General features: G+C 42.3%; 2 protein-coding genes, 3 long non-coding RNA genes, 1 other non-coding gene and 1 pseudogene across 7 annotated transcripts; 2 read left to right on the forward strand and 5 right to left on the reverse strand.

Moving 5' to 3' along the window:
- Positions 1-5027: 5027 nt before the first annotated feature.
- Positions 5028-15105, reverse strand: LOC109029385 (uncharacterized). The gene is made up of 3 exons (XR_002008445.4): positions 14884-15105; positions 10237-10547; positions 5028-6525 (listed from the first exon to the last, which is right to left on the reverse strand). It is a non-coding gene; the product is annotated as an uncharacterized lncRNA (long non-coding RNA).
- Positions 15106-114243: 99138 nt separating this feature from the next.
- Positions 114244-125328, reverse strand: LOC134756996 (uncharacterized). Its single transcript, XR_010130567.1, has 3 exons — positions 123711-125328; positions 116588-116654; positions 114244-114849 (listed from the first exon to the last, which is right to left on the reverse strand). It is a non-coding gene; the product is annotated as an uncharacterized lncRNA (long non-coding RNA).
- Positions 123790-123861, reverse strand: TRNAE-UUC (transfer RNA glutamic acid (anticodon UUC)). Its single transcript has one exon. It is a non-coding gene; the product is annotated as a tRNA-Glu (tRNA).
- A 21638-nt stretch (positions 125329-146966) lies between the features above and the next one.
- On the reverse strand, positions 146967-193515 carry NUFIP1 (nuclear FMR1 interacting protein 1). The gene is made up of 10 exons (XM_031001364.3): positions 193005-193515; positions 187411-187493; positions 186059-186157; positions 185227-185289; positions 184527-184603; positions 171177-171269; positions 164714-164907; positions 155367-155483; positions 149402-149634; positions 146967-147277 (listed from the first exon to the last, which is right to left on the reverse strand). The coding sequence occupies exons 1-10, from the start codon at positions 193414-193416 to the stop codon at positions 147161-147163; spliced, it is 1488 nt and encodes a 495-aa protein (XP_030857224.2). The 5' UTR covers positions 193417-193515; the 3' UTR covers positions 146967-147160.
- On the forward strand, positions 193509-242544 carry GPALPP1 (GPALPP motifs containing 1). Its single transcript, XM_004054461.5, has 9 exons — positions 193509-193722; positions 208290-208422; positions 210180-210284; positions 212776-212860; positions 218929-219060; positions 219412-219576; positions 224193-224291; positions 240022-240240; positions 241477-242544. The coding sequence occupies exons 1-8, from the start codon at positions 193635-193637 to the stop codon at positions 240238-240240; spliced, it is 1026 nt and encodes a 341-aa protein (XP_004054509.3). The 5' UTR covers positions 193509-193634; the 3' UTR covers positions 241477-242544.
- Positions 230179-238607, reverse strand: LOC134756997 (endogenous retrovirus group K member 19 Env polyprotein-like; annotated as a pseudogene).
- A 17213-nt stretch (positions 242545-259757) lies between the features above and the next one.
- On the forward strand, positions 259758-267789 carry LOC109029468 (uncharacterized). 2 transcript variants are annotated; one of them, XR_002008560.4, is made up of 3 exons: positions 259758-259913; positions 266549-266904; positions 267542-267789. It is a non-coding gene; the product is annotated as an uncharacterized lncRNA (long non-coding RNA). The 2 variants fall into 2 exon arrangements; XR_002008559.4 differs by lacking the exon at positions 259758-259913 and adding an exon at positions 260361-260467 and having other exon boundaries at positions 267542-267788.
- Positions 267790-288358: the final 20569 nt, after the last annotated feature.

Consider the following 288358-nt stretch of genomic DNA (forward strand, 5'->3'; position numbering starts at 1 on the left):
GTTTGCAGCATTATAAATAAGAAATTCATTTTAGAAGCTGTAAGACCTGAGTCCTGTGTACTTGTCCACCTGTGTGGGAGACATGGCCATGTGGCACCTGTTGATGACTGTCAGTCTTCTCCAATAAACCATAAGCTCCATAGGGCAAGGCCAAGACCTTGTGTGTTTTGTTGAAAATCAATCCTCTGGGCTATAGTAAGCCTTCACCGTTGAATGAATGATAATGTGTCTAGAAAGAAATATGTAATTAAAATATTCAGGTGATTTTTATTTTCTTTGTGATAGTCTCTGAATTTTTCTTTTTACAATAAGTATTTGTCATTTTTTTTGTTTGTTTTGGTGGCATTTTTTCAAAGCATTAAAAGATTCATTTCAAAAAGAAGAGACAGAAATATATACAATACTTTTAGGCCCAAAGGAGAAAACACTTCTTGTCAAACAGCCCAAATTCTAAGAAAACTGTCTGCATAAAGATCTTCTATCAACATTATCACCAAAGAGAGAGAGAAGAGAAGAGAAGAGAGAGTGGGAGCACTTAGCCAGAAGGTCAGGACAGCAACTCTACCTTTTTCCCAAGTGGCTCATCCCTTATTGTAGGGCAGACTTCAGTCTGAAATGTTGCACCCTACCCACCAGGAGATGCCCCTACATTAGACTGTTAGGCCTTCCTAACAGCCAGATAGACAGCTTCACAAAGCAGTCCAATGGAGAGTTGTAGTAGTCAGAGTTCTTCAAAGAAACAGAGCCAATAGAAGATAATATATATAGATAGCGATATATAGAGATGTAGAAAGAGATATATAGAGATATATAAAGAGATTTATTATAAGGAATTGACTCACATGATTATGAAGGCTGGCAAATCCCAAGATCTGCAGGGTGAGTCAGCAATCTGGAGACCCAGGAGAGACAATGGTTTGGTTCCAGCAGAATCTGAAGGCCTGGGAACCGGGAAAGCTGATGGTGTAGTTTGAGTCGAAAGGCAGAAAAAAAGCTGTCCCAGGCCAAAGGCAGCCAGGCAGAAGGAATTCCCTCTTATCTGTGGAAAGGTCAGCCTTTTTGTTCTAACCAGGCCTGCAACTGATTGGATAAGGCCCATCCACATTTGGGAAAGTGTTATGGACTCAATGTTTGTGTCCTCCCAAAATTCATATTTTGAAATCCTTACCCCCAGGATGATGGTATCAGGAGGGAGGGAGGCCTTTAGGAGGTGATTAAGTCATGAGGGTGGCACTCTCATGAGTGGGATTAGTGCCCTTATAAAAGAGACCCCAGAGCGCTCTCTCTCTTTCCACCATGTGGGGATGCAAGAAGTTGGCAGTCTATAACCCAGAAGAGGTACTGCAACCCCAGAACCTGACCATACCAGCACCCTGATGTCAGACTTCCAGCCTCCAGAACTGTGAGAAATAAGTTTCTGCTGGTTTTGTTTTTGTTTGAGATGGAGTTTTGCTCTTGTTGCCCAGGCTGGAGTGCACTGGCACAATCTCAGTTCACTGTAATCTCTGCCTCCTGGGTTCAAGCAATTCTCCTGCCTCAGCCTCCCAAGTAGCTGGGGTTACAGGTGCCTGCCACCACGCCTGGCTAATTTTTTGCATTTTTAGTAGAGATGGGGTTTCACCATGTTGGCCAGGCTGGTCTTGAACTCCTGACCTCAGGTGATCCACCCACCTCGGCCTCCCAAAGTGCTGGGATTACAGGAGTGAGCCACCATGCCTAACTAGTTTCTGCTGTTTATAAGCCACCCAGTCTATGGTGCTTTGCTATAACAGCTTGGCCATACTAAGACAGAGGACAATCTACTTTAAACATTAGTCATATCAAGAAACACCCTCACAGAAACACCCAGAATAATATTAGACCAAATATTTGGGCATTCTGTGGCCCAGTCATTGACGCATAAAATTAACCTTTACAGGAGTCATTTCAAGGGCTGGCACCTCCATTTCTACCCATGCTTCATGGTAAAGATTATTCAAAGGGCTTGAGAGACTATCTTTTTTCTTTTCCTGTATAGTTCAGGGTTTGCAAGCAACAGAAACCAAATCAGGTTGATTTATGCAAAAAGGTATCTGTCGGAAGGATATCAGGTTGCTGGCAACATGGATAGAAGGGCTGGCGAAACATGATTTTAAAGTAGCAGGTATCCAGGGAAGCTAGCCAGTAGAAACTAGCTTGCCAGAGCTCTACCACCACCAACTTACACACGGCCCCACCACTGGACACTAAAGCCACACAGCTGCCATTGCTAAATCCATGCCACGGCTGTGAATCAAACCTGATCATTTGTCTGCCTCTGTGTCCCTCAAGGGTCAAAGTACCTGGTGGGAGTGTCTGATTGGCCCAGACAGGTCTTGTGCCTTTATCCTGATGCCAGAGGGATGGGAGAGGAAACATCGTCTTTCCATTCTAGCTTATTTAGTGGAAGGTAGAGGCCTGTTTCCCACTTATAAGAATGGAGGATTCTCCACAACCAGGAAGTGGATTCAGATGCTGGGAAGCCAAAAAGTAGCAATTATGCACTGCAGTCCTGTTAGAACTGATTTGCTGTTCATGTGGTCAGTGCTTAGAATAAAATGAACTCAAGGCAAACACGCCAATTAGTAAGCTTGGCACAGGGGATTATAATCAGAAGCAGGAAGCAACATCTGAGAAAGGGCAGTTGGCTTAGCTTTTGGATATCTTAGTGTTTGAGACCCAGGCAGAAACTTTGGAAAGAGTCCCTTCATCAATTAGCCTCCTGAAAAGTACTTAGTGTACATTGGTTATGCACCTGGTGTGGTACATACAAAAGAACAACCCTTGTGAAATAAACAGGCCTTTCAGCCTCTCCACTTCTCCTTGGCATACTATGTCCACTTAGCAGGACAGAAAAAGGAGGAAGCTGTCAGAAGCTGGCCCCTTGCTCTGTCTGGAGTTTGTTTCCATTAATTCCTGTACTTTCTGGGCTTTCTCTTGCTCTGTGCTCACAGGTCCCAGTTCCTGGATCAAAACTTGGAAGTGAAATGAAGCTGAGTAAGGGTTGAGTGAGTAGCCACACTCAGTGGTCTCACTCTATGAGAAAGATTCTTCACCTGTTTGAAAACAAGGTGCCTTTAAAAATCTAATAAAAGCTACATCCCTCCTGCACCCTCCCCGCCAAAAAAATTCATGTCTTCTCAAAAGACATTTCAACAAATTTAGTTAAATAATCTAATTGACTTTTACTTGCGATTCATGAATCAGGCAGCATCTCGTCTAAAAATAAAGAGGTGCTATGCCAAGCATGGCAGATTAACTAGCTTTTATAAAGCAGCTGAGCAGGAACAAGGAAACAGCATAATACAAGAAATGAATTGGTTAACATCAGGTTACTTTCCTTGGAAGTATTAAAGCGGAAAAGACTTCCTTATCATCTGGCCAAAACTGGCGTGTTTGGAGATTTGGCTATTCTCTCTCCCACCTGATTTCTCAGAAGGTCACTTAAAACAATTTACTTTCAGCTTGGTGAAGTGGAAATTTAGCATCAGTGACTCCATTTTGGTTTGGTCTTTTGGGGTGTAATGCAGGAGCTAAGTCCAAATCAATGGTCTACTATAAATTTTGTTTAACACTTCACAAAACACCAACAAATTTGCAAAACACTTGAGAAACTTTACAACTTTCCTGAAACTCAAAAGAATCTAAGAAACAAAGATTAATAATTGTGATCTAAAATTAAGAAAAGAACAGTTTCCATAAATGTTTCTTCCTTCCTTTACCTTTAAAGCATAAAACCTGGAGGAAAGGCCATCTTTCTGCAGGAGACGTCTAGACTCAACCACCTTCTACAGACAAGAGTCCTCAGAAACAAGTTCACTAACAACCCTTTTTTTTCTTTTTGTTTTTAAGTTCACTAACAACTCAACGAAATTTCCTCCTCCTCCTTTATCAATACTCCAAGACAGTCATCCGCTTTGCTGCGCTGCAATTTTAAACTGTTCAGCTGTTACAAACTTAAAATTCTCTGAATACTGTATTGCATTTCAATAGAGTAGAATGGCTAGTCTATTAGAATAGAATGGCTTTTAATCAAGTAATTTCCTTTCAAGGGCCACATTTCTCATCATCTGGGCTAGAAAGAGTCCCTTAATCAATTAGCCTCCTGAAAAGTACTTAGTGTACATTGGTTATGCACCTGGTGTGGTACATACAGAAGAACAACCCTTGTGAAATAAATTTCAAAAATCTCAGAAGCATTTTTTTTTTTTTTTTTTTTTTTGAGATGGAGTCTCGCTCTGTCGCCCAGGCGGGAGTGCAGTGGTACAATCTCGGCTCACTGCAACCTCCATCTCCCGGGTTCAAGCGATTTCTCCAGCCTCAGCCTCCCAGTAGCCGGGATTATAGGCGCCTGCCACCGCACCCAACTAATTTTTGCATTTTTTAAGTAGAGACGGGGTTTCTACCATGTTGGCCAGGCTGGTCTCAAACTCCTGACCTCAGATGATCCGCCTGCCTCGGCCTCCCAGAGTGCTGGGATTACAGGCCTGAGCCACCGCGCCTGGCCGCATTTTGGATTCTATCATTGCCCTCCCTCTCCAATTCAGCCGCTTAGCAAGTTCTATCAATTCTTCCTTTAGAATGTTTCTAAAATCTGACACCTAATTTCCATGTTTTCCTGTTCAGATCTTTATAGTCTCCTATTGTCACTGGTAAACTGAGTTTTTTTTCCCTAATTTGTATTGGTAGCAAAGAAAGAACATCAATTGTAAAAAGCAGTCGGATTTTATTCACTAGCCAGAGAAGGGAGAACGCGAACTCTCACTCTAAACGCACCTTCTCCCCGAACAGTAGAGGGCATGGGGTTTCTTTTTTCTTTCTTTCTTTCTTTCTTTTTTTTTTTTTTTTTTTGAGGCGGAGTCTCGGTCTGTCCCCCAGGCTGGAGTGCAGTGGCGCGATCTCGGCTCACTGCAAACTCCGCCTCCCGGGTTCACGCCATTCTCCTGCCTCAGCCTCCCGCATAGCTGGGACTACAGGCGCCCGCCACTACGCCGGCTAATTTTTTTTTGGATTTTTAGTAAAGACAGGGTTTCACCGTGTTAGCTAGGATGGTCTTGATCTCCTGACCTAGTGATCCGCCTGCCTCAGCCTCCCAAAGTGCTGGGATTACAGGCGTGAGCCACCGCGCCCGTCCAGGCATGGGGTTTCTAAGGACTGGGGGAGGCAGGGTGTGTTTGTGGGGGGGTGCATGTAGGGAGGAATGTTAGCCCGTACAGGGTGGGACTCTAGGTGTGCAGAGGCAAACTTACGTCTTCATGCAACCCATGTTCACAAAATGGCAGGGAATTTTAGCATTATAATGATGTGTTAATGATCTGAAGGCAACTAGGGGTCGCCAGTTCCAGTTCGTGCCCACTTGTGGGGTCTTAATTCCCTCTAGTATCTGGTCAAGGGTAAAAAAGCTCTGGTGCCATCCCAGGCCATCTGGTTTCTTCAGCAGTTGTGCCTGTAGATAAAGGGACTGAAGAAAACCAGTCAGAAAAAAGGACTCTCCCAGTTATTTCAACATGGGTGCCCTGGTAACAACACCCGGACACCTGGACTACTACAACAAACTTTTTTTTTTTTTTTTTGAGACAGAGTCTCACATTGTCCCCTGGTCTGGAGTGCAATCACACCATCTTGGCTTATTGCAACCTCTGCCTCCTGGGTTCAAGGGATTCTCCTGCCTCAGCCTCCCGAGTAGCTGAGATTACAGGTGTGCGCCACCATGCCCAGCTAATTTTTCGTATTTTTATTAGAGACAGGGTTTCACTATGTTGGCCGGGATGATCTCAAGCTCCTGAACTCAGGTGATCCGCCCACCTCAGTCTCCCAAAGTGCTGGGATTACAGGAGTGAGCCGTAATCCCGTGCCCGGCCTCCAACAAACTTTTAATTACACTCTACTCTCTCCATTTTCATCTTCCTCCAACCTGTTATATTTTACTCAGCAGAAGATTAATCTTCCCCAAAATATCAATTTCATCAAATTGATGCCTTTTTCAAAAACTTCTGTTTTCATTGCCTACAGAATAAAGTTATAACTCTGTAGTCAAACCCTGTGATGGGTTTATGCTGAGTTAAATTGGCTAATCTTGGAACTACATTTCCTCAATTCCCTTCCCCAAAGAGTTTCAGGTTAGTGTTGCCCACAAGAGAAAAGCCAAGTATCCACAGGATACTTGGATAGCAGGCAGGAGGGAGCAGCCATTTCCAGGCTCTGAGTGTCAGAATGGTCCCAGCTGCAGCAGCTAACACAGCATGGTGGTCTACAGGCTAGCAGCCTGCAGCTCCTCAGGCTCCTGCCGGGTCCTGTCTTTCAGCTTCTCCAAGTCCAGCGCCAGGTTTTTGTGCAGCTCAAAGCGAATGGCATCAGTTCTTCTATATGTCACCGTGTCATCAAGGCTGGAGGTGGTGAGAGACAGAGTCAAGTGGTTCTTAAGGGTTTCAGTCCTTGAAGCTCCTTGTTTGCCCTGCTTTTTCCTATTTCCTATCCAGCCTTTCTTCCCGACAGCCGACATCTGACCTATGGAGACAGCAGACCCAACATCAGATTCAAGAAGCAACAGCCCTGCATAGATTCCTCCACCAGCACCCACGACTGCGTCAGGGCTAACCCGTGGAATAAACCACTCTTAATGGTTCCGCTTCTCTGATCAAACCCTAATTATGCCCAGCCACCTCATTTCCCTCTTAATCTCTTCATAGGCATCTCTCTGGTACTCCAAGCAGTTTAATTACCCAGGCATGTTATGTGAGCTCCACCTGGACGCCATTGCTATGGCCTTGTCTTCCACTGACACCTCTCCAGTCACCCAAATCTCACGCACAACCTACAAACTCCAACTCAAGTCCTCTCTGCAGCTTCCCTTGACCACTTCAGCCCCTGGTGACCTCCTCCCAGTGATTGGAATGGGGATTCTCAATTTTTCTCATGAGGATACACATGGGAAGTGAGCCCCAGGGTTCTGGCTGCTCCCAACACCAAGTCCCTCCAAGGATCAAAAGGATTAATATCTCAGCATCGATAATCATTTGCATCCAGTTGGAGAGTCTGGTGCAAATCTCTTTTCTGTAATATCAAGTTGGATTTAATTATCTTGCAATGGAAAGAGGCAGTGTTACACAGTGACCCAACATAGAGCAAATGAGTTCTGAATTTAAATCTCTACATCAATGACAAGGGGAGCTCCAGATACAAATCACTCGGTCTTTCTAAGCCTCAGTTTCCACAGCTATAAAAGAGAAATAATCATGTCTACTTCACTGCAGTGGTTGTAGAGATTTAATTAGATACTATGGAGCAAGTATACAATGCCTTGCTTATAAAATTGCTAATCATATCTGCTATAATTATTATTGTACATATTTACTGACTAGCCATTAATAAGCTATTTGCAAGAAAATAATTATGTAACATTGTTAAATATTGACCCTGGGTTGGGCATTAGACCAAGCACTTTTCATAACTTCTTTAGTTCTCCAATAACCCTATAAGGTGGGTACCGTTAAAATACTTAATTTGTACATGAGGACACCTCCACATAATTTTCTTGGCCACAGAAACATAGTGTTTCTCCTACCACCTACTGGGAAGCACACATGTTGCTTCCTTTGCCTAATATAACCTTTCACAACCTGCCCTACCCCTTATATTCATAATTGTATCCTCCTGACCAGAATGCAATGCTGGGTTCTGGCCAGGAGGGCCCGAGACCAGGGAAGTTGTTTAAAATGAGTCACATAAATGTGCAGGAAGAAACATGTGGTTTTTCCTTCCCTAGTAGGAGAAAGGCTGTTGACTCCACTTATAGATTGAAGTGGGTTTCCCCAAAAGACGCTGAAGTCCTAATCTCCAGTACCTGTGACATGACCTTGTTTAGAAATAGGATCTCTGCAGATGAGCAGGTTAAGATGAGGTCATTAGAGTGGACCTTAATCCACTATGACTGATGTTCTCATAAAAAATGAAATTTAGACAACAGAAACCTGCATGCACAGTGGGAGACCATGAAAAGACACAGAGAGAACGCCATCTACAAACCAAGGAACAGTTGAGCCCACGGAAGTGGGGAGAGGTATGGGGTCCATTCCCCCCAACAGGCCTCACAAGAAACCAACCCTGCTGAAACCTTAATTTCCAACTTCTGGTTTCCAGAACCGTGAGACAATAAATTTCCCTTTTTAAGCCACTCGGTGTGTGACACTTTGTTACAGAAGCCCCAGGAAACTAACACAAGTGCTAGTCATCTTTCCAAACCAGAGGCCTCTCCATATTGCTCTTGCTTTCCCAGGATGCTGAGCCCCTGACTTTTGGGAAGGAAAATGAACTGATCATTTTTGAGGACACCAGACTCTATATTAGACATTCCTCATCCCATTTGGTCCTCAGACAGTCCTAGGACATACTCATTACTCTCCCCCTTTTAGAGATAAGCCAAATGGAGACAAAGAGATGTTCAATAATTGCCCAGCATAAATGATGGAAGTGAGAGTCAAACCCATGTCTAGCTCCAAAGCCAATGCTCTTTCCAGTATTTCATCCTGTTTCCCCTTCCATTAAGTAGCAGATGATTCAACCTTTCAAATGTTCTTGTCCTCTAACCTTTCTCACCCTCTCTACACTTCCCAAAGGGGACACTTACCATTGCAGGAAGAAATTGAGAGGCAGAGTATTCCTTAATAAGGCTCAACTCCTAGCCTGTGGTCCCCAGACTTACAGTTTCCCATCTTACAGAGATATTCAAGGATCTCTCAGCTAATTAGACAGATTGCAAAGAATGTCATAAAAGAAAAAAAAGGAAAAAAACGGACTTACAGGATGTCTTTAAAGTTGCAATTTTATTACTCCCAAGTGTACATGAAATATAAAGTAGGCCAACAAAGTGCTGCCTGGGAGAGAATCCTTGAGGGATCTGCTTTAATGAATAAATAAGTGTGTTTTTGAAATTAGCTTTCCATTGTTTATAGTAAATCCCCATGAGAGTTTGCAAGTAGTTGCTTTCTTATTCATGAAAAGAATTTCCCTCTATTGTCTTTCTTACCCTGTTGAGGGGATGGTGATTATTGCGAACTTCAGTTCAGGGAAGGCCACTGATGCAGACCAGCCAGAGCCAAGGTCAAAAGACAGAAGTAGATGCTGTCAGGCCCAGCCCTGGGAGGGCCCCCACACAGGGAGGGTCAAATGAACCGGGTATCCTTAGGTCACTAGAGGTTCAGTCATTGATCCTACCTATTCCAGGAGAACTTCAGAGAAGTTCTACTACAAGACCTCCTCACCTACTTTGTTGGTAAAAACCAAAATGTTCCTTGACTTAATATATCAATGGGCTTGGACCCAGGTCCCTGTGTGTATCTCTTGACCCTGAACAAATTCTATCTTGTTTGCCACATATGCTGGATGTTTGCAAATCCATCTTTGTCCATTTTGTGCAGCTATAACAGAGTACCCGAGACTAAGTAATTAAAAAAAAACACACAACACATTTGGCCAGGTGGGTGGCTCACGCCTGTAATCCCAGCACTTTGGGAGGCTGAGGCAGGTAGATCACCTGAGGTCAAGAGTTCGTGACAACATGGCCAACATGGCAAAATCCCGTCTCTAATAAAAATTTCAAAAATTACCTGGTCGTGGTGGCGTGCGCCTGTAGTCCCAGCTATTCGGGAGGCTGAGGCAGGAGAATCACTTGAACCTGGGAGGCGGAGGTTGCAGTGAGCCAAGATCATGCCATCGCCCTCCAGCCTGGGTGACAGAGTGAGGCTCTGCCTCAAAAAAATAAATAATAAATAAAAATTTTAAAAAAAAAACAGAGATTTGCTTCTTACAGTTCTGGAGGTTGGGAGGTCCAAGGTTGAGGTGCCTGCGTCTGGCAAGGGCCTTTTTGCTGCCTTATCTCATCGTGAAATGTGGAAAGGAAAGAGAGCAGGAGTGACAGAAAGAGCAAGAGAGGGCCGAGCTTGCTTTTATAACAAAACCACTCTTGAAACAACAAGCCCACTCTGAAGATGACAGCATTAATCCATTCACAAGGACTGAGCTCTCATGACCTAATCATCTTAAATGTCCTACCTCTCAACATTGTTGCACTGAGGATTAAGTTTTCAATACACAAATTGTGGAAGACACATTCAAACCATAGCCTCCCCTTCCTCCTGATCCATTCCATTCTCCATTTTTCTCCACCCTGCTCCATGCCTCAGTTCTTAATCTCTAAGAGCTGCATCTTTGGACTCTTACCTTCTGGCTTCCCTTTGGGTTCATCAATGTTCAGCGTATTTATTACCCCCAGATTCTTCAAGGATGGGCCAAGATCAGATTCCAACGTCAGATTCCAAGTTCTTCAGCTTTTGGACTTATATCAGTGATTTGCCAGGGGCTCTCAGGCCTTCAGCCACAGACTTAAGGCTGCCCTGTTGGCTTCCCTACTTTTGAGGTTTTGGGGCTTGAACTGGCTTTCTTGCTCCTCACAGACACACCCAGGAACATGCCCCAAACCAGTGAGCCAAGGTTGCACCACTGCACTCCAGCCTGGGCGACAGAGCAAGACTCTGTCTCAGAAGAAAAAAAAAATGTTAATCTCGTTTGGCAACACCCTCACAGACACACCCAGGAACACTACTTTGCATCCTTCAATCCAATCAAATTGACACTCAATATTAACCATCACAAGTAGGTACTCAATAAGTATTTTGGGGGAAAAATGGATTGATGGATGGGCTATTAATTTTCCTTTGGCTCTGAGGTGATTCTGCTCCGCCTTCTCTCTCTTCCTAGCTCCTTCTTTTCCTCCATTCCTTTCTCAAACTTTTGACCCTTCAGGCTTTGGTTATTGATATTGCTCTGAAATTGTCCCCTGCAACTGAGAACTGATAGGATAGTCACCCATCACCTCTTAGACAAAAGTAGGAATTTGACACCTGGAACATCCCAAAACCTGATGCCCCAAACCAGTGTTTGGATTCTTCCTAAAATGTCAGTGGAAAATGTGACACCAGTGGTTGTTGAGATGGGAGACATCAGTGCGTGGAAGTCAGCAGACTGATACAGGAGCAGTACACCCCACCCAGCATAAATGGACACAACAGAGAATAAAATGGGCTTGGGAAGGGGAATTCTGGATTCACACTCACCACGCCAGAGAGCTTCTCATTCGGCATTTTAACATGCTGACCCACTGGGATGGAAGATTGTCTTATTTTCTGGACCCATAGTGAAATGATAAAGGAGAGAGGCCAGCTACTCAGGGGCCCTTCTCTACCTAAGGCCACACATGCTGATTCAGGGCATCTGGACAGTGAAAGGTGATTGGACGTTAGCACACATGAAGTCTAAGGTCAGGGATTGGAAATGATCAGCAATATAACCAAGTAGGAACATGTGTTAGCTGGAACTTCTGACCCTCGTAAGGGAGAGATAAGAGACCAATAGCTTAATTACTGATAGAAAAGTTGATCTCGATTTCTTTTTTTTTCTTCATTTTATTATTATTTTTTAGACAAGGTCTTGCTCTGTTGCCCAGGCTGAAGTGCAGTGGTGCCATCACAGCTCTCTGCAGACTCAAACTCCTGGGCTTGGGTGATCCTCCCATTTGAGCCTTCCCAAGTAGCTGTGACTATGGGTATGCCACCATGCCTGGCTAATTTTTATTTATTAATCTATTTTGTAGAGACAGGGTCTCACTCTGTAGCCCACGCTGGGGTGCAGTGGCACAATCATAGCTCACTACAGCCTCAAACTCCTGGGCTCAAGCAATCCCCCTACCTCAAACTTCTGAGTAGCTGGGACTATAGGCATGTGCCACCATGCCCAGGGATCTTCATTTCTTTTTATCTTGATTTTTTTCAACGTTCTTTTTTTATAGGGGCATTTTCTGTGGCTTTTAGAAGAAAATATATTTGAATCTCAATCCCCTCATATCTTTTTGTTTCTGTTTGTGTTTGACATAAGTATTTGCTGAAAGTCAGGGGCATTCTAGGCCTCCCTGGAGATGGAGGGTCAGAGGACAGGTCCACATTTGGCCTGTCTGCCATCTGTAGCAGCTATACATTAGGAAAAGCAGTCAGCTGAGAGTGAATCGGGCCTGGGTAGCAATTCTGGCTCTGCTACTGTTCACTAGCTGTGTGACCTTCACCTCTTTGCGTCTCAATTTCCACATGACTACAGGGGAATAATCCCTACAGCATAGCTTTGTTGGGAGGATTAAATCAGGCAACACATGCCCAGTACCTAGAATAGTCCCCGGGCCTTAGTAGGCCCTCAGTAAGCAGTGGCCATAAGGATCGCTGGCTGCAAGGCCTCCCTGCATTGGTTGACCACAAAGAACGTGGTGATGGTGCATGATGAAATGAATCGTTTTTGTTTTCCCTGTCCTGACAAAAGATGTCCCCTGGCTCTTGCTGGGTATGAAACAGCCAAAGCAGAATGAGTACTAAGAGCCCCCTTTGTCCCGAGTGAGGCCTCATTTGTCGGACACAAATGCTGCTCTGGCAGTCCTGGATGCCTGGGCCACTGTTACAAATCTGTTTGGGTTGGAGTAGCACCAGTTCACCACTGCCATGTGTGCAAGCTCCCAGGCTGCCTGAGTGCAGCTGTGAATTCATTCAGAGTGGCCCTGCACTCGGGGCTCTTGTAACCTCGGGCTTTAAATTTGGAGAATCAGCAATTAATTTTCATGACCTTGCTCCTCTCCGAATGGAGATTTCCCAGGGGCCCTGGCCTGCCAGTGGGTAGGATGACTTCTGGAGAGACTTCCTAGGTTCCAGGAGCCAGCGTTATTGGTGTTGGAAGGGCAAGGACCTGGCAGTCTTCTTGGTAGATGCTCTTCAGAGCCTGATCATCCCACATGTCGGCTGGGGGGAAGCCACTGCCACGGCTTTGTATGTTGTTAAGAAGAAAATGGTGGGCAGGGGGAGGATAACCAAATTTAATGGAGGAATTTACTGTGAAGAATTATTTATTTATTATGCTCATTCTGCTCAGACAGACTGCAGGCTTGAAGAAAAGGACAACTGGGAAGCTAATTTCTGGGGCAGAGCCTCAAGCCTGTTAGCATACACCCAGGCACTTGTGTATGAACCAGGGTCACTCTGTGTGGGTGTGCCTCACAGTCACACCCATTCTGCTCGGGCAGTCTGGATTTCCACTCTTCTACTTGGGGAGGGGAGAATGATCAACAAGAACAGAACGATGGGCCTATAGAACTTTACTGCAAGTGAAGTGAGCTGTCTTTTTAAATATTCATTTTTATTTGTGGTAAAATACATATAAAACTTACCATCTTAACTATTTTCATGAGCACAGTTTGGTAGCATTTAGTACACACCCATTGTTGTGCAACCAATCTCCAGAACTCTTCATTTTGCAAAACTGAAACTCTGCATGCATTAAACAGTATCTCCCTAGCTCCCTCTGTCCCCAGATCCTGGCGACCACCATTCTTCTTTCTGTCTCTATGAGTCTGACTACTCCAAGTACCTCAGATAGGTAGAATCACATGGTATTTATCCTTCGGTGACCGGGTTATTTCACTTAGTGCAATGTCCTCAAGGTTCATCCATGTTGTAGCATGTGTCAGAATTTCCTTCCTTTTTTAAGGCTGAATAATATGACAAGCTGTCTTTTTAAGTTGCAGGTCAATTATGGATCCTTTGAATATGAGAGGGAGCAGGATTGGCCCTTCAGGGTTTGAGGTTTTCAGGAAGCCCACAGAGATTGACTCCTTTTATGGGTTTCCATAACCCATATTTCAATGACCCCCTTCACACGCTGCCAGTCAATCAGTGGACTTTTTTCACTGACTGTTTTGACAGTCCTGGGCCATGCCTGCCCTTTGTACCAAGTTCTGGGGAAGTCCAGGCCTTGCATCCAGGGGAGAGAGAGGCCCAATCTCAACACAGCTCTGACGTTTATTAGTGGTGACATCCTGAGTAAGTCACTTCACCATTGTGAATACGGTGCCTCTGAAGTAAAATGAAGGTGACATTATGAACTCTATCTAGGTTGGGTGGAGATTAAATGAAAGAATATATATTAGAGCACCAGGCATGGTACCTGGTAAGTTCTCAACAAATGGATGTCAAATCTTAGTACAAAGCAAATTAAAGGTGAGATTTTTCTTTTGACTAAGCATAGCACCCAGACAGACTAGTGGCGCTCCAACATTTTTTGAGTCAGGGGCTCCTCTGAGGGTCACTTACATGCCTACACAATGTGACACTAAATTTCTAGGAATTCTTGAATCTCATGATGTCCATCCATGACTTCAGGCACAAGATCAAGGACCTGGGATCGAGATAGCAGAGGATAAAACATTCCCAGAAAATGTAGATCAGGCCAGGTATAGTATCTCATCACTCTAATCCCAGCACTTTGGGAGGAAAAAGCAGGATTGCTTGAGCTCAGGAGTTTGAGACCAGCCTGGGCAATACAGTGAGACCCTATCTCTACAAAAAGTAAAAAAAAAAAAAAAAAAAAATTCACCAGATGTGGTGACACGCGCCTGTAGGTCCCATCTACTCAGGAGGCTGAGGTGGGAGGATCACTTGAGCCCGGAGGTTGAGGCCACAGTCAGCCAAGATCACACCACTGCCCTCCAGCCTGGGTGAAAAGAAAAAGAAGAAGAAAATGCAGATCATGTTTTATATAGAGTGAAAAAAGTAAGGAACAGAGTCCTGCAAGTGCTAAAGGGACACTAATAGGGAACGCTAACGCAGTCAGCTGGATCCAGTGAGGAATACTTCCTCATGGATATTCAGAAATTTCTCAAGGACTCAGTGTTTACTTTTCATTCTACTGTGAGTGGTTCACCAGTCTTAAGATTTCTCCCTCATTTCCACCCTGGGAAAGCACATGCTCTCGTGCGAGCTACACAATGTAAGCACTTACTTGTGTTTGTCTTGTGCTTTGGCTGATTCGACTGCCGGTGGACCTTCATGCATTCTTCCTCTTGTCGTGTGCTCCGGAGACCCTGTCTGCTGCTGAGTCTCTCCCAGGGCCCCACAGATGCAGCCGTTCCAATGAGATTGTGAGGTAAAGTTGCTTGGGGAATTGTTTTGAACTTTCAGATATTCCACTGTCCCACAAGGTGGAGTCTGTTCTCAACTGTTTGTTGTTGTTTTGTTCTGTTTTGTTTTGATACAAGTTCTAGCTCTGTCACCCAGGCTAGAGTGCAGTGGCGTGACCTCGGCTCACTGCAACCTCCGCCTCCCGGGCTCAAGCCATCCTCCCACCTCAGCCTCCTGAGTAGCTGGGACTACAGACGCACACCAGCACACCCAGCTAGTTTTTGTAGTTTTAGTAGAGATGGGGGTCTCACCATGGTGGCCAGGCTGGTCTCGAACTCCTGACCTCAGGTGATCCACCTGCCTTGGCCTCCCAAAGTGCTGGCATTATAGGTGTGAGCCACCACACCCAACCTGTTCTCCACTGATTTAAAGACACTCCATATATGTCTGTAGGGAAGCTTAGCACAGCGTGGACAAACATAGCCCCGTATTTCAAGGGAAATTTTGTTTTAAGGGCTCAGATGTCTTAGCCCTATAATTCAACTGCCATCTTCCCCATCATAGTTATCTCTTTCAAATGCAGGACCACAGTAAATGATGCGGGGAAGCGTCCAGGCCTCCTTCCTCCCTGCCACACCCTGGCACATTCTCCAGCTAGTCTGGGGCATGGGCATCACAAAAGCAGTTCTGCAAGTGCTAGTTGTCACCTCAAGCTGTCTTTCCCTGGCAGCATGCCAACCGCTGTTACAGACACCATTTCCACACCCTCCCCTCTGTGGCCTGGTGTGAGCATTTTACTAAATTTCAGTATTCCTTGTCGCTACTGCTGCAAGTGTAGCATGAAAGACTTATATGGTAACAAAAAGCCTCTTGTCTAAGCAGGTAGGGGAAAAAACATATAGGAAGCCTGATCTTCTAATTGCCCAGGAACTGGCAGGTGACCTTGCTCACCAATTATAGAGCCTTTGATTTAAGTCAAATAGCAAATCTATTAAATCTGATACCTTTGAATGATTTGAGTAGCCATGCTGTTATAAACTACTTTAAAATGGCAGTAATCTGAAGAATCCAGAGGATGATAAGAAACATGTCTACTCACACGGCCAGAACAAATAACAGAAATGGCCCAAAATATGCTAAGCCTTCCAAACCCAGAACCAAACCCAGATAGCATTGACTGAAAGGATTTCTACTCTTTTTTCCTCCAGTAATCTTAATTCCAGCAAAGCCAAGTCTTCTCAGTGACAAGAAAAATAAGTCAGGGTGTATTTTCTTGTTGGCTTTTGCTTTTAAAATAGCACTTTTCTCCTAGTTACAAAATCCATTTATGCTTCATGGGGAAAGCTTGGAAAACAAAAACACAACAGATTCAAGGTCACTTTAAGATCTTGCCAGGACTACTTCAGGCATTCTAATGTATGTCTCTTTTATACTTAAATAGATTTTTTTTTACAAAAATTACATGTTTATACATAAAGTCTTTTGGTCACTGATCTATTTATTTTACTTAGCAACATATTATAAATATTTTCCATACCAATTGATATTTTCTTTAATATGTTGTCTAGCAGCTACATACAGTTCTGTCATTTGGATGTATTGTAATCCTTTATTTATTAAGTCATAAGTAAGGCTTTGATGGACATCTTTGAATGAAAATCTTTAACTTCATCTCTGATTACTCTTAGGATAACCTCCTAGAAGTTTACCTTCTGTTATTAATACATGCACATGTTTTTAATCAGCAGTCTTCAAGTTCATCCTTTGATTCTACTGACTTAGGAGTCATTTCACCACCAAACAATAACATGAATATAGATGCCAAAACAAAAGGAATGAAAATGCCTCCAGTAGACCCAGAAACATGTTAAAGATTGAAGCTGTTCGTTAAGGAAAGCTTTAAGGCCAGACCAGAGATGAGCTATTTCCTGAAACATCAAATAGAGAAAATGAGCTGATGTCAACAGAGAGATTCAAGAGAAGTTACTATAACACAATTTCAAATTAAATTTCCAACACTTCCAAAAACAAGTGTCACTGAGGAAAGTTAGAAAAGACACGGGCACACTGTGCAAAAACAATGTATTGCTTGCAGTGATAATAAATAAACTTCCAATATTTGTAGATTAGCATGTCAAAGATAAAATGGTTGGTAATATGAGTCACATCTATTTTATTTTCTATCTGTGTTATGGCTGCATACATTTAAAGAGTGAGATAACTTTACAAGGTTTATTATGAAAAATAACCGTGGTCCCACCCAGTTGCTCTCATTTTCTCCTTGTCAGAGGCAACCATTTTTCACATCTTTTTAGCCATTATCTTGGCATTTACCTCCATAATCCTAAATAGTTTATTTATATGCTTGTTTTTACCCAATACTTTTCTGGCTTTTTGTTAAATCAATTGAGAGTACTTCTTAATTTTTCTTTTTTTTTTCTGAGACAGAGTCTCCCTCTGTTGTCTAGGCTGGAAGGCAGTGGAGCCATCTTGGCTTACTGCAGCTTCAACCTACCAGGCTCAAGTGATCCTCCCACCTTAGCCTCCCAAATAGCTGGGACTACAGGCATGCATCACCATGCCTGGCTAATTTCTTTTATTTGTTTGTTTATTTTATTTGTAGAGACAGGGTCTCACCAGCTTGCCCAGGCTAGTCTTGAACTCCTGGGCTAAAGCAATCCTCCCACCTCAGCCTGTCAAAATGCTGGCATTACAGCACCCTGCCACTTCTTAATATTTCTTAGATGAAATCATTACACTTTGACTTTCCACTGTGGAAGATGAGAATTTAACTCTATTTCCACTAGCATCAACACACACACACATCCTCTCAATATAGTTATCTATCAATCTATCTGCATGTGCATGTGTGTATGTATGTTGTATAATCTTGGTTAGATCAATAACCAGTGATTACATTGCTATAATAATACTCTCTGATTACTTTTCTGTACAATTCTGTTTTCCCTGGAATTAATGATGATTGTTTTCTTTGGTGGTTTAGCTTTGTAACGGCAAATATGTATTTGCCATTGAGTCAACTTCAACCTTTCCACCTAGTCAAGAATTATTTAAAGACATTCAACTGTCTAAATCAAGACATTCTGATGCATTAACTGTTCTGCGATTTTTGCCTGGAAGTCATCTCTCCTAGAAATGCTGATGGCTCCAATTTAATCTGGTACACAGATCAGACTGTGCCTGGTACACAGCTGCCTCACCCTCATCCTGAGGGGGCCTTTCGTGTTAGACCTCCTGTTTTCTAAAACTCATGTCTTCCTTTTTCTTGATCAATTATCCCAAGAGATTTTCAAGAAAAAGTGCTTGGGAATTAAACATTTTGAGATCCAGAAAATGTTTTTGTGCTACCGTCTCACTTGATTAATATTTGACTGAAAATAGAATACTAATCTAAAATAACTTCAATAGCCTCATAATTTTAGGTGGCATCGATCCATTACTGTGTAGATTTCAGAACTGCTGCGAAACACAAAGCCCTTCAGATTTCCAGTCCTTGGTAAGTAGCTTGGTTTTCCTCTCTGGAAGCCCATAGGATCTTCTTTTGGTTTTAAGTGGTCTGAAAGCTCCTGATTCGGTACCTTCATGTGGTGTTATTTTCCCTGGTTGTTCTGGATGTTTCATTCTGTGAAATCTTCTGACTGAGTGTTTATTTTCATTCCCTCTGTTTTTGCAGTCTTATCTTTTCTCTTTTCCCTCATTTCTGTTTTTATTTTTGTTCCACTTTGAGATAACTTTATCTTCCAAAACCTCTTGTTGGTTTTCCATTTCAGCTGCAGTGCTTTTAATCTCTAAAAGCCCTCTTTTATTCCCTTGATTTTTTTTAATAGCATAACAGCATCTTGTTCGTGTTTCATGGATGCTTTCTCTGAGAATTTAATTATATTTTTAAGTAGTTTTTCTTACATGGTTTCTGTTTCTCCAATTTGTCTTTTGCTATTTGTTTTTGTTTCCATCTTTATTTTTAAAGGCTCACCTCAAATGCCTAGTGACCCCTGATTGTCTGCTCATGTTTAAGAGCAAAGCCTTAAAATTCTGATTGGAAGCGGTCAACACACGGATGGGGCTTATTGAATGTGAGCTTAAGTGTAAAGTGACCAGGTTGGGCCATTCCCTTAGGGAACTTCTGACATTAGTATCTTTAGGTCTTTCCTCTTGAATTGGGCAAATTCCCCAGAGAAGAACCATCTGGTCTCTTGCCTGGAGGTTAGAGGCCTGGTTGTCAATATTATGGGAAGAGGACTGGGGGTCAATGCCCCTGTATCCTTATTGTTAACTGTGCCTAGTGTTCCCCAGGACAGAGACCCCCTCCTCTTATTACTCAGTCCAGAAAATAACACTTATCTCCTGCTGGGAGTGGTGAGGAGCAGCCCCTGGTCTACATAGAGCAGGCAAAGCTATCTAGAGATCTAACTGCCTCTTGACTAGACTTTTCATCAAGAGTCTTGTTTCTAGTCTCACCTTTAAACCCATTTCCATAGATACCTGTGTCATGGATTCCTGAGCCTTTGGGTACCTTTGTAAAATTGCTGGGCTTTTTTTTTTCTGACTATTGGCTAGGATTCTGTCCCCTCAGGTCAGCCAAATTGATCAACACTCATCCATCTGCTTACTAGTTTCCAAAATTTGTTGCTGTTATCTTTTTATTCCTGTTGGAATTATATCATCTAAAAAACAATGTCATTTAATTGGGGTTTCAAAGGAAGAAACTCCTGCATGAAATCCTGGAAACAGGGAATACTTTTAAGGAAGAGAAAACAAACAGTAAAACTATTACCACAGAAGTTCGAAGGGTGATATGCTGAGGGGAGGGTAAGAGTACAAGGAAAATATCCCAAGCTTAGCGCTTTCTCCTAAAGTGTGCAAGCGGAATGCAACTGAACCCAGAGAAAGAGTGAGCTCCTCACAACAGTAGAAAACCAGATTGGGAGGAAGCTTTATAACAATTGGTGATTTTGTCTGCCCCAACCAATGTACACCTACATTTGAATGTAGGTGAATTTCTGAACCAATGCCTTGATAGGTGTATATTTGATAGGCGTACCTTTGAATGTAGGTGAATTTCTGTACCAATGACCCTTGTGATGTTATCACTCTCATTCTTCAAATGAAGCAAAAGGCCCAAGAAGGCAAAGTAACATATCCATGATTACAGCGATCATCAGCGACAGGGTCAAGATATAAACTCTTGTCTTTCTGATACTAAACTTATGCCCCTTGGCCATATTGATCATGTGGCACTCACAGGCCATATTGCTAATATTACACTTGAGAGTGACCAGCCGTCTATCCGTACTGTCCCCACATTCTCCCCTGCCTCACTCCCACTAACACTTGGAGCCGTGTGCTCCATGGTTCTTCTTGCAGCAAAGTTTGCCTTCTCTCCTCTGTTGGTATGCTCATTTGTTTCCTTTAACTTCTTAGTCTCCAATTAGTCAAGATCCATATTGCTGACAGATGATCAGGGTGTGGTTCTTAGTAATGTTTATGGATAATGTAACTTCATCCAAATAATGTCTTGGGGGTTACTCAGAGAAATTTAGCAGATTAGCTAAGGGAAAGAAAGAAGCTTGATGTTACCTTTGCCAAATATAATGGATTAATAGCTAAGGACAAGTGATGATTTCTTTTGTGTATTACTTATAACATAGAAAATGAGTTTTTGTTTCTGAGGAATTAGTTTCTGGTCCATGCTTGGATGAGCCAGAAGTTTAGCTTTGTTGGCACTCTGGTTTTATCCATTTTTCTTCAGTTCTTCCTTGAGGTTTTGTATGTTGCTACTCCTTCTCCTTGCTGTGCTAACAATTCTTTCCAGAATTAACACTTTCGGATATGAGTATTGTGGAGGATGTGGAAAGCGTGGTCTGGTATAAGATCACTGAACCAATGCTGAGTGTCACCGATGAATCTTTGCACCGTCCCTAGGTGCCACTGGGCACCACACCAGGCCTAGGGTGACAAAAAAGGAGAAGATATATGTGGGGGAAAAGATAAAGAGACATAAAAGAAGAGAGGGCAAGAAAAAAGGGAGGGAGGAAGGGGAAATAGAAGAAGGGGTGCTCCTGGGTGAGGGCAGCTAATCTGGCAATAAGATCCCCAGTCTCTGGCTCCCCACCTGTGTCCCCCGTGGGGCCTGGGTATTGCACCACAGGTCCAAAGGGCAAGAGTTCTTCACCTTTCATTTTGGCCATAGTCTGGCTTGCTCAGTTATTGTCTCATTTTTTTTACCCATCCTATTTGCCTCTTCACTTCAAATCTCAGTAATTGCAGCAGCTTCTGAGCATGACTCAGCCCTCAGATGTGATCGGTACAGCCCACAGAAAGTTTCACAATGCATTGGAATGCCTGCAGACAGACCTGCACGTCTCGAGGCATTGGAATGCCTGTAGACAGACCCACATGTCTCGAGGCCTCAGAATCCCCACTTCTTGTTACATCCTCCACTTCCCGGCTTGAGCTGCCTACTTGGCCTTTTAACGCATTTGCGTAGGTGACACCTGGCTTCCACTCTGTGAGCCCTAATCCGCATGTGCCCTCCTAAGTATTATTTTATGCATCTGTGTTCTTCATCCACCACCACATCTTGAAGTTACTGAAGGTAGGCACTGTCAGTAAAGGCATCCCACTGCCACTCCGCTTCACCACAGCCGTAACAGAAACCACAGGTATCACTATATCTGCCATTTACTGAGCTCCTCACATGTGGCAAGGCCTGTTCCAAACACTTTACATGTGATAATTCATTCAATCCGAAAATACAAACAGGTTTAGATGAGGAAACTGAGGCACGGAGTAGTTAGCTTGGCGAAATTTAACACAGGGAAAGCCCAGGACTCCAAACCCTTTCAACTTTAGAGGCTGCATGCTCAATCACCACACCCAAAGCCAAATTCACCATTGACAGTGGACAGCCACTGAGTTAATTACATTGGAGAAGTCATGGGGAAGTCTGGGAGTTGAGGCATCTGGATTCCAATTCCTACTCTCTCATTTCCTTAATTTCTTTCCTCTCTATGTGAGGGGGCATATTAAGCAAACAAATTATGATGTGTCCCAGCTTTTCTGTCTTTAAAATGGGAAGAACAGACCACCTGTATCCATCTACTGCCCAGAGAAGCCTCGTCTGTTGATGATGCATCTCTTCACCAAGAGCCCATCAGGGCTGCAACTCTTCTGAAGGAAGGTTGGGGGAAACCATGAACAAAATAAAGAACAGCTTTCAGAGCAGAGCAATAGCTTACTTTGTGAAAGCTTGGGACACAAGTTTTTTTTTTTTTTTCTATAATGTCTTTGAGCATTGCAGGAATGCAACACACCAGGTGTTAGCTATTTTCTTAGAGTCCAGAAGTTTGCAATACAAAAGCATTTGGAATTGCTTTTGAATGCCAGGTATTTAAAGTTGCCAACCTAATGACTTATTAATAAAGCTCTCCACCACTTGTAAGTGAATGTTATTAACAAATCCTACTTAATCAGTTCATATAATCTGATTAACTGGAATAAAACAGGCATCTAGCTCCCCAGTAATTTGCTGAACTTGCACTACACTAAGGGATGTCTACGCTGCAAACCAACTTTTTTAATTTGTGTGTGAGAGGTACAAGCCATGCCCAACACCTTCCCAGGGTGCCATTGGCTTTTTGACTCATCCATACTCATCAGCAACCTCTCCAGGGGCCCTGTCTGATCTATCCAACTCCTGCTGGCAGGAAAGCTCCAGTTCCTCTGCCTGCCACGTTCTGAAGTCACAAAACTGTGCAGCCTCCTCTGGGCACCCTGAGATCATGAAGTGGGGAGGGGGTAGTGGAGCTGAAAATAGCCTCTGTTTGAGTCACAGGGACAGGTAAGCAGGGGCAGCCACCCAGGGTCACCATCCAGTGCCACACCCTGAGGGTCACTATCTGGGATCTATCACTTGAGGCCACCACCCGTAGCCACCATCCAATGCCACCTCCTGGGGCCACTACCCAGGACTCTCCCCTGGGGCCATCGCCTGAAGCCTTGTGAGTCAGAGCAGGTCAGGGTGCCTGTTCCTGCCTCTCCGGAGCTTGAGGTCTGTGGATCACCGTTTCCCATTCCTTTCTAGCAGTTTCCTGGGTTATTTAAGCAAACAGCTGCTTCCTCATTGTGTCAATCGCAAATCTGGGCAATCACTGGAAGGAAAAATGGAAAGAATCAAGCAAAAAGGCCTCATTAACATCATTTAAAACTCCTCAAATTAAATGCCTGGATCTGCTCTCCCAGTTGTATTTACCATAATCCCATGTTTTTTCCTCCATGTCACAAGCAGCCCTGAACACGGCTTTCCGATTTCCGCACCGCTTTGCCTCCGCTCCTCCAAACTCAGAATGGCTTCTTCCCCATGCTCAGGGCTGAGTGAAGTGAGTGGAGAGGGGGCTATCTGCGCCACTCCTTCCCAGCCCCCTCTCCTTTGCATCCTCTTCAAAATTTAGGCCAAATATTACCTTTCGGGCTCATTCTTTGACAAATTAGTCTATAGGAATTTTTGTCCCTAAACTCTGATACTATTTCAGCCCATGAGTTACTTATTTAACATGCAGTGAGCCCAGGTTGTTTATAATCCATCTTCAGGATTGAGGAAACAGATAAAGAAAGCATGGGTCCTGTCTCAGGGAACTTCCAACCTAGGGAAACCTACTGATTCAGATCGAGGTATTACAGCATGGTAGGTGCTCAACTAATTATGTGACAAAATTGTGGAAGTGCTTCCCACCAGGGGGAGAAAAATCACTTGTAATGGTCAGAATTCAGCATGAGATGCATCAGGAGGGACAGTAGGTACCCCCGGCAGTGTGGCTTCACGCAGGATTCAGCCTTAAGTAAACGCAGCGTTTACTTAAGTACCCTTCAGCGTATGCTTTGCGATATTTTTATTTGGATTTCTAAAAATCTCATAATAAATGACCCTTCCTTTCCTCCTCTTCCTCCTGATTTAAAAGCTCTTGGTCCTACACAAATCTCCAGTTGCTCGTGTGCGTTGCTGAGCTCTAATCTAGGATCTAAACAGCCCCTGGGAGGTAACAGTAACGTTCCTAAACATTGCCATCCTGTGGCCACATGAAGAGAGAACAGGAAATGGTCATGGATGCTGCCATTTAAAGAGGGAAGTCAAGCGCAAGCTGCAGTCCCCAGACCCTCCTTCTCACTCCATATCCTGTCCCCAAACAATTGCTAGCAACCATAAAGATGAATTCCTGACCTGGAGAGGCTGCTACTCAAAAACAGACCCACAAGCAAAAGCATTAATGAATGCAGGCCCACCTATCAGTTCAAATGCTCTGCATCTTGGGAAGTCATATCTCTCAGGAGGGCAGGTTTGGGTAGGCTAGCAAACAGCCACCTCCTCCGAAAGTGCTGGTCTTCAGAAAGGTTGTAGACAGCCTGTTCTTAGAGGTTGCACCTCTTTTCCAGGTCAGAGTTGCTGCCTTCTGTTTGAATAAGGCTGTTGGGAACGGCACCACAGATTTTCAAATGTCTCCAGGAAGCTCTTCGCAGCTGGTAGCCCTGCTGTTAGGCCATGTTGACAGCATGGGCCAGGCTTTTTGGACTCTGGCCAGTGATGCTGGCTAGGGAGGAAGGGGGATAGGCCTGAGTCTGTTTGCCTCTTGATCCGTGTGGGTCATTGTCACTAAGGGATACCTAAAATTGAGCCTGAGCAGCCAAGCATGAAGAGAAGAATGGACCCCATGTTTGACCTGCTCTTGGACACTCGATAGGTAAGATACTCACCTGGATCATTATGTTCCCTGTCTGCACTATCCTGGGCTGGCTTAGGTAGCCTAGTCAATCTAGACAGTCTTACGTCTGTGATGAGGTCAGGTTTCTTTGCTATGAGTCATTTCCCCCATTCACATAAATGGAAAAAATTCATCAAACACATGCTTACTTGGTCAACTCTGCAGCTTATCACACAAGGTGATGAGCACATGACTTTGTCAGCCTGCAAATTTACTGGAGTAACTGCTGATGGACAAAGAAAATAGTTGATGCCAACCCCTCCACTAGTGACAATAATGACAGAGATACCTTACATTTGATTGAGCTTTTAAGCTATGTATGTACTGTGAAACACAGGTATGAATTTTTTGGTTGGGAAATTGATACTCAATTTCAATTAACTGGAATGGAAAGAATGGAGAGCAGTTTTGTACTTTTAAAACATTAGGTTTGTTTTTCTAGCCTCTAGTAAACATAATTAGTAAGGATAAAATGAAAACTGATTACCTTCTTTTATCTAACAGAGAATGATAGTTAAGAGTCATGGTCATGATTGGAATTCCAACATTTATTTGATTAAATGGTCTATGTATTGAGCACCCATAGAGTATACTGCACAGACTCAAACTGCGGGAACTTACGACCTAAACAAATCTCTCCAATGCAAGACAGTTGTGTGATGAGGCTTTGCATACATTCCAACAGCTCATTACTATAAAGCACTGCGTCTGCAAAAGAAAATAATTCCAGACATGGTAATCAAGAGGGCATTGTAGGAAGAGGATGATTTTGAAGTGATCCTCCAAAAACCCAAAGTATTTTGACAAGCAAAGCCAAGAATGGAGGAGGGGCATTTCACGTGGATGGAGTGGCTTGAGCATACCTTTCCTGAAGCAGAAAAGTATATTTAAAAATAAAAATAATAATAATAATAATGTGGTTTGGGTTAGCTAGAATAAAGGAATCTGGGAGATAAAGTTGAATAAATAGTTAGGTGTAATGTTATAAAAACCCCTGAAAGCCAGTATATCAGTTGGGGTTCAGTCAGAGCCTATAGAGCTCAAGACCAATTGAAATAATTTCATAAGAGGAATTAGTTACAAAAGGTGTTGGGAAAGCTGAAAAGTTAATGAGGGGATGGTGAAGCCACCTTGGGCTTATCACCAACGGGGAGCTGTTACCACCCATAGGGCCAGAGCCTTAAAAGCTGGGGCTTCCCTGGGGGAGCTGGATCTTCTGTGGATGCTGCCCAGTAAGATCTGGGTCCATGGAAGGAGTCTGTCTGGCAAGAGTTGGAACCATAAAGGAGAGCACAGCCACTAAGAGACACTGCCTGACTTGGGGCAGAGGGTGTATCCTGGCTTCTTCCACTACCCTCCAATCTCTCACCAGCGCACTGGCCAAACGCAGCTGTGAGCTGGTTGGCAAGAGAGCCTTGGATTGGAAATTAATTTGCGGGGAAAAGGCAGGACGGATCTGGGAGCAATCAGGCAAGCAACAGCATAGTCATATTGTAGGATTGGACTATTCATTGTAGGATTAGACGATTCATTAAGTAGTGAATAGTGCAATCCCGCAATCTGACTGTGCTTGGGGTTTTTGGAGGAGAATGTTAACAATCATGGCATTGCACTTTGGGAAGGAGGAGGTCCTGGAGGAGAATGTAACAATCATAGCATTGGAGGATGACAATAAGATCCATTAAATTGCTGTGAACATTTGTATAATCATGGTGGGCTGAATAACAGCTTCCAAAAGATATCCACATCCTGATCCCCAAAGCTTGTGATTTTACCTTATATGGCCAAAAGACTTTGCAGATGCTACTAAATGAAGAATCTTTTTTCTTGTTTGTTTTTTGGGTTTTTTTTTGGGTTTTTCTTGAGACAGAGTCTTGCTGTCACCCAGGCTAAAGTGCAGTGGCACAGTCTCAGCTCATTGCAACCTCCGTCTCCTAGGTTTAAGCGATTCTCCTGCCTCAGCCTCCTGAGTAGCTGGGATTACAGGTACCACCACCACACCTGGCTAATTTTTGTATTTTTAGTAGAGATGGGGTTTCGCCATGTTGGCCAGGCTGGTCTCGAACTCCTGACCTCAGGTGATCCACCTGCCTTGGCCTCCCAAAGTGCTGGGATTAGAGATGTGAGGCACTGTGCCCAGCCTAAATGAAGGATCTTGAGATGGGAAATTATACTGGATTATCCAGGTTGACCCAATGTAAACACAGGGGTCCTTATAAGAAAGATGAAGGAGGCAGAGTCAGAAGGTGATGTGACAATAGATGCAGAGGTTGGAGTGATGTGCTTAGAAGATGGAGTATGTGGCCTCCCAGAAGTTGGAAAAGGCAAGGAAATGGATTCTTCTCTAGAACTTCAGAAGGAACCAACCTTTCCAATAACTTTAGCCAACTGAAACTGACTTAGGATTTCTGGTCTCCAGAACTGTAAGAGAATAACTTTGTGCTGTTTTAAGCCACTAAATTTGTGTTAATTTGTTACAGCACCAGTAGGAACTGAATATAGTATGGGCCAAGTTCATAAATTACAGAGACTTCACATTCCCAGGTCTCATTTCCACGGCCCACTGGCCAGAACTATTCTTTTTCTCCAGTTTAAATCCTCTGAAAGTGTAGATTACTCCACAGGCTCCCAGGCACACAGTGATACAAGTCCCTGCCCTCAAGGCGCCTGTTTATTCCACCCTAGGTGGAGGTCCACTCCATCAGTAGGTCCACTCCATGAGGACCTACGCTGTGTGTGCACGAAGCTCATGCAGGTCCGTGTGGTCGACTGCCTCTGAAGTGAGTTCTGCTATTCATGCCCTGCTGGAATTCCCTCCCCTTGAGGGGGGCGCTGGACCTGATGACTTTCTTCTACTGGCTACACTGGAGTAGATAGGATGTCACTTCCAAGAGTCGGTTATGAGAGACTGTGACTCCTTGCTTATACATTCTCCTTCCATCCTTCCCTCCCTTTCCCCTCCTCCTCGCCTTCTCCCGCCCCCTCCTCCTCCTCCTCTTTCTTCTCCTCCCCCTCCTTCTTTCCCTCTCTTTTTCTCTGCACCTCTCACTGTCTCTCTCTCTCAGGAGCCAGCTACCAGCAGATGCATCCAGGAGACCTCCCAGCCTGTGAAGACTCATTCTTCTTCTGAGGCCTCATGCCTTGAATATGAGACCAAATAGGGCCAGCATTTATTTGTCTTGGGCCGCTCTGTTTGTGCAGGCTGTCTAACCGCAGTAACCCCGAGCGTCTCTTAAGGAGCGTGGGGAGAGGCGGCTGGGAGCAAGCTCCGCCGTGAGAATGCTTTCGTTTGAGTGAAGGCCCCCACAGGCCCCTGCCGTGGATTGCTTATTTAAGTTCAAGAAACAAATATTGAAGAATGAAAATCAAAACCCGCAGAAATTTAGACAGCGAAATTCTGGGTGGTAAGGAAGATTGTGTGATGATTTCACAAGGAGGATTTCGGAGAGGATTCGGTCCTTATACTAAATATGTTTGAGGGTGGAACGCTCCCTTTTCTCGCTGCAGTGCAGTTACCTGAAGTCCTTGGATTCTAGACCCCTGTTCTTCCCTGCTTTTGTTCTTACCTTGCCTCCATTTATTAAGCACTTACTGGATGCTACGCTTTGCACCAAAAGCCTTCTGTGAACTCCGAATATTTGAGATGGGTCTCAGTTAATTTAGAAAGTTTATTTTGCCAAGTTTGAGGACCCACGCCTGTGGCACAGCCTCAGGAAGTCCTGCCCACACGGAGACTTCACATTCCCGGGTCTCATTTCCAGGGCCCACTGGCCAGAACTATTCTTGTTCTGGGTAGGTTAGTTTTCTACGTTTTAGGGAAACACGAGACATCAATCCATATATGTAAGAAGTACATTGGTTCAGTCTGGAAAGGCGGGACAACTTGAAGCAAGGCAAGAAGACTTAAAGCAAAGCGAAGGGGTCCTCCAGGTCACACATAGGTGAGAGACTAATGGTTGCATTCTTTTGAGTTTCTGATTAGCTTTTCCAACAGAGGCAATCAGATATGCATCTATGTCAGCGAGCAGAGGGGTGACTTTGAATAGAATGGGAGCAGTTCCCAGCTTGAAGGGGCCCAAGATCTTTTCCTTTCACACTTCTATGCTGTGCTCATTTAACTCTCACAATTCAGTGAGGCAGGCACCATTACTATACCTATGTTACAAATGGGGAAACATACCTAAAGAGGTCACATCATTCGCCAAGGTCGCAGAGCAGTAAATAGCGACTCTGGAGTCTAGCGGCACGTCAACTTTTACTTTAAAGCCAAGCCATTAACCACTGGGCTTCACGACCTCCCTCAAAGAAAACTGCTTCTGGCCTTTCCCTTTAAATAAAAACTTTGTTCTTTACATTCTAAATTGCTTTCACTTGTCAACAGCATTATGTGTAAACCCATCTCCTCACAGTTTTATTTATTTATTTATTTATTTATTTATATTTTTTTGATACCAAGTCTCACTTCGTCGCCCAGGCTGGAGTGCTGTGGTGTGATCTCAGCTCACTGCAACCTCCGCCTTCCCAGTTCAAGCAATTCTTGTGCCTCAGTCTCCTGAGTAGCTGGGATTACAGGTGCCACCACCATGCCCAGCTCATTTTTGTATTTTTAGTAGAGATGGGGTTTCGCCATATTGGCCAGGCTGGTCTTGAATTCCTGAACTCAAGTGATCTGCCCGCCTCTGCCTCCAAAGTGTTTGTATTACAGGCATGAGCCATCGCGCCCAGCCCCACAGTTTTATTTTGAAAGAGTTGGCTGTAGTGTGGGTTTCTCAGCCTCAGCACTGTGAACATTTGAGGTTGGATGATTCTTTGTTGTGGGGTCTGTCCTGTGCATTGTAGGATGTTGAACAGCATCCCTGGACCCAGCCCACTAGATGCCTGTAACACGCCCCTTACCCCTGCAACAACTGTGACATTCAAAAATGTCTGCAGATATTGTAAATGTCCCCTAGAGGAAGAGGGAGCAGCATCATCCCCACTTGAGAACTGCTGGGCTGGGCTAGCGTTACACTCAGTGCCTATTTCCAAAGGGGCAGTGGATTTCAAGAGCTCCCCCTCACCATTCCCATCAGCTCATTCTAGAAAGTATTTTCAACCTACACTTACATTAGAGTATCCTGGCAATATGGTCATTTTCTTTCTTTCTTCCTTCCTTCCCTCCTTCCTTCCTTCCTTCCTTTCTTTCTTTTCTTTTTTGACAGGGTTTTACCCCAGGCTGGAGTGCAGTGGTTCTATCTCAGCTCACTGCAACCTCTACCTCCTGGGTTCAAGCAATCCTACCACCTCAGCCTCCCGAGTAGCTGGAACCACAGGTGTACCCCACCACACCTGGCTAACTTTTGTAGTTATTGTAGGAGGGACTTTTATCATGTTGCCCAGACTGGTCTCAAATTCCTGGACTCAGGTGATCCGTCTGCCTCAGCCTCCCGAAGTGCTGGGATTATAGGCATGAGTCACCACGCCCAGCCTCATTTTCAACTAATCCTCAAGAAAGGAGCCCAAGGATTACTAGAGGCATAAAAAGCTCTGTAATTTCCGTAGGCACAACAGTGCTGAGAGGGACAGTGGAGTAGCGACAGAGGACTTGGTCAGGAGCAGAGACCACCAGCCATTATCTCTATGGCACCAGCATCCCCAGGATCCTCTGAGATCCATCATACAGCTTCACTATTCGATTGTTTGGGAGTATCTAGATTCTCGACTCTAAAACATGTGTTGTTTGTGGTTGTCATTGTCACAAGCCCTAGGATTCTTAGCATCATGGAGCAGACGTTGAGACTTACAAATGAGGAAAGAGAGAAGAAGTACTGCAAAATTTGCCCAGGCTCACCCTCTTCACCCTAATCTAGAGGAGGTGCTTGCTATTGCCTTACATATGGAATTGAATACAACTTTTGGAGGTTGTGTTAGCTATTTTACATCCTTAAGGGAACTTTTAGAAAATACCATATCAAGGCTTTGTTGGAGTTTTGGTTCCTTCAGACCCTGAGACAGTATTTGGGTGCTAGTAGTGTATTTGGGAAGTGACCCCGGGAAGCATGGTAAGAAGTCGGGGAAGGGAAGGAAGCCACTGACGTGCGCTTTAACAAACGGTGACCTATGTGGGCAACCATGGCTCAGTTCTACTGGGCCCTCCAACGGGCTGTGCCAAACATGAACACATCTTAGAATTGTGCCTCTAGGCCTTAGGGAGGTAGAATATTTATCTACCAACTCCCATTCCTCACTGGTTGAGGGTTGCTCCTGAGACATTAACTCCAGGCCTGTCTAGGCTGTCGCTTCTGCAACCAAGGATGCTCTAGTGGACAGAGAAGGCCCTTGGTCAGAGAGAAGCAGTAGCTGAAGCTAAGCAGGCAGGTGAGTTGCATTAGTTTTCTATGGCTGCATAAAAAGTTACCCAAAAATTTAGTGGCTTCAAGCAACACACACTGTGATATCAGTTTCTAGGGGTCAGGAACACAGGCACAGCTTTGCTGGGTGATTCTGCTCAGGTTCTCTCAGGGGCTGCCAGCAAGGTTTTGTCTAGGACTGCAAGCATCTCAAGGTTCAGCTGGGGGAGGATCTGTTTCCAGGCTTACTCAGGGGGTTGTGGGCAGAATTCAGCTCCTCACAGGCTGATGGGCTAAGGAGCTCAGTTCTCTGCTGGCTGTTGGTCAAAAGCCACCTTCAGTTCCTTGCCACATGGGCCTTCCATGGGACAGCTCACAACATGGCAGCTGGCTTCCTCACAGTAAGCAAGCAGGAGGGCAAGAGAGGACAAGCATGACTGAAGACAGTCTTCTGTGTGTAACCCAACCTCAAAAGTGACATCCGTCACTTTCATTACTTTCTATTCATTAGAAATGAGTGCTAAGTTCATCCCACAGTCAAGGGGAGGGGGTTACACTAGAGCCGGAATAGCACGAGACCCCCAGGAGCCATTGTAGAGGGTGCCTATTGCAGAGGTGTAGGTGAACTGCCCACCAAAGTTCCAGGTAAACTCTTGGCTTAGCCAAGGACTGTGACCAAGGCACTGGCACATCTCCCCAGGTGAAGTAACTTCATGCTGCTGCACTGTCCCTAGTTACTGGGAAACATTGCAGTTGTCTTGAAACAGAGAGGCCCTGGAACACAATATTTTTAAAGGTAAACATTATTAAAAATGGGAACATTAACCTGGTGCAGATTAAAGAGAATCCTTCTGTCTCTCTGCAGATCTGAAACTCAGTTGAACTGAGTGACAGGGGCTTCGCTAAGTTCCAGGGACACAGCATTAAATCCAGAGCAATCCCCACTCTCAGAGGACTACATCTGCTAGAACTGAAAGGGACCGAAGCATGGATGGCAGAACAGGGCAGTAACTGCTGTGCCGGGTGTCAGTGCAGGCAGCAGGTGGATACCGGCCCACTGGGCTTCAGGGATTCAATCCCAGCAGGGTAGGGAGGTGACTGCCTCTCCTTCCTCTAGAATGAGCCTTGTGGGATCACCAACGTTCCTACCATGTGCCTTCATGTGCTTAATCTGTCAAGCACTTTCCCGGTGGTGAGCCATGCTTTAGAAGGGACACTATGCCTGGCCCTGAAGAAAAACAGGAATAAAAGAGAAAGAAGTAAGAAGAAACAGAATGGCAGAAACTAACTAACACAGCCCAAACACATCGGAAGACAAGCAGCTCTCCCTCTCCCACAAATTAGTGTCCAGTATATGACCCCCACCCTTCCACACCAGCCCTCTTCCCTGCTAACCAGGCCACCTGCCCTACCCCTCCACTATGGGCAGGTACTCCCAGGTGCTGATCTAATCTACACCTGCCTACCAGCAGTATTGGAACCACAAATGCTTCCAGAGCAGACAGCTCCTCACTGTGACAGCACTTTATCCCCTTTATTTAAGACAAACTTTAGGCCAGGCGAGGTGGCTCAAGCCTGTAATCCCAGCACTTTGGGAGGGTGAGGTGGGCAGATCATGAGGTCAGGAGTTGAGACCAGCCTGACCAACATGGTGAAACTTCATCTCTACTAAAAATACAAAAATTAGCTGGGCGTGGTAGTGCACACCTGTAATCCCAGCTATTCAGGAGGCCGAGGCAGGAGAATCGAGTGAACCTGGGAGGCGGAAGTTGCAGTAAGCTGAGATCACGCCACTGCACTCCAGCCTGGGTGACAAAGAGAGACTCCATCTCAACAACAACAACAACAAAAAATTATCTTGAGGTTAAATCCATTATCCTGGACATGAGAATGAAGTTCAATACCTTATGAATGAACCTGTTGCCTAGTTCCTGCCTCCTATCTATTTACAGTACATGGAGGGAGGTCCCAAAGGTAAAAGGAGAAGGAAAATTGAGTCATAGGAATTAAAGACAGGACCAAGGGTGCTTCCTTGGTCAAGGCCACAGCTGATTTTCTTAGTGCCTCTCTCCTTCCCTTCATCAATTTTCATCTCCTCTCATCTTTTTTTTTCTGTTATTTTTTTCTTTTATCCTTTTCTTCCCCTCATGTTTCCTTTTCTTTTTTATTTTATTTATTTATTGAGACAGAGTCTTGCTCTGTTGCCCAGGGTGGAGTGCAATGGTGGGATCTCAGCTCACTGCAATCTCCACCTCCTGGGTTCAAGCAATTCTCCTGCCTCAGCCTCCGAGTAGCTGGGATTACAGGTGTGCACCACTGTGCCCAGCTAGTTTTTTTATTTTTAGTAGAGACGAGGTTTCACCATGTCGGCCAGGCTGGTCTTGAACTCCTGACTTCAAGTGATTTGCCCACCTCAGCCTCCCAAAGTGCTGGGATTAAAGGTGTGTACTGCCACACCCAGCTCTTTTTATTTTTTTGAACTTTTCTTGAATCACTATCTTCAGAGGGTGATTTAAATAGTTAATTAACCAATTAATAACAAATAGTTATTCATATGAATAATGAGGTAAGTCATTAAATGATTTAAATAATCATTTTAATACTTTCAGTGCAGGTGGGTGAGGACATGGGTGCTTGTTTCAGAAACCCCTGTGGTAAGTGCCACCCATTGCAGCCTTTCACAGGTGTCTTCTAAATGGCACCTCACATAAGCATGCAAGGGAAGAATGAGGGCCCTGCTTTATAGAAGAAGAAATGAGGTGTGGCGAAGCCTCTCTTAAGTGATTGAGCTGAAAAACTGAACTCATATCTGTGCAGCTCCAAAGTCTATGCTTTTTCAACTACACCAAACACCCTAAGTGCCCAAAACAAACCAAAGAACACTACTATATTTTGCATCTACATGTGAGTTGTAAATCCATTGATCCTACCACTTTTTACTGTCCTTACCCCTACATGTCCATTTTTCCCTCCTCACCTTTACTAAATCTTACATCATTAAAATCTGCAGTGTAGAGTGCTTCCTCATGTACATTCTTGCCTAGTCCATTTTGTGCTGCTATAGCATAATACCCGAGAGTAGGTAATTTATAATGAACGGAAATTTGTTTGACTCATGCTTCTGGAGGCTGGGAAGTCCAAGAACAAAAAGCTGCATCTGGTGAGGGTATTCTTACTGTGTTATCCCATGGTGGAAGGTGGAAGGACTGGAAATGACACAAGTGAGGAGAAGGAAAGGGACTGAATTCATTCTTTTTTTTCTTTTTTTTAGACAGAGTCTCACTCTGTTGCCCAGGCTGGAGTGCAATGGCATGATCTCAGCTCACTGCAACCTCCACCTCCCGGGTTCAAGTGATTGATCCACCTGCCTCAGCCTCCCACAGTGCTGGGATTACAGCTGTGAGCCACTGCGCCTGGCCTGAATTCATTATTTTATCAGGAGCCCACTCCTATGAGAGTGACATTACTCCATCCATGAGGGCCAAGCCCTCATGACCCAATCACCTCTCAAAGCTCCTGCCTCTCAATGCTGTTGCATTGGGGATCAAATTTCCAACATATGAACTTTGCGGAACACATTCAAACCTTAGTATCTCTAAACTCTCTTTTCTCTCTCTTAACTAGTCAGTCTTACTTGCCAAGCATCCACCTCTGGTAAAACCCCACTCTCCACCCATCTTAAACCCGTGCCCAGGCCACTGACCGTGGCTGGAGAAAAGTACATGCTGTATGACATATTCTCCAGTGGTCCTCAACCTTCTCCAGACATCCTTTGAAGTGCCCCTGGGCCTTCCCTCCTACTGTGTGCTTTCCTCCAACCTCACACCCTACTCCCAGCTCCTTCCTCTCAAGTGGTACCAATGCTTCCTGTTTCCCCTAAAGCCCTCCAAAGAGAGCACCCGAGCTCCCCTGCCTTTCTGCCTTTACAGAACAGTCCCACTCCTGTGTAAGGACTACAGTCATGTCCTCCCTCACCCACTCACCTAGCCCTGGCCTTTCTCCCTCTCTCCTGCATCATCAATTCCTCTCTCTACTGATTCATTCAAACACACGGTTCCCTCTCAACCCCATCTTCATGCCGCTACCACCCCATTTCATTCCTTCTTTATAAAGAAGGTTAAACTTCTTAAGAGACTCATCTGTATTCTCCACCCCTAATTCCTTCCTTCTCATTCCCTCATCAATCCCCTGTAATAGGGCATTCTCCCTCACCCCTCACCAAAACTGATCTTGTCACCACTGACTTCACATTACCAAACCCGGTGGCCAATGCTCAGCCCTGCTCCTTCCTGGCCTGTTGGCATTGGACTAAGCTGATCCTTCCCTCCGCTTGGAAACACTTTATTCTCTTGGCTTCTGGAACTTCCCCTTCCCAGGTATTCCTGGGCCTCAAAGGTGGCTCTTTTTCAGTCTTCTCTTCTGGTTCCTCCATATCTCCCCAACTTGTGAATGTTGTAGTACCCCAGAGATTATCCTTTGTCTTTCCTTTTTAATCAACTATCCTCTGTTGGTGAGCTCAGTCAATCTACAGCTTTAAACACATCTAAACACTGCAAACTCTCACATTTCCCTCTGTAGGCCAGATGTCTTCTCTGAACTCCAAAGTCAGAGATGTATCTGCTTATTCAACACCTTCACATACGTATCTAATAGACATCTCAAAAGTGATACATCCGAAGTTGAACTGCATCCATGAAAGTCCCCATTTCCCCTCCAAGCCTGCCTTACATCCCCGCCTTACCTCCAACCCAGTTACCAGACATTTTTGTGGTCCAATTCTTTAGTCCCAAAACCTTGCTGTCACTAAAGTCAGTGGGGTTTCCTCAAACCCCACATCCAAGCCATCCACAATTCATGTCTCCTTTTCCTTTAAAGTATATCCAGAATCTGATTACTCCTGAGCACTGCTACCATCCTGCTATGCACCATTATCCTCTCTCTCCTGGATTATTGCAAGCACCTCTGACTGGTGGGCTCTGCTTCTGCCTGTGCACCCAGCAGTCTATTCCCTATACAGCAGCTATAGCAAACCTGTTAAAACTCAAGTCAGGTAGATGATACTCCTTTGCTGAAAATCCTCCGATGACCAGACTGAAAGCCAAAGTCCTTAAAATGATGTGGGATGCCCGCGTGATCCGGCCCCTGTCCCCTGTTGGTCCTCAGTTCCTCCTACTCTTCCCCTTACTCTCTCTGCCACAGTGATCCTTTCTGTTCCTTGAGCATACCAGGCATGTTTCCACCCCAGGGCCTTTGCACTGGCTGTCTCTCTGCATAGGAGCACCTCCCAGCTATGAATATGGCTCACTCCTTCAAGTCTTTGGTTGAGTATTACTTTCTCAGTGAGGTCTTTCCTGAGAAACTTATTTGGAATTATAGCACCTTATATTTCCAAATTCTGTTTTCCTGGTTTTATTTTTCTCTATAGCATTTATCATCATCAGTATGTTATATTTATCATTTTGTTGACTGTCTCCCCTATTAGAAGATAAGTCCCTTGAATGGAGGGAATTTGACTGGTTTGTTTGGTACTGTATCCTCAGAGCCTAGAGCTGTGCCTGGCACATAATAAGTGCTCAGTAAGTATTTGTTGGATGAATGAATACTCAGCCCAATTCTCTGAGATGCCCACATCCTTTCTCAGTAAGAAGTCAGCTGTTTCAGAAGCCCCCGGTGTCTTTCAGGTTAGAGTGGCAAAAAGTCTAATGGTTAGTATTCTCTGCCCCTTGGGCCTTGTATTTATAATAGTGCCAGGCCTGAACTCTAGTGAACCTTAAACTCCAGACTAGGCTTGATCCACTTTCTCCCACCTTCCAGGCATGTGCATAAACTCAAGGTTCAGAAGTAAAATCAAAGAGACAGCCCTAATCCAAACCACCTTCCTGTCCAGGGTCCTTCCAGTTGTTATTCTTCTCTGTCTTCCTTGAACTTGTCATCTGGCTTTCCTAGGAAGGAGAGTATGGCCATCCATCAGTGCCCTGGGCCGGCCCATTCCTTGGACCAAATCCTACCAGCAAGCAGAAGAATGGCAGCTGCTACCCAGCTCACCCCACAGGCAGGGCCTGTGTCATGGAGCTCAAGAACCAGGAGTTCTCAGTAACACAATGGAAATGATGGTACCCAGCTCACCGGCTCTGATTCTCTCTTAATTTCCAATACAACCAGAATCTGGGGATGGGAAAGGAGGAAACAGAAGAGGAAGGGCTAAGGATGAAGCTAAGGAAATAGGATTTCCCCTTTCCCTAGGTATGCCATCAACTGTGTCTTCAGGAGATTTAAAGGGCAGGGAACATCACACACCGGGGCTTGTCGTGGGGTGGTGGGATGGGGGAGGGATAGCATTAGGAGAAATACCTAATGTAAATGATGAGTTAATGGGTGCAGCAAACCAACATGGCACATGTATACATATGTAACAAACCTGCACGTTGTGCACATGTACCCTAGAACTTAAAGTATAATAAAATAAAAAATAAAAAAAGGAGATTTAAAGAATTAATACATTTTATCCATTGATGAGTGGATTTTAAAAGTGTGGCATATTCATATCATGGAATATTATTAAGCAATAAAAAATGTAGCCACATGCTACAACGTGGATGAAGGCTGAAAACATTAGGCTAAGTGAAAGAAGCCAACCACAAAAGACCATCCATTGTATGATTCCATTTCTCTCAAATGCCCAAAACTGGCAAATCTATATATAGAGAAAGTAGATTCGTAGCTTCCCAGGGCTGGGTGGGTTGGGGAAGTGATGATTGCTGCTAATGGGTACAGGATGTCTTTTTGGGGTTTTGAAAATGTTCTACAATAAATTGGGGTGACGGTTGCACAACTCTGTAAATATGCTAAAAACCAGTGGATCATACACATTAAATACATGAATTGTATGCTATGTAAGTTATATCTCAATAAAAGTGTTTTTGGTTTTTTTTTTTTCTTCAAAAAAGTAAATTCCCTGTCTGGGAAAGTTGTGTTAAGGGGCAGATTTAATGTAAAGCTAATGAAGCTTACACTTCAGGACCCTCCTTTGTGTGGGATATATCAAAATAAATTATCAAGTCATAGCTAATTTTGTATTCATCATTTTTTATCTTTTTTTTTTTTTTTGAGACAGGGTCTCACTCTGTTGCCCAGGCTGAAGTGCAATGGTGCGGTCTTGGCTCACTGCAACCTCCACCTCCTGGATTTAAGCAATTCTCCTGCCTCAGCCTCCTGAGTAGCTGGAACTACAGGTGCATGCCACCTCACGCAGCTAATTTTTGTATTTTTGGTACAGACGGGGTTTCACCATGTTGGCCAGGCTGGTCTTGAACTCCTGACCTCGTGATCCGCCCGCCTTGGCCTCCCAAAGTGCTGGGATTACAGGCATGAGCCACCACGCCTGGCCTATCCCTTTTTTTTTTTTTTTTAATTCGCTTATTTATTTAAAAAAAAAAAAAGTATTCCTAAGCTGCATAAGCTTTAGGATCCACAAAACCTGGATGCACCCACGTGAACACGATTTTTATGATCAGAAAAAAGTAACCATGATTTAAGCTTTTTTATAAAATCATTAATGCAACTCCTTTTGTGCAGTACTAGGGCCCCAAGGAAAATAGAGCCTTTGAACCTCTTGAGATCTCTTCTCACAGTCACCTATAATGGAATCATCATGTGACTTCATGGGGAATTTGATCACAGGCTCAGGCTGGAATAATTCTTAGGTCCCTCCAGGCTGGAGAGAGGGAAAAACAAGGACACGCAGCCCTCCCTGTCCATGTGGGAGGCGACTTGAGAACACTGGTGTTCCAGGAGCTTTTCCAAGAGTAAACGGCTCAGGAGCACCACGAGGAGAAAGGTTGTTTTAAAAAATAATAATTTGCTTATTTATTTTTTATATCCATGGCTTAACTTTAGCCCTGTGGAGTCGCCCTTTCCTTTACTATTTAAGAAAAATTGTAGTGCACAGGCTGTAGGAAAGCTAGAGCCTCCTCCTCTCCCAGGTCTGTGGATCCCTTTGCCTCAGGTTTCAAGGAGCAAGACTTTTAAACCCACTTCAGACAGAGTTATAAGCACAGAGACAAACAAGAGGCATCATTAGAAAAATGAGCCATTGTAAACCTGTCCTTTCCTCCAGGCCCTCGGGGGCTGATGCGGGGTCTGGGCGCAGGATGCACTTGAGCTGAGTCGGAAGGACAACTTGGAGACCCCACTCAAACCAGGATGAAGGGAGGCTTTTCCAGGCTTGGGGTACAGGGTATTTTCAGACCTCCAGAAAGAATTCGAGAAGGAGGCAGAGTAGCAGAACTCTTGTGGTTTTACCAAGAGAGGGCGTCCCTTAAGGAGAGGCAACTGCTCTGAGAATTGGGGGTCTACTCCTCACCCCCCGCTGCCCCCCTTCAGTTGCGTAGACCCCTTAGTCAGGAATCAAGCAAATTAGAAAGAGACTCAAGATTTCAAAATTGCTAAAATTCAGGCTCATAGAAAATAAACAAGATGCCGTGTTTTTACATTAATATGAGATTTTTGTCGGTGGCTAATCAAGAGATATCCTTATTGAGTTAATGGGATCAAATATTCTGGTTCTGGGGTCGTCCCTGTAATCCTGTAACCATGCTGGCTGGGCTCTGCACTACCACAGTTTCTGAAGCAAGCTGCTCATCAATATTCAGGACCCACCTCTTGAGGCAAAACCTCTAAAGCCTTTGGGATTTCCCAGAAACTGTGTACGATTGCAAATATCTAAATGCCAAAACAGTCCTTAGGTCTAAATTAGCCAAGTTACACAAAATGGACAAGAATTCAACTTAACAGATAAACTGTGGAGCCTAGGATTACACTGGCGGGGATGTGTGAAGTGGGAGATGGGTTCTAGGCCCCTCCACACTCTCCAGGTGCTTTCTCCTCACCCCAGCATTAATTTCCCCACACCCTAGGGATAACCCAGTCATGGCTGGTGAGGCATTTTGCTCTAAATACCATTTAAGCAGTCCCTATCAGGGGAAAAAAGGGCTAACATCATCCAGCACTTCCCAGCTCTGTACAAGTGGACTATTTATCCACTATCAGATTTTAGCCTCACACAGCCCTGGAGAGGTACAGCGAATTGTCATTTTTCTAAAGAAGAAAGAAGCTCAGAGAAGTTGAGTAACTCTCTCAAGGTTACCCAGTTATTACATGGTAGAGCAGGGATTCCAACAAGTCTGTCTGATATCAAAAAACTTTTTTTTCTTCTCACTATACCATCCTTTTTCAATTCTAAACAGCAGAGAGACTTTTGGCAATTAACAGAGGCTATAAAGGATGTTTCTGAAATTTTTACTTGGGGCCTTCATTTAACTTTATAAATAGTCTAGGAAGCCATTGATGGAAATTTTGACTCCCAAATTTTTATCCAGTCTAGTTTTCCCTCTTGAACTTCAAACCACAGATCTGATTTGACATCTCCACTTGAATGTCTGATAATGCTCCCAAATTTAACACACCCAAGCCAGTCTCCTGATCGTCCCTAATGCTGCCACTCCTGCTGTCTTCCCATCTCAACTGATGATGACTCCAGTTTCCAACTGCTCAGAACAAATATTTTGCTGTCATCCCTGACTCCTCTCTCACTCACTCCCCACATCCCACTCAGCAACAAATATTGGTTTGTACAAAAGTAATTGCGGTTTTGGACCATGAATTTTAGGTTGTTATAACTAGGCTCAAACGCATTTTTATTAATCAAAATAGGAACTATTAAAATCAACACATTTTTGCCAATGAGAAATAAGTTTGTTTATTCTTGTAGCATAAAAACCCATGCTTCAGGATTCAACAAACTCTTGGAAAGCATTTTCTGCATCCTGCTGGTTGTGGAAACATTTTCCCTGCAAAACGTTGTTGAGATGTTTGAAGAAGTAATAGTCGATTGGCAAGAGGTCAGGTGAATATGGCAGATGAGGCAAAACTTCACATCCCTTTGTTCAACTTTTGAAGCGTTGGTTGTGCGACATGCGGTTGGATGTTGTGGTGGAGAAGAATTGGGCTCTTTCTGTTGACCAATGCTGGCTGCAGTTTTCTGTGTATCTCATGGATTTGCTGAGGATACTTCTCAGATGTAATGGTTTCCCAGGGATTCAGAAAGCCGTAGTGGATCAGACCAGCAGCAGACCACCAAACAGTGACCATGACCTTTTTTTGGTGCAAGTTTGGCTTTGGGAAGTGCCTTGGAGCTTCTTCTCAGTCCAACCACTGAGCTGTTCATTGCCAGTTTTCAGTCGTTGTATAAAATCCACTTTTCATCACACCTCACAATCGGATCCAGAAATGGTTCATTGTTGTTGTGTAGAATAAGAGAAGATGACACTTCAAATGATGAATTTTTAAAATTTTTTCTCAGCTCATGAAGCGCCCACTTATCAAGCTCATTAACCTTTCCAATTTGTTTCAAATGACGAATGACCATAGAACAGTCAACCTTGAGTTCTTCAGCAACTTCTCGTGTGGTTGTAAGAGGATCAGCTTTGATGATTGCTCTCAACTGGTCATCGTCAACTTCTGATGGCCAGCCACAAGGCTCCCCATCCTCAGGGCTCTCGTCTCCTTTGCAAAACTTCCTTGAACCACCACTGAACTGTACGTTCATTAGCAGTTACCGGGCCAATACGTTGTTGATGTTGTGAGTTGTCTCCACTGCTTTATGACCCACTTTGAACTCAAATAAGAAAATCAATTGAATTTGCTTTTTGTCTAACATCATTTCCATAGTCTGAAATAAATATAAAATAACAAGTAATAAATCATTAGCAAACAAAAAGCGAGAAATGTGCATTGAAATGATGTATAATGTAACCACATTTATTTAAGAATGCATTCCAGTGTCAAACAGCAAATTTCAACAATGCAAAAACAGCAATTACTTTTGCACCAATATCAGCTGTACTTCCAAAATATGTACAGAATCCAATCACCTCTCACCATCCACCTGCCAGCATCCTGCTTTCACCTGAATTACTGTTTGGGGTCCTGACTGGTCTCCATCACCCTTGTTCTCCTATGGTCTTAACACAGCAGCCAGAGTGATTTTTTCAAGTGTAAGTTTTCTTTCCCACTTCACTCAGAGGAAGAGCCTGGCCTTCCCTGCCCCCAAGGCCCTGGGCTCTGGCACCTCAGCCCCACCTCCTGCCTCTCTCCCTCCCATCACTGCCCCAGCCACACCGGACCAGTCTCCTTGCTGCTCCTGTGTTAGGCCTTACCTGGACTGCTCTGCTCCCAAGTCACCCAGGCCAGCCCCCTCACTTTTTCAGTTTTTCACTCAAAAGGCACTTAAAAGGAGGCCTTTCTTGGATGCCTGTTTTAGTTCCTCCAAGCTGCTGTAACAAAATACCATAAACTGGGTGGTTTCTAAACAACAGACATTTGTTTCTCACAATCCTGGAGGCTGGGAAGTCCAAGATCAAGGCACCAGCAGACTTGGTGTCTGGGAAGAAATTGCTTTCTGGTTCTTAGATGGTGCTTTCTAGCTGTGTCCCTGCATGGTGGAAAGGGCTAGCTGGCTCTCTGGAGCCTCTTTTATGAGATGCTAATCCCATTCATGAGGAATCTACCCTCTTAATCTAGTCACCTCCCAAAGGCTCCACATCTTAATACCATCACATTGGGGATTAGGTTTTCAACATATGAATTTGGGGGGACACCAGCATTCAGTCCACAGCACCACCATTTCTAACATCACAGCCTGTGCTTCCTTTTCCTCTTCACTGCTTTGTTTTCTGCCCACTCATTACTTTCTGACTCACTGTGTGTAAACTTGTTTATTTTGGTTATCTGTCTCCTCCACTAGAATATAAGCTCCAAGATGTCAGGAATTTCATCTGTTCAACAAAATATCACTAGAGCTTGGGAAAGTATCTGGCACACACTAGGCTCTCAATTAATATTTATTGAGTGAATGAACAAATGAATCTTCCCCTTATCATACTTTTCAGTGCACACTATGTAAAAAGAAACATGAACTTTATGATGCCTACAGAATATAATTCAGCTAATGTTAGCTATGGCTCCAAATTCAGTTTCAGCATAACACATTTTTTGTTGTTGTTGTCTGAGACAGGGTCTGGCTCTGATGCCCAGGCTGGAGTGCAATGACATGATCTCAGCTCATTACAACTTCTGCTTCCCAGCCTCAAACCAGCCTCCCAAGTAGCTGGGATTACAGGTGTACACCACGCCCAGCTAATTTTTGTATTTTTTTGTAGAGATCAGGTTTCACCATGTTGCTTAGGCTGGTCTCGTACTCCTGGGCTCAAGCAATCCACCTGCTGCGTCAGCCTCCCAAAGTGCTGGGATTACAGGCGTGAACCACCGCACCCAGGCTACATTTTTTTAAAGTAATATTTTACAAAATCCCTGCAAAAATATTAGTATGCAAGACAGCAGATTCTTCTTTGCAGTACTCAATATGTATAGGTATTTAATAATTTTCTCATTGACAAATGAAGAAATGAATGCATAAATAGACAGGTGAGCCCACCATTCAAACCCAAACTCTGTTTTAATAAGAATGTGAGTGTCTCTCATAGGAAAGATGCACCAGAGAGCCATTCGAGTTTCATAATAGGAAAAAAGAATCAATATTCTCCTAAAATTTGGAACACTGCAGTATTTCCAGGAAAGGATTTGTGTAGGGAAAAAGCACCAATGTCATGTTATAATTAACTGCACAAAATCTAATTGTCAGGAGAAAAATGTGTTAGAGAATGGATGAGAAAAGGTCCAGGAGGAAAAACCTGGCTAGCAGTCAAGTGCTGCTTTAACAAAAAGGCAGATGGGGGAAGATGAAGGAAAATATGCATTATAACAACCAAGCTTTTAAAAAGTCTTATCACAGAGGAGTGAAAAGAGTCCACAAGGAGGATGCCTGAATGAGTGCTGCCCTTACGTGACATATTTACAGAACCGTTAAAAATGACAACAAAATATAATCAGCCTGGGAAGCTAGGGAGAAGACATCCTTACAGGGGGTAAGCGATGCAGCTAAAAAACTTTTTTGTTGTTGTTTATTATGGTAAGTGTCAAATATACACAAACACATAGAGAATAGTATAATGAACTCCATCTATCTACCGCCTCATCACAACAATCATGGCCTATCTTATTTCCGTTTAGTGCTACCCATTCCCCTTCCTCCACCAAATGATTTATTATGAAGCCAATCCCAGATATCACATCATTTCAATATGAATCTCTTAAAAGATAAGGTGGATACCTTTTAAAAATCACAACACAGGGCCAGGCATGGTGGTTCCCACCTGTAATCCCAGCACTTTGGGAAGCCAAGGCGAGTGGATCACTTGAGCCCAGGAGTTCAAGACCAGCCTGAGCAACATGGTAAAACCCTGTCTCTACAAAAAATACAAAAATTAGCTGGGCATGCTGGCACATGCCTGTAGTCTCAGCTACTCGGGAGACTGAGGTGGGAGGATCATCTCAGCCTGGTGAGGTCAAGGCTGCAGGGAGCCATGATGGCACCACTGCACTCCACCCTGGGCGACAGACTGAGGCCCTATTTCAAAAACAAAAACAAAATGAACAAAATCTGAACACCATACTATAAGCACACTTAAGAGAAAGCTAACAATAGACCTAGAGATACTGAAAATCAGCAATAAAGAATGAGCTATATTCTAGTCTAGCTAACTAGAGGTACAGGGCACCTGACTACAAACTTCAAATAGGGAGACAAATTCAGCATCCTTAGAATTTGCACTGGCCCACCTGACTGCTAATTGACACCTCCAATTTCTCTTTCACTTGCTCATTTATGGTTTCAAGGTCGTCTGGCCACAGAGCAAAGTAATATCAAGTAGACTTCTGAAAAGGGCTTGACCCCAGCTATGTCATGTATTACTGTGTGAAACTGCGCAGAGCATTAAACTCTTGAAATCTCCTCTGTACAGAGAGGAAAATAATATAATAGTATTTAGCTTGCAGGGTTTTTATAAGGACTAGATGAGCTAGTGCTTGCATTCACTCAGCGAAGCAAGTGCAAACTCTATTAACTTCTGCTATTATCATTGGAAAAGGTGGCGGTGGGTGACGGTATCACAATCAGGATTAAGAGTGATGATTTTCTTAGGTCAGGCATAGTGGCTTACATCTGTAATCTCAGCACTTTGGGAGGTTGAGGTGGGCAGATCATTTGAGGTCAGGAGTTCAGGACCAGCCTGGCCAGCACAGCAAAACCCCATCTCTACTAAAAATACAAAAAAAAAAAAAAAAAATAGCTGGGCATGGTGGCGCATGCCTGTAATCACATTAGCCCCTCTACAGCTACTCGGGAGGCTGAGGCAGGAGAATCACTTGAACCTGGGAGGCAGAGGTTGCAGTGAGCTAAGATCACACCACTGCACTCCAGCCTAGGCAACAGAGCGAGACTCTATCTCAAAAAAAAAAAAAGATGATTTTCTGAGATATCTAAGATATTCAGTTTTGAGCCAGTCACTAATACTTCTAGGCAAATTTTGATTGTGGATTTTTGAGTGCCCAAGTATCTTACACTCCACTGAAATAGCCACTAGAAATTATTTATTTTGGCTTCAGTAAGGCATGTTATTCAAAAGCATGTGACGTTTTTATTGTAATGCCAATTTCCATATCTTGGCCAAGAGCATCCTAAAAATGGGCTAAGTCCTAGTAAAAGCGTTGTATAGCAAGGAAGATGATCACTGTGAAAGAAAATACTGTATTCCAAAAGACCATTTTGGGGATTAAACACATTTTAGTCTTCACCACTAACAAGACAAAGGAATGAAATAAACACGTGAAAAACTTAAGAATGACCACCAGTTGAAGGAACTAAGAACAACAGGAAACGGTGGGGGAAAAATCTTAAGACTTTATAGAATAGGAAGAAAGTTAACCTTAAAAACAACAAACTAAGTCTAAAAGGGTAAAAGAAGCTAAAATAAATAGTCTCTGGGATGAAAAATCCCAGGGAGAGAGGGTGATGAACGAGACGTAAAAGCTGAGGATGTGTAAGGGGAGAGGGAAGCCAAGCAAGATCTGAAGCTGTCCATGCAGAAGCAGCATCACATTAGCCCCTCTACACAAGGGGCAATCATTCTGGGCTCCACCTGCGGCTTCTGAGAAACAGAGAAAAACTCAAAAAGAACCAAAGATGTAGGGGGGGAAAGTTGTTTAATTTATTTTCACTCTTTCTTAGTGCATCAAGGATTTGAGGAGATTAGATGGTAGGATTGCAGTGTCCACTGTCGTTCTTGCCTCTGGGACTTTGCACATGCTGTTGTTCCTGCTGCTTGGGATGCCTCATTAGACCCCACGTGACTTTACTGGTTCTTGGTCATTCTTTAGGAGTCAGTGGCGACATCAGCCCTGGAAAGGCTTACCTGACTTCTCAACCAGATAGGGGGCACTCCTATGGCATCTTAACTCCGATCACATTATGCCCTACTATTTACTTGCCTGTCTCCATCTGTGTACTGTCAGTCCCGGAGAATAGAAAACACATCTTGTTCACTACTGTGTCCTCTGCATCTAGCATAGTGCCTCATCAATGGTGGGCATTCATTAAATACTGTTGAAAAAAAATCAATGCATACATTTACTCAATGCTTACTGTGTGCCAGCATGTAAGTAAACACTTACCGTGTGCCAGGTTAAATGCGATTTCCATTTAATCCTTTCAACCCTATGAAGTAACTGTTGTTATTTCCTACCCCCCTTTTTTTGAGACAGAGTCTCACTCTGTTGCCCGGGCTGGAGTGCAGTGGTGCAATCTCAGCTCACTGCAACCTCTGCCTCCTGGGTTCAGGTGATTCTCTTGCCTCAGCCTCCCGAGTAGCTGGGATTACAGGCACGTGCCACCACACTGAACTAATTTTTTGTATTTAGTAGAGACAGGGTTCCACCATGTTGGCCAGGTTGGTCTCGAACTCCTGACCTCAGGTGATCCGCCCAAAGACCTCAGTCTCCCAAAGTGCTGGGATTACAAGTGTGAGCCACTGTGCCCAGCCTATTTTCCCCATTTTAAGGTAGGAAACTGAGGTGCAGGAACTCTAAATTATGCAGTTGAGATTCAACAAAAAGTCTGACTCCAAACCTACCCCCTTCATTGATCATACTCATGGAATGAAAGGAAGAACTGATGGAAGATTCAAGAAGAAAATACACACACACAGCGCTCAGAAATTTCACTAAGCAGTGACCAACAGCAAGGTGAAAATGTTTTAAATATTAGTACCTGAAAGAAAGGACAAATATTATTTTGCATAAATGAAAGGAATAGAAAAATAGCCCCTTTTTTCCAGGTGAGAAAAATAAAAAATTCAGGGTGCCATTTCTCACGGGGTCAGCTGTGGATCAACATTTACACCAATAACCCCTCACTGCCTTGCTTGAAAAACCTTTGTCTCCAACATCCTAAAGTATCATCACTGGAGGTTATTATTATCTAAAGGGGTATTCTTTGAGCACAAAAACGAGAGGTTATGTTCTCTACCTTCTAGAATAATAAAGACTTTTCCTCTTTTGATAGTTAAGAATCAAGAGAAGAACCTCAAATATTCTTAGGTAAGAACTAAAATACATTATGAACATTCATTCTGGATATGTTAATCTTGTTTCTAATCTAGAAACCAAAACATCTTTAAGGAAGATAGAATTATAGAAGGAAGTATAGCTTCTCAGGAAATGTGACTCACCCATTACTGCATTTTTGTAAATACTGACCCATTAGGGACTTATTTTTACTCCTACAGAGTTAGGCCATTTATACAAACATTAATTATAAGTCAGTTTTTGTGTATTGTTATGTTTCCTTTTAAAAAGTTGATGGAGCCTAGTGCAGCGGCACATGCCTGTAGTCCCAGCTACTTGGGAGGCTGAGGTGGAAGGATCACCTGAGCCCAGGAGTTTGAGGCCAGCCTGGGCAACATAGCAAGACCTTGTCTCTATTAAAAAAAAAGTTGAGGGAATCAAAATGGCATTAAATATGGAACAGGTTTCACTGTTACTGTCAATTTGGGTTCACCTCTTTTGTTTGTGTGCGTGTGTGTGTGCATGCATACATGTGTGCTGAGTGACTGTCATCATACCACGGCATAAGTGACAACAGAACTGGGCAAGCTAGAAGAGACCAGGAGTGGAAGTCCTGCCAGACTCAGGAGATCAATAAAATGAATGGGCCAAGGCAAGGAGTCAACAATTATAGACAGACCATCTTAGACCTAGGCAAGAGGGCTCCTGGGCCCACACCAGAGAGAGAAGGGGCTCCTGTAGCCCCTTCTGGCCATGCCCTTCCCCATCATGTGAGAAATCTGTTGAACCAAAGGCATGGTCCACCTGGAGCCAACTCCTAGATTATGTTCCAGGTACCCAGGACCCTGGAATTGCCTGCCCAAGCACCCCAAGCCCTTACCAGGTCTGTGGAGGCCTCTCTCCAGAGATCATCCTCCCAAGGATGCGCATCACTGCCAGTGTGACTGGACCTCTAGGCACAAGTGGTGGCGAGCGGTCAGCTCGGATGTGTGAAATGGGGTGTGCATACTCATGAGTGTTCAGCTTTTCACAGCACAAGACAAATTCAGAGCAGGAAGGAGCCAGCGGGGAGTGGGAAGAGAAGGGGTGTGGAGATGGGTCCCCCCCACTGCCATGTCCCGGCTCAGAACACTGAGGAGCTCAATACTTCTCAATTCAAACCTGGCCCTCCTTGTCATTATGAAGGGAGAAAGAGAAAAGCAAAGTGGCACCATTACCCAGACCAGTGTCACCAGGAGCTGGCTCCAGCTCTCAGATGGGTCCTGGTGTTCTCCAGTTGAACCCAAACAATTTCACAAAACACCAGCATCAGACAAGGCCACTCTGTGACCAGGATGGAGCAAGAGGAAAACAAGACCAGTCTGTAATCATATCTGAGCACAGACCAAAACAAGAACATTATCCAAACCACAACAATGACCACATCCCTTTATCCTTGCTAGTATGAGTGATCACTACTCCTTTACCAATCAGGGCATGAACCCTGCTTTGTTAAGATACTTACTCGCTGAACTACCCCCACTTTCTGATGGCATCCATTTAATTCAGAGCAAAGTCATACCTCCTTGAACCCTCCTCGCAAGTCCTCCATCATCAGCCCAAATGCTCCAACAATTCCCTTCTACATGTGATTGAGATGCTCCTTGGGTCCCCATGGGGTATGATGTCTCAGTGTAATGAGTCAACCCACCCAACTTTGTTCACTCCAAATATGTTCCTGGTGGTCTTTGCCTGGAGGGCATTGACAGAAGGTATATTTGCCAAGGAAGTGACAGCTCATAAACTTGCTTTCAAACATTTATGCACTTAAACAGGTGTCATATGGGCCTCTACTTGGATTCTCACCCAGCTCCTACAAATATGCCAGCAAACCTGCCTCTAAGGCAGGGCTTCAAGACGGCATGCCCTACTGTGACTGTGGACTTCTGGAGAGCAGAGCCGTGTCCCAAGGAGATGGACTTGGGAAACCCAGCGACGGAGTGGTTTCTAGGGAGGCAATGAGAACTGGAACAGGTTCCAAGGTGGACAAGTTGAAAATAGTGCTCCAGGGTCCCAGAAAATGTTTAGAATGTCAAGTAAAATACGGTATGAGGACAGATCCTAGACATATGCCCATTTGGAGATGCCAGGGGGAACAGCAGACACTCCATGTGAGAGTGGGCTCCACAGAGTGCTGTAGTTACTGATGCCAACGTGGGCAGGGTGTCCTCAGAGAGGGGAAGCTTACAAGAGAGGAGCCCTTCAGCATCCGCACGGAGGAGACCACAACAGGAATTCTAGGTTATAGCCATGACTTCCCAAAGATGTCCACGTGTCTGTATGAAGTGTTTTGTTTTGTTCTGGCATCTCTCTGTGTGCCATCTGATTTTTCTGAAACTTTTAAGGTAGCACACCTTTTCATTTGTCCTTAAGCAGGAGCTGAGGATGAGAGTACCCTTAAAGTGAGAACTTCAAATCATTTCTTTTTTTTTTTTTTGAGACCAAGTCTGGCTCTGTCACCCAGGCTGGAGTGCAATGGCACAATCTCGGCTCACTGCAACCTCCGCCTCCTGGGTTCAAGTGATTCTCCTGCCTCAGTCTCTCAAGTAGCTGGGATTATAGGCGCACGCCACCACACCTGGCTAATTTTTGTATTTTCAGTAGAGACGAGGTTTCACCATGTTGTCCAGGCTGGTCTCAAACTCCTAATCGCAGGTGATCCACCCTCCTCAAACTCCTGACCGCAGGTATCTGCCTGCCCCAGCCTCCCAAAGTGCTGGGATTATAGGCATGAGCCACCACGCCCAGCCTCAAATCATTTCTTTAAGTGTTAATATGAGGTTATTTCCTGGGTTTAGATATTACGACTCATCGGAATAGGTTTTAATTGGACAGCAATTGAAAATACTTCCCCTCATGCTGAAGTTTATTCCTAATATGTTTTTAGTAAGATGTTAATACTTTAGTTATTACACAGGTAAGTAAAAAAATGAAAAGAAAAATAGCATTAGATGCACACCTATCATAAGTCTAGAACTGAGCTGGTTCACTTGGGTAAATTATCTCGTTTAAGTAAGGAAACTAAAACGGATGGCTTGCAGAATTGAGCAGTTGAGCAATTGAAGCCTTCTAGATGTGCCTCTTTGGGTCCTTCCCTTAGTAGACCCTTAATAAAGGACTTGAAAGCCATCTATCGAGGTCCAGCTAGTCAGCCACTGCATCAACACTCTCACCCAAAGTCCCTTGAGCAAATCAACTTGAATGATTCCCATGGCAGGAAGCTCACAGCTTACCTCATCTGAAACCTTTTTTTTTTTTGAGACAGAGTCTCCTTCTGTCACCCAGGCCGGAGGGCAGTGGTGCAATCTCGACTCACCACAACCTCCACCTCCCAGGTTCAAGTGATTCTCCTGCTTCAGCTTCCCAAGTAGGTGAGATTACAGGCACTTACAGGCACCTGCCACCACGCCTGGATAATTTTTGTATTTTTAGTAGAGACAGGGCTTCACCATGTTGGCCAGACTGGTCTCGAACTCCTGACCTCAAGTGATCTGCCCGCCTTGGTCTCCCAAATTACTAGGATTACAGGCATGAGCCACTGCACCCAGCCTTTTTTTTTCTTATTTATCCTATTTATCTTATTTATCTTATTTATTTAATTTTTTAATTTAATTTATTTTATTTTATTTACATTTTTATTTTATTTTATTTTAATTTTTTTTTTTTTTTTTTTTTTTTTTTTGAGAAACGGAGTCTTGCTCTGTTGCCCAGGCTGGAGTACAGTGGTGCAATCTCAGCTCACTGCAACCTTGGCCTCCCAGGTTCAAGCGATTCTACTGCCTCAGCTTCCCGAGTAGCCGGGACTACAGGCATGCACCACCATGCCCAGCTAATTTTTGTATTTTTTAGTAGAGATGGGGTTTCACCATATTGGCCAGGCTGGTCTCAAACTCCTGACCTCAGGTGATCCACCCACCTTGCCCTCCCAAAGTGCTGGATTACAGGCGTGAGCCACCATGCCCGGCCTTTTGCTTAAAAGTAAAAATTCCAAGCTGGGCATGGTGGTTCATGCCTGTAATCCCAGCACTTTGGGAGGCCAAGGCAAGAGGATCCCTTGAGCCCAGGAGTTTGAGATCAGCCTGAGCAACATAGCGAAACCCTGTCTCCATTAAATTTTTTAAATAGATAAATAAAAATAAAAATTATATTCCTATACAAAAGTTGAAAGGGTAGCAGCACAGTGGATACACTTCACCTAGGTTAGCCACTCTTTCTATTAACATTTGCCTTCTCTCCTTCTCTCAACACACACACACACACACACACTTTTTTTAGGTAGACCATTCAAACTAAGTTGTATTCATTCTGACACTCCACTCTTAAATACTTCAGCATGCATCTCCTATGAATAAAGAACTTCTCCAATATAATTACAGCACTATCTATTACCACACACACCCAAGAAATTAATATTAATTGAATAATACCATCTAATATGCAGCCTTTATTTAAACTTCTGCAATTGTCCTGGACAGAATTTATTTTCTTGTTTCTTTCTTCCCCAGGATATAAGATCTTTTCAAGATTTATGCATCATATTTGATTGGTTTGTCTCCATCTTATTTTTCAAGCAATTATTTAGAGGAATTTTAGATTCAAGCCAAATTGAGAGGAAGATAGACTTGCCATATATCCCCTGCACACACACATGTGTAGCAGTCTCCCTTACTATCAACCTTCCCACCAGAGTGATACATTTGCTATAACTGATGAACCTACATTGGCACATAACTATCACCCAAAGTCCACAGTTTATATTAGGATTCTCTCTTGGTGTTATACATTCTATATGATGGATAAAGGTATAATGACATGTACCACTATTGTATCACAGAGAGTATTTTCACTGCCCTAAAAATCCTCTGTATTCTGTTTATTTATTCCTCCCCCACAACTCCTGGCAACAATGATTTTTTTACTGTCTCCATACTTTTGCCTTTTCCAGAATGTCATTGTTGGAATCACATAGTATGTAGCCTTTACAGATTAGTTCTTTTCACTTGGTAATGCGCATTTAAGTTTCTCCTACATCTTTTCATGGCTCGACAGCTCATTTCTTTTTAGCATGGAATAATATTCCATTGTCTGGATGTACCACAATTGATTCACTTACCTATTAGAGGACATCTTGTTGCTTCCAAGTTTTGGCATTTATGAATAAAGCTGCTATAAACATCTGTCTACAAGTTTTTGTGTGAACATAACTTCTCAATTTCTTTGGGTAAATACCAAACAGTGTGATAGCTGGATCTTATAGTGAGAGTATGTTTAGGCTGGTGAAAAAAAACAAAACAAAAAACCCCATCAAACTGTCTTCCAAAGTGGCTGTACCATTTTGCATTACCATCAGCAAAGAATGAGAGTTCCTGTTGCTCTACATCCTCACCAGCATTTGGTGTTGTCAGTGTTCTGGATTTTGGCCCTTCTAATAGGCGTATAGTGATTTCTGCGTCCTATTTTCAGCATCACTGATTCCCAATAAATTTCTCCCAACATTGAGCCAACATAACCTCCCTGTAAATTTCACTTCTTGGCATTCTCCAGTGGTTCTCAATATATTCCTAACACACATCTGCAAGTACGAGTGACAAGATTAAACAAACAGAGGTTAATATCTAGCTCATTCCAGACTTATAAATGGTTCTAAAAATGTCTTAGAGCAAAGGTCTCAAACTAAATGCCCGCAGGTTCCTTCCAGATAACAGATACATATTGCTTGTCCCACCCAGTGGGTGTGCACACATGTGTACATATGTATATACTCAGTGTGAATTTGTTGCCAGAATTTAAAAATTAGGATTTTTTTTTTAAAGATCTGGATTTCTGGTTCTTCCTTAAAAATGAAATCAGAAGAACTGGCAACACTGGCTGCATATTCCCAAAAAACAACAGTTGGTTGAAATTGAGCAGCAACTGTTGCCTTCAGATGGGCCTGGACCCCCATTTTCATAGTCCACCAGCTGGATAACGTCTCCTAGTGTCGGCTGCCATTTTTCCTTGTGATGTTACTGTCACTTTTCTTATTCCTGGATTCTCTCTCACCTTCATGTTTCCCATCTGGTCTCAGTAGGCATTTGTGTAACCCATGCCAAGTGCTTCTTTACATTCAAGCACCTACATATCACTGTTCATTCTTTTTTGTTTTGTTTTGTTTTGTTTTTGAAATGGGGTCTTGCTCTGTCACCAAGGCTGGAGTTCAGTGGCTTGATAATGGCTTACTCTAGGCTTGAACTCCTGGGCTCAAGTGATCCTCCTGCTTCAGCTTGAGCAGCTGGGAATACAGGCAGATGCCACCATGCCTGGCTAGTTTGTTGTTGTTGTTGTTGTTGTTGTTGTTGTTGTAGAGTAGGGTTCTCGTTTTGTTGCCCAGGCTGGTCTCAAACTCCTGGCTTCAAGCCATCCTCCCGCCTCTGTGTCCCAAATTGTTGGTACTTCAGGCATGAGCCACAGTGCCCGGCATCCACCTTAATCTTGAACTAATCTTACAAAATATATAGGAATATTATTATCCTCATTTTTCAGATGAGGAGACTAAGATTAGTATGTAGTTTCCCTGTAGTAAAACAACAATTTGATAAGCTATAGGATTCTAGGAATGACAAAATGTGTAAAACCTGTGATGTGGAGGAGAGGATTCTTTAAGAGACAGTCATCAGAAGTGTAGGGAATCTAACGCTGCTACAGACAAGAGACACCTATTTTAAGCAATGTTACATCATTTTCATTAAGGTTGTTGTAGATGGACTTGAATAGAGCCATCAGTTGGTTGCCATGGAAACCATGAATTAGTGAAGGCAGTCTAGTAGCCTGGGTCATGCGGATTTAAGAGAAAGAAACTTTTGAAAATACCTAACTAAAGAATTTCTGGAATGAGAAGAAGGATAAATTATTCAAGGTGCTTATGAATTCCATCTGGGAAGCACATGCTGATCAGAAATCATGACCAAGGCTGAGGCCACGCGAATGAACCCTCGTGCTTTCCTGTTTTGCTTGAGAGCTCAGACGCCTGCTTGGAACTGAACGGAACATCTCGCAGTTCTGGCTGTGGGTCTTCGTGGGCTAAGTTATTGCAAAGAGATAAAGGACCTTTGTACTCAGCTTAGCTAAACATGATCTTGTTACAGGCTCCTCTCCCTGACTTCTTCCCTTTGCTATATGGAACATCTGCTTATGTAAAAATATAAATCAACAAAGATTCACAAAGACCTTCTTGTCTATTGAAGCGGAACGGAGATCACAGGCTTCACTCCCAAACTCAACTTGGCTTACATGTTCTTGCTCAGATAATTAACTCTCCAATTAAACTCAGATCTGGAAAACAAGGCCACAAAGTCCTCTGAAATGTTGGAGCCAGGAACAAATGGACATGGCTTAACAGTCAGAGAACACCGTGTTCCGGGACAGTCAAATATAGAAGCTTTCAGGGCCAGAAAATTCACCGAATCTCCAGAGTGATTTATTTTACAATTCAGACAAGTTTTAGGATAAAGATTTTAAAACTCATTTATTTTTAGGTAAACCTCCCTCCTTGCTAAAGAAATACTCCCTAGCTGATGACCATAAGAGGAAGTCAAACTCCACAGTACCAGTAATGGTGAGTAAAACAGAGAGTGCATTTCTCCAGCACAGTCCCCAAGATGGGTTCCGTATCAATTGCAAGTAAGCAATTGATATTCTTTATTAAAAATAGTCATTAATCTTCATAGTAATGACCAGCACAGAGAGGATCTTTGTTAGAAGTGAGAGCTCACTTGAGAAATCAATGCAGAATAAGACTGAGCCCCAGGGATGTGGAGGAAATACTGGTACCTGTGCACAATGTCACCAGATGTGGGCTCTTCAGGAATCACATTTCATTGGCTATGCAATTTTAAGAAAGCAACAGATGAAGAAGCGAGATTAAACCCTGGAAATAGTGGTGAACAGGATAACACAGCTTCTACACCCATGGAGTCATGAGCCCCTGGGAACAAGCATTTAGCACGTTTTTACAAGCATGTTCAGTGATTTAAGAGTTTAGAATCTATGGGTGGATCAAGTAAGAGCCGGTGCACTGGTTGAACCTCACTCTCCACAGTGTCCTGGACACGGGGTCACAAGGCCTGACTGTGCATGCCTTTCCCAACTCAGCAGTCAGTGACCTCATGTTGGTAGCCCAAATTCAGCTCTGGAAAGAATATTCACACCACAAAACTTAGTAAATCTCCTCCTCTGGAGAGCTTCTTGTTGAACAATACCAGCACACTATCGCTGAGAGAATAAAAGATGTAACACAGGCGTGGTAGTGCACGCCTACATTCCCAGCTACTTGGGAGGCTGAGGTGGGAGGATCTCTTGAGCCCAGGAGTGCAAGGCTGCAGTGAGCTATGATTGTCCCACTGCCCTCCAGCCTGGGTGACACAGTGAGACACCGCCTCTAAAAAACAAATTTTTAGAAATATGATTATTAAATCGTAAAAGATGAACAAATATAAGGTGACAACAAAAAGCAGTAATGAGTAAAAACAATGGTGCTATCTTTTTTTACTCTGAGTGTTTATAAATGTAAACATGTAAAGAAAATAGGACAACAATATTATGGCATTTCCATAAATCTTCAGTTTTGGTTACCTCTGATTTGGGCTACACCTATGTGCAGTGGCAGAATTTTAATTTCATTTCTGAAGATTCCCCTTATTTGCCCACCAGGGTAGTAGAAAACAAAGGATGTAGACATCCACAAACCTGAGTTCTAATCCAGTTCTTGGTGAGGACCTGGGTGAGTGTTATGTAAAGATCAGCATCTATCCGCTCTGCTTCAGGGTACTCATCCGACAAATGGTAATAACGAAACATATGCTACCATCATGTCTACCATCATGAGGATGTTTCAAGAAGCCAAGAGTCATAAATATTTCGATCTGGAAACTGAGCGGTCAGCTGGCCCCACCCATCACTTTATGGATGAGGACAATGAGGTCCTAAGAGATTGAGTGACTACCCAAGGAACAGCTACGCAGCAAGTAGTAGAGCCACAACCTGAACCCAAGGCTTTCACCTGTAGTCTTTCCAGCAAGCCGTGTTATTTACGCATAGAATGAAAGACTGCTATATAAATGAATCAAAGAAGGCTTCTGTGTATTAGTCCCTCAGTTGTGTTTTCCTCCACTGCAACCTGAGACCAATTAGCTCAAAAGCCTGCAGGCACCAAACTCAAACTTTTATACATCCAGTTATTTTTAAAAATGGCCCAAACAAGTAGACTATTAGCCATTTAGAGCCCACCTGTTTTGCATACTCCTTGAAACCTCACCCAGCATCTGTTGGCCATTGATAACATACAGCATTGCAATGATGAGACCCCAAGCTACTACCGCACTTTGGAGCTCTCTGATCCAGGGACTCGCCTCTGTGCTGCTGAGCAACATCACCAAGAAACAGAAGCCCCCTCACTGATCCCTCCTCTCCTTCTGGATGTTGGCCCCCTGGAGCCTCTGGCTATCTCATGTTGTGAGGGGCTTCTCTTCTCATGCAACCCTCACATCACCCAATAAAGCTTGTGTGTGACTGCCTCTTGTGGTCCCCTCTTTCCTTGATCAGCCCCCAAGTCCCTCAGACCTACAGAAGATGCAAATGTGCAGAAGTGATAAACATGGACTAGGCAGGGCACGGTGGCTCACACCCGTAATTCCAGCACTTTAGGAGGCCAAGATGGGCAGATTGCTTGAGCTCATGAGTTCAAGACCAGGAAGGGGAACATGGTGAAACCTTGTGTCTACAAAAAACTTGAAAAATTAGCCAGGCATGGTGATGTGTGCCTGTAGTCCCACCTACTTGGGAGGTTGAGGCGGGAGGATGGCTTGAGTCCGGGAGGTCGAGGTTGCAGTGAGCCAAAATCATGCCACTGCACTCCAGCCTGGGTGATAGAGCAAGGCCTTGTGTCAAAAAAAATTAATTAATTAATTAAATTAAAAAACATGGACTATATTCAAGGTCCCAGCATGAGCAGATGTGGGGAGCAAATGCCACAGAGATGTTTGGTGCCACCACTAAGACTAAGAACCAGGGCAAAACGAACCCCAAATGCTAGTTTCCTGACTCCCTGCAGATCTTCTTACTACTGTGCGGCAAGAGAAACTGATAGGTCTTAGTCTTGGCCATATGTAGATAAGGCCTGGTAACTTGGCCTGATCAAATTTTACACCTCTCTTATGCCATTCCCAGCTGTCAAAGAAGAGATTAAGAAGACATCCATATCATGAATTGGCCCCTGTGGCCACAAAGCATAGATGCATTCCCTTGATGTGCATCTGGAGCACCAAAATGAAACTGAGACTCCAGGACAATGCAGAATTCACACAGCATGTGGCTGTCATTCAAAGGCAAAACTGCTTTAGAAAACTAGGGAAGGAATTCCAGCTTTCAACGGAATGCTTTACTCTTTTGGAAAGCTCCAAAATGAAAATTCTGCCCCTCAAAATGTAAATGCATGCACTTTTACAAATAGTATAATCATGCAAAACTATTCAGCTGCTTCAGATGTTTTTGGCAAGCTGGAGTAAAAGTTGACAGGTAACTAGTTAGAATTATTCTTACTTCCTTTTGCCATGGGAGTGGGGAGAGGCCATTTTATGAATTTTTAAATGACAGGTTTGATGAAATCATAGAATAAACTATTTCAAGTATGTTTTCCTGGTTTTGGCTACTAAATAATTGCACCAAAATTTAAAAAAGCTAAGCTGTAAATTCAACTTAATTTCACTTGGCTTGGAATCACCACATTTTGAGATAATTTAACACATTCATCCCTTGTACTAAGAATGATAACTAATAATGATAGTTGCCACCGGTTGATCAAATCTAAGGTTTTAAATATATTTGCACATATCATATTCATGACAAGTCCAACAAGATAGACAGTATCATTATTTTATTCCCATTGTAGAGATGTGGAAACTGAGGATGCTTAAGTAACTTGCTTAAGATCAGGCAGTTTCTCAGTCAATTCATTTTGGCTCTAGAACCACCTGCCCAATACAGTAGCCACTAGCCACATATAGCTATGAAGCTCTTGAAATGTGCCTAGTCTGAATTTTGTAAGTGTATATTTTGATTACTTGTATAAAGAAAAGAATGTAAAATATCTCACTAATAATTTTTAAAATATTGATTCCATGTTAACATACAAAAATAAAAATGGGCTGTTAAAATTAATAAATAAAATATGTATGCTATTACAATTAATTTCACCTACTTGTTTTGACTTTTTAAATGTGGCTATTAGGAAAGTTAACACTCCTGTGCTTGGGCCTCACATTATACCCCTATTGGACCACACCGTTCTACAGCCCCAACTCTACCATATTTTACCCTCCAAAGGAAAGAGTTTATACTATTTACATTTACAAGAAAGTGTGATCTTCTTTCATTGCAAGATTTATGTATTGTTTGTATGTGGAGAAATTGAGGCATAAAATAGTTAAGATCTAAAGTTAAATATTAATCCTAAAACAAACTTCAAAGCCTGCTGAGAACAAAAGATTGCATCCTCTACTCAGCTTGACTTGTTTGACCTGCTTTCCAACCTGGACTGAAGCCATGGAGTTCAAGAAGTTTAGCAACTGTCTGAGGTTTAATGCCTAATCGAAAGCCAAACATAGCCGTTGCTTGTGTTTTTGCTCTTGTTTTATGCCCACTCATGCTATGCTCAGAGAGAAAAACACAGCAAAGTTGGGAGGATACCAGCTCGTGTGGCTTTTTCCAGGGGTCATGTGTTGGGTTATGTAGGATTCTCTAATTATTTAATGATAATCATTGGGTTTCCATTATCAAGGAAAATATATAAAACACATGCTGATGGGCAGATTCATTGAATGGCATAAGGACTCCTCAAGAAAGCTCAAGCTATTTATGAACCCTACTCATGACTCGGATACTGCACTAGTTCAGAGTGGAGGCTAGATTTTCACTTATTCCTCTGAAAGTCCCTAAGCAGAAAATATTTCCTGAAATATGAGCAGCTCCTCAGGTGCCATCTAATAGAACAGGACTTGGCAATTAAAACCAAAGACGTTCTTGTATTTTCTGCTGAGCTCCTGGTCCACCCCAGCCCCATCCAACTCTGAACATTTGACGTCTGTGCTTATTTACTTAGTTCCCTGGAGTACCGGCGGCTTTTCTCTGTCACTGTGTTCACCTGTGAGAGGTCTATTTAAAGAGCCTTCATAATGTTCTGAACATTTACATTTGAGCCAAGCCCTCAGCTCGACCTTTCAACATTCTCCCTCTCTTATTTTTTCTCAGCACCTCTCTCCCACTGCAGTCCTCTCCTTCTTTCTCCCTTGCAAACCTGTGAAGGGAGAGGCTGTGACACTGAAAACCTTCCTGGGGAGGTGGTAGGACTGGCCCTCCGCCCTGCAGCCCCTCCTTAATGAGGATTAAGTGTTCCTCCCTCACGTCCCAACACTGGGCAGCTGTCCCCAAGCCATTTAGGACCAGCCAATGACATGCCAGAGAGCTACATTGGAGAGAACAGAAGCCGCGTGCCTTTTTATTCATAGGACAGTGTGTGCTCATATAACCTTTCTCTGTATATAGATAGACCCAGCTATTACCTTTCACAGTTCCTCCTTGTTTAACCTTATCTTTCTTGACTCATTGTATATTTGATGTTCCTAATGGACAGTATTCCATGTGGCACGGTGGAAGGCTACTGAAAGCCTGGAGGCACAGATTCTAACTGCTGTTCTGCTGCTAACTTGCTGTGTGACCTTGGACATGTCATCAAACTCTCTGGGCCTGTTTCCTCAATGAAATAGAAAGTTGGATTGAATGATACCTAGAAGTCCTTGCTGTTTTACAATTCTATGATCCATGAACTTCTCAGATCCTCTCTAGTAATTAGTACTCACTTCTCATAATGTGTTTTTCCTGTGGCTGACTCCATGGATTTCCTTCTCTTTGGAGATTAGTGGCTGCCCAGTGATAAGCACACTGACCAGGTCTCCTCACAAGGTGATTAACATGACTGCATCCCAGGCTCCAGGACAAGGCCCAGGCGATATGCAGCTGCACAGGAGTTAAATAGAAACATTTTTAAAAACACTTCAAGGGGAGGAAATTGATTTACTGAAGAGTAGTTTGTAGGAAACAGAATGTGGATAAGGCCCACATTAATTCATTGAAGAATCTCATGAAGTTTTTTTTTGTTTTTTTTTTGAGACGGAGTTTCGCTCCTGTTGTCCAGGCTGGAGTACAATGGTGCTATCTCAGCTCACTGCAACCTCCGCCTCCCAGGTTCAAGCGATTCTCCTGCCTAAGCCTCCCAAGTAGCTGGGATTACAGGCACCTACCACCACACCTGGCTAACTTTTGTATTTTTAGTAGAGACGAGGTTTCACCACGTTGGCCAGGCTGGTCTCGAACTCCTGACCTCAGGTGATCTGCCCGCCATGGCCTTCCAAAGTGCTGGGATTACAGGCATGAGCCACCATGCCCGGCCAGAATCTCATGAAGTTTTTATGGTTTGCTTTGTTTCTTTGTTTTCTACAGTCTTGGCTGAAAAGAGGAAGCCCACCTTCTACCCCACGGGGTACTTCCAGAAGTACTGTGCGATCATCACAGCATGTCTCCCTGCTTCTGGTTCTCCCCACTCCATCCCATTTTGCACACTGAGGCCAGATAAACATCACTAAAGCTGCTCCTATCACTGTGCCCCCTGCCTAAGAGCCTCCCAGCCCCTCTGGGCCACCTGGACTAAGCACAGCCCGCTTGGCCTGGCTGGTCAAGGCTCCCATGTTAAGCCCTCCATCGTCCTGACCAGCCCTTCTCACAGCTGCTCCCTGAACACAATGCCCAGGGCTCTCCTGCACACCCAACCCACGTGGCATTACCCTACACAATGTCATTGTGCAGTCTCCTCTCTCAGGAGGGCCCTCTACCCTTTCCAGCTGCTCAGTCCAATCGGTTCTGTAACATTCATGTCAAAACATTAACTTCACGATACACTTTCTCTTTCCTTCAAAACCCCTCTAAACCAGTGCTGTTCAATAAAAAATAGATGCAAGTCACAAATGGAACTTAAAATTCTCCAGTTGTCCTATTAAAAAAAGGAGGAAAGTGATGAAATCAGTTTCTGTAATATTATTCTATTTCACCCAAAATAGTTAAAATTCTTTGATCTTGACATGTAACAAACATAAAAACTAACAATGCTTTATTTTACATTCTTTTTTTTGTACCTAATTTTCAAAATTCATTTGTGTTTTCAACTTATAGCACATCTCACTGAGAATGCTAAATTGTTTTTTGGTTTGGGGGATTTTTTCAAGACAGAGTCTCCCTCTGTCACCCACACTGGAGTGCAGTGGTGTGATCATAGCTCGCTGTAACCTTGAACTCCTGGGCTCAAGCAATCCTCCTCCTTCAACCTCCCGACTACCTGAGACTACAGGTGCATGCCACCACACCTGGCTAATTTTTTATTTTTTGTAGAATCGGGGTCTCCCTATGTTGGCCAGGCGGGTCTCAAACTCCTGGACTCAAGAGAAGTTCCTGCCTGAGCTTCCAAGTCTTGGGATTGCAGGTGTGAGCCACTGCACCCGGCAGGATGCTAAGTTTTTATAGGAAGTACTTGATGTGTATGTCAATCTCATAAAATTTACAATTAAAAAAGTAGTTTCGAGTGCCCAAGTTTGTTCCAAATATACTAAAAAGTCTGCCAATCACTGAGTCAAGTATTCATTTCTAAATTTAAACCTAAATGAATTAAAACAAGATAATATTAAAATTCCAGCTCCTCAGTTCTCTAGCCATATTTCCAGTGTTCTGTAGCCGCATATGGCCAGGGGGACAGTATTGGACAGCATAGCCACGAGCCTGTATGCCTCTGAGAGGTGTCTATCACATTTGATCTTGTTCAAGATTTCGTTTTTGTGTAACCTCAGCTAGATCACATAACTCCCAGAGGGCAGAACTGTCTCATCCTGTCTCACCCCTCTATCCCCACTGTCCAGCCAGCCCCAAGCCTGACACACACCAGGCTCTGAGTCAATACTTTATGAATAATAGGAAGAATTAGCAGATGAGTAAATGATCTCATTCTTCCTATCAGGTTATTAATTATTTGAGCACATATTTTATTCTTCTCAGCAGTTTCTATTGTGCTAACACAGGGCCATGCCCATAATAGACAGTCAACAAGCATTTCTTCCTTGCTTAGATGAATTTAGGATGCAATGGCCATGTAGGTTTCACTCTTCACATTATTTTGTACGCAAGCACACAAGAAGCACCTGTGTCTCATACATTAAAAAGAGATTTTAAGGCTTCACTTTTTAAAATTCATTTTAGTGTTAAAATCAATGGATTTAACCACCAGATGTGTTAGGATCATACTGTAAAGTTAGCATAGAAATACCTTCCTTCTTGAGCAGTGATCTCAGCGGGAAGTTCTGACAGATTCTCTCTTTCCCTCCTTCCTTCCCTCCTACATTCATTATTCACCAAATCAAACACTTGACTTCTGAAGACATACAGGCACTATAAAAACTTTAAACAAGGTGGAAAAAAAAAGAGACTAAGAAGGAAAAGAAACTAAGACTAAGAAGGAAAAGAGGACAATGGTACCACCAAGTGCAAAGCCCCCTACTACCAAACCCTCCCAGGGCAGCCGGTCCACGCAAGAGGGTGGGGCCAGATGGGCACAGCAGGGGTTACACCAATTTCCAGGGCATCGGATGCCTCATCTGAAGGTCAGTTTCTTGAGAGAGAAATCTTGTGTCTATGGCGGAAGTATTCCTATAAGAGAATACGCTTCAATCTCATCAAATGTTTTCATAAAGACGTGGAATCAGTCCCATTGCTTCATGGAAAAATTCATAGTCAAGCCAGGTGAGGGCAAAGAAGCTGAGAGTGGTACAAATGCAGAGTCCTTGACCTTCAGCGCTGAACATGAGCGTGGAGGCTCTAGGGACGTCTATTCTGAAAATTCCTAAGGACAAGTTGGTTAGGAGCTTAAAGAATTTATGATCCCTCCCATACCACAACCTTCCACTGACTGACTGCACCCCAAGAGAAGGATATCAGCCTTCATTCTTCCGCTCTCTTTTTTCTCTCTCACTCCAACAAAATGAAACTAATGATTATTGTCGTTGTTGTTGTTCAACCCTTCAAGGCCCCAATATGCTGCTGATGAATGGATTTGCCTTGAACTGAGCTACTCCTTGCCATTTATCCTAATTAAGTCCTTGTGACAGAGTGGGGATGCCAATTAAAATCTTCCTACCACACCTTCCATTTGTCTCTGCACTAGTCCAGTGGCTTCTCACCATGGCTCTATTTATCCAACGGTACCTGACATCTGAGTAAGAGACAGCAGAGTCTGCTGCAGGGCAGTCGCGCAGCGCAGCACAGATAATCGCTTGACCGGGATTCCTAGTGATTTCAATGTGGTTGGGGGCAGGGGCTGCCTTCTTTGTTTCTTGCCTTTTTGTTATTTCTAAATATACTGAAGGCTGTTTTCAAAAAACTTGTTTTGAACAAAATTGAAATTATAAGACTATCCAAGGCAGCACTTATAAATGGAACCTCACTTTTAAGCCTAAAATGTTCCACCCGAGTTGGAATTTCCTGCCAAGTTTCCTCCCTTGAATATTTTTCCTTATAGTTGCATGATTTCCAATTGATTTTATATTTAGTAGTGGTTCCCAGAAGCCCTAAGACAATAGCCATTTCAAAAAAAGTTACATAACTAAATGAATCCTCACCTTAAGGGAATTATGGTAGTGAAACAAATGTGATTCAGAAGCTAATCTTTATCATCAGATGAAGGATAAACTAAAACTATCCTTAAGGCAAGATTCAGTGACTGGATTACTGAGGACCCTTTAGAGTAGAAGTGACAGAAAACCAACTCAAACTACTCAAGCAAAGTAGTCTCTATTACCTTATATATCTAGTATATTTATGAATGAATCTGGACTTCAGGCAGGGCTGGATCTAGGTGCTGAAACAAAGTTGTCAGGATTCTCAACATTCATGTACTCAATTTCTCAGCTTGCTTTCCTCTGAAATTGTTAAATTTTTATTCACTCCTATTTCAGCAGGCTTTCTTTAACATCTAGGGGGAAATGGCTAATGGTTATTCCAGACCATATGCTCCTGGCTTGGAAGTCCCATTGGGAAGAGAAGATCTCTTTCCTAGTATGTAAATCAACCAATCCTTAGAAGGATCCTCATTGACACTGATTTTGTCACATGCCTTCCTCTGCAGTCGTCACTTTTTCATGGGAATAGGGATCCAGAATGGGTCATATATGCACAGGTGATTGGAGGGAATGGATCGTGAATGCAAACGTGATGGCAGGGCAGGGAGTTTTTTATCAGAAGGACAGTGGGGGATAAATCCTACAGTGGCTACGCCAAGGAATGGCTGGGAGGAGTGGCAACTACTTCCCTAAATTTTCATTTTAAATGTATCTATTAAACATCTACTCAGCTATGTAATGAACAAACCAAACACATTAAAATGCCTGCTCCCTCACAGTTTATAATCCATTACAATAATCTTTATCAAAATTTAAAAGCCATAACAACTAAATGCAAAGTATGACCTTTAATGGGATCCTATATTTAAAAAAAAAAAACTATAAAGGACATTCTAGAGATGGTTGGGGAAATTTGAAGGTAGACTGTGTATTCAGTTACATTGTTATAAAATTTTTGGAGTCTATTTACATTGTTTTATAGTTGTAGGAGAATATCGTTTCTCTTAAGAGATGCATGCCAAAAGATCTAAGGCTAAAGAATGATGATGATGCCTGCAACTAATTCTCAAGTGGTTCAGCAAAATCAAAGCGTGTGTGTGTGTGTGTGTGTGTGTGTGTGTGTGTTTTCGTCTGCAAGCCATCCTTAAACCATGAAAACCATGCAATCCAATTAACAGCAGTAGGTTTAGAAAAGCAGTAGGTTTACATAACCTGGTCTAATGCAAGTCCCTTAACCCCCTTCCAAATTGATAAAAACCTTAGCTCAACCTACAGGAAATTCTAGAACCCCTACTGTCCATTACTATGGGCATATACCCATAGGAAATCAAATTACCTAATCTAATCAAATCCTAATAATTACCAAGAAGTTCTTTTACATGCTATTTTACATCATCCTTGTCTCAATATTAGGTAAGGAACAGGGCACCATTCAGGAGACCCCTCCACTCCAGAGACTCTACATGTTTTGAAAACTTTACCAACCTGTGAAACAAAGCACATTCTTTCCTCCAGCTGCAGCTCTCTGTTCTTAATAAATCCAGAAAGGGTGTGACACCTCTGGATGAGTTTCCTATTGCTGCTCTAACAACTTGCCAACCCAGGTGTATTCTCCTGCAGTTCTGGAGGTCAGAAGTCTAAAATGAAGGTGTTGGCCAGGCTGCATTCCTCCTGGAGGCTCTAAGGGAGAATCTATTCCCTTGTCTCCCCAACTAGACTATGCACATAAACAAAACTACCAGGCACCTTTTGCAACCCCTAAAGAAAGCGCATGTCTAGGCAACAAGCATCAATAATGACTGTCAAAACCAGTGGATCACAAGTTGACTGGGGATTCTGAAAGGTCTGGGTAAGCGGCCAGGATAACACCACCAGGACCCTGTGATTAATCTTAATGTCTCAAGGGGAGAGAAATTCCACCATGTGAAGTGGTGCAATAGGAAGTACACATCACGGCCTGTGAAGAATTTTGCCCTAAAAAATATGATAACCTGAATGTGATCAAGCTTCTAGATCTATTTATCAGACTATAAGAAATACAGAGGATAGGCCGGGCACGGTGGCTCACGCCTGTAATTCCAGCACTTTGGGAGCTGAGGCAGGCAGATCATGAGGTCAGGGGATGGAGACCATCCTGGCTAACATATGGTGAAACCCCGTCTCTACTAAAAAAAAATACAAAAAAATTAGCCGGGCGTGATGGCGGGCACCTGTAGTCCCAGCTACTCGGGAGGCTGAGGCAGGAGAATGGCATGAACCCGGGAGGCGGAGCTTGCAGTGAGCCGAGATCACACCACTGCACTCCAGCCTGGGCAACAGAGCGAGACTCCGTCTCAATAAATAAATAAATAAGTAAATAAATAAATAAAATAAAATAAAATAAAATAAAAAAGAAATACAGAGGATATGGAAGGTTGTTAAATAAAATCTCAAGGATACAACCAACCAAATCCAGTATGTGGGAAATTCTATAGAACAAAGTACTCATTTTCATCAGTAAGTATCATGAAAAGAAAATAGGAGAAAAAGGTAATTTAGACGAAAAGAGACGTATAGGCATATAATCCAAGGCTATGTGTGGACCTTCTTTGGATTCTGATTTAACTAAACCAACTGTAAAAAGGCATTTTTGAGACAATTGGAGAAAGTTGAACACAGACTGTTTATGATAATATTAAGGGATTTTTGTTCATTTTAGTGCTATTTTTGTTATTTTAAAAGTCCTTGTCTGTTAGAAAATCATACTAAACTATTTATTTATTATTATTTTTATTTTATTTTATTTTATTTTTTTTGAGACAGAGTCTTGCTCTGTCACCCAGGCTGGAGTGCAGTGGCACTATCTGACTCACTGCAAGCTCTGCCTCCTGGGTTCACGCCATTCTCCTGCCTCAGCCTCCCGAGTAGCTGGGACTACAGGCGCCCACCACCATGCCTGGCTAATTTTTTGTACTTTTAGTAGAGACGGGGTTTCACCGTGTTAGCCAGAATGGTCTCTATCCCCTGACCTCGCGATCCACCCACCTCGGCCTCCCAAAATGCTGGGATTACAGGCGTGAGCCACCGCGCCTGGCCCATACTAAACTATTTATAAGTGAAAACATAATGTATAAGATTTGCTGCCCTCTCTCACCACTCCTATTCAACATAGTGTTGGAAGTTCTGGCCAGGGCAATCAGGCGGGAGAAGGAAATAAAGGGTATTCAATTAGGAAAAGAGGAAGTCAAATTGTCCCTGTGTGCAGATGACATGATTGTATTTCTAGAAAACCCCATCGTCTCAGCCCAAAATCTCCTTAAGCTGATAAGCAACTTCAGCAAAGTCTCAGGATACAAAACCAGTGTGCAAAAATCACAAGCATTCTTATACACCAACAACAGACAAACAGAGAGCCAAATCATGAGTGAACTCCCATTCACAATTGCTTCAAAGAGAATAAAATACCTGGGAATCCAACTTACAAGGGATATGAAGGACCTCTTCAAGGAGAACTACAAACCACTGCTCAATAAAATAAAAGAGGATACAAACAAACGGAAGAACATTCCATGCTCATGGATAGGAAGAATCAATACCGTGAAAATGGCCATACTGCCCAAGGTAATTTATAGATTCAATGCTATCCCCATCAAGCTACCAATGACTTTCTTCACAGAATTGGAAAAAACTACTTTAAAGTTCATATGGAACCAAAAAAGAGCCCACATTGCCAAGACAATCCTAAGCAAAAAGAACAAAGCTGGGGGCATCATGCTACCTGACTTCAAACTATACTACAAGGCTACAGTAACCAAAACAGCATGGTACTGGTACCAAAACAGAGATATAGACCAATGGAACAGAACAGAGCCCTCAGAAATAATGCCACATATCTACAACTATCTGATCTTTGACAAACCTGACAAATACAAGCAATGGGGAAAGGATTCCCTATTTAATAAATGGTGCTGGGAAAACTGACTAGCCATATGTAGAAAGCTGAAACTGGACCCCTTCCTTACATCTTATACAAAAATTAATTCAAGATGGATTAAAGACTTAAATGTTAGACCTAAAACCATAAAAACCTTAGAAGAAAACCTAGGCAATACCATTCAGGACATAGGCATGGGCAAAGACTTCACGTCTAAAACACCAAAAGCAATGGCAACGAAAGCCAAAATTGACAAATGGGATCTAATTAAACTAAAGAGCTTCTGCACAGTGAAAGAAACTTCCATCAGAGTGAACAGGCAACCTACAGAATGGGAGAAAATTTTTGCAATCTACTCATCTGACAAAGGGCTAATATCCAGAATCTATAAAGAACTCAAACAAATTTGCAAGAAAAAAACAAACAACCCCATCAAAAAGTTGGTGAAGGATATGAATAGACACTTCTCAAAAGAAGACATTTATGCAGCCAAAAGACACATGAAAAAATGCTCATCATCACTGATCATCAGAGAAATGCAAATCAAAACCACAATGAGATACCATCTCACACCAGTTAGAATGGCGATCATTAAAAAGTCAGGAAACAACAGGTGCTGGAGAGGATGTGGAGAAATAGGAACACTTTTACACTGTTGGTGGGACTGTAAACTAGTTCAACCATTGTGGAAGACAGTGTGGCGATTCCTCAGGGATCTAGAACTAGAAATACCATTTGACCCAGCCATCCCATTACTGAATATATACCCAAAGGAGTATAAATCATGCTGCTATAAAGACACATGCACACGTATGTTTATTGCAGCACTATTCACAATAGCAAAGACTTGGAACCAACTCAAATGTACAACAATGATAGACTGGATTAAGAAAATGTGGCACATATATACCATGGAATACTATGCAGCCATAAAAAATGATGATTTCATGTCCTTTGTAGGGACATGGATGAAGCTGGAAACCATCATTCTCAGCAAACTATCACAAGGACAAAAAAACAAACACCACATGTTCTCACTCATAGATAGGAATTGAACAATGAGAACACTTGAACACAGGAAGGGGAACATCACACCCTGGGGCCTGTTGTGGGGTGGGGGGAGGGGGGAGGGATAACATTAGGAGATATACCTAATGTAAATGACGAGTTAATGGGTGCAGCACACCAACATGGCACATGTATACATATGTAACAAACCTGCACATTGTGCACATGTACCCTAAAATTTAAAGTATAAGAAAAAAAAAAGATTTGCTTTAAAATATCTTAACAATAAAATGTGAAAATTGATGAAACAAGAATGGCAGAAGGTTGATGATTATCAAACATGGGTGATAGATATATAGCTGCTCAGCACACTATTTTTTTTTACTCTTGCTTGCATTTAAAATGTTCCATAACAAAAAAAAATTATATATATATATAATGTGCTGGGGCAGAGATTATTTCCCACTCCACATCATTCTCCCTTCCTTCTTCACTAAAAGAAGCACTCAATATTACTCTCTATACTCCCAGAAATTACATTTCCCGGTCTCCCTTGCATCTGCATGTTCAAAAAAGTTCTGAACAATGAGACGCAGATGTATGCAGATGGAAAGTGTGGGACTTCTGAGAAACTCCTTCAAGGAATCTGACTTAAAGATATGCTTTTAGCCCTCCCCCCTCCACTTTCTCTTTTCTTGGTTCTGAAATGTGCAAATGATGGCTGGCACCCTAGCAGCCATATTGGACCATACGGTGATGTTGAGGATAAAAGACACACTAAGATGATGCAACACAAAAAATAAAAGGTTCCTGGGTTCCTGATGACTGTGGGGCTGTAGTGCCAACCCTAGAGTGCCTACTTCTTGTCATCATCTCTATAAGACAGTATTCTTTTGTGTGTTTAAGCTACTCTAGTGGAGTCTTTGTCACCAACAACCTAAAACACAATATCTACATGATACAAGGGCTATACTGGAAAATAAGAGATTACTATGAGAAAAATAAGTAAAAGGGACAACATTGTGATTAGGACAGAGGATGAAGAGGGCAGGGAAAATTTCTTTGAGGAGCTGACATTTACCTGAGATCTAAAAGATGAATAAATGTTTGCCATTGGTGTATGTCCATCAAATACTAAAAAAAAGAGGGGCTGAGTATGGTGGCACATGTCTGTAATATCACGCTTTTGGAGGCCAAGGAGGGAGAATCGCTCGAGCCCCAGAGTTTGAGACCAGCTTGGGCAACATGGTGAGACCCCATCTCTACAGAAATTTAATTAAAAAAAAAAATTTTAATTAGCCAAGCATGGTGATGCACACCTGTAATCCCAGCTACACTGGAGGCTGAAGTGGGAGAACTGTTTGAGCCCAGGAGGTCAAGGCTGCAGTGAACCATAGAAAGTGAGACCCTGTCTCAAAAAATAAAAATAAATAAAAAGGAGGAATATTATGAAAATAAATGTCCAAGTAACATCCTGAAATTTGCAAAAATATTACACTCTTCCCAAGTTTCAAAACCTATTTGCTGAATGAATTAGGGCAGTGAATGATTAGAGTAATATGGGCTGTCGGTGACAGAAGCCAATTGGCAGTTGTCAGTCTTAATAACCTGACTCTATATATGCACTGTCCCCCTTTTTCAAAGTGTGGATTTCAGGAACTCTGTCCATTTTTGCCCAGAATAACTCTAATTTAATGGGAACCGGAACTTTTCCACTGGGCTCTGAACTCTTCCCAAGCCACCCAATCTCTCCTGCCACGAACACTGTCTCCTTGAGATGGTCCAGGTTGCATCTCACCTGCCCCAAGACAAAGTATCCCAAGGTTAAATCTGGGACTCTGGAGAAACCAGAGAGGAAACAAGAGTGAGGCCCAACCACAGGGAGCCCAAGACTGAGCCCAGAGGAAGTGCGAGGGCAGGGGACTCGGGCTGAATGAAGGTCATCTGAATTTGGGAGTGTGTACCTAGTCTGCAAGATGGGAGAGCTGATCCCAGCCATCCTCTGACTCAAATGTGAACTTGCACCAATCGCTTCACCGCCCTACCCCTGAGTCTCAATGTCTTTTCATTTGTATAATGATGGTGAAAATCATGGTGGCACCCCTTTAGCCCTTAGGGATTCAGCTGTAAGTTTTCAGTTATCCCAATAACTTCGGGAAAGGCATGTTGGTACAGTTCATCCCTACAGGCAGAAGGCTGTCAAAGAGTTGATTCTGGACACAGCATCCAGAGGGTGGTGCAGAGCCATTTTTATCCCAACCCAGCACCTCTTGTTTCACCATGAATGGGAATCCTGGCTATCTTGTCTCTCTGGCCTTCCTCCCTTTCCGCCCCGCCTCCCAAAGCTCGCCTGTCTTTTCCAGTTCCTCTTTCCCCGGGACCAGGGAGCAACACAAAGTATTGCCTCCGGGGGGCAGGGCAATTGGGGAGGGTCTGTCCTGAGTCTTTTTTGAGCTTCAGAGGAGGAGACATCAGATTCTACAAAGTGGACTATCTACAATAAAAATAGTCTTGCGAACATTGTTGGTTTTTTAAAGACATAAATTTGTTATATTACAGTAATAAATCACAGTCTCTGCTGTGCTTACCATATATTCCCTACCAAAGGAAAGGGGCAAGGGAGTGAGAAAGACAGAAGATAAAGAGGAAATAAAATTCCATTAAACTGTAGATATAAATTATCATCAAACACTGTGAGCTATGGAACATTTTGTGACAATTTGAATGCAAACATCTGCCAGTTTCCTTCTGAGTTCACTTTTAAGGATCTTTGTGTACATTGGGCCCGCCCAGATCATCCAGGACAATCTCCCTATCTTAAAGTTAGCTGTTTAACATCCTTAATTCCAACCTTAGTTTCAGACTCAAATATAGAGAATGAGAAGACAGAGTCGGCAAGAGTAGGTCTATGCATCGACTAGTTCTCAGAATACTTAATAGCTAACTCCCTATTCTTTTTAATATTGTACTTTCTTGGCCAGGCACGGTGGCTCACGCCTGTAATCCCAGCACTTTGGGAGGTCGAGGCGGGCAGATTGCCTGAGCTCAGGAGTTCACAACCAGCCTGGGCAACGTGGTGAAACCCCGTCTCTACTAAAATACAAAAAATTAGCCGGGCGTAGTGGCGGGTGCCTGTAGTCCCAGCTACTTGGGAGGCTGAGGCAGGAGAATTGCTTGAACCTGGGAGGCAGAGATTGCAGTGAGCTGAGATCACGCCATTGCACTCCAGCCTGGGTGACAGAGCGAGACCCTGTCTACAAACAAACAAACAAACAAAAAAGTCCAAAATGGGCCTCACTGGACTAAAATCAAGGTGTCAGCAGATCTTCATTCCTTCTGGAGGCTCCGGGGAGAATCCATTTCCTTTTCTTTTCCAGCTTCTAGAGGCCGCCTGCATTCCTTGGCTGGTGGCCCCATCCTCCATCTTCAAAGCCAGCAGCAGTGAGTTGGGTCCTTGTCATGCTGGCGTCTCTCTGGTTCTCTCTTCCGCCTCCTTCTTCCTGATTAGCAACTTTTAAGGAAACTTGCAATTACATGGAGCCCACTCACATAATCCAGGACAGTCTCCCTACATTAAAGTCAGCTGATCAGCTACCTCCATCCTCCTTTGCTACATAATATAACATATTCACAGCTTCCAGGATTCAGATGTGAACATCTGTGGCAGGCCATAACCCTCCACGCCACAACTTGCAAATCCCCTCTTCAGGGCTGGAGGAGAAAAGGCCTGGATCACAACAAACCACGTCGAGGTGTCAGGGTCAAGAGTGCTGTGTCTGCTCCTGCCCCCACCAACCCCTCCACACCTATGCGCTGGTCCCGGTACTCAGTCAGCCGCACTACCAACCCACAGCCTCCACTTCATGGCTTTTCCAAGTAGGCCTCTAGCCCCTGAATCCTCAGGCGTCCTAACGATCTGATGTTTCTAAAGGCTTCTTCCATCCCAAACCCCAGATTTAGCTTAGAGCAGGGGAGGAAATAAGGGTCAGCCAACTTCCTATGACCTCCGTGTCCCTCTGCCTCACTTATACATCAGCAACCTCAGCAGAAGTCTCCAGGCCATTCTCTTCCTCACGCCCCTCCTCCCTCGGGGCTGACTCCACAGCCTCAGCCTGAACCAGCACAGGCAAGGGAGGAAATGTCTGGACAGTGTGCTGAAGGAGCTCTAATGATTCAATTTCTCCAGGCATAGTTCTTGATATGCTAGATTAATTTAGAAATTTCTTCCTCTCACCGCCCTCCCTTCCTCATTCCCGTAAGCCAGAAGTCTGGCTAAGGACTAAATCTAAAATATTTTTTTAACAATTAAAACTGACCAATTGCTTTATTGATCTATTGGCTATCTGCCTTTCACTCGAAGCTCCCAAAACCCATTGCTTCTTTGAGTGCCAAGCCCCCAGGGTAACAAGGTTTATAGGCTATGGAAACACATCTGAAAATATTTCTAAAGTACACTCTGATTTCTCTAATATAGAAATATGTATCAACTGAGAAGTAAAAAAATGGAGGGTTACACTAGAGTCCAGGACGATCTGAAACCAGTCTGAAAAGTGGTTAAAGCAGCTTCTAGCAAAGCCCCGAACCGGAAGGGAAATTTCTCTACCTGTGGTACGTTACTCCCTTCTCACAATAAGCCACAGACATTGGGCAGGTCAGGAGGGAGTGTTTTTAGTCACAGACTGTGAGAACATTTCATGAGAATGTATTAGAAGCTATTAGGCTTCTTGTTGCTACTCTTGTTGACACTTACAAATCATGTAAAACCCCCCAACATAACCCATTGCCAAATCATTTAGTTTCTGAATGCATTTGGCTGAATGTGCTGTGTACTTGAATTTAAAAGCAAGGGAGCTTTTCCTTTGAGATACTGTGAGGCAGCAGGGTTTGGTCTATGATTAAAAATCCAATTCAAAGCCCCATCATTCAGGGGCCAAATGATCTTGTTACATAAAAGGGCTTTTAACAGAATTGTGCACATCTTAATTATGGGAGGACTGGGATAGGGTTTGGTACCAACCTCCACTTAAAGGGCACGATAAAGAAGGAGCCCTGGAGCAGTGAGGGCCAGAACCCATAGACGTGGCGGGGTCGGTGGGGAAGAACAGAAGGACACATATCCTCTTCCTTGAGAGGAGCCTTTTGTGGCAGGCCACAGCCCAAGCCATAGGAGGCAGGAGAAACTGGGCACACTGTTCAATTTTATTTTTAAGGAAAAAGGAAAGGAGATTTCAAAGATTCAACAGCACTAATGGGTCAGTTTCTTCAAGCTGGGTTGATAAGATGTGCCTGGGGTCTTGCCAGGGAGAGGTCCCTGGGCAGTGCCCACAATTCATCCTCCCACGAGTTTGTTCTGTCTGTTGTATTTTGTTTGTTTGTTTGTTTGTTTGTTTTTAAGACAGAGTCTTGCTCTGTTGCCCAGGCTGGAGGGCAGTGGCGCAATCTCAGCTCACTGCAACCTTGACCTCCCAGGCTCAGGTCATCCTCTCACCTCAGCCTTCCAAGTAGCTGGGACTGCAGGTGTCGCCACTACACCCGGCTGATTTTTTGTATTTTTGTGGAGACAGAGTTGCGCTGTGTTGCACATGCTGGTCTTGAGCTCCTGGGCTCAAGCGATTTGCCCACCTTGGCCTTCCAAAGTGCTAGGATTACAGGCACGAGCCACTGCCACAGCCTTTCTGTTGTCTTTCTAGTACAGTGTGGAATGTGTCACACGGGACTGTTTAAAAGTCTGCCAAACTGGCCAGGCTCGGTGGTTCACGCCTATAATCCCAGCACTTCAGGAGGCTGAGGTGGGCTCATCACCTGAGGTCAGGAGTTCGAGACCAGCCTGGCCAACATGACGAAACCCCATTTCTACTAAAAATACAAAAATTAGCCAGGCGTGATGACGGGTGCCTGTAATCCCAGCTACTTAGGAGGCTGAGGCAGGAGAATCGCTTGAACCCGGGAGGCACAGGTTGCAATGAGCCGAGATTGCGCTGCTGCTCTCCAGCCTGGGCAACAGAGCAAGACTCTCTCTCTCTCAAAAAAGTCTGCCAAACAATGTTGGTAGTAGTGATGCTCAGTAACATACTGATAAGTGAAAAAAAAAAGCAGTTAACAATACAGTATATATTATATCATTCTAATTTTGTTAAAAGCATTATGCAGATATGCTTTACATATGTGAGTATGATGCTAGAAGAAAATGCACAAAAATCTTAGAGTGTAATACTCATGCGTGATTTTAAAATGTTTCCTTTTTTTTGTATTTCTCAATTTTCTACAATCGATATGTGTTGCTTTTATTATCCTAAAAACAAAGATTAATTAAAGCAAAACGTCAGGTCAGCCTCTTGCTAGGGAGAACAAAGTTTAAATTCCCTCTTCTCCTCCTCCTTTGGCAGATGATTCCGTCTTCTAATGAATTGAAACCAACCTCTGCAGAAGAGAAGTGAGGGGATAAGAATTTCTGGGTGAACTTCTCTACACACTGGTAACCAAAGGGTTAGTGGGGCTGCAGAGGTTGGCAGGTCCCGTGGGTAGGGATGGGGCGGGTCCCATGTTGCTGAGAAACCTGCTCTTCTCTTTGGGGGCTGCAAGGCACTCATCCAGGGCCCTCTGCTGGATACAGAGGTTGTCCTCACAACCTCTGGGTCTGGGTGACCAGGGAGATTTGAAAACAGGGCAGGTGGCCAAGATCCTGGGCAGGACTAGTTGAGTCTTTGAGGTGTCAGGTGGGAAGCAGAGAGAGTGAAGTCACAGGCTGTGTTTTCTCAGCACAGCCAGTTCCATTTGGCAGGCAGGTGTGGAGGACAGAATGTCCACAGTTCCTGAGAGCACAGCAAGCCAGCTGGGCGCGGGCGGCTTCCACAGCCATCTCCCAAGGACAACATCCTGCCCAAAGGCAGGCTTTCAGAGAGGTCCCCGCCCCTGACTCCAGGTATTACAGTGTAACAGAAGGAGCTCGGCCTAAGTCAAATGAGTTACCTTCTAGCTGTGTGACCGTGAGCAATGGCTGAACTTCCTGAACCTGTACTCTTATCTGTAAAAATGGGAATAATATAGTAACAATCCCACTGAGTTGTTGGGAGTTTTAATGAGAATGTGTATATTAAACACACTCTGTAATTGTGCCATAGTAAACAAAGCCTTGTTATTCTCATAAGGAGACAGGAGCCTAACCTTCTGCGCCCCTATTCTCCATCAAGGCAGGACCTGATTAGGCAAAGGTCACAGTCGTGAGCCATCTGAACAAAGAAGCCCCTGTCCACTTTTGCCATCTCCTCTGCCACCCTCTCCTACACATGCCAGCTTCCAGCAGAGCATGCACTCATGGTCTGTTCCCATGAGAATGATGGGCACTAAACATTGTGGAAGGGGTTAAATTAGAAGTTTTCTGCTGGGTAAAGTGGCTCACGTCTGTAATCCCAACACTTTGGGAGGCCAAGGCAGGAGGATCACTTGAGGCCAGTAGTTTGAGACCAGCCTGGGCAACATAGAGAGACCCCATCTCTACAAAAATTAAAAATACAAAAATTAGTCGTGTGTCTGTAGTCTCAGCTGAGAGTCTGAGATGGGAAGATCACCTGAGCCCAGGCGTTTGAGACCAGTCTGGGCAACATAGGGAGACCCCCATCTCTACAAAAAATTTAAAAATTGGCTGGGCATAGTGGCACACACCTGTAGTCCCAGCTGTTTGGTAGTCTGAGATGGGAAGATCACCTGAGCCCAGGCGTTTGAGACCAGTCTGGGCAACATAGGGAGACCCCCATCTCTACAAAAAATTTAAAAATTGGCTGGGCATAGTGGCACACACCTGTAGTCCCAGCTGTTTGGTAGGCTGAGGTAGGAGGATCACTTGAGCCCGGGGAGCTGAGGCTGCAGTGAGCTATGATCAAACCACTGCACTCCAGCCTGGGCAACAGAGCAAGACCCCAACTTGAAAAAAAATTAGAAGTTTCCACTGAAACACTGAGACAACAGACAGTAAACACTACATTAAGTTGTGAAGCAAACCAGCCTGGAGCCCTAGCAAAGGTGGGGATTGCCAAGAACAGTCCAGAAACTCAGATCCTCCTACTGTGGAGGGTATGAGGGGACTCTAGGAAGAGGGATTTGGGAGGACAACTTTTGAAGAATCCCTTGTTTGCTGAGTCCCACTCTCCCTAAAGAGAAAGGACAGAGGTTGGGTCCCCGTCTACCTCGATGCAAGAAAGCAGAGCTTTAAGGAGACCACCTGGAGATTGATGTGAATCCCTTCCAGTTTGGGGACAGGAACAGGGAAGGCTGGTGTCTGTCTCCAGGTGAGAAGTCTGAAGGGCACAGGGAAGCCTGGATAGGTGCTCCCAAGCAAGGGAGAGCTGCTGCATTGGGAAGGCACTGCTCTCCCAGGATCTACTGGGGCAAAATGTGTCTAGAAGTTCCCCAGGGCCCCACTCTGGGTAGGGCAGGAGGAGGCTGTGTGGGGCTTCAAACTGCTGTCCACCCGAGAGCTAGAGGCAGACTGCTGGGACACGAGGGGCTGGGAAGGTCAGACTAGAGCTGCTTCTGAATTCCTGGGGATAAATGGAGGGGGTGGGAGGAAGGCTCCCAAGAACCCACAAAAGCTCCCAGGAGAAAACAAGTCAGCTCTGAGCCCCTGGCAGCATGGAGAGGACGAAGCCAGTTATGACCATGTCTGAGGCGGAAGAGCTTCCCGTCGCCCTCATCTCCCTCCCTACACCCCAACCCAGGGCAGCTCAATCGCTACTAGACCGTGAGGAAGCGAGCATGGAAGGAGGTGAGCGAGGAAGAGAAAGGAGGCGACCCCATGCAGATTGTTGACCATGGCCAGACCGCTGGACAGAGCAGAGGACTGCAGTGGTGACCAGTACATGAGCATGGAGATCTGATTTCTGAAAGTGAAAATGACTATACAACATTGTATTTCCTTAGTGAATGCTTACCATTTGATGTTTCCTCGGCATCCATTTTAAATCTAGGTTTAACTTTCTTGTACCAGAAGCAGGGCTTAATCACCCTTGACACAGTTTCCAGCTCTCTGCCTCCTCCCAGGTCTTCAGTGTGGTCAATCCAGATATCCCCTTTCTCCCCTCCGCTCCCAGGGGCCACCTCCCTCTGGGACAGCTGTACACAGCCTGCTTGGCTCTCCCACTGACCCCCACATCCTGCACGGACTGGGAAGATTTGCTGCAGTGACTCCACAGAGCTCGTGGTCACTTGTTGTACACCAGGCAATTAGAACTCCCCGTGGAAAACCTGCTTGGGTGATACCCTGAACCGCAATAAAAGCTTCAGCCAGCCGGGCGCGGTGGCTCACGCCTGTAATCCCAGCACTTTAGGAGGCCGAGGCAGGCGGATCACGAGGTCAGGAGATCCAGACCATCCTGGCTAACACGGTGAAACCCCGTCTCTACTAAAAATACAAAAAATTAGCCGGGCATGGTGGCGGGCGCCTGTAGTCCCAGCTACTCGGGAAACTGAGGCAGGAGAATGGCGTGAACCCGAGAGGCGGAGCTTGCAGTGAGCCGAGATCGCTCCACTGCATTCCAGCCTGGGCCAGAGTATGAGACTCCATCTCAAAACAAACAAACAAACAAACAAACAAACAAAAAAGCTTCAGCCTACAGGCCTCTCCCTCTCCTGCTCCCCACCCATTAGGCAAGGGCAGCCCCCCTCTTCCCCTTGGCCCTGAAAGACATGCTGCCCTCTTCATTCTGACCGGTAAGCCATCCACAGCTTCTGTTATTTCGTGTGCTTCATTGAGTGGCCTCCTCTGTGTCTCACCTGACCCCCAGACCCATACCTCATTTCTCTCGTGGTCAGCACTCTCTAGAGAGTGGCTGTCTCGGGAGGAATGAACTGCACACAGGTCAGCCAAGAGCCACAGGGAGTTGCCAGTATAAACAAGTTTCCTGTGAGTGGGACACCTGGTGACAGGCCAGACACCAAGGCATGAGGCTGTCCACGAGGATAAAGAAGCATTCTGTGAAAGGCACGTGGGAAACACTCACAGCCACCTCCCCTGGAACCCCAGCAGGAGAGGGCTAGAGTGTATAGCCACCTTCCCGAGCAAGACCGCAGGACCAGATTAGAGGAAAATACAGCACCCTCAGAGTCACCAGGGAAGCCCTGAGACCTTCCATCCGACACACAGGGCAGTGGGAGAAAGAAAACCAGGCTGCTTTCCTGACTACACCGCAGGAATTTCCTTATTCAATGAATCAAGGTGCAAATTACACATTTACTGAGCCTGCTGAGCACTGTGGCAAGCCCTATTCCTAGCCCTTTACTATTATTAAATCATTGAACCCTTACAACCACCATATAATGTAGTATCCTTGTGTTCACGATGAGAAAACAGAGGCACAGAGAAATTAAGTAACTTGCCCAAAGTTCACATGGATGGAAAGCAGTGGAGGCTGAGTTTCAAGCCAGATCCATCCTTCAAACCTTCACTCAAGGGCTCCCCCAGCGCCATCTTTGAACTCTCCAGGATCCCAGAGCAACTCTTAGGGTGTGTTTCATGCTGAACTGCAATTGGTGCTGAGGCCCCAGTTAGGCAGTGATCTTCCTCGGCACAAGGGCTAGATCTCACTCATTTTTGTGGGACAGGACTGAACCTCGGGGCATCAAACTGTTTAGTCATGCCTGTCTCCTCTCCCCCGAAGACAGCTCTGGCCCCACACACCCTTGCTCTGCCCTGGCCCAACTGGCTCTTTGGGTTTAGTGATGGCGAGCTGGGAGCTGGGGCAAAAGACACAGAAGAGGCCTGAAAGCTAGGGAGGAGTTTTTCAGAGAGTTTGGGAGAGGAATGGGATGACTGTCAGGGGTGAAGAGAGTGGAGAAGAGAGAAAAGGCATAATTTAAGGTACAGGCCAGAATCCACTTAGGGGTGGTCAAGAATCACATGCAAGATTTGCTAGAGATTACATTTTTGGTGGCTGGACTGTGGCTTTTATTGTTCATTTCATTTTGTTTCTGTCGAACTATGCTCTGAGGCTGACTGTGTCCTGGCTTCCCAATCCTGCCGGATCTCTATTCCCAGAACCTAGTGTCTGATGCACAGTGGGTGCCTGGTAAATGTTTGCTGAACTGAATTGAAAGTACCTTGCTAAGAATTCTGTAACTCACAGCCCAGCCGCCTACTTCAGAGGGTGAATGGGGACTGAGGAAAAGCTGGGAAAATAATCCCGGAAATGCACACTGAGAGGCAGCCTTGGGGTAACTTGACCTCAGCTATTTAATAAAGACCTAAGAGTTAATTGGTGTGTGGCTTAGGGTCGGGCAGGCTGACAGGAGCCTGGGCTGGTGCTCACACTGTCAGAGCTTGGGCACAGTGGGTAAGTGTAAGGCCTCCCTGACTCCTACACCTAGGCTTCAAATTGTTCCTCCGGGTGGTGTGAGTCAGAGGTGAGGGTGGGCGATTTGACCTCCCACAATCCCAGCCTTGCCACATCTGTGTGGTTAGAGCGTGGCCTTCCAGCCCTTTTTGATTAACTTATATTTACCTTCTTCTACCTTTAGGTAACCTTTGACAATTCCCACTCTTTGAAATGGTCCATCCAAGGGATTTCAAGAGGTCAGCATCTTGTGTCAGGTATTTTATAAAGGAGGCTTCTTTCCTACATGTGGAGCCCAGCTGGGGAGAAGTATGTTAAGAAGCCAGCCTTGAAATACCCATATGACACATCATCAATTCAAGACCAGTCCTCACTTTTCTGCCACTTCGTTAGGGGATTTTTTCAGACACTGTGGGACAGGAGGCCTTGAGAGGGGTCAGTGCTCTTTCTATCAGGAGTTCAGTGAAAAGTCTTATCTTTGCCAGCCTCAAAAATAAGGTCAAGAAGAAACAGTCTCTCGGTTTACAGTTGGACAGTTGTAGCCTCAAGAACAAATGAGGTATTAATATTAGCTAGGAATCTCTGACAAGGACCAGAACTTGCATCCTCAGAGATCTTCAGTGTTGTGGGTCTTCAGCACAACCTTGAAGATAATTACTAAAAAGGCTCAGTCCACAAAAATATCACCAACTTCAAAACAAATTCACATCACATCATTATTGCTCAGGAACAAATGCTTCAGATAAAAGTAGAAAAGCCAGATAACTCAAACTACAGAGGAAGAAATGAGACCTCAAACTTTTGCTGCCACTTGGGAACAACATTTTTTTTTTTAGATAGGGTCTCACTCTGTCACCCAGGCTAGAGTGCAGTAGAGCAGTCTCGGCTCACTGCAGCCTTGACCTCCCAGGCCTAGGTAACACTCCCACCTCAGCTTCCCGGGTAGCTGGGACTACAGGCATGCGCCACCACAGCCAGCTAATTTTTGTATTTTTAGTAGAGATGGGATTTCACCATGTTGGCCAGACGGGTCTTAAACCCCTTACTTTAAGTGATCTGCCCGCCTCAGCCTCCCAAAGTGCTGAGATTATAGGCATGAGCCACCGCACCCAGCAGGAACATTTTCTCCTCTCCTGCACGTTTTCAAGAATTCCAGGACAGGGACCTCACTCCTTATTACTAAGCTAGCAAGGGGCTCTTTGCAAACACAAATAACAGAGAAATATTGTTGTGAACAGGCACTTGGCTGACTTTTGTCAGAGTGGTTTTAATTATTTAATACAGAAGATAAGAAACAGGACTTTGTTTTTCAACTTGGTATAATTTCAGTAGGAAGTTTATGTCTATTTTTCTGCTTAATGTGTTTCTTCTTAGTGTAATATGGAATTTTGGGGCAGAGATTAAGAGGTACCTGCTGAGGAAGATATTTATAAATTACGACAGCCTTCCCAAGTCTGGTGGAGGGGGTCTGGAGGTTACCTGAAGGGGAATCATTACCCCCTCCCCTGCGTCATATCAGGATCTCCTTTTAGTCTTATGAGCCACACAGTGTATAAATTATATAGAGCCAGAACACATCTGCTGCCCAGAGGGAAGGAGACAATGGAACTGTTTGCGGCCAGATACAGGTTCCCAAAAAATAAATATCCTTTGGTTTGCCCAGCAGATCTCTAGGGACAAATGGGTCACTTTCATATTTCAAAATGGCATGCATACGGCAAGATGACAGCATACTTCAAAACAAGGAGCTGCGGAACGCCAGGGACATCTGGGCGAGGTCCTGGGCTTGCTCCTTGGTGGAGCAGTGTGCAAGGCAGATTGCTGGAGACACAGCAGGCATGCTCAGGTATTGCGAGTGAGCACCGAGGAACCGAGGCAGCTCATGCGGCGCACCTTGGCTGAGTGCGACATGGAACAAGATATGGGCGGTCATCTTTCAGATACCCTCTGTAGCGGGGACCATCCCAGGGGAGGAACAAACCATGCAGGGCTCGTCTCCAACAGCGACACCGTGTGGCAGCTACGCCAGCTGCAGGCGTGGGCCGCTCAGGCTCGTATCTGGCTCAGCCGGAAGAGGCAGGACTGAGTCCCTTTGGCTCAATAAGGCCCTGGGATCATAAGCCCTGTGCCCCAAGCTTGGGCAGCCGCTCGTGCCAGTTACATTCATTTTCATCTCTCTCACAATTGCTCTGTGTGTAAGCTCTATGTGTAGCTGTATTGATTTATGGGTTGCTTGTGTATCTGAATTTCTGGCCTCTTGGTAAAAGTCAGGACTACCCTTAATAGGCCCTGTTTTTGGGCCGGGTGCGGTGGCTCACGCCTATAATCCCAGCACTTTGGGAGGCTGAAGCGGGCGGATCATGAGGTCAGGAGATCGAGACCATCCTGGCTAACACGGTAAAACCCCGCCTCTACAAAAAATTAGCCGGGCGTGGTGACGGGAGTAGTCCCAGAGAATGGCGTGAACCCAGGAGGCGGAGCTTGCAGTGAGCCGAGATCGCATCACTGCACTCCGGCCTGGGCAACAGAGTGAGACTCCGTCTCAAAAAAATAAATAAATAATAAATAATAAATAAATAAAATAAGCCCTGTTTTTTGAGAGGACCTTATAGAAGTCCCTCAGAGTAGCAACAGTATACGCACTGCTGGAAAAGTACAGTTCCTTCCTGATATGGTTTGGCTGTGTCCCCACCCAAATTTCATGTTGAATTCCCATGTGTTGCGGGAGGGACCCGGTGGGAGGTAACTGAATCATGGGGGAGGGTCTTTCCCATGCTGTTCTCGTGATCGTGAATAAGTCTTACAAGATCTGATGGTTTTGAAAAACGGGAGTCTCCCTGCACAAGCTCTGTCTTTGCCTGCCACCATCCACGTAAGGTGTGTCTTGCTCCTTCTTGCCTTCCACCATGATTGTGAGGCTTCCCCAGCCACGTGGAACTGTGGATTCTCCGTTAAACCTCTTTCCTTTGTAAATTGCCCAGTCTCGGGCATGTCTTCATCAGCAGCATGAAAACGGACTAATACACCCCACTGACTGGGTAAAAAAAGGACTCAGTGTTTCCAGGGCTCAACTGGCTGCTGGAATGCTATCAGACCCCTCCTCTTCGGTCCATAAGCACCCACCCCACTCGAGGTGGTAAGAAACTGTAACCCCTAACTCTGCTCTTTGCGCAGGGATCTCCCCTTTCTTTCCCCTGGGTCTCAGGAGGTCAGCAGTGCTAATGCAGCTTTCTCCTGTCTTCCTCAAACGCTGTGAGTGTGAACTTCCTGCACAGAGAACAGCTGCAGTGGGGTCCACCCTGGGACAGTGCTGCTCAATCAGGTATCAGTCAAGTGAGCATAAAGACTAATGTCACATACCTCTCTTCCCTACAGCAGAAGAAAGTGCCTGAAAAAGAGACCGAGTGGGCTGGACTAACCTTTAGTATTTAAGTACCGTTTTCTCACATGTCTTAGTCACATAGGGAAGCCACTAAAAGGTGAATTGTAAGTGGGGAGAAGAAAATGGATCTGTGGAAATTAAATGGAAACTTATTTGAAATATGATGGAGGTGACACTCTGCAATTTGCCTCCCAGCCCAGGTCACAGACTTTCCATCCATCTCAGTGTGTCTCATTCTTCACTCAAAGCACCTGTTGATGCCAGGTGGGCTGGCTGTCTCAGAAGACCATGAATGAATATAGGATTCTTCGGGCCTCCCTATTTTGTTAGGGAATATAATCCCAGGCAGCAGGGCCAGGGGAGAAAGGGAAGGAAGCAGAGAAGGAAAGAGAACCAACTCAGGGGGGCCAGTTACTGAGCTGCCTGCCACCAGGTGCCAATGATGGCTACATCTGTGGGCACTCATTCAAAATATATTTAACACTCATTAAACCCCAGGTGCTTCTCACAGAGAAATCATGTAAATGGCATCTAAAGTCTGTCCATGGGAGTGCAGGGAAGAGAAGAATTTACCATCATCTCTTGCCTTCATTGGGCAAAGATTCACCCCAGAGGGCATTAACTCCCCAACACTTCCAGCTTGCACATGTATGGGCACCAGGCAGGTCTCTGCCCTGAGCCGGGAGGTGACCAGTGTGCACATAGGCAAGGCACTGTTGTACCTGTGTGATGTCAACTGGAGCCCATGTGCCACAGCAGCTGAGACAAGAGGCAGGTGAGGGCAAGAGGATCTGAAGCACCATCCTGGGAAGCATTAGAAGAACAGGACTATAGCAACTGTTTGCAACTCTGCAGTGGGACATCTAGACCTGTGTCTTGGTGGCAGCCAGTATAATGTGAAAAAGCCAGACTCTCCCAGAGACCCAAGTGACACCACGCACATACTAAGTCTGAGCAGTAAATGGGACTTCACAGGCCTTTGTGGTCTTCTGAAAACGTTCTATGCTCTGGTTCATAATCCACATCCTCCACCACTTTGGAACCCAGCAGAATCATAATCCAACCCTCTCTCCTCCAGGAAGGCAGTTAGAAAAGAGGTGTCACAAGTCTGCAGGCAGCCCATTTTCAAGTACCAGCTCTGCCACCTACTGGCTTCGTGACCTTCTGCAAGATTCCTAAACTTCTTGAGCCTCAGTATCTTCCTCTGCAAAATGGGAAGTTGTGCTATCAAATGACATCATTGAATGTAATGTTTAGCCAGCCCATTGTCCAGCTCCAGCTCCCCATAAATCCTCCACAAATAGAAGTTGTTGTGATTATTATGCCGCCAAACTCTGTGTACCTCCGGGAGTATCAGGTTTCTCAGGGGAAAATTAGGATGGTGTGATACACTGAAAGGATTCTAAACCTTTAAATATATCATCGACTTCTCCCCCCTTGTGGGCAAATAGGAAACTTGGCAACAGGAAAATGGGCTGAAACAGAAATAAAATTGGGTAGTAAAATTAGCATCACATTTTTCCATCTTTGTTCAGGCCCCATCAGGAGTGGGTCAGTTCTGGAAGAAGGGAAATGAATTCATCCTAAAAGAGAATCTGGTATTCTTTGCCCCACTGTCAGACTCGGTGTTTCATCCTCAAGGTGATGCTTGTGAATGACTTCATACTTCTTTTATGAAAATAGTCCCAAGTGCTTAACTTTTCATAAGCAGACATACCCTATTCCTTGACACAGAGAGGTTCCACGCTACTTTGCTTTTTGAGTACTTAACAATCAAGGCCGGACACAGTGGCTCACGCCCACAGTAATCCCAGCACTTTGGGGGGCTGAGGCAGGTGGATCACTTGAGCCCAGGAGTTCAAGACCAGCCTGGCCAACATAGTGAAACCCTGTCTCTACTAAAAATACAAAAATTAGCCAGGCATGGTGGCTTGCACCTGTAATCTCAGCTACTCAGGAGGCTAAGGCAGGAAAATCTCTTGAACCTGGGAGGCAGAGGTTGCAGTGAGCCGAGATCGTGCCACTGCACTTGAGCCTGAGTGACAGAGTGAGACTCTGTCTAAAAAAAAAAAAAGGAAGACAAAGAAAGAAAGAAAGAAAGAAAGAAAGAAAGAAAGAAAGAAAGAAAGACAGAAAAGAATCGTAGCTTTTTTTTCTTGCTTTCAGTTAGTTAAGGACTTTATTGGGCCCCCCCAGGTGTCTACACAGCTCTGAATTTGTGCCAGGCCTCACACTGGGCTTGGGGATAGGGAGCTGAGCCTCTAGGGGAAAATTGCTTAGAAGGGAACACACGTCCCGAGATAGGTGCGCATAAAGAGGCAGGCATTTGTTTAACAGACACTCACTGAGCACTTCCTAAGCCCAAGTGCTGTGCTGAAAGTCAAAGACTGAGTGTCAGCCGGGCACAGTGGCTCATGCCTCTAATCCCAGCCCTTTGGGAGGCTGAGGTGGGAGGATCGCTTGAGCTCAGGAGTTCAAGACCAGCCTGGGCAATATGGTGAAACCCCATCTCATTTTAAAAACAAAATAAAGACAACACAAAGCCTTAGTGCCTGCCCTCTGCAAACTTAGTGTCTAGAGGAAGATACTGACAAATAGATGATTACAATACAACGGCGCTGAGAATGGGAACGGGAGAGCACACCAACATGCCCTTTCTAGAGATGTAGCTCCAAGAGTCCACACCAAGCTTCAATGCAGCTAAGCCAGCCTACACTCAGTTCCCAGCACACCTCAGTCTTCCAGTCTCTGGTTATTGGTTCAGACCACTCCTTCCACTTAAATGGAATGTTTATATTTTATGTTTATCAAATAAGCATCAATTTTTTAAAGGATTAATGAGCATTCATCTACAAGATCCTTTTCTACCCAAGTCAAAGCCACCAATTCGTATCACCAAAATTTCCCAGGGCCCAGGGCCGTGAGGTTTAGAGAGAGGGAGAATTTCCTCTCACCCCATAAAAGGCCTGTTTAGCAAGCTCCTCTTTCCAGTCTCAGAACTTCCCAGAGATGACAATGTGCAAGTCCATACGCTTCGGTGGAAGTGCTCCACCCCATGCCCAGGAGCTGTATCAGGGGAGGCTATACTCATGCAGTGTGGGAGGTGAGGGAATGAGGATGTAGCTCTATCTCCCAAATTACCCAAAGAATGGACAGCTCCTTGCCTTTTCATTTTCAAATGTTTTATTGATACATAACATTCATATAGAAAATTGCACAAATCATAAGGTATAGCTAGATGAATTCTCTCGAAGGAATACCTCCCTCCATAAAACTACCCAGGTCAGCAACTATGTTTACACTTTTGATATGTCTTTTTTTTTTTTTTTTTTTTTTTTTTTTTGAGACGGAGTCTGGCTCTGTCGCCCAGGCTGGAGTGCAGTGGCGCAATCTCAGCTCACTGCAAGCTCCGCCTCCCAGGTTCACGCCATTCTCCTGCCTCAGCCTCCCGAGTAGCTGGGACTACAGGCGCCCGCCACCACGCCCGGCTAATTTTTTGTATTTTTAGTAGAGACAGGGTTTCACCATGTTAGCCGATATGTCTTAAACTCTAGGTTATTCCATCTTAAAGAGTTGAGATTTGCTGAACCCAGACCAAGTCTGTGTGGTCCCTTCTCCAGCACGAGGCCAAGGTGATGCCAGCCTGCTCTTCCTGTGTGCTTGGGGTCTCTGCTCCTCATTCCAGCAAACAGCGAAGTTGGACCTAATATACACAGCTCCACAAGAACCACAGCAGTGTTTGCAGACAAGCCACAGTGTGAGTCCACAGGCAGAAAGAAGCCATTTCCCAAAGGAAACATTGGCTGCAAAGATATACCTCTGCCTACCATGAAGACAGTCTTTGAATCCTTAAACAGGGCAGCAATGACTGCTTCCAGCCATAGCCTCTCAATTAAACAGCCCATTCAGGTAGACTTCTCTTTAAAAGGGACAGTTTCCATTAAAAGCATATTCAAGATTTTACCCCTTGCATGACTAGAAACCCTTGAGGGTGCTGAAATGATCTTTTCCCTATCTTTTATCTAATCCCAGAAAGGTTTCAAAGAACTACAATTAAATTTCACTTTCCCCCAGAGGCCTCTGAAAGGAGGATGCTTCTCCCTAGCACACGACATAGGACAGGGAGCTTTGCCAGGAGATGGAGGCAGCAGAAGAGACATTTCACTGCGATCCTGGGACCACCTGCCATACCCACAAATATTCTCTTTCCTTCACGATCAGCTAAAGTGCAATTCCTGCTCAGCCTTTCATGCCCACTCCAGGGACCTCATCTGGTATTTGCCAAACACTTTCTCATATACTAAATCTTTTCACTTGCCCTGGTACTTTATGGTTATCTAAGGCTCAGACAAACTCATTAACTCCACAGACTTCCCAAACATCCCCTTGGTGCCAGACACTGAGTTAGGAGCTGAATACATCAGGGACAGCTTACTGATCACCAAATTTTATCTCCCCTTTTAATAAAGTTGTCCCTGGGAGCGGGCTTCCAGACCAGGAACTACATCTTCCATCCTCCTTGCATTAGATGGGGCCACGTGGCCATTTCTCAACAAAGGTAAGTGAGTAAAAGTGATGTGTGTCATTCCTGAGAATAAGTGTTAACAAGTGTGGCTGCCCTACCCCCTCTTCCCTTATCCACTGGCTGGATACAGAGGACTCCAAAGCGGCAAGGCATGGAAAAGCCACAGAGTAGGAGCCAGAGTCCCCAGATCACCAAGGAAGGGAAAATCACCCACCAACCCAGAATATCTGCATGGGCCTATTATGTGATTGAGAAATGGATTTCCGCTGTGCTAAGCTACTGAAACGTGGGATTATTTGTTACAGCACTAGTATTACACTGACTTTACAATGAACAAGATATGCTCCCTATCACAGAGATGCTGATGTACAGAACATTTAGACTTGCATTTTAGAAATCTCTTTCTAGGTCGGGCACGGTGGCTCACGCCTGTAATCCCAGCACTTTGGGAGGCTGAGGCAGGCAGATCACCACGTCAGGAGTTTGAGACCAGTCTGGCCAATATGGTGAAACCCCATCTCTACTAAAAATACAAAAAAATTAGCCAGGCATGGTGGCGCGCACCTGTAGTCCCAGCTACTTGGGAGGCTGAGGAAGGAGAATTGCTTGAACCTGGGAGGCAGAGGTTGCAGGGAGCTGAGATCGTGCCACTGCACTCCAGCCTGGGCAACAGAGCAAGACTCTGTCTCAAAAAAGAAAAAAGAGAAAGAAAGAAATCTCTTTCTAGCAACAAGATGGAGAATAGACTGAAGTGCCTCCTAAGAAGGAAGACACATATAGGTATAGATATAGATATAGATATAGATATAGATACACACACACCTATATATGTATATATACCCACCTATATATACATATATCTCTCAGCTATTAATTTTATTTTTTCAAATCCAACATTTATTCTCCCTTCTTATAACATCCTAATTTTCCTTAATCCATGTAGTTTAAGTAGAACTGATTAAGTAGAACCAGTTCTAAAGGTCAATCAGAGCCATCAGAGCTACACTGGGGCCTTTTCTGGAAGAATGAGAGAGAGGCATCCTCTTTCCTCAGTGGTCTACTAAGAGATAGATTGTGGGACTGGTGCCCGTGGCAGCCATCTTGCCTCCATCAGTGGAGAGATTGCTGAAAATGGAATGAAGGAGGAGAGGAGGTGGAGTGGGTTCAAACATCTGGCCTATGATCCATTTTCCTCTCAATCACTAGGGGGATTTGTAGGGAAAGAGGACAAATGACCTGGTCTAATTTATTTGTAAATATGCTGATAACTGACCTCTTGATAAATAGTTTCAAGAAGAAAAGCCCTTATTTATGGAATGTTGTTAGCAAGATGTCCTTGGCCTAGAACTGCTTATGGTAAACAAATCTAGAATCGATGGATAAATGAGGCACATAAAAATTGAAAATGGCACATAAGCTCAGCAACAATCTTGCAAGAAAATGGAGATGTCTCATAATATAAACACTCCTTGCTGTGTAAGATGAACACAAACATTACTTAGAGACCTCATCTTATTACTCTCAGCCAGAAAGTATGTCTCATACAGGAAAGAAGGACCTGGAGAACCATATGGGATATCTCACAGCTCTCTCTCTATTCAGTTATCTATTGCTGTGTAACAAATTTCTTCAAAATTTAATGGTTTAAACAACATCGTTTTATTCTCTCTTGTATTCTCTATGGGTCAGGAACTTGGACAGGGCACAGCTGGGTCAGATTTTCTTTGCTCCATAGTGTCTGAGGCCTCCCCTGGAAACACTGAGAAACTGGAAGTGACTCAGTGGCTGGGGCTGGAATTGCCGGAAGTCCTGTTCACTCGCATGTCTGGAGATGGGTGCTGCCTGGGAGCTCAGCCCATGCTAAGGATGGCATTCCTCCCCACGTGGCCTCTCCACAGCTTTCTTTGCTTCCCCACAGCATAGTGGCTGGACTCCAAGACTGCAAATCCCAAGAGGAACAGGCAGAAGCCATATCACCTTTTACGACCTAGACCCGAATGTCATCTAGTGCCACTTCTGTTGTGTTCACATGCCCACCCAGGTGCAATCGAAGGCAACATGGACCTCACCTCTTGAGGGAAAGGTGACAGTGTCACACAGTGAGAAGGGCACATGGGATGGGAGAGCTTGCTGGGGCCATCATGGAAAGTGCAGTCTGCCTCATGCTGCTTTCCCCTGTGCCGTCAGATTGCTTATATATTTGAAATTACTAGTAAAGGTGAGATCTCCAATTTGACAGAGGAGTTCAGAGTCAAGAGATAATGAACAAGAAAACGACTTAATGGGCCGGGTACGGTGACTTATGCCTGTAATTCCAGCACCTTGGGAGGCTGAGGCAGATGAATCACTTGAGACCAGGAGTTCAAGACCAGCCTGACCAACATGGCGAAACCCCATCTCTATTAAAAAGTACAAAAAATTAGTCGAGCGTGGTGGTGCACACCTGTAACCCCAGCTACTTGGGAGGCTGAGGCAGGTGGATTGCCTGAGCCTGGGAGGTGGAAGCTGCAGTGAGCCAAGATCGCACCACTGTGCTCCAGTCATGGTGACAGAGTAAGACTCTGTCTCAAAAGCAAACAAACAAACAAAAAAGAAAGATAGTTAATAACCATGTTTGTGCTATATATCTGGCTGTGCCTGAAGTCAAAATAATCCTAGCGCTGCCCAACTGCATGAGCCAATACATCCTCCTTTTTACGTAAGCCTGTTTGAGTTTTCTTTCCCTTGTAATCAAAATATTTAAGAATAACATAGTGTGTATATATTATTTACCACCCTATAAGGTGGTACTTTAAACTGTTTTTTGTTTGTTTGTTTATGAGATGGAGTCTCACTCTGCTGCCCAGGCTGGAGTGCCATGTGGCACAACTTCGGCTCACTGCAACCTCTGCCTCCTGGGTTCAAACAATTCTCCTGCCTCAGCCTCCCAAGCAGCTGGGATTACAGGCACATACCACCACACCCAGGTGATTTTTGTATTTTTAGTAGAGAAGGGGTTTCACCATGTTGGCCAGACTGGTCTCAAACGTCTGACCTCGGGTGTTCCACCCACCTTGGCCTCCCAAAATGCTGGGATTACAGGCATGAGCCACCGCGCCTGGCCACTTTAAGCTGCTTATAAAAATATATACATACTGGGCTGGGTATGGTGGTTCATACCTGGAGGCCAATAGTTCAAGACCAGCCTGGGCCACATGGCAAGACTCCACCTCTACAAAAGAAATTTTTAATTAGCTAGGTGTGGTGGCTCATGCCCTGTCATCCCAGCACTTTGGGAGGCTGAGGCAGGAGGACTGCTTGAGGCCAGTAGTTCAAGATCAGCCTGGCAACATAGTAAGACCTTGTCTCTACAAAAAGTAAAAATAGAAATACAGATTTGGTCAGCAATAATACTTTTAAAAGCTGACTATAGACAAGACATTCTGCTAAGTGCTGAAGATAAATGGATCAACACAATAGGCAAGATTTCTGACCTCATGGAGCTTCCTTCCAGCAAGAATCATTGTCATCGGATAAGTGACAGTTGAGGCCATGGGTGTGCATGAGGCCAACCAGGAATGTAGTCTTGGGTAAGTTGGAGACCATATTTCAGGGCTAAGCTGAGGCAAGGATCCCTCAAAGGAGATTGAGAAGTAATGGCCAGAGAGGGGAGATTAAAACCATAAGGAATGTCCTAAAAGCCACCCAGGAGAGAGTATGTAGACTGTATATGAAAGTGTTTAGGCCAGGCACGGTGGTTCACACCTGTAATCCCAGCACTTTGGGAGGCCAGTGTGGGTGGATCATAAGATCAAGAGATTGAGACCATCCTGGCCAACATGGTGAAACCCCATCTCTACTAAAAATACAAAAATTAGCTGGGCGTGGTGGAGGGCACCTGCAGTCCCAGCTACTCGGGAGGCTGAGGAGGGAGAATCGCTTGAACCCGGGAGGTGGAGGTTGCAGTGAGCCGAGATCGCGTCACTGCACTCCAGCCTGGCAACAGAGTGAGACTCCATCTCAAAAAAAAAGGGGGGGGTTTAGTAAGTTATTATGCAATAATACCTTCAATAATTATTATTTTTTGCTCTCATCTCTACCTTTTTAAAATCATTTTTTAGGTATTTGCCTTACCTGAGTTTCTTGAGGATGGGGACATTTTCCATCTTGGTGCCCTTGAATGACCTGGTGAGTGTCTTCCATGCTAAGTCAGTGTTTGTGGAAGTATCATGTCTATTCATTATTGTGAGTGAGAGAAAGAGAGAGAGAGAGAGAGAGAGAGTGAGAGTGTGTGTGTGTGTGTGTGTGTGTGTGTGTGTGTGTGTGTGTGTGTGTGTTAGATAATCAAGCTACTTGAGGGCAGGGGCTGGAGAGAGGCTTTGGTTTGAGTTCTTTCTCATCAGATCCCCTAGCAATTAAGTCACTCAATCAATATGTGTTGAAGTTATTTATCCTCTGTTCCAGTAGCTAAGCCTTCATGTATGATCTCTGAGCTCAGATGTGCCGCCTGTAGGGAAACGCTTTGTTTACTGCTCTCTAATCCCTGTTGTTCCTTTGCACAGGCTGTTCTCACAGGACTATTTTCGTTTCATTGTTAGAATCAAGGTTTCCAAGACTAATAAGCAGAGCACTTGACGTAAACAAACCAGTTCAGCTGAGATATGAATAGGCAGCCATAGCTGCACAGAAATCATGACCAGAAAGGACCTAAGGGGCATCTAGTGATGGATGAGTCTAGGCCAGCCCCCTTGTTACACAAGTGAGGAATAAGTATACAGAGAATTTCCAAAAATTGTCCAAGGACACAGCTAGTTAATGGCAGAGCTAGAATTGGAATTGAATACACAGACTCCCAGGCCTTTGATCCTTATACCATTCCCAAGGTTTCCTCTTAAACTGAGTTCATCTATAAGCCTAGAGTACTGCACCCTAAGTGATTCTGCAATTCACATATGATGTGATTAATGCTCCAGAGAGACTGCTAATAGTCCAGCTCTCTGGGTGGGCACAGATGAACGAATACATGAATTGCTGATCACACCACTGCATGGTTATTTCCATACTTATATACTAATGTTTCTAATCAACATTCATTATGGCATAATATTTGTAAAGGCCTGAGACTGGGAAGTTCTTCAGACTCAGATCTTATACTCTTTGCAAGACCTTTGTATCACCATCTTTCTTTAAGCAGCTGCCACTTTAGGGCAGCTGGATGAGAAAATACCATCAATCATGCAAAGCAACAGCAGCAGCAGCAACTTTAAAGTGGTCGTCACTCCTGTCATCTCACCTTAGGTCCTAATCCTTTTGTGACACGATCATCTTCTCCAGTGGCAACTAATTATGATGTCACAAATAGAGGATTATAACTGTAGTCGAGGAATAAACAGTAGGAGGAGAAGAAAGATCCTGTTTCCATGTCAGTGTTTCTGGAAAATTTGCTTTTAGGGAAAACACAAAATAGAAAATCTACTTTAATTTCACATTTAATAAGAAGAAGAATAAGAATATCTAACATGTCTTGAGTCTCTTTCTAAGAGCCAAATACTTTGCTGAGTTCTTTTTCACATACGTGATCCCAGTTAATATCTATAACAATCCTGCAAAAGAGAAATTAGTCACAATTCACCAAAATGGAAAAGTAGATTTAGAAAGGTTAAGTAAATTCTCCAGAGTTTTTATAGCTAGCAAGTGGCAGAACCAAAATTTCCTACAAGTGAGCTATGGGATGAAATTAGATCTTCAAAATGTGGAATAAGATACGGAAAAATTCCATAGACCCATAGGTTCTTAAAGAAACCACAAATGGCAGACAGAAGTTATTGTCCCTTTTATAGATGAAGTTCCTGACACCTGGAGATGTTAAAAAGCTTTCCCAAATTCCCAGAGTTAGTAAGTAGCAGAAGAAAACAACAACAACAACACCATTCCTTTTTTTTTCTCTGAGACCTGGCTTTGTCACCCAGGCTGAAGTGCAGTGGCACAATCTCTGCTCACTGTGACCTCTGCCTCCCAGGCTTAAGCGGTCCTCTCACCTCAGCCTCCCAAGCAGCTGGGACTACAGGCATGCACCACCACACCCAGCTAATTTTTTTTGTTTTTTTGTAGAAATGGGGTTTGGCTTTGTTGCCCACACTGGTCTTGAACTCCTTAGCTCAAGCAATCTGCCCACCATAGTCTCCCAAAGTGCTGGGATTACAGGTGTGAGCCATGGCACCTGGCCAAAAAACCTTTTCTGTTCATACTCCAGCACACTGCCCTATAAGTAACTTTAATCATTACTGAGCATCTAATATATACTAGGAACTGTTCTGGACACATAACTTATCTCATTGAATTCTTGCAACAGTCTTATCAGGCAGTTATCACTATCCTCATTTTATAGATTAGGAAATTGAGGCAAAGAGAAATGGAAAATTTAAATACACCAAAACCCAGGTCTCCCTACCTCTGGTTTGACTTATATCACGTTATGTACTAAACACTGGAAGACTGAATTTCCTTCATCATCAAAAAAATAAGCTTTCACTCACCTACCACGTGCTTCAAATTTCTGCCATTTGATTCATTCCTTCCAAATTATGATATTATATTATTAGAAGAAAATGTCTGCCAGGTGCAGTGGCTCATGCCTGTAATCCCAGCACTTTGGGAGGCCGAGGCCGGCAGATTGCCTGAGGTCAGGAGTTCAAGACCAGCCTGGTTAACGTGGTGAAACCCTGTCTCTACTAAAAATACAAAAATTAGCCAGGCGTGGTAGTGCATGCCTGTAGTCTCAGCTACTTGGGAGGCTGAGGTAGGAGAATTGCTTCAATCCGGGAGGTGGAGGTTGTAGTGAGCCAAGATAGCACCACTGCATTCCAGCCTGTGTGACAGAGCAAGACTCTGTCTCAAAAAAAAAAAAAAAAAGTCAAATGTCCACCAATATCCATCTTCCCCTCCTCATTACTAAGTCCCCTTGCAGTTTGCAGTGGAATGTAAGGAGAAGCAAAACATGCTACCTACCTCTGGCCTCCACCTCAAGACCATGGGTGTGTCTCCTTTGTGTGCCCTTTCCTGTGGCTGGACATTGACATGAAGGCACCTGAGCTTCAGCTACGTGGATGAGAGCAACACCCTCAGAGATGGTGGAAAAGTGAAATGGAAGAAGCCTAAATCCTCGAATGACTCTATGGAGCAGACCCACCTACCAATCTGGCACATTTACTTCATACTGTTTTCTGAGAAAGAGGAAAAATTCTGTCCTTTTTGAGCCACCAAATTATTGAGCAATAATAAATATCTATTGTTTTAAGCCACTGAGTTACCTTGTCACATAGCAGTAGCAGCTGATGCAGGTAGTATACTGAACATCTTTCACCAGGCCTCTTCATGGTTCTAGCAACAGGAAGTGACTAGCTAAGCAGAAAATAATTTCTTGAAAGACTATTGCATGATCCATAGAATTAAGAGGAAGCCTGCAGAAGCAACTTCAGGAAAACAGGCAGGAAGAAGGGAAGTTAGGCAGTTGAACTTATGCCCCAAAATTATTATACCATAGGAACCACTTGGCGATGTCACCCCAGTGGCCACTGCAGGACCCTGGACACTAGACTCCAGAGCTAACAGCAGGAACTGGACGTCATATGTGTCACCATGACCACCATGGCTCCTGGAGTCCGTTGTCACTGCTGTCAGAACAAATTTCCCCCCATCCTTGCTTCCTTGCCTCTCTTGTGCCAGAGTCTAAGCCAAGGCCAGAAACTCTGACTGGCCATAGCTAGATTAAGTACCCAAGCGTTGCCTGCTCAGGAAGGGGGTACGTAGCCAGCTTTTTCAGCAATTCTAGTCCCATTACGACTCCTATAGGAGAGATGTTCAGTTGTCAGGCAGCCAAAACATAAAAATAAAAAACTACAAATTGTCCTCCCAGAAGAAAAATGCTTCCAGATCAATATGGTTCTGTGGAAACTCTCAGGTTTTAAAAGCTCTCTGATGGCTGTTGGTTCCTCCAAGCTCTTTATATTCAACTTCCTGGTTTATCTTCATCAGGGGCTCTTTCCATTATGAGTGACAGAAACTTAATTAAAACTATTACGGTATTTTTTTCAAAAAGAAGAGGGCTTACAGGCGCAAACAAGTAAAAAGCACAGGCATGTCTGGGTTCAAGGGCCTGCAGGATGTCATCGTGCCCCTTCTCTCCCAGTCTCTGCTCTGTGTCCTCGAAGGCCCTCCATTGTCACTGTGGTCCCCCCGTCACTGTGGTAAGACACAGGGCTGCCTCCTGAGGCATGCGTTCTCTCCTCCTCATGCACCCAGACCAGAGAGAGATCCTCTCCCCAGCAGTTCACAAAAATCTTGGGATGGCATCTCAATGGGATCTAACATGTCATTGCTGAGCCAGCCACCAAGGGCAGGGAGTACAGCAGGTCACATTGCTACACCGAAAGACAGCTCCAGCTGGGCACAGTAGCTCACCCCTGTAATCCCAGCACTTTGGGAGGCCGAGGCGGGTGGATCACAAGGTCAGGAGTTCAAGACCAGCCTGATCAACATGGTGAAACCCCATCTCTATTAAAAATACAAAAATTAGTCGGGCGTGGTGGTACACGCCTGTAATCCCAGCTACTCGGGAGGCTGAGGCAGGAGAATCACTTGAACCTTGGAGGCGGAGGTTGCAGTGGGCTGAGATCTTGCCACTGCACTCCAGCCTGGGTGACAGGGTGAGACTCTGTCTCAAAAAAAAAAAAAAAAAATAGCCAGCTCCACCCAAACCAAAGGGCAGTCAAACCAAGGGGCAGTGAATGCAGGCTTGCATTCACTCAGGAAAAGCAGGCTGCTAATATCAGAGGGAAAAGGGAAAGGAAGCCGGGTAGGCAAAAACAAGAGATGTCTATTACAAGGGTCAATCAGCGGCCTAGCCCAGGGTCCCACGGGTTGCAACAGAGGTTTTAAAATATAAACCAAATAAAGGAGCCCCAAGAAATCAGGGGTCTATCGCCCACCTTCTGTGAAGCTTAGCTTTGCACTAACAATATAGACCTAAGCATTTGTCTGAAAGGATAAAAACACAGTTTGCTGTAGTAGAACAGGGTGTCTCAACCTCGGCACTGTGGACATTTGGGGCTGGCTGATTCTTTGTTGTGGGGGTTGCTCTGTGCGTTGTAGGATGTTTAGTAGCATCCCTGATCTCTGTCTGCCCACTGGATGCCAATACCACTCCCACCTTCAACTGCAGCTGTGAAACCAAAAATGTCTCCAGACATTGGCAAACATCCCCTGCGAGGAGAAATTGCTGCCCCATCCCCCACTGAAAACCACCATGGTAGAAAGCATGAGAGCAGAAAGTTCTAAACATGAGGCTCAGCCGGGTCCCTCTGAAGTTCTGGGGCCTGCACAGTTGGAGTCCGGGACAGGAGAACTGGGTTTGTAGAGGCTGGATAACAGAGCCAGAGACCTCCAGGCCTGTTCAAATCCTTGTTTGGGCCTGGCCTCAGTGGCCCCAGGGTCTCTCCTCTAATTCAAGTTTAACGTGATCACAAGTTCTACCACTTACTGAGTGCCTTACAAGGCCTCCCCAGGTGCACTTTCTCACTTAACCATCACATCAACACTCCAGTACAGGTGTTACCTTCATTTCACAAAGGCAGAAACTGAAGCTCTGAGAAATTAACTGCCCCCAAAATCACAGTTACTAGGCCGGGTGCAGTGGCTCACCCATGTAATCCCAGCACTTTGGGAAGCTGAGGTAGGTGGATCACTTGAGCCCAGGAGTTCGAGACCAGCCTGGCCAACATGGCGAAATCCCATCTCTACTAAAAAATACAAAAAATTAGCCAGGCATGGTGGCACACTCCTGTAACCCCAGCTACTCGGGAGGCTGAGGAGGGTCAGCTGAGCCCAGGAGGTCAAGGCTGCAGTGAGCCGAGATCGCACCACTGCACAATAGCCTGGGCAACCGGAGTGAGACCCTGTCTCAAAAAAAAAAAAAAATTACGGTTAGTAAATGCCCGAACCGGGATTCAAATCGATTTCTTGGTCTCCAGGGTCCTTGCCCAGTTCCAGTATACCCTGGGGCCTCTCTGCATTTCCACCTTTGATGGTATTCCCCATCCAGGCTCCCATGACTGCGGTTTCTGTTCCAGGTTCTCATTTCTTTGAGATTTTATTTTATACTTTCTCTTATTCTCTCTGCACTATGTGGATTCTGCTTTAAGAACTTAATCTCTTTATCTCTCTATAGGTCTAAAATAACAAAGGAACCTAATGACAGTAATGATAACTATTGCTCACCCTCACATGAATGACCATACTTCAATATTTCTCTTGGAGATCTGGGCATTTTAGAGATTTGTTTCATGCATTGATTTAGAATTACAGGATTTAAATTTATTACTTAAGAGGCATCATAGCATGCTGAAGGGGCAAATGCCTGGGACTCAGAAGACCTGGGTTTTCACTCTGGTCCTGCTGCAGACATGCTGTGTGACCTCAAGAAAATGACTTAACATCTCTGGATCTCATTTATTCAACTATAAAATTGGGAGTCTGGAATTTTTTTTCCTCATAGAGACAGGGTCTCACTCTGTTGCCTATGCTGGAGTGCAGTGGTATGATTGAAGCTCACTGCAGCCTCAAACTCCTGGGCTCCAGTGATCCTCCTGCCTCAGCCTCCTGAGTAGCTGGGACTACTGGCTCATACCACCACACCTGGCTAATTTTTGTATTTTTTGTAGAGAAAAAGTCTCACTATGCTGCTCACACTGGTCTCAAACTCCTGGCCTCAAGCAGTCCTCCCACCTTGGCTTCCCAAAGTGCTGGGATTATTGCCTGGAGCCATCACACCTAGCAGCCTGGAATTATCAATCTACAAGAATTCTTCCAGCAATTTGATGAAGGCACTAGTCTAAAGTTAACTCCATAACCATTTAAAAAATCTTTAAAATATTCAGAATAGGTTTAAAATAAGTAGCAAGTGCTGCTTCACAGGGAGGTGGCTGGAGAGAGCTCTCTGAGTAAAATAACAGCTTATAGTTGACTTCAGTTCCATGAGGACAGAGAAGGGGGCAGGGCTGTGTCACCTGAGTCTTGATATAAACATTAATTAAAAATGCATGCCCAGGCAGAAGGAGGACACCCAGTGCATTAGTGATGGCCCTCGGATGTCTACGTTGCAGGATTGACAGGGATCTGGACAGGAGGCAGGAGGTGAAGCATGCCTTGAGGCCTTGCCGAGGAACAGGGTGGACAGACAGCCGGCTCAGAAGTCTCTCCCCATGGGGTTTAGGGTGTAACCCTGGCGCAGAAGGAGCCGACCACTGAGTATTAGGTGAGCATGTTTCATTTAGCAAGAGACGTGGGGACAGACACTGCATCTCTCACACCCCAGAGCACTCACAGGCCAGCCTCCAGCCTTCTGCCTCGAAGCCTGCAGGCCATGACAGAAAACAGCTACACCACAGTCAGAAACGGGAGCCCTGAAGCAGAAAGGCCTGTCCCTCCTGCCAGGAGCCAGTGACCTCTGGAGATAGGAAGGACTTTGTAGCGTGGGCACCCTCACTCGCTCTCCCTCTCTCTTGCTGATCCCTAGGCCAGCTGCTGTCCAGTCGTTTCTGTTTTGAATCCTCTAATGGATCCTCAAAGCCTAAGAATTGGAAACTTGTCTAAGCTTTGTGGTAGAGAGGGTTGGAGAACTCGAGGACAAACCCCTGGGGAATAGCCAGAGAAAGGAGTCTCCCCCTCTTTCTGCCTCCACCATAGGCCATGTCCCTTCCCACCTCCTGCTGCCTGGCCACAAACTCCATGTGGGACTATGGCCCAGTGGATCTGAGAAGCCACCCACTTCCTCCCCCGGCTCCTCAAGTCCTGTGCAAATACAAAGGTCAAGCTAGGTAAGCACAGGTTTCTGTCCTGGTCACAGTAACAGGGAGTCTGTTGCAAGCAATGGAGAGGATTTTGGAATGTCGCATAGCTCCTGGCTGGCAAGGTGGCTGGGAGTCATCCCGCCTGCAGGTAGACACAGGGTGTGGAGCTCAGGGATCATGAGTAAGCAGTGGGAAGTGGACATTGGTTTTTGTTTTGGCTTGGGGTGTGGTTTTTTTTTGGTTTTTATTTATTTATTTATTTATTTATTTATTTATTTATTTATTTATTTATTTTTGGGACAGCTCTATTACCCAGGCTGGACTGCAGTGGTGGAATCATAGCAAACTCCTGGGCTCAAGTGATCCTCACACCTCAGCCTCCCAAATAGCTGGGACTACAGGTGTGTGCCAACACGCCCAGCTAATTTTTTAAAGTATTTTGTAGAGGCAGGGGGTCTCATTATATTGCCCAGGCTGATCTCAAACCCCTGGCCTCAAGTGATCCTCCCGTCTTGGCCTTCTAAAGTGCTGGGATTACAGGTGTGAGCCGCTGTGCTCAGCCCAAGAACGGACACCTTGAGAGTGGCTAGACTTAGAGTCTGTATAGCAGAAGCACGTAGGCTGAGAAGACGGATAACAGAAAACATCATAGTAAAATTTCCTCCTCAACACAGATGAGACGCTGTGTTTCCAGTGCCAGGTCACTTTAGGATTATCAGGAAGTACAATGGTGAGAACTGTCATATAAAAAGTTTGCAAAAATTCTAAAGTCACAGCTAAAAGAATAGTCAGCAGTGGCTCCTCCGTGCCTTCCAAGCTTTTAGCGATGTGCTAAGAAAGCTTCACTGACTCCTCCAGGCAGAATGAAGCATCCTCCATCCACTCGACCCATACCTCCTCTATTACATCCAGAGAGGGTGTGGCCTTCATCTGCTTTGTTTACCCTTGGACTCTCAGTATTTGGAACAGACTCTGGCACATGGGAGAGACTCCACTATCTGAAGGTTGGATGAATAAATGAATGATGATTTAAATAATTATTCATCTTCCTACTAAACCATATACCCCTTTAAATAATTATTTTTATATCCACAGCCCCTGTAGCAGTGTCTGGCACACACTACGTGATGATTAAATGTTTTTTGAATGAAGTGAAAGTTTCTGACGCCAACAGCAGACACTGTTTGCTCTCTGGCTGTCCTGGGAATTGGGCACTCCCACCCCACACCCTCATCCCTCATCTAAGATTTAGATGAATTTCTGAGTTTTTCTCTTGACAAGGAATACATTCACTTCTTTCCCCTCCAAACACATGTGTGCGAATCATTTGTTTTGGCTAAAGATCAAGCCAGGCAAACACCTAGGCCCCTCTAACGTCAGAAAAACAAACATAGGATAAATTGAGGATGCAGCTTCAAGAGGAGAAAATGTCTACCCCTTTTGGCTCATTTGGGGAGTTTATTTTATAAGAAACTGTATTTGTAGGATTATAAATGAGAACGTCCAGACCTCCCAGGCTCTATGTGGGGACGCTAAACCTCCCCCATCAATCCCCTCAGGGTGTGTGGCTCTGGGACAGCACCCCCCCCCCCACCATATCTGCATAATAGACATAATTACTATTATCAGGGTGAGTGACAGAAACACTGTCATTAAAGATGTTGCATAATCTTACTTTTTTGTTTTTGCCTATGGTAAATTAAGATAGTTTTGCTCTTGCCTTGAAAGGATTCAGCTGTCCAGCTTCTCCTCCCATCCTCCTTCCTCCCTCCTTCCCAACCCATTTCCCTCCCCCGTCCCCCCAATTCCTCCTCCCTTTTGTTCCTATACCCATTATCCATGGACTGGACTCCCAGTATTTTTCTCTGGACTCTAACCAAAAGCCTCACCTTTGTCCTTTCAATGTTGGGTTGAGACGTGTTCCTTGATTGGGTCACCATCCTCTGTTTAGGAGTCTGGAGAGCCATTCCTCCTGACCCCCACCCCAGCGGGCTGTCCAACTGTCTTGTCCTGGAATTACTGCTATGTCCAGGCTTCCCTTCAGAAACACGTTTGCTGCACAGAACTCTCGGCTGTGGCTTTTTGGTGCAGTGGGAACTGAGCTTTATTTAGGTGGTGGTGTTTGAAGTAACTCCAGTGGTAGAGAAGCATGGGGCAAAGGCTAACCTTTGGCTGGAAGTGGATACCAGTTCTGAAAAGCAGGGAGTCTGAGCAGAAAGCCCACATGTTAATAAAAAACTAAAAGCAATTATAAAATTACCATTCGTATCAGTTTCCTAGGGCTGCAATTACTAAAATTTACCATTAACTGGGTGGCTTAAAACAAGAGTGTATTCTGTCACAGTTATGGAGGCTGGTGCCACACACCATGTGCCACACGCCATGCTCCCTGGGAAACCTCTAGGGGAGGAGCCTTCCTTCCCTCTTAGCTTCCGGTGGCTCCTGGCTATCCTTGGCATTCCTTGGCTTGTAGATTTGTCACTCCAGTCTCTGCCTGTGTGTCTGTCTCTGAGTGTCCCCACCTCTTTCAAAAACACCAGTCATTGGATACAGGGCCCACTTTAATCCAATATGATCTCATCTTAATTACATCTGCAAAGACCCTGTTTCCAAATTGGAGTGGACAAGAATTTGGGAGGGACACTGTTCAACCCAGTACACAATTTAAAAGACATAGGAAGAGAAACAAAATTTTAAGGCATTTTCTCTGGGTTTTTGTTTTTTTTTTTTTTCATGTTCTCTTGCATAGCTTTCATATATCCTCTAGGGGAGAAGGGAAGCAATAAAAGGATATATTTTAATTTCTTGGTGGTAAAAATAAACTAAACCAATTAAAAAAAAAAATAAGAAGCATTAATTCTCAACGAGGAGCAATTTTTGCCTCCGAGGAAACACTTGGCAATGTCTGGAGACATTTTTCCTTGTCATGACTGGGTGAGTGTCGCTGGCACCTAGAGATCAGCGATGCTATTAAACATCCTACAACGCACAGGTCAGCCCTTCACACAAAGGATTATCCAGCTCAAAACATCAATAGTGCGGAGGTTGAGAAGCTCTGATCTGGCATGTAGAAAATCTCTTTAAAACCACGCTTTAATCGTATTTGTCTCCTACTCAAATTGCTGCACATTATCTTTGAGAATTCAAGCTCCTTGGCCTTTCAAACCTTCCAGAACTTTCCCCGGGGTTCTCTTTCCAGCCTTGTCTCTCTCTCTCTTTTATTTATTTATTTATTTATTCTATTTATTTATTTATTTTTGAGACAGAGTCTCACTCTGTCTCGCAGGCTGGAGTGCAGTGGCACCATCTGGGCTCACTACAACTTCCACCTCCCGGGTTCAAGGATTCTCTTGCCTCAGCCTCCCGAGCAGCTGGGACTACAGGCGCCTGCCCCCACAGCTGGCTAATTTTTTGTATTTTTAGTACAGACAGGGTTTTGCCATGTTGGCCGGGCTGGTCTGGAACTCCTGACCTCAGGTGATCCTCCCGCCTTGGCCTCCCAAAGTGCTGGGATTACAGGCGTGAGCCACCACACCAGGCCTCTTTCTCTTTTTTTTTTACAGCAAGAGTTGTTTTTATTATTTTTCTTCAAAATTGCGTTGACTATTTTTGTTTTTTTTTTTTACTTTTATTTTTAAGTTCAGGGGTACAGGTGCAGGCTTGTTACATGGGTAAACTTTTGTCATGGAGGTTTTCTGTACAGATTATTTCATCACCCAGGTATTAAGCTTAGTATCCATTAGTTATTTTTCCTGATCCTCTCCCTCCTCCCACCCTCCACCCTCCGAAAAACCCCAGTGTGTGTTGTTCCCCTCTACATATCTATGTGTTCTCATCATTTAGCTCCCACTTGTAAGTGAGAACATGCAGTATTTGGTTTTCTGTTCCTGTGTTAGCTTCTAACGATAATGGCCTCCAGGAGCTCCATCCATGTCCCTGCAAAGGATACAATCTCATTCTTTTTTATGGCTGCATAGTATTCCATGGTGTATATAGACCTCATTTTCTTTATCCATTCTACCATTGATGGGCATTTAGGTTAATTACATGTCTTTGCTACCAGCCTTCTGTCTTACTACTCCCTAACATGAACCTTTCCTGCCCACCCCCTGGCTTGCACATACACTGCTCAGGCCCCTCACAGATCACTCTGCTTTGAAAATGTTTTCTTCCAGCCTTGCCTCAATCTCAAACCTCACCTGTGCTTCAAGGACCAGCCCAAGCTCCACCTCCTTCTAGAAACTGTCTAGGACCAGCCCTCTCCCCTTCTCTCAGTAATCTCCAGCCATGTGGGTCACTGCACTGCCTGGCTAACACAGGAAATTACCTCTTCTTCTACCTCTCTTCTCCTCTTCTACCTCTCTTCTCCTGGCTCGTTGTGTGGCTGACCGCTTCTTACTCTTTAGGTTTCAGCTTAAATGTCATCGACGCAGGGAGGCCCTCACTGACCTCCTGTTTACTCACCACGTTCTCTGTCATGGCTCTCTTTGGTTCCATCCTCATACTTGGCCCTGTAGCGTATCCTGTCTATTTAACTCAACTTCCTTCCCTGCCTTTTTTCTCACACTGAGAACAGGAATCTTGTCTACCTTGTTCCTCAATATACCCAGCCCCTTCACAATACCATAAGTCTGATTTCCAATAAGTATTCTATCTGCTAAATGAATGAAAAAATGAGTACCTTAACTCATAAGTAGGTGATTTGTTATTGAACTCTCAGGGTACATCTCTCTTATTCTCAAGAGCAGAGCTGCCTGCCTACTAGCACAGCGTTATGCATTGGGTAGGTATCTTGTAATTATGAATAAGTGCCTACCACAAATTTAATATCTACGGAGTTTACATTCGAGTATCTCTAGATTTAGACTCCACAGTGACCCTGCTTTATAGTTAATTCTAAATGGTTGATGGTGGGAGCCTGAAGCAGAATTCTGACTGATTAGGTAAATTACCTGGTAGGCGCTACATTCTAATGAAGATTTCAAAATTGCTTGCAGCCATGAAAAGGAATAAGATCATGTCCTTTGCAGGGACATGGATTAAGCTGGAAGCCATCATCCTCAACAAACTAACACAGGAACAGAAAACCAAACGCCGAATGTTCTCACTCATAAGTGGGAGTTGAATGATGAGAACACATGGACACAGGGAGGGGAACATCACACACTGGGGCTAGTTGTGGGGTGAGGGGCGAGGGGAGGGAGAGCACTAGGACAAACAGCTAGTGAGTGCAGGGCTTAAAACCTAGATAATGGGTTGATAGGTGCAGCAAACCACCATGGCACACGATATGTCTGTAACAAACCTGCACATTCTGCCCTTGTATCCCAGAACTTAAAGTAAAATTAAACAAAACAAAATAAAATTGCTACACTTGTGCTGTTTAATGGCACTAGTATACCTCATATATTATCACTGGGCTTTATTGTAGGAATACATTTTCATCGGTCTGCTTGTCAAAAATCTATCCAGTTCTTTGCTCTGCAAAGACCTGACAGAGAGCCTTCCACTCCCATTTTATTTTCCTCCCCTGGGGCAGATGCAAAGGAGAATTTTCACCGTATTTACATGGCATTTTGCCATAATTTCCTCCATCACCTGTGACAGAGAGGCTGTCTACTGATATCCCTGTTCCTTTTCTTTCATGGCTGTAGAATTTTTAGTTGGGCCACCTAGTTAGAAACCACATTTCCCAGACTCCCTTTCACTTAAGCATGGCCAGGAGACAAAGTTATGGCCAGTGGGTTGCAAATGGAAGGTATGTGTGCAGCTTCCAGATCATGCACTTGAAAAATGAGTGTCTTCCCTTTCTTTCCTTCTCTGGCTTAAATGTGGATGTGGTAGTGCCAACCATGCAAATGAAAACAACATCCAAAGATGGCAGAACAACAAAGTGGAAGGCAACTGGGTCAACAACCTCATAGCTGCCATGCAGCCCAGATGAGGGGTCAGAAGGTTCCACAAGATAGAACTTTCTATTTTGTTTAAGTGACTGTTATTTGGGATCTTTTTTAAAAAGATGCCCTTGTAGGCCCCACACTTTTCTACCTTCCCCATTAAGAAAAGTCAGCAGTACCACCTCCATTTTGCTAAACCGAGGTCGAGATAGGGTGTGCCCCTGTTGCTCAATGAAATCAGCAGAAATTCTAGATGTTGAGCCACCGTCTCCTGCGACGCGTTTCCTCAGCTTCTTCAGCTGCCCAAGCTTCTTCTCTTCGTTGAACTATCCTTACCCTTCTTTCAGCTCCTGTCTTGATCTTGCCCGGGGACATTGATAAGCCTGCACAACAGATCTGAATAATGGATACTTTGAGAGACGCTAAGCAGGCTTATCTCCTACTAGCAATATTTTTTACATTCCCAGATGGAATTTGCCCCATTCCTTTTTCTCAGCTTTCCCTGAGGTTTCATTTACCGTACCAAAATAGAAGCACAGTTTCTTTCACCTTAGAGATGCCTCCAGAACATGTGATCTGAGCTTGTCACTGTGGATTGTTTTCAGGTTATTAGAGACCCCCTCAGACATCAAAAATATCAAAGCCCATTCACCATTTGTTGAACAGAGATGATCATCATGTCTCTAAGTAGTCTAAATGAAAGCAGCCAAGAAAAAAGGTGGGGTAAGTCAACTCGTTCCTGCAACAATTGTTTGTCAAGCACCTGCTCAGGTACCATCCTAGGCACTGGGGATACACTGGTGAACAGACAGTCAAGGACACAGAACTCCCATTTTAGCTGGAGAGAGACAGGCAAGGAAGAAGAGAAGGAGGAGCAGAGGAAGAAAAGAGAGGAGAAGGGGAAAGAGAATGGGAAGAAGAAAAATGGAGAAATTTCAGACTGCTAGGAAGACATTCAGCATGCTATGAAGAAAACACAGTGGGTATGGATCAGGGAAGGTCTCTCCCAGGAGACACTGATTGACTTGAAGTTCCAATGACAGGAAGTTGTTGGTCCAGGAAAGGGAGCAGCAGACGCCAAAACCCCCAGGTGGGAACACACTGGGTGTGTTGAGGGGAAGAACCAAGACCCTTATGGCTACAGTGCAGTGAATAAGGGCTGAAGGGCATGAGATGGAGTCAGCTCATACTCCTTCCGGCCCCTCTTTTCACACATTGGAAAGGTCAGGGAAAGAAGCAGTGACATGCCCAACTTTAACTATTGTTCTTCCCAACAAGAAGAGAGGAGCTGAAGAAACCTCTGTGAGTCTGGGTTCCTGGGCCCAGTCCCCATCTATTCAATGTCCTTTAAAGAGTACTCTGCCTGCAGTGTTTACACTTGTACACGTGGTAATTCTGATAGTGACAATAAGTATTGGTAATTGACAGCATCGCTAAACTTCCACATTGAGTGTATCCTCCTCTTCCAATTCCAACTCCTCTAAGATACATATCTTTCAGCACACACAGATTGTAAAACCTCCTTTTTATTAAGGCTGAATGTTTAATGGAACAACTAATCCTAAAAGCAAGGCTGAGAGTGACAAAAGAGAATCTTGCCTTGAAACCCCTTTTCTCTGCATTTAGAACATGGCAGCTCAGATAGCCCCATCTCAGCTTTGAGCCACCCAAGACAAGGGTTCCAGTCAGGTCTCTGGGATAGATGAAATGGGCTCATATGACTCTGTTTTCAGACTTCAGGTTTACCTTTGAAATGAACGTAAGTATCTCAGAGACTAATGTCAGCTAATTGGTATGTAAATTATTGAATATACTTTTTCTCTTTTCCTGTAAATCATGGTAACTTCCTCTCTCTGCGGCATACCTGTCATTCTCCATAAATTCAAAGAAATCACTGCAGACCTGTCTGTGGTCAGTTATTCATTGCCTGTGCTGTCAATGGGGAAAGCACATGGACTGGCCACAGTCCCTCAAGTCTTGTGGACACAGATACTGTGCAAGTAATGTCTGGGGTGAGAACCATTAGGGAGGAGAAAATCAGGTCCCTTTGCAAACAACCATCTTCAATGTCCAGCCCTGGGCCTAGAGAGCTAGGTGAGTTCTCACCTTGGGTGAGAGTCCTTAAAGGTCTCACCCATCTTGAGACATTTGTTCTGTCCTTTAGAGATTATTTTGCTTTGTGATGTATACTGGAGGAAAAAAATAGGAGCAACTAATTTTGCTTTCTAGCATCCGCCTCCATTACCCTATCTCCCAAAGCATAACCCCATCCCATTTTTCTTACTCCAAACATCATCAAAATATGGGCGATGTAACATAGAAAATGATGTGGAATGGTGGGAAAAGGCCAGCATTTGGCCTGAGATGATCTGGGCTTTCATCCCAGCTTTGCCTCTGAGAAGCCCCTCCACACTCGAGGATAACTCCCATCCCCACTCTCACAGGGTTATTGTGAGGATCAATGTGATCATTTACATGAAAATGCTTTGCAGACCATGGGGCATTATTCTCATGTCAGCTGCTGTTCCACAAGTCGTAGCGTATTCTGGACTTCAGCTTTTCCTGACACTCAGATACAGATTCCTGCTATTCTTTTGTGACACCCTTCATGACATGCCCCTCCTTCCATCTTTTGTTTGTGTTCATTTAAAATCCAAGCTAGAATGGCTTTCCCTCAGCGCCATGCTGGTTCCTTTAACTGCCTCTCTTGTTTTCTTCCTTGTTGTTATTTTCTGTAATGTTCCAGATGAGATGTCATTGCAGGCTTCACAACCTTCCCAGGGTCTTTCAGAGTCATCCTCCAATCCAAATCCCAGGCACCCCCCTATTCCATTTTACCAACTTGGAAAATCAGAAAATTCCTTTCAATCCAGATCAGAGTTGTCTCTCTCAGACTGGTGTCAAGTAAAGATTTATCAAGCCCTTGGCTTGTCCATGAAATCTGTCCCATTTGCTGTGGCCCAGGAGGAACTCTACAGAAGCCAGGGGGTCAGAATTCCTTTTCAGGGTCTGATATGGTGGTTCACAGCCTCACTTGACCAGAATGTTCATCCGCACACTCAAAGTTTTCTTGGCACTTCCAGACCTACTGTGAATCAGGCCCAGTCAAACCAAGAAGCCTTGCTCAGCCTGGCCTTGCTGGCTGCCATGTCTCTGTTCACTGCAGAGCATGACCTCAGCCTCCCAGGCAGTTTGCAGCAGCTGGGGCAAGCTTGAGAGCTGATTTACACTTGGTCTGGGAGGCAAGTCCTTTCTCTCAGGACCTACCAGAGGCAGCTCAAGCACGAGCTTCCTTTCTTCATCCAGGCTGGCCACCACTGACCCTGGTGGCAGCTGGCCAGCCGCATTACTGCCCTCCCTGTTCCTAACAGCCACAGAGGCCTTTGCGTTGAAGCTCTTGGAGTCAAAACAAGAATGTCCTAATCCTCTGCTTGGGAAGCTCCAGCAGTTGCCAGGTGACATCATAGGAGGGGACTGGGGAGAAGTCCTGAGGCAGGCAGGGAAGCAGAAGCTGAGGATTAAGCCGGTGTTTAAGTACAAACATGGGAAATCTCAAGCATACAGAAAGGAAACTAACATCACTTTTTTCCACTTCACTTAAAGAGGTTGCTGGATAATCACAGTTCAGATGCAACTCCTTCATTAGAGGTGCCTTGTAGCCAGCGACAGTGACTGGGGAAGGAAGCAAGGTGCATGATAAAACGCTGGGGTGTTAGGGGAAGGGGAGGAGGGAACATCATGATGCTGGCAAAGACACTATGGAAGCAGGTCCTTCCAAGCTGTGGGCAAACAAGCCAGGGACCCAGCACACTTCAGCTGGGGTTCTTATCCTAGAATCCACAGCTTTCTTCCTGGCCTGGGCGTGTGGTTTCTGGAAACATAGAGAAACATAACCAAAGAGCATCCCAGTAAAACGCATACGGTCCTTGAGCAAAAAGCCCAATCATGGCAGAGTGGTGGCTGTACCCCAGCTCCCAGCCTCTGACCTTTGCTTTACCAAGCACCTCTCTTTAGAGTGACTTATAAGGAATCTCAGAGGGTATGCCTGTGTTTTCAAACAAAGACGCAGAGCTGTTTGGTTACTATGCAGGAATGAGTCTTTCTTCTTTCTTTCCTTTTTTTAGCCTCCTTAATTCAATCTACCCATCTTCCATACTCATTACCAAATGTCACCGAATCCCCTGTGTCAGACAGAAACAACAATTGTTTGCTTGAAACACAGGTTCATTTATATGCTGGAATATGACACATCTTACAAATGGCAAATCGAGAAGCATTCTGAAAAATGAGCACTGGCTGGGAAAAAAAATGTAACTTTATATTGTCCAAAACACTCAACGGGGAAATGCCATCATTTTCACTTGCTGCAATCAGAGCCATCAATAGACCTCATCTTTTTTAATTCTGAGTACTTTTTAAAAAGTGTGTCCGTTTAGGTTCTGGCAACTAAAGCCTGAGGATTTTGTTGTTGTTTTGGTCACGATTTCGGAACTGTTTAAGGATTTTCTTGGAGTTATTTAAGAAAGTGGCCCCTTTTCTTCTTTCTTTCTTTATTTTGTTTTGTTTTGTTTTGTTTTATGGAAATATTGACCCATCAGGTTTTACTTAAATCCTCCTTGGTTATGGGCCTCCAAAGACAAAGCCATATCCATGGCAACCACAGGCCACACAGCAGAAGAAAGAACACATCCAGACACAGCGCATAATAGCTCTGTTTACTGATGACTAAGACCTTGAAAGCACTACTGTACATTCCGACTCCCAGCTCAGGGCAGGACTCCAGCCCGTCCTCATCTTCCAAGTCCAGCATCTATAATCAGAGCCACAGAAAGGGAGAGAAGCCCTTTTCCCAGCCCTGGCCTGCTCCTCCCTGGGGGTGAGGGATATGCCGCTTCCATCAAGGCTCTCGATAGTCCTGCAAGAAACAGTAGGCCAAAATAAGAGGGAGGCTGGATAGGGACGAGTTATGTGGGGAAGTGCTGGAGCCCTTACAGTTCTAGGGGTTTCTCTGCCTAATTCTAGCTGTGGTGGCTGCCTTCTGAGGTGGGCCCTGCAGGAACAGCCTCACACTGAGGCCATGCTCCAGAGACAGGCCTTCAGACCCCGAGAGGTACAGGCAGCAAGTTCAAGTTCACATTCAAGTGTTGTGTGATTTACCCTTTGACCCCTTCGTGCACCAGCATACCTCTTTCCATCACTCTTTTCCATGTGCCAATAAAATCCTGGTAAACACATAAGCCCGAGTAAAAGGCTGTGCACACCAAGTGCCTCCCAGCTTCCTGACACACGGACACAAAACAAGAATGGATACAGCTCTCCTCAAACTGCTAAACAAGAACAAAGAAGTCTCAGGCTTGGAAAGAGCTCTCAGGCAGCCCAGCCGTTCCTCTGGAAAATGAGTTCGTCAGAAAAAAACACTTGGAATGGAAAGGACTCAAGTCCAGAGGGCTTTTATTTAAACCCCAAACACACAGAGCCCTCTACGGTAAGGTTTCAGGTGCCCAGATCTGGGAGGCAGGGGCCACGGAAGATGGGGAGCAGCCAGGGGCCTGCGATACAATCCCATGTGCCCTGCAGGGACTCCCAGGCAATGAGAAAAGCCATCTCTATGGCTCGTGAATTGTGGAAGCCACTGCTAAGGGGAGGAAGAAGGAACAGAATCAGTGCTTCATTTGCAGCAGCTTGAGTTTTTATCTGTTTTCTGTGTGTGATTCTACATGCATATTTGATTGAATTTTTGAAAAGTTCCAGCAGTTAAAACACTTTGAATCACAGTTTGAGAAAAGAAGAGGAATAGCAGGAGGAGGAGGAGGGAGGAGGGGTGGGAATACAGGTGTGCCGACTGGGCGGCATGCACACACACACACATTAGCTTATTTAGCCATCATCCCATTAACCTTATCAGGCAGGCACTGTGTGTTCTATTGCTTCCTATAGATGATGCCGGGATTTGAACAAAATACAGAACTTTCCCCAAGGTCACACATTGGCAGGGTCATCCCAAGTCATGCATCAAGGCTGACGCCGCTCCTCAGGGCTAACTCTCTTCCCTCCCCACCAGCTTTATTTCTCTACAAACTTGTAGCTGTTTGCCTATGATTACAGAAAATAGGAAAGGTAACCTAAAGAAAGGTAACACGGGCTGGGACAGCTCTGCCAAGAAATTCCAAATATTAAGGGCCTGCTAATGTGCAGTACTCTCCAGGCTGAATCAGTCACTGTGACAACCTTTGATGGCAAATGTATTCTGACTTCTAAAAGCTCCATCCTGAAAAGCAGGACTCTGTTTCTTGTCATCAGTGCCTGAGGTACTCTTTTAGATCTCCGTGCTTTGGAGATGTTTAAGCTGCTCCAATTTTTACCATTACAGAGAACTTCGTAGAATTGCTGGGAATTGGAGCCAGCTCTCTATGCACAGGGAATTTTCCACAGTGTCCTTGCCAGAAAGGGAGCGTGAGCTCAAGTTACAAGGCCAAGTGAAAAGGATTTGTGAAGGTTTCCTTTCAGAGCCGTGTGCTGGGCAACCACTTACAACGAGGAACCAGCTTTTGGACTCAAAAGGCTGGTGAAAGTAGCCAAGGCTCTGTGCCCAGATCTGCTGGCTTTTTTATAATTTGGACTAGTTGGAAAACTCACCAGAGAAGGTTGGGTTTAGCAGGAGCATCAGGGCTGCCAGAACGGGGGAAGTAACAATGCCCCAGTATCAGGCTTTTTGCTTGGTGTCTGGTCATTGAGTTCATTTTGCTTGCCAGGGGCTTATGGATCAAGCAGAAGCTGGAGAATGAATCTGCGACATGAACTTCATAAAGAATCTTGCACTGGCTGCACGGTTGATCCCTCAGAACATCTCCAAGGATTGTTGAACTTGTTTCACCCAGTTCAACTTTGGGTGAAACAAGGAAGCAATTGGTGGTGAGGAAAGGAACAGAGAACTGCGATGCCAGGGACTCACATCTACACCTGGTCACTCAAAACTAAAGAACCAACAGAATACAGCAGCTGCTTCGTCTATGTGCCGATGGAGCAGTGGAAGCATAGGTATTCTCTTCCAGGCCCTCTGACTCTTTTCTACCACTGACTCCCAAGCCAATCACCCTCATTCAGCAGTGACCTACCTTTATCTTTGTGTCATGCACTTAGGTGCGCTGGCAGATTGTTGTGGTAGTCAGCGTATTGAACCCACATAATCTATAGGTTCCTTATGTTTATTCTTCTCACTAAACTTTTTAAAACTTTGTTTTGAAATAATAATAGGCTCACAAGAAGTTGCAGAACTCTTAAAATTTGACAATAATTTACTTGAGATAAGACCCGTAGCTTTTGTTTGTTTGTTTGTTTGAGACAGAGTCGCTCTGTCGCTCAGGCTGGAGTGCAGTGGCGCAATGTCGGCTCACTGCAACCTCCGCCTCCCGGGTTCAAGTGATTCTCTTGCCTCAGCCACCCATGTAGCTGAGATTAAGGGGCCCGCCACCATGCCTAGCTAATTTCTGTATTTTTAGTAGAGATGGGGTTTCACCATGTTGGCCAGGCTGGTCTCGAACTCTTGACCCCAAGCGATCCACCTGCCTCAGGCCTCCCAATGTGCTGGGATTACAGGTGTGAGCCACCATGCTAGGCCTAGAGCTGTGGTCTTACTCACTGTATCTTCCTTTCTTGGAGGTCTGTTTGCTCTATGGGGGACACAACGTGAGGACAAGAGTAACAGGAGACTAGACATTCATGAACACTTAGGGTCTAACTTTCCTACAAGCAGAATGATTTTATATATATATATATATATTTATATACATATATGAATACACACATATATATGTGAGAGACAACCACTCTGGAGAAGAAATCCATATATATACATACATATATATATACACACACACACACATACATATATATGTGAGAGACAGAACCTCTCTCTAAATATCCAAGCTTTTCATTCTGTTTTTATTATTGCTGAGCCTCCTAGGAAGTGAATTTTATTTTCCCTTTTTATTACTGTATTTGTCATATCTGACATTGGCCTCTTTCCAGCTTGTGAAAGTACCAGTTGTTTCTGCTACCCCTTAAATAAGAGCTCAAATTATTGTAATTCTCGATATAGAAATTCATTCTGATAAATCTCCCCAGGGCCTTCCACACCCAGCTAAGGAATAGCAGACCAAAACTCCACCTTACAAGAATTTAAGTTAAAAAATAAATAAATAAATAAATAAATAAATAAACAAACAAACAAAACGCCTTCAATTTTCATTTGCAAGAGAATAAGGAAAGGTGCACTCTGACAAGAGGGAAGTTACCCAGAGGAAAAAAATCAACGGGATCTAGGTTATGTGCTTAAAAAGTCTTCAAATGCTAGAGAAGAGCATTTTGTGAATGGTTGACACTTTTGGTTTACTAAAAAATATCACCTATAACCAAAATAGCATTTCCTGTGCAAGGCCCAGGGCATCTAGGTTTTGTTTCAGGGTGAGAAGAGGGACCAACCGCCTTGCCCTGGGGGAGGGGAGGAAGTGGTGCAGCACAGCTGGCTTGGAATCTTGTCCCTTCTCTGCCATCATTGCGGGTGATGCTGTAAGGAAAAACATCGTTGTTCATAATCTGTATCTTTGCCCTTCTTTGATACTTGATGTATCAAAGATGTAGATTTCTGGAAGTAGAACTACCAAGTGAAAGGAAAGGCATGCTTATGGCTCTTACTAGGTATTACATGCTAAGCAACTTTCCATGAAATGTGTACCAATTCACCTTCCCAGTGTATCCCACAGTCACACGCAGAGCCTGCAAGATGCTAAGTGCCAACATTAAAGCATCCCATTTACAAAATAATTGCAGGGTCTTTGGGGAGTCAGGTTCTTTGACTGATTCCTCACATAATGTAACAAGATCAGAAGGGATTGGAAAATTTGCAGGCTTTATTGACCAAGACTTGTGAAAAATGGAGTAACAAGCACCCCAGACCCCCTGTTAGCTCATACTGTAACGTTGCACACATTAAAAATCACATCTTCCTCAAGGCACTTTACTCCATCTGTCGGAAAACGATCATAATAAATATCAAATCTACGATGACTGCGATGGGCAGGCAGGTCCTTTGAGCCATGTGGTGCACATTTGCTACTCTCAAGATGTCTGCCACTGCAGGTCTAGAGGGTTCTATGCCAAAGTTTATCTCTGTCAGTGAAGGCCAGATACACGACAGAACCTGTCACACCTGCTGGTGCACACAGTCTCCCTCCTTCCTCCACCACTCCGTGATTGCAACAGCCAGGCACTGCTCAGTTAGAAAACCCCTAAGCCTCCTATTTGCCTGGAAATTACAGTTGCCCCCAGAGGTGTCTGCTTTCAAAGGTGTTCCAGCCTGTGTTTCCTGCCCTCTTAGGTTGCTCCATTTAGATATCCCAGCAGTGCCTCAAATTTGTCAGAGGAGACAAATCTCATTCTCTCTGCCCCACTTCTCTGTCTCTCTGGGGATGCTTATCATCTTGGGGTTGTCAACAAATCATCCCTTCCCTTCACGCCCCACCACCAAGCTGTTGCCAAATTCTGATTATTCCTCCTTCACTTCTCTTAGTGTTTCGCTCTCTCTCCGCCTCCCCTGAATCAATTAACCCCAATCAGGACATTAACGAGCACAGGTTATGGAAAATTACTCCAACTTCTGATAACTGTCAAGTTTACTGTTCCTACCTTAGACTCAATGAACACATTGAAGACAATCCCCCTGTATGAGTGCTTACAGTGGAAAACAGCACTGGATGGAGAGGCACCCAGGGGCAAGAAATAAATGGTGAGGTCGATGCTTAGACTCGCTAAGCTTATGCATAATGAGAGAGTCAGGTGGAAAGTGGTGCAACTGCACGGGCTGCAGGTGTTCAGCCAACAGAGCCAAAACCCACTGGGGGCTTCCCTGACAACAGCAAGGTGAGCTCCCCAGGTCCACTGTTAAGGGCTGCAACATCCAGGCAAAGTCCTGACAGGCCCCCCTTTGCTGCACACAGCAGCATTCCAATTCTGCAACTGCTTTGAAGCTTCCAGTGGAAATCCTAATGCGGGCGTCATCCCCGCAACTAACCTGCAGTTCTGATGACGCAGAAATCCCCAGCATCAGATTCACCCCAAGGACCTACTGTTTCCATTTTAAAATTCAGGGCACACAAGGCAGGCCTCCCATAAAACCTGCTGCTCCTCCCAGCCCCTCCTTACCCCTCTTTTGGGAACTTCCCCTTGGAAAGTCGGGAGAAAAGATGGAGAGAGGTCAGAACCAGCATGTTCCAGGTTTCCCCTGAGCTGCTGCTCTGAACACTTACCTATCTTTCGGCAAACAGTTTGTGGCAATAGACAATCCTTCTTCCTTCATCTCTACTGAAAAGAAAACTGGAAGAAATAATGAGTGGTAGGCCAGGTGTCGTGGCATACACCTATAGTCCCAGCACCTTGAGAGGCCGAGACAGGCAGATCATCTGAGATCAGGAGTTCAAGACCAGCCTAGCTAACATGGTGAAGCTTCATCTCTACTAAAAAATACAAAAATTAGCCAGGTGTGGTGGTGCATGCCTGTAATCCTAGCTACTCAGGAGGCTGAGGCAGGAGAATCACTTGAACCCAAGAGGTGGAGGTTGCAGTGAGCCAAGATCACGCCACTGCACTCTCACCTGGGTGACGGAGTGAGATCCCATCTCAAAAAAACAAACAAAGAAAAAAAAGAATTTGGCCTTGCCCAAAGAGAGGTCTGGCCTTTGCCTTCAGCTTCTGGGATGAAATCTATGTCATTTCTCATAGGAGTATCTTTGTTTAGGGCAGGGGCTGATCACTTCAGATTGTAGGGTGGGGCTGGCCATACTCAGTAGTCTTAGGGTGGGAGGTAGTCATGCTAGAAAGACCAACCATGTGCCTTAGAGTGGGGGCTTTGTGTCCCATGGTATCGGTCAAGCTGGAGGCTGAGTTCAATCACACGGACAATCAGTCAATCATGCGTACATAATGAAGCCCCAATAAAAACTCTGGATAACAAAGTTCAGGTGAGCTTCCCTGGTTGTCAATACTGCATGTATCTTGTCACACATCAATATCAGGAGGGCCCACACACTCCACATGGAAAGAGGACAACAGAAGTTTTGCAGTTAGAACCCTCCCAGACTCTGTCCCTTCCTTTGGCTGATTTCAGTCTCTGTCCTCTCCCTGCAGTAAACCATAACCGTGAATATTGCAGCTTCCACTGAGTTATTGGAATCTTTCTAGAACATCATCAAACCTGAGGGTGGTATTGGAAACTCCCCCAAACTTGCAGTTGGTGTTAGAAGTGAGGGCAGTCTTGAAACTGTGCCCTCAAATATTGGAGATTTGCTAAATCTGGGCAAATAGCCTTAAAGCAAAGCATACTGTGATCTGGGTTAGTCCACAAGGAAAACTATATTTTAGGACAAAGTTGCCAAATTCTGAAAATGAGGGTTCTGGAATCCATCTCAAGAGACCTCTTAAAACAGTCTCATCTTCCTTCCAAGGTGTGGTTTGTGCTGACCACAGCAGAGCACCAGCCAGAAGGCCCTAGAGTCCAGAAGGTCCTCATCCAGGGGGTGGACCTCTCTCCACCCCTAAACCTCCAGAGCTTTCCCATCACATTTAGAATGAAATCCAACCCTCTTACCCTTTTTGTGTGTTTGTGCATGTGCTATTTCCCACTACAGTGTAAATCTAGATAACTGCCAGCACATACTAGACACACTGTAAATGTTTGCTGAATACATGAATAGCCCAAATATAAAGAATATAGAAATGCTTATTTTTGCCAGCAAGATTTCATCTCTGGCTTAATTTTTTCTTAATTGAGATATAATTCAGATTCCATACAATTCAGTCTTTTACAATTCAGGGCTTTTTAGTATGTTTACAAAGTTGTGCAACCTTGTAAATATGGTAAATCACCACTCTTTATGTTAAACTACCACTATTTTAATTTCTCTGGCTTAACTTTAATACCAGTTCATCCTTCCTCTCTACCTTGTGGTTCTAATAGGAGCTGCCAATCATAATACCCCACATTCATCAACCCTAGGCAGGGCCCAGGGCCTAGGCGAGGTCACATTCCCCCAGCACTTTCCAACAGAAACTAAGAAAGACCTTCCTTCTCGGGTGGGGAAGCTGGGAGGAATGAGTACTGAGCCAGGGTGCCCAGATCCCTTGCCATGTGGAAGCAGTTGATCCATGATAGCTAAGAATAAATCTGACACACAGAGAGAAAACACTGATTCTGATTGTCCCCAAGGCCAGCCATCCCATTCTACTTCACACAGTTTGGTTACATTAGCCAACAATCTTCCCCTAGTGGAGTTCCAATGGCTTTCTGTAACTTGAAACTTAAGGTATTCCAATCAATAAAGTCCTTGTCCTGCTCACACATCCTTCAACACATGCTTATTAAGTGTTTACTGTGTGCATGGCACTGGCCTTGGAGAGTAAAATCTAGCAGGGCCACAACAAGTGTGGTAAATGCAATGAGAGGGAAATGTGCAGAGAAAGCATCTCACCCACAGTCAGGACAGAAATGACATCTAAGCTAGGACCTAACTTTAGAAAGGAGTAAGTATAGGAAGAGAAGTACACAAGATGCCATGGGAATCAGAAGCAACCAGCATCCACAGGAGAGGTAAGGGAAGCTATAGGAACCATGTGATGTTCGAATTGAGCCTTAAAGGATGGATAAGATGTAGATATTTAGAGAAAGGGCATAAGAGCGTCTCAAGTAGAAGAAAAATTGAGTAAAGGCCAGATACAGGAAACAGTGTGAAATTAACAGGAATCTAGGATACATGGAGGGAAGAGGTAGGAATTAGGCTGCAAAGGCAGACTGGGAGCACTCAGCAAGACAAAGCTCTTCAGGTTTAGGGCAGGGAAGCAGCATGCTCAGCTCTGTGCTGTAACAGCCAGGAGAATGCAAGATAGAGAAGATGGGCAAGATGGGGTCAGGGAAACCAGTGTGGTGCCTATTGCAATAGTCCAGAGAACAAGACGATTTAAACCAGCAGAGTGGCCAGGGAAGTAGATAAGAATATATGTGAGCATAACTGAAGAGGTAGAAATAAGATTTAATAAAATAATAAAATAAATAAATAGTAAAATAAAATAAGCTTTCATTAGACGTGGTGCGAGTGGAGGAGAAAGAGGGACTAAACATGCCAATGATGACAATGATGATGATGGTGATGATGATGACGGTGATGGCCTTAAACTGGGCTAAGCCTTTTATGCGCATTATGTCATTTAATCTTCATAACCCTATGAAGTAGGTCCCATTCTTATCACCATGTTAGATTCTAGGAAACTGAGGAACAGAGAGATTAAGTAACTCAAACAAGGAGAACCTGGATGACACTAAAAAATAAGTAATCCAAGTAGAAAAGGACTTGGGAAGGAGAAAGAGGTCACTTTTGCACACACTGTGTTGAAGTTGCCTATTTGCATAAAGCTGAGCCCCCAATTTCAGTTTGACTGTATCCCTATGAAACAGGAATAGTCTTACCTACATTTTCTTTCTTTGTTTCTTCCTTTCTTTCTTTCTCTTTCTTTCTTTCTTTCTTTCTTTCTTTCTTTTTTTTTTTTTTTTTTTTTTTGAAACAGAGTCTGGCTCTGTCTCCCAGGCTGGAGTGCCGTGGTGCGATTTCGGCTCACTACAACCTCTGCCTTCCAGGCTGAAGCCATTCTCCCATCTCAGCCTCCTGAGTAGCTGGGACTACATGCGTGCACCACCAGCTATTTTTTGTGTTTTTTGTAGAGACGAGGGGCAGGAGGAAGCGATTTGTGTTTTTTGTAGAGACGGGCGGCGGGGAGGGGTAGAAGACGGTGCCGGGGTTGGGAGGGTGTCTCGCTTTGTTGCCCAAGCTGGCCTGGAACTCTTGAGCTCAAGCTATCCACCCACCTCGGCCTCCCAAAGTGCTAGGATTACAGACATGAGCCACCATGCCGGCCATACCTACATTTTCTTAATGAGTACACAACAAGGTGCAAAATCCCAAGCTTTCTTAAATCGGGATAGATTATGTTGATTGCTCCCCCATCTACCACGGCTGTTACTCTGCGACAAAAGGAAATTAGATTCATCTGATAAGCTTTGTTTTTCACAAAGTAATGTGGGATGATTACCCAGTGCCCTGTGGTCTTCTAGAAGTTTGCAAATTGATTTTTTGATTATTTGTTCCAGTGATTTTCCAAGTAGTCAGTGTTTTTCCAAGTTATTCAGCTTTACAGTGTGGGTGAGTTAAAATTCATATTTGCTTTCATATTAATATATGAAGTGTTAATGTAATTATTTAGGATATTTTTGCATGCGGCATCAGATATACTCTGAGGGAACATACATATGAATCTGCATGACTATAAATACACTTGTTGAGGGGCACAAAGCAATTATCATGTGGAATCCATCAGAGTTTATGACTATATGCAAAAATGAAAGCATACAGGAACACATGGTTAGTTCAAATACCCCAAACAGGTTAAGCTCATCACTTTCTAGAAATGATTATATATGATGAATTTTTTTTAAAAAAAACTTCACTTAGAAAAATTACTACTATGTTTATGCAGCTGTACTGTGAACACTGACCAAAAATACAAGAGAATATTTTTTTGGCCAGGCACGGTGGCTCACGCCTGTAATCTCAGCACTTTGGGAGGCTGAGGCAGGCGGATCACTTGGGGTCAGGAATTCAAGATTAGCCTGGCCAACATGGTGAAATCCCATCTCTACTAAAAACATAAAACTTAGCTGGGTGCGGTGGCGCACACCTAAAATCCCAGCTAGTCAGGAGGCTGAGACCCGAGAATCGTTCACACCCAGGAGTCAGAAATTGCAGTGAGCTGAGATCGCGCCACTGCACTCCAGTCTGGGCGACAGAGGGCGACCTTATCTCAAAATAAATAAATAAATAAATAAATAAATAAATAAATAAATATAAATAAATGAATCTTCTCTGCACTCAATCCCCCTAAGCCCCGCTCCTTGAAGCCAGGATTTGGAGAGAGTGGTGTCTGGCTAGAGCACCAGACAGGAATTCAATCTTTTGTGGATACAATCTGAAGTCCAATACTAGGGAATCAGAGAAATAAAATCTCAGAATAGATGTTTCCCGGGTAAAACGAGGGTCTAAGTTAAACGACTGCTAAGGGCCTTTCCAGCTCAAATAGTCTATGAATCTAAAGACTATGAGGATGATGAATGGAAGTTATGGCAAAATGTTTTACAAAAAGGCAAAGCCATAAAAATGCCAAATATAACTTAAGTAACCATCTCCCCACAAAGTTAAACCCTTTCATATCATTAAGTACCTGTCTTCAGAAATATCTACTATGCTCTGAGTCCACCAAATATTACAGCCGTCTCAAGAAAGCTTCTGTCAAATCCATGAGGTCAAAACTCTATTTTATGAAAATGAATGATTAATAGGATGAGTAGACATGACAGCCTTCATATAAATGGAATTCACCTGCCATCTGAAAGCAGTTTTTGTCTTGCTTTTTGGAGACAGGATCTCGCTAGCCCAGAATGGAGTGCAGCAGCAATCATAGCTCACTGCAGCCTCGAACTCCTGGCCTCAAGCGATCCTCCCACCTCAGCCTCTTGAGCAGCTAGGACTATAGGCACGCACCACTGCCTGGCTAATTTTTTTTCTTTTTTCTTTTTTTTTGAGACGGTGTCTCCTTACGCTGTGCAGGCTGGTCTTGCTCTCCAATTCCTGCTCGAGCGATACTCCCGCCTCGGCCTCACAAAGTGTTGGGATTATAGCCATGAGCCACTGCGCCTGGCCTAAAAACAAGTTTAAAGCAAACAAAAACTACACAGCTTCTGCCTGGCAGCCCCCGGCATCAGCTATCCTCCCTGGCCTTCCCCCTTAGGCTCAGGAACTGTGAGAGCTGCATTACCCCTTCTTGTTTCCCTAAACCCTAAGAAAAACTTAAATAATCCTTGATGAAGCACTCTGCTAAGAATATATCACGAGTTTCCTACAGGGCCACTGACTGATACAGGGATAATAATATCATCTGAGAGTAAAATAATCTAAAATAATAATCAAAAAATAAAAATAGGCCCGGTGCGGTGGCTCACGCCTGTAATCGCAGCACTTTGGGAAGCCGAGGTGGGTGGATCACCTGAGGTCAGGAGTTCTAGACTAGCCTGACCAACATGGGGAACCCCATCTCTATTAAAAATACAAAATTAGCTGGGCATGGTGGTGGGCCCCTGTAACCCCAGCTACTCGGGAGGCTGAGGCAGCAGACTCGCCGGAATCCGGGAGGCAGAAGTTGCAGTGAGCCGAGATAGTGCCATTGCACTCCAGCCTGGGGGACAAGAGCGAGATCATGCCTGTAATCCCAGCACTTTGGGAGGCCAAGGCGAGGGGATCACGAGGTCAGGAGATCGAGACCATCCTGGCTAACACGGTGAAACCCCGTCTCTACTAAAAAATACAAGAAATGAGCCGGGCGTGGTGGCGGGCGCCTCTAGTCCCAGCTACTCGGGAGGCTGAGGCAGGAGAATGGCGTGAACCCGGGAGGCGGAGCTTGCAGTGAGCCGAGATCGCGCCACTGCACTGCAGCCCGTGCGACATAGCTAGACTCCGTCTCAAAAAACAAACAAAAAAAATTATAGTCTTTATTTTAGTCTTTAAATATAGTCTTCATTCTAGATAATCTCATCTAATAACAAAGGGATGCATTTATCTGCATAACAATTGGAAACTGTCACACGTCAATACTAAGACTTCTAATTCTAATCTAGCATATCACAAATTCTTAAAGTTTTTTTTTAAACACAATGTGTCAAATAAATATATCAAGAGGAAAATGTTTTGGTTTTGTTTTGTTTTGTTTTGCCATCGGCTGGAGCCTCAGTATTTGTTATAACCTAATTTTCTTCCCCGCCTTCCAAACTGGTTTAGTTAACTCTCTGCATCACAAACACAACAAATTGTACATTGAACTACCCTGCTTTAATATATGTATTTTCTAGAAATCTTGTTGTCCTAGAATGACTTTAGGTAACTTAAAAGCCCTGCAATGCCTCCCTCCCTCTCCCAGCATCATCCTAACAACAACAAAAAACCCTATAATGTTCTAAAATTGCATCTTTCCTTTTTCTTTCAAAAAAGAGCACTCTTTTGGTCATTTGCTCATCTTCACAGTACAAGGAGAAAATACTGGAGAAAAACCAGCGGGTGTATTTCGGCATGCGACCGCTTGGTTCCCCCGCTTTCCTTCACCTCAGACCTAATCTCTCACTTCAAAAGCTGACTTCACGCTGTTGCCAGATACGTCCCTTCCGCCGCCTGCCGCAGGTGGCTGGGGTCTGAGTACGCTTGAACCTCACACCCGCCCCAGGGGTAGCTCCTTGGTTCCCTTCAGCCCCGATGCGTCCCGCGTGCTTTAAAATGGAATTACAGTTTTGGCTAAAAACATGCCGTTTCTGAGTTAGGAAGAATCTAAATCGACGAAACGCCAGTCTAAAAAAACCTCGGCGTTCCCACACCGGGAGTCGAACCCGGGCCGCCTGGGTGAAAACCAGGAATCCTAACCGCTAGACCATGTGGGAGACGACGACTACAGCTCCAAGCCTAGACAAATTGAGTCTTCTCGGTCGGCTTCCGCCCGCTCCATCGCGTTCATCCGTAGGCGTCTAACCTGCTCCTGCGCCTGCGCGGAGTCTGCAACGGTTTAAACCGTTCAGGTTCGCATTCTACTGTTTCTCTCCTGGCAGGGGCCCTTGAATCTTTCTTCAATCTACTCTTGCGTCTTTCGTGATCTCATCCAGTCTCCTGGTGCTAGGTACCATGTCGACACCAATGTAGACACTAGATTGGATGAGTCATTGTTCACAATTCCTCACAAAAGCTCCTGCAAAGTCCAAAAGAACTGGGGTTTGAATGTTAGAGGCTGGTGAAGAAGTGGGGACCGCGGGGCGTCATAACACCGCGCAGTGGAGGCCACGCTGCACTGGCCGGTGTCCGCCGACAGGGTGTGTGCCACAGACGCGCAGTGCCTTGCCCGAATCTGTCCCTCCCCTCAGCGCTGGTCCAGGCTGGCCACAGGCACCACCCCGTCCCTGAAAGTGGATCTTTTCCTCTGAAAAAACAGGAATGAGAACTGCCCGGAAGCCTGGAACATTCCAGGTTCTGATGACCCAGCGGCTGAAGGCAGGATTTGTGTCACCGAAAGCAGCCAGAGTGGCGGTCTGTAAATGTAGCTTAGAAAAGTGGAGAAAGTCTCTTACTGCAGGCGTTCATGATAGATGGAAACTCCGTGTGGTTTCCAAGGCCCTCCTCGATTTGAAGCATTTCAAGGGAGCGGTTGATGCCTTAGCAGTCTACTGTTTGAATTAGGGAAATGCAAAGAGTCAGCCATTGGGGATAGCCGGCGGAGGGGAGCTGTGGCTCTGGTGTCCTCAGTGGCTTAAGCTACACATAAGTTGTGTTTACTAGCAGAAACTGTGTTAATGGAAGTCTGGGGACAAATTGTGGAAGTTTCGAAGAGTTCAACTAGCAGAGGACACTTTGAAGCCCACTTAAAAGCTAAGATCACTCCTCACACCCCCAACTGCCGCAGGGACTTAGAAGGTCCTCCTTCTCCCTCTGAGGCGAAGGTTCATCTGTGACATTCATCCTCAACAGAGGAGGGGCGAGAATAGACTGGAAATAGAAATTGTTCTGCCTCGCACTCATTACCACGATGAAGCTCCCCAACAGGGAATGAACGCAACCCAACATAATTAAAAGTGAATACGGGCCGGGCGCGGTGGCTCACGCCTGTAATCCCAACACTTTGGGAGGCTGAGGAGAGTGGCTCACATCTGAGGTCAGGAGTTCGAGACCAGCCTGGCCAATGTGGCGAAACCCCCATCTCTATTAAAAATGCAAAAATTAGCCGGGCGTGGTGGCGCACGCCTGTAATCTCAGCTACTTGGGAGGCCGAGGCAGGGAGAATCGCTTGAACCGGGGAGGTGGAGGTTGTAGTGAGCTGAGATCATGCCACTGTACTCCAGCCTGGGTGACAGAGTAAGACTCTGTCTAAAAAAAAGAGAAAAGAAAAAAAAAAATGGGAATGTGGCTCTGAAAAAAACCAGAAGCATTGACAGCAAACCTACTCTGTGTATCAGACACATTCAAATGTGTTTATTTAATCCTCATAGTGTACCTATGAGGTAGGTCTTACCCACATTTTAGTTGGTTCTTCCTGTACTATCTTTGAACAGAGTACAGAGTTTCTTAATCAGACAACTGCTTTCCTTTTGAGGATATTTGCTTTGGAACACCAAAGAAAACTCTCCAAAACAAACGCCCTGAACTACGGAATACCTGACATCTGTGGTTCTCAATTTGAGGGCTCAGATTTCATAAATACTTTTCAGTTTTATATTTCCCTTTGATGATAATTCTTTTTAAAAAAGACATCTTACAGGTTTTCAAGATCTAATTTCTCACAGCAACCCATCCATTGGACAGGCACCATCCTTAGGATGTGACCAAAATGTGAATTTACTCTTGGTTTCTCACGATCACTAAACTGAAATTTGTTCCATTTTTCTCTTTACCAGTGGATGAAAACTCAAGCAGTAGCAGAAAGCCCTATGGTCACTTTATTTTTATTGTTTATTTTGAGACAGGGTCTCACTCAGTGACCCAGGCTGGAGTGCAGTGGCTTGATCTCGTCTTACTGCAGCCTTGACTTCCCAGGCTCAAGTGATCCTCCCATCTCAGCCTCCCAAGTAGCTGGGACTGCTGGTGGCACTCACCACCAAGCCCAGCTAATTCTTGTCTTTTTTGTAGAGACAGGGCTCCACCATGTTGCCAAGGCTGGTATCGAACTCCTGGGCTCAGGAGGCCCACTTTGGCCTCCCAAAGTGCTGGGAGCCCTGTGGCCACTTTAAGTAATAAAACACAATCCAGCACAATACACTGTTTAACAGCTCAGTCCTCATTCTCAAATAGTTGGCCCCAGCCCAACTTGGGCATGATTTCCAGCTCGAAGTGGTGGTTTGCTGGAGCAGGCTCTTACTGCCTCACAGGAGCCCATGGTGGGCTTCTCTTCCTAACTCTGTGTTCAGTGACGTCGTATTGGTAGCCTGAGATGGCCACACTGGGAGTATTTACCCCATGGAAACAGGTAAATGCTACAAGGCATGGCTTTTTCCTTGAAAAGCCAGTGTGCTGGTCAAAAAATAGCAATGTGCTGGTTAAATATCACACCAGGTATGAGCCACTTCTTTCTTTCTTTGGCCTTCTGCCTTTCGAGGCTCTGGGGTCCTCCAAGATTGGAGTGTGGGGAGGGGAACGAAAAGGGGCACAGGGCCAGGTGTGGTGGCTCACGCCTGTAATCCCAGCACTTTGGGAGGCCAAGGCGGGTGGATCACGTGAGATCAGCAGTTGAAGACCAGCCTGGCCAACATGGTGAAACGCCGTCTCTACTAAAAACACAAAATTTATCCGGGCACAGTGGCAGGTGCCTGTAATCCCAGCTACTTGGGAGGCTGAGGCAGGTTAATTGCTTGAACAGGGGAGACGGAGGTTGCAGTGAGCCAAGATCGTGCCACTGCACTCCAGCCTGGGCGACAGAGTAAGACCTTGTCTAAAAAAAAAAAAAAAAACGTGGGGGTGGGGCACAGAAGTTCCTACTCAACTGGCATTGTCCAATGTCAGCTTCCAGCTCTCTGGGCCTAAACTTGTTTTAGGGCTGACTCCTTTTCTCAATGGTACTCTGTGGGTTTCTCAAAGGCTTCCCTGGGCCTCTTGGACAGGGCATCACAGAAGGGGGTAGCAGTGTTTGCCCAGTGTGGGCCTCAGATCACTGGTATTAGGATCGTCAGTGGCTTTTTTCACCTGCAGATTCCCAGCCCCACCCACCCAGGACTTACAAATGAGAATCTGAATTTTCACAAGGACTTCCCCCTCCAAATGATTCTGATGCCAGTAGAGTTTGAGCAACAATGAACCACACGACAATAAATCCCCTTCAGTCGCTAAAAGCCCATGATCCCTGAAGCACAGTTTCTATCATTTCCTGTTCCTGCTCAAAAGCCTGGAAAAATGGCATCTCGTTGCTTGTTGAGTAAAATCTAAATTCTCTGGGCAAGCTTTCCAGGCTCTCCATAATCCAGCCCTGACATAGCCTGCTAATACTATCCCGCCGCAGCCCTCTTCAGAGGGGCCACATTCCAGATCACCTGACCTGCTCTGTCCTTCCCGTTCCTTTGTTCCACCTTGCTCCACACCACCCTCCCACTCTTCTTTCCAAGCCCGACCTCAATCCCAAGGCCAGCTCAGCCTTTGAAGTCACCTCAGGTCCTCTTGTTCACAAGGCACTCCCTCCCACTTCCTCTGAATCCCAAAGCACAGACCTTTAAAAAATGGTGATATAAGCTTACGTCTTGCCACCCTTATTATTTCAGTTATTTAGTAGGAAAGTCCATGAATAAAAATCAGATTTTGTAATCCCCCTGGGAACCCAGTCCTGCACTCAATCATTCTGTCACATAGTCCTTCCTTTTATCTAACTTAAATACTTCCTGCTGTACTTCTATATGAAAGCTGCCACCTTTTAACCACCAGCAGGAACAAAATGTTCCTGGGAGGAGGGAAAAAAAAAAAACATGAATTTTTGAAGTTTGGCCAGACCAGTAAGTGAGCTGCATTTCTTTAGTTCCACACACACACAAAAAAGCCTTCTTGTTGACACAAGAAACAGTTATTCCTGTTCCCATGCATCTAGGTCTGATTTTCAGTGGGCAACTGTCCCATTTTATCCACCATTTGATACTGGAAAAAAGCCCCAAACACATTGTACTTGCCAGGCATCTCCATTAGCCAAAGCAATCTGGGGTGTGATTCAGGCTTGTGTTTGCCAGTCATTTAGGAGTTAGAATGGTTTCCACTTTAGTAGGCCCAGGAGTCATCCTTTATAAGGCCATCACAAATAAGCACCAATTAAATTCCACTCTCCCAAGAACAGCTCTGGCCAGCACAAACTCAGCCTATGGCACAAGGTTAACCTCAAAGCTCTCTTGAGTAACAGCACCTGCCCCTGCTGACCAGTGTGAATTAATGTTCATGGCCTAACACTAGGTTCAGTTTCTAAAATAGGGTTTGATCTCAGGAGGCCACTGGAATGACAGAGCTTCCTCGAGGGCTTGTTTAGATCATAGAATTCTGCCCCTCCCCTCTGTGCCAAATCTAGCAACTCCTACTTGTTCTATGACTCAGGGCAAACATCCTTGAACGCTCAGTGCTGGGTGAGGTGCTCATTCTGGATTATCATTAGGTTGGATGGAGTTCCCTGTTTCCCTTCCTGTGGTAGACAGTAAGCTCCCTCATGGCAGAGTCTGAGTCTTACTCTGTTGTATTCCCAGCTTCCAGCACAGTGCTTGGCACACATAATGACTTAATGAATCAGCATTTTAATATAGTAACAATTTAATTCTCACAATGGCCCAATGAGATAGGTACCAATATTCTTCCCATTTTACAAATTAGAAAACAGAAACATAGGCGATTAAGTAAGTTACAGAAGCAGGATTCAAATCCAGGCATTTCATCTGGGTATAATTACTTAATTAATCTTTTTTTAATATATGTATTTTTTTTCATGTAAGACTTCCTGCACCGACTTAATGAGTCTCTTAAAATATCTTGGTTTCTTTGGGGATCCTCCTATAAAAGTAAGTTTTTCCCTTAAATCAGCATATAACAAGAGAGAACTATTCCTCAGCTAGGTGAACATATCTCCACAGCATCTTTCTTTACACATCATCAGCACTCAGTGCATGTTTGCATGATTGATCGCTTGCTTCATTCATTCATCCAATAATGAATCAATCCATCTCAGAGAAATAGTCTTGGTTTCTACCTAGCACCGAAGTGGCAAAGCAAACTAATTGAGAGTCTCAGAAGGCCATAATTTTAATATTTAAGTAACAACAACATAGAACAAGAAACTACATCCCTGTCTCCTAATATCGCTGGCACACACTGTCTTTCTTCCCCTACCTTCCCTTCACCTGATCTGATAGCACAAGACAGGAAGAGCTTCACCAGCCCATCATCATACTCACCCTTATTTGTGTGCTCCTACCAGGGCTCAGACCTGGGATGACACGTGCTTTTCTTGTTTCTCTTCAAGAACACACTTAGGAATTGTGAGTCCAAGCACTTCATGGCCTGACATCCGGAAAACTTGCCCACCATTGTAGTTTGTTGTTCCATGTTGCAGTTGCTCAAATATTGAAATTATGGCCCGCTGAGACCCTCAGTTAATTTGCTTTGCTCCTGAGGTGCTACGTAGAAATCAAGTTGGACCTTGTATTGGAGGTTAAAGGTATTTCTGGTTCATTTCTGGACTTCTCAGCAGTAGTTCAGAGTGGAGTGAGCTTTCTAAACTCATTTTCTTCTTTCCTCGTGAGATGATCTATCTCAATAATCTTCAATAGGTCCATGCCCAGGGATTATGCCAAGTTTAATGTTCATCATGACTACCCGATATATATTTGACAGTGCTTGATATAAAAACAATAGCTATCACATATAGGATTCACTATGTGCCAGATAATTCTAAACACTTCAATAATTAACAATTTAATTCTCACACTGACCCAGTGAGATAGGTACCAATATTATTCCCATTTTACAAATTAGAAAACTGAAACATAGGGAGGTTAAGTAACTTGCCCGAAGTCTGACAACTTATAAATAGTAGATGCGGGATTCAAACCCAGGCATTTCATCTCTGGAGTCTTAATGTATTTTCATATACCTTAATAAATCTACCCCTACTATTATAAGCATATTGCATAAAACAGGGCACTGTCATAAATAATCATAATGATAATGCCTTCAGCAACAATGGCAGCATACATTCTGAAGCCTGATGGCATCTTCAAAGGAGAATGAGGAAGAGGTTATGGGATCTTCTTAAACCAATAAAAATAAACATTTTGTGATCTAAGACTTCATAGATGCTAACATTGGAACGGAGAAGATGTCTGTCCCTGGTCCCTTCTTCCCTCCTCATCTATCCATTTTCAGAAATAGGGGCTGTTCAAAAATAAGCTAGTGTTTCTCTCTCTCAACCCAGTCTAGAGACAGAAATCTCATCAATTCCCCCTGCAACCTCTACTCAGAAAGAGCTTCCCTATTGTTCACTGATTGGTTAATTGATTGATTCATGCAATCAACAAACCAGGCTAGAAGATTCATGAGGCATAAAACATCCTATCCCTCTAAAGCTGCAACCTTCTTGGCATCTACACATGGGCAATTAATGAGGACCTCAGGATTCACATAGCTAAAGCTGAGCTCCTGAGAGTCCATCCCCAACCCCACTCCCCAGCCAGCTCCCTCTGCATCTTCTCCATTCCAGTTAATAGCAGCTTTATTCTCCCCGTTGTTCCAAGCCAGAACCCTGGAATCACCCTTGATTCCATTCTCTCTCAGCCTACCTCCAACCCCTCAGAAAATCCTACTGGCTCCATCATGAAAATAGACCCAGAATTGGATCACTTCTCCCATTCCCCTCAGAAAATCCTACTGGCTCCATCATGAAAATAGACCCAGAATTGGATCACTTCTCCCATTCCCCTGGTCTGAGCCACCATCCTCTCTCACCTTGGTTAGACTGTGTGCCACCTCCCCACCTCTGCAGCCTATTCTCAACAAGGCAAGCAGAAGGAATCTTAAAACAAATCAGCTCATGCCACTTCTCAAAATCTTCCAGTGGCTTTCCATCTCACTCAGAATAAAAACCAAAATCCTGACTATAATCTACAAGGTCCTGCATGACAACCACCCCCTCCCATTCATTCTCCTCCCTCCCCATGCACCGAGGCTCCACTTGCCATTCTTCTAATCCTCTAGCTATGTCCTCACCTCAAGGCCTTTGCACTTGTGTGGGGAGGAAAGAGCTTTCCAGCCACCTGCATGGCTTGCTCCCTCACCTTCCCCAGGTCCTTTAGAAATTATCTTCTCAATGAGATCTTCTCTGTTTACCCTATCTGAAGCTTCAGCAAATGTCCTGCAGTTTTCCTGCTTTTCACTTTCTCACTAGCACATACTGATATTTGACATACTGTGTGTGTGCTACATTTATCTTGCTTGTTGTCTGTCTTTTCTACCGTGGCACAAACATTTTTGCTGTTTCGTTCACTACTATATCCCCTGCCTGGAACAAAACTTGAAATTTAGTAGACATTCAATAAATATTTGTTGAACAAATGAATGAATGAGGACAGTAACACAGATGACAGCATTCAAGGGTATGCTGAGTGATAATGACCACCATGAGAATTAAGAGGCATTAATTCTTAATTCTCTCCATGAGAATTAAGAGGCATTAATTCTTAATTCTCTCCATGAGAATTAAGATCACTTCTGGTGAGGGCAGTCACAGAAATGTCAAAAAGAAGGCAGGACTCTAGGTGGTGGACAGAACCTAGCACGCGGGATGTAAATGAGCATAACTCGGAAGCAGATTTGGAGAGGGGCCATTCATTAGAACATGTAGTTAATTTCCAAGCAGTTGATAGACAGTTCCCTACCATGAGAAACTGTTGAACAATAATATCTTTCTTTGGAGTTCTTCTGAAGATAATAATTTTATAAAGGGACTCGGATGTACTACTGAGTACAGGTTAAGTCAGCTGCTGATTACTGGCGCAAGAGGAGCTGAATCTCCTTTTAGCAATCCTTTAAAATTAAAAGGCTATTCAGACTACATCAGAACAGCACTGTCTTCCATTTCCTGTTCTCTTAAAGGTCAGGGTCTTTCCACTCTACCTACAAGTAAACGTTTAATCAACAGCATTTCCTAGTGATCCTGCAAACAGCCATCTGCATTGCTATTAATCTTTTCCCCTATTTCCCTGGACAAAACGTTGAGCAAGGAACAGTGCTTGCCAAAGTAGAAGCAGAAATGCAAGAGAGAAGCTACACAGCAGACGAATCCGAACCACCAGCAGCAATATTCCTATGGAAATAAACAAAGACAACTAAATGAGAAAAGTTAAAAGCGGTTTATTCAGAACTTGCCATAGCAAGGGAGCCAGCCACCATCGCTTGTGTTTTGGTGAGACTCCAAGGCAGGCAGAAGAGCGGGAAAGTTTTAAGTGAGAAACAGGGAAGGTTTCAGGTGTGCCTTGATTGGAGGCTGTCTGCATGGGAGCAGGCTAACCAGAAGAGGAACATCTTATGGGATTTTAGTGGGGGCATATCTGGCTTTCTCTGGTTGGTCCTAAATTAAAAGTAAGAACAAAAATTAGAGGCTGGGCGTGGTGGCTCACGCCCTGTAATCCCAGCACTTTGGGAGGCCGAGGCGAGCAGATCATTTGAGGCCAGGAGTTCAAAACCAGCTTGGCCAACATGACGAAACCCCATCTCTACTAAAAATTTAAATAGCTGGGCACAGTGGCGCGTGCCTATAGTTCCAGCTACTCGGGAGGCTGAGGCACAAGAATCGCTTGAACACGGGAGGCGTAGGCTGCAGTGAGCCAAGATTGTGCCACTGCACTCCAGCCTGGGCAACAGAGCAAGATCCTATATTAGGCCGGGCGCGGTGTCTCACGCCTGTAATCTCAGCACTTTAGGAGGCTGAGGCGGGGGGATCAACTGAGGTCAGATGTTTGAGACCAGCCTGACCAATATGGTGAAACCCCATCTCTACTAAAAATACAAAAATTAGCCTGGCTGTGGTGGCGCATGCCTGTAGTCCCAGCTATTCAGGAGGCTGAAGCAGGAGAATCGCTTGAACCCGGGAGGCAGAGGTTGCAGTGAACTGAGATCGCGCCACTGCACTCCAGCCTGGGTGACAGAGGGAGACCTTGTCTCAAAAAAAAAAAAAGACCCTATTTCAAAAAATTAAAGGAGCTGTAAGTTATTAATCAAGTCCTGGGGCTTCTTAGTACAGAAGCTACTATTTAGCTTCCTGGATTGTTCTAGAGATAGCAGTGTGACTTCCTCCAAGTCTGACTTACAGCAGGCTGGTTTCCTGGGCTGTTTATTATGGAGATGGGGCTGTTTCCTGGGCAGGTTGCTGCAGGATGCGGGCCAGAGCTCCATTTTTACATGTGGTCCAGCCATTGCCTATCTGTGTACACAGTCTCTCATTTCCAAGAGGGTCAGCAGTCTCACTGCAGCTTCGAAACTCCTCTGCACGACAAGATATAATCCAGCATCCCCTCACTTCTTCCTTCCACTTACCAGTCTGCGCCCCTCTCCTAAGGCCCAACAATGCTAAATTTTCCCTTCGTTTTTTCCTCACTGTAGCATCTCTCCTACCTCATCTATTTGAGCAAGATATCTCTTTTATATTTAAAATCCTTTTGAAAATCACCTTCAGCCAGGTGCGGTGGCTCACGCCTGTAATCCCAGCACTTTGGGAGGCCGAGGCGGGCGGATCACCTGAGGTCCGCAGTTCAAGACCAGCCCAGCTAACATGGTGAAATCCTGTCTCTACCAAAAATGCAAAATTAGTCGGGCATGGTGGTAGGCGCCTGTAATCCCAGCTACAAGGGAGGGTGAGGCAGGAGAATCGCTTGAACCCTGGGAGGCGGAGGTTGCAGTGAGCCAGATCACACCACTGCACTCCAGCCTGGGCAACAGAGCAAGACTCTATCTCAAAAAGAAAGAAAGAAAGAAAGAAAATCACCTTCATGCAGTCTCCGATACCAGCCCCCTCCCAAAAAACTCCGGTTCCCCTTTTCTCTCTACAGTGTTTATGGGTCCATTATTTATTTACAGGTACACATACTTATCACGGGGTATTAACATAAATAACAGTGGCTATGTTTGTTTCCCAAGATTGCTCAGAGCCTGGGATAGTGCCAGAGAAGTGCTTAGTAAATGGTTCTGAAGGATAAAAGACAGAGCTATGCCTTGGAAAAACCGAGAGCAATGCCAGTCAACCAGACAGAAGAGTTTCACATCATCTGCTTAACCCTGGGTGATAGCTTTTCTCCTCAGACCTTCTTTTATTTTAAATTTAGAAACACACCAGAGGCATTTCAGAACTGTGTGTATCCTCTACATTTGGAAAAACAGTTTCCCAGCTCTGTTTGAGGAGTGGTAAAATTATATATAACACCCGATATTATATGTATATAAATATTAAATAACATTTAATAGTTATCATAGGTAAGAATTTAATTAAATCAGTATCTGGATCTGTAAACGAAATCCAGGTACTGATTTAATTAAATTTTCACCTATGATAGCTATTAAACTAAAGCCACATGGCAATAACAAGGATGAAATCAGCCTTCCACATTTACAATCAGAACTACAAAATAAATTGAGTAAGTATAATAAAGATGAACATAACAGCATCGCAATATGACAATGCTCTTTACCTAGATTCAGATTGGCTCCTGAAACACCTCGGATCATCCATCAGGAAAGCCTGATGTGGCCTGAGCTTTTGTCCAGTACTCAGTACCAGCACTATAATAAGTTCTATTCAATTAAAATAAATATATGGCCGGGCACGGTGGCTCATGTCTGTAATCCCAGCACTTTGGGAGGCCAAGGCAGGCAGATCACCTGAGTTCAGGAATTCAAGACCAGCCTGGCCAACATAGCAAAACCCCATCTCTACTAAAAATACAAAAATTAGCCAGGCATGGTGGCGCACACCTGTAATCCCAACTACTGGGGAGGCTGAGGCAGGACTACCGCCTGAACCCAGGAAGTGGAGGTTGCAGTGAGCCGAGATGGTGCCACTGCAGTCCAGCCTGGGTGACAAGAGTGAAACTCTATCTCAAAAAATAAAAAATTTTAAAAAAAAGTAAAGTAAATAAATTTTAAACCATCCATTATAAAGCTTTCAAATACATATATGGTCAAAATCAGTTCACAGCTATTTTAAAACTGCAACAATACATGCACTACCGCTCTTTTTTAAGACATTCACCCAGTTTATCTGGGTTCAAATTCTAGATTCCAAAAGAATGGCCATTATGTGTAAACACCGAATCGGAAGAGTGTAAAACTATCCTGTTTATTTTATAAGTTCTGGCCGGGCACAGTGGCTCACGCTTGTAATCCCAGCACTTTGGGAGGCCAAAGCAGGCAGATCATGAGGTCAGGAGTTCGAGACCGGCTGGCCAACACAGTGAAACCCCGTCTCTACTAAAAATACAAAAATTAGCTGGGTGTGGTGGCAGGCACCTGTAATCCCAGCTACTCGGGAGGCTGAGGCAGGAGAATCGCTTGAATTAGGAAGGTGGAGGTTGCAGTGAGCCTAGATCACGCCACTGCACTCCAGCCTGGGTGACAGAGCTAGACTCCATCTCAAACAAAGCAAAACAATAAAACAACAAAACAAAAATTTATAAGTTCTGAGTGTTTACTCTCTGTAATCTTGATCTCCTCTGAAATCCTCTGTTGAAGACAGAAACCCATCATCTGCCTGGAACTCAGCCAATGGCCAGAAAGGATACAAATAATAAATACCACTTCTCATTTGCATCCTGCTTTATAGTTTACAAATCAGTTCATGTGAAAGTCAGGTGGGCCACAAATGGTGGGTGAGGCATAATCAAACATCTGCCGAGTTCTTTCTCTTACAATATGGCAGTCATTAACAAGGTGGGAGACAGACACGGGAATTTGCGCAATTCTCTGCAAAGCCCATAAAATTGTATGCAATCTTAAAAAGTAACCAGTGGGGCCATCTTCCCTGCAGCATATGAACATGTTTCTTTCTGCCTCCTTCCAGCATGCTCTACAAAATAGTCCTGGTAATCGCCCATGTTACCAAGTCAGCTGTCCATGGCTGCTCCCTTCCCTGACCTAAAGAAAGATTCAAGTTCAAGTTAATGCTGGAGACGCCTAGGCAACTGCCCAACTCCCTCCCAGGCCACTCCCTCCTCCCACTTTCTAACCTGTAGTCAAACAGCCTTTTAAAATCCTGTGCTGATTATTTTTTATCCTTTGGGATGCTGGGACTGGGACTCTGCAGCCCAGGCTTATTTTGGCAACTGGCTGTCTCTGTTTGGCTCTGCCAGGAGGGGTACTAGAGGAAGGGAGCTGTTGGCTTCCTGTTCCTAAGAGTGACCATGATCACACCACCTCATCCCGGCAGCAGCAGTTGCTTCCAGTGTTTCCACCATTTCCAGAATCAGCCTCACCACCTCCTCCCCATCTCTCTCTGCTCAGAGACACCAGCACCTACTGGCTGGCATCCCCTCCTCAGCATGAGGCATCGGGGCCAGCCAAGCGGGACCTTCCTAGCCCAGAGGGCTGAGTCCTCACCCTGCAGGGCCCTGCTCCAAGCCCCTAAGTTTCAAAAAATCTTTTTTCTGACTTTTGTTCACCCAGCCCCAAGGGTGATTGCTGTTTCCTATTCTTTTTTTTTTAATTTTTTGAGACAGAGTCTCACACTGTCACTCTGGCTGAAGTGCAGTGGCATGATCTCGGCTTACTGCAACCTCTGCCTCCCTGGTTCTAGTGATTCTCCTGCCTCAGCCTCCCAGGTAGCTGGGATTACAGGCGTGCACCACCAGGCCCAGCTAAATTTTGTATTTCTAGTAGAGTCGGGGTTTCACCTTGCTGGCCAGGCTGTTCTCAAACTCCTGGGCTCAAGTGATCTGCCTGCCTCCACCCCCCAAAGTGCTGGGATTACAGGTGTGAGCCACCGCACCGCACCCAGCCTGTTTCCTATTATTCTTACCTCTGTGATACCTGAATATCCCCACTTTGCCTTTCTCTTGCCTAATACCTGGCTAACAATCCTTTCTATTAAGTTATCTGTTGAAATTCCTATTGTGGTTTCTGTCTCCTGACTGGACTCAGACCGATACAAGTCCCTTGTAGGAACTCTTTCCATCTGCCTTCTTATGAACAATTAAGAACACAGCTGGTGTTGCAATCTCCCAGGAGGTCTTTATCTTTATTAATTCCTGTTCCAGGGGCTGGTCCTCAACTTGTTAGGCTCAGAAATTGGCTGTGTCAGCAAAAAACAAAAGGAAATCTGTCCCTCATGTCACTGTCGTGAGGAGAGAGACATCTGGGCCAGCATGACCACAATTAGCCTGCCACAATTTCATGGATGCTGGAAGGCACAAAACCTCTGAGTCAGAGACAAAGGGCTTTCTATTCATGGCCTTAGCAGTAGCCAGAGTCTCAGTATTTGTACTGGTTCCTCAAGCCCCAATTGCCACATGACACCGTGAAGAGGACTAGGTGACATCTGCATATGCAGTGGATCGAGTTGCATAGGGAACCCTGCTCTTAGGAAACGCATATATTTTATAATGGGCAGTAAGCCTGCCCGCCCTGTGCTCCATGGAGAGCCACCATGTCTCTTTTCCAAGGCTGTGTGCTACACAAACATCCTTGAAAAGATAGTCCAGCACAAAGGAAGCGTGAGGGACCCTTGGAGAACTATCTCCCAACGCTCATCTAGAGCTTGCGAGTAAACATGGACTTCCAGTGAGGGTAATTAGTTGGATAATTCAATTGGTTTCCATAGCAAAGATCTATCTACAGGAACTAGAGTAATTGAGTCTTTGAGCCAGGGTCCCCCTGATCTTTTCTTATTTAGTGCCATTGTGACTCTCTGAATCTAGATTTTTTTTTTTTTATTTACAGCATATCAACTCCCCCCATTTTTTTTTTTTTTTTTTTTGAGACAGTCTTGCACTTTTGCCCAGGCTGGAGTGCAGTGGCGCGATCTTGGCTCACTGTAACCTCTGCCTCCTGGGTTCAAGTGATTCTCCTGGCCTAGCCTCCCCAGGAGCTGGGATTACAAGTGTGCACCACCACACCCGGCTAACTTTTGTATTTTTAGTAGAGACGCGGTTTTACCACGTTGGCCAGGCTAGTCTCAAACTCCTGACTTCAGGTGATCTGCCCACCCCTTGGCTTCCCAAAGTGCTGGGATTACAGGCATGAGCCACCACGCCCCAATCCCTTTCTTATTGACATAGACATGGTTTGGATATTTAAGTATTGTTAGTCAAGCCTTGTTCTAGCCAGTAACCAAACTACCCTGTCTCTACAAAGTGAGTGCGTTTTCTGGACATTACCAATTATGAGATTTAGAGGGCAGTCCTATTTCCAATTCGTTGGAAACTACCTTACTATCTATCCTTTGGCACCACCTATCCCCAATTCCATAAAAAGCCTTAGTTTAAAAATAAAATTGCTTTTGCTGTTTTTCCTTAATATAAAACTTAAAAAATTACTTTTATCTATAGATTGTATCTTTACAACACACATTGTGGTTTTTAGAATCTCAGGGAAAAAATGCTATCTTAAATGTTAGTAGACTAAGATTCTTGACCTCCTAAATCAGTGTCAAATGTGAGATCATAGCTGATGCCTGGCCTATGTAGTCAGCACTCAATAAATAGTAGTCGTACTGTCAGGACTCTGGAAAATAAGAGAAATGAATCTGAGCAAAAAATAGGAAATTATAAGAATAGCAGTATCTTCTAGAAACACGCAGGCAGAAATGCAGCCAAGTTGGGAATACCCTGCCCTTGCCACTCTGTTTGTACAGTGTGACCCCATTCATTGCTGCTCATTCAGCTACTATGTGCCAGGCACAGTGCCTGAGGCCGGAACACAATAGGAACACAAACAGATACGGTTTTTTACATTGTAAAGCACAGAGGTTACAGTCTAGTGGAGAGAGACAAATCAAATTATCACGCAAGGAAATAAAAAACTGCCACTGTGGTAACTGCTGAGATAGGCAAGTACACGGTGCTGAGTGTGTATAAAAGGAGTGACCCACTGAAGGAGGTCAGCAAAGGCTTCCTGAGGAAGCGATGACCAAGCAGAGACTCAAGTTTAAGCAAGCAATAAGACAATAGGGAAACGGGAAGAGCTTTCCAGACTTAGAGAAGAGCAAACACCTCCTGGCAGGCGGAAGCACACTGAGGAAGCATGGCTGGAGCTCAGGAAGATGAGGAGACCTGCCAGATCACAGTAAAACCAAGGTCACAGAACAAGGATTTTGCCCACAGCTACACAACTTCTGGGATACTTTCCTTATACTACCACCTTCCTAGTCAACAGACTTCATTTTCTTTCCTCTCCAAACCTTCCCCTGGGACAGAGGTCCATCAGTTAATGCTCATTCCAGGGTAAAAAAGAAATCACGAAGTAGAACATGAAAAGGAAATGCAAAAACTTGAGCCACAAAAACTGGAGACCTCGCTATGGAATTTTTCTTTGTTGGGTGTGCCCAGGAGTCTTGGGGATGGTCTATGTCAGTGGTATTCAAAGTGTGGTCCCAGGACCAGCCACATCAGCATCTCCTAAAACTTATTAGACAAGCAAATTCAAAGGCCCCACCTAAAACCTATGAATCAGAAATATGGGAGGTGGAGCTCAGCAATCTGAATTTTAACAAGCAAAAAGCCCCACAAAAAGGGTTCCTGTTGCACAGACAATAGTCTAAATCAGTGCTTCCCAAACCTGTCTGATCATCTGAAGCAACTGGGAGCTTGTTAAAATATTCCTGGGCCACACCCCAATACCTACAAAAATTGAAATCTCAGGGCAAGGCTTGGGAATCTATATTGAGATGATTATCCTGGTTTGAGAACCACTGGTCTATATCAAAGTAACACATTGTCTGACACAGTGAGCAATTAATTTCAAGTGTCATTTGCCCTTGCCAAGTAATTAAGGGTAGTAAGTACCTCAGGCTCTGCCAGTCCAACTCAACATTATTTGAGTTATATCTTCCATCTCCTTAGCTCTTCCCAATTTTAAAACAATATAAGACACTTCCAATTTTGACATTTATTGAGAAATTTCTGCTTGTCTCTCAGTCTTATATCATCACAGCCACCACAAACTGTATGAGACTTAATAAGTACTTACCAAATTCAAGCATTATGCTTTTAGCTGCAGTCTAAAAATCTGCTCTGGAAAATGTCCGTTTCAAAATATCAAAAAGAAAATCATCCAGCCTTGTAATACAAATAGGCACCCAATTCAGAACTTTTTTTCTCTGCCTCTGCGAGGAAATGGATTTTCTACTATCGTGACTCAGTATTTTTTATTTATTTATTTATTTATGAGACAGAGTCTCACTCTGTCACCCAGGCTGGAGTGCAGTGGTACAATCTCAGCTCACTGCAACCTCCACCTCCTAGGTTCAAGTGATACTCATGCCTCGGCCTCCGGAGTAGCTGGAATTACAGGTGCCTGCCACCATACCCGGCTAATTTTTGTATTTTTAGTAGAGATAAGGTTTCACCATGTTGGCTATGGCTGGTTTCAAACTCCTGACCTCAAGTGATCTGCCCAGCTTGGCTTCCCAAAGTGCTGGGATTACAGGCGTGAGCCACCACACCCAGCCTCAGCACTGTTTTAAATAAACATACAAATAAATATGGGATGAATTAAGACAATATTATGTTAACAAACAAAAAACCTTCCAGAGCTGAAAGAACAGATAATATCATAGATTCATTTTCAAGTATCAGCATTTTCAAGAATTTTCCCATATGCTGAAATTTATGCAGCTGATCTACAAATAATATTGACTGGTCTCTTAGAGGTAATTTTACATTTCTCAGAAGCTCTTAAGCAAGACAATGATATGTGACTCACTTCCCATAAGATTTAAGAAGGCCACAGCCCTGGTAAGAAGTGAAAAAAAAAAAAAAACGAGTGGTCACCTTAACATGTAAAAAGTGTGTGATTATTGGTTAGGATAGTTTCAGAAAGTTTAGTGGTTACAGGCAGCAACCTTTGAGTACATAAAATCAGAATTTATGAAGTGGCTGCTGCTATGACTCTAATAAAACAAGGAAGCAATTTAATAGTTTTAAGAAAATGGAAAAGAGCACAGGAAGGAAGAAAAGATAGGCTTGAGTAAATTACTCTGCCCCTGAAGATAGAAAAAAAAAAAAACACTAACTGTAAAATTGTATAATAATAATGAACTGTTTGCTGTGGTATATGGTATTATCATGTTCAAAGGAAAAAAACCCTACAAAACCTAGAAGGCATTATCAAGAAGATAGGCCATGTTACCTGTAAAAGTAAGGGGATTAGAGCAAAAACAAAAAAAGTTGAAGGTCCTCTTCTCTACTTCTATAGAGAATTTAAAAGAAAAACCTGACAGATCCCTATCTCATACCATATGGAAAACAGATTAAAGACTGATATGTAGTATCACAAAAGTAATAGAAAAAAATATGTATTGGGGGATGACACAAAGCCCCAAAGCCAAAGCAATAGATCCAACCTCTGCAAAAGTTAAAATACTAGCAAGAAATTGAAATATTTAACAAAAGATTGAGATCTCTAATAAAGTATTTGTACAAATCAAGAATAAAAGGCAAAACAACAGGAAAATAGAGAAAGGATGAGAACAGACAAGTCACAGAATACAAGGGCCAAACATATACATATTTGAAAAAATGCATGGCTTCACCAGTGTCAGGGAAATGCAAGAAAAAAAAAAAGGCATTCTCACCTGACAGAGTAACATTACCATATTTGCTGTTGTGGGATGTTCTTGACTCTCAGTAAGGTCATCTAAATGTAACCTGTGTTGCGTTTGAAAAGTCCAACACTGGGATCCCTGCACTACTGTTCTGGACTGGGGGCTGCTGACTGGATCAGTCCTCAGGGTAGAGGGTGCTCCAGAAGGAAAGGCACAACTCCCCAGCCAAAAGCCATGTGGGATACGAAAAAGGAGGCCTGGACACTACCTGGTCCTTCTTCCAGTCTCACACTCTCCTGAAGCACCTGAATGATAATCCCCAGCTGAACTCTGAGGAAAATTTAAATTTTTTTTTCTAAATTAGGATACATCTTACACACTGGCACATTTCACGCATTGGCAAAACTAGTAAAAAGATTTGTAATACATTGGTAAGAACATGGGTAAAAAGAAATTCTCATGTACTAGTCAAATAATAATTTCCAGAAAGTAAAAAACATAACAAAGTAAGCACACATCAAAAAACTTATTAAACTTATTACCATAGGACCCCGCAAGATGACAAAAGAGAATGTCACACAAGAATGCTGGAATAAGATCTCATAGTTAAATGCTAATGTGGTTAATGTTCTACAAGGCTAAAAAACTGTAACCTCTTTTCTATCACAGAAAAATAACATACCACTCTACCAGATCATCGTTTGCAGCTTATCAAACGATGTACAAGTTAACATCTAGCTCTAGAGTCTGGGCCTTAACAACAGTAAATCATAGTCACGATATGTTAATTACCCATTAGGTGAATTTGTTTACAATGCTCTAGTACACTGTTTCTCAAACTTTTTTGTTGTTGTTAATTTTTTTTTGAGACAGAGTCTCCCTCTGTCACCCAGGCTGGAGTGCAGCGGTGCAGTCTTAGCTCATTGAAACCTCTGCCTCCTGGGTTCAAGTGGTTCTCATACCTCAGCGTCCGGCACAGCTGGGATTACAGGCATGCACCATGCCCAGCTAACTTTTATATTTTTAGTAAAGACAGGGTTTCACCATTAGATTGTACATGAATCTAAGTGCTGCATTAGATTCTCATAGGAGTGCAAACCCTACTATGAACTATGCATGCAAGGAATCTAGGTGCACTCCTTAGGAGAATCTAATGCCTGATGATCTGAGGTTGAACAGTTTCATCCCAAAACCATCCCCCTGCCCTGTGCATGGAAAAATTGTCTTCTATTAAACTGGTCCCTGCTGCCAAAGAGGTTGGGGACCACTGCTCTAAATCTTCAGCCAGTTAACAAGCTCCCTTCTCAGTCAAGGTTAAATGCAGAAAGACAGCTTATACAAATGCAGGGAAAACATACACCAACTACCAAGAGGGAATCCCTCTTTCCTAGCTAAGGGGGAACATTTAAGGACAACAGACAGCACACAGAGCCAATGATAATCAAAGGGGAAAACAAGGAACAGAAAATGTGAAAATTCTGATTGCTCTCCTCTGAGATGTAAGGGTACTACATGTATGAAACAAGAATTAGAGGATGGGCGTGATGGCTCACGTCTGTAATCCCAGCCTTTTGGGAAGCCGAGGCAGGTGGATTACCTGAGGTCGAGAGTTCGAGACTAGCCTGGCCAATATGGTGAAACGCCATCTCTACTAAAAATACAAAAATTAGCCGGACGTGGTGGTGCACACCTGTAACTCCAGCTACTCTGGAGGCTGAGGCAGAAGAATCGCTTGAACCCGGGAGGTGGAGCTTGCAGTGAGCAGAGATAGTGCCATTGCACTCCAGCCTAGGTGACAGGGCAAAACACTGTCTCAAAAAAAAAAAAAAAAAAAGCAGGGGTGGGGGGGGCGGAGGGAGGGGCTGGGGCTGGGCATGGTGGTTCACACCTGTAATCCCAGCACCGAGGTGAGCAGATCACCTGAGGTCGGGAGTTCGAGACCAGCCTAATCAACATGGAGAAACCCCGTCTCTACTAAAAATACAAAATTAGTCAGGCATGGTGGTGCATGCCTGTAATCCCAGCTACTCAGGAGGCTGAGGCAGGAGAATCGCTTGAACCCAGGAGGCAGAGGTTGTGGTGAGCCAAGATCGTACCATTGCACTCCAGCCTGGGCAACAAGAGTGAAACTCTGTCTCAAAAAAAGAAAAAAAGAAAGAAAGAAAGAAAAAGAAAAGAAAAAAGAATTAGAGACAGCAATCTTTAATATGTAAATACAAATTACTAGCAAGGCGAGGTGGCTCACACCTGTAATCCCAGCACTTTGGGAAGCCAAGGCAGGAAGATCACTTGGGGCTAGGAATTCGAGACCAGCCTGGGCAACATAGTGAGACTCCATCTCTACAAAAAATTAAAATTTAAATTTAAAAAGTAGCCAGGCTAATAGTGGTGTGCGTGCCTGTGGTCCCAGCTAATCAGAAGGCTGAAGTGGGAGGATCACTGGAGCACCAGAGTTTGAGATTACAGTGAGCTATGGTCATGCCACTGCACTCCAGCCTGGACAACAGAGTGAGACCCTGTCTCTAAAAAATAAAGAATTACTAAATTTAAAATGAAATAGAAGAGCTGAATAATAAGGTAATGGAGATGTTCAAAGAGTGAATTAGTGGTCTGGAAGGTGATATCTGAAGAAATCTTTCAGAATAAATAGATCAAGACAAAATACAGAAGTAGAGTGTAGAGGGTAAGTTAATAGGTTTGACATCCACCTAAGAAAAATAATTTTAAAAATCTTATTTAAAATTGCCTTTTAGTACAAGAATGGTACAATGACTCAGATGAAAGGACCGTCGGGTAAGCAGCATGAATGACAAATGTCCCAGAGATCTAGACACAAATTGGTGAAATTTTAGGACTCCAAGCATAAAAAGAAAACCCCAAAAGTTTTTCATGAGGAAAAAATAGGTTACTTATCAATAAATAAAGAGAGGTAATCGGATTGGTGTGACTTTAATCAACAATACTGGATAATAGCAAATGATTGTGTTATAGCTTCAAAATTCCAAAGGAAAATGATTTTGAGTCTAAAACCATAACTCAACTTAAAAAACTTTAAATTGAAGATTCAACATTTAATTACTTGAAGATATGCAGCAGCACACCAGAAAACTAATCCTGGGATGCAAGAGAAAGCAATCAGAAGAAAACAGTACAACTCATAGTGGCCTAATAACTATTTACACATACGCACCAAGATCCCAGGGATTAATCTAAAACTAAAATCGTATCTGATTACATCACAAAAAGAGGCTGAGGTGGGGAAGTGAAACAATGCTAAGGTTACTGACTTAATTGGGAGATGGATGGAAGATGTGGCTACTAATTAACTCTAAACTTAAAGAAAAAAGGTAATCACTAAAGAAATAGCAATAGGTTTAATTACTTCCAAACCACTGGAGGAATAACAAGGAGAAAAAAATAACAAGCCAGTAAGATGACAAAATAAAAACAAGAGAGCATGATATATAGAAAATCAAAGTGAGACAGCCAGGAATAGTCCAAATGTTTTAATAATCTCAATTAATATAAATGTATTAAATTTCCCAGAGCTGGTTTGATTAAGGAAAATAGAAGTCAATTATAGAGGATATGAGAAAAAGTAAAGTATTTCAGTTACAAAAGGCACAACTCACCAATAGTCATGTAATGCTTACATTTCAGAAACTGATTAAACGAACAATAAGATAGGAATGTAGAAGGCAGAAAGTTTGAACAATTAACAAGCTAAATCCAAAAAAACCTGTACCCAAAACAGGCAAAGCACCCCTCTACCCACCCAAAACTCATAGAATATTTACAAATATTGACCATATAATTCCATAAAGTACAAACCATACAGGCTATATTATATCTCCTTAGAAATTTTAAATACACTTGGAATCTGAAATACCCATTAAAAATAAACAATAGTCACCATAACTAAAGACTGTCAGACATACAGCCAAGGGAGTACTCAGGAGTATTTTCAGTCCTAAATACATTTATTATCAGGAAACAAGAAAAACGGAAAATAAAACTGTTTCTATAATATACCTTAAGGCAGTGTGGGGATCAACAACATCCCTGGAGATATGGTCATCAATGAAAGTAGTCCAGGAGTCCATGAATTCATTTATTAACCCATAAGCCTATAAAATGTGTATGCTAACTAGTAATAAAAGTACAAGCTGTGTTATATTTTAGAATATCAACTCAGTTGTAACACTAGTTACTTCATCCTGAGTTGGTTGGGAATCACATCTTTGAATATATCAAAATTAAACTGAGTTCCTTGAAGTCAGACATGGCCTTATTTATTTGTATACCTTTAATATAGGCACAATAGAGGTACAAAGAGTAAGCACTCAACAGTGTTATATGAATTGAATTAATGTATAAGGCAGATAATTTCCCAAAATATGGGGCTCACTGGAGGAGTAGGGTGAAACAGAATAAACAGATCTGTATGGTGGGTACAAGGCTGGAAAACACTGGCTAAACATGAATCTTCATCTCAGGTCTGTGACGTCACTAGGGTCACATGCCAGGTGTTCCAAGATTCTGGAGAGGATTTTACCAACATGGAGGAGCTATCAGCTTCCTTACCTTTCTTCCTTGACAGCAAGATTCATGAACTTCAATAATCACAATGTTAGGAAAAGTTAATCTTCAACTATAACAAACTAATTTTTTACAAATTTAGTCCCTTTTAGCTGTATGTCAAAAGGGCAGACCAATAGCTACAGCTAGTACAATGACTAGAACACAAGCTCAAATTCCCTGGTATTATAGGAGACAAAAAGATCTCAATAGCTTTCATTTACTTTACAATTTTTAAAAAGCTTCAATTAAGTACTTCAATTTTATCCAAACATAAAGAGGCCCCATCTGTATTAATATTTTAAACATTCAATATTTGAGCTATGTAAGCCGTGCTAGTAGGTGAATTTAAACATGTCTTAAATAAGGAATATTTACATTTCGAAACCTTCTGATTGTATTAATTTGATCTGGTTTATTTTTAAAATATTCCCCCTTGCTACAGAACATCTTCCTTTTCTGCATTAAAAACAAAATGGCTGTATTTCTCTGCCCAACTTTGCTTAGCTGAATCAATCCTTTTAAAAGCTTTCTTCTTTACTGCTAAACCTATCTTCAATTCTTAACTAACACAACATCAGTCATTCTTACATGAGAACAATACATTAAAATAAATACAAAGAAAAAATTCTCCCAGCAAATACTAGATTCAATCCCAACAATACAGACACAGTCTTAAAAAATCAGTTATTTTTTTATTTGCATAGAACCAAAGGAAAGACTTAAAATTCCAACATACATCCTACGAGGCTTACAATTTAATTACAAATCCAATTTTGAGGGAAAAAAGGGTTTTGGTTTTCCTCTACTAACGAGGATGATACTGTTTCACATGCTTCAGTTATGTATGCTGAAACACCAGATGCCTATACATCTTTACTTTTCGCAGAATTAGTATCCAGTCCAAAAAAGTCTTTTTTGATGATGTACCGAACACACTGCAAAATCACATTTCTTTCATGTCGAATGTCCGGAGCTAGAAGCTAAAACACAATTTAAAAAAAGATGAGGTGGTAAATAAATTATATCTGGGAAATACAATCTAAAATATTGCATGTACCCTCTCCATATAAAGAAGACAGAACAATAAGAAATATGTATTATATTCACTATTTTGCTAAAAAACGATGCAAGAACATGTGCTTTTAATTTATATCAAGACTATCTAGCTTTTTATTTATTTATTTATTTTGAGACGGAGTCTCGCTCTGTCGCCCAGGCTGGAGTGCAGTGGCAGAATCTCAGCTCACTGCAAGCTCCCCATCCTGGGTTCACGCCATTCTCCTGCCTCAGCCTCCCGAGTACCTGGGACTACAGACACCCGCCACCATGCCCGGCTAATTTTTTGTATTTTTAGTAGAAACGGGGTTTCACCGTGTTAGCCAGGATGGTCTCGATCTCCTGACCTTGTGATCCACCCGCCTCGGCCTCCCAAAGTGCTGGGATTACAGGCGTGAGCCACCGCGCCCGGCCAAGACTATCTAGCTTTTTAAACAGTACTAACGCTTATATTTGGAGTCCTCTCTAAGAGTATCTAGCATAGGACAGGAAAATAGGTTTAAAAGTCTGCGATTCTTTTTTTTTTTTTTTTTTTTTGAGACAGAGTTCCACTCTTGTTGCCTAGGCTGTAGTGCAATCATGCGATCTCAGCTCACCGTAACCTCCGCCTCCCGGGTTCAAGCAATTATCCTGCCTCAGCCTCCCGAGTAGCTGGGATTACAGGCATGCTCCACCATGCCCGGCTAAAAAGTCTGCAATTCTTTAATCTAAAATTATGTCAAAGAGGATTGCCCAAACCCAAATTCATAAGCAGTCTAGAAATTGGTAAGTACATCTATTTACATGTAACAATGAAAATAGCAGTAAAAACTTCCAACATTCCTTGACTTTTATAACTTTCCATTTTTGTGCTTATTGTAATTAAAAGAAAGCTAAAAATCCCTGGTATTTAGAACAAGCACATAATCAAGGAATCACATGTAGTCTGCCAAAAAGGAATTTATTTTATTTTCTGGTGTTATTGATAGAGTTCAGAAACATCATACAGAAACTTTCAGTGGAAAGCTCACTTAATTTACCAATTATAAGGTAACTTTTTAAAATGTAATTTACTATGTATACAAAATGGAGCGTATATTTCAGATCCATTTTAATAGGAAGCAACTGTGCTACACGTAGCACCTCAAGAGTGTAGCCACTGAACACTAGCTACAAAATAAGTACTTAACTTGTAAGTCAAAACCAAACAGACTTTTCACAGAATGTCAACGGTTTTATAACTCCACTAAAAAATGTAAAATACTTCTATTGCTTAGACATGAAAATCTTTGATTTTCAAACAGCTTCATGTCCACTACTGAGAACTTGAAGATGCATTGCTTCCTCTTTATAATTTGAAGAAAGCTATTAGATTTTTGAGCACATAATGCTGAGAATAAAGCCACGAATGCACAGAATAAACACAAACAAATAAAGGTGTACAAAGAAAAAAAATTAGCATGGTAGTGCATGCCCATAGTTCCAGCTACTTGGGAGGCTGGGGCAGTAGGATCACTTGAGCCCAGGAATTTGAGGCCACAGTGAGCTATGATCACGCCACTACACTCCAGCTTGGGTGACAAAGCAAGACCTCAACTCTTAAAAAAAAAAAAAAAATTGGTGGTGGAGGGAGGGAAGGAAGACAATCCCAGAAGATAACAAATGAGAATTGTCAGAAAACCTTAGGCCTTTCCTTTTTGTTACTGTATGGTTCTCAATAGACATTTGTACTAAAAATCTTTTTTTCCCTTCAGCTTGCCATTGTACTTTTAGCTGTGCTTTCACTGGAAACTTAAAAGAAAGTCAATAAACCTCAGTAGATACTTCCTTACCAACTAGTAAAACCTAAATTTATTTTAAGTGGTTGTAAAAATTACATTATTCCACATTCACTGAATATACCAGCTATATGCCAAATGCAGCTGCAGAATTAAGATACAAAGTCTCCAAGGTCAATGTGTCTCTGGTAACCTTAAAACAAACACACACACACACACACACACACCCCATTGGCTCTATCTTTATGACGTGAGAACACAAAGATTAGAACCTAAAGAAAAATAATTTACCATTTCCAAGAGATATGGATGGTGTGTTCTTGGTTCGAATAACGTTTGATAGTTGTGATAATCTTTTTTCCTCTTAGGGTTTGTCTTTTCAAAACTTTTCTTTCGGTTCTCACTCTTGGCTTCTGAAAAATTTCTAACAGTTGCTTTAACATCTTGACTTGGACTCTTAGGAGCACTGCTATCAAGAACCTGGTTTTCTGCCAAAACATCTGCTTCAGTCTTGATGGGAGTTTCTAAGTGTGATGAAAAACAAACACAAAAATAAACAAAACAAAACAGACCTTTCAAAAGCAACCAACAAATCCATAATAATCCTCCTAGCCATAATATTGTTCACTTAATAACTTAAAACTATGAAAGATTTTTGCAAGGCATTTATAATGTATTCTAGTATTTTTCAAATTGGAAGCTGTAACTACCAAAAATTGAGAAGACTACCATGAAGAGCTACAGAAAGTGATCTCTATGAAAGAAATAATGCCAGATGGAAACTTGGATCTATACAAAGGAAGGATAAGTGCTGGAAAAAGTAAATATGTGAATAAATATAAAAGACTTTTTTTCCTCATTGGAAAAATTTTAAAACTAAAGCAAAAATATTAAGTGTATGTGCAATTTATAACATCTATAGAAATAAAATCTATGACAACAATAGTAAAAAGGCAGAAGGAATATGTAAGTAGTATACACTGTAAAATCTTAAATTACATGTGAAGTAGGATAATATCATTTGAAAGTACACTATGAAAAGTTAAGCTGCATACTATAAACTGCAGACCAACTCCTAAAAAGTAAAACAAAGAAGTTAAAAGGATGAAAGAAGATACCAAGCATATACCAATCACATGAACGCCGAAAGGCTGTATTAATGTCAGACAAAAAAGACTTCAGAACAGTGAACATCACCAGGGATGAAGTGGAACAGTTCATAATGCTAAAGGGGTCAATTCGTCAATAAGACAAAGAATAACACCTAAGAACAGATATTCAATATGCATTGCAGCAAAAACTGATAGAACTGAGAAGAGAAGTAGACAAATCCATTATTATGATTGAATACTGAATGTTCCAATCTCAGTAATTAAAGAAAAATTGGACAGAAAATTCGTAGGGATACAAAATACCACTAACAATTAATTCAAATTGACAAAGAACACCCGACCTAATACATTTTCTTGTCAAGTTCATATGAACATTTACCTTGTGTTGGGCCATAAAATAAGTATCAATAAATTGAAGAAATTGAAAGTATAGAGATATGTTCCCTGACTGTAACAGAATTAAACTAAAATCATTAACAGAAAACTAGCTAGAAAACCCCCAAATATTTAGAAACTAAACAACACACTTCTAAATAATCCAAGAGTTAAAGAACAAATCATAAGAGAGATTAGGAAATATTTTGAAATAAATAAAAATGAAAACATAATGTATCATATTTGTGGACTACAGCTAAAGCAGTTCATGAAGGTACATTTACGGCTTTCAATGCTTAAATTAGAAATGAGAAAAGTCTAAAATCAATTATCTAAGCTTCTGCTGTAATGTGTAGGGTCTGAGGAAAGAGGAAATACTAAAAAGTGAAAATCAGTGGATTAGAGTGAAAATCAATGACAACAGAGAAAAACCAACAAAACCAGAAGTTGGTTCTTTGAAAAGATTAATAAAATTAATAAATGCACCAAGACTTTTTGAGAAAAAGAGAAAAAAATCAATTAACAACTTGAGAAATAAAAGAGGAGGACATCATTATAGATCCTACAGATATCACAGGAAATATTATGAACTATATACCAATAAATTAACAACTTAGGTGAAGCAAATTCTTTTGAAAAACACAAATCATCAAAACCCACTCAAGAAGAAATAGGAAAATATGAATAGTTCTGGACCTATTAAGGAAATTTAATTCATAATTTAAAACTTTCCCAAAAACAAAATGCCAGGTTCAGATGGCTTCACTACTGAATTCTACAAACAAGAATCAAAAAGAAAAACTGGTAGAAATCCTACACAAACCCTTAAAAAAGAGGAGGAAATAGATCCCTACTCATACCAAATCTATTACAATAAAAGAAAACCTTAGACCAATATCCCTCATGAACATGTATGCAAAACTCCTTAATAAAATATTAGATCAAATCCATCAATGTATTAAAAGGGTAATAGACCATGACCAAGTAGATTTTATCCTGGGAATACAGGCTGGTTTGACATTTGAAAATCAATTGACATTTCACCATTATTAACAGAATAAAGGAGAAAAACCATATGAACAGTTGAAAATTCACAAATTTTAAGCTCAGAATCTTCACCTCTCCCCACTCCCCAATAGTTATACTATTTACTTACTATGAATCAGTGTGATATGATATAAAGAATTCTATTCTAGAAGTTGGGAGACAGGGTTCAATTGCCTAGACAAGAGTGGCAAAACCCATAATACTCAAACATTACATAGGACTGAATGAAGAAATTATATTTGAAAAGAAGTATAGGGATAAGTGCTAAAAGCAGACTCTGGTGCCAGACTGTTAGGTTCATATGCTAGTTCCATCATTTACTAGCTGTGTGACCTTTGGGCAAGCTACTTATCTCTACCTAAATCTCTTCATCTATAAAATAGAGATGATAAATAAGAAAAACCAGGACACTATTTTCTATTATTCCCTTCCCCTCAAGTATTGATCACTCAATTCAGGAACACAAAGTCAAATGAATCAGAGCTTATAATTGTCAATTTTCTGCTAAGAAATGAGGGCGGGACTAACATTTATATTTTTCTCTTTCTGGAGATTTACAACATTTCCCAGCTAAGTATCATATATTAATGTAATGTTCACCAATTAAATTTTAAATATAGCTCCTTCAGTTCTATCAAACATTTAACACCCTTTTTGGTTTGTGGCCTTCTGAAATAGTGTTTAATTTGGAAATCTCCCCCATCATAGCCAAATCAGTTTGAGGAAACATAATTTTGGGGAGTTGTAAAACTGTGCTTAAATTCTAATACAGTTAAAAAAATGCTAAAATGCTAACATGCAGAATAGACATTAAACCAACCCATTTGGAAGTATTTCTTATTAAATTTGTATCTTAGTGATTCTTACAGACCTTAATGTGAGTATTACCTCTTCCTTTGCTTCAGTCTTACTTGAGGGACACTTTCCTTGTTTAAATATCTTTCCAGAAAAATGCTATCCATGTTTAAGATTCCAAACACTTTCATGCTAATTCTTAAGTCAAGACAGATCTTAATTATGAAGACACAATTGTTAAACTCAGGAAGAAACGGATTGTTCCTATATATTTAGAATCCAGGTAAATAAGCAGCCTTCTAGATACTATTTCATGGTTAAAAGACCACTTTGTTTCCTTGGTATTATTTATTTAAAACTCCCTATGTGTCAATATCCCATCCTAGAGCCCAGAATTAATACTGAAAGCTAGAAATTTGCTAGTGACCTGGATGGCTTAATAAAGCTGAATTCAAATTATATAAAATAATTCTTAAGACTTAGGAATGTGAAGCAAGGGTTTTTTCCTTAAAGCAGGACATTTTAACAATTAGTCAAAATACACTCATACAAAATCTTATATATAGTTTAACAGATAATATCCTTTGTTATCTATAAAAGAAAAGTCTACACATTACTGTGCAGGATGACAGTAAATGCCAAAGAAAGACTATAATGGAAGGCAATGAAAGTTGGCTTCTTCGGACTTTTAAGACTCCAAACCTATATGTCAGGCCTGCTACGTATCAGCTTGCCAAGCTTATTCCTTTTTTTTTTTTTTTTTTTTTTTTGAGATGGAGTTTTACTCTGTCACCCAGGCTGGAGTGCAGTGGTGCGATCTTGGCTCACTGCAACCTCCACCTTCTGGGTTCAAGCAATTCTCCTGCCTCAGCTTGCTGTGTAGCTGGGATTACAGGCACACACCACCACGCCAGGCTAATTTTTGTATTTTTAGTAGAGATGGGGTTTCATCATGTTGACCAGACTGGTCTTGAACTCCTGACCTCCGGTGATCCACCTGCCTCGGCCTCCCAAAGTGCTGGGATTGCAGGCATGAGCCACCGTGCCCGACCAAGCTTATCCTTTCTATGCTTAAGGTTCTATAAAATAAAGAGGTGATCTCAAAGATCCCTTCCAGTTTCCTTTCTTCCAATTTAAAATGATGGCAGTCTCAAAATGAAGACATGAGTATAAAAATACTGTTCCATCTTAAGAAACAGAAAAGCAATCATTAGTCCAGCCTGTTTTTATGGGATTCTGTAATTCTGGTAATAGTTTTCTTTGCTATCACCTGTTATGAATACAACTGATAAGCAGGAAATGTAATATGTGTTTAAAGAATAACTCCATCTTCATACCAGTGTATGAGAAACAAGAGCACAAAAAAGTGCTGTTTTTCTTAAAATTAAAATAGGCAACCATCTGTTAAGGAATACTGTGATAAAGCCAAAGTAGCTTATATTTCAAAATTCAAGTAGCTATTAAGAAGCTACCATAGTAAGCCATGGCCCACTTAAAAAAGAAAAAACTTCCCATGTTACAGATACATGTAAACACCATTTTTCATATTAAAGCCTAACGGCTCCTTATTCAACATCTTCCAAATACATAAACATTGATTATCTCTAGCCTAGTCAACATTAAAAGTGCTGCCATCTCCATCAAACTACATTTCCTTTTTTTTTTTTTTTTTTTTTTTGAGCCAGAGTCTCACTGTCACCCGGGCTGGAGTACAGTGGCATAATCTCACCTCACTGCAACCTCTGCCTCTTGGGTTCAAGCAATTCTCCTGCCTCAGCCTCCTGGGTACTGGGACTACAGGCACGCGCTGCCACGCCCGGCTAACTTTTGTATTTTTTGTAGAGATGGGGATTCACCATGTTGGCCAGGCTGCTCTCGAACTCCTGACCTCAGGTGATCCACCCTCCTCAGCCTCCCAAAGTGTTGGGATTACAGGTGTGAGCCACCGTGCCTGGCCCATCCAATTACATTTGAATCTTCTCTTCATTGTATATAAACACTTTTAGACCTGTATTCTTATTCTCAGTACAGCTCCTACTTTGATTACACATCTTGTCCTGAGACATAGACATGAATTCTCTCACGGCCGGTAAAGTCTAAATAAAATGACCACACAGAGCCAGGTGTCCACAACAGTGGAACATAGATTTATTCATTAAACATATGCTGGATTATTGATATAAACCTTGGATTAAAAACTGCTACACTGCATCAGATCAAGAGCCTACTCACGGCTCTTTCAGGTAGCCCTGAAAGAGATGCTGAAGGAAATTAAACTGGTTTATCACAATTAAATTTCACAATGAAGCCTCACACATTACCATCCGTAACATCATCTTTAAAGGTAAGACATGTATTCTGAAAGTTACTGACTTCTCAGAAAGACTCTTGAAAAGATTCAATTTCTTCCGACCTTTAAAATGCACAAGCTAATGCAGACACAAGTATAAGGTTGTTGTGTTTTCCAAATGAGATAATTTATGTAAATATGCTCTAGGAAGAACAATGCCCTATATGCATCAAAAAAATTGTATCACACTCTTTGTCATAAAGGATCTCTCTCCATCTACCAAAGATGCTATAAACACGTTATAACAAGGGTTCTTCAGAGCAGAGAGAAAAAAATGAATTTTCTTTTTGCCATTTCTTTTAGAATTTTCTTCAGTTCTGTTAGTGGATATTTTCTTTTCCTTCCTATTCTTTCATTATATTGTATTTTTTTGCTTTTTTATTCCCAGAGTAGCAACACATTTCTTTATTACTCCAGAGTTCCTTTAACCCATGTTAACTTTACTTCTGATTCAAATGGAAAACGAATTTGAAAACCAAATAAAGAATGCACATCCTGGATGTTATTAATGCGCAGCATGCACAAAAGGCAAAAAGCAACAAAACAAAACCCTGTAACGACACACACCATGACTTACCTTCTGGCTCACTCTCTGACCCTGAAAGACTGCCATAGCTACTCATTAGTGAGCATAGGGCTGGTGTCACTTCCTTGGGTATCACAGAATGTTGTGGTTTCTCCTCCTTATCAGACTCTGAAGGGAGAAGAAGTCAGATTCAAAACACCTACCACCATAAAAAAGCTGACCATCCCCCACTCCATTTGTTAGTGAAAATTAAGTAATTTCTGATCATTTCCTTAATCTTTCCAAAAGACTAATTCTAGGGGGCCAGAAACACTTCCCCTTGGTTTAGACATCTTCATGGGCCAAGAAACCATTTGCCCCAGAGGAGACAGTGAGGGAAAAGGAAGCTATATAGAGCTCAGTTACTTAGCATGCTTCACAGGTTATACAATCTGAGCATACTCTAAATTAACTTAATTACATAGTCTTTGCTGTTCATTTACAGGTAGTAGGAAGACCCAAACTTTATTTAACTTCACTGGATTGGGATCACTGCCTCTGAAAATTAGGTTTAGAAATAAATGAAGTATTAAAATACCTATGCTTTTAACTGTTTTTAAGACTGTTTTTGGGGATCCAAATAATATTCAAAGCATTCTACAGGCTTAGTCAAACAGTAATGCTGGAATTAATCCACCCAAAGTTTTTTTAGAGACAGAGTCTTGCTCTGTCACACAGGCTGAAGTGCAGTGGCATAATCTCGGCTCACCACAACCTCTGCCTGCCAGGCCCAAGCAATTATCTTACCTGAGCCTCCTGAGTAGCTGGGATCACAGGCGTGTGCCACTATGCCCAGCTAATTTTTTGTATTTTTAGTAGAGATGCGGATTCACCATGTTGGCCAGGCTGGTCTCAAACTCCTGGCCTCAAGTTGATCAGCTTGCCTTGGCCTCCCAAAGTGCTGGGATTACAGGTGTGAGCCACTGTGACCAGCCCACTCAAAGTTTTTATTATTTAAAACTTCTAAGAACTTAAATAAACAAGGCAACCATGAGAATTTACCAAGCATAATACTAAAGTGCCTGCCAAATATAAAGTGTTTGATCCAGGCCCAGCAAGCCTAGTTGTAGCCCCAGGACACCACCTATTACATTTCTTTTTGGCAGCTCTAACAATCTATTAACTATATTCTAGACAACCAATAAAAATAAGGCCTCATTGAAGACAATAAGTATTTTGTCTATTTAATTAACCAACTCAACCCAAAACCAATATAAAATGTTTCAAGACTAAGCATTTAATGTTCACCAAGTCAGTCTAGGGGAAACCAAAGCATGCCAGTAGGAAATGGGAATATCTTTCTATGTGAATGTTCAACTGCCACCTTCTGCTGGATGAAGCTAAATCCTCTCTCCTCACTACACACCATCACACCTATAAAAGTACTCCTTGTCAATTTTAAGCTAAATTACCTTTACTCCTTGATTAATAAAGGGAAAGGAAAGTATGAAGTTTATGTGAATTACTAGTAGATTAAGCAGAAATCCACCACAGTTAGTATGGAGACTTCCCATTCATTGGTTGAATGATGAAAGACCAAACTGCAGCATTTATTTCCAAGACTCAAAGAGAGGTAACAAAAAGTACAGCAATAGTTGAATATTATGCTCTTCAAAAGCATGATCTGACCTAATCCTTATGAGGTATGTGATGAGGGATGAAACAAAAATCCAGAGACTTTGAGTAACTTTTCCTTAAGATAACTATAAATCAGTTGGGTCAAATTTAAAGCCTGGCTATCTGACTCCAAATCCAAATTGTTATCAGTGAGCTAGAACGCTTCCCACAGACAAAGTCTTCTTAAAATGAAGCCATCCTATCAAAGTGTCTTTATGGTCCACAATAATGCTAATAATGTCTCCCAGCTATAGCTCCATTTCTTTCCTCCCTTTTATAGTAAAACTCCAAACAGTTATTTGATATGCAATCACACCTTGGAGATATTGTAGATTTGGTTCCAGACCACTGCAATCAAGTGAATATGGCAATAAAGCAAGTCACACAAATTTTCTGGTTTCTCAGGGCATATAAAAGTTATGTTTACACTATACTGTAGCATATGAAGTGTGCAATAGCATTATGTCTTAAAAAATGTACCTTAATTTAAAAATATTTCATTGCTAAAAAATGCTAAAACTCATCTGAGACTTCAGGGGATTGTGATATTTTTGCTGATGGAGGGTATTGTCTTGATGTTGCTGGCTGCTGACTGATCAGGGTTGTGGTCACTAAAGGCTGGGGTGACTGTGGCAGTCTCTCTGCCTTGACTGCTATTCCCTTAGGTATCAGCCCCGCATTTCATTCAGATGTCTTAATGTCACCTTATTAGAGATGCCTTTACTGATCACTTCAGATAAAAGCACATATCCCCTTTTCTGACCACCATTCTCTATTATTTTACTCAGCTTCAATCATCTTTATAATTCTGTTTTTTTGTTTTTGTTTTTGTTTGAGACGGAGTTTCACTCTGCTGCCCAGGCTGGAGTGCAGTGCATTCTACCTCCTGAGTTCAAGCGATTCTCCCCTTAGCCTCCTAAGTAGCTGGAATTACAGGCATGTGCCACGACACCAGGCTAATTTTTGTATTTTTAGTAGAGACGGAGTTTCACCATGTTGGCCAGGCTGGTCTCGAACTCCTGACCTCAAGTGATCTGCCCACTTTGGCCTTCCAAAGTGCTGGGATTACAGGCGTGAGCCACTATGCCCAGCTCCCACATTTTCTGTATTACTTTTATAATCAGAAAATAACAGAAAAAAATAAAAACAAAGGGAAACTGACTCTGGAAAACTGTATTCTTCACAATCCAATTCATGAAGCCGAGGGCAAGGGTTTAATGTCCTTTCCCTCCTCCCTTCTTTTTTAAACTTTGTATTTTGAAACAATTTTGGATTTATACAAATGTTGCAAAGATAGTACAGAGTCTGCATATATCCTTCATCCAGCTTCCCTGATGTTACCATCTGACATAACCAAAGTACTTTATGATAGCTAAGAAGTTAACACTGGTACCACACTAGTATTTAAACTATAGACTGTAATGTAATTTCACCAGCTTTTCCACTAACGTCCTTTTTTCTGTTCCAGGATACAATCTGCTATACTACATTGCATTCGGTTGTCATGACTCCTTAATCTTCTCTAAATCTGTGACAGTTTCTCAGTCTTTCCTTGTTTTTCCTGAACTTGATACTTTGAAGATTATTGTCAGGTATTTTTAGAATGTCCCTCAGTTTGGGTCTGTCTGACATTTTTGAAGATTAGACTGAGGCTATGGATTTTGAGAAGGAATACCACAGAGATGTGCCCTTCTCATCACAACCCAGGTCCATGATATCAGTAGGACTTATTACTGGCAATGTTGACCTTGACCACTTGATGGTCTGCCTGCTTTCTCTACTACAAAGTTACTATTTTTCTCTTTCATTATTCTATTTCTTGAAATGAGTTACTAAGTTTAGCTCACACTCCAGGGAAGAAGAATTAAGCTTCAACTCAAGTAAGGAATATCAAAGAATTTTCGACATATGTTAAAACCACGGTAATTAATAATTATTATAATTAATAAATATTTTGGGGGGAGATATTTTGAGGCTATAACAAATATTGTTTCATTTTAACGTTTCACCACTAATTTTACCATTCATCAGTGGATCTTGCCCAAAACAATTATTACTGTGGTGCTCTAATGCTGACTTGCTATTTCTCTCATTTCTTCTACATTTAATAATTAGAATTATTTTGTAAGAAAGACCTGTCCCTCCTCCCCCACATTTATTTATTTACTTAGGCACTCATATCAGTACAGACTCATGGGTATTTATTCTATTCTGAGGGTTATAATTTATTATTATTTATTTTGTGGCACCAATTGTTCCAACTTTGGCCATTGGGAACTCTTTCTAGTATCCTTCTGACATACCCACATCTTCACATTTTTTGAGCATTTTCTTACTTTCTGGCGCTATGAGATGCTCTAGGTTCAGCTTATATTTTCCCTGTCCCAACCCCAGAATCAGTCATTTCTCCAACAGGCTCTGGTTCCTTTACCTGGAGAATAGTATTTGGAAACCACAATTAGAGTGCTAGGTGTACTTGTTCCTAGGAGTGTCAAAGCTCACTATACTTGACTTACCTAAAGGGTAAGTTACAAATTCACACAAATAACTCTTTCCCTATTTTTTTCTTCTCCACTCAGTTAAATGTTTAAGGGACAAACCATATGTAATAACACTTTGAAAAATACTGTCCTTTTGGCACTCTCAGAACATCTCCTACAATAACTTTTCATCTTAAAAAAAAAGAAAGAAAGAAAGAAAAGTCCCTGGGATCTACCTAGTAGTTCTAATGCAGGCATTTTTAGCACCTATAGGTAAAGACTATGCTGAAGGCATTGTACTGGCTGACAAAATAATACTCAAGAAACTTCATTTTATAAAAACAGCTAAAACATCTTTCTAAACTGAAAATACCAGCATAGAGATAGCAGCAATTGATCTGACAGAACCAGACTTTAGCATTTTTATAAAATACGAGCTCAAACAATTTCTCTTACCATTAAAACATTGGCGACACTTTTCTTAGGGTAAATCTCACCTCTCTCTCTCGTATACACACATCATGTTCCCACCATCCCCCCCCCAAAAAAATCTAATGCAATGATCTAAAAATTATTCTTAGACTATGAGTTTCTGGAAGGCAGGGAGACTCCTTTGAAATCCTCGGCATTATAGTGAATTACAGTGCTGGGTAAGCCAAACGCAGGACCTTATAAATCCCCACTGAAAGGAAAGTAGCAAAATAACATTGCCCTTTGAATGCCTTGTCCACTCTAAACACCAGCTGTAAAAGCTTCCTATCTGGCTTCTTCCTGTAACTTACTTCTTTACTTACTTATCTGTACCCCCCGCCCACCAACCCCCATCCCACGATTTCCTATTGCCTTTATGGAGCAAAGCACAATTATATGCTCTAGCCCAAGATTTGCAATTAAGTATTCTTTAAAAAATGCAATATATTTTCAAAGTCACCCTCAAAAATAGGGACTTTGCTTTATAGTCTCCAGCTCTCAAAGAAGACAGTTACCGATGGGTATCCATGACACCTGATGTGCTGGGCCAGCTTATTTTCTTATTTTAATGCCTACCTTTAAAACAACCTAGGTTATGTGAGTGCATAGTTAGACTTACGTCCCAGTGTTCTATGACAATAGCTGTATTTCAACAAATGACTAATAAGTTGGGTTGCCTTTGTCTTGTGGATGCTGAGGCACTTCAGTCACAGATGCTCAATGCTACCTTACTGACCCACTTTCTTCCTAGCTGAGACAACTGACTTACTGTTTAAAACTACAGGCTAGGAAAGCCATAAACTTGTTGCATATATATTTTAAACAATGGCAACAAAATGAACTGGATGCTAACTAATGAGATACCAAAATAAACAAAGAAAAAACAATCCTTAAGTTAGGCCAGTCAGCAGAATACACAAGGAAATAAAAAAATATGCTAGTAAGGAAATCTAATGACAGACAATAAGCCACACTCAAAACTGATAAATTGGGAGACTTCTTTAAATAAAAGGCTTTCCCATCAAAACAATGTCAATTCTCAATTCAAAGTAGCTGCACAATTACTGAGAGTACACATGGCACCAAATACAATACAGAAAAGGTGAACCCAGGCAATGATTTTCCAAGCATGATCTGAAAGTTATGAAGATCCTCTAGAACTTGAGTCTTGTTTAAAATGTGAGTGCTGATGTCTGGATTAAGTTCTGAGCCAGAAAAAGGCAAAAAATGGAAGCAATAGGGAGAGCTTTATTATTAAAGTGAGCTTAGTGCTGAAAAGTATCAACTGCCATATGAGAACAGTGGGTCTTGTTATCACAGTGCTGGCCGCTGGCCTGCCATTGACAACTTGAATAACCAGATTTTAAGGTTGGCTGGCTCTTGCCCAAGGTAAGAGAAGCTGCCTCCAAACAAGTGGAAAACATATATTGGAGAGTGGAGAATATTTACGGCAGGGGTGTCCAATCTTTTGGCCTCCCTGGGCCGCATTGGAAGAACTGTCTTGGGCCACACATAAAATACACTAAGAACAGCTGATGAGCTTAAAAAAAAAATCACACAAAAGAATCTCATATTTTAAGGAAGTTTACAAATTTTTGTTGGGCTGCATTCAAAGCCATCCTTGGCTGCATGCAGCCCATGGGCCATGGTTTGGACAAGCCTGACTTAGGACATATGAAAACAGGGGGATAGATTGTCTGTAGCTATACCTGCAGTGAAAAGTTAAAGAACCTATGGCCTAAAACAACGGTCCCCAGCCTTTCTGGCACGAGGGACTAGTTTTGTGGAAGACAATTTTTCCAAGGACAGAGGGTGGGGGGTGGATTGGGGATGGTTTCAGGATGACTCAGCACATTACACTTACTGTGTACTTTATATTACTATTACATTGTAATATATAAAATAATTGTACAATGCACCATAATGTAGAATCAGTGGGAGCCCTGAGCTGTTTTCCTGCAACTACACAGTCCCATCTTGGGATGATGGGAGACAGTGACAGATCATCAGGCGTTAGATTCTCATAAGGAGCACACAACCTAAATCCCTCACGTGCACAGTTCACAATAGGGTTCACGCTCCTATGAGAATCTAATGCTGCTGCTGATCTGACAGGAGGCGGAGCTCACAGGTAGTAAGGCAGGCAATAGGGAATGTGTAAATACAGATGAAGCCATGCTTGCTCGCTGCTCCCCGCCTCCCCATCCCCGCTCCCCCCTGGGGTTCCTAACAGGCTAAGGAACTGTACCAGGTACCAGTCTGTGCCCAGGGGTTAAGAACCCCTGGTCTAAAACAGATTTGGAAAATGTCAAAGTCCAGAGGAAATCCCAGGTAAAGGATAAGGTGAATTTAAATGACAGCTTTCCTACAAACTTAAGCTACCATAATTTGATCATTGGCATTGTGATTTCCTTGGTTATAATATAATATTATAAAAATTAATAAATTTTTAAATATTCAAAATTATAAATTTGTAGTCTATATGGGTAATTTTTATATTCAAGATACAGGTTCTCATCTTTGACACTCGAAATAGGCATGTTCCCATCCTTGACCCTCATTATAGGTAAGGGTTTCAACATTTAAGCCAAAACAAAATTATTTGAGATTTCTCTTTCTTTTATTTTTTTTGAGACCGAGTTTTGCTCTTGTTGCCCAGGCTGGAGCGCAATGGTGTGATCTCAACTCACTGCAACCTCCACCTCGTGGGTTCAAGCGATTCTCCTGCCTCAGCCTCCCGAGTAGCTGGGATTACAGGCATGCACCATCACACCCGGCTAATTTTTGTATTTTTAGTAGAGACGGGGTTTCATCATATTGGCCAGGCTAGTCTTGAACTCCTGACTTCAGTTGATCCACCTGCCTCAGCTTCCCAAAGTGCTGCAATTACAGGCCTGAGCCACCATGCCCAGCCTGAGATCTCTCTTTCAACTGCTCCTCAGAATCCAACTGAATTATTTCTACCAATAAGGATGAGAGGATTTACCACCGTTTCTCATGTCTAAGGCATCCACTGAGGACTAAGACAAGCTTAAATAGAAGCAAGATACAATCGTCTTTTAGTTGGTGTTTTACCAGATTAGTATATACTGAAATACTTTTTTTTTTTTTAAATAAAAAGGGAAAACAGAATTAACCATCTACCAAAGCTAAGTTAACAAAATGAAGAACAACAAAGACTATCCAATATCGGTCTTAGAGTCCTTCAAGTGTTCATTTAGAAAATTGCACAAAGTAAAAGATTTACATAATTTTCAAATTAGTAACTTACTGATTATAATGGTAGTCTTCACATTTGTGTTTTAAGTGTTTTAATGACATAAAAGCTTATATTTGAGTTCAGATGGTCTTTTGTCATCAAGGCCACACATTACAAGTCTGAAGAAGCATGTGAGCTCTCGCTAAAATTTTTTGAAAGAAAACAAACAAAAAATCAGTGCCCAGAGTAAACTCAGCACTGGCTCAAAATATCATCTGCCTTTTTCTTGCTCTCTCTCACATCTCAACTATCCTAGACTCAAACAATATTTTTTTATACAAATTCAGATTTCATATTTAGAGGATGTGTAGTGTACTGGTGGAGTGAGACTCATATGTTCAAATTCTCATTCTGCCACTAATGAGCAGAATGACTAAGATAAACTATTAGGTTGATGCAAAAGTAACTGCATTTTTTACTATTACTTTCAATGGCATAAACATACTTAGTCTCTATGTTCCTCATTTCTAAAATGGTAACAGTAACGGTATATGTGTAAAAGGCTGTCATAAGAAGACTTCATCTATATAAAGCATATAGAGCTCAGTAAGTGCCTTATTCAGTAAGTGTTAGTTGATATTAATATATCATCATTAATGTTATTAAATTTTATCTTCTACTTAGCCTAATGTTCCCTTATGCAATGATCTTTTTCCATCCTAATTCAGTCAATGAACTAGTTATCCTCTCTTTTCTTGCCATTCGTAAGTTCAAAAACTTGCCATGTGATTATCATAGAACCCAACATCATCCAAGCTAAACAGCCTACAATCAAATCTACAATGTCACTAAGGTCAGTTCACTCACTAATAATCTTTGGGTATTCCTTTGCAGTACAAAGCATATGCAATTAGATAAAGCCTCACAATGTTACTGGAGAAAAATGTAGTAAAAATATTTACATATACATTTCATTTTTCAGGAAGAGAAATGGAGTCTCAAAGGCTAAATGATATCTGTATGTGACACCAGCATTTTAATGCTTTTATTTTTCAACTAATAACCAAGTTAACTTGCCCTATACGTTTTAGAGGAAATTCAAGGACAAACATATATAAATATAGTCTATGCTCTGAAGAAGAACAGTACTAATCAAACATAATGAATTAGTATTTTTTGCCCAGAGATCATGCTCATGCTCAGTAGCATAAAGTATACTGACTTCCATTAGAATTGCTGCTTTATAGGTAAAGGGAAAATCCACATATTTGGGCAAATTTGAATGTACAGCATTAATACATTCAAAACAATCTTAAGAAATTTCTAAGATTACATCATACTAATGAAAATTATCCAGCAAATACAGTCTTTCTCCTATAGCCTCCCTGCCCCATGTACCCACCCAAGACTCAGAAAAGATGTTCTGAAATGACGTTTTAAACAAGATGCTCCTATTAAAAACAAAAACAAAAGCATCATTCTGCATTGTTATACATTTGATATTAAACTTTCCACAAGCAAGGCTGTGAATAATCAACTTCAGCATCATTGTCTATACACTTATAAATACGTTATTTTCCTGTTTAGCTTACCAGAATCACTGTTTATCAAAACACCAAGAGGATCTGCATTTGCCTCAGGTGGACCTTCTAGCTTCAAATCACACAAGTGATTGCCTGATCCAGTGACTGCTCTCTGTCTAGAATTGTCGTTTTTCCATTTGTGATTCTTGCCAGGACTTCTGATCTTTGCCATTTGTGAATGTCTGGACATCCCCTTCATCTTGCTGGAGTAAGAAAATTGCAATTTTTAATATAAAAGGCACTGACCTTCCAAGAAAATTTTGAAAAAGACTACTAGATACAAAAGAAACCTAGCTGTAAAACTGATCACTTGTAGCCTAGTACATTAAAGAGACGAAAATAAAAGAAATTCCAGTGACTTTCAAAGACAGGGAAGCCTATGATAGAACTTTAGAAGGACAGCACCCCACAATATACCACACCTTCTTGATTCTACGCTGCAAATTTCTACCCATATTGTTATCCCTCTGAAATTGGGCTGCGTCGTATTATCATTAAAGGCCAATTTAACTGGCAGCATTATTTCATTCTTCTATTGTACATGAAAGTTTCTTTTTTCTTCTCTTTCTTTTTTTTTTTTTTTTTGAGACAGAATCTTGCTCTGTCACCCAGGCTGGAGTGCAGTGGCATGATCTTGGCTCACTGCAACCTCCACCTCCCAGGTTCAAGCGATTTTCCTGCCTTAGCTTCCCAAGCAGCTGGGATTACAGGCACGTGCCACCACACCCAGCTAATTTTTGCATTTTTAGTAGAGACAAGGTTTCACCATGTTGGCCAGGATGGTCTCGATCTTCTGACCTCGTGATCTGCCCACCTCGGCCTCACAAAGTGCTGGGGTTACAGGTGTGAGCCACCGTGCCCAGCTGAAAGTGTTTCTCAGAGTTTATAAAGTATGTTCACTCTTGTCTACTCATTTTATCTTCTTTTGAGACGGAGTCTCACTCTGTCGCCCAGGCTGGAGTGCAATGGCATGATCTTGGCTCACTGCAACTTCCACCTCCTGGGTTCTAGCGATTCTCCTGCCTCAGCCTCCCGAGTAGCTGGGACTACAGGCACCCACCATCAGCCCGGCTAATTTTTGTATTTTGGTAGAGACAAGGTTTCACCATGTTGGCCAGGATGGTCTCGAACTCCTGACCTCAGGTGATCCACCCACCTCAGCCTCCCACAGTGCCAGGATTATAGGCATGAGCCACTACACCTGGCCTTGTCTACTCATTTTTAAGGAGTTAAAAGTTTCTGAAGCATTTACAAATATGACTTGTTGGACCTTCATGAACCCTCTGAAATAGGTAACACAGGTACTATTTTCTCTGCTTTATAGGCCTATCACAACACATAAGCCTACTGCGATTTCACAGCCAGCTCAAATCAAGTGCCCTCTCAACAGCTACAACTACTTTTAGAAAGAAAGCAAGTATTGGCCGGGTGCGGTGGCTCACGCCTTTAATTTCAGCACTTTGGGAGGCCAAGGTGGGCGGATCACTTGAGCTCAGGAGTTCGAAACCATCCTGGGCAACCTCGTCTCTACTAAAATACAAAAAATAAGCTGGGCACGGTAGCAGGTGCCTGTAGTCCCAGCTCCTCGGGAGGCTGAAGCACAAGAATTGCTTAAATTCAGGAGGTGGAAGTCACAGTGAGCCGAGATTGTGCCACTGTACTCCAGCCTGGGCAAAGTAAGACTCTGTCTCCAGAAAAAAAAAAAAAAAAAAAAGAAAGCACGTATTTATGTGAGCATCTTCTAATTTAAACTATGTGTGTGTGTGCGGGGGCGGGGAAGACAGTTAAAAAAAGGTTCCTTCATAGTAGACAATAACACAAGGTATTCATTGGTGGGACTGAGTTTTTGCAAAGATAGGCTTTTGACAGTTTGCCATTTATTGGGCAAAATTCATTTTTCATTAATAATGGAGGATGCAGTAAATAATTAGAAATCTGCATCTAAATCTCAACTTTGTCACTTATAGGCTGTGTCTGCTGTACAAATATTTGTATGCCTAAGCCTGTTTACTCCTTTAAACAGAATGGGAATTATAGGGACATAGAATTCAGATAATATAAATACAGTACTTCACAGAGCAAGATAACACATTAAGCCCTTAATAAATGGTAGTTTACTATCATAACATTTTTGAAATAATTTGTTAAATCAACATGTTTATATATCTGCAATCCAGAGATTTTTAATCCCTTTAGGGTCATAATAACCCTTGGAGAATCTCATTACAAAAATTAATATATATGTATAGTCCAAATTTTGCAGAAAGCCATGGACCAATCTCCTATGTCCATCCACAGATGTCAGGCTAAGAACCTAACAGTGTCACTGCAAAGAAAACAGGTCTAGTTTCTGCCTCCAGCCCACTAGCCCCATAAGGATAATGAAGAGATACCACTTTCTTTGAGCTCCCATTCACGGATGCCTTCCCTATATCTTTTCTCTTACAGCATCTGACCACAGCTAGCTTCTGAATGATCATCATTAAGGTATTCACTAATAAGTAATGAGTTAAGAAGATCCTTCACTAATGACATCTATAAGACTTAATTGAGAAAGTAGTGTATCTGTTATTTGCACTCTATTTCACCTTCAAGGGAGTAGTTCTGTTATACCACGACTTGACAATCATTTGAAAAGAAAAGTTTATGTAATCAACCATCTAAAAATAGTTACAAAAGGCATAATGTAAATAAAAATGTAGATGAATATAAAATGGAGATTAATAAAAAAAAGATTCCATCCAAAAGAAGGCAAGAAAGGAAGAACAAATTAAAAACCCAACTATATTAGGAATTACATTAAATGTAAATGAACTAAGCACTAGTTAAAAGGCAAAGATTTTCAGTTTGGATTACTAAGAAGACAAAATTACATAATATATAGGAGATACACTTTAAATATAGAGACACAAAAAGTTTAAAAGGAATAGGTTGTTGAAAACACGATCCTTCCTCCACTGCATTATATTGCCAGATTTATCATAAGTTAGGTGATTGTTTCTCAGTGGATCTGTTTGTGGGCTCTATTCTGCTCTACTTATCTATTTATCCTTGGACAACACCACACTATCTTCATTACTCTAGCTTTCTTAGTTGCTGTTCTAGATCCTTTGTATTTTCATATGCAATCATGTGCCACATAATGATATTTTGATCAACAATGGACCACATATATGACAGTAGTCCTATAAGATTATAGCAGAACTAAATAATTCCCAGTAATGTCATAACATCATAAAGTAAAAAATTACTTTTATAAAACAATTTAGTGTAGCCTATGTGTACAATGTTTGTAATGTCTACAGTAATGTATAGTAGCCTCCTGGGCCTTCACATTCACTCACCACTCACTCGCTGACTCACCCAAGGCAACTTCCAGTTCTGCACGTTCTATTCATGGTAAGTGTCCCATTCAGGTATACCATTTTTTGCCTTTAATGGTGCATTTTAATGAAACTTTTCTATATTTAGATACACAAATACTTAGCATTGTGTTACAACTGGAAACAGTAACACACGGTACAGGGCTGTAGCCTAAGAGCAATAGGCTTTACTGCACAGCCTAGGTGTGTAGTAGGCTGTATTATCTAAGTTTGTTTAAGTATACTCTATGATATTCATAATGACAAAATTTCCTAACCCGCCTCTCAGAATGTATCCCTGTCATTAAGTGACACATTGTAATTTTAAAGCTTATCAATCTCCCCCATCCCTCCTCCACCAAACAAAACAAAACAAAAAAAAAACTTGCTGGAATTTTGACTGTAATTAATTGGATTTGGGGGAGAATTAAGATAATTATATTGTTTTCCAGTCCATGACTATTATATATTGCTCCATTTATACAGGCCTTGAATTTTTCTGAGCAATGTTTTGTAGTTTTGAGTGTAGACTCTTGCACATCTTTTGTTAGGTTTATTCCTAGGCATTTGATGCTATTCTAAGTGGTATCTTTTAAATTTTCACTTTTTAATTGTTGCTACTTTATAGAAATAGAGTTGATTTTTAAAATATTGATCTTACATGTATTTGGCAACCTTGCTAAATTCATTTATAAAAGTGGTAACACTGGACATCCTTATCTTGCTTCTAATCTTAGGGGAGGTGGGGGAGTGATCACTACTGCACCATTAAGTACGATGTGGCTACAGAGTATTGATAGATATCCTTTATTAGATTAAAGAAATTATTTTCTATTACTAGTTTGCTGATATGTCTTTTTTATGAACAGGTGGTACATTTTATCGAACTGTTTTCGTTACTCATTAAGTTAATAGCATTTTCCTCCTTCACTTTGTTAATGTGATAAATAAACATGCTCCTGGAATAAATCCCATTTAGTCATGATGTTATATCCTTTTTACATATTGCCAGATTTGATTTGCTAACATTTTGTATAGGATTTTTGTCTCTCTGCTCAAGAGTTGCGTTTGTTTCAAAATTTTCACTTTACATATTTTAAAGCTATGTTCTAGACACATACAGATTTAGAATTGGTATGTCTTCTTGTTGTTGCACTGACTCTTTTAACATTACAGAATATTCCTATTTATCCCTAATAACACATCTTGCTTTAACATCTATTTGGTCTGACATTAATATTGTTATACCAGGTTACTTTTGGTTGGGGTTTGCATGGTATAACAATTAGTGCTGATCAACTGTAATTCATATGTGAAAAAATTTTAAAGGTCCTTAAACCCTACACTATGTACAATAATTAATTCTAGACATATACCAGAAATGCAAAGCAATAAATCTTCTAAAAGAAAACATAAAGAAATAGTTTTATGATCTCCAAGTAAGCAAAAGTTTTTTTTAAGGCAGAACACACATAGCACTGACCATAAAAATAAAAGATTAATAAATCAGACTTCATGAAAATTGAAATTTTTATTTATAAAAGACACCATTAAGAACTTCTGTTTCTGGCCAAAATAAAGTAACAGGGACTGAATTTATCCTCCTACCTGAAATAACCAAAAAACTAGCCAAAATGAATAAACGACGGTCTCTATGACACAGGGCATGAAGCAACAAGAGAAGTGAGCCCTGAAAGACAGAAAATAAATGAATAGTGAACCCTGCAACTGACCTTGCTTACAGCCTTAAAGAGTTTCCAGACTGCGGAGAAGAGGAATCCAGATGGGACCTGGTAGAATCCCTGAGTTGAGGAACTGGAGTTGAGACACCAGAGAGAGCAAGACATCTAGAGCTTCAGGATGTACATGAGAGGAAAAAACTACAGAAAGAGACAGAACTCTAGAGATTTGCAGAGGATTTACCCTGGACTATTTAGCAGAAGACTGATTGGCATGTATTTGTCAGGAAACTATCCAAGGTTGGGGAAAAAAAACGACCCAAAAGGATCAGAGTTATCAGCACCTCATCTTCACTCCGAGTCATAACTAGGGCCTGTTTGTACCTCATATTTCACAGGGCATGGGGTAAGATACCCAGTAAGATCTTACATCAGTAGTGAGTAGTTAGTTTCAGACTAAACACTGCTCTGGTTTCATCTAACAAATCTTAAAAGCAAGATCCAGAATGATGAAACTGTTTCTAAGTAACTCAGTTGTCTTCCCAGAAAAAAGTTCAAGAACATTTATAGAAACACAAAAATATACAGCACCTGATGTGGTTTGGTTGTGTCCCCACCCAAATCTCATCTTGAATTGTAACTCCCACAATTCCACATGTCATGGGAGGAACCAGGTGGGAGGTGATTGGGTCTTTCCTGAGCTGTTCTTGTGATACTGAGTGAATGAGTCTCATGAGATCTGATAATTTTAAAAAGGGGAGTTTCCCTGCACAAGCTCTCCTGTCTCTGCCTGCTGCCATCCATAGAAGATGTGACTTGCCCCTCTTTGCCTTCTTCCACAATTGTGAGGCTTCCCCAGCCACGTGGAACTGTAAGTCCAGTTAAACCTCTTTCTTGTGTAAATTGCCCAGTCTCGGGTATGTCTTTATCAGCAGCGTGAAAATGGACTAATACAGCACCCAATAATGTAAAATTTCCAGTGTCAAGTATCCAATCAAAAATTACCAGGCATGGGGCCAGGTGCGGTAATCCCATCATTTTGGGAGGCCAAGGTGGGCAGATCACGAGGTCAAGAGATCGAGACTATCCTGGCCAACATGGTGAAACCCCATCTCCACTAAAAATACAAAAATTAGCTGGGCGTGGTGGCGCACGCCTGTAGTCCCAGCTACTCGGGAGGCTGAGGCAGGAGAATGGCGCAAACCTGGGAGGTGGAGCTTGCAGTGAGCCCAGATGGCGCCACTGCACTCCAGCCTAGGCAAAAGAGCGAGACTCCGTCTCAAAAAAATAAATAAATAAAAATAAAAATAAATAAATTTATCTTTTTAAGTAAATAAGTTACAAAAGCAAAGATTTCATAATTGAGTACATAAGGGTTTTAAGATTTTGTTTTGTGCTCCTTTTCATTATTCATAAGCATAAGGAGCTTACCCATATTGTGTTGTTGTCAATACTGCTCCTCTCTTCTCCTTTTCAAGTTTTAACTTCTTCTTCCTTTCAATATTGGCCAGAGTTGGATAGTTTCTAGAAAATAATAAAAGTTAATTATAATAGGGCTTTTAGAGTACAACTTTAAATAAGCAATCAAGCAATTGCTGAATTTAGCAATTTTGTTTAACACCTAACACAGCAAATTATAAACCTTTAACTGCTTCTACAATTTTTTAAGAGGGAAAAAAGTACTTATAACAATGTTACCCAAAGTGTGGACCACCTGCTGATCCACAAACTTTGCTAGCAGTCTGCAACTAGATAAGTGTACACTGGAATTTAAATCAAATATATCATACGATGTGCTCAAACTGATCTAATTCATCTATATGGCATGTACCTATAAATACTGTAAAAAAAATTTTAAGTCTATTCAATTTATTCTAGTCATTACCTTTTATTTCCTTCTTATTTATTTATTTATTTTTGAGTCGGAGTCTCGCTCTGTCACCCAGGCTGGAGTGCAATGGTGCGATCTCAGCTCACTGCAACCTCGGCCTCCTGGGTTCAAGCAATTCTCCTGCCTCAGCCTCCCGAGTAGCTGGGATTACAGACACCTGCCATCATGCCCGGCTAATTTTTGTATTTTTTGTAGAGACGGGGTTTCACCATGTTGGCCAAACTGGTCTTGAACTCCTGACCTCAGGTGATCCACCTGCCTCAGCCTCCCCAAATGCTGGGATTACAGGCGTGAACCATCACGCCCGGCCAAGTCTATCCAATTTCTTATGCAAATACATGCTAGGTATATCAAAGTTACCAAGACGAGGAGGAGACAGTTCTGAAAAAATATACATGGTGGCTCACGCCTGTAATCCCAGCATTTTGGGAGGTTGAGGTGGGCGGATCATTTGAGGTCAGGAGTTCGAGACCAGCTTGACCTACGTAGTGAAATACCATTTCTACTAAAATACAAAAATTAGCCAAGTGTGGTGGCAGGCGCCTGTAATCCCAGCTACTCGGGAGGCTGAGGCAGGAGAATCTCTTGAAACCAGGAGGTGGAGGTTGCAGTGACCTGAGATCGTGCCACTGCACTCCAGCCTAGGTGACAGAGCAAGACTCCCTCTCAAAAAATAAATAAATAAATAAATAAATAAATAAATAAATAAATAAATAAATAAAATAAAAAATATACTGTCTACCAGGAGGATAAGAAAAGCACACAAATAGTGATAACATAAGACAAAAGTACCCAAGAAGGTATAAAGATTGGGGGGTGGGGGTGGAATGGAAAGACTATATCTAATTGGAAAAATCCATAAAGAAAAGAAATAAAGAAACTGGTCTTAAATGGTAACAGAAACCAGAGTGTGTTAAGTAGGCCAAACAATGCAAACAAACCAAGACTTCAGAAAGTGAAAGAGGCCGGGTGTGGTGGCTCACGTCTGTAATCCCAGCACTTTGGGAGGTCAGGAGTTCAAGACCAGCCTGGCCAACACAGTGAAACCCCCATCCTATTAAAAATACAAAAAATTAGCTGGGCATGGTGGCGGATGCCTGTAATCCCAGCTACTCAGGAGGCTGAGACAAGAGAATTGCTTGAACCCAGGAGGTGGAGGTTGCAGTGAGCTGAGATCACGCCACTGCACTTCAGCCTGGGCGACACAGAAAGACTCTGTCTCACAGAAAAAAAAAAAAGTGAAAGAGATATCTGGAGAATGACAAGTAGTTAATATGGTATGAAACACAGTTACACGCAATCAGACTGGAAAGGGAGACTCAGGCCAAAATGTGTCTTGAATACCAAACTAGAAAGTTTATATTTAATTCAGCAGGTGATAGAGAGCCACAGAAAGTTATGAACAGGGAGAGATATGTGCAAAGCAGTGATTAAGATGAAATCTGACAGAAGTGTGCCAGATGAATTGCTTTCTTTGTTTCTCTGCACAGCTGTGTGGAGATGCAGACACCAAACTTTCAGGAAGAGGGCAATAGATTCTAGGAGTATAAAAAACATAGAAGGAAGGGACCACAGCTCTCTACTACCCCGTCTGGCTGCTGATCAGAGTAAGTTTGGAGAAACATCAACAAATGTGTTCTGCCATTGCTTCTAGGACACTTCTCTACCTTCTGCCTTTTTTTAAAACATTTGCAATACTGACTTGAATAGCACAGACAATATATAAAGCCTATGAGTGGGCCATACTGAAAGACAGGAATGGAAATGACATTGGGTAAGTGGTCAAGTAATCAGAAAAAAAATGCAATGAATTTCAATGAGGACAGTGTGAAGCAATATATATCCAGTCAAGAAAAATAGACTCCATAAAAAAAGATGATTAATGTACAAACTATAAATAAACATAAAAGGAAAAGATCAAGGTCATAGGAGATAAAAATCTGACAGTCAGCAATATATGACTACATTTTTCGAAAGCAAACATAATCTAAGGTTATATGAAGTAGACTCTGGCACTTGTACGAGTGTGACATCTTCCTCCAGGATACTCAAAAGCAGTCAGATAATCTCAGGGCACTGTGTCCAGTTCTGTACTTCTAAACTAAAGGAACACTGAGAAGAAAAAAAAAAAAAAAAAGACTTGGAAGGGATTCAGAAGAGACCCAAAGATTATTAATAGGATGAAAAATAAAACCTCCAAAGAAAGATGAAAGGAACTATTTGCAGCCTTTAAAAGAAGATGAGAAGCGACAATAAAAATAGTTTTACAGAGAGGATGGTCCAGTTGTTCTCAAACTGAAGAGAATATGCAGAAGTAGAAATGAGAAAAACAGTAATGATTTTTACAGGCCTCACAGCGGCGAGACATGTAACTCACAGCTACTCAACACCCTCCACAATTCTCAAATTTACTTATTACTTAAGTTTCAACATTTTTGCAGAGTATTGCAGACTCTTACCATGTTGGGCTATATGTTACATGATAAAATTTGGCACTACAGTGTACTACGTACCAGAGAGCAGATGCTAGGTAACTGCTTTTCATTGGTAAAGAATTTAAACTTGTTATAGCAAGTGGATTTTAGGTAAGATATAAGAAAGAGTTCCCTAAGTGAAACATCAAAGATGTGATGTGTAGAAACTCCTTTGATGGAAGCCTTTTAAAACAGCTAATTTTCTCTTTCAGGCAGACTGCAGTATCATGTTCCTAAAGGTAAAGAAACTTAACTTCCTAAAATTAAGTATCATGTTCCTAAAGGTAAGGAAACTTGTCTTCCTAACATTAAGTATCATGTTCCTAAAAGTAAGATTAGAGTTTTAAAAAGTTGTAAGATTTTATTTTTCTTGGTGCTGAAATCAATAAAATCCTATTCCAAAATTTATTACATTCTTATTTACACAGAATCCAGATATTTAAAACTAGAGAGAAAAACGGTTGCTAGAAAGCAAATTATCGCAAAAAAGAAAAATCAGAAACACAAGACCTAATTACACACATAAACAACAGTAGGAAGCCCCACTCCACCAACATGAAGCTGAGATAAATGAATAACGAAAAAAAAGGAGTTCTGATGAAGGAGTTCAGGTTCCTAAAGTACAAGAAATAACAAATCCAAAGACTATTGAAAAAACATAAATTATGTCTTACATTGCAGTTACATACATGTAAAGCTTAGTCCAATATCTCCTGTTAGAGAATGGATAATATGAAGTTATAAAGACCGTGACAAGGGAAATTTTCACAGTTGGTTTTTCTATATTTTTATCTACTAAAATCATTTTCTCCCTGTACTTCTATCTTTCCTCAGTTCACTAAGAGGAAATGGTCCTGAAACTATGCTCTTTTCCTTCCTCTCTTCTTTCATTTTTTACCTCTTCTTCACCTTCCCCATTGCCTATACCTTATGCCTCCAGTGACAATCTTTAAGCACTACAGAGCCAACACATGGGCAAACCGTCCTAACCATTATCTTAGCACAGACCATTCTGGTCACATTATTCTCTCCAATTTTTTCCTTATGCTCAAATCACGACCCATTTATTGGCTTTTCCCCTCTGCCTGTTCTATAAAACATAGTTACTCTTCCCACTCTCATTGAACCACAACTGCTTCCACACAAGCTACACTATTGTACTTTTCTTTCTGAACATCAAAAAGATACAGCATTCTTTAGAGCAGATCTCCTGTGTTGGAATTCTGCATGAACCAGGGAAACAAAAGGATTTCCTCAGAGCCCCAGTAAGCGTTGAAATAAATTGTAAAACTACTCCACCTAGTGGACTCCCAGTCTGCTGTGAAAAATGTTCCACTGTTTCTATAATAAAAGCAAGGTTTTGGAAACAAACCTCTACCACTCATTTTCCCTAAAGCCAAATCATACAGCACTGGTACTACATAGGACAGGAATTAAGAAAGAATCACTTTTTTTGGTGGCTTTTTTTGGGGAGGTAGGCGAAACGCTATTAATGGAAAGCCTTAAAAGTTATTAAATTAAATACACTCGGTACCCCTGAGTCTGACTAACCTGAAAAATACAGAGATGTAGAAGTAAAGACAAAGATGTACTTTCGTCAAAGATAAGGAAGCCATATGCCAAGCAAACCTTCAGTTTTCTTTAAGCTTTAAAATTCTTACTCTGTGAAATCTTTCACAAGCTTTTCCTAACAGAGCAACTACCTAAAGACCTTATTTTTCCTGCATGTCAAAGAATATAGTGGCTTCATCGGAAAGAATGTAGCTCTCACACAAAGATCAAATTCATGAAATAAGGACTATTCTGCCACACCAATGTGGAACTTACTCTTTTTAGGAGTTCAAGTAATATTTTTTAAAAATTGAGAATGACAGGAATGTAGAAAGTAAGTATATTTTTGTAACAGGTTTTTTTTGTTTGTTTTTTTATTGAGACAGTCTCACTCTGTTGCCCAGGCTGGAGTACAGTGGCATGATCTTGGCTCACTGCAATCTCTGCCTTCTGGGTTCAAGCAATTCTCCTGCCTCAGCCTCCCAAGTATCTGGGATTACAGGTGCGTGCCACGATGCCCAGCTAATTTTTGTATTTTTAGTAGAGATAGGGTTTCGCCATGTTGGCCAGGCTGGTCTCAAACTCCTGACCCCAAGTGATCTGCCTGCCTTGGCCTCCCAAAGTGCTGGGATTACAGGTGTGAGCCACCATGCCCGGCCCATAATAGGTTTTTAAAAAATTGCTAGTGGGGATAGTATTTGTGCATTTTTGAGAAATCTATCAAACATACCAAAAGAAGAGCAGTATTTCCCATATCCTCTAATAAAATATACATACAGAAAAAATATATATGAACTCTTCAGAATATATTAAAGAGCAAGAACCTGAGAAACAAACTATGGAAGAACCTCAGATGAACTCAGCCAGTGCCCAAAGAATTTTCAGAGCACTTACTAAACAAAGCAACATCACAGGTATAAATAAACTTCATCCAAAATTGCCATCTTCACCCCATTTCCTCATTCTCTTTAAACACCTCTAAATTTCACAAATCTATAACCTCACTTATTCCCTCAACAGATTTTGCCCATTCCTCTTCCAAGGCACTTCTACCTGCTGTCATAGCATACCTCTGGAAACCAGAGCTAGACTCTATCCCCTCAGCCCCTACCTGTCCTACATAAAAAGAGTCACCAGCAAGCCTATTAAATGCTTGCTCAAACCAATCCTTTATTCAGAAGGACAGAGCTGCTTCCAAAATTCACTTATAGTTTTGAAATTCCACTGTGCCACCAAGAACTAAAGCAAACACTGCTAACTGACTATTCTCCCCCATTCCTTAACAATTTTGTTTCAGGCATACCATCAACTCCACTGCCACTGAAAGTGGTCAAGCAGCCCACCTCTAGCCAATGAGATCCATATAAATTATCTCCTGGTTGGAAATAAAAACAAAGCTACTCTTTTCCCAGTGAAAAGGGGGGAAACTAGGCTACGTGTACCTTTTGTCTTTTTCTCTTCTTTCTGCCTATTCTGTGGCTTAATATTTGCATATGCAAGAACATTCTGGTGACAGGCAAGAGGAGAGCCGCCTACTCCGGTGCAACAAGAGACAGCCTACGTCCATGGTACTGTCATGCAGCAACAGCAGCCCTGGATTTATTTCTTTTTAACCTTGGGAAAACGACACCTCTTTGCACTAAGCCATGGTAGTAAGGTTGCCATTCCATTTCCTACAGCATGACTAGCTAATGCAAGTACCACTGCACCCTACCATCTCCTTTTATCTGAATACTTTCCATGCTCAAATAGGCTTATCTTGATTTAAAGCTATCCTCCTAAACAGTTTGGCAGTTTCTCATAAAGTTAAACATATGCTTACCACATGACCAACCAATCTCACTCCTGGATATTTATCCAAGCCAAATAAAACCCTATATTCAAAACAAAAACCTATACGTGAATGTTTATGAAGACTTTATATAAAGGCTAAATACTGGAAACAACACTCAACTGAGAATGGATAAACAAACTGAGATACATCCATACTATGGAAAAGAGTAATACTCGGCAATAAAAAACAAACAACTGCTACATGCAACAACATGGATAACTTTCAAATGCAGACTAAAAATAAGTGAGTCAGACTAAAAAGGCCACATACTGTATGATTCCATTTATGTGATGTTGCTGCAAAAGTATGAATATAAGAACAAAAAATAAATCAGTGGTTGCCAGGGGGTGGAGGGGAGGCTGCCATCAAGGCATAAGGCAATTTTTCCAGGTGAAGAAACACTGTTCTATATCTTGATTCTGGTGGTATTTATATGACAGTATATATTTGTCAGAACTATCCACTAAAAAGGGTGAATTTCACTATATGTACAATATACATTAAGATAAACTGGGGGAGGGAGGCCTCTTATAGGAAGTCTTGAAAAACAAATTGACGGCCCTCCCCTCCAAAAACTCAAATATCCCTTGACCAGTCAGGATTATCCCTACATAGCTAAAATTAATGCTTCAGTTACTTGTGGTCTTATGGCCACCTCATGTATATTTATTCATTTCACACTACAGTGAGAACCTTAAAGGCACGAAGTTACTTGTGTTTGTTTTTGGTGAACTCAGCCACATATAGCAAAATCTTTGTCCTTTCAAATACTGAATGTTTACCTCTAATTTTCAAACTAAACTATTGTCAAGAAGTTATGCAAAGATAAGCAAAATGTCTGTTAACATATATTCAAAGGTTGCTGAGATTTCTTGCTAACATTAGAAAATCAAACTAGTCTTCTATCAGGAACTTTAAATAAATACATGCTGCCTATGCTAGTTTTCATCTTCAAATATTAATGTTTCCAAAGTTTCTCTAGCCAGTGGAAATTTTTTCCTTTAATCATTTATTCACGAAACCACAAGAGGGCATAGTTCACACTCGTGTAGGGAAAAGCCATTAATACTTTAAAATACGGATGAATTTGGTTTGTCCCAGTGATGGTCTACCCTACCCTATGTAGTGAGAATTTAATGTTCAAAACCACAGCAGTTTAAGTACTATTAGTTACACTATAATTTCCAAGCATAATGATTAATCATATCAAAATATTTCTGCCCAATTTCTCTAAAAACAACAAAGATACAGCTCAAACGTGACTTATAAATACAAGTCTCAGTAAGACTTCTCCAACCACTTACTTGTGTGTACCAAAATAGAATTATACCCATAAGAAAAATATCTTCAAGCGCCATTTACACACACTAACATTTATAAGCATTCCCTATAACTATGGCACTATGGGATACAAGCAGCCAGGTAAAAGTTGGTTCTTACATTTCAGAGCTCACACTTAATTCAAGAATAAAAGACACATATGCAAAGAAGTTCACCAACAGGGTGATAAAGGATATCTGTGCTAAAGAGGCAGAAAGGAGATACCATATTCAAAGAAAGGCAAGACATTTCTCTAGGCAGATGAGAAAAAATATACCCAAAAGTGGATGGATTTCAGATGAGCTAAGAGCAATGAGCAGAACTTTAAAGATGGAGTAGGTAAGATCTTCTAGAAGCAGCACCATGAACAAAACTAAAAGGGCGAAAGTTCACAAACCCTGTATGAGATATCATAAATAACAAGTTTGACTGAGACAAAAAGCCCCTATAAGCAAATAACGTGGAAATAACCAGAAAACACAAGTTAAGTCCACATTATAGGATTCTGGTTGCCAGTTCTATGGAGTTTTATTCTCATAGGCATTTTAGCTGATTAAAAATAAAATCAGTTTAACAAACTTTTAAATTTTACACTACACAGTCATCTACATAACTAAGAAACATATGCATATTGAACATCTAATTTTGCACCACAAAACAACAAATACAAAGAAAATACCCTAAACTTCTCTTTGGTCAAGTCAACTCCTTAAGTCAGATAGCACTGCCCAAGTGTTCACTTGCAGACTACATTTCAATTGTGTGGTTTTCTTGAACAGGATGTAGCAACTGAGCCAGAGCTGGGATTTTGCCAGATGAGTGCAATGGAGGATAACGGAAGAAGGAAGCTGAGATATCGACAAGAGCAGCCGAAGTGAAATAGGCTGGGTAGGAAGTGAAGGAAGAAGGAAGATAAAAGAAAAACAAGGTAAAGAGGATGGGAAGCCTCAACTATTCCAAGCCCTGGTAGAGATGACAGTGAGCTGGACGGATGGAAAGAGGAGTATGTCCAACTTTAAAATCCAGGATGTGGTCATGAAAGTAAGTGGCTGAAACTGCATGAAGGTGAAGGGCACTGGAAATTTGTTTTGTTTTGTTTTTTTGAGACAAGGTTTCGCTCTGTTACCCAAGCTGCAGCGCAGTGGCGTAATCACAGCCCACTGCAACCTCAAACTCCTGGGCTCAAGGGATCTTCCTGCCTCGGTCTCCTGAGAGGCTTGGACTACAGGTGCCCACCGCTGCACCTGGCTAACTTTTTATTTTTGTAGATACCAAGGGTATCACTTGGTTGCTCAGGCTTGGCCGTTAGAAATCTGAAAGTGAAAAGGTACTGAATGAATTCAAAATATACACAATTCCACTGCAGCATCTAACATGCCAAGGGCGAGTGACAAAGGCAATCAATCCCTGGGGAGGGTGTGAGAATTGAAGACAGATGGCACAGAGCTCAAAGGAGAAAGGCCAAGGAGTAATCATCTGGAATCCTCATCAAGGAGGCCCTGTGTATGTCTCAACATCAGTCACTTTTAGTTTTTGTTTTATTTGACCTTTCCATCGCAATCTGCACTGCTAATCATATCTTCCTTCTCAAAATTTTCCCCTCCACTGGCTTCCAGAGGAAGTTTTCTTCTACCTCTCTGGTTCCCACTCAGCAGGCTTGTTGGATTTTATTCTCTATTAGACCTTCGGATGTTGGAAGGGCTCAAGGTTCAATATTAGGCTACCTTCTCTTTTCACTCTACCCTGTCTCTGTGGGGAATCTCTTCCATATTCCCAGTTTCATGACTCAAAAAACTATCTCCAGTCTAGTCTGGTCCAAGTCCCAATGCCTACTCAACATCTTCAAATAGATGCCTCAGGATCTCCTCAGACTCAACAATGTCCAACCCAATACCTCCAAACCCCATCCTCTTCCAGTGTTCCCCACCTCAGTAATAGGAACCACCTTTCATAGAGGTGCTCAGCCTAGAAACCTGGAAGTCTCCTAAAACCTCTCTCCTCTTCAACCTCACAATCATTTAATCCCCAAACACTGCCCATTTTCACCTCCCAAATGTTCTACATCCACCTAGTTCTCTCCATCCCCACAACTGCCATCTTTGTAAAGCTTCTATTTTCTCTTACCTATACTCACAGTTCCTTGAACATGCTAACCTCTGTCTGACCACTAATCCCTGCCTCTCCTTATCTTTTCCTAGTTAGTTCTGAATTCAGCTACCCCTGCCTTTGTCATGAAACACCCTAATCTTCCAGACTAGATGAAGTCCCCTTCCTCTTATATGCTGAGCGAGGGAATAGCAGAGGATAGTGGGAGAGTGAAAGTGCTATAGACATCGTAGAAAAGAGTAAAGTTGGTTACCATTAATTTAATAGCAGTTCCACATTTCCCAGTTTAAATTATTTAATTTATACAACCACAAGATAGAAGAACCAAAGTTGGCAAATCACGAAGTCACTTCAGACCTTCCCTATACCCTTCAGTAAACTCAAAGCTTCAGAAATTTAACTGTTTAGATAACTTTTAAGTTGCTTTACAATCAATGCTGACTAGTAACCACTACCATTCCCCTCAAGAGAATTAAACATTTATAAAAGGGACTGACACCAATAAGTTGAACCAACCTCTAACTGATCAAAGTCCAGGCTAAGTAGTAGGGGGAAAAAACCTAGTGTCTTAGCAGTTAGGCCACTTCCATCCCATCCAGCAGGATACAATCTTCCATACCATCGTCATCAGCTCTTTATAATGTACATATCAGAAAGGAAGTAGAGTTAACTTCTTGTTTGATTACTGCTCTATGCAAAAAATGAAAGAAGGAGGAAGGAGAAGGAGAAGAAAGGAGGAAGGAGAAGGAGAAGAAAGGAGAAAGGAGAAGGAGAAGGAGGAGGAGGCGAAGGTGAGGAGGAGGAGGAGGAGGAGGAGAAGGAAGAGGAAGAAGAGAAGAGGAGGAGGAGGAAGAGGAGGAAGAGGAAGAAGAAAAAGAAGAATAACAACAACAACAAGAGGAGGAGGAAGAAGAAACAACCAATAGATAGAAAAGAAACAAGCAGAACAAACAAAACATTTTTTAAAAAGTCCAGCTACTTGGGGAGTGGTGTCATGAGGAGAAAACCTTGTATCTATAAAGAAGCTACCTACAGAAGCCAAGGAACTTCAGATATCGTGCTTCAAAATTCCTATGTCAAACTACTTCATGGTCTCAGTCCATTTTATGTTGCTATAACTGAATACATCATAAGATTGGATAATTTATAAAGAAAAGAAATTTATTTCTTACAGTTTTGGTGGCTGGGTGGGAACTCTCTGCAGAGGCCCAAGGCAGCAGAGGGGCAAGGGGGCTCACAGGAGACAGGCAAACTGATCTTTATAATTGACTCACTCTGATGATAACAAGCCCACTCCCTTGACAATTCACTACTCCTTTAATCCATTAATCCACCAATCCATGAATGCATTAATCCATTTATGAGGGTTCTGCCTTCATGACCCATCACCTCCCAAAGGTTCCCACCTCTCAACACTGCCACACTGGGGACCAAGTTTCCAACAAATGAACTTTTGGGGGACACATTTAAACCACGGCATGGTCCACACTCCTTCAACTTCTAAGTTTGACCTTGCAATTGGCTAAGGCTCCCTTATCACTGCCAAGGTTAAGTATTCCCACACTACACTGTTTAAGTACTTCAGTCAACAAATATGTATTTCTCACATACTAAATTCTAGGCACTGTGCAAAGCACAGCAGAATCAAAGATGTATAAGACCAGGGCCAACTACAATGTAATGTGACAAATGTACTATGGTTGTATAAATAAGCTATGTATTTGCAAAGGAGGTAGTAAATAATGCTTTAGGGTAGTGTGTTTCAGGGACTGGCAACCAGCCAATCCACACACACCAGAGTAGAAATCAACTACGTCACTAAGCATGATATTTAGTTCAGCTGGTATTTTTTCATTTTTTCTTATCAACAAAGGAAGTAATATACTGATTTACATTCTGGTACAAGCTCTTTTGTTACAGACTGGCACTCTGGTAGCACTGACATAGAGGTGGTGGAAAGTAAGGAGAGAGCAGTAAGTCAGGCAACCTTTAAAACAAGCCTACACAATAAGTAAGATTTTGCCAAAGAGATCAAAGAAAAAGGCATTCTAATATACTCTACTACAGGTGGCCTAGATTCCTTCATTTGCTAGCCACAGATGCTCTTGAAATGCTATATTATGTCCACCAAGTCCCGTTGACTGGTTGGACCCGACTTGTTTAAAAATTGAATTCCTCAGCTGGGTGTGGTGGCTCATGCCTGTAATCCCAGCACTTTGGGAGGCCGACACAGGTAGATCACTTGAGGTCAGAAGTTCGAGACCAGCCTGGCCAACATGGCGAAACCCCATCTCCACTAAAAATACAAAAATTAGCCAGGTGTGGGGGCGCACGCCTGTTATCCCAGCTCCTTGGGAGACTGAGGCAGGAGAATCACTTGAACCCAGGAGGTGGAGGTTGCAGTGAGCTGAGATTGCGCCACTGCACTCCAGCCTGAGTGACAGAGTGAGACTCTGACTCAAAAAAAAATTGAATTCCTCTAATTGTCCCTTCACCCTTATCCAACTCTTTCCTTTGTACACAGTATTAATACCTGATACACTTTTGTTGAATTATATTTATTCTCAGTTCTGAATCTTCGTGCTTCTGCTGGTCTTCCTCAGAATTACCTCTAAAGCCTTGAAGGGCAGCATCTAACTTTTTCACAGAAGAGTACATCTGGCACATCACCACCCATGACAGTGGATTTAAAGTGAACCTTAAACTAAGGTGAGCCAAGTACAAATGTAACCTGCTGCTCATAAGAGTCTGAAGTATCTTTCTTGCCCTTTAAGGATAGTTCTTCTTGTTTTCATCCCAGGCTCTCTTCATTTTTTAATTCCAGGAAAAGAGCAGTTGACTTTAAAAGTGCAACTGATCATTACAGTAGTTCTGCATAGTCTTCTGCTTCAGGATGAAGTGTTCTAGTCTTTTCTGAGAAGGCAGTATAACAGCGCCCTAGTGGAATTTCAAGTATATTACAGCTAGACTTCAACTAAACTTTCTTCCTTAGTAAGTGTAAAACCACAGGTTACATGGTGATGCTCAAACTTCTTTAATCATAGGAATGAATTCCTGATCTTCTCATTGTTAAGAACAAGCACCTGTATCTCTTATCCTTAGCACCTGTGCATCTTATTTAGCGGTAAGCCTGGGATGAAAACAAGAAGAACTATCCTTAAAGATCAAGAAAGATACTTCAGACTCCTTTGAGCAGCAGGTTACATTTGTACTTAGCTCACCTTAGTTTAAGGTTTCAGTGTAAATCCACTGACATGGGTAGTCATGTGCCAGATGTACTGTTCTGTGATAATACACTTCTGTATAATACACTTTTTGGTAAGAGTACCCACCCATTATTGCCTCAACCACTGAACATCTGACAGGTGACATGCAGTAGCCCCCCTCAAAGAGCAACATACAGTCCCATTATGACACATTTGCTACTTAAATGAAGAGTTCTTATTAGGTCTTCCTAAAACTACGTTCAATAATAGTCTTATATAATATGCCTTATGGTCCTCTTCCCTAGTTCCAACATTCTAAGGGAATTCAATGAATTTAACTACATTAATAAGCCTTGTCACAGTAAAACAGTTATTTCACCAGTTTTGAACTCTACTCACTTCCTTCTTTCTTCCCTCCACCGTGCAATTTCCTCTGGAGTGTCTAACTTGATCTTCTTCATGCCAGGAGCATGCATCTAGGGGGAAAAAGCCTGCTGAACATCAGGAGGCAATATCATATGCTTTTGACTAACTTGGAGACTTTGTTTCTACAAGTAAACTTATGTTGGACACAATTTTAAAACTAAGTAAGCAGGTTGCATCTATTTGTATCATAACTTTTCCTTTAAAGGAAGAAGAATCTATCATGTATTTAATTAGTGCTATTAATAGAGGGAAAAGGGGTAACATAATTTTGATTACAAAGTAGATATGCCACCCATTCTCTCAAATGACATTAAACACCCAAATGAATGACTTACCAATCAAAACCTAGAGAGGCCACTAAAGATATGAGTAGACGTGACAATCTGTAGCAGCATGGTGTAGTAAAGCAGTATACAATTTGGAGTCAAGAAACTGAGGTCCAAGAATCAATTCTCAGGCCTTGGGCAATTCATTTTTTAAAATATTTTAAATGGGGCCAATATAAACAACCATAGCTGTTTGTGAGGAAAAAGTTGAATAAATGATGTCAAAATCCTTACAAAGTACTCCATTAGTGTTACCTATTATTAGGTATATAAATGAACAGTTGTGAGGATAACAGATCAATAAAAAGAGCATGTATTTAAAAATAGGATAAAAAAACAGAACTTACATTTCTCCAATGGAACTGGACAATCTTCTCGTGTGCAGTAAAAGAGCAATCTACTTCAGGGCACTATGAGTTTTTAAAAGAAAAAAAAAACTATTTAACAAATGTTTTCCATGTTAAATTTACCCCACTATACATACACAGACATATTCTGGCTGTATTACATAGTTATCCCATCTGTATAGTATTATCTCTGCATACAAAAATGACTCCAAAACAGGGCTGCCTTTAGGCAAAGGAATGACACTCTCAGAGTATGTGGCACAATAATATATCTCATTTACTTCTCCATTTGAGCAAATTTGAGCATCAATAAACCTGTGAAATGTTCTTAATTCCTAAAGTTGAGGGGCATTCCCAAAAACAGAAAAAGAACCTTTCAAAACCAAAGGCTTCCTTTTTAACCTTTTAAACATTTTGGTTAAAGTTTTCTAGATAGTACCTGACAAGCTGTGGACCAGCCTTTGAGGGTGATAGGCACAGCCACATTACACAGTATGGTTTAATGGTCAAGGGCAGACTTAAAGGGGAAAGAACTCATTAAGATGCACAAGGTAACTAGAGGAGAGGACAGCCTCTTCCCAAGCAGTAGAGGTACACACATACAAAAAGCTGCCAGGGCTCCCTTCTTTGCTACCACCTTACCTCGTCCCTGAAGCAGTGGGATCCCCACTTTCAAACCCCAGGGTCACTGCCCCTATCTGTCAAGTTGTCAAACTATATCTCTACGGAAACTATAAACTTTAAAGGAAAACAAGCTGGGCATTTCTACCAAATATACAGATAGAAGAAGCATAATTGCTACATCAGTTTCAGGACAACTAAGAAAACCTACTTTTGTATGTTCAGACATGTGTTTGTCATACTTTTCTTGATTTTTAAAACCACGATCACAGGTATCACAAAAAAAGTGAAAAACTGGTTCCTTTCTTTTCTGCAAACAAAAACAGAGAGGAATTAGGCTTTTGGTGAAAAATCTGTAATCAATAATAAAAACATAACTATCATTCTAGTAATACACACTTTGATGTTTCCAATAACCCTTTCATGTGGGAGAAGCTTGTGAGTATATTTCCAATAAAGAGATTATTCTATTTCTTTCTTTCATTTTGATTTTAACAAATATATTAGTGAAACCCAGGCATAATTTTAAATTTTTTTAATCCAAATAGTGCTAATATAAATTATGAGCAGATTGCAAATTGGTTATCTAATTAAGACTCAGTACAGAATATGTTGAAATGATCTGAAAATAAACAGAATAAAAACAGCAGCTCATCTTTTAGAAAAAAATAACTACAGCTGACCCTTGAACAACACAGGTTTGAACTGCAAGGGTCCACTTATAAAAGGATTTTTTTCAGTAAATATACTGGAAAATTTTTTTGGAGATTTGTGACAATTTGGAAAAACTCACAGATAAACCACATAGCCTTAGAAATATCAAAAAAAAAAAAGTATGTCAAGAAAGTATAAAATATATGTGGACACCATTTTATTTATATATTAACCGACTATTTATGTTATTGGTAAGACTTCCAGTCAATAGTAGACCATTAGTAGTTAAGTTTTAGAGGAGTCAAAAGTTACACACAAACTTTTGACTGCACCTCTAACTGTTGCGTTGTTCAAGTATCAACTATATGGCCAGGCATGGTGGCTCACGCCTTAATCCCAGCACTCTGGGAGGCAGAGGTGGGCGGATCACTTGAGGTCAGGAGTTCGAGACCAGCCTGGCCAACACAGTAAAACCCCAACTCTACTAAAACTACAAAAATTAGCCAGGTGTGGTGGTGTGCGCCTGCAGTCCCAGCTACTCTGGGAGGCTGAGGCAGGAGAATTGCTTGAACCCAGGAGGCGGAGGTTGCAGTGAGCCAAGATCGTACCACTGCACTCCAGCCTGGGCGACAGAGTGAAACTCCATCTAAAAAAAAATAAGGTAAAATAAAAGTATCAAATATATATCTATTTCTAAAACCACAGAAAAGAAACAAAAATTTAGGTATATATTATTTTTGAATCCCAATTTGCTATATTCATGTTTAACCATAAAATTCCTTTTTATAGCAAGGCTCCACTGTGTCAATAATGGAAGCAAAACACTGAAGACAGTTATGACAGAAATGCAAGATATGAAACAGTAACATAGGGACCAAGGGGTCAAATTCAAGAACATCTTTCAAATACCTTTTTTTTCTGTTTTCTACTGGGAGGTAAGCTGAAGTCTGTGAATTTTGCATCATACTTTCGTGGATAATAAGAATTTTTAACTAAAAAAAAAAAGATCCATAAATGTTTGCAACAATGTAATTATTTAAATTATAATTAAATTTTATCTACTACAGCATGTTACAAATATTTCAGTAAAAACACTAGTAAACTACCCTTCTAGGAAGAATACTAGTTCAAACAAAATAACAAAGATTAAGATTAGTCTACCAAATGACTATTTTTCAAACAAAGAAAGACTGGTGTGATTATATGTCCACAGAAACTTCAGGCGTCAAAGTGCAGAAATGGACAACCTAACCTGATGAAATTCCTTCGGTTATTTCAAATATTAGAAATGTAACCAGTAAAATCCCCAACACTGCTCCTTCAGCATCAATTTCGCACCAGGAAAACAGAACCTTGTGAAATATATCTCCTCTCAAATCCCACTGTACTTTTCCATTCTTATTACCATGCCCCAAGTCAGAAATTCTGATCTTCCACCAGATTACTCCTATATTGTCTTCCAGTTCCTAAGCCCCCTCTTCCAACAAACCTTACATACTGACACCAAAAAAAAAAAAAAATTCTCCTATCCTGTCACAACCTGGCTCAAAAATTTGCATATGGGCCAGGTGTGGTGGCTCATGCCTATAATCCTAGCACTTTGGGAGGCTGAGACAGGAGGACTGCTCAAGGCCAGGAGTTCATGACCAGCCTGGGTAACCTCACATGACCCCATCTCTACAAAAAAATTTAAAAATTAGCTTGGCATGATGGCATGCACCTGTAGTCCTAGCTACTGTGGAGGCTGAGGTGGGAGGATCACTTGAGTTCAGGAGTTTGAGGCTGCAGTAAGCTATGATCATGCCACTACACTCCAGTCTAGGCAACAGCACAAGACCCTGTCTCTGTCTCTTTTAAAAAAATTATTCTTTGTATAGAGATGGGGTCTCACTATGTTGCCCAGGCTGATCTCACACTCCTGGGCTCAACTGATCTGCCTGCCTCAGCCTCCCAAAGTCCTGGGACTGCAAGTGTGAGCCACCATGCTCAGCTGACCCTGTCTCTTATTTATTTATTTATTTATTTTTTGGCGGGGGAGATGCAGTTTCGCTCTTGTTGGCCAGCCTAGAGTGCAGTGGCACAATCTTGGCTCACTGCAACCTCTGCTTCCCAGGTTCAAGCGATTCTCCTGCCTCAGCCTCCCGAGTAGCTGGGATTACAGGCATGTGCCACCATGCTCAGGTAATTTTTGTATTTGTTAGTAGAGACAGGGTTTCACCATGTTGGCCAGCCTGGTCTCGAACTCCTGACCTCAAGTGATCCACCTGCCTCGGCCTCCCAAAGTGCTGGGATTACAGGCGTGAGCCACCGCACCCAGCCCACCATCTCAAATAAAAAAAAAAAAAAAAGTTGAGGGAGGGGCTGGCATGATGGCTCACAACTATAATTACAACACTTTGGGAGGCCAAGGCGGGCAGACCACTTGAGCCCAAGAGTTTGAGATCAGCCTGAGCAGCCTGGCGAAACTCTGTCTCTACAAAAAATACAAAAATTAGCCAAGCTTGGTGGTATGTGCCTGTAGTCCCAGCTACTTGTGAGGCTGAGATGGGAGAATCACTTGAGCCCAGCAGGTTGAGGCTGCAGTGAGCCATATATGTGCCACTGCACTCCAGCCTGGGCCACAGAACAAGACCCTGTCTCAAAAAGCAATAATAATAAAGGATGAGTTTGACCTTCTCTCACTCTCTCTCACCATGTGATGCCTTTCTTGATGTCACCATGCAGCAAGAAGGTCCTCAACAGCCCCTTGATCTTGGACTTAACCTCAAGAACTATGAGCCAAATAAATTTCTGTTCATTATATATTACCCAACAGGTCATACTCTGTTATGGCAGCACAATAGGGACTAAGACAGCTTCCTAGAGACCTTCCATGAGATTCTAATTTATTTTCTTACCCTACCCTTCCCCATACCTTGCACATACTCTGCTTCAGTCACACCAGAACCCTGTAATCTCCAGAACTTGCCTTGTACTGACACCTCTTTCTCTACCTAGGAAACATCTCTTCCCAAATTCTATACATCTAAGACACTTCTTCCAAAAGCTTTTCCCAATTTCCTCTACATTCTGAAATCAGCTATTATATGCCTCTATCATCAGTCACACTGTATTTTGATTCATACTTATAACATATCTCATCTGACTTAGCCAAGTCCGTATTTCCAGCATCTGCCATACAATAAACACTAACTGTTTGGGCCAGGTGTGATGGCTCATTCCTGTATTCCCAGTGCTTTGGGAGGCCAAGGCAGGCAGATCACCTGAGGGTCAGGAGCTCGAGACCAGCCTGGCCAACATGGTGAAACCCAGTCTCTACCAAAAATACAAAAAATTAGCCAGGCGTGGTAGTACGTGCCGGTAGTCCCAGCTACTCAGGAGGCTGAGGCAGAAGGATCCCTTGAACCCAGGAAGTGGAGGCTGCAGTGAGCCGAGATGGTGCCACTGTACTCTAGCCTGGGTGACAGCAAGAGACTCTATTTAAAAAAATAAATAAAATAAAATAAAAATAAATAAAACACTAATTGTTCAGATTCAGTTTAATGCAGAATTGAATTTTTTTTTATTATTATACTTTAAGTTTTAGGGTACATGTGCACAATGTGCAGGTTAGTTACATATGTATACATGTGCCATGCTGGTGCGCTGCACCCATTAACTCGTCATTTAGCATTAGGTATATCTCCTAATGCTATACCTCCCCCCTCCCCCCACCCCACAACAGTCCCCAGAGTGTGATGTTCCCCTTCCTGTGTCCATGTGTTCTCATTGTTCAATTCCCATCTATGAGTGAGAACATGCGGTGTTTGGTTTTCTGTCCTTGCGATAGTTTACTGAGAATGATGATTTCCAATTTCATCCATGTCCCTACAAAGGATATGAACTCATCATTTTTTATGGAATGAAGAATTGAATTTTATGCAAAGTTGGAGAATGGTTTTAAGTTAACAATCTTGTAGTTTGAAATATGATCTATATGGTGTCAACACCCAAATTTATAGCTCCAGCCACAAATCTCCCCTGAAAGTAGACTAATAGCTAAAAGCCTATTCAATATCTCTACCTGACACAAATATATTCCAACTTTAATTCCTGGACTTCCTTCCAAATCTGATCGCGCCACTGCACTCCAGCCTGGGCAACAGAGCAAGACTCCATCTCAAAAAAAAAAAAAAAAAAAGAAGTGGAGCCACAAGATGTGACTGATTTGCTGCAATCTCATGGTAAACCTTTAATGGATGAGAAGTGGCTTCTTATGGATGAGGAAAGAAAGTGCTTTTTTGAGAAGGAATCTACTCCTGGTGAAGATGTTGTGAACACTGTTGAAATGACAACAAAGGATTTATAATATTATATAAACTTAGTTGATAAAGTAGCCTCGACTTCCTGGGCTCAAGGAATCCTCCTGCCTCAGCCTCCCATGCATCTAGGACCACAGGCATGCCACCAAGCCTGGCTAATTTTATTTTTTTTGTAGAGACAGGGGTCTCACTTTGTTGCCCAGGCAGGTCTCAGACTCCTGGGCTCAAGCAATCCTCTTGCCTCTGCCTCTCAAAGTGCTAAGATTAGGCTGGGTGCAGTGGCTCACGTTTGTAATCTCAGCACTTTTCGGAGGCCAAGGAGGACGGATCACTTGAGGTCAGGAGTTCAAGATCAGCCTGGCCAACATGGTGAAACCTTGTCTCTACTAAAAATACAAAAATTAGCCAGGCATGGTGGCGGGCACCTGTAATACCAGCTGCTCGGGAGGCTGAGGCAGGAGAATCACCTCAACCTGGGAGGTGGAGGTTGCAGTGAGCCAAGATCATGCCATTGCACTCCAGCCTGAGAAACAGAGACTCTGTCTCAACAAATTAAAAAAATAAATAAATAAAGTGCCAAGATTATAGGTGTGAGCTACCCTGCTCAGCCTAAAGTATTTTTTAATCAAGGTATGTAAGTTGTTTTTTAAGACATAATGGTATTGCACACTTACTAGACTATGGTATAATGTAAAAATAACTTTTTTGCCCCATATGATCTGCAGGAAAACATAACTTTTACATGCACTGGAAAACCAAAAAAAAAAAAAATTGTGTGACTTGCTTTACTGCAGTGGTCTGTAACTGAACCCACAAGAGCTCCAAGGTATCCCTAAATCTAGAATCCGACTACTTCTCACCATCCCTTGGGCTTCACCCTGGTCCAAGTCTCCAATATCTCTTGTTTAGAAAAGTAACTACAATAGCTTCCTAACCGGTTTCCCTTTCAGTCAGTTCTCGCCAACAGACACATTAATCCTCTTAAAACGTATATCAGATCATGTCAATCCCCTGTACTACCCACCTCACAACAGTAAAAGTCAAAGTCCTACGATCTACAAAGACATACCAGGTCTTACCCTCTTCCCCCATCTTCTACAATTATACTCCAGACTCAGTCCTCTGTAGCCACACCGGTTCCCATTCTGATGTATAGCTTCTAAGCCTCAAGACCTTTGCACTTGCAGTTCCTTCTGCCCGCACCCCTATTCTCCCAGTTGTATGCATGGCTGTGATCCCTCACCTCCTTGAAGTCTTCGCTCATATGTCACCTTCCTTATGACTAACAATGACATTTAAAATTGCACTACCTGGCCCGGCGTGGTGGCTCATGCCTGTAATCCCAACACTTTGGGAGGCTGAGGCGGGCGGATGCCTGAGCTCAGGAGTTAGAGACAGGCCTGTCCAACACGGGGCAACCCCCTTTCTACTACAAATATAAAAAATTGGCCGGGTGCGGTGGCGTGGGCCTGTAGTCCCAGCTACTCGGGAGTTTGAGGCATGAGAATTGCTTGAACTCGGGAGGCAGATGTTGCAGTGAGCCTCTCTGCAGAGACTGCATAGGCTGGAGTGAAGTAGATCGCGCTACTCTTCACTCCAGCCTGGGCGACAAAGCGACACTCTGTCTCCAAAAAAAAAGAAAAAAAGAAAATCCTGCACTACTTACCATTCTTCTTTGTTTTATCTCTCTCCATGCCACTCAACCTTCTAATGCACAATATGTTATTTTGCTTATTGTCTGTCTTCCTACACAAGAGAGATATTAATATTAAGCTCCATAATATTTTTTGTATGTTCTGCTCACTGCTATATACCCAGATTCTGGTACATAGTCGGAATTCAATAAATAACTGCTAAATGGAATTAACAGTCAACAGGAAAACATTCTAGTCAGACATATTTTGAGAACAAAGGATTTACAATATTATATAAACTTAGTTGATAAAGCAGCCTCGACTTCCTGGGTTCAAGGAATCCTCCTGCCTCAGCCTCCCATGCATCTGCGACCACAGGCATGCCACCATGCCTGGCTAATTTTATTTTTTTTGTAGAGACGGGGGTCTCACTTTGCTTTGAGATACTAATGACCAGACTCCAAGAGTGCAGAGGCAAGGCAGAGTAGAGAGAGGAAGCAGAGAAAGGGGATAGGAAAGAACGGGGGAAAAAGGTAAAGGGGTCGACTCACGTGGAAAAATAGCCTACCTGCAGGGTTGAAGGACTTCTGATGCCGAGGAAACCTATCAGAAGACTGTCTCCAATACCACGATGTGGAAGCATGGAAATTCCAAGGCTGGCTGCTGGGTTGAGGCTGAGAATCAAGGGGGGACTGGGCGTCGAAGGGGGGTTGCGCCCCGGGAAGAATCTGGGCGTCGAAGGGGGGCGGAGCCCCGGGGAGAGACTGGGCCTCCATGGGGGGCTGCGACTCAGAGGAAGGCTTTGACCCGGCTGCGGAAAGCGAGGACGTAAGCGGTGGTGGCGGTGGCGGCAGCATTGCCCAGAACATCCAGCTGTCCCGCGGCGGGGCAGTGTCGCTCAGGGGCCCTAACGTGGGAGTCAGCTCGGGAGACGCACGCCACCCGATAGGAGTCGCGAAATCACTAGTCGGCTCAGCCATACCACCGGCGTGTCCGGAGTCTAGCACGCGACTGTGGAGCAAGCATTAGGCGTCACTTCCTTTACCGTGAACTACGCGGCTCAGCCAACCACAGGCTTTACGTCATTTCTCGGCGCCGGGAAACCTGCCATTCTTCGCTGCTGATCGCGGGATTCTTTTTGGATAGGGTTGACGTTCGTGGATAGACTCATATCTGTGACCAGTGTCCGCCACCGCGGATGGCAAGAGACCTGATCGGACCGGCCCTGCCGCCCGGCTTCAAGGCCCGCGGAACAGCGGAGGACGAAGAGCGGGACCCGAGCCCTGGTAAGCGGCGGCGTCTCCGCTGCCCACCAGGCCCATCTACCCCCTCCCTGGCCGGGCCCTGCTCGCTGAAGAAAGTCGGAGGCCTAGGAGGGCGGAGGAGTGGGGAGTGGGCGCGGCCTGACGCGAGAGAACTTTTCTCTTCCCAAACAGTAGCAGGGGGGAGGAGGCTGGGGGACCCTCCTAGAAACGATCTTTGGCGTGGTTTGGCTTCGTGATGACAATACATTCTTATTTAGCCTTAATGTGAGCTGCACGCTGCCCTAACTGACTGATACCCACTCAGTCATTTAAGCCGTGTAAGAAAAAAACTATTTTCCCATGTTGCAAATGGGTACGCCCAAGCCCGTGCCAGTGTCTAGATCATACTGCTAGCAAGTGATGGAGCGCAACTCAGAGGGAAGCGGTTCTCCTAACCTCTGTGCCATATTGCCTTCTGATTACAAGAACCTTGCAGATCCTGTTCTCTCCAGCCCCCGACCTGCCTTCCTAGCCTCTCGTTCTGTTATTGCATCTGACTAACACAGCCCCAATACTCAATCCAGTCTGAGTTGCTGCGCAATTCCTTAACGCTCTAGGCTTCTGGGCTTCCTCTGGTTGCATTCCTAAACATAACTGACAAACTTCTCCCCATCCTTCAAGGCCCAACTTAAATGTCACACCAATAAAACCTTTCCAGATTCCCCGAGGCATTGTCATGCCTTTCTTTTTGCCCTCGGGTTTTTTCCTAATTACATTGCATATTTAGTACACTGTATTTGAATAATTTGTCGACATAATCTGTCTCCACCATTGCACTATGGTCTTCTACCTGAACACGCAACAGGCACTTGGTATATACGAAACGAATGCTTCTCGGATTCCGGCATGCATACCTATCCGCTTTAATGTTTATTCACATTTGTAGACTAGCACCGACACCCAGTTGGAGAAGAGTAAAGCTGAAAGAGTAACCCTGCCATTTCTGAATCTAATTTTTCTTCCTGGTCTACCCGGAGGCTATGTTTCTACTACAGGCCCCTTTCCAATATAATTTCTGTCATAACCACTTTAAAAATTATGCCTTCCAGCTGAGCGAGGTGGCACAAGCCTGTAATCTCAGCACTTTGAGAGGCTGAGACGAGGCGGATCACTTGAACTCAGGAGTTCGAGACCAGCCTGGCCAACATGTTGAAACCCCATCTCTACTAAAAATACAAAAATTAGCCGGGCGTGGTGGTGGGCTCCTGTAATCCCAGCTGCTCTGGAGGCTGAGGCAGGAGAATCGCTTGAACCCAGGAGGCGGAGGTTGCAGTGAGCCGAGAGTGCCACTGCGCTCCAGCCTGGGCGACGGAACGAGAGTTTGTCTCAAAAAATAAATAAATAAAAGTAAATGTGAAAAATTATGCTTTCCTACCTGTAGGAGATAGCTTTAAAAAAATAAAATAAGGCCAGGTGCGGTGGCTCACGCCTGTGAATCCAGCGCTTTGGGAGGCTGAGGCGGGCGGATCACGAGGTCGAGAGATCGAGACCATTCTGGCCAACATAGTGAAACCCTGTCTCTACTAAAAATACAAAAATTAGCCAGGCATGGTGGCACGTACCTGTAGTCCGAGCTACTTGGGAGGCTGAGGCAGGAGAATTGCTTGAACCTGGGAGGCGGAGGTTGCAGTGAGCCGAGATGGCGCCACTGCACTCCAGCCTGGCGACAGAGTGAGACTCCGTCTCAAAAAAAAAAAAAAAAGAAAAAGAAAAAGAAAGATTCTTCGTATATATTTGTTGAATGACTTCTCTTCGTCAAGCACAATATCTTAGACGTAGTGTGTCATTTTAAACACATAATCTCCCCTGCTATAATTCCATTCCCTTCATAACCGCCTAGATGGCTGAACCTAAAACAGTTGCCAAAAAATCTTCGTATATCATTTTTATTTCATCTATCTGGATTTTTAAGAAGTTTGCCAGTACCAATGGCCTTCACATCCACTATATCACACCATAGAAGCTGCACTTGGACCATCTTCTAGTTATTACCTGCATCACCACCCCTCCTACAACCAAAGGGTAACTGCTTTCTTGATTTATAGCATCACAGATTCGTTTTGCATGTTTTCTCTTTCATAACTGGCTTCCTATCTTGGTACTACATTACTTTGTGAGATTCATTCATGTAGATTAGCGTTATTATAGATTGTTGAAGTTCATAATCTGGTCTTTAAACAAACAATTATTATAGGTTGTTTCTTTACATTGCTATATAGTCATCCATTGGATGAATGTTCTGCAATTTATCCATTTTACGTTGGATGAACATCTGAGTAATTTGCATTTGGAGGCTGTTATAAAATGTGCTGCTATGTATTGTAGTATATGTCTTATGGTAGATACTCCCAGCTTCCAAAGTCACCAAAGTTCTCAGCGTGTATGAGAATTCTAGTTGTTCCACATTCTAATATTTAGTTTTTTTCTTTTAAATCTGGTGGTTTGTAGCAATATCTCATGGTAGTTTTAATTTGTATTTCCCTGGTGACAAATGAAATTGACCACCTTTTCATGTGTTATTTGACCATATGAATACATGCTGTGTTCAGTCTTTTGCTTATTTTTCCATTGAGTTGTCTGTCTTCATATTGATTTATAGAGTTCTTTTTATAGTCTGGATATGAGTCATTTTCCAGATAGGTGTATCAGAAATATCTTCTCTAATTCTGTGGTTTTTTCACTCATGTTGGTATGTTTTGATTAACATAAGTTTTTAATTTTAATATATTCTGACTTTTAATTTTTTTCTTTTATGGTAGAATTTTTTGCATCCTATTTAAGCTATCTTTGCCCACCCCAAGGTTATAAAGCTGTTCTGTGTTTTCTTCTAAAAGCATTATTGTTTCAGCTTTCACATTTATATTTGCAATTCATCTGGAATTGATATTTGTGTGTGGTGTGAGATAGGGATGAAAATTTTTTGCCCCTGTAAGGGTATCCTGGCACCATTTATTGAACAGACCATCCTTTCACCACTATCACCTTCCTTATAAATCAGGCAACCATATATATGCATCTAGTTTTTTTTCTTGTTTATTCTGGTAAAATATGCACATCTGTCATATTAACCATTTGTAAGCATATAGTTCAGTGGCACTTAGGTACAGTCACATTGTTGTGCGGTCATCACCACCATCCATCTCTAGAACTATTTTCATCTTGCAAAACTGAAACCTATACCCATTAAACAATAACTCACCATTCTCCCCTCTGACCCAGTCCCTGGTAACTACCATCTACTTTCTTTTTCTGTTAATTGGACTATTTTAGGTACTTCATTTAATGGAATCATACAGTACTTGTCCTTTGGTTACTGGCTTATTTCACTTAGCATAATTTTTTCAAGCTTTACTTATTGTAGCACGTTAGAATTTCCTTTCTTTTTAAGACTCAACAGTATTCCATGTATGTATATACTGTATAGACTACATTTTGTTTATTCATCTGTTGCTGGACCCTTGGGTTGCTATGTATGCTATTGTGAATAATGCTGTTATGAACATGGGTGTACAAATAATCTGTTCAAGTCCCTGCTTTCATTTCTTTTGGTCGTATACCCAGAAATGGGATTGCTGGACCATGTGGTAATTCTACAACATTTTGAGAGGCCGGGCACGGTGACTCACACCTGTAATCCCAGCACTTTGGGAGACCGAGGCAGGTGACCTCACCTGAGGTCAAGAGGTCAAGACCAGCCTGGCCAACATGGTGAAACCTCGTCTTTACTAAAAATACAAAAATTAGCCAGGTGTGGTGGATTACCCAGAGATCTTGTTAAGATGCCAACTCTGATTCAGGTGATCTGGGACCTGTAGTCCCAGCTACTGGGGAGGCTGAGGCATGAGAATCACTTGTACCTGGGAGGTAGAAGTTGCAGTGAGCCGAGATCGCCCCACTGCACTCCAGCCTGGGCGACAGATCGAGACTCCGTCTCAAAAAAAAAAAAAAAATTTTTGAGGAACTAGCATACTGTTGTCTACAGCAGCTGTACCATTTTACATTCCCACTAGCACTGTACAAGGGTCTCAGTTTCTCCACATCCTCCCAGTGCTTGTTAATTTCTGTCTTTTTTTTTTATAATAGTCATCCTAATGAGTGTGAAGTGGTATCTCATTGCTTTGATTTGCATTTCCTTAACGATTAGTGATGTTGAGCACCTTTTCATATGCTTATTGGCTTGTGCATCTAGGTTTAAGAAACTTGGGTCAGGCATGGTTGTTTACGCTTGTAATCCCAGCACTTTGGGAAGCCGAGGCAGGCATTCTTGAACCCATGAGTTCAAGACCAGCCTGGGCAACATGGCAAAACCCCATCTCTACAAAAAATACAGGTAGTGCATGCCTGTAGTCCCAGCTACTTGGGAGGCTGAGGTGGGAGGATCGCATGAGCCCAGGAGTTGGAGGTTGTAGTAAGCTATGATCATGCCACTGCACTCCAGCCTGGGTGATAAAGTGAGACCCTGTCTCAAAAAAAAAAAAAAAAAAAGGGAGAGAGAAAGAAAGAAACTTGAATTTAGAGTCTAATTTCTTAAAAAAATGCCCTCTCGCGGCCGGGCACGGTGGCTCACGCCTGTAATCCCAGCACTTTGGGAGGCCGAGGCGGGCGGATCACCTGAGGTCAGGAATTCGAGACCAGCCTCAACGTGGAGAAACCCCGTCTCTACTAAAAAAATACAAAAATTACCCAGGTGTGGTGGTGCATGCCTGTAATCCCAGCTACTCGGGAGGCTGAGGCAGGAGAATTGAATTACCTGGTCTTCTCTGTTCCTGCTGCCTACCATGTCCCATCCTACCTTGAAGTCTTCATACATGTTGTTCCCTCAGTTTGAGTGCTTCCTCCCATCCCTTAGTTTCGTTCGTTTTGCTAGTTTTCAGAGCTCAGTACAAAACTTCATCTTGGGATTCAGGTGTTACGGGCCTCCTCACGTGATAAACATAAAGTCACACAGTTTTCCAAAATACATGGTTTTCTTAATAAAAGTATTCTTGAAATTATTTATTCGTGGTTTTTTGTTGTTGTTGTTGATTTAGGGTCATTGTTCAGAATATCACATCATATATATCGTTAGATAATTAGAAATGTGAGGCATTGGAGAGAGAGCATTTTTTTTTTTTTTTGAGACGGAGTTTCGCTCTTGTTGCCCAGGCTGGAGTGCAATGGCACAATCTCGGCTCACCACAACCTCCGCCTCCTGGGTTCAAGCTATTCTCCTGCCTCAGCCTCCTAAGTAGCTGGGATACAGGCGTGCACCACCACACCTAACTAATTTTGTATTTTTAGTAGAGAGAGGGTTTCTCCATGTTGGTCAGGCTGGTCTTGAACTCCCGACCTCAGGTGATCCTCTCGCCTTGGCCTCCCAAAGTGCTGGGATTACAGGCGTGAGCCACCGCACCCAGACACAAGCCCCTATCTTTAAACACACACACACACACACACACACACACACACACACACACACACCCCTTCTCTTCTTTTGGTTTCTATACCATACTCCCCTCATTTTTGTCTTCTCTTTGGGCAGCTCCTCTTCATCTCGAATAGTTTATCTTCAATTAAACCTTCAGGTGTTAAAGATTCTGAAAGCTGACTCCTAAGCCCTCTTTTTTTTTTAATACTCTATTCTCTCTTTTAAGTGATGATATTCCCACCCATGGGGTGAAGGTTTTTATATAAGAACTTAGATGCTTATCTAACATCTTTGTTTAATGATTCCCAGTGAGAGTTCCTATCAGAATCTTCAAAAAAGGATATGAACTTCTAAAAAAAATCTTTCAATGTTCTAGCCAGTCTCTTCTTTCCTCCCCTGACAGGATTTTAATGTATTCCAAGTTCAGGAGCAAAGACTAAATTACCCCCTAAGTCCCTGGGACTGTCCCAGTTTTAGCACTAAAAATCCCACATCCCAAGGAGCCCTTCAATCCCAAGCAAACCAGCACAATTGGTCACCCTATTTCTGTCTTCTGTAGCAGTGCACCTTAAACTTGAACATGCACATGGATTACCCAGAGACCTTGTTAAGATGCCAACTCTGATTCAGGTGATCTGGGTGAGGCCTGAGATTCTGCATTTCTGACAAGCTCCCAGCTGCTGCTGCTGCTGCTGGTCCTGCTGGTGCCAAGACCACAGTGTTTGTGGTGAGGGATGGGAGCACACGTGGCTTTCTCTATCTGTAGTTATTGTGCTGGATTGTTTGCTGGTTTGCCCCACTAAACCATGAGGAAAGGAACCACGTCCTAAGCCTCTGTAATCCCCAATACTAGCAGGGTACCCAGCACAAAGTGGGTACTCAGTAGATTCCTTTTGGCGGAGTAGAGGACAGTAAAAATTCCTGGTCAGGCGCAGTGGCTCCTGCCTATAATCCCAGCACTTTGGGAGGCTAAGGTGGGAGGATCATTTGAGCCCAGGACTTCAAGAACAGCCTAGGCAACATAGTAAGACCTCATCTCTACTAAAAATTTAAAAATTAGCCAGGCATGGTAGCATGCACATGCAGTCTCAACTACTCGGGGGGCTGAGGCAAGAGGATTGCTTGAGCCCAGGAGTTTGAGGTTGCAGTGAGCTGTGATCACACCACTGCACTCCAGCCTGAGTGTTAAAACAAGACCTTGTCGCAAAAAAAAAAAAAAATTCCTTAAGAGGGGCCCAGGATTTATGGGGGTTGGAGAAGCCAGGACCTGCATGAATACAGCTAACCATAATCCTTTGTATGGAGTCTGGAAGAAACCTAATGGCTGGCTGGGAACGGGATTTTTTTTTTTTTTTTAAACAGCGTCTCACTGTCATCCTGGCTGGAGTGTAGTGGCATGATCTCAGCTTACTGCAACCTCTGCCTCCTGGTTCATGTGATTCTCCTGCCTCAGCCTCCTGATTAGCTGAAATTACGGGGATGCACCATCACATCTGGCTAATTTTTGTATTTTTAGTAGAGATGGGGTTTCACCATGTTGGCCAGACTGGTCTGGAACTCCTGGGCTCAAGTGATCCATCTGCCTCAGCCTCCCAAAGTACTGGGATTACAGGCGTGAGCCACTGTGCCCAGCCTCTTTTTTTTTTTTTTTTTTTTTTCAGTTTTTAAAAATTGTGATAAAATACACATAATATGAAATGTACCATCTTAACCATCTTTAAATGTACAGTTCAGTGGCATTAAATACATTCAGATGATTGAGCAACTATTACCAGCATATCCACATCTTTTCATCTTGTAAAACAGAAACTCTGTACTCACTAAGTAATAACTCCTCATTCCCCCCTCCAGCTCCTGACAAGCACCATTCTACTTTCTGTCGCTATGATTTGACTACTTTAAGTACATCATTTGAGTGGAATCATACAGTATTTGTCTTTTTTTTTTTTTTTTGGACTGGCTTATTTCACTTAGCATAATGTCCTTAAGGTTCATCCATGTGGTAGCAGGTGTCAGGATTACCTTCAAGTGAAGATTCCTGAATCCAGTCTGTTATCTGCCCTGTGTTCCTCACACTCTGCTGTCCCAGAAGGAGATCTGACAAGCATGACCAGAGTAAAGAGGAGTGAGGGAGCACACAGGTCTGAGGTGGAACAAGTTAACTTCATTTGAATACTCTGAAAATTGACTGCTGGAAAATGTCCCCCGAAGTCATGTCATTAGAAACCCTGGGGTGCAAATATTTTCTCAAGAGCGATCCACAGACTCCATATGCTGTTCTATGGAAGCTGAGTGGAGCCTTGGCCACTTTGACTCTAACTCCAGTCTCCTATCTGCAGTGACCTTCACCTCCACTAATTTCACCTACCTTTTAAGCTGGAGTAGGGAGTCTACCCTACTCCAGCTCCAAAAACTCAAATTCAAATCTCATTCTCAGCAAGAACCCCTTATTCATTCATTGTTCTCACTCAAGTTACTCCCGTTTCATTTGCTTTTTATTTTTGTTTTTTAACCTCATTGAGCCTTCCGTCCCTAAGTACTTCTATCCCTAAGTACTTCCATCTGAGAGGAGTGCTTACATCCCTACTCCTGTTAGACTCCATGGTCCATCCATTCATCCACTCTCTTGCTGGTGCTCTCAACTGCTTTATCCCATTGGGTATTCTGCCAAACCCATCTAACAAAAGCCCAGCTCTGGATCAGTCCAAGTGTTTACCCCTTGTGAGCCTACAGCCAGGCTTCCTAATGCTGCTAGAAGAAACCTCACGCCTCCACAAGCTAATGCTGCTAAAAGATGGCCTGTTCCCTAACTGGGTCCATAGGTCTGTCCAGTAATCCTCACAGGCTTCACCTCCCTTCTCTTCCCCAACCTGCAACCTTGGCTTTTTAAAACTTTCCCTTTCTTTCTAAAACTTTTATTTTTCCATCTACTTCATTGAACAAGTAGATGCCATCATAAGAGAACTTCCTCAATTTTCTGTTACTGTATCTAAAAACTTTCCTAAATCCATGCCAAGCTTTTTGTCTGCCCTTTGGTAACAATAGAAGAGGTATACTGCTTCCTTCTAAAGCTAATCCTTCCATTTTTACTCTGACTCCCTTCCCTGTCCTTAGGGCCACCTGCCCTTAGCATTTAACCAAAACATTCAAATCTTTCCCATCTTTGAAGAAAACTCTACTTCATATCCCCCTCTAGCTGCATCTTTTTCTTTCTCACTGTCTCTGGGTCTTCTATTTTCTCCTTAACCCATTGCATTTCTGCCCTCACCAGTCCACTGAGACCCTCACCAATTCAAGGCTTCCTTTTCAGTCCTAGTCTTCCTTGACCTCACAGCAACATTTGGCCCCTCTCTATCCTCTCTTGGTTCCAACCATCCTGAACACCTTTCAGTTTTCTAAATGTGATGACTCTTTTGCTTTCAGGCTTTTGCAGATGCTTTTCTTTCTGCCTGGACTACTCTTCCTCCAGTCCCCACCTTCTTTGCCCAGCTAACTCAGGTCCCACCCCTACATCACTGCTTCTAGGAAACATTCTTTGATGTTAACTACCTACTGCCTGTAAAAGATGGGTTGGGTGCCCCTTCTTTATATTTGCATGACTTAACCATGTCATGGGGTCAGCAAACTTTTCTTGTAAAGGACCAGATAGTAAATACAGTTGACCCTGTAGATCTGCAGGTTCTGAGTCTTCAGGTTCAACCAACTCTAGATTGAAAGTACAATATTCAAGGGAAGCGGAACCAAGGCCATAGCCACAGATTTTGGTAGCTGCAAACAGGGGAGTTGGTCCTGGAACCAATCTCCCGAGAATACCGAGGGACAACTGTACAGTAGGCAAAATCAAGATTATTGTAAAAGTATGTGTACAACAAGAAGGAAGCAAACTTCACAAAATTTTGTTGTTGCAATCTAAAACATAATACCATATAATTTTTTTGTAATACAGGTCTACTAATGAGAAGAACAGAATTGGTTTTGGGGGAGTAACATTTCATTTCATTGGGGTTCAAGTTAGCATTCCTAGTCATCAGAATCAGTTGTGGATGTTCATCTGTTAATGCTGATCTGTAATGAGATTTTATGTATCATACTGAGTTCATTTTTTTATATGCATAATTCTGTGTGATATGAAAGGGAAATAAGTGAAATATAAGGAACGCGTAACTCCTGTTCTCATGGAATTTATAATCTATTTGGAAAATTATCATTGCAATAGGAGAGCCTCTTTAATGACGACAAGCATCACTGCTTTAGGAGAGATATGGAATAGTTCATTACATGTTCCCAAAATAATTTTTTGAGATTATTCATAGTTCAGAAGGATATCTATAAAAAAGTGAAGCCAGACATGTCCTTACTTTTATTAGGGGGTCTGTATTGTGGCGTATACTGACTGACACTTTTAATATTCTTCTCTTTTTTCTTGAGACAGAGTCTCGCTCTGTCACCAGACTGGAGTGCAGTGGCATGATCTTGGCTCACAGCAACCTCCGCCTCCCGGGTTCAAGTGATTCTCCTGCCTCAGCCTCCTGAGTAGCTGGGACTACAAGCATGTGCCACCACACCCAGCTAATTTTGGTATTTTTAGTAGAGATGGGGTTTCACCATGTTGGCCAGGATGGTCTTGATCTCTTGACCCCATGATCCGCCTGCCTTGTCCTCCCAAAGTTCTGGGATTACAGGCATGAGCCACTGTGCCTGGCCCCTTTTTTCTTTTTTATATCGCCATCTCAGTATTCTGTCATTTCATGATGAAATAGTTGTTTATTTTGAACAACTCAAATAGAAATTAATGGTACTATGTGCTGAATGTTACTTTTTTATACTATTTTTCCGTGATTATTTTTAAAAGGCCAGGTTTTCTTAGATGAGTTTTATCTTCATCTGCTTATTATCTTTTTAAAAAATGTATATCTCGTTTGTTTCTTTAAAAATCCATGGCAATTTTTTAGTTGTAATAGCACCAGGTGTGGTGGCTCATGCCTGTAATCCCAGTGCTTTGGGAGGCCAAGGCAGGAAGATCACTTGAGGCCAAGCGTTCAAGACCAAGCTGGACAACATAGTGAGACCCTGGTCTCAAAAAAATAAATAAAATAAAATTTAAAAATTATCTGTGCATGGTGGCAAACACCTGTAGTCCTAGCCATGCAGGAGGCCGAGATGGGAGGATCGCTTGAGGCCAGGAGTTCAAGGTTACAGTGAGCCATGATCACTGCTTTCTAACCCAGGCAACAGAGCAAGACTAAATAAATAAATGAGTGAATGAATACATAAATAAAAGGTAAGGTATGTGTGTACATTATAATACCAAGAACAGCACATATTTAGACCATATTACACATCTAATTGCTTAAAATATATAAAAGAATAATAAAATTTTTTCTTGATACAAACCTATCCAAAATTGGCCAATAGTATACAATTGATAAATTACATGGATAGCAGTCACATATAAGAAGAGAAAGAAGCAGAAGAGGAAAAAACATATGTTCCCTCTTTAATGTACTTAGAATCAAGAAGATGAAAAGAGCCAATCACTCCTATGGGGTCACACATGAGGTTAGAGGTCACATATAGTCTCTAAATTATAAATAAATTGGGGAACACTTACATACTAAGACATTAAGTCTTCTTTAGTAAACCCTAAACAGCAGTTGGAGATAGGAATCCCATCCATGATGCTTGATGTTTTCCTTTTTGCTGTAATGCAGCATGCCTTAGAGTTATTCTTTTCTAAGGCATGTTATGTACCTGTTCTATAGTAATGCACCAAGAGAGATAGGAAAAATTTTTTTGAAATAGGCCAACGATTCCAAAACTAGCCTTAGTTTCTCCCCTGAGCTTTACACTGTAATAATGTTTGGCTATGTCCCCACCCAAATCTCATCTTGAATTATAGTTGCCATAATCCCTACATGTTGTGGGAGGGACCTGGTGGGAGGTAACTGAATCTTGGTGGTGGTTACCCTCATGCTGTTCTCGTGATAGTGAGTTCTCATGAGATCTGATAGTTTTATAAGGGGCTTCTCCCCCTTTCTCTCTGCACTTCTCCTTCCTCCTGCCATGTGAAGAAGGATGTGTTTGCTTCCCCTTCCACCATAATTGTACGTTTCCTGAGGCCTCCACAACCATGCTGAACTGTGGCTCAATTAAACCTCTTTCCTTTATAAATTACTCAGTCTCAGGTATTTCTTCATAGCAGCATGAGAACGGACTTACACACCCTATACACCCTAGTATGCCCAAGTACCACTGATAGCACCACCTAAATTTTTAAGGCTGTATGAAACTTAAAATGTGAAAAACAAACTTTCAACTCTCCCCTCCCAGCCTATTTTCTTCCCAGCCTTCTCCATATTAGAGAATACCATTGCCATTCACCTGCCTAGCTAGTCAGGCACAAAACCTAAGACCTATCCTTGGTTCCTTTTTTTTTTCTTCTCACCTCTAACATCCAAACCATTAGCAGTCCTCTTTGCCCTTACATCAGAGTATGTTGCAAATCAAACCTTTTTTTTTTTCTTTTTTTTTTTTTAGATGGAGTCTTGCTCTGTCGCACAGGCTGAAGTGCAATGGCGTGATCTTGGCTCACTGCAACCTCCACTGCCGAAATTCAAGCAATTCACCTGCCTCAGCCTCCTGAGTAGCTGGGATTACAGACGCACACCACCATGCCCAGCTAATTTTGTATTTTTAGTAGAGACAGGGTTTCACCATGTTGCCCAGGCTGGTCCCGAACTCCTGACCTCGGGTGATCCGCCCACCTCGGCCTCCCAAAGTGCTGGGATTACAGGCGTGAGCCACCACACCTGGCCCAAACCATTTTTTATCAGCTTTCTAATGCATATCCCCTGTTGCTGATCTCTCTTGTCTATTGTCCACAAGCTGACAGTTTTTTGTTTGTTTGTTTGGTAATTCATATCATGTCTGTCCTGACCCACAACCTCCCAATGACTGCCTGTTGTAATTAAAATCCAAACTCCTGCTGGATGTGATGGTGCATGCCTGTAGTCCCAGGTACTCAGGAAGCTGAGGCAAGAGGATCGCTTGAGTCCAGGAGTTCTGGGCTATAGTGCGCTATGCAATCTGGTATCCACACTAAGTTCAACATCAGTATGGTGACCTCCGGGAGTGAAGGACCACCAGATTGCCCTAAGGAGGGGTGAACCAGCCCAGGTCGGAAACAAAGCATGTGAAAACTCTCGTGCTGATCAGCAGTGGGATCGCACCTGTGAAAAGCCACTGCACTTCAACCTGGACAACACAGTGAGATCTCGCCTCTTAGGGAAAGGGAACAGAAAAGGGAAAGGGAAAGAGAAGTCCAAACTCCTTATTGTAGCCTGTACTAGCATTTATTGAGCACTTGCTATATGCCAAAGACTTTGTTAGGTGTTTTGCATATATTAACTGATAAAATCTTCACAACAGTCCTGTGAGGTTGAAACTATTATTAACCTCATTTTACAAAGCAAGAGTGTAGTAGGAAGGTTAAGTAACTTATCCAAATCACACAGCTAGTAAGTGGCCAACCTGGAATTCAAAGCACAGAGTCTGACTCCAAAGCAAGAGTCTGGCCCCTTTATACCATCCAACTTGATCTCGTCATTTTGCTTTTCTTTAGCCACACTGGCCTTTTTATTCCTCAAGCATATCAGGCTTGCTCCCTGCATAGGAGTTGTGCACTGGCTGTTCCTCTGTCATCTCATCATGTAAGTCTCCATTCAAATGTCTTTTTCTCAGAGAGATTTTTGCCTTACCACTGTCTTTAAAATTACCCTCCCACATATACAGTGTCACCTTTTTCCTATTTTCATAGTAGCATTTACACTATCTGAATTGATCTTAATTCTTTTAATGTTTGTTTCTCTAGAAGTATTTACTTAATAACTGTTGTTGGACGGATGGTTGCTGACTATTGAGTATTGGCTAGTATAGTGGTTAAGGATATAGGCTTTGAAATCAGACTCCTGGGTTCATGTCACAGCCCCACTATTTAGTTGTATGAAGTTAGGCAAGTCACTTAACAATTCTTGGCCTCAGTTTCTTCATATGTAAAATAGAAATAATATCTCCCTTATAGGATTGTTATCAGAATTAAATAGAATAATGTGTATGTCTCTTAAAACAATTCATAACACCTAAGAACTCAAACCATGTTATTTGTTTTTTATTTATTACACTTAAGTTTTTGTAGTAACAAATATTACTATTACTATAATATTGAATGAATGGCATACCCAGAATACTCTTTGGAAAATCATGTTTCGAGGCCCTCCTCCAGGCCAACTGGGTTAGAATATCTGAGAAAAGGGCCCATGAATCTTTTAAAAATATATAGATTTTAGGGATTCTGATAAATATCCAACCTTGGGAACTATGATAGTAGGCTTTTAGCATCACTATTTAGGATCAACCTGGACAGTTGTGTCTGTGTGACATCATCAGTGACATCATGACACTGCAGTGACACCATGTAGTAATTTGTAATTTAGCTGAGATGTAAAGTGAGAGCAAGTCATTCTGGTAAGTGGACCTAGAAGACCCTTACCACTCTCCCTAACATCCCCATTACAGTGCAGCCTCATTCTCTTCACTGTATCTCTGTTGGCAAGGAGTAAAACTTAGAGTGACTCTAATTTTATTTCTGCTTGGAAAATCATCTCAAAAAGAAAACTAACCAAGAAATATGGGGATGCCAGGAAAGATTTTTTTTTTTTTTAAGTAGTGGTTCTACCGTAAACTGTAAGAAAAAAAAAAAAATCATGAAGCCATTGGGGTTTTTTTTTGTGTTTTTTTGGTTTTTTTTGTTTTTTTTGGCAGGTGCACCAACCAATGCGAAAACTGCACATTATCAAGGAAATTACATGCTATTGCTATATCTATAAGTTCGGGTTTATAAGTTCAGATATTAACAAAGCTTTTGTGAATCTCATGAAAGAGATTGTGTAAGACATGATTTCTGCCTTCCTAGAGCTGGAAAGACAAAACCACTGTACACAAACAACAGCAAGTGAGATTAAAGTGAATAATAAATGATAGACAGCCAGTGCTGTTTATTTCAGAAAAGAAAGTGAAAATATCAGCTAGAAGGGTTCATTGAAACAGTAGTGGCTAGTGATGACAAACAACAAGTCTTCTTTAGTTGCAGGACCAGCTCTGCCCCCTAATTATAAAAGCAGTAGTTCAGATTCATCAGACAGCGATGAAGACAGTAGTTCTTTGTACGAAGAAGGAAATCAAGAATCTGAAGAAGATGACAGTGGTCCAACTGCAAGGTCAGTCATTTATTTAAATTAAATGATAGACCAAACTTCAGAGCTAGTATAAGTTGGCTGGAACAGATAGCTAGTAAGGGGATATCATATTTCCATTTATACAGCACAGGGAGAAATCATTTTGTGTGGCATTTCATCCTGAATTATACCTTTTACAAAGAAATTTATTCTAGTAGTTTGCAGCTATAGAGATATCTAGAATTTCAATATATATGTATATTTTTTCCTGAGACAGGGGCTCACTCTGGCGCACATGCTGGAGTGATGTGGCACGATCTTGGCTCACTGCAGCCTCTGCCTCCCAAGCTCAAGCGATCCTCCCACCTCAGTCTTCTGAGAAGCTGGAACCACAGGCGCCCGCAAATTTTTGTATTTTTTGTAGATTTTTTGGTATTTTTTGTAGAGATGGGGTTTCATCATGTTGCCCAGGCTGGTCTCAAACTCCTGGACTCAAGTGATCTGCCCACCTCAGCCTCAGAAAGTGCTGGGATTACAAGCATGAGCCACCACACCAGCCAATAAAATTCTTACATAAATGATTTTTCTTAAGATGTCATTGAAGTGCCAAAATAGGCTACATAAACCATAGAATTTCTTATTAAAATTATATATGCAGTGTATGTTCTCTTTAAATAAACTAATGGTTTTCTTTTTTTTTTTTTTTTTTTTTGAGATGAAGTCTCACTCTGTAGCCCAGACTGGAATCCGGTGGCACAATGTCAGCTCACTGTAGCCTCTGCCTCCTAAGTTCAAGTGGTTCTCCTGTCTCAGTCTCCCAAGTAGCTGGAACTACAGGTGTGTGCCACCATACCTGGCTAATTTTTGGATTTTTTAGTAGAGACAGGGTTTCACCATGTTGGCCAGGCTGGTCTTGAACTCCTGACCCCAAGTGATCTGCCCGCCTCGGCCTTTTAAGGTGCTGGGATTACAGGCATGAGCCACTGTGCCCAGCTGAATGATTTTCCTCTAATCTGGCCTTACCCACTATGAGTCTATGTAAATGAGAAGTCAAATCTTTGTTTATTATTGAGTAACAAGCTTTTTTGATTCATTTTAAATATTATCAGGTGGAAATAGCAACTTAAAACCCTTCCTTAGATGAGAATAAAAGTCACAGTCATAAACTTTTTACTGCGAAACATCTGACCAATAGACTTTGAAACTGCATTGAGGGGAATCTTTAATACCACAGAAAATATAGAATAGTGATATATTACTGCTGTAAAGAAATAACCAATCTGTATTTTAGGCCAAAAATAAATTCCAGGAAAAGACTAGTTACGAACTATTGTCGTAGGCCAGGTGCAGTGGCTCACGCCTGTAATCCCAGCACTTTGGAAGGCCAAGGTGGGGAGATCACTTGAGGTCAGGAGTTCGAGACCAGCCTGGCCAACATGGTGAAACCCCGTCTCTACTAAAAAATACAAAAATTAGCTGGGCGTGGTGGCGCTTACCTGTAATCCCAGCTACTTGGGAGGCTGAGGCAGGAGAATTGCTTGAACCTAGGAGTGGGAGGTTCCAGTGAGCCAACATCACGCCACTGCACTCCAGCCTGGGCAACAAGGCAAGACTTCCTCTCAAAAAATAAAAAAAAAAAAAAAGAACTATCGTAGTATCCAGTTTTTATTCGGCAGGATTAATTTATTGTTGCAGTGTTTATACAACTAGATTTAATGCTTTTTTTAAAAAAATTAAAATGTGCTTTTGTGAAAAAAATTTTGACATATATGCATAAAGTTATACTACTATGTTTTCAGAAAACAGAGGAAAAATCAGGATGATGACAATGATGATGATGATGATGGGTTTTTTGGACCAGCCCTTCCTCCTGGATTTAAAAAGCAGGATGATTCTCCTCCAAGGTGATAATGTGTAATATTTTAGGACAGTCTTTCTTTAAATATTTTAACTAATGAATCTTTAATGAATTAAAGAATTGTCTGAAATTATGTTTTAACTGAAATATTTATATAACATTTTGAAATGGGTCATTCACCAGGAAAAGAAGTTGTTTCCTACAATAAAAATAATTATTTACATGTTTATGACACTTTCATAGTTTACAAAAAACTTCCACATCTGTTATTTGATATTCACAAAAGTGTTTTGTGGTAAACGAGGTGGATCACCCCTCTCCCCACTTTATAAACAGATAAGGTCACACACATAGTAGCAGACCTGGAGCTAGAATCTTGATGTTCTGACTTTTAATTCAGTTGTTTTCTTAATTATTTATCAATAGAAGAAACACATCCCCATGTGCCATGTTAGACAATTGGACTAACTTCTCTGAATCTTAAATTTGTTATCTGTAAGCTAGGATAACAGCATGTACTTTACAGAATTGTGATGATTGAGGTTTCATAGTTACATACCTTGACTTTGTGTGTGGGTGTTTAATTTATATGGAGCCTGGCACAGAGTAAGTATATAGTAAATATTTATTCCTGTCTTCTTCCCAGAATTGTAAAATTTTTAAATGCCAAATATAAGATCGCACATCAAATTGTTTATAATTCATAATACTGTATACCAATATGAAAGAACAAGCAGAAAAGGCTTTTTATTTTATATTCAAAGTTTATAATCACATTTGGCAGTTCCTAACTTCCATTAACTTTAGTTGTTTTAGATATACAGGGATAGGCAATCTACAGTCCCCAAACTAAAAATGATTTTTGCATTTTTGAGAGTAGCTGAAAAAACAAAGACAGATATGCCACAGAGACCCACATGTGGCTCTCAAAGCCTAAGAGTTACTATCTAGCCCTTTATAGAAAGTTTGCTGACCCCTAGGATGTAACATTCCTTTCAAGAAAACATATTACTTAAATGTATACCAATTTTTTTCTTAAGAATATTATTTTGGCAATAATAAAATGTATGTGTAAAATAAACAGCTGGCATTATATATTGGAGTTAGAAACCTTTTATAGTATCATAACATGCCATGGTTTTATTCCTTTACTATGTTTTATGATTTTATATACCAGTAATTTTATCACCACCAATCCCCTGAGGCCAGAAAGTTAAGCTATAATTGCATTTGTAGATTGCTAAAAATTGTACTCAGAAAAAACCTATGCTGTACTCATAGCTTATAAATGATACCTAATTTTATCTTTTTAACAGTGCCAAACTTCCCTGTCTTTCATAAGCAAATTGTTCTGCTCAAAGAAGTTTCATGAATCAAGACAAGAGATTATTAAATGGTCAGGATGGGAACCCAGACTTTCTGACTGTCAGTACTGTTATTTCCCCTGCCAGGATGCCTGTCTGTGGGGTTCTGATAGAACATGGTGCAACCTGGAAATTTTAGCTTAGGACTTCAGTGCCATCTGGGTTGGTAACACTGGCACAGTGACAACTATGGAAAAAACATTTGTACAAAAGCAAGGATGAAGAATCTTAAAAGTGTGAAAGAGAGCATTTTTTTATTTTTTATTTTTATCTTTTTAATTTTTTCCTTCATAAAGTAAGGCTGTCTCCTTTTAAGACCCAGTGTTAAGGCAAGTCTCTCTTTTGAAGTGATGACAGTTGCCTCATTATTTGGCAGTAGGGCAGCTGGAAAGAAAATGCACTTTGACATCAAGTAGACCAGGGTTTAAACTCTAGCTCAGCCACTTACTAATTGTGTTAATCTTGGACATGATTTTGCTCATCTTAAAAGTGGAGTGACTTACACTGACCAGGATTGTTTTAAGGAAACAGATGCACTGCTTGAAATATGGTTAGCACGGTACCCTTTTCCCTTTCTGTGGGTCTTAATGAACTAGCTGCATTCTTCTACAGTTCCACATCATTACTGAGGACAATGTATAGATTTTTAATACTGCCATGTTATATAGACCGCAGATTGCTGGCATTGTCTGCACATGCTATATATGTCCTTAGAAGAACTCAATTTCTACTTTGGTAGTTCTGACCATAATTATAATGCCCCTAAGGTATCTTTCACGGGATAATGAATCTCAAAACTGAAGGAAAGCCAAGGCACAAAATAAAAAAAGACCATCACAGATTTTAGTACATCAAGTTTTTTAAAACATTGCCATTTTTATTTAATATAGTTCTTTTTAGGAAGTGTGCATATGCCAGTGTCACAAAGATTGAGAATTATTGGCTTAGTGTCTAATTATTGACTAACAAGTAGAAAAGTCAAATGTGAAAATTAGGTTTTTAAAAGACATCTAGCAGAAAGATACTAGGTAATACTAGTAAAAATAAAGTGTTAAATAAAATTCTTATTTTCAACATTTGTCACTATTTGGCTTTATTATTTTTGTGAACTTTTATTCTGAAAACTGCTTTTTAAAGTCAGGGAGAATGATAAAAGTACATTTTATTTTTCAGGCCCATAATAGGTCCTGCATTGCCACCTGGTTTCATTAAATCTACACAGAAAAGTGACAAGGGCAGAGATGATCCAGGACAACAGGTATCATCATCCCATTTCAACTCTAAGGTTTGGAAAGTTTTCATTGAAAGAATAAGATGTATTGTAACAAACTCCAAACTTTATGCATGCAGTTACTACAACCACTGGACTCAACTGTAATGTAAGACTCAGTTATATTCAGATTAATTTAAGATTGTAACATAAGTAGATGAAATAAAAAGCTGTTCACAAACCTGAGATTCTGTTAGGAAAATAACAGGATTGACGGGGTGTTACCTATTCATACTTCTTATCTTTGAAGGGGGACTTTAAGGTGTTAGAAGGATGGAACATGAAGAAAAGTTTAAGGAATGATTGTGATTTGGCCTTTAGGAGAGAAGGTTGAAGAGCTTTTTAACAATGGTCTTTACCTTGAAATTTACTTTCTCCTAACTAAGCTCTAGTACCTGTGTATAAAAAAATGCACTGGTGGATAAGTGATTTTAGGAAAAGATAGACCAAATGACTTTGGAGTAAAGTATAAAGGCTGTTTTTCTCCTTAACAAGAGTTGAGATTTGTAGAGTACTTTATAATTTGTAATGCATTTTCCCTATATGTGGACCTTATTTTATCTTCTCCACGGTGTCATGAAATAGATATTATCTGCACCTTACAAATGCTAAAGAGCAAAAAAATTGGGTACCTTACCCAAGATTACACAATTTTTACTGATCAAAGCCATGGCACAAACCCAGTTCTTATGACTTTAAATCACTTGTTCAATCTGTTATACTGCAGTGCCTTCCTATTTATGAATTCATATATTCCAGAGACTCCTGTTTATCTCCACTAAGAATTCAACAGTTACACTGAGGTTATTACTCAAAGGATGTATAATGCAGTGGTTAAAATTATGAATTTCAGAGTCATTTACTTATTCTTTCAACAAATGCTCATAGAACACCCACAGTGTGGCAGGCACATAGTCACAGAAATGAATCTGTCAACAAATTATTTTGTTCCTATCTTCATAAGACATCCAGGACTCAGCCACTTCTGCTCCCACCCTGGTCCAAATAACCATCAAATTTCACCCCTTTTATTGATTTTCATGCTTTATGTAGCCCTTTCTCCTCTATTACCCCTTCTCAACACAACAGCTGAAGGGGTCCAGATGAAACAAAGGCAGATCAAAGTCAGATCATGTCACTAACACTCAAAACCACCAAATTACTCCTCCTCTCCCTAAGTCAAAACCAAAGTCCTTTTAGGGCCCTATACAGTCTGGCCTCCATTAGCACTCTGATTCTATCTTTTGCTTTGATGTGACCACACTGGGCTCCTTGCTGTTCCTCCTCAAATACAGCAGGCCACTTCCTACTCCTGAGCCTTTATGCCTGCTGTCCAAGCCTATGCAAAATGGTCTTCTCCTACATATCTATGTGGCTGGCCTCCTAGACCTTCAGTTTTTTGCTGGAATATTATCTTTCCAATACAGTCATCTCTGGCCTCCAAATTAAAATATGCTAACCTCCTCTTCCCTTCTTTAATTTTCCCCATAGTATTTATTACCACCGAAGATACTATTAATTTTACTGCTTCTTTTCGTTTATTGTTGACCTCTTTCCGCTAGAATGTGGCTCCATAATAGAGATTTTTTTTATCTTAGCGCCAGTGCTTTATACATAGTAGATATTCAGAAGTATTTGTCGAATGAATGAATGAATCAAACACAGTGCCTGCCCTCATCACACTTACAAGGTAGTGGGGAATACATACATCAGTTTCTAACATTGTCAGTTATTCAAAAGATGAGACAAAATATAAATGGAACCATGATGGGGGAATGTAATCTGAAAATGAGAAAAAGTCTTTTTCAGCCAGGCGCAGTGGTTCATGCCTGTAATCCCACACTTTGGGAGGCCAAGGCGGGTGGATTGCTTGAGCTCAGGAGTTCAAGACCACCCAGGGCAACATAGAAAAACCGCATCTCTACCAAAAATATAAAAAAATAGCTAGGCACGGTGGCACATGCCTGTGGTGCCAGCTACCTGGGAGCTGAGGTGGAAGATGGCTTGAGCCCAGGAGGTGGAGGTTGCAGTGAGCTGAGATCATGCCACTGCACTCCAGCCTGGGTGACAGAGCGAGACTCTGTCTCAAAAAGAAAAAAGAAAAAAAAAAGAAAAGGTCTTCTTATCTGAGTGAATGTCTACTAACCTGAAGTTTGATGAATTGGAGCTAGTTCAGCAAAGAAGGCAAGGAACATTGTTCCAGAGAGAGCAGATGGTTTATTTGAAGGCAAAAGAGAGTGTGGAGAGGATGAAAGTTAGGGTTAAAGAAGTTCAATATGGTTAGAATGGAGAATGCAGGGAGAATGGTGAGAGAGAAGGTGAGGAAAGTAGGTAAGAGCTGTTCAAAGCTTTGCTTTGAGCCTAGCTTGGGTACGCTTAGCTTCATGATCAGTAACATGCAGGTCATTACACTTACTTCATAGGGTTGTTATAAGGATTAAATCAGAATAGTAGTTGTATTAGTCCATTTTCACACTGCTAATAAAGACATACCCAAGATTGTGTAATTTATAAGGAAAGAGGTTTAATTGACTCACAGTTTAGCATGGCTGGGGAGGCCTCAAGAAACCTACAATCACGGTGGAAGGGGAAGCAAACATGTCCATCTTCACATGGCAGCACCAAGGAGAAGAATGAGTGCCCAGCGAAGGGGGAAGCCCCTGATGAAACCATCAGATCTTGTGAGAACAAACTCACTATCACAAGAACAGGATGGGGGAAACCACCCCATGATTGAATTATCTCCACCTGGTCCCTCCGACACGTGGGGATTATGGGAACTGCAATTCAAGATGAGATTTGGGTGGGGACACAGCCAAACCATATCAGCAAGTATTCAACTTCAAATAGCTCTCATTATTACCATTGTTCTTATTGCCTCCACTATGGATGCCATGAGTGTAACTGAAGAATTTAGGCTAAGTACGAGGACTCCTTTCTAACAAGGGAGTTGAAGAAAAAATTACCAGAGGAAGGACTTCCAGCCATATGGAAGACTGAGATGACATCGTCAGGCTAGGCTTTCCCTGCCATGAACACAAAGGAGTGCTAGGGGAAGAAATAAAATAACAACCAGTTTAAAACACAGCAAAGCTCAAAAGAAAGAAAGGAAAATCCACACATACTAACAACATTGAGGGAATTCAAAGCCAGACACAGGTTTACACAGCAGGGGACTACAGTCGTTTTAGAGAACCCAGTCATAAACCCTAGAGAATCTGGGAACAGGAGCCCTGGCTTCTGGCTCACTCAGCCAGAGGAGATTGAATTGAGCACCATGCATAAAACCTGCAGCCTCAAAGTTCTGCTCTGTCTGTAAAAGGAGGACAAGGGGACTAGAGGACCAGAGAAATGTAACCCACTGTCCCTAGGAAGGTGGCAAGGAAATTTGCTTCTGCCTAGAGCCTTGTCATTTTATCTGTAACCTACTTTCAAATGGTTCTGAAAAAAAGTGTGTGTCTGTCTATCTCGTGGGGAGAGGGACAGAAAACAAACCAAAAAAAATGAATGTGTTAAAATGTAATGTGCCACTCAGTTGGTAAATCTGAGTGATGACATAGTGGTGTTTATTGCACTTATCTTAGCACTTTTATATAGGTTCAAAATTTTTCAAAATAAAAAATTGGGGAAAAAAATTTTCAAAGGAGTAGCACAATTCAGCATTATTCACACTTGGAATTTTGTCCTAACCTACCTAGTTAGCAAATGAGTAGCTCACATCATTTCCTTGGTGGTACACATTCTACATTCCCTGGCTTCTTTTGGTAGAAGGCGAGGGTCAGGCTGGGACAGAGATTACACTGTAGGTCCATATGTGAGGTGTTCTTGCTCTGATTGTTTGCCTTATAATTTCCCTTTAATTGAACCTTTTTCAAAAGACCTTTCTTTTTCAGTTTTGAGATTTTCGTTTCTCAAAGATGGGCTTTTCTTCGCCTCATTCCCGGCATATACCCCCAAATTAAGACATACACAGTAATATTAATGGTTGACATTTCTTGAGCACTTACCACAAGCCAGACACTGCAACAGCAGCATAAACTTAACTTAATCCAAACAACAATCCAGGGAGGTAGTGTATCAGCTGAAAGCCTTCAGCTACAAATAACAGAAAATCCAACTCAAAATGGAACTTTATCTTAACCTACTTAGTTAGCAAATGGGTTAATTTACTTGGTGATGTATGTTCTGTATTCTCAAAATAAGGAAAATATGTTTCATACATAATAAGAGGTCAAGAGGTAAGATCATCCCAGGCTTGATTAATTCCTTCGTCTCGTGATATCATCAAAGGCTCCAGTTTTTCTACCTTCCTGCTCTATAAGAGAATTAACAGTATGTTAATTCTACCTTCATCATACCAAGCAGCCTGCCAAAGTTCTAAGACTTAGGCTGACTGCCTTCATCATACCAAGAAGCCTGCCAAAGTTCTAAGACTTATAAGCAGCTGGCAGTGTCCAGACACAGAAGAGGAATGGTCCTTTCCCTGTGCCTCTTTTGTAGAGAAAGGAAAATCTCTACCAGTTTCCTACAGACCTTTTGTGTTTATTTCACAAAAATTGTGTCATGTCCATGCCTAAACCAGTCAGCTGAGCAAGAAGAATAAGACCAAAGTGACTACTTTGTAATATTTTGTAAACATGTCCATACAATAGTTACTACTTTTTTTTAGTGACTGAACTAGAATTACCAATATTTTTCCCCAGGTGTTAGAGAAGGCCCCAGTTCCCTAAGAAGGGTGTGGCTTTAAAGAGGATAAAGAAAATGCAGGCTTCTCTTGGCAGTAGAGTAGTTATTGGTAGAAGCTGTTTTAATTTCCATGCCAAAGACAGGAAAATCAGGGCTTAGAAAGGTTCAATAACATGCCTGAAGTCACAGGGCTAGTACAATGGCAAATGAGGCCTTCAACAAAGTCAGCCCAAAGTGTAAACCGGTAAGGTACCTAATTTCTATTGTAATTCTGGATAAAATGTGCACCATTTTTTTTATTAAAAGAAATAACTCATCCAGGACACCAAAATAATTTAATACCCGTAGATAGGAATTGGGCATATTATTCTGTTTCTGATTTTCAGTTTAGTGTGTTTGGCCTAATTTTCTGTTTGCTTCTCCATCCCTGCTTTTGTTTGCCCCTGAACATAAGTGATACTTATTTCTAAAAATTGCAGGCATCATCCTACCAGGACATGCTGAAATTCTACCTTTATTAAACCATCTCTTATTAAGATGGAAGTGAGACGATCATTAGCTTATTCCACTAATACTGTATTCGTACCATGACTCTTAGAGTTTGTGTTTTGTTTTGTTTTCATGTCTCATAGTTTTAAAATTTCATTATAGCTTTTACATCTGAACATTTTGCATCACCAAATATTTATATCTGTTGGGGGTTATAAATATGTTTAACATAATGTCTGTAACATCAGAAAGCTTACTATTGTAGATATAAGCTAGAAACACTTAATGCTAAATCACTAACAGTTGAGATAAAATAATAGACAGGCTGCTGTTGTATACATGGAAAAAATATACTGGCCTTGATCTTGGAATGCTTGATTCTTGGATAATAGTTTTATTACACTCTAAGCCTAAGTTTCCTCCAAAAAAAAAGAAACCAGAAATAGTGCCATTTTACAGTTTTGTTACAAGGATCAAATGAGGTGTATGACAAAATCCATAGTTATTAAGAGTATGTTTGTGTGTGTGTGTGTATTAGAGTAAGCCACAAGACAGTATATAATTGTCTAATTATTGTACTATGCTGAAAAGAGCTCTAAGTCTACATCTATGTCCTTCAGGAAGAGAGTGAGGTCTGTCATGGACACAGGAAGAGAGGTGGGAGGTGGGAGAGAGTCTGCATGCCATGGATTTGTCATCTCTGTGCTAGGCACTTGAGGAAGGTGAGGAAAAAGTCCTCATGGTTCAGTGATGAGCCAGCAATTGTTTACTTTTTTATTTTTTATGGATAATAAGTTTCAGTTAAATGCAGGTAATTTAGAATTATTTTTTATAACCTGTAGCTCTGCTCTTGGTTTAAAGGTAATGTCTTGTTTTAAAAGGAAACAGACAGCAGTGAAGATGAGGATATTATTGGACCAATGCCTGCAAAAGGACCAGCTAACTATAATGTAACGACAGAGTTTGAAAAAAGGGCCCAGAGAATGAAAGAAAAACTGACCAAAGGAGATGATGTAAGTTTTAAAAACACTTTAAGAAATACACTAAATAGATTAAAAATCTAAATTTTAGAAATAAACACTAAACTATATAACTTTTAATATATTTTGTTTTTTTATGCATAACATTTTTTTTAATTTAGGAGTTAGAACCCAGAAACTCTAAAAGAAAAATAACAAATTGGATGAACGTCTTTGTAACATATATGACAAATATATGTGACAAAAACATCGATCCTTTATATTAGAGTTTGTTAAGTAACTTTAAAACTTCAATTGCATGACACAGTTGCTTGTACATATATATGTACTCATCTTATACACGATATGTACTTTCTATGCTGTGTTATCTTTTTTCTCTTAAAGGATTCATCTAAACCCATTGTAAGAGAGTCATGGATGACTGAACTTCCTCCAGAAATGAAAGACTTTGGTCTTGGGCCAAGGACTTTTAAGAGAAGAGCTGATGACACATCTGGAGATCGATCAATCTGGACAGATACTCCAGCTGATAGGGAAAGGAAAGCTAAGGTGAGAGGTTTTGTTTGTTTGTTCATGTATTTCTGTTCATGTTGGCTGGATTTTGAAAAGATATAATGCAAAATTATTTAAGGGTACTATTTTTTAAAATTATGATTCCAAAAGGATAATGCAGATTTTCCTCTGGAGGAAGAGTATGAGGAAGGAAAGTGACACCAATTGCTTGCTGTTTACTTACTATTTCCCAATAAACAGTCTCATTTAAACCTCAAGAAAACTCTGAGACATAGGTATAATGACCTTATTTTATAGATGGAGAAACTGTCCTCTGTGAGGTCAACGTTTCTAGGGTCACAAAGCTAGTAAGTGATGAAAAACAATTTCATTTTAGACCTTTCTAGCTCCAGATTCCCTGGTCTTTTTACACCATACTATCTTTATGAACATATATCTTTTAAAATATTTTAGAAAAGAAAAAAACAAAGCTGCAGATTAACCTAGCAAATTAAATGGTGCCTAGAGAATCTCTCTCAAAATGACCATATCTCAGGTGCACTAAGCTTCATGTTACTGTCAAGATAGACAAGAACCACTGTCATTAATACATTAAGTTATCCAAAAAATACCAGCCGGCCGCAGTGGCTCACGCCTGTAATCCCAGCACTTTCCGAGGCCAAGGCAGGGCAGATCACCTGAAGTCAGGAGTTCGAGACCAGCCTGGCCAACATGGTGAAACCCTGTCTCTACTAAAAATAAAAAAATTAGCCAGGCGTGGTGGCATGTGCCTATAATCCCAGCTACTCGGAAAGCTGAGGCAGGAGAATCGCTCGAACCCAGGAGGCGGAGGTTGCAGTGAGCCAAGATTGCGCCGCTGCACTCCAGCCTGGGCAACAGAGCAAGACTCCATCTCAAAAAAAAACAAAAAAACAAAAATCTGTATGCATAAAATACATTATTTTTAATTTGCTCCTCTTGAATCTTTTTCTGTTTATTACAAAATATTTCATTGTATATTAGGAATTAAACCAGTATCCCCAGTACTACTCCTTCAATTTAATCCATCTGTGGGTTTTGGTTTTTTCTTTTTGGTTTTTTTGTTTGGTTGTTTGTTTTTTAAGAGACAAGGTCTCTCTGTCACCCAGGTTGGACTGCAGTGGCGCAATCACAGCTCACTGCAGTCTCAAAGGATCAACCCTCTTGGGCTCAGGTGATCCTCCTGCCTCAGCCTCCTGAGGAGCTGAGACTACAGGCACACAACTAATTTTTTTTATTTTCTATTTTTGTAGAGACAAGGCCTTGCTATGTTGTCCAGGCTAGTCTCAAACTCCTGGGCTCAAGCAATCCTCCCAAAGTGCTGGGATTACAGGCGTGAGCCGCTGTGCGCAGCCTCTCTCTAAAGGTTTTAATTTCTGTAAGACATCCCATTCAATTCTCAAATGCTTGACTAATTGTCACCTTATGATTATAAATTCATCAGTTCTGACTAAAGCAGTTCCACACTTAGTTCATTCCACTAGCTCTGTTTGTATTACTCATCAGTACCTAGAATTGTCAGGATTTCTGTTTTCAATCTGTAATGATCAATTTTCCTGTTTTGTCAGGAATTGTATTTGGTTGCAGGTGATAGAAAGAGTCAAGAGCTCCTTAAGGACTTTCCATTTTAGTGGATAATTGCCTGTGAAATAAACAGTGGTACCCTTAAAGTGTGGAGGGCATGTTTCAGTCTCCACACTTGAGCACTCTGCCTGCATATTGGGCAACATTATACATAATTTCTTTTTTGTCCTAAGATTAAAGAGAATCTGAGAGTTATAATAGGAAGGTGAGGTGAACCAACACATATAGGGGCAGGAGAGGCAGCAAAGGATGTGGATCCAAGAGAGCCACAAAAACCTTGAAAGGGTGGTGTTGGAATGCCTATTATTTCTTAGCTGGTTTGGAAATAATAATTATTTATTGGAGTTTTTATAATTTGGCCTTTAAGATTGTCTCCAAAAAGACAATTAATTCCCTTGCTTACATGCCTTTTTATTTGTGTCCATATTTATTTGTTCTTTTTTATATCCTGTTTCTCATTGTAGATGAATAGATGTCTAGCTTACAGCCAGATATGTAGGGAGTCTTCCTTGGAGGAAAATATCATGGAATAATGGAACATATGGAAACCAGGCTATATTGTTTGAACTTAAGAGATTTTAATCCCTATGACTGAGTTCTTTAGACCTGGTCATTCTTTTCTGTGCTGAAATGTTTTGTTTAGTATTTGCAGTGGACTCATAAAGGGATTAATAAGTCTTAAATTTTATATAATACTACATTACAGAATATAGTACCACAGACATATATTTATGTCACAAACTATATAGTATCACAGAGCTATTCATTTTCTGTTGTCTTTGATCCCGTGTAAAGTTCATGACTAATTTTTATAACAGATCTTAGCCATATTTCCTTCTTGATAGGTTCCCTCCATTCCATCCTACTTCTTATATTTGATTTTCCAGCATACCTCTCATACCTCTACTGTTCTCACATTAATTTAGCCAATATGGCCTAAAAGAAGATTGCTCTTGTCTGGGCGTGGTGGCTCAGGCCTGTAATCCTAACACTTTGGGAGGCTGATGTGGGCGGATCACAAGGTCAGGAGATCAAGACCATCCTGGCTAACATGGTGAAACCCTGTCTCTACTAAAAATACAAAAAATTAGCCAGGCGTGGTGGCGGGCGCCTGTAGTCGCAGCTACTCGGGAGGCTGAGACAGGAGAATGGCGTGAACCCAGGAGGCAGAGCTTGCAGTGAGCCGAGATTGTGCCACTGCACTCCAGCCTGGGTAACAGAGCGAGACTCTGTCTTAAAAAAAAAAAAAGATTGCTCTTTAGAAAGTAATGAAAATGTTTTACATACATTAATTGAATGAGATCAGTTAAGTCCTCACTTTCCAGTCTTGACGATATCTACTACCTCTTAATATTAAATGGTTAGGTTTTTATCTCCATTGTACCATAACATCACTTTTCTTTTTTTATAAGTAAAACATCTAATTTCTGGGAAAATGTAGAAATGAGCTATTTCTATGTTTTTAACTTACTTTATTAAGTACAGTGTTGTTTTAGTCCATGAGGCCTCCTAAGCAAATAAAAACAATATAAGAATATGCTTAGAGACCAGTGGTTTTCAGTAGTTTTTATATGGGCCTTCCCCATTCCGGTTTGGGAGCATATGCTCTAGAATATTCCTGTAACATTTTTTTGAATTAAAGTGTGTTAGACTAGGCACTTCGTGTGTGTGTGCTAATATAAATGATAGTTTTGTTTCAAATTCCAGTTGTTTCTTGCTGATATATATATATAAATATATATACATATAAATATATACATATAAATATATACATATAAATATATATATATATACATATAAATATGTATATATATACATATAAATATGTATATATATACGTATATATATACATATATATTTATATGCATATATATATTTATATTTTTTTTTTTTGAGACAGAAGCTTGCTCTGTTGCCCAAGCTGGAGTGCAGTGGCACCATCTCAGTTCAATGCAACCTTTGCCTTCCAGGTTCAAGCAATTCTTGTGCCTCAGCCTCCCGAATAGCTGGGACCACAGACACTCGCCACCACGCCCAGCTAATTTTTTGTATTTTAGTAGAGACAGGGTTTCACCATGTTGCCCAGGGTGGTCTCGAACTCCTGAGCTCAGGCAATCTGCCTGCCTCTGCCTCCCAAAGTGCTAGGATTGCAGGCGTGAGCTACCACGCCCAGCCTCTTGCTGCTATATTTTGTATATTGATCTTGTATCCTGCAACTTTGCTATACTTGCTTAGTAGTTCCAGGAGTTTTTTTGGTAAATTCTTTGGAGTTTGCTACACAGTCCACAGTTTGCTACACAGTGCTAGGATCTGTGAATAAACACAATTTTTCTTTTTTTTTTTTTCTCAAAATGTACACCTTTTATTTCCTTTTCTTTGTTTTTTTTTTCCCCCTCCAGGGTGATTTTATTATTTTTGAAAACAGTAATGTAGGATATCTTTTTAAGCCTTATTTTCACTTCTGCATCTCACCACTGTTAGTCAAACTCATCCTGAGTTCAATAAATAGGTTGATTGAGTGGAGTGGGTTTTTTTTCCCTTGTTTTCAAGAAAATCACAGACTAGAGCAGTAACTGATCCCTTATCAAGTATGTTAATATTTTGATTTTTTTTTTTTTTTTTTGAGACCGAGTCTCACTCTGTCTCCCAGGCTGGGGTGCAGTGGAACGATTTCGGCTCACTGCAACCTCTGCCTCCCAGATTCAAGCGATTCTCCTGCCTTAGCCTCCCCAGTAGCTGGGATTACAGGCACCCGCCACCATGCCTGGCTTTTATATTTTTAGTAGAGATGAGGTTTCACCATGTTGCCCAGGCTGGTCTTGAACTCCTCACCTCAGGTGATTCACCCGCCTTGGCCTCCCAAAGTGCTAGGATTACAGGCGTGAGTCACTATGCCCGGCCAAGTATGTTAATATTTCTGATTAGAAGGGATTTCACAAACCTGGCTTAGTTGTGTCTCTTGTTACTTAATCTAAGTAAAAATAATATTTATTTTTTGTTTTATCTTAATTTTATGATTCAGTAATGTGTTATCTGTGTTCATTCCTCAGGAAACACAAGAAGCAAGGAAGTCATCCAGTAAGAAAGATGAAGAACATATATTATCAGGAAGAGATAAGAGACTGGCTGAGCAGGTATCTTCATACAATGTAAGTAAGAAAATAAGATATATAGAGCCAGGTGTGATGGCTCTTGCCTATAATCCCAGCTACTTGGGAGGCTAAGGCAGGAGGATTACTTGAGGCCAAGAGTTCAAGGCCAACTTGGGCAACATAGCAAGACCTTGTTTCTAAAAACAATTTTTTTAAATTAGCCAACTGAGTTGGGAGGATCACTTGAAGGCCTCCCTGCCTAATGTCTCAAAAAAAAAAAAAAAAAAGGAAGCCAGAAACAAAATATATAGCCTTTTTTCCCCTATCTTTTAGTTATCTGTTTATTTTTTCCTCTTTTACTTATTTCTCTTTCTTTTATATGTCTGCCTCTTTACCATGCACTTTTTATACATCTATCCTGAAATACACTATGTTGCATATATATTTTTTTAAATAAAATTCTTCTGTGTTTTTCATGAATATTTCCAATTCACATTTTACGTATTAAATTAGCAGAAATCTAATTATTAGAGATAGGTAGCACTTGATGAGAGAAAGCGAGACCCCTACTCACTCGTGGAGATCTTCCATTTATAAATGTTTACATTATAAACAGATTTGGAATGTTGGATGTAAATATTTAAATATGGGAGAAAAAATGTTTTTTGAATGTAGTCCAATCTAAATTTATAAACTAAACAGTCAGTATTCATTTGGCATATTATTTTGTTATCTTCTGTCTTTAAAAAAAATGGTAAATGTTGGATGGTGCCTACACAAAAAGAAAAAATGATAAATGTCCCCGCTCAAAGAATAAATGTAAATTACTGAACCCATTGGTCCCTGAAAGGTGTTTAGGAAAATTATTTTCTGTTCCAAGTGTATTAAAGAAAATTCCATAAGCTCTAAAATATAGTTAGCTTGATTTATATATGTTGACCAGTACCACAGTGAAGCATGCTTAAAACATTTTGGGAAATTGACCAAAAACGTAGCCACTTGAAGTATTTATGAAAACTGACCAGCTCAGAAGTCAAATATCAACAAAATCGAAGGAATTACTATCATTCAACCCAAATTATCTGACCACAAAGAATTGAAGTTTGGATTCAGAATAACTTAAAAACCCACTATGGCCAGATGTAGTGGCTCATGTCTATAATACCAGCACTTTGGGATGCTGAGGCGGACAGATAGGTTGAGTCAAGCCATGGCTGTGCCACTGCACTCCAATCTGGATGGCAGAGCGAGACCTTGTCTCAAAAAAAAATTAAAAAAAAAAAAAACTGGAAATCAGAAAAACTCAAAATTTAAACTTTGCATCAAAGAAAAAATGGTAATGGAAGTTAGAAAAATGTAGACCTGAATGACAAAAATACAACATATCACAATGTGTGGGATGCCATATGAAGCGGTATTTAGAGGGAAAATTTACAGCCATAATAAGTTATGTAAGAAAAGACCAATGGCTGAAGATAAATAAGCTAAGCCTTTTTCCATACTGGCATTTCTTATCAAACTAAACAGACATGTACCCTGCTATTTTCCTCCTGGGTATTTACCTAAGACAAATGAAAACATATCCACACAAAGAGTTGAACATGTTATTCTTAATAGCCTCAAAAAAACTTATCCAAGAATGTTCATAGATGCTTTATTCATAATAGTTAAATACTGTAAGCAGCTCAAATGTTGATCAGTAAGAGAAAGAAAACCAAACTGTTGTATAAATGAAACTACTCACCAATAAAAAGGAACACATTACAAATAAATACAACATGGATGAATCTCAAAAGTCATACTGAGTGAAAGAAATCTTACACAAGCAAGTACATACTTCTTATTATGTTTATATGGAGCTGTACAATAAGCAAAATGCATCTATAGTGGGAAAAAAATCAATGCTGATAGTCGGAATAGGGGTATGGAATTTGACTAGGAAACAGCATATGCCTGAAGTGATAGAAAGGTTCCAGATTTTGATTGGAGTTTGAACTATAAAAGTCATTGAATATACACTTAATATTTATGCATTTTATCATATGTATATTTATCTTAAATATATATATAAAAAAAATATTGAACTCAAATGCATGCTTAGGTATTTAGGGGGACATGTAGTGATGTTTACAGTTTACTTTAAAATGCATCCAAAAAATTAGGGTTCTAATCTGAACCCTGAAAGCTGAAATTCCAGATACTTTCTATTCAAAGTATTAATATAGTCTTAAGACTAAGCCACTCTAGAAACCTTAGCTTTTGATAAGTCGAGCAGTCTTTAAAATACTTTAATGAAGACAAAAACCAATCAAGTAGAAGTTTGACATTAGTTTTCAAAAGCTGTTACAAACCCATCTTATTCAAAAATGAATTGCTCTTGGCCAACCATGGTGGCTCACACATGTAATCCCAGCACTTTGGGGGAGACTGAGACAGGAGGATCTTCTGAGGCCAAGAGATAGAGACCAGCCTGGGTAGTATAGCAAGACCCCATCTCTACCAAAATAAAAAGGTGAAAAATTAGCCAGGTGTGGTGGCACACACTCAAGGTCCCAGCTACTTGGGAGGCTGAGGTTGGAGGATCACTTGAGCCTAGGAGTTTGAGGTTACAGTGAGCTATGACCACACCACTGCACTCCAGTGCAGGGTCTACACAGAGCAAGACCTGTCTCTAAAAAACTTTTTTTTAATAAATAAAAAATGCTCTAAATATTGTATATTGTTAGAAAATGCAAACATTTGTGTTAAATGATTAAATGTGGTAAGTCAGCAAATTAGTCATTTAGCAGATTAATCTCTTACATCAGCTGGCTTTCAGTTTTTGATTTTCAGTGAATTGACTGCTTTTAGGTGTTATTTATTATTTTATTATATTTTAGCACTAGTTTGGTCCTGTGTGTCACAATATGCAAATTATCCTAAATCAGACCAACAGTAGTACACCTGAAACAACTGATATAAAAGTTTATTTCTTTTATCATCATGAATTTGAGCACTTGAATTGTTTGGATTGATTGTATAATAATAGTCCAGTGATTTAATGTATTCCTCTGTCTCTATTGATGTTTAATTTACTAATATAAGGAATCAGTACATTGAAACCTGACATCTTTATTTCTCCATTTTTGTTTGCTTTTTGTTACCTTACATACAATTTTGCTCATCATTATAAATCATTTTCCTCAGTAGTGGCTTTAGGTAAAGTAGTAAGATCCCTACAACTCCATTCTTTCTCACATCTCCACACATCTGCTGAAAGTTTGTTCTCTATTTTCTCCAGGTCTTTGTTATATATTTAGGCCTTCCGCTTCCAACTCTTGTTAGCCTGTCAACCTTCATCATTACTACCTCACTAAGGACTTATTATCTCACTAGCAAGGAAAGATGTGAAAGCAAGGGAAGGGAGGAGAAATGTGGAGAAATGGAGCTAAAAGATCAAGTTTTGATAGTGTAGCTTTTTTACATTTATACATACATATAATGCTACATATATGGTTTTCCCTCCTAAAATTCACCTTACTACACTCCTTTGTATTGGCATCCTATCTCCTATTAATACCAAACTACTAGAAAGAATGATCCACAAGTAGGTTCCACATCCCGTGGATCACCTCTATCAGAACTTGGGTGGTAAAAGCAAGGTTTCTGAGACCCACAGTTGGCAGTTTTGATTCACTAAATTTATGATAGGACAGGCAATCTATATTTCTTTTCAACCCATCAGTGCTGGAGACCAGCAATCTTCAAGTGTTTTTGCTTGGTATCCCAAAACTGTGTGTGTGTGTGTGTGTGTGTTTTGAGACTGAGTCTCACTCTGCTCCATTGCCCCAGCGATCTCGGCTTACTGCAGTCTCCACCTCCTGGGTTTAAGTGATTCTCCTACCTCAGACTCCCGAATAGCTGGGACTACAGGCACATGCCACCATACTAGCTAATTTTTGTATTTTTAGTAGAGATGGAGTTTCACTATGTTAGCCAGGCTGGTCTTGAACTCCTGACCTCAGGTCATCTGCCCACCTTGGCCTTCCAAAGTGCTGGGATTACAGGTGTGAGCCATGGCACCTGGCCCTAAAACTGTGTATTTTTAAATTTGACATCTAAAATTTTTCATCATAAGGGCCAGGCATGGTGGCTTATGCCTGTAATCCCAGCACTTTGGGAGGCCGAGGCGGGCAGATCGTGAGGTCAGGAGTTCAAGACCAGCCTGGCCAACATGGTGAAACCCCCCTCTCTACTAAAAATACAAAAATTAGCTGAGCGTGGTGGCGGGCACCTGTAATCCCAGCTACTCAGGAGGCTGAGGCAGGAGAATCACTTGAACTCAGGAGGCTTGCAGTGAGCCGAGTCCCCGCCATTGCCCTCCAGCCTGGTGACAGAGCAAGACTCTGTAAAAAGTAAAATGTAAAGTTAATATACTCTTTTAGTGAAAGACTTTTTTTCTAGTTAGTTCCTGGTCTTTGGATGAATGTTACTTATTGCAAGAATAAGACAGGTTTCATACAATGTGTACTACTTGGTTGACTGGTACACTGAAACTTCAGACTTCACCACTGTACAATTCATCCATGTAACCAAAAACCACTTGTACCCCTAAAGCTATTGAAATAAAAATAGAAACAAAAAAAATTAAGACAGATTTTACTATCAATTGTGTTTTTTTATACTTCTAAGAGTTAAGAAACCAGGTTTTTATGAAGAAGTAAATGAGAATGAACCCATTTTGTTATAGCGATGTCATTCAGTTCTTTGAACAATTTGAGTTATTCTCTTAAACCTCATATTGATCTATTTACAAAAAGTACTATTAATAGCCTCTTAACTGTCAAGTCATTAGGATCTCCTTTGATTTTTTTTCCACATTGATCTTATTAATACGTTTTCTTGGAAATAAGATCTTTCCAAGTCTGTATAATGAGAATAACAACATTTAATTTACAGAGATGTTGTGAGGATATAGTAAATGCTCAATATATCTAACATTTAGCATTTATTTATTGTTTCTTATATAGCCAACACTGTACTAAATCCTTTGTATTCATTAGATCATTTAATTCCTCCCTCCCTCCCTCAAATATTTAGAAATTATTATTATGACTACTACCATTTTACAGCTGGGGAAATGAGACTTAAATTACTTGCCCATTGTTACCAGTGTTAAAAGCAGCAGGACCATCATTGCAATGCAGATTTTTCTGAATTTGGAACTTAAGTTTTATTTCTCCATGCTCCATGTATTGATTATCTATTTTTTTTTTTTAAGACAGAGTTTTGCTCTTGTTGCCCAGGCTGGTGTGCAATGGCATGATCTTGGCTTACCGCAACCTCCACCTCCCGGGTTCAGGCGATTCTCCTGCCTCAGCCTCCGAGTAGCTGAGTTTACAGGCATTCGCCACCATGCCTGGCTAATTTTGTATTTTTAGTAGAGACGGGGTTTCTCCATGTTGGTCAGGCTGGTCTCAAACTCCCGACCTCAGGTGATCCACCCACCTCGGCCTCCCAAAGTGCTGGGATTACAGGCATGAGCCACCGCGCCCAGCCTTGATTACCTATTTTTTCTTAGCAATATTTGATGATTTTTTTTTTTACCTCCTTCAATTTTGTTGAACATAAAGAATTGGAAAGCACTTGATTGTTTGAATCAGTTTGTTTCTAAAGACTTTATCAATATTTATAAAATACTTAAGAGGTACTTTGCTTAACCCAGTATATTGAGCAGAAATAGGAAAATGTGAATAGTGTCAATTTAAATACATATTTACTAATGTATCTTTTGTACATTCTGCTAAAACCTTATGGCTCCAGATTGAGTTCAGTTAATTTATGAGACATGTCTGTCACATAATCTAATTGACAAATGTAGGGTTGGGTTGCCCCTACACACCTGTGGGTCTTTCTCGTAAGGTGGAACGAGAGACTTAGGAAAGAAAAAGACACAGAGACAAAGTATAGAGAAAGAAATAAGGGGACCCGGGGGACCAGCGTTCAGCATATGGAGGATCCCGCCAGCCTCTGAGTTCCCTTAGTATTTATTGATCATTCGTGGGTGCTTAAAGAAAAGGGGGTTGTGTCAGGGTCACAAGACAATAGTGGGGAGAGGGTCAGCAGACAAACACGTGAACAAAGGTCTTTGCATCATAGACAATGTAAAGGATTAAGTGCTGTGCTTTTAGATATGCATACACATAAACATCTCAATGCTTTACAAAGCAGTATTGCTGCCCGCAGGTCCCACCTCCAGCCCTAAGGCGGTTTTTCCCTATCTCAGTAGATGGAGCATACAATCGGGTTTTATACCGAGACATTCCATTGCCCAGGGACAGGCAGGAGACAGATGCCTTCCTCTTGTCTCAACTGCAAGAGGCATGCCTTCCTCTTATACTAATCCTCCTCAGCACAGACCCTTTACGGGTGTCGGGCTGGGGGACGGTGAGGTCTTTCCCTTCCCACGAGGCCATATTTCAGACTATCACATGGGGAGAAACCTTGGACAATACCTGGCTTTCCTAGGCAGAGGTCCCTGCGGCCTTCCGCAGTTTTTGTGTCCCTGGGTACTTGAGATTAGGGAGTGGTGATGACTCTTAAGGAGCATGCTGCCTTCAAGCATCTGTTTAACAAAGCACATCTTGCACCGCCCTTAATCCATTTAACTCTGAGTTGACACAGCACATGTTTCAGAGAGCAGGGGGTTGGGGGTAAGGTTATAGATTAACAGAATCTCAAGGCAGAGGAATTTTTCTTAGTACAGAACAAAATGGAGTCTCCTATGTCTACTTCTTTCTATACAGACACAGCAACAATCTGATCTCTCTTGCTTTTCCCCACATTTCCCCCTTTTCTTTTCGACAAAACCGCCATCGTCATCATGGCCCGTTCTCGATGGTCGCTGTCTCTTCGGAGTTGTTGGGTACACCTGTAGACTAACAACAGACAAAACAGGCACACAAGGATTAATATGAGATTTATAATCGTAGTACTTCCGATGGTCTTAACCCAAGTGACAGGGTTAAGATTTGCGAGGCCATCAGCAACTCCTGCAATTGCCTCAGTTCCTGGCACCAGATTTAAATGGGCTTTTGATGCTTCAAAAATTTGTTCTTTTAATTTGGAAATGTCTAAAGTGAGATTATCTTCTCTTCCCTGTAGATGGCGTCTAACCATGTCCCAGTGATGCTCAGACTCATTATAAATTTGGGGTGTAATGGAAAAGTCTGACGTATTTCAGTCACACTGTAACTGGAAACGATGTTCTAAGCTCATGAGTCTGTCTCCCATCCAAATGACAGTTTGTCTAAGATCATTAATTTGATTTGCCAATTTTTGATCAATACTAGATTGCGAATTCCACAATCTTGTAGAATTTTTTTGCCAATCATTAACAAAGTTTACCGACTGAACAGAAGAGTGCAATGCAACTCCTGCTACAGCAGCCGTAGCTGTGACTGCAATTAATCCCATAATCACTGTAATTAAAGTAAAAATGAATCTTTTGGATCTATTTAAAACACCTTTTAATACTTCAGTCAAAATATGGACGGATGGCGAGGCCTCCCAAGGTCGGTCCATGGACACAGGGATCCACACGCCCTCTCTTGCTCTCACCAGCAGAATACGGTGTTGCCAATTAAAAGTTGAATCAATGCAAGTAAACAATCTACAATTTTCACAGGTTATAGTCTGGGAGTCTGGTTTAATAACTATATTTCCTACAACTAGCATATAAGGGGGCTTTACACAACTTTGTAAAGGAACTGTTAGACTGGAATTTAGGTCGATAGTATAAAATGGCTTACGATCTCTTGTTTCTAAAGTTTGATTTCCAGACCAAATTCTAATGTGGTGTGAGGCCACAGTAAGCCTCCATAATTCTGGATGTTCAGGACCAGAAACAGGACTTATTATTTTTGGTCTTGGGGTAGAGATTCCTTTTTCTCCCCATTCCCAAGGGTAGAAGGACTGTAATTTTTTATACTTATGTTTGTCTAAACTTTCTGTTAAGTCACTATCAACAGCTGGACTCACTTGTGTACTTGGGCACGACTGAGTTTGTCCTGAGCAATTGTGGTAGAATTGACCTCGAGGTGCCCAATCTATAATAGTTCCGAATTCATTGTTTTGTAATATCACCGCACTATTGGCCACACATTCTTCCCAAACTAAAACTTCTGTATTTTTTGATTCTTTGGGAATTTCCTTGGGGCAAGGTTTCCCTTTAGGTCTAAATTTTAATGATCTTTGATAAGAAAAGTCTTGTAAATAATTTACCCGTGGCCTGAGTGACATCCCGCTTACCATGTGATAAGTGAATCTACTGATGGGACTGACAGTAGGTACTTCTACCAACCAATTTTGGACTGTAGGCATTAAACATCCTGGTGCTCTCCCTAGGCAAATAGGAGGATAACGATACCCAATGGAAATATTTATCATCATCCCTTCTTCCTCAGGTTTGGCAGGGCAGCAATCATCTGTGGGGCCAGGTACCCATACACTATCATTAACATATACTTCTATAGGATTATCCATCCATGTGACTGCCCGAATTAAGGGCGGGAAAGGCACATAGGCCCAGTAGGTATAATTAGCTGCAGCTGCTCCTGCAGGCATAGGGAGACTTACCACCGTTGATACAATCATCAAGGCTGCAAGCAGCATACTCTCTGGGGTTTGTGTCACCTTTGTGTTCTCTAGATATTTTGTAGCTAACTGCGTCAGCTTCTTTAGTTGTGCCCAAGTCGGCGGCTCTGCCTTCTTGGTGGATGGCAAATTCATCTGTTCTTCTGACATTACCATTTTGTTCATCTTGTGAGTCAACGGTGCTCGATTGCGGTGTCTCCGTCTCCGCGGAGGTGCTTTTCTTTGCATCTCCGATGGGTTCATTGTAGAACTTCAAATGTCTAGTGGGTATCCAAACAGGAAGCTGATTTTCTCCTGGTGAAACACAAGCAAAACCTCTCCCCCACGTTATCACCTTCCCTATTTCCCATGTCTTATTTTTATTATCTTTCCACCAAATTAGTTTTCCTTCATGTGGGCTGTTCTTTTTACCAGTAAGATGTTGTTCTGCAGAAGTAGTAGTCTGATTTCTATAAATGTTTAAAAAATTTAAAGTATAGAGTGCTAGATTAAGTTGCATCTGAGGAGTGGTACACTCCTTACTGTCTCCCCCTTCTTTTTGTTTAACTAATTGAGTTTTGAGTGTTCTATTAGTTCTTTCAACTATGGCCTGTCCTTGGGAATTATAAGGAATTCCTGTTGTGTGTGAAATTTTCCACTGACTTAAGAACTTTTGGAAAGCTTTACTACAATATCCTGGTCCATTGTCAGTTTTGATTTTTTCTGGAACTCCCATTACAGCAAAACAAGACAATAAATGTTTTTTAACATGGGAAGTACTTTCTCCTGTTTGGCAAGTTGCCCATATGAAATGTGAATAAGTATCAACTGTTACATGAACATATAATAATCTTCCAAATGAAGGTGCATGCGTGACATCCATTTGCCATAATGCATTAGGACGCAGACCTCTGGGATTAACTCCTGCCTCTTGAGTGGGCAGGTGTAAGACTTGACACTGGGTGCAATGTTGTACAATATCTTTTGCCTGTTTCCATGTGACATCAAATTTGTTTTTTAATCCTGCTGCATTTACATGAGTCAAAGCATGAAGTTCTTTTGCTTTTATGAATGCAGATGATACCAGTAAGTCAGCTTGTTCATTTGCTTTAGTCAAAGGCCCTGGTAAATTAGTGTGTGCTCGAATATGAGTAATATAAAATGGGAAATTTCTGTTTCTTACAGTTTGTTGTAATAAATTGAATAGCTGGTTTAACTGATCATCCATGCTATATTTAATTAGAGCTGTCTCAACATCCCTTGTAGCCTGTACTACATATGCAGAATCTGATATAATATTGATAGGTTGGTCAAAATCTTGTAACACTGTAATGACTGCAACCAACTCTGCTCTTTGAGCCGATTGATACGGAGTTTTGATTACTCGTTCTTTCGGCCCTGTATAAGCCGCTTTTCCATTGCTGGAACCATCAGTAAATACTGTTAGAGCATTTTCTAAAGGTTCACGTCTGGTAATTTTAGGTAGAATCCAAGTGGTCAATTTTAAGAACTGGAAGATTTTCGTTTTTGGGTAATGATTATCAATAATTCCCACAAAATTAGCAAGACCAATCTGCCATGCACCAGAATTGATAAAGGCTTGTCTAACTTGTTCCTTGGTTAAAGGGACAACTATTTTGTCTGGGTCATTTCCACATAATTTTATTATTCGTAATCTTGTCTGACCGATTAATGTAGCCATTTGATCCAAGTACAATGTAAAAGTCTTAACTGTACTGTGAGGAAGGAATGACCACTCCACAAGATCAGTATTTTGAATAATGATGCCTGTTGGAGAATGTGCAGTGGCAAAAATCAAAAGTTGGAGTGGAGCTAAAGGATCTATTCTATTTATTTGCGCTGACTGAATTTTTTCTTCCACTAATTTAATTTCTTTTGTTGCCTCTGGGGTTAACATTCTTTTACTATTTAAGTCTGAGTCTCCTCTTAAGATAGAGAACAAATTTGACATGGCATAAGTAGGAATGCCTAGAGTTGGCCGAATCCAATTAATATCTCCCAGCAATTTTTGAAAATCATTTAGTGTTTTTAATGTGTCTTTTCTTATTTCTATTTTTTGTGGCTTAATTTTTCTATTTTCTATCTGCATCCCTAAATAATGAAAAGGAGTAGAGGTTTGGATCTTATCAGATGCTATTGCCAGTCCTGCGTTGGCAACCTCTGCTTGCAGAAATGTATAACAGTCAATTAATTTATCTTTCGTTTCTGCAGCACATAAAATATCATCAATATAATGAATAATATAACAGTCTGAAAACTTGTCTCTAACTGGTTGAAGAGCTCGACCTACAAAATTCTGACAAATAGTTGGACTATTAAGCATTCCCTGAGGTAGTACTTTCCACTGAAACCTGGTGGCTGGTTCTTTATTATTTATGGCTGGTATAGTAAAGGCAAATTTTTCGCAATCCTGCTCCGCCAGAGGGATGGTAAAAAAGCAATCCTTTAGATCGATTATAATTAAAGGCCAGTCTTTTGGGATCATGGCCGGAGAGGGCAACCCAGGTTGGAGAGGACCCATGGGTTGAATTACGGCATTTACGGCCCTTAAGTCAGTTAACATACGCCATTTGCCTGATTTCTTCTGAATTACAAACACAGGAGAATTCCAAGGCGAGAATGAAGGCTCAATATGACCCTTTTCTAACTGTTCATTTGCTAATAAATGTAAAGCCTCCAGTTTTTGTTTTGGTAGCGGCCACTGATTTACCCACACCGGTTTTTCTGTTTTCCAAGTTAATGGTATGGGTTTAGGAGGCTCTACAGTGGCCGCCCCTAAAAAGGATACCCTATTCCTTCTCTTTCTTGATTTATTTTAGCCTCAACTGGAACTTTAATGCCGTCTTCATTTTTTCCTAGTCCCCTTCCTGGTATATATCCCATCTTGGACATGATTTTTTGACTCGTGGGGCTATATAATGGAGCGGGCATGGTGATTTCCGCACCCCATTGTTGTAATAAATCTCGACCCCACAGATTAAGAGGAATTGAAGTAATCATTGGCTGAACAGTACTTTCTTGATTATCTGGCCCTAAGCAATGTAAAATCTCAGTACTTTGATACACTTCTGAGGCTGTGCCTATGCCGACAAGTCCTGTAACAGCCTTTTGTTTAGGCCAATTTTTTGGCCACTGATTTAAAGCAATGATAGAGACATCTGCTCCAGTGTCTACCAACCCTTCAAACTGTTTTCCTTGAATAATGGCCTTACACACAGGTCTGTTCTCTGAGACCTGACTTGCCCAATATGCAGCTTTTTCTGTCGGATCGGTGCTTTCAAACCCTCCTATTCTTTTTATTTCACTATTTCCACCCTTAATATATGGCAGGAGTAATAATTGAGCAATCCTGTCTCCTGGACTGGCACTCCAAGGAATTGAAGAGCTAATAACCAATTGAATTTCACCTTTATAGTCTGAATCAACCACACCAGTATGAATTTGAACTCCTTTTAGATTTAGACTTGATCTTCCCAAGATTAGTCCTACAGTCCCCTCAGGCAGGGGGCCATATACCCCTGTGGGGATTTTTTGTGGGGGCTCCCCTGGAAGCAGAGAGACTGCTTGTAGAGTACATAAATCTACTGCTACACTGCCGCTTGTGGCGGGGGACAATTGTTGTATTGTGGTAACTGGCTTATTCCCTGAAACACTTGGGACAGTGGGGGTTGTTGTCCCTGAAAACCCTGAGGAACAAATGGCTGAATTGGGAATGCCCCAGTTTGTTGTGGGGCCTGAGGCTGGCCCCTTTGCTCGTTTCCCGACAATGGTTGCCCATTTTTATTAAATTTAGAACGACATTGACTAGCCCAATGTTTTCCTTTTTTACATCTGGGACATAAGTCAGGTGGCTCTCTACCTGTTGGAGTTGCTTGAATAGTTATATTCTGTTTATTTAAGACTGGACAATTCTTTTTTAAGTGACCAATTTGGCCACAATTATAACATTTTCCTCCAAATGTTCTAACTTGTCCTCCTAAAACAACTCCTGTTATTGCTTGAGCCATAAGCATAGCTTTATGCATAGCTCCTCCGATTCCATCACAGGCTTTTACATATTCTGAGATTACATCTGATCCTGCAGGAACCTTTCCTTTTAATGGCTTAATGGCTGATTGACACTCAGGATTGGCGTTTTCATATGCCATCAACTCCACTATGACCTTACGGGCTTTTTCATCGGCAATTGACTTTTGAGCAACATCTTGGAGCCTTGCCACAAAATCAGGGTAGGGCTCTTTTGAACCTTGTCTTACTGTATTAAATGAGGGGCAGGCGCTTCCTGGGTCTTGGATTTTTTCCCAGGCTCTAAGGCAGATAGCTCTAACTTGCTCAATGGCCTCATTTTGCATTAATGCTTGTTGACTAACAGTACTCCAATTTTGACCTGTTCCTAATAGTTGATCTGCATCTATGTTAACTGGAGGATTGGCAGCCCTATTTCTTCGGACCTGTTCTTGTACCCCATCAATCCACCAAGTCTTAAATTGTAAAAATTGAGAGGGTGAGAGAGACGATTTTGCCAGAATCTCCCAATCATAAGGAATGAGTCTATGTCCATGAGCAATGGAATCTAATAATGTCCTCATATAAGGGGAGTTGGGTCCATACTGTTTTACTCCCTCTTTCATATCTTTTAGCATTTTTATCGAAAAAGACTTGTATCTGGCCTCAACTGTGAGAGGCTCTCCCTCTTGGGCTCCTTCTCCAGGTGGCATCGGTTCTAACGTTACTGGGAATTGCCACGCCTCAGTATCTCCTTCCTTTCTTGATTTATCAATAATTTCATGTAATTCACTACCCTGTCTACTAGGTGGTGCTGTAGGATCAAGTCTCCTAGTGGGCGGCTGAGGGTACAGCACCCTGCCCTGTGGTGCTGGGGGCATTCCTGGATATCCATACTGACTTTCTGGGGGTGGCCGATACTGAAGTTCAGCCGGCGGCCAGTATTGATAAGCTACTGGCGGTTGGGTCTTATTTTCTTTAACCTGCGTTTGAGGTTGTAATCTTACAGGCACCTGACCTGCTGGAAGAGGACTTGGCCCTCGTGGTTTAGACTCTGATGGCCCCACTAATTCTGGACCTTTTCCTTCTAATTTTAACGTTTCAGGATATATCACCTCCTGTAATTGATGATAGTCAACATTTTGCGTTGACTGAGCCATTACCGGCTCTGCTACACATTCGCAATGTAAACCTTCCCTTTCTTTCTGGGATTTTTTCCTTGTCTTTTCATTACAATCTATTAAACAGCTTCCAGGGGCGTCAGAAACTGAGACGCTATCGTCTTCTGTTTGAAATGGTTCTAAAGCTGCTTTAATAATGGCCCAATCATTCCATACTGTAAGTGGAATGATATTACCCTTCCTACATGCTTGTTTTAGTTCCTTACCAATTCTTTTCCAGTCTTTTAGATCTAAAGTTCCTTGTTCTGGAAACCATGGGCAAAATTGTTCTATTATTTGAAATAGCTTGATTAGATTTTTTGTAGATACTTTAACTCCCCCTCTTTTTAAAAGAATTTTAATAAAGCTGAGATAAGAGGCATATTTACTTTTAATTTTACTTTTAGTTTGCCCCATTATCACCCTAGCTTCTTCCGAGCACACAAGCTTACCGTACGGCTGACTGTAGATGTACTCGGGATCTCTCGTCGACTTGTCCTCAATGACCACGCTCGAGCGTACCTTCACCCTAGAGAAAAGCCTCCACGTTGGGCACCAGATGTAGGGTTGGGTTGCCCCTACAACAAAGTCATTTCTGGTTGTCAGATCAGCCAGACCAGACTTACTTTCTGATTCACTTTTTCCATTCAAATAAATGTGTTAATGACCATTCATATGACACTCTGAATTCTGATCTAGGTGCCATTTTACCTTCTAGATAAAATAAGATACTGTCACTTTCAGCATTTTTTACTAGTGCCTTGTTATTTTGCTTTCACTGAGCTTTCTTCACTCCTTCCCCCTCAAGTACATTCTTTGGCAGTAGGAAGGGCCTGGAAGAGGTATGGTTGTTAAGCAAAAATTGTCTTTTCTTCCATTACCCACTCTTCAATATATCTGAATTCAGAACATTTCAATAAAAGGTAAAATACCCATTTCTAAAGGACACTACACTCTTAGGAGAAATGTGTTTCAGACACAGAAGGACACAGAACCCTCCTGTGTTTACAGTTTCTTGATTAAAGGAAGTTTAAATCATACCGGTATTTTAGGTTTTTTGTCTCATACCCTGAAGACTTTTGCTTTCCTAAACAATATTCTATAGTCTCCTTTGTTAAATGAGAAAGGGCTATAATGAAAGGGATGGCATCTTCACAAGAGGTAGTCTAGGCCAAATCAATTGTAAGAAAGACTACATGAAGAAGTAGAGAATCGTGGAAAAATAACCTTAAAATTACCCATGCCTTCATACTCCATAGACTCTACTCTCTGTAGCACCCAGGGATACGTATACCCCAGATTGAAGGCTGCTGGTCTGTACTACATGCATCTCCTTTTCCATCTCCCTCCCTGCTCCTTCCATCCAGGACTGTTCTATCCTTTACCTTAGTCAATACTCAGTGGTCTGTAGTCAATCCCTAGTTTATTAAATCAATTGTTTTTGCTCAGACTTTGTCTTACTAGATACATCTGAAAATGTGAACACCTACCCTAGCTAAGAAGAAAAAAAACTGGGGGAATTAAGGGAAAAAGAGAACGACAGAAAACTGAAAGGAACAAAAATTATCTTAGCTTATGGAACATGCCAACATATGCTGCACAGGCCTTGAATTTTGCCACATCCGTGTTCTTACTACTTTTCTTTTACCTTTGTTTTTGCTTCAGCCTGACAGTGCCTTTCCTTCCTATCCGTCCATTTAGCCTTCAAAGACCAGCACATCTATGAAGTGACAATATGATTGCTCTTTCTTTCACACCCCGTTCTTGGTTTGTACTCTGATGTTTAGTATTTAAATAACCATAATGCTTTTCATTACATATTTTCTTTATAAATGCTGTCTTGGATTTGGGAAAAAAAAAATTATTGGGGTTTGTAAATAGCCCTCCTTAATGTGCACCATTACTATCTATTCCGTTTCATGGTCATATTCTGTCAATAATCTATATACAAACTATAGTTTTTATTTCTGCTCTCCTGCTCTCTCCAGGAATCAAAAAGATCAGAATCTCTTATGGACATACATCATAAAAAGTTAAAGAGTAAGGCTGCTGAAGACAAAAATAAGCCTCAAGAGAGAATACCATTTGACCGTGATAAAGATCTCAAGGTTAATCGGTTTGATGAAGCTCAGAAAAAAGCCCTAATAAAAAAATCTAGAGAACTAAACACCAGATTTTCACACGGCAAAGGCAATATGTTTTTATAAGTAAGTATATTTCAGTGAGGTATATTTTAATACTGATCAATGTGAACTTTTCTAAATACTCTATTGTCTTTAATAATTGTGCTGAAATCTATTTCCTTTTATAATAGATTAAAAATTTTATATTTTTTATAAGTAAACAGTGATTTTTGAAAAGTCAGCCTTGTGGGATGAAAAATATGGCTTACTGGAAAAATCCCTCGTAATAACCTAATAGGGCATTGCTATTAAAAATGCTAAAATAAAAATTCAGCTTATGAGAAATGGCAAAGGAAGGTGTGGTTTGATACTTGAGTAAATATGCATGCTTTATTAAAGATGAAGAAAGGCTTGCTGGTTGTTTGTATGTTAAACAAAATCCCAACTAGGAAATGTTTGTTGCTTAGAAAGGTCCCCTATAAGTTAAGGTTCAAAACTATTCCAATATTCATCCATAGCCCAATCTGACAAGGGTTCAGAATGGTGATTAAGAAATTACATAAAGCTGGGTGCAGTGGCTCACGCCTGTAATCCCAACACTTTGGGAGGCCAATATGAGAGGATCACTTGAGCCCAGTAGTTTGAGACCAGCCTGCTTAAGATGGTGAGACCCCATATCTACAAAAAACTAACCAGGTGCAGTGGAGCACACCTATAGTCCCAGCTACTCAGCAGGCTGAGGTAGGAGGATCCCTTGAGCCCAGGAATTCAAGGCAGCAGTGAGCTGTGATTGTGCCATTGCACTCCAGTCTGAGCAACAAAGTGAGACCTCGTCTCTTTAGAAAAAAAAAAAAAGAGGCCAGTGGCTCACACCTGTAATCCCAGCACTTTGGGAGGGTGAGGCTGGTGGATCACCTGAGGTCGGGAGTTTGAGACCAGCCTGAACAACATGGTGAAACCCCATCTCTATTAAAAATATATATATATAAATTAGCCAGGTGTGGTGGCACGCACCTGTAATCTCAGCTACTTGGGAGTCTGAGGCAGGAGAATTGCTTGAACCCGGGTGGTAGAGGTTACAGTGAGCCAAGATCGTGCCACTGCACTGTAGCCTAGGTGACAAGATCGAGAGACTCTGTCTCAAAAAAGAAAGAAAAAGAGAAGAAAAGAAATTACATAAAAGCTGAGGTTGCTTCTTAATATCCTTATGATTTTTAATTGTATTAAACCTATATCAATATTCAAATGTGATTTTTGAGGAAAATATGTTAAATTTAGAAATATTTTCCAACTTACTGAGTTTTCTTATTCTTACCTCAGGGGGATTTACGTGTGCAATGAAGAAAAGTTGAAGAATACTCTTTGTCCATCTTTATTTCTTTGTTTTTGGCTTCTTAAGATTAGAGATTACTTTAATCTTAAAAAACGTACAAATTTACCTTGTTCTGTATGTCCTTTTAAGGTCATGTGGAAACATAAAACGAATGTTTTTTATGTGGAACAGAATATTCTATGTGCCTTTAGCTTCTGTGGAAGTATGGGGAATTATGGGCTTTTCTTCAAATAATTATTTTAAGAGGCTTCCATTCCCCCTGATTTTTGTGGTGTCTCACAAGTACCCTCTAAGGTCTGGTCAGGACTGACCACCAAATCTCTACCACAGCCTGGACCTCCTTGTGAAATATACCTAACCTGCCCTAGAGTCAGTGTGTCAAGTCCTTCCTGTAAATCCATGACTTTGAAATTTGTTGTTTTTTCCCTTTAAACTGCAGCCAGTGAATACAAATTTACTTGAAAATAGAGGGTATGGAGTTTTGCCTGTTTTGTAATCAGTTTGCTTGTTTTAGCACTCAGGGCTTTTTATTTGTTATTTAATTTTTTAATTGTTTTTTAAGTCAGAAAGATCTCTGGGTTATCTCATGTGCTAAGGAAAAACTATTTTGCTTTTTCCAACTTTAATAGTTAGTATTTCTAGGGGAGGCAATCAGGATAAGATATGCCATTAACTGTTAGCATTGTGAAATCTGTAAGACTCAATCTCTGATCTCAACCAAAGCTTTCTGAGTCCTGCAACTTTGCTTTGGGACAACTTTACTTTACCCATTTATATGCTGTACTTAACAGTTTGTAGCTAATTTATGGGGTCATATCTTTTTTTTAGCTAATTTACGGGGGTCATATCAATTATGAATAGCCTTTTTTAAAAATTTAATAATCCCTGAATACAAAAATGGAAATGGAAAATTTATAATCATAACCCCCCTAATTGGGAGTATTATAAGTTTGTAATGCTTTAAGCACTGCCTCTTAAGATGATAAATTTATAAGATGAGAAATTCTATTTAAACTATTAAACTATTGTTAAATAAATGCCAATTCTATAAGTTATATTTTCTTGCAGATTAATCCCAATTGTTCCACTAGTATTCTAGTTTTGATGAGACACAAATTTTTGTTGTTGTTTATTTTTGTTTTTTTGAGAGATGGAATCTTGCTCTGTCACCCAGGCTGGAGTAGAGTGGCGTGATCTCAGCTTACTGCAACCTCCGCCTCCTGGGTTCAAGCGATTCTCCTGCCTCAGTGTCCCAAGTAGCTGGGACTACAGGCGTGCACCACCATGCTCAGCTAATTTTTGTATTTTTTAGTAGAGATGGGGTTTCACTATATATTGTTCCAGGCTGGTCTCGAACTCCAGACCTCAGGTGATCTACCTGCCTCGGCCTCCCAAAGTGCTGGGATTACAGGCATCAGCCACCATGCCTGGCCAAGACACAAATTTTTAATGGAAAAATATTCTGATTCCCAGTTCATGTAAGCTTTATGAAAATTGAGTATACTGTTTATATGATGGTACAAATTATTCTTCCTCTAATAATAGTAGTACAGTATATTTTTTCCATAGCATCAGTGTAAACCATAGCAAACTAAAGGAGCATTGCTATTAAAAAGATGGATTAGCTGGGCGCAGTGGCTCACACCTATAATCCCAGCACTTTGGGAGGCCGAGGTGGTTGGAACACCTGAGGTCAGGAGTTCAAGACCAGCGTGACCAACATGGTGAAATCCTGTCTCTATTAAAAATATAAAAATTAGTCGGGCCTGGTGGCAGGTGCCTGTAATCCCAGCTACTCAGGAGGCTGAAGCAGGAGAATTGCTTGAACCTGGGAGGCGGAGGTTGCAGTGAGCCAAGATCACACCATTGCATTCCAGCCTGGGCAACAAGAGCGAAACTCCATCTCTAAATAAATAAATAAATAAATAGATGAATTTTTCTCCTAAGCAAATTGAAAAAGCTTCTTGTGTACTCAAAATTGAACAGAGCTACCTTTTGACTAAAAATGTCATTTTTAATGAGCAGTATTTTCTGAACACAAAATTTTGTACAAGAGTGTCTCCATTGCATTAATTTAATTTTGTGATAATTTTTTCCCAATGAAAGGAAAAAGTATTTTGTAGCTCCCCTTCCTTATGTAAATTCTTAACATATATTTTTGAGAAATTTGCATTTTTTAAAGTAAAATTGTTATCTTTGGATACTTACTTTTCTTTGTTTTCCTCATTTAAAGAGAATAGGGATATTTCTGTATTATATATTTACTGTTTCATCCCTCACCTTTGGAGTGACCATGACCTTGGCATGAAGGAGAGAAACCTCTGCTTTCCGCCTATTGCTTCCAGGAGTTACTACCTTACTGGCCTTGGAGATAATGCTCTTTTGTGCCAACCTGAGGATAATTTTAACAAAATGTAAGGCCAGTTTCAGAGGTTGTTTTGCCCCACAGAGAGACTAATCCCAATACAAGAATATTGACAACAAAAGGACAAAGTAGTTATTGCACAGGACGGAAAGGTGTCTTTATTTCATCCCCTCCCCACTTCCAAAGATGCAAAAGGCCTAATTGAATCAAGTCTCCTTTCCATCTGGCAGGAGACATTTTAATAAGGACTTTTTAATTTCCTACATTTCTTGGCCAAGTGTCATAGGAATGTGGCCTCTTTTGAAATTTAAAAATGAAGAAGAAAAAAAGAGCAACACTAAGTTAATATAATGGAGCAGATACTTTTAATGTTCTTACCATTGAATGTGCCGTTTAAGTTTGTTATACTTGAAATTATATGATTTTTGTCCAGCTCTCTAAATTGTCATCTCCAATAGATTTAGATGCTTCAAATAGTAACCACATTACTGGTAAGTAAATGGTGGGGTTATTGGGTTTAGCAAGTGGGGAAGTAAGGAGGGGTGAACAAAACACGAGAGATGGTGGCTACACCCCTAGTAAGACTGCCTTACCAGATAAATGAAATCCTTTTTGTATTAGGCACAACATGGTAAATTAAGTCTTGCTCTAAAAAAAAAAAAAAGAAAAGAAAAAAGAGAAAAGACCTGATCTAAGAGTTTTCAGATGCTAGCAACCTTGTTTAGATGTAGATCTTGTTTAGATGTAGCAACCACTTGACATTTAATTTATCATCTTAACCTTGAATGATTCTTTGTTTTGTTTTTTGTTATTGAGATGGAGTCTCACTCTTGCTGCCCAGGCTGGAGTGCAGTGGCGTGATCTCGGCTCACTGCAACCTCCACCTCCCAGGTTCAAGCGATTCTTCTGCCTCAGCCTCCCGAGTAGCTGGGACTACAGGCGCCCGCCACCGTGCCTGGCTAATTTTTGTATTTTTAGTAGAGACGGGGTTTCACCATGTTAGTCAGGCTGGTCTCGAACTCCTGACCTCAGGTGATCCGCCCACCTCGGCCTCTCAAAGTGCTGGGATTACAGGCGTGAGCCACCGTGCCTGGACTGAATGATTCTTTGAATTAGCGATTTATTTAGAAGTGAGGTTGAGATTGGCCAGGTGTGGTGGCTCACGCCTGTAATTCTAGCACTTTGGGAGGCCAAGGCAGGCGGATTGCCTGAGCTCAGGAGTTTGAGACCCAGCCTGGGCAACATGGTGAAACCCTGTCTCTACTAAAATACAAAAAATTAGCTGGGCATGGCGGCGTGCGCCTGTAGTCCCAGCTACTTGGGAGGCTGAGGCAGAAGAATTGCTTGAACCCGGGAGGCGGAGGTTGCAGTGAGCCAAGATCGCGCCACTGCACTCCAGCCTGGGCGACAGAGCGAGACTCCATCTCCAAAAAAAAAAAAAAGTGAGGTTGAGATTTGCATGGTACCAAGGCTTACATGCTTTAGAATAGATTGATGGTTATTGTATAAGTAATTTTATCCTAAAACATTATGACATTTTTGTTTCTTATTGAGGGTAGATAATGTTAATATTAAACTACTAATAGGAGGCCCTTATCACTTCTCTTTTCATTTTTTCCGTGCAGTGTTAGGTATTATTAGAAAAAAGTTATTTGTTGAGTTACACGTAAGAGGGAGAAGTAACATGATGGAAAGTGGTTGGAGATAGCACCCAATTAACATCGACAGCCAAGTCGTCTATTTCAGAATATTGATTTATTTTGCTTTGGCTTTTGATGCCATCGTGATATTTAAGTCTGCAGTTTCAAAAGCTCATGCTACTTAGAAGAGGTGATTTTTGCAGCTTAAAAAATTGCTTGTGACTGCAGTATGTACACAGTTAAAAAGCTGTTCACTGCCCCTTTCAACCTTTTCATTTTGAGCTTTACTAAGATAATGTTTTTAGGAACAGAATTCCTAAAGTGTAATTTTTTATGTATAAATAAAGTTTTATCTATATCTGAGAAGTTGTATTTATTTTTGTTTTAACATTATTAGCTTTTCTGAAGCAGGCAGTATTGGTAAAGAGAATATTCTGTAAAGGTTTATTCCGGCCAACCAGATCATTGTAGGCTATTGTAAAAAACAACAACAACTTTAACTCCAACTCGCTTGCCAGGTTTTCATTATCTAATATAACTATACAGATATTATCTGTTTATTTAGAAACACAAGACAGACAAACTGGAAATGTTCTTGAGAGCACTGTGACACTGGGTTATAACCAAGATTCCATTGTTCTTCATATCACAGCACCTGTAACAGTGGGTAGGTTTTTTCTGGATTGTTTGAGTATGAGTTTCTTTGGTTTGGTTTGGTTTGGTCTCTCTAACTCCCAAATTGAAAGTGACCAAAAGAGATGCTTTGCAACATCAAAGCTAAGCATTGAATGATAGGAATCTGAACATGTAGGGTCAAAAAGAGAGCCTTTGCTTTCTCAGATCATTTCCCTATAATAAGTATTTCTTGAGGAACTTATATGTTTGTTCATTTATTCAATAAACATTTATTAAATGCCTCAGTGTATGCTAGGTGCTAAGAACACAGTGGTGAACCAGGCAGGCATAGTCTTCCTCCCTGGGAGAAGATTCTGTGCTGGTCCCTTATAGGGTATTCACAGATAAGTAAAGCAGATTCCTTGATTTGTGATTTTATATTCTAGTGGGAGAGCAGAAAAAGATCTGAGTAAAAAAGATCAAGTAACTGCACATTGTTGATAGGTGTTAGAAAGAAAACACGGTAGTGAAAGACTAGAACAAGTAGTTGAGGATGGGAATTCTATCTAGTTAGGATGATAAGAAGTCTCTGAAGATGTGTCATTTAAGCTGAAACCTAAAAAAATGAAAAGCTAGCAGTGTGAAAAGTGACTGATCACATATGCAAATGCCCTGAAGCTTTAGTTCTTTGGTGTTTGAAGAACTGCTCCAGTGTGGCGGGTATATTGTGAGAAATAAGATGGATCAGGGTTGGGTCTTCATAGTGTCTACTGATACTATGAAGCCTGTATAGGAACATCTAACCCAGTCCTGTGAGGTGAAAGGAAGCTTCCTAATGGAGAATACTTTTTTATTTTTATTTATTTATTTATTTTTTGAGACAGAGTCTCGCTCTGTCGCCCAGACTGGAGTGTAATGGCGCAATCTCGGCTCACTGCACCCTCCGCCTTCCAGGTTCAAGTGATTCTCCTGCCTCAGCCTCCTGATAGCTGGGATTACAGGCACCCGCCACCACACCTGGCTAATTTCTGTATTTTTAGTAGAGACAGGGTTTCGCCATGTTGGCCAGGCTGGTCTTTTTTTTTTTTTTTTTTTTTTTTGAGATGGAGTCTGGCTCTGTCTCCCAGGCTGGAGTGCAGTGGCGCCATCTCGGCTCACTGCAAGCTCCGCCTCTCGGTTTCACGCCATTCTCCTGCCTCAGCCTCCCCAGTAGCTGGGACTACAGGCGCCCACCACCACGCCCGGCTAATTTTTTGTATTTTTAGTAGAGACGAGGTTTCACCGTGTTAGCCAGGATGGTCTCGATCTCCTGACCTGGTGATCCATCCGCCTCGGCCTCCCAAAGTGCTGGGATTACAGGCGTGAGCCACCGCCCCCGGCCTCCAATGGAGAATACTTCTTAACCAAGTTATAAACATGACATTGGAGTTGGCCAGATGGTTCTTACACCAAAGGTCTACACTGCTGGCCTTCCAGAATTGCCCAAATGTGTCTGAATTCACTCTTAGGCCCTTGCTCTGCAAACACCCTGTATGTAACTCCACTAATAACTGTCATTAGTTATCAGAACATTAATACATTGAACTGAACATTGAGCCTGTACTTTATCATCAAAACCATAAATATTTAAGAATAGCTGTTTTTTTAAGAAGTTGTTGTAAATTACTTGTTTCCTCCTGGGCCTAATTATTGAGGGTTATTTACATTCTTTTTAAGAACTGAATAGCACCAGATGAATTCAACAATTATTAGTCAAGTCTCTAGAATTCTGGACATAGCAGAATGTTTTTACTTAGGGACTGAAAAATACAGTAGATCAGTCTGTCTCTTAATTTGTAATCCTTAAACTATTTCTATCAGAGTCACCTAGGAGTTCATTTAAATGCAGATCTCCAGGCCCAAACCTATTGAATAGGAATCTTTGGGGTTAGAATCAAAGAATCTTCACTTTTAACAATTATCCCAGGCCATTCTTTGTAAATTCAAGTTTAAGAACCACTGCATTTATGGGCAGACAAGGTAGCTCACACCTGTAATCTCAGCACTTTGGAGGGCCAAGGTGGGAGGATTGCTTGAGGCCAGGAGTTCGAGGCTACCCTGGCCAATATGGTGAAATCGTGACTCTAAAAAGAAATTTAAAAAAATAATAACCACCACACTTACATGTGTTCCTATAAACAATCCCCTCTCCTTTGTTATATGTTCTGTTTTCCCATTATATATTCCCAAATACATAATCACTTTACGTTGCATAGCAACAAACACCAGCACCAGCAATACTTGCCTCTTGAAGAATGGATTGTCACTTCTGTTGAGTGAATGCCTAAAAGCATTCACCCTTCAAACATCTACCAGCCAGCTGCTACAGTGCTAAAGATTCTACTGCCAATGATAATTCAGTTTCATTGCACTTTGCCCTCTCTTCAGCACCTTTTAAAATAGATAAGTCCCTAAGAGGAATAGTCAGATTGTAGTTCCTTGTCCCTGGCTGACTTGGGGCCATATAAGACTGAATGCCTCAGGAATGCAGAACATTGAAAAGGCAGGGAGCACAAGAAGAGAGCACTGGTGGGCTATAGATGATCTGCAAAGGATGGTCTCTACCTTATGACTATTTTCCTTGGGGGAATTAACCAGTTAATGTTACTTTGAGGTCTTAGATAACTGTGCTTTGGCAGCTAAGGTATTAACTTCAGAAGCAACTGAGTTTACTTTTAGATACCAGTTTCTGTATTTGCTGACAAAGAAAAGATAACAGTAGGTAAAAGAATGTTAAAAAGAAACAAAAGGCCAGGCACAATGCCTCACATCTGTAATCCCAGCACTTCAAGAGGCCAAGACAGGAGGATCACTTGAGGGCCAGGAGTTCAAGACCAACCTGGGCAACATGGCATGACCCTGTCTCTACAAAAAAATAAAAATTAAAAATTATCTGGGCATGGTGGCATGGCATGCATCTGTAGTCCCAGCTACTCAGGAAGCTAAGGCAGGAGGATCACTTGAGCCCAAGAGTTCAAGGCTGCAGTGAGCTATGAACATGCCACTGCACTCCAGCCAGGGAGACAGAGGGACCCCATTTCTAAAAGATAAAAAAGAAAGCAACAAAATTCTGCAGAACTAAGTAGGAAGGACAAATAATAAAAGCTACAAGGGTGCATCATTGTTTTGAGATCTGGACAAATTTCGAGAACCTATTCAAGAATATTGAAAAGTATTTTAAAGTTCATTTTCATATCTCTGATTACTTACCGCTGTGCTGCCCTTTAAAGCACTTCCATTTGTTTTCTTTATGATGGGGTAATGTTGGCCAAACAGGCTATATGATAAAGTATTTAGTCCTAGTTTTATCTTCATACAATCAGAGCTCTGAGATGAAAATAAACTTGTTCCTTTTTTATCACTAGGTACAAAACAACAAATGAAGTTGCTTATGTATGTAATATGATTTTTGTCTTTTTAGGTAATGGCTGAAAGCAACACATTTTGCTAACCTAAAGATAAATAATACTATAATACCTAATTCACACTACACACTTAACAAAAGCAATTTATCATCAGCCTAAGATTGGTAATTTTTATAACAGATACAGACATAATTAACTTAATATTGACCAGCAAATAAATCTAGAAATTGTGGTTATTCTTTAGTCTTCATTTTAACTGAATTTAAATTAGTGTTTTTCCCTAACAGCCTTGTATATTGCTTAATAAAATTGTCATATTTGAAAACAGAGATTCTTAAAGTTTAAAATGCTTGCAGTCAAATGACAGTTTATCAATAAAGATTTAAAACTATCTTTTAACCTGTCAGTTTGTAAGATGTTAATCAATCCATTATACTGTGTTGCCTCTAAGAAAATGACATGAAAAGATGGTTTCAGAATATTTCTTTCTACCAGCAAATCATAAAGAGCTTTTTAAAATCACATTTATAGTCTTTCCAGTGAGCATATGTGAACACACAGTGGGGCTGCATCTTTATTGAGTATTTACAAGAACTGAGTAATATCTAGGCTTAGGTGAATGGAAGGTGATAGTTGAACAAAAATGATGACCAATTTAGTCAGCAAAATCGATGTCTTTCCAACTTTGATGTGAATCAGAATCCCCTGGGAGCTTATTACAAACATAGATGCCCTAACCTTCCAGAGGATTTTGTTTTGTTTTGCTTTTTGGAGACAGAGTCTCATTCTGTTGCCCAGACTGGAGTGCAGTGGTGCACATCTTGGCTCACTGCAACTTCTGCCTCCCAGGCTCAAGCGATTCTCCTGCCTCAGCCTCCTGAGTAGCTGGGACTACAGGCATGCACCACCACACCAGGCTATTGTTTGTGAGTAAAGACGGGGGTTTCACCATGTTTGCCAGGCTGGTCTCAAACTCCTGGTCTTAAGTGATCTGCCCACCTCAGCCTCCCAAAGTGCTGGAATTACAGGTGTGAGCCACCATGCCCAGCCAATCAGAAGTTTTGATTCCATCTATAGGTTTGGGGTTGGGCCCAATAGATGGTTGGGCCGTCTATTTTGGGCAAGCTGCCCAGGTGATTCTGTGTACCCTGAAGTATGAGACTCCAACTTGGTTTGGTCTGAACATGACATTTCTAGAGGTTCTTAAAGCTTAAAATGTTTGCAGTCAAACCACAGTTTAGAGTCTCACATTAAGATTAATAGAATCAAGATTAAGATTTCTAGAATCAAAGATGTTGGATGGTTGTCAGATTGTGGCCACTGAGCCTCTTGATTCAAAAGATAGAAGGCAAAACTCATTTTCCTAGGCTCCCTTGCTGCTAGAGCACAAGTATGTGGCCTGGCCTCTGCCAATCAGATGCACCCACGTGCAGTTGGTATTCCAAGAGATAAAGGAAGAAGTTGGCATTCCCAGAATCGTCTTCTGATGGGCATGTTAGTGGACACGGACTGATCTTCAACAGCAGCAGAGGCGGCATGTCTGGCACCCAGTCCCAAGCATCAGTGGTGTCAACTGCTGTGGCTGTGAGACTGGGGCTTCTCTAGAGGAGCATTGCAGTGTGGGTGGATATATTCCTGCTTATATAACTTCTGGTCAGCTTAAACTAATCAGAGTATACTACTTTGTTTGCAACTAAGCCCTGACTAACATATGGAAGTTATACCATGCCAGTTAACCATGGTATAAACTTTGGAGACAGCAGCCTGCAGTCAATTCCTATGTAAACACTAGCTTTGTAAACCTGAGAGAGGTTCTTAACCTATTTCAGCTGTAATTTATTTGTCTCTTAAATGGGCAATAATAACTCACAAGATGTTACCAGGATTACATGAGATGACATATTTAAATAATTAGCACAAAATCCAGCAATAAATGATGGTGTTGTTATTGTAGCCCCCTGGCTATTAGATGCACTCAGACAACTCTGGTAAACAGGCTCACTTATTTCTTACAACCTCAGAAGATTCCTGTATTGGGACTCCTTGCAGTAAGTGATAGCAACTCAACTGAAATTGGCTTAATCAAAAAAAGATAGCTTATTCACTCGTGGCCAGGCACAGTGGCTCACACCTGTAATTCCGGCACTTTGGGAGGCCAAGGCAGGAGGACTGCTTGAGGCCAGGAGTTCAAGACCAGCCTTAGCAACATAGGAGACCACGTCTGTACAAAAAATTTTAAAAATTAGCTGGGCGCCGGGTGCGGTGGTTCACGCCTGTAATCCCAACACTTTGGGAGGCCGAGGTGGGCAGATCACGAGGTCAGGAGATTGAGACCATCCTGGCTCGGTCAAACCCTGTCTCCACTAAAAATACAAAAAATTAGCCGGGTGTGGTAGCAGGTGCCTGTAGTCCCAGCTACTTGGGAGGCTGAGCAGGAGAATCACTTGAACCGGGGAGGCGGAGCTTGCAGTGAGCCAAGATTGCGCCACTGCACTCCAGCCTGGGCAACAGAGTGAGACTCCATCTCAAAAAAAAAAACAAAAAAACAAATATTAGCTGGACATGGTGGTGTGAGCCTGTAATCTCAGCTACTTGGGAGACTGAGACGGGAAGTTGAGGCTGCAGTGAGCCATGTTGACGCTACTGGACTCCAGCCTGGGTGACAGAGTGAGACCCCTTCTCAAAAAACTAATTAAAAATAAAAGATTTTTTTAAAAAATAAAAATAATAAAAAACAAAAACAAGTTAAAAGGAAAAAAAAGAAGCAAAAAGAAAAAGAAAAAAGAAGATAGATAAGGATTTATTCACTCATGAAAAGTCCAGACTGTAGCCCTGGCTTTAGGCACAACTGGATCTGGGTGCACAAAATGTGTCACAGGATTCTGTCTCTCTTCCTCAGCCTGCCTTCCTTTGTGTGGATTTCATCCTCAGGTGGGATTCCTAGACAGTGACAAGCTTGATAGCAGCATATCTAAAGTGACATTCTGCCAGTTTAACCAACCAGTGAAAAGAAAGCTGCTCTTTCCTGCCAAAGTCCAAGAACTGATGCTGATTGGCTCATCTTTGGTCACTTGTTCACCCTAAATGAATCACATGGACAGGAGATAAAACACCCAATAGCCCAGGCTAGTTCCTGTCTCTACCCATGGAGTCAAAGGGTGGGTTAAACTCTATCTAAAACACCTAGAACAAAAACTTGGCAGGGTAGTTCCCTAAAAGAAAGTGGAAATGTTATCATTGGAAACAAAGATTACACATACTATAAAGGCAAAAACATCTGATGCTATGGCTCCGTCTCACCTTTGATTCCCACCAGTTTTCTAATGAGAATACCAACATTGTGTTTACCAAACTGGGGTCTCACCCACCTAACCTGTCCATTCATCTCAGGTTTACCAATGTTAGCATCTGGCCATTGTGAACCCCTTTTTCATTAGATATCTGCTAGTCCTGTCTCATGGTTATGAATTCTCATGTGCAGAGGGGTGGGGCACATGCACACATTGACATGCTTCAGAGATGACTCAGCCAGGGTGGATGCCACCCAGTAAGATGGCATTATTTCTAAAATGCCTGCTCCTCCCTCCTGATTTGCTTCCATCACATCCTCTGACATCAAGAAGTACATTTAGCACAAACAAGGTAGATGAGAAATGAGCTGTCACAGTTTATTCACCACATTCTGCTGCAATTTATAAATCACAGTACAATTCAAAATGATTTATTTAGCCTTTCCATCTAAAAAAAAAAGAAGAAAGGGAAATGAAAAAAATATGAAGGATTACCAGCTCCAACCCAATCAATAGCAAGGAAGCCTGCTTAACTCTGCCAATTAATCGTGTCTCTTGGATATGAGATGTCCAATGACAGGAGGCTTGGAGAGAGGTTAGCCAAAGTCAAAACCAGATTCGCCGTCACTTCAAGCTCAAGGGGTCTAGAGTTAGCTGCTCCCAGCTAACCATTATCATTGGTTGAGGGCACTGGTAGGCCACTGGATTCCTCAGCTTGCTCTGCAGTTCTCTAGCCTCTGTGCACCATAATGTTTCCCTAAAGGAAACTGGAGGTATTGTTACCAAAAGAAGATAATGTATTCTGGGTAGGTAAAAACATAAAGAAGAAGAAAGAAACTACAATCAGTAAAAAGCCCGACATAGAGTAGTTCGAAAAGGAATTCTTAAAGCATTGTAGAGAGGTAGGTATTTAATAAATGGTTGTTTATAATTAGCAATCAAATGTGATGCTATAATCCTGCTGGCCTCCCATACATGGCCATTAGATAACTTGTAAATGTATTATTCTAAAGAGAATAGAAGGGCAGGCATGGTGGCTCCCACCTGTAATCCCAGCACTTTGGGAGACAGAGACAGGGGGATGACTTGAGGTCAGGAGTCCAAGACCAGCCTGGCCAACATGGCAAAACCCCATCTCTACCAAAAATACAAAAATTAGCCAAACATGGTGACACGTGCCTGTAGTCCCAGCTACTCGGGAGGATGAGGCAGGAGGATCACTTGAACCCGGGAGGCGGAGGTTGCAGTGAGCCAAGATCACGCCACTGCACTCCAGCCTGGGTGACAGAGCAAGACTCTGTCTCAAAAAAAAAAAGGGAAGGTATTTTTTTTCTTACATAGGTAAATATCCCTAAATGAGCTTTGTTTATACTGCCTAGTAAGCAGTTGAACTTCAGTGTGAGCAATAATGACATTAATTTAGGCATTTAATAATACAAATTATACCTATTAGAGTGTGAGCTTTGAGTTCTCAGTAATAATGCAAAAAAAAGGAGGGGGGGTGTAGCTATAGCCAAAAAAAAAGCTAGTAGAATATTGGATAACAGAAGAGAGAAAAGAAATACAAAAGAAAAAAAAAGTGCTACACTTGGACAAACCTATGGTGGATCTACCTAGAAAACTGTTTCTTGGCTGGATGCAGTGGCTCACACCTGTAATCCCAGCACCTTGGGAGGCCAAGGTGGGTGGATCGCCTGAGGTCAGGAGTTTGAGACCAGTCTAGCCAACATGGTGAAACCCTCATCTCTACTAAAATACAAAATTAGCTGGGCATGGTGGCTCACGCCTGTAATCCCAGCTACTTAGGAGGCTGAGGCATGAGAATCACTTGAACCCAGGAGGCAGAGGTTGCAGTGAGCTGAGATCGTGTCATTGCATTCCAGCCTGGGCAACAGAACGAGACTCCGTCTCAAAAAACAAAAACAAAAACCTGTTTCTTATTCTAGTTTTGATACCTCAAGAAAAAACATGGTAAGAAAAGAAGATCTAGAGAAGAACAACTGAATTGATTAGTAGTTCTTGTCTACAAATATTTATCGAGCTTCCACAATGTGTGAGACTGGTCTGGAGATAAATATAAAAGACATGGTCATCAGCTTCACAGTCCAATGGGAGAGACAGAGACACAGAAATAGCTCTAATTATGCAATGTGGTGAGCAGAGAACAGAGATATGCGCAGGACACTGATTGAGGTCACAGAGGGGAGGCACTAGGAATGGCTAGAGATGAGCTGAAAACAGACAGAACGAGAGAGGAATACAAAGTGGCCTGTGGGTGTTGTTGCTGCTGTTGTTATGTGTACATTCAGGAGTGAGAGAAGCCAGTTTGAAAAGAAGAAGCAATGGAAGGGGAGAGCTGGAGTAACTAAGAGAGAAAACAGATCCAACAGGAAGGCTAGAGTTACAGGATGATGTATAGTGGGTTGGCCCAGAATAAACAGGGAGAGGGGCCCAACCTCCTCCAAACCTAGAGAAGAGCAGATAAAGATGGTTATGGGCAGTGATAAGCTTGGAGGTAGAGGGCCAGAAGGTTAAGGGAGATCAGACCTGGCATATTCAATTTGTTGGAATAGAGGTTTTCAACCTTTCAGGATGTTGACAATCTGATGAAAACTACCGATGTTTTTCTCTCAAAAAGGCACATTAGGCCGGGAGTCATGGTTCACGCCTATAATCCCAGCACTTTGGGAGGCCAAGACAGGAGGATCACTTGAGCCTGGGAGTTCGAGACCAGCCTGGGCAATATAGTGAGACCTCATCTGTACAAAAATAAAAAATAAAATAAAATTACCTGAGGGTGGTGGCGCATGCCTGTGGTCCCAGGTACTTGGGAAGCTGAGGTGAAAGGATCACTTGAGACCCAGAAGCAGAGGCTGCAGTGAGCCAAGATCACGCTACTGCACTCCAGCCTGGACAACAGAGCAAGATCCTGTCTCAAAAAAAAAGAACATTACCCAAATTTTAACATATAATTTCAGTTTCTCAACCTGCTGAATCCCAACCACAGACACCAGGCGGAGAGCCTGCATTCTACCCGGGTAAGACAGGTCATTTGCTGACAGTAAGGAATTGGGGGGACACGGGGTGCTTAAAGGTTTGGAATAAACACTGCAGCCCAAGTGAGAGTGACCAAAACAAAGACAAGCAGACGACAGAGCTAAAGTTCCTGGCCTGGGTTAGAAACTGTAGTGTGACATGTCTGTCAGCACAACTGTGCCAAGGTGAATTGCAGCATTGATCCAGGCTGGGAACTTAAGAGAATAGAATGCCCATTAGGAACACTGAAGTGATTAACACAAATTCCAGAGCAGGTAGTGAAGAAGACAGCCCAGGAGGGGACTGACAAACTGGGAGAGAGGGCTTTGTGAGCTGGAAGGGATGCTACCTCACATTATACCAAAAACGCCTGGAAAAATGCAGAGCTCCTACCTCCTCCCTTGCTGAGGTAGGCACAGCTGTCAGCTCTTTGGATCTGTCACTAATTGTCATAACCCATCTTCCCTTCACGGTCCCATCTGGGTCTCCTCTGCACCTCTCGCTGACCACTTGCTCTTCTCCCCCCACATACAAACATGCTCAAGGCTTTCCCACATTCAAAAACAAAACAACAGGAACAATGAACCTTCCTTCAAAGACAAGGTTAGATGGACTTAAAGCTCATCTGCTGGCCAGGCACAGTGGCTCATGCCTGTAATCCCAGTACTTTGGGAGGCAGAGGCGAGCGGATCACCTAAGGTCAGGAGTTCAACACCAGCCTGACCAACATGGTGAAACACCATCTCTACTAAAAATACAAAATTAGCCAGGCGTGGTGGTGGGCGCCTGTATCGCAGCTATTCAGGAGGCTGAGGCACGAGAATCACTTGAATCCAGGAGGTAGAGGTTGCAGTGAGCCAAGATCACACCATCGCACTCTAGTCTGGGCAAAAAGAGCAAAACTCCACCCAAAAACAAACAAACAAACAAACAAAAAACTCATCTGCCATAGAAAATTCTGAAACAGACATATATATAAAGATAGCATTTCAAATCAGTGGGAAAAAAATAGATTACTCAATAAATGGTGTTGAGACTACTGGGTAGACATGTGGGGGAAAAAAATACATTAGATCTCTGTAAATCAAAATAAACTCCAGATAGATTAAACCTTTCTTTCCCCTGGGGCAGAGTCTCGCTCTGTTTCCCAGGCTGGAGTGCAGTGGCGCCACATCAACTCACTGCAACCTCCGCCTCCCGGGTTTAAGCAATTCTCCTGCTTCAGCCTCACCAGTAGTTGGAATTACAGGCACACGCCACCACATCTGGCTAATGTTTGTATTTTTAGTAGAGACAGAGTTTCACCATGTTGCCCAGGCTGGTCTCGAACTCCTGACCTCAAGTGATCCACCTGCATTGGCCTCCCAAACTGCTGGGTTTACAGGTGGAGCCACTGCAACTGTATCATATATATATATGATACAAAATAAAAGTCTTTTTGGTAATGTTGAAATTGGCAAGAACTTTCTAAGAATAACATAACATCCAGAAGCCCTAAAATAAAACATTGATAGTCCGGGCAGGGTGGCTCGCGAGTCAGGGTGGCTCGTGCCTGTAATCCCAGCACTTCGGGAGACCCAGGTAGGTGGATAACCTGAGGTCAGGAGTTCGAGACCAGCCTGACCAACATGGAGAAACCCCATCTTTACTAAAAATACAAAATTAGCTGGGCATGGTGGTGTGTGCCTGTAATCCCAGCTACTCAGGAGGCTGAGGCAGGAGAATCGCTTGAACCCAGGAGGCAGAGGTTGCAGTGAGCCAAGATCACACCATTGCATTCCAGCCTGGGCAACAAGAGCAAAACTCCGTCTCAAAAAATAAAAATAAATTTAAAAATAAAACATTGATAAATTGGTATATATTAAAGAAAAATTCTGCATAGAAAGCATAATCAAAAGACATGAATATTTGCAACTCACATCACAGACAAAAGCCTAAGTTCTTAGCACTTAAACAGCTGATAAAAATAAGAAAATAAAAAAGAAGCAGCAAGCTAATAGATAAATGGGCAAAGAATCTGAACACGATTCACAAAAGCAGGTGGTGGGAAATTGGCTCTCTCGTGCATTGCTGGTCAAATATAAATTAGTGTGGCTTTTTTGTTTTTTTTCTTTTTTAGATGGAGTCTCGCTCTGTCTCCCTACAGTGGCGCGATCTCAGCTCACCACAACCTCTGCCTCCCAGGTTCAAGCAATTCTCCTGTCTCAGCCGCCTGAGTAGCTGGGGCTACAGGCACGCACCACTGCGCCCAGCTAATTTTTGTATTTTTAGTAGAGACGGGGTTTTACCACATTGGCCAGGCTGGTCTTGAACTCCTGACCTCGTGATCTGCCCATCTTGGCCTCCCAAAGTGCTAGGATTACAGGCGTGAGCCACCACACCCGGTGGTGTGGCCTTTTAAAGCCCATTAAAAGAGGCCTGGTTAAATACATTGTTACCTCCATTCTACCTCTATTCTACACTGCTATTTAAAAGAATGAGTCAGTTCTATATATCCATCTCCAAGATATAATAAGAATACTGAAGTGTAGAATCATGTGTTACCAAAAAAAAAAGTAAGGAGGGCCTACTCGGTGCTCTCTCCACTTGGATGATCCGCGAGCACTTCAAACACACACAGCAGGACCAAAGGATAATTCAATATTTGCTTTAAATCAAAATCTGCCTATAGAAGCAAAGAATATCTCTGGGAGAAGGCACAAGAAACCAGTAAGTGTAGCTGTCATATACCAACCTCTTCCCCTAATATTCCCTCTTTCTATGAATCAGAAGCACAGACAACGAAGTCGCCCAATCCAGGGCCGGAGAGTCATTCTGGAACTTGGTTAAGAACGTAATGCCATAGAAACAAATCTGTAAAATTCAAATTTGATGACATTACTCACCTACTTAAAGTCATTCATTTCTGCCACCCTCCTCACACCCCTTCCCTCCCTCCCCCTGCCCAGGGAAGAGCCTGTTCCTGCAAGGAGGTGCCTACCACCTCTGCTCTGGATGCTTGCAAATGTCCCGAAGAGGCTTTCGTATGTGGTCTAATACTGATAGCTGCTTCTCAGGTTTTTCCGCCAGCACTGTCTGTGTACCTGCTTCTGCCTGAAGAGCTGTTTGGAAGGTAGCAAGCATATGAACTCAAATGAAGACAGGAATTACTACATGTTATTCTCTGGTTTATTTTGATGACAAAGTCCCCCTACTGATAAAACATCGCATTATTTCATCTTTCAACCTTGAGGGACAGAATCCTTGAACACCCAGCTCAAAAATGTTCTCTAGCGCCGGGCGCGGTGGCTCATGCCTGTAATCCTAGCACTTTGGGAGGCCGAGGCGGGCAGATCACGAGGTCAGGAGATCGAGACCATCCTGGCTAACACGGTGAAACCCCGACTCTACTAAAAATATAAAAAAATAGCCAGGCGTGGTGGCGGGCGCGCGCCTGTAGTCCCAGCTATTAGGAAGGCTGAGGCAAGAGAATGGCGTGAACCCGGGAGGCGGAGCTTGCAGTGAGCCGAGATCCCGCGACTGCACTCCAGCCTGGGCGACAGAGCGAGACTCCGTCTGAAAAAAAAAAAAAAAAAAAAAAGGCCCCTAGCTCGATAGCTTACACAGCTTTCCCAGCCAGTAGGTCACCCCACTGTCATTCTCCCATTAGCTCTTGGGACTGTTATGCGCTGTTTACTTGTTTCGCAACGGATTATGAACTGCGTGAAGGCAATATCCTATCTTTTGTATTAGTATTATTTCTAGGGCCTAGCTGAAATATAATAGATACTCGGTGAACTTTGTAGGAGGGAGGGAGGGATGGATACATTAAAAGAAATGGAGAAAGTCTTAAATCCTAACAGTACAAACTTGAGTTCTTTTCTAGGTGAGGTAGACCTGGAAATGTTAGAGATTCCACAAGGAGGCACTAGAGTTCCACCTGTCTCCCTCCGCCGAGAAAAGCCGGAGCCACCTAAGTCTTGCCCAGGCTGGTACCTTGTAGCAGATGCCTGCTTTAGCCGAGTAAGCCAAGAAAGATGATTTGAATGAGGACTGAGGGAGGAATGAGTGCAGGGAGGCCACAACACTGTTATGGTAAAGAAATGATCATTTTAAAGGGACTTCAATAGAAAGCCCCCCACCCCCACCTCTGGACAACATCCTACTCCTAGCGCTGGGAGCCATGTATCCAAACAATAGGGTATTCTTTTCTCAGTCCAGTTTTTCTGCCTCCTCTAATTAAGCAAAACACTAAGGCTCATAAAATATTGGGTTATCATTCTAGCTCCACAGTATTTCCCAGTTGAGCGCTCTCTTCCTTATTCCATGATAGATCACAGCTGTCACAAATATTACCATTTCCTCCTTGGTAACCTCCCAAGAGGTCACTGAAACTTTCATCGTGGACCTCTGAACCCTAGATTTCTGTGTAGGCTGACAAGAAAGAAAAAAATCCTTTTAAATTTCAAATATATATCTAACTCCTATGAGAGACCTGGAAATGTAACCATGGAAACCAGAGCATGAGTGTAACCATGGAGACCCATTGAAACCGGCTGGGCCATTACCATCTAGAAGCTGGTGGGGATGTGGCAATTAGACGGACTGTTAGCCCTAGTTAATGTGGTCAAGTGATGTCAATTGTTTAGGTGAGTGTTTTACAGACATTTACGTAATTTCTGGGTACTGCCAATGCTTTAAAATGTTCGAGAGAAGGCCTTTTCGTAGGGCTTCCTATGTTAGACTAATTTATGAAGGATCCTCCACATCTTTCTCCTCAACCCTCTTACCACACCTCCAGAGTCATGACTTAATCAGTCATTCATTCAGCAGACACATGCTAATGGCCTTGTAATCACCTTGGTGTGCTGGGCACTACTGGATCCCATCGTATACATTATATAATATGGTGTATATACAGATATATACATTATCTGTATATATCCCAGTTCATATACATTGTCTGTCCTAGCAGTTTTAATGCCCAGGCAAATCCTGAATAAAAGGGTCCATTTATCAAAGGCTTCTTTACCAGAATCTGTCAGAATTTGGGTTTGTGCTTTCAGTAAGTGAGATGAGAACTAGACTTCTTTCATTTTGAAGGAAATGTTCATTATTCCAATGTCATAGAAGTCCTTCACAAAGTCAGACCATTCTCTCCGTCCCATTTCGTTTCTTCTTTCCCTGTGTGCATTACAACCCCATCACTCCTCCAGCAACCACAGGTTCAAAGGCCTTGATGACAGTTTGTCAGGGGAGCTGCTTCGTTGTGTGTTTTGAACACCAGTGTGGTGAAAAGGTAGAGTGCAGTGTCAAATCACCTGTGCCTGCCACTTACCCGTGTGTCACCCTAGACAAGCTATTAAACCTTCCTAAGCCTCAAGTTTCCTCATCTATAAAGGGGAAATAAAACCAACCTCTTTAGGTTATTCAGTGACAACTTCACTCAACTGTGAAACTTTAAACTGCTACCAAGTTTTATCTGCTGGTTTTATCTTTACTTCCCGATATCACTCAGCAGTCTTTCATGTTCTTAGCCCTTTCTCCTATTTTACTCAACAGGTGGTCTAAACGTTTACAACTCCCAACAATGCATTCAAAACCAGCCGAGCATGGTGGCTCACGTGTGTAATCCCAGCACTTTGGGGGGCCAAGGTGGGAGGATCACTTGAGCCTAGGAATTTGAGGACGGCCTGGGTGAGACCTAGTGAGAACCCATCTCTACAAAACAAATTTTAAAATTAGCTGAGTGTGCCTGTAATCCCAGCTACTCAGGAGGCTGAGGTGGGAGGAGCACTTGGGCCTGGAAGGTGGAGGTTGCAGTGAGCGAAGACTGCACCTCTGCACTCCAGCCTGGGTGACAGAGTGAGATCCTATCTCAAAACAACAAACAAACAAACAACCATCTGTCTCAGCAGAAAATGATGGAGACAATGATGACAACTGCAGTTGTTATATGAGGCTTATTATATACCAGACACTGTTCTAAGCACTTCACATATTTTAACTCATTTAATTCTTACCACAGTCCATTGAGGATTATTGTCATCTCCATTATACAGATGAGAAAACTGAGGCACAAGGTGTTAGGGAAATTTCCCAAGGTCATAAGCTACAGAATGGCAGAAAAAGCATTTGAACCCTAGTAGTGCCTCCAAAGTCTGCCCTTTCAGCCACTGTTCAGTAGTCAGGCTTTCTCCAGTGATAATGTTCACTGTGAATAAAGAGTCCAATGGATATGAATGAACTCCCTCAGATGTCTCCTGTTCAACGCCAACATCTGCCTGCACTAACCCGCATCTTCATCAGCCCCTAGTCCATGTTTCAGAAGAAAAAACCAGCCTTCCTCTAATCTTCCCACCCCAATCTCAAGTTCCTTGCTCCCTCAGTTACCCCTTTGTTTCTGATCCCCAATCCTTCCTCTCACTTGGCACCTTCCTCTCAGTATGTCAGCAGGTGCAAGCCCATCCTGCCTTATATATTTTTCCCCATTCTTGAACTTGGCTGAAATGTCCTACCTTACTTTTTTATTTTATTTTATTTTATTTTATTTTATTTTATTTATTTATTAACTTATTTATTTTGAGACAGTCTCACTCTGTCGCTCAGGCTGGAGTGCAGCTCACTGCTACTTCTGCTTCCCGAGTTCAAGCGATTCTCATGCCTCAGCCTCCCCCAAGTAGCTAGGATTACAGGCACCCGCCACCATGACTGGCTAATTTTTGTATTTTTAGTAGAGACAGGGTTTCACCGTGTGGCGCAGGCTGGTCTCGAACACCTGACCTCAAGTGATCTGCCCACCTCGGCCTCCCAAAGTGCTGGGATTACAGGCATGAGCCACCACGCCCAGCCCCTACCTTACTTTTTTCAACACCACTTGAGTCTCTCTGCTTGTTATCCTCTCTCCTCTCCACAGTCAAGTTCCTAGCTCGAGTTGTCTATGCTTGTCTCCACCCCTTCATCTCCCATGGGTGCTGCACCCTCTGAGGTCTGGTTTCCTCACTTTACTGCAGTTGCTCTCCCGGTGGCCCCCAAGGTTGCTAAAATAAATGGCTTTTTATTTATTTATTTTTATTTTTAATTTTAATTTTTTTTTTTTTTTTTTTTTGAGATGGAGTCTCGCTCTGTCACCCAGGCTGGAGTGCAGTGGCGCGATCTCAGCTCACTGCAAGCTCCGCCTCCTGGGTTCATGATAAATGGCTTTTTAAAAGTCTCAGTCCCACTTCTCTCTGCAGCATTTGACTCTATTGATCACTTTCTCCCCTTTAAAACCTTCGCCTCCCTTGGCCTGACCTTCTTCTGTGCTTCCACTCTGGATTTTCCTTCTCTGTCTCCTTTACTGGCTCCTCCCTCATGGCCTATTCCTTACTTTGGGACCCTTACTCTGGACCCTTAACCTGCTCTTCCTCTCTCTGGGCACTGTCAGTATCATGTCTGTATCTTCAACTAAGCTTCCATTCTGAATTCACATCAATGGATAAAAATGGCAATTGACTATCTCAGCTGCGTGATCTGTGGACTCCCCATCCTCAACTCAACACTGCATCCACCCAGAAGCCCAAGTCACAATATCTGAAGTCATTCTCCAGTCCTTCATCCCTCTGACAGGCATCTCCATGAGCCCTCATGTATAGCTTTCTGTTCCTTGACCTGACCCCTCCACTACTGCCTTAGTCATCCTTTCTCTCCTAAAATATTAAAATCACCTCACCAGTCTCCCTTCTCCTTAAGCCTCAACCGTAAGGATACCAGTGAGATCTTTCTAATATGCATCTCACTCCATTCCACAAAACCAAAAGATCCCTAATGCCGACATAATGAAACCAATTCCTTTGCATATGACCTGACTCCCATCTCTCTCTCCAGCCTCACCAGTTGTCTGGCCACCTCCCTAACCCCTGCCTTTCTAGCACCGTGGCTACAGTACTGGGCCAGATGGAATGGCCCCAATCATGTCTTTCACACCTCCCCACTTGGCACATCCATTCCTTCTTTCTGGAACATTTCCCTAGGGTGTTCATCTGGCAGACTCCTCCCCCGTATTCTCTACTTCCTCTTTGCCACCGCCCATTCCCTTACAGACCTGGCTTTCCTTGTGCCTTTTACATACTCTCATCCAACAATTCTCTGCTTGCATTATAATCGTTGGACTCATCTATTTTCCTTCTTAGACTTACTAGTTCTTCAAGGACAAGTACTACTTATTTGTTGTCCTTGTATTTTTTGTCCCATCAGTGCCCCACAAAATTTCTCGACAACAGTAGACATTTACTAAACATTAGATGTTAATATTGTTATCAAGGAGACAGCAGAGAAACTGCCTTGGCAGCTAACACTTTCCATCGTCGTCACCACCATCAACATCAGAAAGCACACACCAAATGCCTCTGTAACTGAACAGAGACCTGACCATGTCGTAACTTAGACCAAGTTAGTAGAGATAGTATCCTCATGTGTGTGACGTACACTCATTGGTATACAGACCTCATCAATGCACAGACCAGGTGAGCGGTTACACTAGATGACTTCTTTTTTTTTTTTTTTTTTTTTTTGAGACAGAGTCTCACTCTGTTGCCCAGGCTGGAATGCAGTGGCGTGATCTCGGCTCACTGCAACCTCCACCTCCCGGATTCAAGCAATTCTCCTGCCTCAGCCTCCTGAGTAGCTGGAATTACAGGTGCACGCTGCCAAACCCAGGTAATTTTTGTATTTTTAGGAGAGATGGGGTTTCACATGGTGGCCAGGCTGGTCTCGAACTCCTGACCTCAGGTGATCCACCCACCTCGGCCTCCCAAAGTGCTGGGATTACAGGCGTGAGCCACCATGCCTGGCTAGTACTAGATGATTTCTAAGGTCTCTTCAAAGTCACATCCTGTGAATGGAGGCATTAAACCAAGACATCCAATTAAATCAACCACCATGTGCACACTTATGACGCACAAGCTATTACACTAAATGCTGTAATAAATGGATAGGAATGAACACTTACCAGTATTTAGATCAAAGACAAATACAATTAAAGGCCATTTCAATATGAGACTGGGTAGGTAAATAGGAGAAGACAAAGGAGGATACTCATTCAATTAGCTCAGCTGACATTTGTCAGGGCCCAGCTCTTTGCTGGGTCAATGTCGGAAGCTGGGTGGAACAATTAAAACCATGTGGTCTCTGTCCTCTATATGCTCCTGGCCCAGCAAGGCAGACAGCCACACAGACTTCAAACGCAAAGGGCAGGGAAAGAGGGCTGCAATTAATTCTGTCTAGAAAGAGAAGGCAGGTCTTAAGAAATTTCTCAGTCATGACATTTGGTCTGGCTCTTGAGGGGCTAATGGGTTTTTTCAAGTGTAGAAGAGAGAGTTCCACAGCGAGGGAACAGAATGAAAAGGAGGACATAGGCTCCAATGCTGAGGCACCTTGGAAACCATTGATTTTCCCAGGTTACAAGCAGCAGCAGCTGAGCCACTATCCCAAACTCCACATGAGAACATCGGCTTCATGAGCCCCACAGGCGACGTGTGCAGGGTCTGGAGAATGATGGCTGGGGCACAAGATGTGGGATCAGAAGTGGAGAAAGCAGGGTCACCAAGGTTAATACATGTCATTATTCAGGTGTGCAGAAAGTAAACTATTTTTTTCTTTTCTTTTTTTTTTTTTTTTTGAGACAGGGTCTTGCTCTGTCACCTAGGACGGAGTGCAGTGTTTTGATCATAGCTCACTGCAGACTCAAACTCCTGGGCTTAATCAATCCTCCCACCCCAGCCTCCCAAACAGCTGGACCACAGGCTTGTGCCACCACACCCAGCTAATTAGCTTTAAAATTTTGTAGAGACAGAGGTCTCGTTATGTGACGTAGGCTGGTCTTGAACTCCTGGCCTCAAGAGATCCTCCCACTTCACCCTCCCAAAGTATTGAGATTACAGGCATGGGCCACAGAAGTGACTAAATATTTAATACAATAATTTGGCCATCCATGTAGGTCACCTATGTCCATGTGTGTGTCTTATGCCCACCTTGCCCTCTGCTTCTTTCCCTAAGGGAGCATGGAAGATTATGGTTTTTATAACCTCATGATGGCCAAAAAGAGTTGGGGACTTCAAGAACATAGGCAGCATCTCTTTCCTCCAGAGTGCTCCTGGCAGGGCTGGCATTTGAGGCTGAAAGTCCATGGCTATCCTAGTCTAACTTAGCTTGACCTGGCCCAGGGGTGCTGCCTGGACTATGAACACTTACTGGGTCCCCTAACACAGTGAAGTCTGTCTGTGTTTCCCATTCAACCCTGGCTTGAGTGCTGTTCACTGCACAGTTCTTTGCTGTGGAACTACTTCTCCTCCACCATGTCAATCTCCTCAGCTAAACTCTAGATTTTATCTGTAACATACTGGCATCGAGGGAGGCTTTAAACAACTAACTCTCAGAGACTGTCCAAGATGAAATGGGTGCACCCGGGAGTCATTCGAAATACTTAAAAGCCAGTAAAGTAAAAGCACCGTACAATCAGCATGGAAACTGGTCCTTATGAATCAAAACTGGCTGCAACCTCCCCAAGTGGCTCTGTGAGTGCAGAATGGTACAGGGGCATCCTGTAAGAAGGCCCCTATCCTCCCCTGATTTACTGTATACTACCTGCTCTCCAGGCACGTTTCTGCCCACTCTGTTTTCCCATCTCACTCCTCTTGTTCTCTCCACAGTTCCTCACACCTCAAAAGGCTTTTATTTCATTTATCACTCAGTTTTTAGGTGCAAGGAACAGAACCGACGCTGCTGGACTTAAGGAGCAAAGGAATTTATCAGAAGGATATTGGATGGCTTGCAGGAACCTGAGAGGCCCAGGGCCAGGCACTGAGGCTCTGCAGCCAGGAACAATTGCCCACAAGAAAGCCTTAGAAACACTTCTGTGCTGGACCCCACAAGTTCCACCACTGACAACACGGGATCAATAATGCGGCTACGGTCACTGCCATCATCTGCTCTGTACCGCACCTGCTTCTTCCAAACCCCTGATTTCTCATCAATCAGGATTAGGGAAGATGTCCCTGACTGGCATGTGCCTTCAGTTGTGCTCAAGGAGCTGGAAAAGCAAGATCTGGTACTTTCTGATTCTCTAGTGGGAATGGGTTCTGCTCAAATAGAGAAAGGGGCTTTCAAGGTTGGCCTGTCAGTGTGACTAGCACACTCTACTCTTCCCTCCTGGTTTATTTTCCCACTATAGATAGAGTGGTACTTATCTAGCTGTCCTAGCCTTAAGGGGGGGTGGGAATGCCAGGTTTACAAATAAAAATACAGGTCAGGCACAGTGGCTCACGTCTGTAATCCCAGCACTTCGGGAGGCCAAGGCAGGCAGGTTGCTTGAGCTCAGGAGTTCGAGACCAACCTGGCCAATGTGATGAAACCCCATCTCTACTAAAAACACAAAAAATTAGCCAGGCATGGTGGCACACACCTGTGGTCCCAGCTACTTGGGAGGCTAAGGCACGAGAATTGCTTGAACCCAGGAGATGGAAGCTGCAGTGAGCTGAGATCGCGCCACTGCACTCTAGCCTGGGCGACAGAGTGAGACTCCCTATCAAAAAAAAAAAAAAATACGAGATGCCCAGTTATATTTAAATAAACAGCAAATTTTTTAGTGTAATTATGTTCCATGCAATATTTGGAACATATTTATTCTAACAAATTATTCATTGTTTATCTAAAATTCACTGGGCATTCTGCATCTTCTCTGGCAGCTCGCCTTAGGAGTATCTTCTCTATGCTGCACTGCCTTTTCCTAAACTGAGCCAGGCCCCGGTTTCTGGGTGTGATAAAGATGCTGAAGTGCAAAATCCACCTTCAAGATGAAAGCCAGCTGCCTGATCCTGGTTTTGAGTGCCAAAAATTCGAAATTACCCAGTCTTTCTCTCGACTTTCCTCCCATAACAGATGTACATCTTCTCCAATCAGACAGACGCCTGGAGCCAGCTAAAGTACAGGTTGTGTCCTTGGGAAAGTGAAGGAGAAGAACATTAAAATTTAAAAAAAATGAATACCCAGTTGCAATAACTAAAAGTAGAGTAAGTGGTGCAGAAAGATTTCATGAATTTTTATACTGGGCTCTCTCAAATTCCAGTACCTCAAGTTTCCTGTGACTCACACTTTACAGGGCTTTAATAGGTGGTGAAGCTATAAAGTAATGAAACTGATTTTCATGTGTTACCACACATACATGGAGATGAGTCAACAACTACTTTTGCTCTCACCTCCCACGTCCCAGGGTGGATCCATTACTCAATTGCCGATCTGTTCCTTTAATTCAAAAAGGCAAATGATTTTCAAAGCCACTGCATTTCAATATATTATAGACAAGATGCTAAAACTGTTTCCTAAGCTTTCTTAAAATTATAAATAACACAAATGAGGCACACAACTTTGCCAAATTCTTCTAAAGCAACCCACACAAAGACTTTACTCATTTACCCAAGTCTTAGACGAGGAATAATTAGACCTTCTCAAACCAATGTCAGCTCTCTCTGGGCTGCCAGACAAACCACCGTGGGATGTTTCCAAGCCACAGAAAACAAATGGTATCTGTGAGAGCTGGGGCTCATGCTGGAATATCTTTCACTAGCCAGGCTCCATTCCTTGGGAAGAAACCCCATCTATGCTTCTCCTTAAATTAAGCCTTTTTTCAATTCCTCAAACATGCCTTGTCCTTCCCATTTTGGGGCCTTTGTGCAGTGTTCCTCCTTCTGGAACCCTCTTCTTTGCTTCATCCAGTGACCTGTCAGATCTCCGCTCAAAATCATTTCGTCTGGAAAAAGTCAGTTCCCTAAACCTCCTCACCCCAAGCCCTGTGGCTGGATCAGGGCTCCCTGTTACATGCTTTCAGAGTTCATGCTGCCACTCCTTCTTAGGCTTATAAGGCTATTGTGTGATTTGGGGATTAAGGCCAACTCCTGTCTTACTCAGTCATGGATGTTTTGGCTGGGTGGCTGCTTGTCCGAAACCCCATCTCCCAGCCTTCCTTGCAGCTAGGTGTGGCCTCGTGACTGGAATCTGGCCAATGACATGCATTCAACTTCTGAGTGTAGCACTTAGAAGGAAAGGAGGGGAGCCTCCTCTTTTCTGTTTCTCCCTTCAACAGCCTGAAGGCAAATGTAATGGTGAACTGATAAGGGACCGGAGAGCAGAGGGACAAAGGGAGCCTGGGTGTCCATCACCATCAATCCACCAGACTAGCTCTACTCACTATCTGGATTGTGAACCTGAGAACTGCACGACTTTCCTGGTTTGGTGGTGGTGGTGGTGGTTGTTATTGTTATTTGGAGACGGAGTCTCTGTCGCCCAGGCTACAGTGCAGTGGTGTGATCTCGGCTCACTGCAACCTCTGCCTCCCAGGTTCAAGCGATTCTCCTGCCTCAGCCTCCCGAGTAGCTGGGATTACAGGCACATGCCACCATGCCAGACTAAGTTTTGTTTTTTGTTTTGTTTTTTGAAACGGAGTATCTCATCGCCCAGGCTGGCGTGCAGTGACGCGATCTCGGCTCACTGCAACCTCCATCTCCTGGGTACAAGTGATTCTCCTGCCTCAGCCTCCCGAGTAGCTGGGATTACAGGTGCCTGCCACCACACAGGCTAATTTTTCATATTTTTAGTAGAGATGGGTTTTTACCATGTTGGCCAGGCAGGTCTCGAACTCCTGACCTCAGGCAATCCACGCACCTCAGCCTCCCAAAATGCTGGGATTACAGGCGTGAGCCACCACACCCAGCCTAAGTTTTGTATTTTTAGTAGAGATAGGGTTTTGCCATGTTGGCCAGGCTGCTCTCAAACTCCTGGCCTCAAGTGATCCACCTGCCTCAGCATCCCAAAATGCTGGGATTACAGGTGTGAGCCACCATGACTGGCCATGACTTTCCTGTTTAAGCCACCGTACTGAGTCTCATGAAAGTAGCCTATATCTAGCAAATGCAGATTGGAACCCAGAGCCACTTGATCTCAGAATCCAAGCTCTGAATGACCACCACATGATGTTTTCCACACCATGGGCCTCTTCTCTATTATACATGTTACATATACATCTTACATTTCACAGATCATATAGCAGACCACTTTGATGAACGTGGGGCTCACTTCCTGGATCTGTACTAGATCCCAGAGTGAATATGGTGCCCTCCAATTCATGCAATTCTCCTGCCTCAGCCTCCCAAGTAGCTGGGATTACAGGCATGCACCACCACACCTGGCTAATTTTTTGTACTTTTAGTAGAGACAGGGTTTCACCATGTCGGCCAGGCTGGTCTTGAACTCCTAACCTCAAGTGATTCACCCACCTCGAACTTCCAAAGTGCTGGGATTACAGGTTTGAGACACTGTACCCAGCCACGTTGTATGTTTGCCATACTTTTTCCTTCTCACTCAATTTCCATCTATGTTTTTAACCCCTGAGAGTCTCTGATAAGGTCCTCAGGACCACCTTTGTTTCTATTATTATTAATAAGTAACTTGGTTCCCAGCGTGCCCTCACCCCTGCCCCATCACACTCAGGAGAAAGGAAAGCTGACCATGATGGAGAGTCCTGATCTTTCTTGGAGGCCAGCATCACTCAAGCCTGTTCCACCCCACTGCTATAACTTTGGTGAAACCAAAGCTAAAGAGAAGCCTCCTGATATCAGGAAGCAAGTAGTTAGCCTTTTCTGCATAACTTATTTTTTTTTCTGTTTCACATATAATTTTATTTGTTTTTTGTTTTGTTTTGTTTTGTTTTTGAGACGGAATTTCACTCTGTCACCCAGGCTGGAGTGCAGTGGCACGACCCGGCTCACTGCAACCTCCACCTCCTGGGTTCAAGCAATTCTCCTGCCTCAGCCTCCCAAGTAGCTGGGACTACAGGCATGCACCACCATGCCCAGCTAATTTTTGTATTTTTAGTGGAGATGGGGTTTTGCCATGTTGGCCAGGCTGGTATCAAACTCCTGACCTTAAGTGATCCACCTGCTTCGGCCTCCCAAAGTGCTGGGATTACAGGCGTGAGCCACCGCGCCCGGCCACATATAATTTTACATAGATGCACATCATTGGCTATTTGGGCGCAATGCTTCCTCTTTTTTTTTTCTGCTTGATTTCCCCCTTCTCTTCTTCTTCTCCTTTCTCCCCTCCAGCAGCAGCCATTGCTCCACTAACACACACAACAAGCCAGATCACCAACCAAGTATGCACACTCCTGTATTTTTCTCCATGCTTACAAAATCTTGTATAGAAATTGGGAGTTTGGACATTTTCTTCTTCATAAAAGTGAGAACGTGGCTGGGTACGGTGGCTCACACCTGTAATCCCAGCACTTTGGAAGGTCGAGGTGGGTGAATCACTTGAGGTTAGGAGTTCAAGACCAGCCTGGCCGACATGGTGAAACCCTGTCTTTACTAAAAGTACAAAAAATTAGCCAGGTGTGATGGTGCATGCCTGTAATCCCAGCTACTTGGGAGGCTGAGGCAGGAGAATTGCATGAACCCAGAAGGCGGAGGTTGCAGTGAGCAAAATTTGTGCCACTGCACTCCATCCTGGGCATCAGAGTGAGACTCCATTAAAAAAAAAAAAAAAGTGAGAACATATTATATACACTTTTCTGCATCTTCCTTTTCTCATTCAATTATACCTCATAAACATCTATTTAAATCCATTGGTTTAGATTTATTTCATTATTTTTAATGGCTGATGCTGATTAATAATTCATTATATTGATATGCCACAAATTATTCAGCCATGGGCTTTGTTTTGTGCTTTTTGTCACAACAAATAATGCTGCAATAGCATCCATGTGAACTAGTGGTTTTATCTCTGTGGAATAGATTCCCAGGCATGAGCTTGCTGGGTCAAAAGCCATGTTTAATTTTAATCAACATTGTCTTCAATTGCAATGGCTTGATTCCTTCACATTATCCTTTTTTTCTCCCTAGCTTCCTACAATTCTCCATTTTCCCCTCTTCCCTGCTACATCCTTTCTTGCTTCTATTTTGTATAATTAAATTAAAAGGCTGAAATGTTTTATTTTAGGTCAATCTTACAGGCTAAAATGTAAAACATTTGTGCTACTATATAAAAATGCAATAAATATTACATAATAAAGAAATCCCCATTGTTTTAAAAGGCTTAAAGAAAGAAGCCCTCTTCTGCCTGAGACCAAGTAATCAACAATGTAACTACAGGTTTGTAATATGATACCTATTTTTCCTCTCTTTCGTAGTTAATCAAAAGATACATTCACAAATTCTCAGACTCTATGGTAACTGAATATTATCAGTAGCAAATTATGCAGTCCCCTGCCAAAGTTTCCTAGGTAATTAATTATATGAGATATTGCTTTTCTGGAGCATCCTCTGCCCCCAAATCCCACTCCTAGGACGATTTATTCATTTGGCAAATATCTATACAGCTATTGTTATGTGCTAGGCACTGTACTAGATGTGGGGCACATACCAGGGAATAAGACGGACAAGATCCCATTCTCACAGAATGCCTAGTAGAAGGAAAAAATAGTGAACAACAAGTTATGCATGTTTTTGGATAATATTATTTTAGTTGGGGTAAAATACACATAGACTGTACCATCTTAATCATTTGTAGATGTACAGTTCAGGGGTATTAAGCACATTCACATTGTTGTACAACCATCACCACCATCCAGCCACAGAGCTCTTTTCATCTAGCAAAACTGAAACTCTGTACCCATTAAACGATAACTGACCACCCTCTCCCTCCACCTGCTAGTCAGCACCAGTCTTTCCTATCCCTGTGAAACTGACCACTCTAGGTACCACATACAAGTGGAGTCACAGTATTTGTCTTTTTGTGCTATGTCACTTAGCATAATGTCCTCAAAGTTTATTCATGTTGTACTGTGTGTCACAATAGCTTTCCTCTAGAAGGCTGAATAAAATCCCATTGTAGGCATATACTGTATTTTATTTATCCATTCAACTGTTAATGGACAACTGGGTCGCCTCCACTTTTTGGATAATATTTTAAAGCTATTTTTGACCAGGCACGGTGGATCACTCCTGTAATCCCAGCACTTTGAGAGGCTGAGGTGGGCGGATCGCTTGAGTGCAGGAGTTTGAGACCAGCGGGGCAACATATGGAGACCCCATCTCTACAAAAAATACCAAAAAAAAAAAAAATTAGCTGGCCCAGTCTCTACAAAAAATACAAAAAAAAAGAATGTAAAGGCAATCTGGCTGCAATATCTGTCACCCCACTGATCACCAGGGTTGATTTGGCTAATCTGGCTGGCTAGGAGGGTGTCCCCTTCCTCCCTCACGGCTCCATGTGCGTCCCTCCGGAAGCTGTGCGCTCAGTCAAAGGGGACGACCACCCCCAACAGAGGAGGACTGGTCTTCGGTCAAGGGTATATGAGTAGCTGCACTCCCCTACCAGAACCTCCATTCAAGCTCTCAAAAAATACGGGAAAAACATTAGCTGCTTGGGAGGCTGAGGTGGGAGCCTGAGCCCAGAGAAGTTGAGTGAGCCATGATTGTGTCACTGCACTCCAGCTTGGGAAACAGTGAGGCCTTGTCTCAAAAGAAAAAGAGGTATTTTAAAATTTTTTAAAAGAGGTTTAAGTTTCCACACGAGACTTATAAAGCCAGTAAACACTGGCAAATTATTCCTCTCACATAACTTTAACTGCACATTCCCAGACAGAGTAAATATATATTTGACCTACTATTTTTAAAATATTAACCATTGTTTTTTCTCTCTAGCTATTTCCTTCCTCTCCCTGTGTTCTCCCCATTTAAATAGTGAGGCTGGCCAGACACACTGGCTCACACCTGTAATCACAGCAATTTGGGAGCCCAAGGCAGGAAGATCACTTGATCCCAGGAGTTTGCGACCAGCCTGGGCCACATAGCGAGACTCTCATGTCTTAACAAAAGAAAAGCTTGGGCAACATAGCAAAACCCTGTCTCTACAAAAAATACAAAAAATTAGCTAGGCGTGGTGGCATATGCTTGTGGTCCTGGCTACTAGGTAGACTGAGATGGGAGGATTGCTGGAACCTGGGAGGTAGAGGTCACAGTGAGCCAACGTCACGCCACTGCACTCCAGCCTATGCCACAGAGCGAGAGCCTGTCTCCAAAAAAAAAAAAATAGTGAGGCCGTGTTCACTGCTTACAGGAGGTGTTAGCAGCAAAAAGCCTTTTCCAAGGGTCTCTCTGGCCATGGCGTCCAATAGCCTAGGTACTTAAGTAGAACCATATAGGACTTTAGATTATCTTAACAGACAGCTTTATAGACAGGTAACACTGAAGATAAGGGGGGCACCCCCAACACCTTCCTCTCTTCTCCTCTTCACTCCAACTATAGAGGCTTAGTCCTACGTAACTGTAGAAACTTTTGGGGTTGGGCGCTGTGGCTCATGCCTGTAATCGCAGCACTTTGGGAGGCTGAGGTGGGCAAATCCCTTGAGGTCAGGAGTTCAAAACCAGCCTGGCCAACATGGTGAAACCCCATCTCTACTAAAAATACAAGTTATCCGGCTGTGGTGGCATGCACCTGTAATCCCAGCTACTTGGGAGGCTGAGGTGAGAATCGCTTGAACCCGGGAGGCAGAGGTTGCAGTGAGCAGAGATCATGCCACTGAACTCTAGCCTGGGCGACAGAGTGAGACTCTTGTCTCAGAAAAAAAAAAACAAAAAACAAAAAACAAAACCCTTTAGGACTCCCAAATTGACTGAAATTATGATTCTATCACCATGGTTGAATGAGATCTTTTTTTTTTTTTTTTTTTTTTTTTTGATACGGAGTCTGGCTCTGTCTCCCAGGCTGGAGTGCAGTGGCGCGATCTCGGCTCACTGCAAGCTCCGCCTCCCAGGTTCACGCCATTCTCCTGCCTCAGCCTCCCGAGTAGCCGGGACTATGGGCACCCGCCACCACGCCCGGCTAATTTTTTGTATTTTTAGTACAGACGAGCTTTCTCCGTGTTAGCCAAGATGATCTCGATCTCCTGACCTCGTGATCCGCCTCAGCCTCCCAAAGTGCTGGAATTACAGGTGTGAGCCACAGTGCCCGGCTGAATGGGATCTTAAAATATAAATTAAGTTATATTTCTTGCTCACCTGAGGTGAACTGAAACCCCTACTCCTATATGCAGTTAATGAGTCTATTATAATGGTATTATGCTCTGTGAAAGAAGGACTGGAGTTCATGAGAGCCTATAATGGGCATCTGATCTTGTTGGGAGTAAAGGGGGCAGCAGGCGATTGGGTTAGGCTTCCTTGAATTTGAGCTCAGATCTCAAGGACGAATATGAAGTAACTTGACGAAGGATGTGGTCCAAGCAGTTGTATCTCATCTCCAGTGCTTTTAGCTCCAACATTCTCATGTCCTTTCCCCCCACCAAAAATATTCCCACCATTACTTTGTTACCAGGAAAACTTGTCCAGCCACATCCCCTTTCAATAGCCTTAGTTTCTCAATTCTTAGATGCCCAAAGTGTCTTATGGATGTTATCATTTTCTAAGAGTTTTACATGGAAAATTTTCTTTCTTATTTGTTATTTATTTTATTCTTTTATTTATTTATTTTGAGTCAGGATCTCGCTCTGTCACCCAGGCTGGAGTGCAGTGGCGCTTCTCGGCTCACTGCAGCCTCGACCTTCCAAGGCTCAAATGGTCCTCTCACCTCAGCTTCTCAAGTAGCTGGGACCACAGGTGCACACAACCACACCTGGATAAGTTTTTGTATTTTTTGTAGCGATGAGGTCTCACATTGTTGCCTAGGCCGGTCTCGAACCCCTGGACTCAAGTGATTCTCCAGCCTCAGCCTCCATAAGTGCTGGGATTACAGGCATGAGTCACCGTGCCTAGCCTATATTGAGAATTCTCTAGATGTTTTAAGATGCCATCTTGATTTTTGCAGCATATCTGTGACACATCTAAACATTTTCATACAACACGGGCATATGAACTCACATATTTTCCCCTCATAGTATTCATATGGAACCACAATACTCCACCTTTCGCCATACAAATCTACCATGTTGAGAAGCAAATGAAGGAAAAATATTTTCCCACATCATTAATTACTCCACTTTTAAGCAAATACTTTTCCTCTTTGGCTTTAGAACAGCTATTATGGCTGCCAGCTGGGATTCCCAGGAGGTTTAAGAGCATTAATCACCAGAATATGCTTTGTCCTTTTTTAAGGAAAATAAGACTAAATTAAGTTGAGCAAGGTGGCTCATGCCTGTAATCTGAGAGACTCAGGAGGCTGATGTGGGAGGATCGCTTGAGGCCAGGAGTTCAATACCAGCCTGGGCAGCATAGTGAGACCCTCATCTAAAAGACTAAATTAAAGACACACTCAGGTATTTTTCCCCTAGTTAGAAGAGGCACAAAATTTGGTGATTAACTTCCTAATACCCACTAGTGAATTTTTTCAGTTACTATAATTTTAGTAATTCTTAATTGAAATATCAGCAAATTAAAATTTAACTATTTAGCCTAAATCTATTAATATTTTCTGAGCTCCAAACTCCCAAATCCAATTGCCTTCTGACTTTATTTATTTATTTATTTATTTATTTATTTTGAGACGGAGTCTCACTCTTGTTGCCCAGGCTGGAGTGCAGAGGTGCAATCTCAATTCACTTCAACCTCTGCCTCCCAGGTTCAAGCAATTCTCCTGCCTCAGCCTCCTGAGTAGCTGGGATTACAGGTGCCAGCCACCATGCTCAGCTAATTTTTGTAGTTTTAGCAGAGACGGGGTTTCACCATGTTGGCCAGGCTGATCTCGAACTCCTGACCTCAGGCAATCCGCCCACCTCGGCCTCCCAAAGTGCTGGGATTACAGGTGTGAGCCACTGCACCTGGCCACCTTCTGACATCTTTTAAATTTCTCATGGGCATCTCAAGGTAATTATGTCCAAAACTGAATTCTTGATCTTTCTCTTCAAATCTGCTTTTCCACCAATCTTCTCATATTGATAAATATTACCAATATTCACCCATTTGCTCTATTTTTGGACTCTGGAAGGCACCACACACACTGTCCTTCAGCCTACAATGCACTTCTCCCACTCTTTACCTGAATGGCTTCTGTCTATCTTCAGCTTAAATGTCACTTCATCAAAGAGGCCTTCCCTGACCCTCTCTCAATCCAAATGGCATTCTCTCCTGTCCCCATACTTCCTTTCTGTCACAGTGCTTATCACAGTTTTTCACGGTGTGTCTGAGGACTGCCCGTGCATTGCCTGGCCCCCCAGCCCATGTGTGAGTGTGGAGGAAACAGGAACCCTGGCTCCTGCTGTCAGTGCCCAGCAGAGTGCTTATGGCAAAGCAGGGGCTCAGGATTTGTTGGATGAAGGAGTGAATTGTCCATATCTGTGTTTCGTAAAGTAAGGGCCACAGAAATCATTCTCTTGGATGACAATATATGTTTCCAGACAGAAGGGTTCTGCAGTCAAATAAGTTTGTTAAATAACTGAGTTAAACAAAGTTCAACAGGTTTCTGTACTGCAGGACATCTCAGAGCCTATAATTTATTAAGGAACACTGTGAATACAGAACCTGAAAGGGGAAGTGTATGTGATGTTTCTCAAACAAGTTACATTATAGAATCCTTATTTTACTGTCTTTTTATTTATTTTTTTTCTTTAGATAGAGTCTCACTGTGTCGCCCTGGCTAGAGTGAAGTGGCGCAATCTCGGCTCACTGCAACCTCCACCTCCCAGGTTCAAGCAATTCTGCCTCAGCCTCCTGAGTAGCCAGGATTACAGGCACGTGCCACCAAACCCAGCTAATTTTTGTATTTTTAGTAAAGATGCGGTTTTTGCCATGTTGGCCAGGCTGGTCTCGAACTCCTGACCTCAGGTGATCCACCCACCTCGGCCTCCCAAAGTGCTGGGATTACAGGCGTGAGCCACTGCACCTAGCCCCTGTCTCTCTTTTTCTTTCTTTCTCTCTTTTTCTTTCTTTCTCTTTCTCCCTTCCTTCCTCCTTCCTTCCTCTTCCTTCCTCTTTCTTCTTTCTTTCTTTTTCTTTCTTTCTCTCTTTCTCTCCTCCTCTCTTTCTCTCTCTCTTTCAAGACAGGGTCTAACTCTGTTGCCCATGCTACAGTGCAATGGCACAATTACAGCTCACTGACTGCAGCCTCAAATCCCAGGCCCAAGCAATCCTCCCACCTCAGCCTCCAGAGTAGATGGGACTACAGGTGTGTGCCACCACACCTGACTAATTTTTTTAAATTTTTTTGTGGAGATGGGGTTTCACCACGTTGCCCAGGCTCTTCTCAAACTCATGGGCTGAAGCGTTCCTCCCACCTCGGCCTCCCATATTGCTGAGATTACAGGCATGAAACACCGTGCCCAGCCTATCTTTCACGATGAGTGTTCTAAAGACCATATGGTGGAAATTCTAGCAAACAACAATAATTTGGCACTTAATAAATGGTTGGGTGCAGCAGCTCAGACTTATAATCCCAGCAATTTTGGAGACTGAGGTGGGAGGATCCTTTGAGTCCAGGAGTTCGAGACCAACCCGGGCAACATAATGAGATTCTCTCTACAAAAAAAAGAAAAAATTAAAAAGCCAGGCATGGTGGCACACACCTGTAGTCCCAGCTACTCAGGAGGTTGACGTAGGAGGATTGCTTGAGCCCAGGAGGTCGAGGCTGCAGTGAGCATGATTGCACCACGAATGTTTCTTTTTAAAATATATATTTATATGTATTGTGCAGTCACTACGTAAGCCTTCTGTAAGCATCATTTTATTTACCTTTCACAATATTCCTAGATGTTATGTAGTTTATAGATGATCAAGCAGCTTGTAAGAGGTGCAGGCAGGGTTTAAATCTGCTCATTTTGACTTCAAAGCCTGAGCTCTTAATTACTAAACACAGACTCTCAAAAATATCCTCCAGAGGGTGCGGCAGTGCATGCCTCCAGTCCCAGCTCCTCAAGAAGCTAAAGCAAGAGGATCACTTGAGTCCAGGAGTTGAGTCCAGCCTGGGCAAAATAACATAGACACCCAATGTAAAAAAAAAAAAAAAAAAATCCTCCATACTCCTTCACACTATCTGCACATATAACCTGCTCTAGAGATAGAGGCAGCTCCACTTGTAATACAGTAGCATGTCTGACGTGAAAGCTTTCTTGTAATATTATCTTTTCATGCATGTAGTAGTTTTCTATTATTGTGTAGCAAATTACACAAACTTAGTGGCTTAGAACAACACTCATTTCGGAGCCCACAGTTCTATAGGCCAGAAGTCTGGGCAGATTTGACTGAGTTCTCTGCTCATGGTCCCATTTGGCTGATACCAAGATGTTCACCAAGCTACATTTCTTGCTGGAAGCTCTCAAAAACAAAACAAAACAAAAAACGAAAAACTTCTTCCAAGCTCATTTGGGTTGTCGGCTAGATGCAGTTCTTTGAGGTTGAAGAACTGAGGTCCTTCTTTCCTCTCTGGCTGTTAGCCAGGGGCCACTCTCATCTCCTAGGGGCCACCCATGTTCTTGGCCACATGGCCCCTCCATCTTCAATGAAGAGTCCTCGTCACATTAAATCCCTCTCACATTTTCTTTTGTCTTTCTTTTTTTTTGAAATGGAATCTCGCTCTGTCACCCAGGCTGGAGTGCAGTGGCATGATCTCGGCTCACTGCAACCTCCGTCTCCCAGGTTCAAGTGATTCTCCTGCCTCAGCCTCCTGAGTAGCTGGGATTACAGCCACATGCCACCACGCCCGGCTAATTTTTGTGTTTTTAGTAGAAACAGAGTTTCGCCATGTTGGCCAAGCCGGTCTTGAACTCCTGACCTCAAGTGATCCGCCCAACTTGGCCTCCAAAAGTGCTGGGATTATAGGCATGAGCCACCACACCTGGCCCCCTCTCACATTTTCAAGTTTTGACTTCCCCTGTTTCAGACCTCTAGACCTAGACACAGATTTAAAGAGCTCATGTGATGAGGTCAGGCCCATCTAGATAAAATCTCTTTATCTTAAAGTCAACTGACTTGGGATCTTAATTACATCTTCAAAATCTCTTCACAGCAATGCCTAGATTATTGTTTGGTTTACTAAGTGGGAGAAAGTGTGTGTACACTTGGGGCTAGGTATATTGAGAGCTATCTTCGATAGCTAACTTCTGCTGCCCACATGCATTCTTCACCAGATCATAAGCCATCCAAAGGCAGGAACCATGTTTTGTTCTTGTGCCTTTCCTGTCAGTACTTGGGACACAGGCACTCGCTCCTTGTTCCCAGATGGTTGGTTATCACCACCCTCCCACCACCGCGCATAGGATCCTCACTGTAATTTCGTTGTTGTCAAGCTTTCGTTTATTGATTTTTCTGTGATACTTATCTAAAGAATGACTAGGAAAGTTAAATCCTTAAATCCAAATTCAACTTTTTTCAGTAATTACTCGGAACTTTGGTGTCACCACTCTAGGAAATTGGGAAGAAAGTTTCAAAATTCAATAAATTTTACAGAGAGGAGCTGTGGACCAAGATCTAGAAAAGTCCACAATTTCTTCCCTTGGGTATTTTAGAGTAAAAGTATCAGAAAAGGGGGTCTACTTGGAAGTCTGGGTACATTCATTACAAATTTCCCTTGGTGGGCAGATAAAATACGCCAACAGCTAAAGACTGTAGTCAATGAATACTTGCCAAGTATAACAAAAAGTGCACTATGTACTTCCATGATGACTTCCTGCCCACGAACCTGGTGCCTACAACAGGATCAAATTGGCAGGTGCTGCTCTGTTATGACCAGGTGGCTCATAGCCCTGAAACCTCTCTTGTCTCAGGAGTACTTTTCATGACAAGAGGGAGTGTCAATAATAGCAGCCTTATTTGATGCATATTGACCATCAGTACGTGACAGTGACTCTCCAAATAAGTTTGGGAACGAGAGAGAATCCAATAATATATATATATAATAATTATATATATATATATATATTTAATTTGCAAGCTCAGCAAGATTCACAATAGCAAAGGTATGGAATCAACCTAAGCATCCATCAATGGATGATTGGATAAAGAAGATGTGGCATACATGCATAACAGAATACTTAGATGAAATGGACAGATTCCTAGAAACACTGAAACTACCAACATTGACTCAAGAAGGAATAGAAATGAGCTCACTTCTTTGTGCATTTCATGTAAGTTATCTTCTTTGAAGAAGATTGGCTGTAAAGAGAGAGAGATGTGGTTACTAAAGGAAAGAAGTGGCCCCTGGAGAGTCAGGGTTCCTGTTTTTAGGATGCAGGAAACTTGAACACGGTTGAGCAATAAAGAACCAATGTAGTGAAGTGGCTGAGGACATAAGAGGAGAAAGAGAAGCAGGGTGCTGAGGAGGCAGGAGACGGATGGTATCTGGTGGAACAAAGCCAATCTCCCGCCTGCCCACAGCCACAAAGAGTCAGGTATGGGAGCATGGACAGCCTCTGGGAGGGCCACCAGAAAGGCAGTATCTCTAGAGAGAGGCAAGTCTCGAGGCAGGGAGATGCAGAGGGTACAGACTAAGAGACTGTGTTTTTCAATGGACAGGCATCTCAGAGGACATAAAGAGAATGATTAAAACAGAGGCTGGTAGTAGGTGGAGGTACACTTGGGTCTCGGTCACTGTGGAAGCCAAACAGACTGTATTTTATTTCAACCTGGGCAGCATGCCATCCTCCAAAGCCTTCTCCTTCTCTGATATTCCAGGCTGGGTTGAGTGACCCTCACCTACACACATTCTACCCTGTGATACTTCTATTATAGCAGTTAATTGCATTGTATTTTAATTGCATATTTACTTGACGTTCTCCACTACTAGACCATGACAGCAATTAGTATAATCTTTACATAAGTGGTTTTTGCAATTTTCTTTTCTCACTAATTTTTTTAGATCTCCAAGTCAATAATTATAAAGAAGAACTTTGAAAGAAAAACTTATTATGGAAAATTTTAAACATGTACAAAAGCAGAGGGAATAGTATAATGAATTTCTATGTACTTACTTGTCATCCAGGTTCAGCAATTATTAATTCATGGCCATTCTTCCTTCATCTATACTCCCACCCACTACCCAACCCCAGTTCCTTTGAAGTGTATCACAGGCCCCACGTCATTTCATCTGAAATGTTTCAAAAAGATAATTCTGACCAGGCGCAGAGGCTCACACCTATAATCTCAGCACTTCAGGAAGCCAAGGCAGGAGAGAATTGCTTGAGCCCAGGAGTTCAAGGCCAGCCTGGGCAACATAGGGAGACCCCATCTCTAGAAATAATTTAAAAATTAGCCAGGCATAGTGGCATGCACCTGTGGTCTCAGCTACTCAGGAGGCTGAGGTGGGAGGATCACTTGAGCCCAGGAGTTTGAGGCTACAGTGAGGCATGATCACCCCACTGCACTCCAGCCTGGGCAACAGAGTGAGACTGTCTGAATTTTTTTTTTTTTTTGAGACGGAGTCTCACTCTGTCGCCCAGACTGGAGTGCAATGGCATGATTTTGGATCACTGCAAACTCTGCCTCCCAGGTTGCCATGATTCTCCTGCCTCAGCCTCCCGAATAGCTGGGATCACAGGCATACACCACCACGCCTGGCTAATTTTTCTATTTTTAGTAGAGATGGGGTTTCACTATGTTGGCCAGGCTGGTCTCAAACTCCTGGCCTCAGGTGATCCTACCATCTTGGCTTCCCAAAGTGCTGGGATTACAGGCATGAGCCACCGCGCCCAGCCTGAAAAATTGTTTTAAAATAGGAAGATAGGCCGGGCGCAGTGGCTCACGCCTGTAATCCCAGCACTTTGGGAGACTGAGGCGGGCAGAACACGAGGTCAGGAGATCGAGACCATCCTGGCTAACACGGTGAAACCCCGTCTCTACTAAAAATACAAAAAATTAGCCGGGCATGGTGGCGGGCACCTGTATCCCAGCTACTCGGGAGGCTGAGGCAGCAGAATGGCGTGAACCCAGGAGGCGGAGCTTGCAGTGAGCCGAGATTGTGCCACTGCACTCCAGCCTGGGCAACACAGCGAGACTCCGTCTCAAAAAATAAAATAAAATAAAATAGGAAGATAATTATCTTTTTAAAAACATAACCATAATATCGTTATAATATACTTCTTAAATTAACAATTATTGATATTTGATGTTAACCATCAAATATCCAGTCAATATTCAAATTTCCTGAATTGACTCATAAACATTTTTAATTTTTAAAAAATCATTACAATTGGTTGATATAGCTACTCTATTTTATTTACTTATTTATTTAATACCATTAAGTCTCTTTTAATCTATAGGTTCCCTCTTCCCCTCCTTATTTCTTCATGAAATTAATTTTTTTAAAAAACTGGAGAATTTGTCCTACAGAGTTTCCCACATTGTGGATTTGGATGGTTACATCCCCATTGCAGTATTTTATGTATTTCTAAAGAGGGTCCTTTTTAAACAGTATATAGTTTACCCTGTTAAAATATTCAATTTAATTCTCATAGCACAATTATTGACATATTTTCTTAGGACCTTGTGCCTAAAACTAGCAAGAGCAGGCAAGGTGTGGTGGCACACGCCTATAATCCCAGCACTTTGAGAGACCAAGGCATGTGGATCACTTGAGGTCAGGAGTTCGAGACCAGCCTGGCCAACATGGTGAAACCCCATCTCTACTAAAAATATAAGCATTAGCTAAGAGCGGTGGTGGGCGCCTTTAGTCCCAGCTGCTCAGGAGGCTGAAGCAGGAGAATCACTTGAACCCAGGAGGCGGAGGTTACAGTGAGCCGAGATCACACCCCTGCACTCCAACCTGGGTGACAGAGCGAGACTCAGTCTTAAAAAATAAATAAATAAAATAAAATTAGCAAGAACCAACTCAAGCTAGCTATCTTAGTTCAGGCTGCTATAACAAAAATACCACAGGCTGGATGGCTTAAACAACATTTAATTCTCATAGGTCTGGAGGCGGAGAAGCCAAAGACGAAGGTTGTGGCAGGTCCAGTATCTGGTGAGGGCTTGCTTCCTGATCTGCAGATGGCTGTCCTCTTGCTGTGTCCTTACACAGTGGAGAGCAGAGAAAGACAAGCAAGCTCTTTTGTGTCTTTTTTTTTTTTTTTTTTTAACCTGAGACAGAGTTTTGCTCTTGTTGCCCAGGCTGGAGTGCAATGATGAGATCTCAGCTCACTGCAACTTCTGCCTCCTGGGTTCAAACGATTCTCCTGCCTCAGACTCCTGAGTAGCTGGGATTACCGGTGGCCGCCATCATGCCCAGCTAATTTTCTGTATTTTTAGTAGAGACAAGGTTATCATGTTGGCCAGGCTGGTCTTGAACTCCCGACCTCAGGTGATCCACCTGCCTAGGCCTCCCAAAGTGCTGGGATTACAGGCATGAGCCACTGCGTCCAGCCTCTTCTTTATTTTTATTATTATTATGATTATTATTATTATTATTTGTTTGTTTGGTTTTTTCTTTTGTTTTTATATTCTGGATGTGAGTATAACATCTAAATTTTGTTTTTTGTTTTTTGTTTTTGAGACAGGGTCTCACTCTGTCACCCAGGCTGGAGTGCAATGGTGAGATCATGGCTCCCTGCAGCCTCAACTTCTCGGGCTCAATTTCCCGAGGAACTGAGACCACAGGCACGTGGCACCATACCTGGCTATTTTCTTTTTTTTTTTTTTTCAGTAGAGATGAGGTACCGCTACATTGCCCAGGCTGTTCTCAAACTCCTGGGCTCAAGCAATCCTCTCACCTTGGCCTCTCAAAGTGCTGGGATTACAGGAGAATACAGGAGCAAGCCATCATTTCAGCCTCTTATGTCTCTTCTTTTAAGGGCACTGATCCCATCACAAGGGCTCCACCCCCATGACCTAATCACCTCCCACAGGCTCCATCTCCAAATACCATTACTTTAGGGATTAGAGTTTCGAAGTACAAATTTGGGGGAAACATAAACATGCAGACCATAGCAATAGCCCAAGCAGAAAGATGGAACTTTAGAAGTCAGCAAACTAGCAAAGGCTGCTGGCTACCCTCTCCCAGCCCAGCCCTGCCCCGGGAAAACTGGATTATGATTGAACAATTCTATAAATTTTTAACACCTATGTTCTAGTAGGGAAACACAGATAATAAATAAGTAAAATATATACAATGGCTGATGGTAATAAATGCTACAGAGAAAAAGTGTATGGACCTAGGAAACTACAAAGGCTGCAAGAATTCTTCTCCCCTTCCTCCAAGGGAGAAAGAGAGAGTGGTTAGGATCTGGTGCTGGGGACAGGCTGGGGGAGGGTGCTGTTCTGTCTCCAGATGATTACAATTCAGAACTAAAGTTAGATGATACCAGCACGTTGGGGAAGGGAAGCAGGGTTGGTTGGAGACAGAGGGGATGCTGTTAGACTTGTCTTAGATGCAGAGAAGATAAATATTTTAATCCATTTAAAAAAGTGATAGGGAAAAATAAACATAATTAAAGGTCTTAATTCAATCTACCTAGTGGAAAGCTGGAAAGAAGAGATATATCCAAAAAATTAGAGTATAAAAAACTAAAATAAGGCAAGGCCAGTGGCTCACACCTGTAATCCCAGCACTTTGGGAGGCCAAGGCAGGTGGATCACCTGAGGTCAGGAGTTTGAGAGCAGCCTGGCCAACAAGGCGAAACCCCATCTCTACTAAAATTACAAAAATTAGCCGGGCATGGTGGCACATGCTTGTAGTCCCAGCTACTCAGGAGGCTGAGGTAGAAGAATCGCTTGAACCTGGGAGGCGGAGGTTGAAGTGAGCCAAGATCGCGTGCCACTGCAATCCAGCCTGTATGACAGAGCGAGACTCCATCTCAAAAATATATATATATATGTGTATATATATATATATATATGCACACACACATATATATAATAAGTGGCAAAAATGAATGACAAAAAAGTAGAGAGAAATAAAAGTTGAATTCATAAATCTGAAGATAAAAACTTTCAGAGTTTTTTTAAATTAACAAGATCTAGTAATGTGTAAACTATATAACAACAGACCCACTTAAAAAAAGGATATAGACAGGTAAAACATAAAAAGGTAGAAAAAGATGAAGGCATAGAAACGACAAGATAACACAGACCACAACTTCAATATTAGAAAAAATAGGATTCAAAGTTAAAGTATCATAAAGAGGACATTAAATATTGAAAAACGGAACAATAGATCAGGAAGATTTAAAGATCATGAATACATTACATATAGTAACTGTAGTAGTTCTTGCACTGCTATAAATACCTGAGACTGGGTAGCTTATAAAGAAAAGAGGCTCTGCAGGCTGTACAGGAAGCATGGCTGGGGAGGCCTCCGGAAACTTACAATCATGATGGAAGGTGAAGGGGAAGCAGGCACATCTTACATGGCTGGAGCAGGAGGACAAGGGGGTGGGGAGGTGCCACACACTTCTAAACAACCAGATCTCGTGAGAACTCTATCACAAGACAGCACTAGGGGGATGGTGCTAAACCATTAGAAACCACACCCATGATCCAATCACCTCCCACTAGGCCCCACCTCCAACAATGGGGATTACAATTCAACATGAAATTTAGGCAGGGGCACAGATCCAAACCATATGAGCAACAACAGCTCCAAAATATATAAAGCATCCATGAACAAAATCACAGAGATAAACAGACGGGTAAACAAATTTTTTTTTTCTTCTGAGACAGAGTTTTGCTCTTGTTGCCCAAGCTGGAGTGTAATGGCGCGATCTCGGCTCACCACAACCTCCGCCTTCCAGGTTCAAGTGATTCTCCTGCCTCAGCCTCCCAAGTAACTGGGATTACAGGGGCCCGCCACCACACCTGGCTTTAAAATTTCTCTCTTTTGTACTCTTTCCCTTTATTTCTCAGACCGGCTGACACCTAGGGAAATAGAAAAGAACCCACGTTGAAATATCAGGGGCTGAATTTCCCCCGATTAAAAAAAAAAGATTATTTGAAATAATCACTTAACAAACATTTATTGATCACATATTATGTGCCAGATGCGTTCTAGATATTGGGGGTACAGAAGTGAACAAAACAGTCAAAATTCCTATCTCCCAAATTTATGGGGACAGATGCAGATCTGTGGTTGCCTAGGACTGGAGTAGAACAGAAATTAATGGTAAAGGGGCACAGCAAACTGTTTGGGGTGATGAAAATGTTCTAGACACGATCATGATTGAACAATTCCATAAATTTACCGAAATTAAAAGAACTTTCATTCTACTGGGAGGAAATAGACAATAAATAGTAAGTAAAATGCACACACAAACGCTATAGAGAAAATAACCCAGGGAAGGGGCATGGAGAGGGAGGAGGAGGGGCAAGTTTAAATAGAGTGGGCAGGGAAGGCAGGGCTGAGAGGGTGTCATTCAAATGGCATCTGGAAGGAGGGAAAGAACATTTGTGAAGCTGTCTGGAGGACAATGATTCCAAGCAGAAAGATAAGAAAACAAAGAAACAAGCAAAAACCAAATCCTGAAAACAAATGAACGTAAGAAATCAGAAAACAAGGCCAGGATCGGTGGCTCATGCCTGTAATCCCGGCACTTTGGGAGGCCAAGGCGGGCAGATCACAAGGTCAGGAGTTCGAGACCAGCTTGGCCAACATGGTGAAACTCATCTCTACTAAAAACACAAAAATTAACCAGGCATGGTGGTGCTTGAACCTGAGAGGCGGAGATCACAGCGAGCCGAGATAGCACCATTGCACTCCAGCTGAGCAATAGAGTGAGACTCCATCTCAAAAAAAAAGGAAAAAGAAAAGAAATCGGAAAGAAGTAACAAGTCACAAACGGAAGAAAAAAAGTCCGTAAAAATAAAGGCAGAAATTAAAGAGAACACCCAAAACAATTACACAATAGAGAACATCAACAAAATTAAAGCTGTTTTATAAAAAAGAACTGACAAAACTAATGAAGAAAACAGCAGACAAGAAGTCACCAAATCACGAAATGGAAAAATAAATAATATGCAAACACGACAGAGTTTAACATAACAATAAAAGAATAAAATGAGGCTGGGCGTAGTGGCTCATGCCTGTAATCACAGCACTTTGGGAGGCAGAGGTGGACGGATCACAAGGTCAAGAGATCAAGACCATCCTGGCCAACATGGTGAAACCCCGTTTCTACTAAAAATACAAAAATTAGCTGAGCGTGGTGGCCGGCGCCTGTAGTCCCAGCTACTCGGGAAGCTGAGGCAAGAGAATGGCTTGAACCCAGGAGGCGGAGGTTGCAGTGAGCCGAGATCGTACCACTGCACTCCAGCCTGGCAACAGAACGAGACTCCACCTCAAAAAAAAAAATGATAAAATAAAATGAGCAACTATCTGACAACCTACATAAAAGAGGTATATTTCTGAAAAAAGAAAAAATCAGAAAATCCCAAAATTAATACAAGAAAGAAAAGACATTTGAAGAGACTAATAATTTAAAGTAATTGACATGATTATCAAGGACATCCCCAACCTCACTCCCAACATAAAAGGGCCTGCTCAAAATGGTTTAACTATTGAGTTGGCAATTTTCAAGGAACAGAAAATAACCATTTATGTGCGAATCA

The sequence above is a fragment of the Gorilla gorilla genome, chromosome 14 (assembly GCF_029281585.2).
Source record: "Gorilla gorilla gorilla isolate KB3781 chromosome 14, NHGRI_mGorGor1-v2.1_pri, whole genome shotgun sequence".
In the NCBI taxonomy this organism is placed as follows: domain Eukaryota; kingdom Metazoa; phylum Chordata; class Mammalia; order Primates; family Hominidae; genus Gorilla; species Gorilla gorilla.

Excerpts from the sequence above, each read along its gene's own strand:
- NUFIP1 (XM_031001364.3), bottom strand. The coding sequence starts at position 193,416 with ATGGCTGAGCCGACTAGTGATTTCGCGACTCCTATCGGGTGGCGTGCG. Across the intron at positions 185,290-186,058 it reads ACATGTCTGAACATACAAAA|TGCCCTGAAGTAGATTGCTC; the intron begins GTAGGTTTTCTT and ends AAAAACTCATAG. Across the intron at positions 164,908-171,176 it reads TTGACAACAACACAATATGG|CAAGATGAAGGGGATGTCCA; the intron begins GTAAGCTCCTTA and ends TTCTTACTCCAG.
- GPALPP1 (XM_004054461.5), top strand. The coding sequence starts at position 193,635 with ATGGCAAGAGACCTGATCGGACCGGCCCTGCCGCCCGGCTTCAAGGCC. Across the intron at positions 208,423-210,179 it reads GACAGTGGTCCAACTGCAAG|AAAACAGAGGAAAAATCAGG; the intron begins GTCAGTCATTTA and ends CTATGTTTTCAG. Across the intron at positions 212,861-218,928 it reads GAGATGATCCAGGACAACAG|GAAACAGACAGCAGTGAAGA; the intron begins GTATCATCATCC and ends TTGTTTTAAAAG.